Source organism: Sceloporus occidentalis, unplaced genomic scaffold (assembly GCF_023333645.1).
Source record: "Sceloporus occidentalis isolate IW3139 unplaced genomic scaffold, rSceOcc1.0.p SCAF_79, whole genome shotgun sequence".
In the NCBI taxonomy this organism is placed as follows: Eukaryota; Metazoa; Chordata; class Lepidosauria; order Squamata; family Phrynosomatidae; genus Sceloporus; species Sceloporus occidentalis.
In genome coordinates, this window is record NW_028317059.1 from 3,960,070 (window position 1) to 4,248,427 (window position 288,358).

The 288,358-nt window shown below is 39.6% G+C and overlaps 1 protein-coding gene across 1 annotated transcript; it reads left to right on the forward strand.

The window, feature by feature from the left end:
• The first annotated feature begins 7,743 nt into the window (after positions 1-7,743).
• LOC149285465 (metabotropic glutamate receptor 7-like) lies at positions 7,744-176,622 on the forward strand. Its single transcript, XM_089495381.1, has 10 exons — positions 7,744-8,238; positions 66,514-66,730; positions 99,024-99,162; positions 99,683-99,837; positions 107,033-107,173; positions 109,127-109,327; positions 110,900-111,039; positions 123,892-124,824; positions 161,959-162,205; positions 176,402-176,622. The coding sequence occupies exons 1-10, from the start codon at positions 7,744-7,746 to the stop codon at positions 176,620-176,622; spliced, it is 2,889 nt and encodes a 962-aa protein (XP_089351507.1).
• Positions 176,623-288,358: the final 111,736 nt, after the last annotated feature.

Genomic DNA, 288,358 nt, shown 5'->3' on the forward strand with positions numbered 1-288,358 from the left:
CTACCTAAGCTAGATAGACTCTCTTTCTAGCCTAGATAGACTTATGCCACTAAACCACTAAACACATCACTGGACATGGGCTCTATGGAGGTGGGAGCTGGAGACAAGAGACCGTAACAGTTTATTATCTTTTTTTGGTATATATTGTGTGAAAAAGCTATGTTTTTTCTTATGTCTAACCCCTTTAGCAGTAAAATATGTTGTATTTATCTCATATAGGAGCTATGTCAAGTATTTTATTCACAAAATATGTCTTTTAACAACTGAATTTGTTTTCATTAATTTGGAGTTTTCTATATCATTTTCTTCTGATTTTATTTTATTTTTTCACTTTTTTTTTTTTTTGTTTCTTTCCATAGTAATGTGAGTTCTTCTAGAGACTGTCACACAAATATGTGACTTAATCACTGATCTCTAAACCATAATATGCATTGGTTTCACAAAGTGCAAAATGTTCTTTTTAGGGTTACAAGAAATGCCAAATTCTTTAAAAAATAAATTAAAAAGGCTTGTTCACCTGCTCGACAGATACCATCATTAAAAGGGTATATTCCTAAAACCGTTGGTTAAAGCGAGTGAAACATTTCAAACAATGAACTCATCATACGTTATGATGAAGGGTCAGCTCCGGGGGTTTTTCCCTGCAGTCTTTGCCCTGTATTATATATATAGTGTGCTTTCTTACAAAGGGAGGGTATGTTGGCATTTAGTTTGTGTTTTTTATGATTTGGCATTTATGTAGCCGCAGATCATCTCACACTGTGCAAGGTCAATGTGTAATACGCAGTTTCTGGTGGCCACTGAGTCATTTGTACTTTACAGCAGCTGAAATGTACCTCCTTGCTCCAATGACTATAAGAAACAGATGCTTATTTCACACCCAGAGCACCATACAGTGTTTGCATGAAACATCTGCTTTTTCTGCTGGCTTTTATCATCCTGGTTTGATATTCACAGCTGCCAACAGCCTTATTGTGATGATGCTCCTTAAATGAAGAGCTTCATCTTTTTCAAAACAACATTATTTAATAATTGTTTTAATGGACAAAAACATAAAATGGTAAATATGGCAAACGTCCATGGTTATTCGCAACCGCTCACTGCGAATCGGGACTCATCCTATTACGTTTTCTGGGTTTTCCAACATAGCCTTGGGTTTTCATGTTCCCTAAATGGTTTATAGGGATACTTCTAACAGACAATCAGGTGAGGGCTGGCATGGGGGGCAGGAAGGGAATGGCTCCATGTAGTGCTTGAATGTGAAGTTTTTAAACCACTATTTCTTTTTTATATGCTTTACTTTTGCACTTCTTAAGACATCAAGGCTTTTTTAGGCACAAGACTCCAAATATATGGAACTACAATGGAGTGCAGTATAGAAAGTCAACCCATCAGATGACCACACTCAAACTCTTATATCAGAGATAATTGAATCCAGAATTGAAAACTTTTTTATTTCATTATTCTTATTTTCTGTTAAAGGTATGCAAATATATAAGGGAGGTCATGGGAGGTCATGGAGACAGAGATATGCTTGGAGCACCTAGGAAAGGTCAACCAGGGAGTGCAACCTGTGTTTTGTGGGTGACATTTTGCTGGTCTGGTCAAAGCATCAAGCACTAATCCTGGACCCTTCATGCTCTTTTTTTCCACCTATGGCTGTGCTTTTTTTGGCCACCACTTGTTTTTCAAAGAATTATTATTATTATTATTATTATAATGAAGACCTGATCCACAGGAAGGAAACAAAGGCTGCATATCCCCATGTTGGGAGTAAAGTTGCAGAAAAGACAGATTATGGCTCTGGTTTGCAATGTGGCCATACCACTTTAGATCACTTTAACGTTCATCGTTAGATGAGGGCACCAAGATACCTTGGGCTTCTAGAAACAAATATGGAAATAATAACGATAATTAATATAATAATAATAAATATTAAATACTATATGTTTGTTTCAATAAAAGAAAAAACATTGATCGTACATGGTTGCAAAAACGAAATGTTATTTTATTTTGTTTATATATTCTGGTAATGTATATACTGCCGCCTAATGCAGTTATATTTATAGCATATACTGAGGGTGTTGTGTTTACTAGATGGAAGAGTAGAAGAGATATAATGTGAAGAGCAGCCTGATTCTGCTTATCACACCTCCATACCAACAAGCATGCTCATCACATATGTTCATCAATACCAATCCAATTAAATTTTCCCATTGCACTTTACTCTATTTAGTCTCCAACATTATCCATCTGCTGATGAGTGTAATGTGGACAGCATTAATGTGCTAATCTCCAGATTACTTTCACTATTTTGTATCTAAATTTAGGTAATTGTGTGATTTCTCATCTTTATAGACCCAGTGATTTTTTTAGCACATTAGTACACACTTGATCTGAAAAACTTATTTATACTTCAATATGTATATATTTCATACTTTATGTGTGATTTATTTGTAAATTGAGATCAATGTAATTCCTAATAAAGCCTAATAAAAGGTGTCAACTTAAAAAAAAAAAAAAAAAAAAAAAGCCATCATTGTCTCTTGGGCCAATACGGCTATTTTTATATTTATAATTTTTTTTTTAATTATTTTTTTTTAAATAAACTCACATTTTGTAAACTTAGTATTTATTTTTTAAAGTATTTGTAGAATGCACATGAGCTACAAACAGCTACTCTTCTGCCGTTCCATATTACACATATTTTCTTTTCTTTATGAAATTAGCCCTAATGGGTTTACAGAAAAACATGTACATCTCCATCAGTCACCTTCCATCATATAAAGGCATGAAGCAGCATAGTACATCAAAAAGGTAACTGGGTTGTGGTTCTAAAGGCTACTCCTACCCAAAAGCACCAAAACTGAAAATCTGTCAGAAAAAAAAATCCAGTTAGTACACAACGATGGCTATTGTTTGAATGGTGTTAAAGAATGGAATGTTCAACCCTTACGAGATGATGCCTATGGAATAAAAGCCAGATATCAATCTCCTTACACTTATTATGTCTTAGTATTCTTGGAACTAGACTTGTGATACATAGGAAAACTGTATTAAAGATGGTGCAGCGTTGCATACTCTTTTGGGACTTCTTCTTCAGAATCAGACCCCTGTGCTCCACAAGGCTCATGTTATTCTACATCTATTCCACTTGGCCCAATTTAATGTATGGCTTTCAACTAAAGCCTCCATATTAGCATATCTATGTGCCTATTTCTGCTCCTCACACTACCAGTATTCTTTATGAAGTCTATGTTGTTTAACAGCTACATCAATTGGCTTCTATGCCACAAATAGCACCAAATTTGTGATGAAACATAGGGTGCATCACGCTCATCTTTCATATTTTTTAATGCTCTCAGTCATGGTACTGTAACAAATCAACCATATCCAGTGGGAAATTCATATAGCAGATGTACTTACTGAGTTTATTATATGGACTCAGGTCTTGAGGCTTTATGATTACTGGTCATTCATTGAAATTCACCCCAAAGAAGAAACATCATGTGTTTCCATCCCAGGTATTAACCGTGCAGCAAACAGGGCAAATGTCCAGCAGGGTTGGGTTGGTGCTTAAGAATTATTTGAAATTTCTCCGCACTCATCTTCAGCCACACTCCTACCCAGTCTCTCTGCTCATCCAATGTTCTTCATCTGTCCTCTGCTCTGATTTCTACTTCTTATACATGCTTACAAGATTTCTCCCCATCCCCTTGTATGCCATAACCCAATCACCCTTTCCCTTTATTATACACTACCTGTTTTGTCTTGCTTACCCATATATGATGGTGCTATATAAATATATATACACTAATAAAAAAAAAATCAAATTCCACTGATGGGTTTATTTCTCCTACTATGTTTTTATTGGGAATATTGGACATAAGTAGCTGGGTAATGCTAAGAAGTGAGATCAATGTACACGCGTGTCATTATTCTGAAGTAGAGTCTCTTCGTTGGTGAATGTGAGTAAATGTAATTGCCAAGCATAGGATCAATGTGTTGTACTTTAAAACCTTGGGTTGTTAACTGGTTTCATTTAAGATTGATCTGTCTATTTCAGTAGTTTGCTGTGAAACAGGTGTGATGGGGCAGAGGTTATGCACATGGGGAAGAAAAATCCAGGCTGGGAATATGTATTAAATGGGAAAACACTGGGGACGACTGACATGGAAAAGGACTTAGGAGTTTTAGTTAACAGTAAATTTACCTGTAGCGACCAGTGTCAGGCAGCTGCTGCTAAGGCAAATAAAATCATGGGGTGCATCAAAAGGGGCATAGATGCCCACGACAAGGAAATAATTCTACCCCTGTACAAGTCACTAGTCAGACCACACATGGAATACTGTGTACAGTACTGGGCACCAGTGTACAAGAAAGATATAGTGGAGCTGGAGAGGGTTCAAAGACGGGCAACCAGAGTAATAAGGGGAATGGGAGGACTACAGTACCCAGAAAGATTATCAGAATTGGGGTTATTTAGTTTGGAAAAAAGACGGCTTAGGGGGGACTTAATAACTATGTATAAATATATAAGGGGACAGTACAGAGATCACTCCCAGGACCTATTTATACCCAGGACTGTATCTATAACAAGGGGACATCCTCTACGGCTGGAGGAAAGAAGGTTTCTACACCAGCACAGACGGGGGTTCTTTACAGTAAGAGCGGTGAGATTATGGAACTCTCTGCCAGAGGAAGTGGTGATGGTAAACTCAATAAAAGAGTTCAAAAGGAGCCTGGACGTGTTTCTTGAAAGCAATAATATTACAAGTTATGGATATTAGATTAATAGGGACAGAACGTTGATCCAGGGATTTATTCTGATTGCCATATTTGGAGTCGGGAAGGAATTTTCCCCCTGGTATGGGGCAATTGGCATCTGCTTCATAAGGGTTTTTTGCCTTCCTCTGGATCAACACAGTAGGGACACAATATGTATATAGGTTGAACTTGATGGACTTTGGTCTTTTTTCAACCTTATGAACTATGTTACTATGTTACTATGTTACTAATAGCAAGGGGGCATGGGTCCAAAATTACACAGGCATGCACTTTATGTTGAAAAGACAAAAATGTCAACAGACAAACTTGAGTCAACAGAATAGTCCACCTTTACTTTGCTCATGATATATGATAATTGCAATGCCTTAAATTAATGAACTTTTTAACAATTAAGCATTGTTTTTAAATATCTTTTTTTGCTACCTTTATATATGTATACTGAATCCACCTTTGCAGTGGTTATCTTACCTTTGGTGGCATTCAGCTTCTCCAACTTGTGTTCACCTATCTTATGGTGCTTCCACCTACTACGGTTATTGGGTTCCCTAGGGGGTGATTAGGGATATTTGGAGATACAATCCGTCAAAGAGGAAGAGCAAGCGTTATGACCTGATAGCCAAATGTTATGATCTGTGTTCCTAAGATTATTTTTTTTTTAAAAAGGGGGATTTGTAAAAATATAAAGCACATTAAAGTTGAGACGGGGGGAAGAGGAGATTGTTAAAAAAAAAGAGAGTGGTTCAAGAAAGCTGAAATCACTGTCAAGAAACACTGGCCAGGTGTAATATTATTATAAATCACACAGCAGCTTCCGATCAAATCAATCTTAACATCTTGGCTCCTGGAATTATGATAAGCATTATACTCCCTGGACTCTATATACGCTTAAAAAGTAGACATGATTTGATGGAGCTCATATTTATAGCTGCCTTTCTTTGTGTCTCTCCATAATAAATGCTCTGCTGTTCTATGTTATCAGGATTCATTAATCATGCAGCAATTTCTACGTTCATTAGCGATATCGCAAATAGTGTACGTGTAGCCCATTATGCAGATGACACAAAGATCAGTTCAGTTGTTCATTTACGGACACAAGTAAAATGGTTATTGATTTACAAGAATTAGAAAAATTTGCGAGAATTAATTGTATGAACGAAAATAATGAAGTGAGTCTAAAAATGGCCATACTAGATGGGCCGAATGGTTCTTATTTGCAGTCAAATTCTAGGTTTCTAAGGTTTTTAGAACACACAGCTAAAGAATAGAATAAATAGTGGTATGTGACTAGGTCATGTGTAAAACTGTATGACATCACAGGGATCATATAGCCACATGTTTTTTAGAAAACTTTTTTTTTATTCTAAAAACATAATTCTGTTGGTTTCAGGCAAAACATAGATATTACATTTCAAAATGCAAGTTAAAAGAGTAAGGCATACTAATATTTTCAAATACTGTTCATAATGCAAGCCCTTAAATATTATAGGGACCCATTTTCATAAAATGGCTAATCTTAATTACCCAGATTTTTTAAAAAAATATATTTTATTTTCTAAACAAAAGGTACCAAGTTACCCAGAGGTGGAACAACTCTAAGAATTGTGCAGGGTTAGGTTACCTGTTTGTTCACGAATGTCCTATGTACTGTAAGGTTTGATACTAGCCAAGGAGGTCATATTAATTTCTATAGGTGTTTCAGGAAAATGTCTTAAAATGGAAAAGCAAATGTCACTTATGCCTTGATAATTTTGAACATCAAGCAGATAGGAATATAGAACTAAAATGTCAGCTCTATAGTTCTGTGACATGTGCTTTCTCTATATAGTAGGAGATATAGTAGGCAGAGTAACTGGAATCCCCAAGTCTGTTGGGCAACTTGACACAAAAAGAGGTATTTTTTACCACCACCAAAACACTGTTTTCCTACTAGAAGTAAATTAATATATTCCAATGAGGATTCACTCATTTGTGGTTGTACTTTAGTAATGCATTTAGGGTATAAAGCATGCCCAGGCTGTTAAAATACACATTCTGCATACGTGCCTGGCACATGTGAGCAAGGATACTATTATAGGAGAGAGAAGCCTGAAGAATACTGGACACTATCATGTCAGTAGGGAATCATGGAGCACCTGTATATGTGTGAGTATAAAATACATAGGTGTAAGTGTGCATGTGTGTGCACAGAGCATGGAATTTGCATGCTTTAACAAAACATAAAAATATTGTGGTATAATTGAAACTTTCTTTTCCCACCAAGTGCAGAACCTCTATTTCCTGAACATATATTGAATTTCCACATTATATGTTAGCGCAAACATCCTAAAAAAAACTTTCTTTTTTCTTTCGTTCTCTTTCTTTCTTTCTACCTCTCTCTCTTTCTTTCTCTGTCTTTCTTTCTGTCTCTTTCTACCTCTCTCTTTATTTCTGTCTCTTTCTTCCTTTCCTTCCTTTCTTTATTTCCCTTTCTCCCTTTCTTTCCCTCTGTCACTCTATCAGACACAGTGCCTCAAATTGTACAAGACTCAGTGCCTCTGATACTACAATCATTTAAAGCCAAGAAAGTGTTAATCATTTCAAGCTCAACACATGCAGTTTCCTTGACCTAGTCAAACATTTTCATCCAGTCTGCAGAAGAAGAGCAGATGCTTCATGTTGAGCACTGCGGACAGTGTCTGTCTCATTCAAACGGGTGGCAGAGGAGGGTGGACAGGAACCCCCAAACACCCAAGAACATGACATAACACGCAGGCTACGTGATGACATGAGGAGGGTGGGAGGAACTGGCTGAGAAGGCAGCTTTAAAACGCTGGATGTGCAGAGGCAGCCACTGTGCTGTCAGAGGCAGCAGAGGAACAGCAGAAGGAGGCAGCTCATCTTCTACTTACTGGTAACCTCTTATTTGGCAGACCACCTCCCCAGCTGGAGGACATCCTCTCCCCCATAGGGGCAGCCATGCTGACTCTGGGGGGCGCTTGGCTCTTATACCCCTGCTGGCTGTGCTGCTGGGTTTGTCTAGTGCTGGTTTCTGGACAGGAGCTGTATGCCCCCCATTCCATCAGGATAGAAGGAGATATCACTTTGGGGGGACTCTTTCCTGTTCATTCCAAGGGGCTCCCAGGTCTGCCTTGTGGGGACATCAGAAAGGAAAATGGAATACATAGGCTTGAGGCTATGCTTTATGCATTGGACCAAATCAACAGTGACCAGGAGCTTTTGCCAAATATTACCCTGGGGGCTCGGATTTTGGACACTTGCTCCAAGGACACCTATGCGCTGGAGCAATCCCTGACATTTGTCCAGGCTCTTATCCAGAAGGATACCTCTGATGTGCGCTGCACCAACGGCGACCCTCCAGTTTTTGTGCGACCGGAGAAAGTAGTTGGAGTTATTGGTGCATCTGAAAGTTCTGTGTCCATAATGGTTGCGAATATTCTTCGACTTTTCCAGGTAGGGCTCCCCTTTTCTCTGGGACTCTCACCGGGTTGTCAGTGCTCTGCTCAGTGTGATGCCCCTGATTATTTCACATGTTGCTCTTAATGTGGTCAAAATCAACTTCGCATTATCTATCTTGGATAGCTATTAACCAAATCCATGTTCTCCGTGTCTTCTCTTTTTTCCTTCCTCTATATCTCTGTATCCAGTTTCTTTCATTTATTTATCTACATCTTCCTCTTTGCTCCATCACCCCCGTTCAGATTCATATGTTCTGTTCTCTTTTTGTCAATGATCCAGTATTCAATATATACAGTATCATATATATATGCCATTGCCTTTATGTGCTTGGTACTGAGACTGCTGCCCTGTCCTCCATCTAAACATATTCACAAGATTGTTCTCCATAACTTGCCCCAACCCCCATCCTACTCCTAGTATAAATGATCCTCCTGTTTATGCTTTTTGACCAGTTTCTAAGTGCCCCAGGATCAGCTAAGGGGTAATTTAGATGTTAATGACCTAGGCTCCATGATGCAGGTATTCTCTGTATGACAGTGATCACGTACGTATGTATGCATGTTCAGACATACCAAATAAAGCATTCTATAAGCTGATGCCAATCTAGCTCACAAGCAGAGAATGCTTTGCTTTGGGTTGAAGTCCCTTATAGTCTTTGTTTGACGAATGCTGGCAGTTATCATCCGATCTGTACAAGTGGGTGTATGTGACAGAGGGTGGGTGCTCAGTGGGGTTTGGGGTGAGTGCGTGGGAGTGTTCTACTGTGTATGTGCACAGGAGTGAGCACTGCATGAGTGTGAGTTTGTATCACAAGTACTTCATCTGAGATAAAATCCCCATCCTTTAGTGTGTTAGATGTTTCACTGTTAAATGCTGGTTTATCATCTCACCCCTCAAGCCTGGGTTGGAAGGAAAAGGTCAATTTGTTATCTATTGAATAACCTTTTTTTTCATCAATGGGGCTCCACTCATATGGCCATATCAAGGCTGGCACAATTCTATTCGTGCTCTTGGTTAACCCGATCTTGATCAGTGTTCCAGCCATGGATATGAAAGGGTTACTTATAATGTAGGGAGATAAGCTCCGCAAACCATATGGAACATAACGAAAAAGATGTTGATATGTTTTAATAATACATATACTTAGTAGGAAAGATGAGTATTAGCTCAGGAGAAAATGGAGTCTAAAGTCGAAGTTGATACCTTTTTATTTACCTATCCAATATAGAAAAAGATGTTAAGTAAGCTTTGGGGACCTCAGAGGTCTGAAGAAAAGACCTCTGAGGTCCTGAAAGCTTTTTGTAACTTTACATGATTTTGTTTTCTAAATTGGCCCAGTAAATGGTAATAATTTAGACTAATATATATTCTGGGAGGAATCTAACTTGGTAGCTTTAGTCCAATGCAGATTCTCAAACTATATAGTAGATGCTTACAGATAGATTTGAGCTGAGGGTCTTATAATAAGTCAAACACACCCAATATCCATATAGCCGGCATCCTTGCCATCAACCCTTAATATCACTAGCAATTTTAATATATATATATATATATATATATATATATATATATATATATATATATATATTACAGGGAGACATGCATCCGCTATGCATGGTGTGGCTATGGTGTAAGAGTTCCCATTCCAAACCAATACACAAATGTATACCCCTTAATGTATAAGGTAGCTATCCCCATATACACATTGATATCCCAAATATATGCTAGCCAACCCCATATACAAATACATATCCTATATATATCATGTAATGATAGGCAACATATTTTCATGTATTTTTGGTTATAAAAAGTAAAATGCTTGCTTATCCTTGCTGCTATCCCACTTTTTATAAGTAGCTTTCCCCCCAAATAATGTGCTCATTAGCCAGAACTGCATCCCTCAGCCTCCCTTTAAGAATCAGCAGCCCCCCTTTATGAAGCCCCCCGAGCTCCTCACAGGGCAGAGACCAAGGAAGCCCGATCGCTGTCCTCGGTGCTGAAGTTTACCAAGATTAACGAGCTGCGGCTCTATGAGATCGGGGCGTTTACTCGGTCACGTTATCCACACATACGGTCGCAAACACACAGATGCACAATAAGTACCGACACCAACCCGTCATTATATAAAGTGTAAGCATTACATTTTATATTGCACAGTACCCGTGCTTTACAGCTTAATTCATAAAATAGAGTTTAATCGACCAGTTATTTTACAGCCTGGTCTATAGTCCATGGTAATAAAAGATAAGTGAATATCCATTAATAGGAGAAATGAGATTATCACCTGCAGATTTTGGTGATGTAGCTGCCACTCTGCTTTATGCTTTAAGCTAAATCGATATAAAGGCTCCATTACCGTCCAGTATATTAAGAACCACCTGTAGTATCAATCATCTGAGGTTTAAAGATTCAGGGCTTCCAGAAGATATTTAATCAAACACTTATATAAATATATATATAGGGTAATATCATCACGTAAAGTGTATTTGATTCCCCCCACCCATGCATTCCACCCACACACATACACACCCATACACACACACACATATATATATATATATATATATATATATATATATATATATGCGCATATATATATATATACATATACAGTTGTCATATTAAATACTCCATTCACTGCACATATTTCATCCATACAGGTATTTCATATGGCCAGAAATATGTCTTCCTTACAGTTAATCTGCAATAATTAATGTGCAGTCTATGCAGATGCTAGAGGACTGGTAAGCATTTCTACTGTCCACATCCCTGAGATCCCAATCAATGCCCCATATAAATCTGATCAAAGGGATTATTGGCCACACGAAAGAGCCTTTGACCCCAGGTATATGGTAATGATAGAGTTAAAAATGGTTGTTGATGGTGGTCATTCATGTATGTGGATTGTTCCAATGGAATAGTCTAGTTTATCGTGTAATTGGAATACAATACAATAACCGATTTATTCTGAAAAGAGAACACATGCTTTATTCATGTTTTATTTGAGGTTGTAATGTGATACAATGTATATAAAGCGACCGTATTCTAAAATAGAACGTTGGGGTGTTTGTTTTGAAACATTTTAAATAACAATCACACCTGGTGTAATGTACACTCGCAGAGTGACCCGTAGCAGTGATACAACACACAGTGACACCTCACAGAGCTGCAGTGTGTTTGTGGGTTCACCATCAATAATTCAACACCTATAAGAGTAAGTGCACTTTCTGAATGTGCTCATCATTTCACTGTTAAGTAACCTCTGGAGGACTGCTCTTTATAATGAGATAGATCAGTAATTCCTGTAAAAAAATAAATGCTTCACTAGACAGCTGAAATATGTATGAGTGCAGATTTCGGAGTAGGGTCTGTCCTGTCACTGCTAACCCTTGGAATACCAGGGTGTGTGCATAGCATTGCACGGGGATGAAAGGGTTATTGAGATTGGTGTGTGAATCGCCTGCTGCACATTTTAAACTGGAAATCTAAGCCTGCATGAACATTTTTCTGTTGGTGCTTTAATATTTCACTTCTAACATCATAGACTTTATACTATAGGTTATACCCCTAGATTTTTCTGCTTATTGATTTTTTGTAATTCAAAGCTTGGATGAGATTACAAGAACATCAAATATGTCTTGATTTTTCAAACAGTGTATATATTTCTGTATTTCCATCATTTAAGTAGATTGGTTTAATTTCTAGTATTTATTCTAGCTCCTGAGCATGATGGTGGTTGTAATCCACAGTGATTGAGTGGTGTAAATTACAGCACCCTGGGATCCAGGGATGATTAACCCTTCATGGGGTGTCATGTTTTGTTGTAATGTGATGGGTGTATCTTGCATCCCTGTATCTGAGCTCCCCTTAACTAGCTCATGGAATTTTGTTGATTCAACCCTTCTTCTTTTCAAACAGCAATGGAATGATCTGATCTTTCCTTTTTTAACTCCTTTGATGGCTGTGCAGCTGAGGCTGTCTTGCTTGGCTCCAGAGTTTTGTCAATGGTCAGTCTGCATTATTCCAGCTCCATTCAGTCTCTCCCCCTCTCCTTTTGGTTTTCCTATTCCTTATTGTAAGGGTTCACTGTCTTGCAGCATGTAAACTCTACCCATTAATCACTTCACACTGGGATCCACACAATAAGAAATCTCCCTGAGGTCTGCAGACCAGAAAAATAATGTTAATTTCCCCCTTTCACCAGATGTTTGTCCATTTTTTTTGTTTATGAACATATTGATAAATGCTTACTTTTGATGGCATGAATTATAAGCCAATGGCACTTTATTTCTGCTGACATCAATGTCATCAGAGAAATATGGCAGTAATATTGGATACATTTAACTCTATCAGCGCAAGCTATTGGATGTAATGGCTGGGATGGATTTTAAGATTTCTTAAGTAAACACAGAATATCTAATTCACTATTTGTATTTAGAGCTTTGTACTTTACATAGTGATATCTAAAGATGCTGTAATTATATATTTAATAATATACAGGTATGGTTTATATCATCATATGCAATGACCATTAAAATATCTGAAATATGGAATATCATACTGGTCTTACTAAAAGTATTCATTAATGGTCAGCGGGATCCCTGTGTCAGTTCTGGTCAGTGGCTGGCTTTCTGGTGAAAATCCCTGCCACATGGTCAATGAACATAGGCATTTAATGCTTAGAAACAATCTTAAACACTCTGTTGAATACTATTAGACACTCATCAGCACTTAAGCTGACAGATGGAACCCAGAAAGAACCCAGCACTGAATAAAGTCTTGTTATTTTGTTGTTAGATATCTAATGATGCATATTCTTCAAATGGATCATGCAACTGACCTTCTACCCCCTTCCTTATAAAAAAATGCTGGATCTTTTCACATACACACGCAGAACTCTCGGATGCTGCAGATTATGGAAAAGAAGTAAAATACAACTATGACAATTTACCATTAGCCAAATTACTCTGATTTGGCTTTGCATAACCACTAGTGTACAATAAAGCACATACAGTACAGTATAATAGGTTTTCCCTCTTATACCAACTGTGAAAAGACTCATAATGTTCCTAAAACAAGAAATAAATCAATAAATTATACATGTTTATAAATAAACTGAAATTAAACAATAGAAAATAAAATTACTAAATAATGAATAATAATTCTTCCACAATGTTAAGTCTAGCTGAATGACAACAGCTCTGTTCAGTTAATAGGCTTATTAAATAGTCTTTTCACTTAAGACAATAAGTAGTTGATAGCACATCAAGATAATAAAACTTCATACCTGTTTCAGTAGCCATTTTCAGTGGTGACATCAAAAGCTGACTTGTAGTGCCAACGAAGTAGGAAGTCTGCCATATCATAGACTGTGGTTTGTGGAAGATCCATGGTAGAGAAGTCATCATTAATCCTTCAAGTGGATAATGCTGTGGATGTATCGCAATGTAAAAACATTTTGGGGCTTCCAGACGCTTAAAAAGCTACTATCGATACTCCTGCATCCCATTCTATTCCTGTATCTAAAAGGCATCATGAGTGCTAGTTTTACTGGAGTATGTATTCTCAGATAGGTGATCAGAATTTATTGTGTTGGACAACATCTTGTTGGCTCTATTCTTGATCAGTGAATGCATTTCCCATAATCTACTACTTTCTATCAATATCACTATAATTTCAGTAGTTAATTGTATTTGGGGGAACATATAGTATCTATTTAGTAATAATAGTAATTTAATTATTAGTAATCATTAGTAAATTGTGATAGATGCATTTAAATACTTAAAACAAAGTAGAGGAGGGGAGTTTATTTCAAAGAAATGTTAGAACAAGAGGCCATCATTTAAACCAGAGGGTCAGATGTTTAGATGTAATGTAAGGAAGTTTTACTTTATTGAGAGTGTGGTGGATAAGTGAAACAGCCTACTATCAGAGGTGGTAGAGGATAATGCAGTGAGGGAATTTAAACATGCATGGGGTAGGCATATGGCTATGCTAGGTTTTGGATTTTTGAATTCTAGTGCAATACAGCATGCTTTCTGAAAATGTTGTTTTATTACATTTGAAGGTGGAAGATTAATGGAACAGCCTCCCCGCAGAAGTGGTAGCGGTTAACACAATAAGGGAATTTAAACATTAATGGGGCAGGCATAAATGTATCTGGAATCTACGATAAAACCCAGGACTGCTTAAGGTCTGAGTCTTTACATAAGGAAAAAAAGGCATATTAGATGGAGCGAATGGGTTTTAAATTCTGTTTCTCTTGTTTCTCTTACATAACCTGCAATATCATTCTTAAATATAAACTTTACTCGTAGCTGAAGACTCTTATTGTTCCACTAACTTTATGAAGACACTTTTATGCACCTTCACCACTTTATCTGTTCCAAAAGCAGCAGGTCCCCATGCTAAAGAGAAGGGGTAAGTAGCTGCCAAAACAATTAATCATTGTTAAAACTTCCATCTGATAATTTTGCCCTCAGCAGGTGAGTTGCTAAAATGTAATTAATAGAGCAGAACCCTTATTAAAAACCTGAAGGTGAGGGTATGCATTTTAATTCCAATTTCAGAAATGTATCAGAAAGTGGATTTAATGGCCCCTAAGAACTGCTTAGCTTGTTCTGTGTGCTTTAATACCGCGGGATGTATTTGACCCTCAGCCTTTATTTTATGGTCTGGCTATAAACTCATATTTTGTAATATCCCTCCAAGGCTCGTGTTAGCTGGAATGTCAGTTTTTAACATATAAAATGTTGTTACATTTTTGGTTAAATTGTTTTTTTTTGACACAACATTTATAGTGATTTCAATATTTGAAATTGTAGTTGATTTTTTTTTTTGTTTCTGCGTACAATGGGGGAGGTTTTATTCACTGCACTCAAATTCCAGGTATATTTAAGGAAACAGGATGCTCAGATACTGTCTGTGAAATAAAGTGCAACAGAAATTGTTTCCCCCGGACAGAAAAGCAGCCATTTATGTTTGGTGCCGTTCAAGTATTGTCAAGCCCTATACACGTGTCAGTGTTATCAAAAGCTCTGTAGAGTATTACGAGATATAAAATGCATGGCATAGGCATATGGCTCCTGAATCTAAAACAAGACCAATGAGTCTTTACAGCAGGTAAATGGGCAGACTTTACTGGTCAAACGGATCTTATCTGCTGACATCTGTTTACAATTTATTAAAAGTGATTATAATAATTCCACAAATTGCTTCTCATTTTTTTATTGCAGGAGTGTGTATGTGTATGTGTGTGTGTGTGTATGAATGTATGTGGGAGGTACATCATTCTCATTAGATGACCATTGGCTGTAAATTGGTTAATCCTGCCACACATGCACATCAACAACTGAAACTGCCCATTAGATCCATTTTCGTATGTGTCATCAAAGACGTCACCCTGGACCATGGATGACAAATCAACAAATCCATCAAATGAATGGCCATGAAATGTAAGAGTTATAATCCAATGCTGTCTAGAAGGAAAGTACATGCCTTCACTAATGGATTCTCAAGTGCTAAATTGTAGGGAATATTACATAATAAGCTTTCACCTATATGTTAATGCTTAATACTGACAGTCTTGTGGTCAGTAGTAACACTCGATGGAAGGAATAATACTCCACTGATGCAGTAATTGTTCTTTTTCTCCCAGCTATGTGTGCACTTTTCAATGCCTGATCTGAGTCCTTTAAAATCGTCACTAAGAGCCTATGAGTTACAGTATAATGGTAAAATAATTCCATTAGAATGGAAACTATTCCTTTTCCTCCTAGTGTTTTTAAAAGAATATTTAAACTTGGTGCTTTGTAAAAGATTCTAATAAACCTCAATTAAGAAATGGACCATGCTTGCATGAATACAAATGAATTTTCTGATGGTCGCACGCATAGATAGCACATAATGGCATCATATATATTGTTACCTGTTTTTCCATTCTGCATCCACGTAAATAGTTCCATAACTTTCCTTTACATTTCCGACCGAAATAATGAGTGAGATTTTAAATCAGGCCTTACAGGTGTGAAAACTGATCTCCGTGTTCCAAAAGATCTGTAATGCCGTTAATCTACTGCTGTTCTACGTCACAAAGTAACCAGAAAACTTTAATGAGCCAAGTACAACTTTTTGTTTGTTTTATAATATTTCTAAATATTACTGTTTATGTCAAAAAATATGTCAAAAATTACTGCTTGTTCTCTAAAAATATATTTAATGGTGTCTTGACTCCACATTAGTGTTGGTTTCAAGTAAAAATCACACACCCCTGAAAGAAGATGACTGCAGAAGATGCTGGTTTCTGCCCCACAGTGGCGACTCTAGAAACAATATATAGGGGGGCACACAAGATACCACAGTCAAACTGGGGGGGCATTAATAATTTCCACCATTAAATCATAACACTGAAAAAACATATATATATATATACACACCGGTATATATATATATATATATATATATATATATATATATATATATATATATATATATATATATATATATATATATATATATATTGCCAAAAGTAATGTGCTATGGAATGATACTTTTGTTATTGGACAATACAATACTTGTTCATTCAACATGGGAAGCCTGAAGCCACAATTTAGTACGACTAATCCTTGAAATCCTTTAAACAACACAATACCTTAACTTTTGCACTAAATGATTTCAGGGCCTAATATTAGATCCTGCTGCTGATATATATATATTAGCCCCTGCTGCCCATATATATTAATATTAGTCCCTGCTGCCGATATATATATAAATATATATATATAAATATTATATCCTGCTGCTGATAGGAGGTATAGATCAACACATTAACACACAAACCCAGCTTTGCATGTATAGATCAATTGAAATTCACTTTTTTTCACTTTTCAGCACTGAAGGTATATATCAAATAAACAGAATCAGACATACAAATCCTGTATTTGCAGGTATACAATAATAATATATGAAATGTAGCATTGCAGGTATAGATCAAATAAATACATGGAAACAGCATTGCAGGTATTAATCAACTGAACAAGACATACAAACCCTGTATTTGCAGGTATACATAAATAATGTATGGAAACAAAGCATAGCAGATATGGATCTACAGAATAACACAGAAACCCAGCTTTGCAGGTGTAGGTCAATTGGAATTCACATAAAAACACAGTATTAAAGGTATATTTTAAACCCCCTAAATTACATAGAAACATAGATGGCAGATAAGAACCAGTAGGCCCATCCAGTCTGCCCAACCTCTGAGTACTTTCCTTTTGTACCTGCCCTTATCCTATATCTAGCTTGGCCTTATGCCTATCCCATGCTTGCTTAAATGACTTTATTGTATTAACATCTACCACTTCTGCTGGGAGGATATTCCATGCGTCCACTACCCTTTCCGTAAAGTAATATTTTCTGATGTTACCATTAAACCTTTGCCCCTCTAGTTTATGCTTGTGTCCTCTTGTTGTGGTAGTATTTCTCCTTTTAAATAAACTCTCTTCCTTTACCTTGTTGATTCCCTTTAAGTATTTAAATGTTTCTATCATATCCCCCCTGTCCCGTCTTTTTTCCAGGCTATATAGGTTAAGATCCTTTAACCTGTCCTGGTAAGGTTTATCTTGTAATCCATAAACCATTTTAGTAGCCCTTCTCTGCACTTTCTCCAACATTTCTATATCCTTCTGGAGATATGGTCTCCAGTACTGTACACAATACTCCAAGTGAGGTCTCACCAGTGATCTGTACAATGGCATGAGCTCTTCCCTCTTTCTACTGCTAATACCTCTCGCTATACAACCAAGAATTCTGCTAGCATTACCTGCTGCTCTACTGCATAGATCACAGGTTGCACACCCCAAAGTCAGCCCTGGCGTCCACACTGCCCACATAGAACCTGGTCAGCACCCAGATAACACACATAAGATTTGCGATCTTTGTCCCATACACACCCTGCCTGTGCCATCTTGGTCCCCAAGGCTCAAACATCCTGCTAGTGCCATCTTTGCCCTTCCACAATTATACATCTATGATACACACAAACACATTAACTCATGCTCTCCCTCATTTGGACAATTCATCCACATATTAACTCATGCTCTCCCTCATTCAGACAATTCATCCACATATTAACTCATGCTCTCCCTCATTCGGACAATTCATCCATTTTAAGAAACTACGCCCCTTGGAGCTTAAAATGAGGGCCTACATGTTTTTCTAGGACAAAAGTTGACTGCACAAATAATGATGGAATATGTCGCTTTGCGCACTCCAGGTTTGTACTAGAAACACATACAGCCCCTCATTTGATGTGCCAAGGGGTGTAGTTCTTGCAAATGTGTACTTTTTGTACCATAATTTAACTTCCTACGTGAGCAGTAATGCCACGTCAAGGCTTCAACCCTAATTACTGATCATTCACACGCCTTTCATATCTCCATTCACTCGCAGAAGTACACACCATACTTTCCATACATTCACTCGCAGAAGCACACACCATACTTTCCATACATTCACTCACAGAAGCACACACCATTCTTTCCCCTTACAATCCCAAAGAAATGATGGTAAAGGGAGAAAAAAATCACTTTTACAGCAAAAATAAGTTTTGCAGTAAAAATGCAAGGCGCTCCAGGGATAAGATGGTTACTCACGTACCACACAGGCTAAATGGCTGATTTTATTAATATTTGCAGTTCATCAGGATTTCAAAAATTGCCTCCCTCTACCGTTGGCTAAATTTAACCCCATGATCAAAGGGATCATGGGATTAAAAATTAGTATCGGCCATTTTTAAAAAGGGAATGTGACTTTTTATAGCTATATGATCGCTGTGGTAACATTGGCTACCACAGTGGATCATTTAGCTAGAATACTTAAACTTTTTTTTTTTTTAAGTTAAACTACTTTATGTTTAAATAATTTTTTAAACTTTTTTTTAAAATTTTATTTTTTTAACTTAACATTTTTTATTCTTCTTACAAGGTATATATCGGTGGAAAGGTGAAGTAATTACCTTTCCAACGGTATATGTTGGGGGTCTGTAGCTGCTTAGATGCGTGAGATACAGGCATCTAAGCAGCATGCCCCCATACCTCTTTAACTGACAATTGTCAGTTGTTAATAAAGTTGCGCGGTGAAGTCATCACGTCATTGCGCGAGAGACGTCACCGGGCGGATCGGGTGGCCACGGTGATGCCCTTCAGTTTGAGGGGCGGATCGCCGGGGTAGGTGGTGATGGTCCACAGACCTCCATCAAGGTAGGGTAGTGCTAGTGACGGCATGGTGCTGTCGTTAGCACCTGACTGGGACTGCTAGCGACGGCACCATACCGTCGTTAGCAGTCAAGGGGTTAAAGTCCCGTTGCGGGACTGTCCTAGGTGACTCCAAATTCGGCGGGGGGGCAACAGGGGGGGCAAGGAATATCCTAGGGGGGGCAATTGCCCCCCCTTGCCCCCCTGTAGTGACGCCACTGCTGCCCCATGTCTTGAGATATATAATGTTTTGTGATATCATGTATGGCTTTGGAAACTCAGCTCTGGAAACTACTTTTATCTTTTTTTTATTAACATTACAAATCTTTGAAGCTAATAAATTGGGAGATTTTAATAAAGGTTACACCAGGTTTATATCCATTTCATGGACAAGCCAAGTAGCTTAGCCATACTGCCCATTTTCCCAATGTAAACACTCAGACCTTAATCAGTTCTTGGTTTCAGCTTATACCGCAACATTGTATATTTATTGAAGGATAATAACAATATCAAAGGCATTTTATAAACATTGTTTTGTTTCATTTTTGCAAGAAGAAACCCTTGTGCGGATATCTATGACTCTATCAGCTTCCATGGAATAGCTGTTTTGTATCCTAGTCTGCTGTGAGGAGGTCCTCTTCTGGGTCACTAGTCTACTGCAGAAAGTACTTTGGCAACGACAGATAAAAAACAGATCCCTGCCTGTCCTAATCAATGTTTGTTATGGGAGAATGTGTTGATACTGACTATTCCTTATTTTATATGCTGCAGAATTCCATAAGACAGAAGTGATAAAATCTGTCTTTGAGATTTACTGAGTCTTCAGCCAAAATAAAAACCTCTCCATATTTTGTTTCTCCAGAGAAAATGTGAGTGACTCAAGAAGTCTTTCTGCATTACTCGGAAATAAGAATGCCTCTAACACATCTGGGTCGGTCCTTTGGGGAGACCAACATACTGGTTTTATCTGTAATTATGATATAGCCGAGGCTGTGGAAAAGAAGAAAAAAGTTTTCATAAGAGATGGAAATTAGAAAGTAATTGATTTACCAAGGGTCCATTATCAGAAACATGGAACCTTTTGGACTCTAAATGCTGTGACTTCTAACAGCTAGAAAACTAAAGTACCAGAAGCCATCTGAACATACTTAGTTCTTGACGGCTGCTCTCTGTACCACCTAAAATATTGTAGAGCCAACCTTAAGGACTGTCATGCACCCAATGATTTGTTGTAATCATAATATGGTCTTTGGAAGACCTTCCAGATGACCTAGGATATTGGGAGCCACAGTCTTCACTCAGCAAAACCCAAAATACACTGCTGCCAAACTCCAGTCCTCGAGGGTCACAAACAGGCCAGGAATTCTGTCTATTCTTATCTCAAAACAATGAGTTAAGTTGATTTTTAAGTGAGATAATTGTTCTCAAGTTTGAATATTCAAAAATGGTGGCCTGTTTGGTTTGCAACCCTTGAGGGATTCAGTTGTGCATGAGACTATGGGGTTTATTAAGTGAAAAGTGATTTTATCAAAAGCTATTCCTGTGACTGCTGATGAATATCATCCAAGAGCAATATAAAATCATCTGAAAGATTCCCCCATTAGGGTCAGAGCTGAGTTAAGGAAGGTTTTACTTTCCCCTTTCTCTGAGACTCATGTTCCAACATGGCACCCTCCTAGTGAAGGCAGCTATGACAGCTTAGAAGAAATGTCAATCTCTCACTGTTCAATAAAAATATCCCCTGTAACTTTGCTTCTGCAGATTATCTATATATTAATATATGGGTCTCCTCTGATCAATAAATTGTTGGGTATTAGACGAAACGTGAAGCTTGGTATAAACCAAAGCACAAAAGTTGCTAGTTCTATTGCAAATTCTAAAATATTTAGCAAACAGATGCACTCACGATCTGTTATGTGTCTTACTTACAAATATTCTATTATTTATTTGCATGTCAGGAATATTTGAGCGAGTGGAGATAACATACCCATGAATGTATCCTGCACGAGGGGTTAAATTTACATTTTTAGAGGCTGATGATGAAAGCACCAAGCTGGCAGCCGCCCCCTTCTCATCTGCCCTCTCACAAGGATTCACCAGTTCCCTGCCAAATTTCCTGTTCTGTTCTCTGCCGCCGCACAGGACGCCATTAACTGCCCATGATACATGATTAAAAAAGTACGGTTACAAAGCAATTGAACATTGTGAACATGTCACAGGCATATGACAGGTTATCTGAGGGCTGCAAGTTCTAGAAATACTGCTATAAGGAGCATGATTGCTGGAAGAAAATGATAAAATGTCAGCCCATATGAGCTTAGCCGTCTACTCCACTTAGCTGTATTATGATATTTAACTGTTTGTACTGCGATGGGGCATTGAAACTGAGAACAGACCTCATGCTCCCATCACAGAACTTCAGAAAGGTAAGAGATAGGGAGAGGTATATAGTGAGAAGGGGAGAGATAGTAAGAAAATGGAGGTAAGGTGATATAGGGGAGAGATAATGAGGAGGAAAGAGAAAAGGGAAAGACATAGCTAAAAGAGCAAGATAAAGAAAAGGGGGCGATAATGAGGAGGGGAGAGATAGGAAGAAAGGGGAGAGATAATGAGAAAGGTATATGATTGGGAAAAAATGGAGAGATAACGAGAAAGGAGGAGAGATGTGGACAAAGAGAGATAAAGAGAAAAAAGAGGAGGAGATAGAGAATGAGAGATGAGGATAAAGGAGAGAGATGAGAAAAAAGGACAGACATGGTGAGAAGGGGAAGATAATGAGAAGTAGGGGAGATAATGAGAAATGGGAGAGATAAAGTGAAAAAGGAGGAGAGATAAAGAGGAAGAGAGCTAAAGGGAAAGGGGAGGAGAGATAAAGAGAATGGGTGGGGAGATTAGGAGAACAAATTCTCCATGCTGGAATCTTGTGTTCCAGAACTATGGTTTTCCAATATGTACATATTTTATATCTGTAGTCTGCTGTAAACAACTTATTTATTCTTTATTCTTTTGGCTAAATGGTCGCTCGAACTGCCCAGGTTGTAAATGCATATATATATATATATGTTGCTACACTGAGTATTTTCTACTAAAGAGGCTCTTAGGAAGTATTTTTGGGTATCCTGTTAGACAATTGTCCCTCTGCAACCAGATGTCGCTCTTCTAAAAATTAGTATTCTTCAGCGTCTGGTACATCCTCAAAAAGTAAAAAAAAACACTTTTCCATATCTTTATCCTAGGGCTATGGGAAATTAGTAAACTAGGTGTCATTTTTATGGCTGGTGAGTCTTTATGACTCTAAATATAATGCATATTTGCAATGTAAATATAGGAAACAAGGCCCCCAGACTGGTGCGTCGAATGCTAATGTTTTCAACTAGCCAAGCAATGCCGCTGCCATGGATCTGATGCCTCCGAAAATATTCAGAGCCTGCCCAGAGCTGCCTAAGGGGCACATATTTCATTAGATCTGCAGTAGCAACTCTGTGACTATGTGCGCTGCTCACTATAGCGTCAATATTCTGCATTTCTGGATTGCATTCCCCCAGCCAATTCAACAATCTGAGCGAAAAGAGGGAGCTTTTCTTATCCCTTTGGCATGCTAGGGGTTAATATAAACTTATCATCTCAATGACATGTCCCGGTCTATTCGGTAGTTGTAGTCATTCTCCTTCTTTATGCTATCCTGTCCCTTCGACACCCTCCATAGCGGGCTTCCCCCCTCTCGCGCTTAGGAGCACAATCTCAAGATCCAGATGTTAAATGATTGCATCGCGGCACAACATCTGTCACCCTGGTATTGGGTCATAGAGTAGAGCTGTGCTCCCCTTGCACAGAAGCAGGAGGTCCCCCCCCCCTTCATTTCCCCCCACCACCACGCAGGTTTCCTTTCATCTTATCTCTGGCTCTGGGGCTGATATTGTGTAATTCATTTTATGAGATGTACAGTGAGGGCACAGTTTGGATGTGCTCATTTCAGTTTATTGCCACACTACCCTGGATGCAGGCACATAGGGAGCAGGCAGTGCAATCTGGATCTGCCGTAGTGCCTGTTTAAACTCAGCAAAATGAACCAAGAGACAGAGTCTAGTAAACAGTCTGTGATATATTCTGTTCTAATTTTAAAATACCAGCTGAAAAAAAAAAATCTAAAAATTATTTTAATTAAAAAGAATTACCAAGAATCAGACCTCTAAGGGATCCCTGAAAAACCACGAGCGTCAGCGATGCCCCAGATTTCAAACTGTTGCCAAACGGAAGGACCTTGTTTTCTTATGTTGTCACAGTATCCTGAAATACTAAATTCCTATACCTCTTAGGTGTACCTCTTTGGGACCCAAATCCCTCCTGTTTGCTCCCCTGATGTCGCTGCTTTCCAGGAGCTCTGAATGTTTGTTGGTAATAGGCTTATCAAGGTGTCCTACAGCCTTAAAAGCGATATGCTTATGCATATAAATTGCACTTACATAGTATAGCATCTTCAAATGCTTTAGGTCGTCATATAAGGTTACTGGGTAAAGCCCTGCCTACAGTCACACATCTAAATGTCCCACTTTTGCCATTTAAATGTTAAAAAAGCAAGTGTTTATAAGAGCAATCTAATGGCTGTCGCTGCTCTAGATGAAAGCAGGCCAATTATGTTCTGTTTGTTTCACAAAATATGGACCCCAGATGAGTATTTACCATATTTTATAGTTAAAAGCAGGAGCGTAACTAAAAAACATAGGGCCCAGTGTAAAACTGCACCCACCCCTCCAACCTCACCAAGCAACGTGTCCCACATTGCCACCTTTGTCGCCGAACAGCTTCTCTGTGCTAATTTAGCCCCCAAACAGCTTATCTGTGCCATCTTTGCCCCCAAACATATTGCCTGTGCCATCTTAGCCCCAAACAGCTCGCCTTTGCCATCTTTGCCGGCAAACAGCTTGCCTCTCTCTCCCTCAGTGCAGACTGATCCAGCATTCAGGAATTGTACGTGATGTCACTTCCTGCATGCTGCATCAGAAAGTATGCAGGGAGATAGTCTGAGAGATTACTCCCAGCTGGTGGCTTTTAAAGGGGTGATCGCAGGGGTCACCTGGACTCCTGCCAAGTGTAGGCCTGATTGTATTTAGACTACCACGTCCTCTGATGAATAGGTTAAGGGCTTTCTGGACTATTTAATATTTACATGTAAATCTGTTGGCTATGATTTCTATGTTGGCTAGGTTCTATGCTCGTTTTTAGAACCATACCGTGTTTATCCATTTGTAAATTACCTAGGAAGTAGGCAACACAGTTTTCCAACTGTTACAGAAGTAGAACTTCCTAATCTCCAGTAAACATTTATCTGACCAGTGGCTTTAGATCAGAGGTCCATGTTCTCTGAGAACAAGATCCCTTTGGAAACCTCAACTTGGTTCTAATGAAATAATCTGGCCGTCTACTACTACTGCATAATTACTGCAGAATTTTAGACTTATGGTGTCCAACTCATCACTGTGTGGAGATCCATAAAATGTATTTGATGGGGATCCTTTTAACAATAAAATGAGGACCACTGCTTGAGATTGTCTTTTAATGTTTGGCGTCTCAATGTGCACCAAAGTGAAGAGGGAATATATTTTTGTTCTGCTTGTGTTGGTGCATGAAGGGACCTTTTCATATGTGAGTCAGTCCGTTTCAGGAAATGCCACTAGCACATTTTCAGTAGGATTCACATGGCACATAGTTTATGAAACATGTCAAAATGTCAACATATCACTCTCCCCACACACCAGGAGTGTGTTAAACCCTATTCCAGCTTTGAAATGAAACATGTTTGACCTCTAATACTTTGCAATGTATGCAAGAACACAGAAGAATTAGACCTTCTTATGGTTTGCAGGTTTATACCAGAACATTGTTCATTCTAATCATAAATTAAACCAGTCCTGTCCAATTAAAATTACATGTGTTGATTCTCTTCTTCTTGTTCATTGGTGAACTTTGTTTCAAGACAATCTAGAAGAGCAATTTTGTAGGAAAAAGTCTACAATGTATGGCTGCTAATACATCACCTCTCCTGTGTGGAGCTGCACATCTACACCACATCTGAAATACTGGAATTATATTGCAAACTAATTCATTCGACATAATCCAAGAACAATTACTGTGCTTCTGTGGCACCGATTAATAACCCACAGCAGCACTCCAGGCGTCTGTTTGACAGGGAGAGGCGCATTAACTACAGATCTTCCAGCACTTCAAAATTTCTCTATGCCAGAGGCAGGAAGAGAGATTTAGAGGGGAATCTATGGGTGGCGAGTGAGATGCAGATACTGTGGCAATGATCCGTAAGACACATGCATTGAGGGGATTAGAAATGTACAGGGATTCTTATTTTTAAAGACAGACACATCAATAGGGTCTAAGTAAATGTGTACTTTATGCAAAGAGAGAGCTGAGTCACCTGAATAATACCTTGCGTATGTTCGAAGCAAAATCTTAGAGTTAGTTTTTCTTTTTCTTATAAATATGCCTTCGAGTCACCATAAACCACATCCTCATCTTTTGTTTCCAGTAGCTAATTCTCTGCTTTTAATGGTTCTCTGTCACCTAAATATTATTTAGAGTGAGTATCTGGAGTATATAAAACATATATATTGTACTTGCAGAATTACAAGTGAAAGCCTAAGGAAAGTCAGCTAATTCTCCATCTGTTCGTGATATACAACTCCTATGATTCCCAGCACGTCTTTGCCTAAGTACTGGACTCAGTTTCACAACAGCCAGACGTTTATTCTTTGGCTATCCCCTGATACAGACCTAAAGAAAAAAAAATGAAATGTAATGGTTCCATCTCTATTGAGATGGCACCATATACATACGGTAACCCACAGAGATGTGAAAAAGGTGCCAATAACAGTAAAACACTAAGCTATGGATTTGCTTGCATAATGCATATATTTCTTATATTTCATGTTAATATGGAGACAATGCATGCCTCTCAATAATGAATTGTTCATTTACAAGATTGTACAAAGATCAAACGGTCATCCATTCCGACACGAAGAAAATAATTTCACTTAAAGCAGCAAAAAAGGGTTATTTACAGTAAGAACAATAAAGATGTAGAATTCACTATCTATAGATGCCAATAAATATGGGCTGGATATTTCTTTAGCAAAAATGAATATACAGGGATATAATAACAGGATTAGTTATAGCTCGTTGATCCTGTAAGAAACCAAATTGCCATTTTGGAATTATTGTTTTTGCTTTTTTGAGACAGAATTTAAAATTGCTTCTATGTGGAGAGCTTCAGGACCAGGGTGGGACTGGTAATGATAAGGCGGCACTGGCACTTTAAGGCCATAGGCCGCATAATGACGTTAAGTGTGGCCAAGGACTGGTGTGTCTGGGCATCTCCACCCAGTAACTGCACACCGCAGCCCCCCATCTGCCACCGGAGTGCGTTGCGTTCTTGGCCAGTGGTCCACAGGGCATTTTCCACGTGTGCCAGATGGACAGCCCAGGCCTGTTCTAGACCAGCAATGGGGTTTGACATGATGGGCTTTTTTCAACCTAAATTACTATGTTAAATGTAAATTCCAGAATCCAGAATCTCTTTAATAGAGTCTACGCCTACTACTGTTTTTTATTATATTATAATAATGTTTAACATGACAAACGTGAGCAATGCGAGAAAACAACCAGAATATCTTTGGTTAAATAGTAGATTTTACCGTCTTGCCTCAATTTGGCTTTCATACTCATATAGAAGCAAAGTAAACAATTTAACCCTTACTGCGAGAGAGGAGTGGGATATTGTATTGCTCTCCCCAGCTCTGCAACAGTTAATAATATTATTCTAGAGTGTGCAGACAGCCATATCCTTTATATTAGAAGTGACATACATAACTGTATTAGACTTACAAGATTACCCGCCATCACTGAATAGCGTCTTTGGTTTGGTTCATTGTGGATCTCTGACAGACAGTTTGCAGATTTCTTTAACTACGTCCAAGATATTATGAATTAGAGCAGAGCTGTCTTCATCTGTAATATAGGGCAAAATATTTATTTTAGCTAGCCTGAAATTGCTAGCAAATGGGTCTAAAGATTAATCACAGGACACCGCTTTAAGCCTATATATATATATATATATATATATATATATATATATATATATATATATATATATATATTTTCTGCCTCCATGTTTTCTGCTTGCATGTCTATATAATATATATATATATACAAAAGCATGACCCAGAGTCTCCATCCAGGTGAAGGGCTGCTTCCTGGGTCTCCGGGCCAGTGGATGGGTTTAGCCACGCCAAGCTCCTCCTACTCCCTTCCTAGTTAACACTATATGGGGCTAGCTCAACCCCTATGCACAGCTAGCTCCACCCTCGCATATGACTAGCTCCACCCACTCGTAAAGCTACTCCTCCAGAAAAGGGAGAACTCCAGCTAGCCAACTGCAAGCATATACCACTGGGTAGAGGTGGATGAGAAAGCTGTTGTACAAGATGAACAGAGCCATATCTTTGCTTGTCAAGCAGCATTTGAATCAAGCTGGACTCATTCTGCTCATAAGAACATCAGCTTTTAAAACACAAGAACCAGACAACTAAAAAAAGAGGTGTTTGAGCTGGCCATATCTGCTCCCCCACCTATAGTGTGGGCAGAAGAAGGGAGATCCTCCCTCCTCCCCTTCTAGAAGAGCAATCAGCACTTCTTTCACCATAGCCCCTGAGAGACCAAATATTGTTGACCCTTGGTAAACGTTGGGTAGACAGGCAGATCTCGATGTAAATAAAATGCCATTTTGTACTTAAAATTATCATAATGTATAAACACAATCTACATTTTCAGTTGTAAAGTATTGTTACATTTACAGATAAATATATAAACATTTTATACGTAGAAGAATTATGGGTTTCTCTGAATATATTTTTCAACAGACTGGGAAATATATTTTCCTTCCGCAAATTGTGTTGCAACAGGAAGTGAAGAGTGCAGAGGATAATAAGTTCCCCCAGCAACGTATTCTCCAATCTTAAAATATCTGTTAAGGAAGGAAAGTACTACAAAATGCTTTATGATAAAGCAGAAAATTGTGTCTTTGACGTGCATTTCGTGTAAGTAATGCTTCCTCCTTAGGTAAAATGATAATGCAAAATAAATAAGGAGAAAGGTCAATCCTTAGAAATGAAATGAGGAAATGTTTTAGAATCTATTGGATTAAACCATATTCATCTAAAAAATGTGTATGGGTAAATAAGCACACACTGGCAGATGTGCGGATTTTGGGAAATGAGACAGATATATGAATTTGCTGAAAGGATGGTTTATGCTCTACCTTGTAGTTCAATCAATTTAGAGCAGTTACCAGCGGCCCATGGAATTTAAATGCAGTTATTGTGCAGTAAAGCCGCACATGTTCCAATCATCTGGTAATTTGCTGGTTGGGTTTAAGAGACGCTGTCACTTGCGCTGTGGAATTTATACGCACATACATCACTATAAATATATGTTACATGTTAAGAAGTGAACCTGAATATAACACATCAAATTGCATGTATATTTAGGTGAAAATTCATCTTTATAGCAGGAATAAATGTGCATCATACACTGGAATATGGTACTTTACAGGAGCTGGAATGGTCACTTTTCCTGCTAGAACCTCCAGCTCCCAGCATGTTCTGTATCATACATCTCAAGAATAATGGCATTTTATGACATATCATGTAGCTTATTTTTGTCAAATAAGTGGTGATACATTTTAGCAATTACAACACAACACAAGTGCACTACATCTCCTATCATGTTCTTTACCAACGATATGCAGGTGCTATGATACTAGGTTCTACGGACTATAACTACAATAATTAACTCCCCAAGCTATGTATATCATCTCTACTACATCTCTGCTAAGTGGACTTCAGTAGCCCATATACATTGCTGGCACTCCAGGACTATAATTCACATACTACTACATTCACCAAAAGGCTGCCAGAGCATGGTGAGGATTCTAATCTATGTTAGCTGGAGGTTGGTTATTCTGAATATCTTGTTCCGGGCTCAATATGAAAAATACTTTGTGGGTTTGTGTCCCCAGCTCAATCCATTCATCCATGAGTCACTAAAGGACCTCACAGGTGACTAGTAGCCTCCCAGGTGAATATGCACGTGATTCTGCCCTCCATTCTTGCATTGTTATGGTTTGCCATAAAGGAAGCAACTGAGAAGTTCCAAGACATGGACTTTACCCAATTTAGCAGCTGAAATATTCCAATCTCCGCTCTGCACGTGTTTCATTCAGAATAGGTGGGAGGACATTTCCTCGCTCTCCTCTCTGCAGCTGCCAAGACTTCTACTTCAGGGCTTGTTGGAATGAAGCCCAAGATAGGTAGACAAACTTAACTAAAAACACAGGATTTAAAAAGAACATCTGCTTTCAAAAGGAGAAAAACAACATTAGCTTAACGAGAGCGGCGTCTGCTTTGGAACACCTTGCAGAAGTAGCAAGCGATGGTTCTTTTCCATATGGTAGAAACATTGAGCCTTTAATTACATCTCTCACCTTCTGCAAGGATCTCTCACCTTCCTCATTGTCCTGGCTGCCAGTGTTACGCTGAATTGTACCTGCTTTACACTTGCCCAGATGTTCACCATTAAGACTATTGTCTTTGCATAGCAATGCAGATTTATTTCTTGGCAAAGTTAGATGTAGAACCTACGTGTCCTCAGAGATGCAAATTAGCTACTAAGTTCTGCTTACGAACCTTTTGCCAACTAAAATTAGTGAAAAGAGAGGACTATGTGGATTCAAGGCATCCAACACAAAGAATATAAGTACGGCATTCAGTATATATAGAAAATATCCTTTTCAAGGGGTTCAAAATGTTTTATATACATACTTAAGCTAGCACTTTTCGTCGATGGTGGCCAGCTATTGAAAAGTAGCAACTGTTCCTTTTTCGAGGATCAGTCAGGGGAATCATTTTGGGGACACAGTCCCACTATGTATTTAAGGTTTCCGTAGGAAAAACTGCCAGTACTTGATACTTGAGTCTCTGCAATGTCGAGAAACACATTATAAAACTAAAAAAAATATGCAGGAATTAAGAAAGGGAATGTGGTATTTTGGGCTTTGTGGAAGAATTGCCAAATTGGGTTTATTTATATTGGAAAATTGCAATTTATGTCTGAAAATATATAAAATAGCCTAGGGCACTTTAAATATACTAGACTATAGAAAGGACAAAAGGATCATTGATGATATCATAAAGTGATATCAGTATCTGTCACCGTGAAACCCTGTATTTATTAAAGTATAAGAAATGTTAAATGGTAAGAAGAACCCTTTTTAGAGTCTAATAGATTGCAATGAATTGTATTAACAATATCAATTACCCTCTTCTAACAAGAAATGCTGGGGCCCCCAAGCTTCTTCCTTAAGGGGCCACTTGAATAGAAGTGCATGGGGAAACCGGGTCACCTGACGTTGTGAACCCCGCACACTTACACCAATGCTACTTTAGAAGACCCCTGCTACAGTGAGCAAATGCCCATCAGGACCCCTCTAAGCTTCCCGGGCTGCCTGGACCCTACAGCACATAAAAAAAAACCTGATAAAAAAGCAAAGTATCCAGCTGGCATTGGACAGAGGGGGCCCTGTTATAATAAGAATTATATTAAAAAAATTTATACTAATTATATTAAGAATTATAATAAGAATTATATTTGTGTTGCTTCTTTGGGTTGATGGCTTTCTACGAAGATTTATTTTATTTGTGAAGGCGTCCTTGTGATACACACAGTAGTTTTCTACTGCTGTACACGGAGCAGATGTTATACAAAGATGGATTTCATAAGATGATGAGGATTGATCCAGATCAAGGTTGAAGAATATCCAGGATGATTGCTGGATCCTAAGGTTAAGGATGGATATCGCAGCATTTATGGGATATCATTAACACCGTGACTTGGTTAAAGTCCGCATTGGCTGCCCGCTATTTATTCGGGTGTTTTATTTACAACGTTTTCAATTCACCGCGGACTCCTCTTGTTTCCAACGAGTTAACGCCACATGTAGTTTAAATCCTCTTAAGATGTAATTTGACTTCAATATCTCAGTCTGTCGGTGTTACTGGACTTAACTGTCATTGAGGAAAACCTATATCAGATTTTTAAAATGAGATCTGGGGACATTTTTGATACTTTTTTTATTTATATTTAGGTAATCTTCACAAGATGCAGGCAACAAAACTGGAAAGTATAAAATGCACTTAATGAGATGAAAAAGAAACGTATCCATAATAAAAGGGGGTACCCAGAAGTATACAAACTTTAATAATCATAATAACCGTTATAAACATAAACATTTTATTACTTTTATTATCAGTTGTAATATTCAGAAAGAATATGCTGGCTAGTGGGGATTTTAAAATGCTATTGACTTTGGTAAAAAAAAAACAATCTTTCATTTAACCCACAAAAACAAGTTTCATTTGAAATAAAATGTACCTTAAAAATTAAGAGGGAATCAGGGGACAGTTTCCTGGAACAATTCAAGTACAGAAAACAACATGTTCCTTATTAGAAACTGGACTGGCCATTTGGTACACTGGGCAAACCTCTGGTGGGCTGCTGGCCAACAATGCCAGACACTCACCCAATCTGCCATTCTACCTGAGCATAAAAACATAGCATGTGCCCAGGCGTATCCAGCCGTTGGCCACACTTATGTCATCAGGTGTCTGTTGGCCTTAAAGTGCCAGGGCCACCTCGCCATCGCCAGTCTGGCCCTGTTCCGCATGCCAAGCTGTATCACATAAGGTAGCCTCTACATGACATAATTATTCAAGGTTTTGAAATCTAAAACTATCCCATTGGATAATGCAATGTAACTATTTCATAGCTTTCATAATGATTTAGCTAAATGGGTAGAATTTAATAGCTGCCGATAGGCAAGGATGGTCCCAATAACTGATCTTCTGTCCTGTTTACTGGTTTGGGGCACTTTCCTGATTATTGGGACAGTCGGCAGTAAAGGACATGCAATGTCCAAATTAACCACTATGTTCTTTTTAAAAGATGGCAGAACATGCCATTATGGTGGGAAACAGATCTGTCTTCACCGAGGAGTCTTGATACTGTTGAGAAGATTAATTATTAATTTAATAAAACCAGTAGTGTTTTGCATATAAAGTGGATTTCTGGTCCTTACAATGGCTAATTTTGCATACCTTTTACCAGTTCTTTAAGTGTGGCTGAGTGAGACAAACAAATGGTAGCCAGGGTCGGCCGGTGGATTTTTATCCACCTCTTTTATGCATGATTCCAACAGTAGCGTGGCATAACGCTGGGTTTCAGTATGTATTATTCATAAGTGTTCTGTGTGAATGGAGATGCATTGTCCCTTAAATGTATCTCTTAATCCATCCTGGGCATTGAATGAGACCTGCAGTGTTCGCTGCCCTGTGGAGCTGGACTGGCCACTGTACATCAGAAACACCACAGCGAATGCAGAGAAGTAACACACATCTCTCCAAATCACCCACAGCTTTGCTTGTTATGTAGAACACCTGAATGATGGGAATTTCCTGGCCAGCAAGCCCACGATGACACATGTGGGATTCCATGCAGAGGTTGGCTGTACCGGGTGAATGATGCATTATTCATTTCTGTCAATTACCTTCCGCAGCTCCTGGCCAGAAGGATCTTTAACATTCTGATAGAAGACTTCAGGAATTATCTATATCCGTCTCAGCCTTTGTTTGGACAGAATGCAAAGCAGCTACAGTGGTTTAGCATCATAAATCCTCATGTAAATTGAAGCCGTAGCTGTGTGGAAACAAAGCTTGCTGGATGATTTATTGAAAATGTGGGTCCAAAGCTTTGTTGTTACAGGAACAGTACAGCCCGACCTGGAACGAAACACGGGAAGAACATCAGAGGTGCATTGACATGTTAGCTGGTGGGTTAGCTCTGGCCCCAGGTATTAAATGTTTAGGAACACAGTGGTTTTGGCATCTCAGCATATATGACCAAGACGCTCGCGTGCAATCTAAAAAAAGTCCAAATCTTGCCACCTGCTTGCCCTGTAATGCATGTGATTTATAACTGAGTAACTGATTCCTTTCCATGAGTTCATATATCCCACATACTACAGGGGTTTGACCCAGGGTCTTCTGGTGAAAACTCACTTCCCCAGGTCTCTGGGTCAGTGTTTTCTTTCTATGAGCAGGGAGCGGCATTTGATCGCTCCTCACTTGTGTTCAGCATCGCGCCCTTGCCTACTTTTTCTTTTGCATGCCCACTTTGGTCTGGAGCTATCCACACTACTTTACAAAACCTCTCCCCTAGAAGTGGGAGAGCTCCATGCACCCTACTGATCCCAGGGATCCTTTACGAACCACATGCCGGGTTTCAACAGATTTCAGTAGTGGCTCAAGTTAGGGAAAGTTGCACACTTTCCGCATTCCCAGAGGTGAATTGTGCAGCTAGATAAAAGTTTTATTTTCTGTTTCATGTTTTTGTGTTCCAAGACCCTTTTTGAAGTTCAAACATTTGTTATGTGTTTTGTTTACATATTATTCCAGACTTCTTTAAGAAAAGTGCAAAATGTAAGCATTGTTTATACATTTCCTTTTATAAAATGTCCATTAAGAAAAAAAAAAGTGATGGGCAATAATAAATGACCTAAAATGTAATATGTATTAAGTGGTTTTGGTTTATGTTACTTTATTATTCAAAAGGTGATTTTGAATAATTTAATTTCACATTTTGGAGTTCTTATTTTTAATTAAAAGTTTTCATTTTTTACATCTGGAAGTAAAGGAAAACTATTCAAAATGTAAACTTTGGCTAAGTAGCATCAGACATTTTATAGAATGCTTAGGCATTTGATTTACAGGCCAAGGGTATGTAATGACCGCTTGATACTTTTCAGACTATACTTCACCGACTATGGTCATAGCTGTGAAATGATCCTGGCTCCACATAAATAAATGATGGTGACTGTAACTGAGACCCAGTTATCTTGTTCTGATTTAAGACATGTTATACCCTCCTTGGTGAAGACGAATATTATTAACACCTTCTGATTTTTTTTGGTAGATTTTCTCTGCCCACAAGTATTGTTTAAGGTGCGATGTTTGGATAAAACGAGAGGACGTGGATTTGGTCATTGGCCGTCTCCATGCACAGGCTACCAATCACTCTAGATGAACACTGACATTGCTTTATTGACAGTGACCCCGCATGAAATATCAATCAAGGCCTGGTAAAAATAATTTCATGGCTTTGGTCTCAGTCAGTGGGAGAGAGAGAGATGGTCTGTGATTTAACCTCTCCGCTCAGCTACATAGGAAAAAAACATAGCTCGACACAGCAGGAGGGTCAACCTCTACCCCTCTTGACGCCTGTTGTCTCTTGCCCTTGGAACCCTCTGCCAATTCCTCTAGGTGGTATAGGGTTAAGCTGAGAGCCACCCTGAAGAATATCCTACCTTCTGCTTTTATAGATAAGCATATATCACATAAATTGGTTACTGAACGTTGTATAAACAAATTTGTATTGACTCTATTTTGCTATTTGAGGGTCTGTCTCTGTTTTCTTGGGCAGTAGATCTTAAATAGAGAGAAATATGTATATCTGAATAAATATTTGCATATATAGATAATATAAGAGAGAGAGAGAGAGAGAGAAAAAAAAGGAAGAAAGAAAGAAAGAAAGAAAGAAGGAAGGAAGGAAGGAAGGAAGGAAGGAAGGAAGGAAAGAATGAAAGAAAGAAAGAGAAAAAGAAAGATGCATAGATGCATTGATGAAAAAGAAAGAAAGAAAGAGAGAGAGATGCATGGATGCATTGCTAGATGAAAGAAAGAAATAGAGAGAGAAAGAGAAAGAAAGAAAGAAAGAAAGAGAGAAAGAAAGAAGAAAAAAGAAAAGAAAAGAGAAAGAAAGAATGAATGATGGACTAACACACAGATTGAAGGATAGATAGATAGATAGATAGATAGATAGATAGATAGATAGATAGAAAAAAAACAATTAAAGCAAACAGTTGGCCATGGTTTTCATATTACATGCATTTAATAAGTAACTTACCAAAGCCCCCCTGTATGATTTGTGCTGCCAACTTGACTGTTTATTTAAGGACTTTATTTTTTTTGCTTTACTGTAAACTATTTAAGCTGCTTGTTTGATTAAAAGGATTTTCACTCCCTGGAGGACTTTGTAACAAAGCCTTTGCAACTGTAGACCTTATGTGAAATAGTCATATAAAAATAGATTCCAATTATCAAAGGCATTATATTGGAGAAGGTAATGGAATTTACACTGTATTTATACTATATACAGGTGCAGACATTTCTTATTACGTTATTTATATTATGTTAATACAATTCTGCCTTAGTAAAGCTCTTATTTTTTGGAACTCACCTGCAATTTTTGTTGTTTACAGAAATATGAATGTTTTTTATTCCTTTTGAACATACCCTGCTGTGATTTTTAATGAGACTTTGTATAGACTATTCACAGAATACTTTACACTGATCAAGTGAAAAAATACATAAAAATAAATCAGTAAGTTATTTATAATTGCACCAATTCAAAGGTCACAAAGTAGTTCATTAAAGCAGTGTTTCAAGAGAGAAGTTGGTTTAATTAACACATGCAAACCAGCCAAACCCAGTGGCATCATGGCCGCCATACTTTCTTAGTATCACATTCAGAATCTTGCTTCGCCATCCACAAGGGGGGGCTGGCAACTTCAAACTCAGCGTGTGTGGCAAATGGTCCGGATACATATAGTGGCCAACATCATATCTTAAGTTTTCCCCCTCATCATCATCATACATGTTGATATGCATGTGAATATTTTAAGCCATAACGGACATTCTGGTCATTGGTTGGTAGGGCAAGATTAATCTGTTCCTGGTTTTAAGTGTTCTGGGAGGCAAATTTCTGGCTGGATGGCTATATGTGACTATAGTATTTTAGATAAGAACTGACAGCCGAGGGGTTGTCTGGTCTGCTAAAATGATTTAATGAGCAATCTTGTTACAATTTTAAGTATTTCATGGGAAGAAAAGTGATGGTAATTTGACTTAAAGATTCTATCTGCTGCTGGTCCATTCTATAAGAATTCCCGAAGCATTTTGGTCCGATGTCTTTGCTGAGATTTGCTTCAATACACATAGATGATGAAATATCCCTCACGATAATTCTATGCAACAATGGTATAGTCAGTAGGTATTTCAACAAAACTTCTTGTCCAGTGCAGGTGATGAAACAGAGTCCAACCATGCTTTGGAGGTAATTGTGGGACATCACACGGGTTCCTGTCCCTCTCTAAGTCAGACCAGGTTGGGGATTAAAAAAAAAGAAAAAAAGGAAAAGTGGATTGTGATCACTGACTTTTCATTCTAGAGGAAAAGCTAAACCTCCCTCTTAAATAGTGACCTTTATTCAAACACCAATGGTTTAAACTGTACTTAAGACTTCCAGGGCAAGACCATTCATAGACAGAATTTCTCTAAAAGCTGGATTCTTTTTGAGGACCTTCTATACAGGGCCGGCCCAAGACATAATGCCGCCTGGGGCGAAGTTTAAAATGTCGCCCCCCCTTATCTACCCTTCGTCTGCCGCCCCCCCCATTATCTACCCTTCCTCTCTATTATCTACCCTTACTCCCCCTCCCTCCCTATTATCTACCCTATCCACCCCCCCCCTTTGTACTTACCTTTCAGCAGTCCTGTGGCGAGTCTCCCTGCTCAGGAAATTATGTCATCTTCCGGTACTCAGCATTATTAAAAGCTGGCACCGAGACCGAGCTAGAGGGCTCGCAGAGGTGAGAGAGGGGCGCCGAGCGAGTACTGACAACTTGGTGACAACTCTCTTCCGCTTTAAAAAAAAAAAAAAAAAAAAAAAAAGGCTTAGGGCGGAAAAGTGCTGCCCCTTCAAAAGCGCCGCCTGGAGCAATTGCCCTACTCGGCTCCATGGTAGGGCAGGCCCTACTTCTATAACTTGACCTTTAGTGACAGAGTATGTTTTTAGCATGCATCAACTGTGTTGTTGCATGTGTTTGTTGGAATTGGTTGTCCTGCAAGCCCTTGTATTGCCATCTTGCCTCTGTGCCCATATGCCACGCATTCCTTTGCCACATTTTTGCTGATGTATAGCTTTGGTTTCTAGTGCAGTGACATAATTAATTGTAAGTGTTCTTCTAAGTGTAGGATAGAATGACAGAAGGTAATCTTAGTAGAGCTGGATGATTTAAGGCTCTCTACAGAGGATAATGCTGACCTTATAGTCTTAGTCTTGCATTTTGATTTAAAGGTACTTTGTTACCTAACAGGGATTACAATGCAAACCCAGAGCATAGAAAACAATGTATTAAATCCTATAGCATGTGTCTCATTTGTGAAATCACTATATGGCACCTTATGCATATCAATTACTCTTGCCGTAGTTTTATGAGATCATAAATATAGAACAATGAAAACTTGTTTGTGCTACTCTGGCTGTAAGTACTGCTTAGGTGACATTGTCCTTTAAGTTAAAGTTAAGTGATTAGCACTTCTCAGCTATGAATAGATATAAGTGTCAGTAAAATGTGTCCGCGTGCAGTGCTCTTCAGTCCTGTCACAATGAAGATCTTTCAAAATCAGAAAAGCAAATCTTGCCAGGCAGGCAATTTTCAATTGCTAAAACAATCTGCCGTCATCTCAAACCCTATAAGTATCATGTGTGTTACTCTTAAATAGTATTCGCTCTATGCCAAAGTATGATATATTTTCAAGTTTTCTTTTTTTTTTTTTGTATAAAAAAGGGATTTTTGCGGGCTATCATCATAGCCACATAGAGAACATATAAAAGGTTCTCATTCTTCATGTAATATCTCCTGAGCTTTTTTCTTAGATACATGTTGAGTTGAGTCATTTCTGCACAGAAAAATGTATGATCTTATGATGCGGTACATTTTCCCCTTAAAATACATCTAATCGTCTTAAGATTGGAGGAACTCTGAAATATCTCCATTTGCAGTCATTAAGACTTCATTCATATATACAAGCACCAAGCGTAGTATGATCTTCTGAATCATAAATATCAGCATTACTAATACATGTTTGTTTTTTGGAGCTTCACGGTGTGCTGTGCTGAAATAGGCTTCTTCTTCTCGGAGGATTGATACGCCGCATCTTGAGTTGTGTGCATTAGAAGGGAAAATGAAGAGTCCTCTGTATGCGTATTTATGAATCTGTTGGTAATACTGGTGGCTCTCTGTAACATCATTACGGAGAGCTGAAGACAAACTCTCATCTGGATTATAGATATAGCCTCACCGAGGGTATACACCAACTATAAAGCACTGTAAACATGAACACGGCTCAAAAGGGACAGAAATGAATGTGTATATGAAATATCCATGTGGCACAGCATTGACGGGGTGCATGTGCCATGAGAGAGCACAGCCATAATTCTGTATCTGCAGCCAAATGGGATCAGATGTCTGGTGTACTTTTCAGAACTTGGTGATCTACAAAAAAGGGTTTTGGAGGGGAAGTTATTGCCATTATGGTGGATCATGGGAGTTGTAGTCCATGGCATTGGAAGGAACAGAGATTAAATTGTAAATTTAGACATTAATATTACTTTGCCATTTTTAGCCTCAAAGGAGTTAGGACCGGCAATTGATCTACAGTCTTCCAGTAGTCCCTAATTGGTCACCTGGTGCTACGGGCCGCATAGTTATCGATACAACAGATCAGGTCCTGCAGCGTGTGGCTAGCTGGATATGGGCGACCGCATGCTCCGTGAGTATAAAAAAGTAACATGTGGCCATATGTATGTATGATTGGCAGCTGCTGGCCTTTAAGTGCCAGGGCTAGTTTTCATCCTCAGTCCAACCCTGACCTCAAGTATCTTACAGATCTCAGAAACGGCCAAACAGTGACATTATTCTGTACCCCAAAACTGATCCCACGATACCGAGTGAAATGCATGGAAAATACATAGATTCTGTCGCTTTGATTTGACATGTGTGATATATTTCTATATGATAGAACTGAAACTTTGAGTTTTGCAGGGAAATATATGTATAAAAACACGCACTCCGCTTCTCAGACGGCATGTAACAGAACGGAACCCCACATGAGGCAGGTGAGAGGCAGGAATTCGTAGCATTGTTCTCTTCAGGGGACCTGATTATTTTTCAACTAGCTGAGGGGGGAAAACATTAGGCAGGCGTTACATACTGTTATTGGCTGATAGTGTAACTCATACTATAATCCATGGGAAAAAATAATAGTTATTAGCTTTGGTTAGCTTGCACTCTATTATTGATGGGAAGAGATGAATAGAGTGAGGGCGGATCGGGCTAGAGAAGGTCATTAGAGGTTCCGATTGTGAATAATACGTTGGGATCAGTTTGGATTTTACAGAAAATTGTTGCCAATGGTGGCTTAACTATTCAGTAGCACATAGGTCTCTTAATGGAGGAGTGTTGGATCAAATACAAAGACTCTCTTTGGATCAATGTGTAGCACAAGGTTGATTATTCATTAATTACGATGTTTTGCCCAATGACTTGCAACAATAATGGATATTTATAAGAAACATTTGTGGTGCAAATTTTAAAGGTGGTGGCTGCCATAGTAACTAGTGGAATAATCCTGCTGATTGGACCGTTCCTCCGGTTGCTATGGAGATATTACTACTTCTACTACGGTGGGTATCCATGGTGTATCTTGAGTTTTTCAAAAAGTATTTTTTGTTTGTTTGCTGAAGACGAGTGTGTCGTTGTCTTTGAGAGCCCTAAATGATAGTATATACAGCAAAAATGAAAAATGATAATTTGTAAATAAAACACATGCATTTTTTCTAATTTGTTGCCAATTATAGGAACTGTTACCTAAACTGCAGGCCCCAAAAACATCCTGGATACAACCTAAAACCTCTAACTACTCCCTAAAATAAAAGTGTCCCTCTCTAGAGATGTAACATCCATGCCATGCTCTAAAAATGATCCGAAACTCAGGTATAAATGACATACACTTACAATTGTAACAAAGTGTTCACTGGAATACATATATACATCTTCTTTGGTGTCTCTTGTTAGACAAACAGTAATACCGTGGAGCTATTCAATTACTCTTCATCTCCCCACGAGAAGATGGATGGGTTTCTTTCTTCGCTCCCAATCAGCACCCATCACAGAGTGCAAGAAGCATTACGTCTGCAGAGAAATGACTGCAACCAGGCTGAGGCGAGCAGTCTTTCACCTGCTTTCCCGAACAAATATATGAAACGGAGCGCCTAATGCCGCCTTAATGGGGTGTAAGACACCAAATGGATATTCCCAAACATCATTCTCCAACCCAACCTGCCCGCTCCACGCAATTAATCTGATTCCCCTCTGCCTTATTATATCCAAAACTACTCGGGCTTTAACTCTTTAACATAACGGAGGATGCTAAGAATGCCGTTTTTAACCCCTTAAGGACAAGGGGCGGTCCCTAAACTCATTGAAAACAATGCATTTTGAGCCCGTACATGTACGGGCTTTGTCATTAAGAGGTTAAATCTAGGAATTCATCTTGTTTACACAGGATCAGTCAGACACCAGAATCTATGACCCTTCCCTTGTATCTAATATTATAGATCCTGTGTATATAGTATTATAGATCAGATGTCATTGACTTCATTGTCTTCATTGTAAAAGCAACATTCTGTTGTTGGTCTCACTGTACTTTTTTACAACTCCTTGGGTAGTAATATCTCTGGAGCCGTAATCCTGCCATAGTTTTAGGATTCTGTCACTAAAAATGTAATAAACAATTACCATTTTATTTGACAATATATCTTGTTGTTATTGTGTCCTGTGACTTAGAGGAACATTGTCTTCTAAAACCAGTCGCAACACTGATATTTACTATTATTATTTTTATTTAGCAAAGAGTATCACTCTAAATTATAGAAAAAGTTTTTGTAGAGCAGGTAGACTTGGCATGGGCATTATTAGTATGTAGGTATTAGCATACCCTTTAAAATAGTGGGTCCCGTGGAAACAGTTAACTGATCGCTCATTGTTACATTATTACAAGGTTGCATTTAGACCATAGACCTAATCTTTAACAGTTTCAGCTAGACTATAGTTCAGATGGGCACATGTCTACTGGACCAGAGTACAGATGGTCATAGGCCTTGGGCAACTCTCAGGAATACTACAAAAATATGTGTACAGTATATCTAAAATTTGATAAAAATGAGCTATTTTCCCCTAGACTTACCCTGGAAACAAAAATGATAGGGAACTTTGATTGGAATCTAGTCTTTCAACTAAATAACACAGAAGAAAAGTGGACACTCTTCAGAATACTGTTAGATAGGTACAATCATCACTGGAAACCATTGGAGAATGCATTTAGGACATAAATCAAAATTGATTTGGTTCAAAAAGACAGGTTAGTGAAGAAATAAAAAAGAGCTACCTTTTAAAATATCAAAGTCATATGGGACAGAAGCATCCAAAAATATAAGGTAGGGAAAAAGCCAAGGAGCAATCAGGTTAGCTAAAGCGGAAAATTGATTACAAAACCACTGCAGGGAAATGAATCAAGAAGTTCCATGAGTACTTAAATGACAAAAAGATGAAGATCAACAATGTTGCACCATTGAAAATAGAAATGGGTAACTTGATTAGGAGAGCTTACTTCAAAGTAGAAGTGGTTAACACATTGCTCAGTGTATTCCAAGGAGAAACCTATACATGAAAGTTTCCAAAGCTTCTTATCACCATTGACTTCTTAAATGTTTTAAAATACTTTGCTCGGAACAGGTTTTAATCCAAACTAGAAGGGCTTTAATCTCTTAGTTGGCCAAAAATCACCTTTAACTAACCCAAACTGGTAATTCTAGACACCTATGTTATTTTCATCAGCAGACAATATCTTAAAAGATGAGGATATTTTATTGCCCTTTTTGAACATACCCTTTAAAGTATTTGTGTTAACTACTGGTCATTTGGAAACATCTAAATTAAATCTTAAATGCCATATTCTCTGCCTTGAAGCAATGTGTCAGTTGGGTATACTTATACTTGGACGGTAGAGATGAATTCCTTATATGACCTTCACATAATGCGGGATTCTGATGACATGTCAACAAAACCTTGATCATTGAGTGAAGTAGGCCTTCGTTCATTAATAGTTTATTCTCTCGCACTGTCACCCTCTTGCGGATGACATAAGAGAGCTTGGTTAAAATAAATAAATAAATAAATCTCCAAAAACCTTTGTCTTATCACCACGTCACTGGGGGTTTCCACCAACTTCTTGACTTTTCTAAGTAACTCACGTTGAAGATTTTTTTTAATACTTCACCCAGCCCTAGATAGGATCATTGAGATGTAGCGGTTGAGTTTTTTGAGGGTTTAATAAACCCAACAAATGCTTCTACATGAAGAGCTCCACTGATTATGCTCCTTTTCATTTCCATATCTGCTTTTTGACATGACTGTCACATTTCTGAAAAATTATGTTTCAAAACAGTTTATCCAGCTCTTTTTACAACACCCCTATTCCTATTACAAATGTAAACCTAAGTATGCCACGTTTCTAATCAGCATCTATAGAATTCTCCCTGGTGCTGATGTCCTACAATCCAAAGCTTGATTTTTTTTGATGTGTAGGCACTTATCTTTATGCGTTACCGGGTTGTTTACTTACTTTTGTTTAATCAAGAACTTAATGAGTGATAAGATGTTACATTATGGCTCCTCTTCATTGAAAGCAATGCCCATTAACCCTTCAATCACCCCTTCAGCAAAGCTTTACACATCCTTTTGAGTACAACCTTTAAAGGATACGTTTTATATTTTCCTTTAATGTTTAATTTTAAAATGGCAGAATTTTTGGCAGGTTCTTTGACAATACATTTGACAATTTACCTTTCACAAAATCATGAATTGAGTTGAAACATTTGAACTCACAGCACATGGTTTAGTGAATACACTACCTTTATCCTTAAAAAATATTCTAAATAAACACAGGCAAATGGAAATGTATCATTGATGTATCTTAACTGTTAACATAACATACAGACATTTTATAGGATTCATGAATTTTTACTTTAACCTCATCTCCATAAAGGAATGCCTTGCGGTCCACCCTGTTAATGATTACTGGAAACAGTTAAGAATTGTTAACGCTCATCATTGTTCTAGGGTTGATTTACTACCGTATGATCTGAATCCAAAGAATCGTTGCTTCTATGGACCACAAAGATTTAGTGTTTTAGCCCATGTCTATGTATAGTTAGGTTTTATGTCACCTTCTTCATCTTCTATAGCATAAACCCTCTTCCTTTCCCCCATTAAATCCCTAAGATACATACATTCTATAGCTATTTGTGGGTCAATAGATTTAGTTATAAGGAAAGTGTGATCTACTGGGTTTTTACCTTAGCAAATATACACTGAACCTGCAGTGTGATTGTGATTTCAATGTATTTGTGACATTTCACTTGACAGTCACGTGACAAAGGTTAATGCAAGCCATCATTCTTGTTTATCTTGGCTTTCATAACTTTCTCCCCACTTTCCATTTGGCCGCCTGCATTTCAGCTATCTGTCAGTTACCCCTTCGGTTCTTTATTTAATAAGGCATCTCTCCACGCAATGGACCCCTGTACTTGTGCTCCCTTGTGGCGGTCTTTTGCCCTTTAAATCCCCTTCGATGGACCCCCATTATCTCCATACTTTCTCTTTGATTTTCCCATATATTACCCACTCTCAGATCCAAAACCAACAATAAAATCAGTTGTTATCACTTTAAGCAAGTATTTTAATGGTTCATTCTTTATTTACAACTGTGTTAGTATGGATGCTGATGATTGAGCACACATGGTGGCATTCATTGAATTAATTACACAATAAGGTATTTCATTTTTGTCTCAGCCCTTAATTACAAAATGCTACGTCTCTAGGTTGCCACATCTTTTTTGTAGATTGCAATCTTTTAAATGTCAAAGTCATAACCAATTGTTTTCTTACCTGGTTGTCCTGGAATTACATTAATGCATTTCTGTGTTTATTGTCGCTGTGTTGTGTATTGTTTAGATCTGTAGATATTCGCATATATTTATGTAAGTTGGTTGGAGAAGGCATATATAATATGGAATCATCGTTTCATTTTAGCTGAATGCTTATGTTTGTCTATTAGCTGTAATGGCATAGTCTTTCTAGAACTGCATTACTTTCTGATTATCTATAATATCCTTATTTACTGTACAAATCTCTCAAGTAATTGGCTTTCAGAATAAAGCTACCTTCTATTTCTTGTTACACATATTGTTGTCCAATCGACGTGCAAAACATTGGTAATCTTTCTGGCTCTTGGAGGGTTAAACAATGTCAAATCAAGACAGGCCACCTGATCAAAGCATTATGCCTCTTTGATCTGAGTGGCAAAAGCATTCCTACAAAATAGTTTATGCCTCTCAAATATGCATGGTATTTTACACCAAAAAGACTCAAACTTGTATGTTTAACCATTATTCTTATACCTACACACACTAACACCATACGGTAACAGACACTTCTTATGCTCACAAACACTAATGCCTTATAATAACATAAAAGCTAGCATTCTGCACTCATGCACACACATGCTAACACCATAAACAAATACACACACACACTGCATGCTGACATACACAGTCATGCTAATGCCATACTGTAACATACACAACACCAGTAAACTATCACCAGTAACGATCATTTTGTACAAGTTAGTTCATATCATGAATTTCTGTGAGTTTTATTGCCAGGGCATTCACACAATAGACATTCTAGATCCTACAAAAGATGGAGCATATATTCCTTTGTTCAAATGGTGTTTAGAAATTCAATTTGAGTGATGGTGAGGAATAGGCTGGATTGTAATTAGAGAAATTTTTATATCCCGACCTAATAGTATCCCTGACCTGCACAGGATCTGCACTGCATGAATATGCAAAATATCCCAAGGACCTGCTGACTCCAAATTACCCCAAGTTTTGGCATAGTACACAAACGTGTCTCATTTACATTCATCCGATATCTGCTGGCCTTGACCCAAGAATTATTGGAAAAAAAATCCGAAACCTATTCAAAAATGTATTCATTATTAAATAGCTAAGCAATACCATCTGTAATGACCCAGTTAAAATGATTGTTACATTTTATGTTCTCCCCTGAGAGAAGTGACCTCAGCAAGAATCATTTAACGTTGTTTTCGCTGTAATTAATGGACTATCTACAATTTAGGTCTATGAGTCCATGCATTTCAAAGAGTACAATGAAAAGTCTTTAGGCCTTGGACTGGATGGAAGTCAGAGTACTGTTGACTTTAATTTTTAATGGTCCCTTTAGGATTATTAGACCTCAGGTGGAATTCCCGTCTGATAAACTTATTTAAATGGACCACTTTATGGGAGAACAGTATTGTACTAAAGAGTACTTTAAGATTACATGGGATTAGGATTCCAGATTATTTTTCTGGAATTAAAACCCTACTTCTTCCTTTCTTTCTGTGCACCAATACTGTGAGAGTATATAATTCATATAGAGCCATTGTATCTATATAGGAAGAGCCCACATAGGAAACGTATGCCAATGTGGACACTCCTTGCATGAGTTTTCAATGCCCTGGTTCTACTCGGACGTGGGCAAATTTGTAAGGGAGCACCAACTGGAGGGAGTTAAACCAGACTTGTGGTTACCCCGTGTGATCCACAAGTTCATCAGAGCCAAAGACACTATCGAGAACATCCCAGGGCTCCCCGACGCCACAGCCAAGACTGTCTGGGCTAACGTGTCGTCGAGCAGGCTAACCAACAGGCATAAAGACATGGCATGGATGGCCATTCAGGGAGGCCTCCCCCTAAGGACATTTATGCATGCCAGGGGGCTGTGCAGATATAGACACTGCCCACAGTGCATTGTGGAGGAGGAGACTTCTCTTCACTTGTTCTGGCAGTGCCCAATTGCACAGGCTTTGTTCAGAGCCCTGGAGCTGGATCTCAAGGACTCTATCGAGAGAAAGTACCTGTCTTACCATTCGGTACTTTACGGACTTTTTCCAGGAACACACACGGAGAGCGCCATTGAGGATGCTTGGCGTCTCATGTGCTGTGTAAAGGACGCTCTATGGTTTGCCAGGAACCGCCTGGTGCTGAGGAGGGAGCAGATCACAGTCCGTGACTGCCGCAGGCTTATCCACAGCCTGCTGAGAGACTACTCTCTCAAGGACAGTCTAGAGGCTGAAGACTAGCCCCATTCTCCTCGGCCCCCTCCCCCCCCCCCATTTCCCCAGGTTATGTTCCACCAAGTGCTAACCATATGCGCCACGTCTGGAAATGTAATTGTACACTGCTTCTACTGAGCTTTCCGTAACTGAAGTCGTACTGTAACGTGTATTGCCCTGCGCTGCGTCGCAGTACTGCTTATCGTCTACCTGTACCGATAATACCGATTTTATGTACTCCTGCTAAAACAGGTTGATGTCTGTTTTATCATAATCAGTTTGTATAATAAACTTAAATACAAAAAAAAAATGAGTTTTCAATGAAAATAATGCAGCCAGATGATCCTTGGTGAATTCCTCTATTATTCATAATCATTGTACTAACCATACTGTCCCTAAAACCTCTTGTCAGTGATGGATTAGGGACTAAACAACTGCAAAAATCTCCTAGCAATAAATGTTCCGAATGCCCAAAACAGGTAAGATCTGTTATAAAAGCAAGATGGTTTCTCCTTATTAGAAGATTTCAGCTAGGGAAAAATCTTCCACATCTCTTGATAAACCGATTTCCAATTTATTTGTGAATTATGATATAAAATACACTTCTTGGGCCTAACGTTGGCCACAAAGTAAACCTAGACTAACAATTATAAGCGGAAATGTTGACGCTATGTACCGTGAACTCTATATGCAAGTGTAATTATTAATAAAGTGAAACAGGACCATAGGTTTATTTTATTACACACAAGGGGTTAATATAATAGTCATTATACCACTGGAGATCATCCAGGTGATAAAATCATATATCGTCCTGGTAGAACTTGCAATAAACATATTTTTTCTTAACATTCCAAAGAGGAGAAGACACTTACAGAAATATGTGTCTCTCTTGAAGTCCCAAAAGACAGAACTTGCCCGTCTGCCAAGAAATCTTCTCTCTAACATCTTCAACACTGTCTCGTTTTGGAGCTGATAGTGGGTCTTTAGTCAAGACTCAATGAATGCTTTTTGGCATTAGCGAACCAAGCAATTTATCTAGGCCCTTGGACAAACCCAGAGGGAATAAAAACAATTATTATTTGCCTGCTTTGTTCTTTTCTGGTTCTTTAATTCCACTCTGTGAGTTTAATACTCATTTAAAATATGTTTATTTACATCACTGATGTACAGCAAAGTAGTTGGAGCCTTGTGCCTCAAGGGTAAGCAACAGATCAGATTTGCAGACTAATACAAATGTTGCAATCACTCTGCCTTACGGTTAATTAGATTTAAGTTAATTGGTTGCTAGATGCTTCAAAACATTTTACTTGCGCTAACAACACAAAATATTAAAATGCATCAGGTCCGAGAATGCTTTTATTATTTGAAAACACATAAATAAGATTCTGGGTAATGACAGAATGAACTAGATGGCATACGGTACAAAAGCTCATTAGTGAAGACTAGTGTCTAGGACATATATCAGGAAAGTAGGCCAAGACTTCATCTACTTGTATGTCAACATGAGACTTGATCGGTGGTGGGTTTTGCATCAATTGAGATGCTGATGATGAGTTAGAAAAGACGTCTTAGAGCAGCCAATGGCACGGTGCGATCAGCAGAAGCATATCATGGATATCAATCGTTGGTATCATATGTTAATACGAGCTCCTTTAGAATCTTGGACCAAAAATGCTTTTTTATACATAAATGCCAACATTGTAAATTGAATGTTCCTCCTTAACTTTCTACCTTATCCCAATTGACCCCAGGGTTCTGAGTACTAAAATTGAGCTATATCATGACTTTTAAGATTATTTTAGGCATGGATTAATCACATTTCAATCAGTCTTTACGCAGGGTAACTCTTTCCGATGGCTCAGGAGACACAAATAAAATGAAAAACATAATGATGTCAGCAGAGCTCTAGTAACTGGTCTAAAGGTGCAATGTATTCTTATGTCTTGGGGCATATAAGCTATATATCATATCACTACTGATAGTATGATGCCTGGGTCAATAAAAATCATAAATCCTTTTAGTTCAAAATCTAGTGTTGTTCCTGACTTGATCCTCTATAGAAGACTGTAACAGTTCAAAATGAACTCTGTGCTTACTAAGGCATTGAACGGAGGACCTTGTGGTTCATCAAAAAGGCTAAATAATCATTAGATTTGTATGCAAAGTCATTTCTAGATTGTAAGCTTATTTGAACAGGGCCCTTGCACCTTAGGTGATGCGCCACTGTATATGATAGTGCTATATGAATCAGTAAGTAGTAATAAAGGTAACCGATGTGGGAAAGGCTGAACTTGATGAACACGTCTTTTTTTCAGCATATTTTACCATGTAACCCATAAGAAAAAAGGAGCTTTTATGTAAGAGCAGTAAATATATAGAATTCACTACCTTGTCAGATTATTGCATTAATTTCTAGCTAAAGCAGACTCATGTGATTATAACAATTACATTTAGCATTAATAATGTTAATTCTGTACAGTATGGTTGCTTCTGAAGTTGAGGACAATTTGTATTGTTTTCCAATTAAAGGTATTCTGGAAAAACAGAATTTTATGAGCTTGCATTCTTTGTTCAACCCTAATGAATTTATGTAAGTGAGTCCGCTGTATCAAAATAATTACCTGTAACGTCCCGGGTCTCTGGAAAAAGAAATTTAGAGACTTACTACTTATGAGAAGGATACCTTGGAATCATGTCCCGGGCAAATAACAATGCGTAGGCCTGGACTTCTAGATGATATTTCTCCATAAATACAGAAAGAGGGCAAGAAATGATGCCGATGCCAATGAGTTTAATTAAGTTAGGTGTAGCCAGAATGGCAGCATCAAAGGTCAGAAAAAGTCCTATGTTTAAAGAACTAATTGCTTTCACTAATGTACGTAATGAGGAGGTACACGGACATTTAGATTAATAGGTACAGTAGCCTTGTATTCTCTGCAAACACTATATAGCTTGGGTTTATTCTGCAAGCAGCAGTTGGTATGCAGGTTTCAACTTCGCATATTGAATGAATTATGTTGGGCCAGCTAACCCTTGGAGACGTGTTTCGGCAAGGATGGCCCTTCATCATGCCCAATGTTTGCAGTAAGTTCAAACCACCACCCTTGCAAACTCTTGCAAAACTACTTTTATAGCAATGCATTGTTATTTACGATAAGGATATGGACAGAGTACACCAGTGAGGAACTGATGGGCCCCAGGGCCACTCTGAGGCTGACCATTACATCCGTATTGGCTGTACACCCCAATGAGAGCAAAGTCAGTCTAAGTGCATGAAGCCCCCTTTATAAGGAGGCCAGTCCCATAATGGGGTCCGTCTTTCTCCAGCCTAAATTTTTTTAAAGTTTAAAAAGTGGGTGCACCATTGACCCTATTTTTGCCTGGGGTATCATTTGGTAAAGGACTGGCTCTGTGTGGAGGACCACAATTCGTTCCCCCTGGGATTGCTTTTCCCCTGCTCTCTGGTCTAGTTAGTGTTAGATGAGAAGTGGTATGGCAGGTAATGAATCTAGAATACCGAGTAAAACTATTGAAATATCAGGAGAAGGGAGATCAATGCAAACCTAGGCTAGTGGCCATTGGAGAAAGCGAATAACTGGTTAAATACCGTGACCTTTTATTGCAGAGAGATGGTAGGGAGTCGAGTTGTAGGCCCAAATATTTAAACAGGATAAAAAATCTTAAATTGCTTAAATCAAGTCATATTTACATTGAAATAATTCTCCCCAAATGAAGAAACAAACAGTGTGAGTTATTTAGTGAGGCCCTGGTCTCCGGTGCCGCTCCTACACAGACTGAAAGAGACAGGCGCCTTGCATTAATATTTCATTAGAATGCAGGCAATTCAGCATAACCAACATGTGTTCTAAGTCATGTAAATCTGCGCGTTAGTAAGAAGCCATCGCTTGGATAGGAACAAATCCCTTTATTGTCTCGCTGACGTTTATATATGCAGCTTTCAGCACCATTATTTACCTGATAAAAAGATCATCTCCTCCCAGTCACTTATTATGCTCTTCCTGACTAAGTGTTTCTATTTCCCTACAGCTAGAACATTCTGAACACATTATTTGCAATTCTCTATCTGAACTTCTATCATCCAGCAATACACCTCCTGATCTATTTGACTACCTCTTTCTGTCTGTCATACTTACCGACACTCATATGTTCTATTTCTTGGACATCCGAGGGCCTGCGACATTATAGGCTGGTCAAAACACAATAAGTTGACGGCTTTCTGGGATCATAGAACATTACTCATACAAAATGCTTCGTCTCCTGTTTACTTACAGATGTTCGGTGCTGAATTTGGACATTATGCCTTTACAGCAGCAAGCAGTCCCTCTAATCAGGAGACCGTCAGAACATAAACCTGGTAATTGGGACTCAGGACTAATGGAGAATATGGTTCCGTTCTTTCATTCTGTTTTCTACTGGGAAAGCACTGGATGAAACAAATGGGACCAAACTTTTCAGGCCATGACTAACCCAGCTGTGATGGAGGGATGTGGATGCAAGTTACTAAAATATAACTTTAATCTCAACTATTTCTATCTCTCACATTCTCTCTACTTAACAAAAAATATGTCTCCCAACCACTTTAAAAAAAGAGAACTTTTCTGGGTTTTGAGTGGGTTTTGTTGGAGATGGATTTCAGTGTTTCTTGGGCATCTTCTACAAGCCAAGGAGTTGGATGGTGGGAAAATAATGAATGAATTGAAAGGGTACGCTAGGCTATCATGTGCCTCAATAAAGTAAATATACATACTGTATATCACCCTTTTTATAAGCTGTCTTGCTTCTGATAATTGTAACGCAAAATCAGGCAAAATGTTTCAACAGAAGAATTCCAATCTAAAGGCAATTTTTCTTGGGTTTTTTTTCTCAGAAAGTAAGGCTTCATTTTATTAAATTTGGGGGTTTTGCCTTTTTATAACCAGCAGAATCAATCATACTTATAAAGAAAGATTTTCCATGACTTGTATGATCAGCTGTATATGCTAAGTCTGTTGTGTTGAGCAGCTTACTCTATGACACTTTATAATAAGGTTTTGTAATGAAAACATTGTCTCTAGGGAGGCGATTATTCCCCATGGCATGTCTGCTAATCCCTCTGCTCATTTTCCACCTATGGCACTTTGGAACAGGTTCCATCTAATATCCCCACATGCTTTATAGGAGATCATGAATGTCTGGTCGGTCGTAACTACATAATTTTGTTTTTTGTAACTACATAATGACTTCTCTATACAAATTAGATGACTTCTTACACAACTTATCTAAATTAGGTTGCCGTTCTACAATGCTAATTTTTCCTCTTCACTGCCTGCAAAACAAGGACAGACGTTTCATTCAAGTGACTTTTTTTTATAAAGATTTTTTGGGGGGGCACCATAGGGGTCAGCCTTATATTTAAATACTTCCAAAACCTTAATGTTACCAGTTGACCCTTCCATGCTGTTGGGTGCCAGGGGTTTAGTAGAACTGGGTAAGATGGACTGATTGCTTCTCATCTACTTCCCAAGATATAAGAATGGATTTCTTTTTATGAATTTATATAAACACTTAAATCCAGAGCACTTTAAACTAATCAGTGCTCTGTTATTCACTTTCTTAGTTCTCCCAAACATTTTAATGATTTGATTACGAACTGCAATCTATTCATACTTTTAATTAACATTTCTCATTTGTTCACTCGTGCAAGAAAACCAGTTGGGGGGAAAAAAAAGTGGAAAAGAAGTAGCCTAAGAAATCGATTTCCAGAATGAACAAACTGAGGAGTTTATAAAGGTCATTCTTTTTTCCAACTATAGATAAATAATATACAATGCAAAACCTTTTTATTTAAGTATATATATTCAAAATGCCCCTTTTTATGAAAGATAGTCCCTCTTTGAGAGACAAATCCCTATTTTCTTCTCTGATGTCCTACTTTTCTAGGAGCTCGGAATGTTTGCTGAGTATGAGCGTTTCATAGTTTTCTACAGCCCTAAAAGCCACAATAATGTGCAAAGGAAAATATATTTATACATAAAATTATTGAAATAAAACATACTTGACTAAAATCTTTATATGCTGTAAAAATCTGCACACTTATTCCCCAATTAAGTAATTACCTTCCTGATGTTAAGTTGCTGGTTGCTGCTGATTGGTTACAGCAGCCTTGGTAGGAGTGGGTAAGGGAACAAAACTTTAGGACATGAAATCGACATTTTGGCATTGTTTCATGGATACCAGTTTTTTTTGTTAAAAATAATGCCTTTAAACTAAGTAACTCTAAAACAATTAAAGTTAATAGAAGTACCAGAATATTTTCAACTTAGACTTCATTTAGTTACACTAAAAGCTGTTAAGGTGACAGTTCTCTTTCAAAGAGGAAGAGTTTGTACTGTGCCAGGGTTCGTCTTTTAATTTTTCTATTGATCTTGAACTCCTTGCATTGGGAGACTTTTTATCTCTATAAGAGCAATGCTGCTAGATGATGGCTCCATCTAGGCTGAGTATATAGGATGCATTCTGACATGCAGAGATCAATAGAATAAGCCATTCTGGACAGCATCTCTTAAAATGTTATTGTGGTGCACTGGGGTATTAAGGATTGAAAACTCGGTCATATGGAGAGGTTAATTAATCTTATCAGCGAGCCTGAAGATGCCTAGCACTAACCATGCCACTCTTAACAGTAGCAGATGGAGTTTAGCACCGGTTTGGCGAACTCTTTCAACAGGAGTCCAGGCTTTATGGATTTCCCACTGTAAAGTAGATCAATCAAGCGAAATAAGAATGATTTGATACTATTTTAAGACTGTTTTAAAATATTCTTATAACACATCTCTATTTTTATTCTTGACAAAAGTGACGGTGTAGACCAAAACATTGGATACCTAATATAATTGATCATAATACATCAGCCTACCTACAATGGAAGATATACTGTATTGATCTTGTGCCATAAATGTAAAATACTTTCCATCCTTTCTTGAAATATAGGAATTAAATAGGGATATATTTTGTACCCTTCTGCATTTCTGGAATTCTCAAAATTTTGCACATTTTAAATTCAAATTTTTATGTGTTTAGAAAAGCCCATGCTGACACAAATGTATTTTTTCATTGGCACATTTTGTTTTCTAAACACGCAGGGTATACAAAAGCCTATCCAGAATAAAACAAATCCAAATTATTTTTTTTGCATAAAGAATTTGTAGAAAAAGCGATCGTGTTCTAATTATTCCCTACTCCCTAACTCATCACCATGAACCATGAAGTGGAACCTCCTACCCACTGTCACCATGTGTCAGTTTCCCAAAAATTCATGGGGATTTAGAGTTCAATTACAATTAAAAACAGGGGTTTTATGGGGCCCTGAAGCCTAATTGAGGATGGACGGGTGGGGTTCTATACCCATGTAATGATTATAATTATCATGTTTGCAAGTGTTTCCAAATTATCTGGATGAACGCCTCCCTTCCAGCTCTCCCAACTAACATATTGACGTATTATTGCAGTTCCTGGTATTAACATCAGCCCTTCTCACCCTGTGTCATATAACGCTGTCTGTGATCAATACACTTTTGTTGTTTTCAGAAACAGTCCATGTATACAGAAGCATTATTCTGTTTCCAATTAGTTTTCTGCAGCACCTAACCAAATTCTGGTAATGTCTCAAATCTCTGTTTGCCGTTCATTGATCCAGCAGAAAATTAACAAATAAACAGTATTGTTAGAACGCAACGCATCTATTTGGATCGCCCTTTGGCGACACTCAAATAACTACAGCTTGTAAATCTTAAAAAGCGGCTGCCTATTTCACACAACTGGAGTGGCTAGTAGTTTGTCTTTATGAAAAGAGCTAGAAAGATGGAGGAGAGAAGACAAGTTGAACTCTAGTGAGGAATAACGTAATGGTGGAATGTTGAGTATGATAATGTTTTCCCTGGCATTGTACTCAAAATTGATAATTCCAAGACCATGATGTAATCAGGTAAGACATATGCCTATCCCATGCATGTTTAAATTCTGTTACTGTATTAGCCTCAACTACTTCTTCTGGGAGGCTGGTCCAATTATGCAACACACCCTTAGTACATCTAAATCTCTGACCTTAGATTATGACCTCTTGTCTAACATTTTTATATTTACATTCAGCTATTCTACAGTTGTCAAGAAAATTAAATCATTCTTCTTGATTCTTGTTGCTTCAATGCCATTGATTGAGTGCGCCCATTGGGTGACTCCTATACTTTGCCCAAGACTCTTTCAGAGTCATAATCAAGGGACTTCTCTTGGTAGCTTCTCATCTCACTAACTGTAATCATAGTATCTTAGTTTTTACATATATAATAATCAGTTTTATATTTTCACAAGAGAGACAAGAGTTTAACATCCCCAAATATTTGGATATCTATAACCTTAAGTCATCAAGTTACTCTTATGAACTTGACTTGGCTGCTGGAACAGGTGACATGTGTAACATTCTTACAAATGTCATCTGTTACCGGAATGGATATTTTATTTCTCATTTGGTTTTTTTAAAAAGCTAAAAATATTGGTACGATGTAATAAGAAAGCTAGGCGGTACATCACCATATCAAAATTATTTATCTCCTGTGATCCTTTGGCGGGTTGCTGAGCTTCAGATTTCTGGTTCTGCATGATCTGTTCAGTTATTATGCTGAATAGTTCTCGATTCATTAGGGAGCATATTAAAACCAGAATTTTGAATAAACAGAATTACAAAGTCAAAATATTTCAGCGATACACATTGTTGGAGGCGTCTCCTGTACGTCTCATCGAGATTCTCCCAGCAGAGAGGACACATAATGCGACACTGTGACAGTGCTGGAGTCAGTTGAGTCATGCTTGGTATCACTGCCAGGAGATGCCACCGGCTCAGTTTTGCCATCTTGTGCCAGGTGGGGCACAGTAAGAACAGGTACTGCTGCCAGGTCCATGTTATGCAGCCAACAGCTTGTATGAGTGGTAGTTCGAAGCCGTTTTAAGGTTTTTATGAGTTTGGAAATGATGACATGGATTTTTACAGCTAAAGCCTCATTTTGACGTGCACGGGGAGCAAATATACCATCCATCCATACTAATCAATGTGACTCCCAAAACTGAGAGAGGCATCTGGTGAAACGGGTTTCCCTCAAATAATTTCAAGCTTCCTTTGCTGGCCAAGAAAAGGGAAATTTAATAGGTAGTAAAGGAACGATATGCCCACACAGGCTGAGATAATCTCTCTGTGTGTTCAGGCTGTGAGCTCCCTATCAATCTTCTTTACATTTTTTTTTTACAAAGGTTGCAAGCTCATGCATCAGAACATACTGATCTATGCTTTGGACAGCGAAATGCACCCAGCTTTGTTTTTCCCTGAAAATTGCCATTTAAAAAAAAAATACTTTAATACTTTCCTTGTAACACAGAATGTCCCTCATTGTGCTGCATTCAATTACCCGAGAATAATTTAGAAAACCAGTTCACCCCATAGACCACATTATAACATTTTCAGATAAAACATATTACACTTATTGAAGGAAACCGAGTGTAGCCAATTCTTAGTTTGAATTTTAATAGGAAATAGAAATTTACCAAGACACAAATCAGCTCAAAAATAGTCCTGAGCTGATATGGATTTTTTTCTCATGGTATTCACTGGTAGATGTTCTTTATGCCAGCATTAATATAAAATGTGGTTAGTTTTAGCTTTAGCCTGGAACCTGTGGCTACCTCACATCTTGAGTAGATGTGCTCCCTGTTAGTGACATTATTGGACCTCAAGAACGCAGTGTTCATTGTGTTCTAGATAAGACACATATCTGTGTAGAGTTAAGTTTTGACTATTTCATAAATATTTTTTTCTATTCCAAAGACCTGTAGATACACCAAAGTATAAAGCTGGGTAAGTCACATATAGTGCTAAACAAGCCAAGCTGGGGCATTAAAGAGAGAAGCATTCCAAAGAAACAAGGGGAGGAAGGGTTGTAAAGGATATTGCGTCTAAACAAACTCAGCCACCATTATAAGAGCTTTGCTCGTTTAGCTTCCTTCCCAGAATTTGTTTCTCAGTACTGCAATTGCATTAAACATTTTCCTTCACTTCAAGTTGCACAGTTTGCAGGAGCCTCATGGCAACTTGTGGCAAAGGAAAAGGCTGTTCTCTTCAACCAACTAAGGACACTGGTAGTGATGGACATCAGAGAGCTTTCACACCAGGAATGGTCATGTTGGCTTCAAACACCTAAGTAAATGGTCCACTTTCCCTACTAATTTTGTTCTTAAAATCACAGGGAAAGAACTTACATCAAGCCATAGGAAATATACGTTACAAATGCTCCGTTCCCATCTCATAGTCGGCATTACTTAGTTACCACTAGCCCCTGCCAACCCACAAGACGTACAATCCATATAAATATTGCAAGTCTTGTCAGTTATATTCTGAGTCCAGAACTTAGATGCAATCTTACAGATGGATTTGGCCTTCCAGACCCGTCTTCACAACAGCTTTTTGTTTATTAAATTTGTTTCCTGCTTTAGTTAGATAAGGAAATACATCATTCTTTAGCTTCTGGCTTTGAATCTGTGTGCAATAAAATCCAGTTTATGGAGAGAGAGGATGATTGTCACAAGTCTTTATTGCTAGTAAATGAAATATACATCCCTTATTACTGCCAGTGTATCGCTCAGGCTCCCACTGTTTTGTAACTGTGCTGTCATAGCAGATCCAGAATCAGACATTACAAATAAACAAATACTGATGTTACCCCTTTTTATGGCCTAGACAGGGGCAATCAATAGGGGGTCTTCAAAGGGGACCTTTTAGCAGTAATCCAAGGCTTACAGGGGCAGTAACACCTATTTGTTTTCCATGCATTCAATACTGAGAGCTTTAGGGATGACTTTCTGATTCTGAGCTTACTAAATCTACAGCAAAATAGAATCCTACAAGAACCCAACTGTGCCAGCGGCTAATTTTGTCTCAAACAGCACTGATGATGACCCTTTAACTATGTTCTAAATATATCTTTTATGACTAGGGTCTTCAGAAGCTTTAATGTAGATTTCCATGGACCATGGGGAGTTCTATAACGACCAAACTGGTCACCTAGATAAAACTTCCATGCACTATGGTTTATTTCAAGCAAAGAAAACAAAATAGATGTTCTGTTAATGCACTTTTATTAAATGTCTTTAGTGTACTGGACATAACATTGCAACCTTCTTATAACTTCTACTGAGATCAGGGTAATGGTGCCTCTAGCTCCAATGAATCCAGTTCAAATAATATAGAATTACAGGTAATGTTAAAAAAAGAAAGCTTTCAATAAAAATTCTTTGGTCTCATTCTATAAGTGGCAATAAAATATATGAAGCTTGGTGACTTCAGTATCAGAGTTTCTTGCAGAAACATTAAAAAAGGACCAAAGCCAAAATCAATGGCTTTCTTAAAAACACTTTAATTTTCTCCATCATTGTAGATCATTTAAAATGTAATAAGGTTCTAATAAGGCTTACTTGTTTAGCATGCACCAGAGTGCCATTATTGTGTTATCAAAGTGGGGTAGCATCTTAGGTCGTTGTCCAATGGTGGCACGTCCACTTAAAGGGTACTATTTGCTGCAGAAACTCAATTTGTGGTCCACCAATTTGCTACTTTATTTCATATGTGCCCTGTACCTCTGTATTGTCTGTGTATGGAGACTGAGAGGCTTGAATCATACCAAGGTATTTATCAAAGAAAAGAACGGACTGAGTCAGAAATTCGATTTCAAGGTGACCTTAAAGCAGCATTGCCATCTGCTATTTCCTCTTATGAATCACAGTGAAAATTGGCTACCCTTACGGAATAGTTTTCCTTTCTTCCTTAATCTTGTGTCTTTTATTTGATATGAACCTAGTTATTTGTTATGTGCTTTGGAGAGCATAACTGTACAGCTCAGGAACTGCCATTATCTCCTCTTCTTCAAATGGAATGCATTTGCATACTAGGAACCTGTCCATTGAGCGGCGTCTTTATCCAGTGCTCTAAGGACATTGTCAAATTGGAGGTGTTACTTTATAGGAACATGCAAATCTCTGATTGTTGCTTCAATATGTTAAGATTACAGGCTGCCAAGAAACAGCAGATGGAATCTATGACATCCGTAAAAAAGGTAGGGGAATAGAATTAAAAAGCTTTTTGACAGGTCTAAGAGCTGAAGGTGAAAAAAAGAAACCACATCAAAACAAGTAAACTACATGATTTTAGTTAATGAAAGATACAAATATTTGAGGAGTATTGGAAGGGGTAATTGTGTTTTATTTCATGATGACATAAAAAATGTTAAAACAGCAATAGATTTTGACGACAGATAAAGAACCATTAAGCTGGTCTAGTCAGCCATTTCTTTTCTGTCCAAAAAAAGTTCTTGGTTCTTGGCCTCATCTTAGATTCAGGAGCCATATGCATGTTATATTCCCTCGCTGCATTAACCTCTACCACTTTCTGGTCTTTTGCTGATTGCTTGCGTCAACTCTTGTTATCAAGAATCAAAAAAGAATTGAAAACAAGGAAAAGGAAAAAAAAAAAAACCCAAGAAATGTTAACTAGCCAATGCCTTTTGCTACCCATGGATGTATCCTAATGAACACCAAAAGACACACACTCTCTAAAAAATTGGTGTCACCAAATTAGAATACCACCTAATCAAACTGGAGATGTAAAGCAGCCCTGGCAATTTACAGCAGCCAACAAATGCCATGGTGGATACACACAGAATACCTTTACACTTTTATAGCATATGGCTGCGTGTATCATGAGCACCAATAAAAGGTACACAGGAGGTCAGGCCATGCTTGATAAGCATAATTGGGAACTCTCCCAGTTTTACCCATCGTCTCTGGACAAAGCTCTGCTCTCCTGGATCTCCAGGTTAGCGTCTTCTTTTCTTGGGCCACCGCTATTCATAGCTAGTCCCAGAAGAGGAAGAGCTCTGGTTAGTTCCCAGGAACACTGATGAAGATATTGTTGAAATAATGTATTCTGAAAATCTAAAATTAAAACATATTTCAAAAATGTCTAAACAGTTTGAAAAGTTATTTCACCACATTTAAATTTTTCACTTTGATGAATTTTACATTTAGACAGCGCGCCCATTATAGATTTTTGCTGTGTTTTAGGCGTTTTATCTCATTCTCCATACTCAGAAATACTGGTTTGCGCGATATGTGGATAATCAGAGCCTTTTGCTAGATATATCTGGTTTTATCTATGTTATAATACACAAGTTGCTTGTTTTATGCATAGATTTGTGTACCACATAGTAACCATGACATATACATAGTCAGCTGGGGATATGTGTAATCATATAAGAGAGGAGAAACTAAATAAACCCAACATCCCTTATCAATTCCCTCTCTTCTGCGCGCTGTTGGCGATAGAACAGTTTGTACCTTTCTCTTCTATATCATCAGCTATTTAGACGCAGTATTTTACATATCGTCATCAATTACTCCTGTCCTGAACTGAGAAAACTATGTTCTATCTCTCTGCAGTCCCTGACAAATAATCGGCTGTCATGTTTGGAGCCTTTTACAGTCAAAAACAATAAGGCAAAGCAATGTGACGATGAATTATCTGCAGTACAGGAGAGGAGGCTCTGTTTACAGATCCCCTGCACCCAGTAGTGTCATTCACAACAAGGATGTTCAACCTTCTTTTTTTCTAAACTCTGCTATCTGTACGTTTGTGAAAAAAACTTAAAAAAGACAAAAACTAAAATACCATTAATTTTAACAGTCAGACAATAAACACAGCACTGATTCTTGACATTTCCAGTGTTCCAAACAGTTAAAACAAACCTACGTTCCTTTGGAAGTGTTGGAAACGTGGTTGTCTCTACGGTTCGGACACAAGGACTGTATTGCTGATTGTATGAGATAGCTCTAAAGTAGTAGTATCTCCTACGTTTCAAAGTCAGTGGTGCATGAAGATGGACCCACTAACTACAAAAATAGCGGCTGGCATTGGCTTCCTTTTAAACAAGCCCCTTGACTCAATAAGAGGGGCATCGTATACACCTCCCCACGTGGTATGGAGTAAGGGAATCCAATTATATTTCATTTTTGAAGCTTTTTCCTCATTCAGTTCATCCTAGCTCATTGAACATACACAGCTAGCAGAAGATAATCAGAAAACCCACCAGGACAACCAGAATAAGAGAAATTAGCTTAGTGGTTGAAAATCTCTTGGCAAATTTGGTACTGTTGGCATCCAATCTGTTGCCTATCTTTCTGTCCTATAGAAGATGAAGGTGTAGACTACACCAGTGTCTGGCACACTGGGCAAATGCCTGGTGGACTACTGGCCGATAGGGCCACGTACATATCCTTACTGCTGCTATGGTGGCAGATCTGGTCCTGTCCATGGAACAGCATAGTTAAATAAAAGAGGCCTTGACTGGCTGAGGAGGTGGGCTTTAATGGGGTTAAGGGACATTAAGGGAATTTGGGAGGTCCTGTATAAAGCGTTCCCTCCAGTTTTTCTTACCTGAATCTTCCCTGAACAAGGTTTTTTCCCATGAGTGTCACAGTGGCAGCGCTGGTCAGTGTAAGGTGGGGGTGGAATAACGATGGAATAATGGTTGCTTTATAGGAAATAGTGTGTTTTTGGCTTGGTTGGTGTTGGTGGTTTCGAGCTGGTCTCTGGCTCAGAACTTGGTGTGGGAAAGGTGCGGCTCAGTAGGCTACTTCCCGATTGGCTATGTTGTTGGGGTTAATGTCGATGTTATATGTATGGGAAGGGCCGTGCCATTATCAGGTGGGGTGAACAGAAAACAATGGTGGAAAATCTGGCAATTACTTTATTGTGTTAATAATTTGTCATGGGTTTGTTTCCCATACATATTAAACCTGTGGCCCAATTTTTACCCAAACAGTCTGTGTCCATGTGTTAATTTGGCTGGGGGTTATGGTGTTAGAAATCCAGGCCCACGAAATCAACAATTCCTCAGTTTGCGTCAATTGCACGCAGCTGAGCGTATGTTATTTAGCGGCTGATGGCCTTAAAGTGCCAGGGCCACTTTTCATTCCTCATCCGGCCCTGGTGTACGGTAATATCAGCCCTTCTACTGCACTGTCCTTGCATTTCTGGAGTATTAGGTTCTACGATGAGTATTACAGTCAACTTGAGGAACTAAAATACCAAACGCAATGTTTTTTTTGTTTGGTTTATAATTAACAGGTAACTTTTTTTAACCAACCTGTCAGATATTCCATTCCCACCACATGAAGACAATGTCTTAGGTAATATAACAAGGCAAGCAGTAGTCAATGCACTAATTTATGGTTGTACGGCTGGCCAGAATATGCAGTACGTTCTCTGCCTTCTCTGCCATGTAGGTCTGTGGTGTACATAATAAAATACCCTTCATACGAATTTTACTTATTACAGTTGTGAGCAAGAGATGTTTATTTTTCAGCGCTGAACATGGTCTCATTCAGTTCTCCACAGGCCGTTAGCTGAGCTCGATACACCTGCTTGGCAAGTTTGATTTAGTTTAATAGCTTTGTCCGGGAGGAAGACTGCTTTGAATAAGAGTCTGCAATCAAACTTTATTTCCAGAGATGGAAATACCCTTAAACCTAACAGAATATAATCAGGGAATTAAATAATAGACTAGGAAACATTAGTACCAGCAGCAGGGTAGCATGGGATATTAAGCTAGGCCAGAGCCAGAACGTCAGGTTTCACTGTTATTTTTCTCTCCCGATCGTTGTGGTTAAATTAGAGTAAACACCAGGATAGTATTATTTTTTGGAGCATGATCGAAATGGCCACCAAATTATAATCTCAAGAAAATGAGAATCCAACCCCATATGGAAATTGTTTTTTTCCCCCACATCATTTGCATACGATACTAACTTGATGGCGTCACGGCTGTTAAGATAAAAAAAAGCTATTTTTTGTTATCTGCATTTTAGCCACTATATATTCCAATACAAGCTTTCAACGTAATACAAACATGTCACGGGAAAGATGTGAAACAGATGTTTCTGGTATCTGCTCCCGCTTTCTTGACTCATGAATAATATATTCTGACCTCAAAATGCATAGCCTGGCCAGCGGCAAGAAGCTAACTTTTCTTTGTATTTGTGTTTCTCTTGTTTCTGCTCTGTTTCTCAGGGGACAGTACACATTTCAATGCCACTTTCCAAAGGCTCAACAAGTTGTATGAAAGGACGCCATCCCCAGCAGCCTTAATACTCGTTGGAAACCTGAGTTTTCTTAATCCCTGCTGACTTTTATATTTCATATATAGCATGACTTCATCCTTATCGCTTCTCGGCCTTTTGGGTAAGGTCAAGTAAATACCTGTGGGAGAGAGAAAGCTTGGTCCTCTGGCCTTAAGGCTGGGATCTACGTCACTGAGCCTGAGGTGTTATAATGTCCCCTGGCATGGATCCCCACTATATTAACCAGGATCCCTTCGCTTGATGGACTTTTTCTCTTACTCGTCCTTAAATGTTTTTACTTACAGCCATCTGGCCACCACTCCCCCTTAAAGACTTCAGTTGAAGACTTTAGTGGGTCTCCTCTAAGGGAAGATCCTAGAACATACCCCTTTGGGGAGTGCAGACCCAGAAGATGAAGATTGGGGACTCGGCTTCCACTGTGGCCCTACCACTTTTGGATGAGTGATCATCCTGCTTTTTTTTTTTCAGAGGCACACGGTAGTAGAGGACAAAGATCATGGTTCCTTGGGCTCTAAAAAAAACCCCAAAAACTTAATCCTTACCTTAGGCCATAGTTTATTAAGATTTGCCTGACAAACCATGTGAGCATAAAAATGTAGCATGAGGCCTATCATATTCGGCTGTTGGCCGTGCTGGTGTCATTAGATGACAACAGACCTTATTGTGCCCGGTCCAGGTTTCTCCAGCCATGACAATCAGTCTGCACCCTCAATCTCCAGATTCAGTGGAAATGTATCTTTCTGCTCTGTTTATAATAGGCATTTTTAACAGGCTGAGGCAGATGAATGCTGGTGTGTTCTATGCTTACAACATGACAGTCTGTATAAAATTGGTGACAAACACTGCTTTAGAGCCTCGTTTCACAGGAATAAACACTAAAGAGATTTGGTACCTCCAGATTAGCGAGTTGGGTTTAGAATGCCTGTGTTGAGGTCAATTGTAGTGTTCTGTGTAATCAGCACACCGGTCTGCATGAACATAGGAATGACATCACGGGTTTTTTTTGGCACCAGGTGGACGTTGGCATTTCCATGTTGAAGCTGTTTCAATGTTATGAGCTTTGTTGAGATTTAATTTTGCCGAGACTCCTACAGAGACTCGCAGGCTCCATAACTGATTACTGGGATTTGTAACACATATTTTTATGAAAAACAAAGTCTTCACAATTGGATCAGGACAAGGATTTTATTTGATCACTAAATAACCAATGATCAAGAGAAACAATCTAGCAGTATAACAGATAACAAAGGTTCTATGTCATGGGTAACTGTAGTAATACAGTGTTTATTTTATTGGTAAACAAAACTTTATGGACATCATCATCTTGTGTATAAACTACTCAATGATGAGTGGACTATTTAATCTCCTAATCTAGAACATCTGACCCTCACCACCTGCCTATTACCATTCTATATACCCGATTACTTTCTTATTAATGCTAACCGACGATCCCGTTCTGATTTTTAACCTGCTCTTGTTATTCATTTCCATTTCTTGTTGCTGGAAACTGAATTCGAATGAGAATGCCAACCTCAAAATTGCCATTGATTTTCTATTAAGATAGTGCTGGCACTGAATGAGTTACTAGAACGAGGAGAGAAATTGATCTGAATCTGCAAAGCCAATAATTTCCCAGCGGGAGGTAATTATTTCTCGACAGGTGTATACTTTTGTCATTCTAACTGCTAATGTTCCCGCTGCCCTCAAGAAATTGCCTATTTGCCTTTTGGATAGAATTGCTAGCTGTCCTGGGAGGGTATTCTTTTTAACGCTCTGCCTAGGGAGTCATAGGTTATTGCTTTAGACCTATTAGACCCCAAAAGGCTACCTGCCCCATCATGGGGGAACAAGGTGCCGTGCCTCATGTAAATGGGAAAAGGGTCATATACCTTCAATTTAAAGTTCCAGCTTTGTCGCTGTTGTTGAACCCGACTCTCATGATCATCAGCCAGCATTTGGCTTCTGCGCATGGTGACTGTCGAGCGTAAGAATTACTGTTTGTCTTTGTAATTTAGATCTCAATTTCACTCCCAGCAACAACTGGCCTCTGGGAGCCATATCGGCATGTATACGTATTATGTTTTATAGCGCACCAACAATCGTTTACATTATGGTATAGTGGAGGGGCGGCGAATAAACATATTGTAATTGTATGCAGACTTTCAAGGTCCTCTAACAGATTTATCATCTCGGGACAAGGTCCTCAGTTGCTTTTTTATCTCTGCAAGCCACTAGGGGTAAATGAATGATCACAGATATTGTGTAGTTCTAGTCCTAGAGGTACAAGTGCTTCTCCTTTTGTCCATTTCAGTATTGCTATTATTGCCAATTGGCTATGTATGAACGTTAATTTATGTCCACTGAAGCTCTCCTTTAAATTTTTTGCTTATTTTTGTGTTTTTTGTCTCCATTGAGCTTCCCATTGTACCTTGTGTTCCCGTTTGTATTTTTTTTCCCTTTTCTAGATTTTTTTTTATCCGTTTAATGCCTTATTCACTTACAAAACAATTGGATTAGTGTGCTTCTGCTGTGCAGAATAATCCATGCTGAACAGCCATCTTTCTACAAAGGGTTTAGCGTACCTTTAGTGATTTGTGATACATTTTAACGCACCAACAATATTGGATTTTAAATTATTCCAATGTAGGTTCTCTGGGGACTTCAGCAGTCTCTTTATATGAAATTGGAAAGTAACCTGCCTAAATGATTGTATACTCTCTTTAATTCAGCAGTGTGTTGGTCCACTTGAGAATTATTTATTTAACGATATTTCGAGAAGACTACTAATATAGCGAATAAAAATGTAAACAGTTCACCAAACATAATGAATTTGTCCGTTATCTGTCGTATGACAGTAAAATTAGATGCACAGGGACATTTTAACCCATCCAATGACCAAAGAGCCATCAAACACTTCGCTGTATGCTAAGACCCTGCTATAGACCAGAGGTTAAGCATAAGACAGGGAAAGATAAAGTCGACAGGGAACCTTCAAACAGAGTCTAGATTGCATTAGCATAAATTAGCCATAGCTAAGTATGCCCAGTGTCAAAGTTGGATAAATATGAGAGGTGTGAAGTGGTGTCAGCCTGTAATATTCTTACTTTATTTAAAAAAATAAAAATAAAGTGAGATCTATTAATTTATCTTCTTGAGTTTAATCAGATCTGTCATTTGTTTTCCAAATCTTACATTTTACAGGTACAGTAAAAAAATCTTTGTAGTGGTGTTTATCAAAGAAAATAAGCAATTTAGATGTATTGGAAAGCCACCTTATATGTGCTCTATTAAAGCAGACATCTTAATCTACTGTTTTTAAGATCTGGATGATTATTCCTCACCATTATGTCCACCATATTGTTACATTTCTCACTGTCTAGGTTGGTCAATCGATCAATTGTTAAACTAAGTATTTTCTGAGCTGTTGCACTGGGTGAAAATCGTTATGATAAAAGCTCACCTTACTTAATTACCCGCTATGAAGTACTTTGTCTCATAAATGAACCTTTCTTTCTGTCTAGATTCCTCAGATCAGTTATGGTTCTACTGCTCCTGAATTGAGCGATGACCGAAGATATGACTTCTTCTCCAGAGTGGTACCTCCTGATTCATTCCAGGCTCAGGCCATGGTGGACATTGTAAAAGCATTGGGATGGAGCTACGTGTCTACGCTGGCATCAGAAGGCAGCTACGGAGAGAAAGGAGTGGAATCATTTATGCAGATATCACGGGAAGAAGGTAAGAACAAGAGATGCATCCTTATTCCTGATGCCACTATTGGCATGGAGACAAAGTGAGGTCATCTACGCTAAGTTTGAGTCAAATTTGCTACAAGAGATTTATACATTGATGCTGCAGAACTACTCTATATGCAAATATTATGTATTACCTGTTAATGGTAGAATTTACGACAAAGCTTAAATGCAAGTCAAGAAGCTACACATCTAAGACCTAGAGCACACAAAAAAGCCTGCCTCCCCTGTGGATGCTTGACATTTTTACACATGTTGTAAGAATGTATCTAGCTGTTATCATCTGTATAATTTTTGCATTTTGACCGATTGTCAACCTGATGTCCCACCAAATGGCCAGGCAATATTCTTGTCCAGAATACTGTAACATTAACTAAATGGATACCTAAAGTATCCAGCTGAGCTAAAAGGGTCCTTAAAAACCTTGCTGCATGCAATACCGAATCCTACTTGTCCTCTCTGCTGCTCTCCTGAATAAATATAATTATATTATAAATATAAAATATTAAGGCTTGATAAATTAAACTGCTCACCCCTATCTACAGAGAACTTAACAACACAGTGCCCCCATCTCTCTGCTATTTTTTTTCCATGTACTCTAATGATGACCCACTTTGCTTTGCCTACGACTCATTACCTCTTCTTCGTACTGACATATCCAGCCTTTCACACATTCTGTACCTATTATCTTCTATTGGCTTCTTCGATTAGATCCTACACTACTTATTCTAACTTTAAAAGCACACTTAAAAAGTACATGTTTAAACGAGAATACAGTCTGTCGTCCTAATTCCAACCACCTGAATTCTGAAAAGAAGCCATCTACTCTACCCATCATTGAGCTCTCCAGGCCAATAACATCTTCATACACCATCTTCATTATCACCTAAGCAGTCCTCCTTCTGTCTCATTCCCCATCCTCCTAAAAGATCAAAAACTCAATAGGTCTCTTCTTCTCTCCTGTATCAATATGTCTTAAAGTCTGGCAATGTTATTGTCAATTTTATATATATTGTCAATTATAATGTTGATTTCCAGTCTTCCTAATCTAGCGGGTGTTCTATAAATAAAATGTAACATAGGAACATAAAATTTGACAGCAGATGAACCATTTGGCCCATTTTTCCTGGTGTAAAGACTCAGACCTTACTCAGTCCTTGGTCTTGGTCAGATTTTGGATAGTTGTGTTTAAATTCCTTTACTGTATTAGCCTCAACCACTTCTGTGATTCAAAATAATGTAACAAAATGTTTTTCATAATGTTCTATGCAGTGAGATCATTACCATTGGCTTGTTACAAGGACCAGGGGGTGTTCAGTCCATCCTCTTACTACATATTTTTCAGGTTGGACGTCTCACCTTAAGGAAAACTCTGACCATAGCAGATGATGGGTTATCACTACGCTGTCAGGGCAAAGGAATAATGAGGCGTATCCCTGCTGCATAGTGCTTACAATAAATACAGAGCTAACCTTATCCTCTAGGTATAAGTCCGAATAGAAGCTAGGGGCATGTTACGGCTCGTTTCCCAGTTCTTAGACCATCAGCTAGCCCTGATGCTAAAGAAAACACATCTTGTGTAATTGTTTTGCCTGCAAAGTCTCAGTGATGCACAAACAGAGCAGTAGCTTTCTCTTCCTTGTTAATAATGTAACAGACCATGTCTATCTGCCTGCAGCAAAACCGTGAATGAGCCTCTGGCCGAAGTGATTTCAAAAATCCTGGCTTATCCTTTGTACCCAGCATATCATACCAGGGAATCGTAACTTCCTACAGCCTTCCAGCGAGTCTATGGTTTGGTAGAGGATGTTAACTACCTCTGCAAAACAGTATCGATCATATGATGTTGGATAAAAGCACATGTTTAACGAGGCTGAATTTTACTTTTATAAATCCAATGCAGGGTTTTCATGTACTGACTGCAGAAAGTGGAACATTTTGTTCTTTTTTGTCAAATTTGGATATGGAACTCTGTTGTTTCTTCAGTCTTCACAGCTCTCTAGCATCAACTCTCATAGTCTGACTTTGGACCAAACGGGTGGTTCTCTCATCCAGTCATCAGAATCCCCATGCGTGAAGCCGCCTATTGCTGAAAATAAGGCCATGTTTCGCAGCCTTTTCAGCAATATGCGGATTCCGTATTTGTGTGATGATGACACACAATGTGTTATGTTTGATGTAATCACTGCAGTGTCCTACACTCCAGGAAGCTTCCAGGCTTCATGAGGACAAAGCTTGGAGAGTGCCATGGGCAGGTAAGTAAGCATGTTAAACATAATTACATAGACTTGATACTAAGTTTTTTTTAGGTGTTTTACTTGCAACAATCCACATACAGCCACTAGGGCGCATTGCGTATTAAATATTACTGGCCACATTGTTTTGGGTCCCTTCATTACTGGGCAGCTTGGCTGATGTTGCACCTCTAGACTGAATGTTGCCTGTATGGCACCTTTTAAGCTACAACGATTTTAAAAAGCTTTTAAATGTGCAGCCAGTCAGGAATAAAAAGATCAGTTTTATGTTGCAGGTGCAAATCCATGTAAATATCTTAAACATTGCCATACGGTGTGTTAAAAAATGGTAACAACATATGGAACTTTTTCATACCCTAATGATTATGCTGACTTATTGTGGGACTGTATCCTGCCTCCTTTTCCGCATCTCCACTTCTCTTGTTCTTCTGTCTTTTTTGTCCGCTTTTCCCTGGTATCAGCTCCGTTGACCAGATCTTTTTATAACGCTTCTGCATAAGGGAGAGGCGGACGAAGAAAGGAGATAGAAGAAAGAAGATAGGAGAGTAAAAAGAAGAAAGAGAAGCAGCGGAACTGTGGGAAAGGAGATAGGTATGTGGAAGCCAGATGCTACTCTATCATTCAGAGTGCCCGGGTGTGGTATACCCTGTGCACCCGCCTAGGTATGGCTCTGCATCCGCATATGCATTGGTATATTTTGCCTTCTCCCCGCTCTCCGTTTGCATTGCTGGTGTTTTACTTATGCCGGCTCCAAAGGTTTGGGTACTGGCTGTGCTGGTAAAACACTGGCTGGGTGGCAACCTTACATATAATACCTAGGGATTTCAGTTAAAGGGGAAAGATTGGGAGAGAGGTTCAATTATGCTTATTATGGAGGTAAAAGCATATGACAGCAGCAACGCGAATGAATGAAGCTACGTGGGAGAACTGTATAAGTGGGTGAAGTCAGGAGGAATGAATTTGAGATGTTACGTAGGGCAGTGTTTGTCAATCATATCATTGCATACATACATGATTGAATTTACACCGTATCCCCATCCAAGCACAAGTGGAATAATCATTAGTTTAGTCAATTAAGCCCATTTATCGCATAGAAACAATATTCAAAGCATGTTCTTTTAGCAGCTTGAAAAAAAGGTCTGCTAAGCACTGTGTTAGAGAATCATAACAATAGGAAATACCCTTTTATAATTAAAACATTTATATGGTTTATCAGAAGACAGAGTCTCGCAGCTGCAGCTAATATGACAATATAGAAAATTGGTACTTCTTTTTGTTTGGTTGATACATTTTCTTGAATTTGATGAGCAGTTTCTTTCTGTACATAGTTTTTAAACCCTATTTAAGTAACAGGCCTAATAGGGAGTTGTGCCAAAGGGTAATTTATATTACCGTCTGGAGCTATTGAATTTGTGGGATCAGCCATGGGCTATAGCAAGTCATGTATGCATTTTTACCAAGTAGGGCCCTAATTTGTTGCACTTCATAGGACCCCATGGAATCGTATCCAAGCTCTTACTCAAACTCATGGGTTTCTTTAAAGGGAACATGGCCCTATAATTCAATAATTGCCTCTATTAATGTATAATCTTTATATAGCAGCTAGAAAAAGTAGCAAAGAACTGCATTCATTGTCTAACCCTCTACATTCTACAAGTCCACTGCTGAGATGAGTTATGGTCGGATTTGGCTTTCTCTCAAGGCTGTGTTATTTGTCACTTGGAGTCTGTCCTTCTTGGCATGTCCCAGAGGAGCCGTAAGAGAAAGTCCACCTTCCACTCAATCATACAGGAGCTTGTTAGTGGTTATTATTAATCAATTGTGCCTGCTGGTGCTGAGAGAATTAGTTTATGGCCCTTCAGAGCTCTTGGTCGCTGACCTTGCAAGTTGTAAAACTCCTTCAGTGACACTTGCATGTTTGATTCTTTCATTGTTCTTTCTGTGTCAGTGACCCATTTGGGCTGTAGGGATTCTATTATCATTCATTCTTAAGGCAGCTGCAAGCAGCAAAGAAGGATTCCATTAACCCTTTAATGTAAATACACTATGTGCTTCCCATACCTTCTCTAACCCCATAAGCAGAGTCAAATGGACTCCATCTGGCACCCAAACAGTTACAGTAGCGGTAGTTCTGAAATGTTTGACCTACAGGTCCATAGCTTTTGGCTTAATGTGGGTCCCAGGTGGTTTGGATAATGCTTTTTGGACCCCATAATCTTCAATGGATAAAAAAGCAGTGGCGTCAGACTCAATCCACTAACACCATAATCTTCTGGAAGTTCAGATATTTCTCAAATAAACAGATACATGAACAATTAACATTTATGTATCACTAAGCGCTGGGTAGTATTTAGCATTATATTTGTAGCCCAATAAGTTGGACAACCCTGTCCTATGTCAACGAAATGCCCCCAACTTTATCCTGTTGCCCAGATAAGCACAGGTTTTCCTACAATTTGTGTTGGGTTTCTTCTATGGCACTCATGGGTACATTCTTCTATGGGTTACATCAGGGGTGTCCAACCTGCGGCCCTCCAGCTGCTGCAGGACTACATCTCCCATAATGTTCTTTCAGCTCAGGGGCTAGCAGAGGAGTATGGGATATGTAGTCCTGCAGCCGCTGGAGGGACGCAGGTTTGACAACCCTGGGTTACATGGTTCTAATTACACAGAGATATAAGGTATGCTGAGACATATATCCATCTTTTTATTAGATTGTGTACGGAGGACATTAAAATGTTCACTTTGGGACCAGGCCGAAGCAGTGGTAAGTGGTCACTTCTCATAATGGCATGTACTCACTTTTAATAGCCCTAAACTGTTTTGCTCATGTCCCTAGTTAACAACCGATCCCTGTTTTGTCACCAGAGGTGTTGGCAGTAACTCTTAGCTAAGCTGAATTTATGTCCACCTATACTCTGCTACTCCCTTGCAGGTCTATACATTTTTCTTTACTATGGGTTCTTCTCAGTCTACTTGTCTTAATTGCCAAAAAAACACAGTTGGTACCAGAAGCTCTTTAAAGTTAAGTAGCGTATTTTTGTAGCAATAGACAAAAGAAGACGGAATGTGATTTTGTAGTGTGTCCTAAATAAAAAATTTGTTTCGCAATAAGTAAACGGAAACCTCCATATGACATGCTATAAACTCAACATATATATATATATATATATATATATGCTTTATTGAATACTTCTTTTAGGATGACAGGTCTCTGTGAATATTTAACACAGACCTTAATTTTCAGAAACCACATCAAATCCTTGCTTGAACAGAGATGTGTCGGTGCCATATCTCTGCTTATCATAGCTAAATAGAAATATCTCTTTGTTAGTAACTATGGATGACTGGTTTTCTGCAAGACCTGTTAATCCATGATAAATAAGATCCAGGTTTTATAGGGTTAACGGTGTTTGAAATTTCTTCTCAGCAACTGAAAAAACCTCAAAAGCAAAACCAGACACTTCCGCCTCCTCTCCGAAGCACCTTCATACTCCACACCTCCGTGTGATATTATATAACCGTCGTTAATTGGCCCATATTAGGGCCGCTTGGGATCAGCCACACACAAATACGTTGTATTTCTGGGACAGGAAGTGACATAGAGTACATGCACACACATTAATTCACATGAATGCTTGCATGTTAACTCTTTTTAGCAATATATCTTTCCTGGGAAGCTTATTCACGTAATTCACTTACTTTTTTCAGGGATGAATAAAGCAAACACAGTTAAGGAATTCTGTTCATTCGCCTTCCAGGTGCCGTTACCCACCAAAAACATAAATGCGCATGCAGAGGCTTTGACAGAGCGGCCCTGTGAACCGTTTGGGAAGAGAAATATGAATGCTGGCCTAGGCTGATAGCCATGGGCATGCTAGTAGTTAAGGGATTTGGGTGCAACAATGTTGCGGCAGGGGCATAGTGATGGAAGGGAATGTTCTCCCTCCCTCCGTCCTGATTCTGTGTGATTTATCTTGTACGTAAAGCAGTGGAGATGTCCCCCCTTTTGCCAATGTGTATTCATTTGTAGAGTGGAGGCTTGGGGAGGCAGGTCCAGCGGGGGACTTATTGACTCTTGGTTTTCGGGGTAAGAACCACCTGTTGTTGCTGGTATGGGGATTGTGATAAAGCTGTGGGCGATGCCCTTACCCACATTAAGGTCTCATGTATCATTTTGGAAATGGTCTTATTTTTATCAAGATCAATCCCTATGCAGTCAAGTACTTTCATGCGTTCATGATTTTAAGCACACTTACCTGTTGGATAGGCAATCGTGGCAGATCAGTGACTTGCGAGGGTCAAGTAACTCTGCAGAGAAGAAGAGAAGAGAAACTGAAGAGGACCTTCTTTTATCTATTTGTCACAAAGGTCAAACCACAGTGAGCTTCTCCAAGTTACATAGCAAATAGTTAAACCTGTTTATGTATTTTTGTTAAAACATTCTATGTCCATCACACATAGCATCACACATAGTGCCTCATTGAACTGGAAACTACAATTGTTTTCAGCCCTTTGCTGTGTCTTTCTAGATTTAATTATTAGTTTTTACCTTTTTCTCATTTTACCTCAGGGGAGGACTGGCACAGCCAGGGACAAAAACAGCCAAATGGCCTACTGGTCCCCCAACACTCCATATCGCAACCCTCCCCATTTAACATCTATTTGTCCTCACACTCATTCTCTCACGCACATTCTCACTCATCTCATTTCCACATATTTTCTCCCTCACCAACCACAATCAGTCACAAGTTTACCTTACTGGAGCCACCTCTCTACTACTGTGTGGCCATGTAATATTGCATTATGTTACGCTTCTGGTCACAATCCCCACACAGTTTGCTGCAGCTGCTTCTCGGGCCAGCCTGCCCCTGCTATATCATAAGCTTTATACGAATGCTAAATACCCAGATTCATTAGTCATTGATGTTTGAAATGTGACTCGAGCGGGTATCCAAACCCCGAGTTTATTTCTCGTTCAGAAAATCGACCCTTTTCTTCTGTTCTCGCTGAACGCTCTTCCTCTGTGGATAGGTCTGTGTCTAGACGCTCTGTCTGTTTACTAATTAGGACTGTGTCTGTCTTTCCTTGATGAATCTGATTTATGCAACAGATTATCCTTATACAGAAAGCCCTGGATAAATCAATATAAGAGGAAGGGCGCCATGATCAGGCCTGGGTTTTGGTATAGGACGCAGGCTGCCCTTTGGGTGACCCCAGATGGGAGGGGGAGTTGTTTTGTCCTTTGCTTGACCCTAGGAGGACGGGGTGAGTGACAACATGGGTGGGGTCATATTCATGATAGGTGAGTTTACGGTAGCAACAGAGGGAGATAAAACTAAATAAGGCTATATATACAGCTGTTGCCTGAGGGTGTTGCGCAGTTTAATGAAATTTATAAGAAGCCGTGAAGACCGGTTAGGGAAAAATTAATTCATCTCTACTAGCTTACCATGGCAACTTTGGACAGCTTGCTGGAGCAGATCCGCCATTCGGCTCTCCAATTCGGTACATCGTGGCTGGAGGAGCGTGTGGGTCGACTCACTACAGGACCGGGTCTATCTCCACCTCTACCGGTTTCTTCTCGTGGCCCCAGGGCGAGGAGAGCGAGACCACCGGAGAGGCTAAGTCCGGATGTCGCGATGCGGTCCTCTGGTAGGCAGAGGAAAAAAGGCTCTGCTTCGGCGAGCAGTGCGAAGAGGCGGGTGAGCGGTTTCATGGATGCAGCGGTCCCGGGTACGTCAGCGGATGTTTCGCTCGGCAGGGACAGTGATGGCAGGAACATTGGGGAGGCCCACAGAGTGTATGGTGGTTTAGCATGGCTGCGATATGATGAACAGTTTCGTCAAAGGAAGGCTGTCCGCTCGTCCATTCGGTGGGATCACAAGGATATCGCCTTGTGGCTTAAGGTCACAGCCCCAGCGAAACAGCCCTTTCAGGGATCTGCCGGCGGTACTGGTAGCTCATCGTCGGCAGGGCACAAGAAGGGCTACTGTTGGCAATTCAACGATGGGCAATGCAAGTGGGGAGCTAGTTGTAGATTTAAACATGAGTGCTCGGGCTGTTCCGGTAGTCACCCCTTGTCTAAATGTTTCAAGAAGGCTAAGGGTGGTAAGAGTTCGGGGGTTGCTGGAAAAGGGGATGACTCCAGTGAGGGTAGAAAAGATGGTGCCGTGGCTTAAGCGGTATAAAAATGGGGCAGCTGCGGTTTTGCTTGAAAAAGGTTTCCGGGATGGTTTTAAGATTCCGTTTGTAGAGCACGAGGTATGCACGGTTTTAAAAAATTTGCAATCAGCTTTATCTTTTCCTGAAGTGGTGGATAGTAAGCTTGAGAAGGAAGTAGCTGCGGGGCGAATGGCGGGTCACTGGCACAGCTTCGGGTTTCACCTTTGGGGGTTGTTCCTAAAAAGGAACCCGGAAAGTTCCGGCTCATACATCACCTTTCTTTTCCTAAAGGGGGTTCAGTAAACGATGGGATTGATAGGGATCTTTGCAGAGTCTCCTATGCGTCTTTCGATCAGGCGTTAAAGTGGGTTCGGCATTACGGGCGTGGTTCTTCATTGGCAAAAACAGACATAGAATCTGCTTTTCGTTTGTTACCGGTGCATCCGGAGTGTTTTCACCTGTTGGGTTGCTGGTGGAGGGATAAGTATTTTGTAGACAAGTGTTTGCCCATGGGATGCTCCATCTCCTGTTTCTATTTTGAAACTTTCAGCTCTTTTCTAGAATGGGTTATCAGGGAGGAATCGGGGATGGCATCGGTGATTCATTACTTGGATGATTTTCTTTGTGTGGGGCCTGCTGGCATGCAGACATGTGCTATGATTCTATGTGTTTTACAAGATGTTATGACTTGTTTTGGAGTTCCGTTGGCTCAGGACAAGACGGGGGGTCCTACCACAAAGCTTAAGTTTTTAGGCATTGAAATTGACTCTGAGGCAATGACGTTTCAGCTGCCGTTGGATAAGATTCAGGACCTTCGGAGTTGTGTCAGCTTTTTTCGAGGGGCAAAAAAGATGACGTTGAGGCAGCTGCAATCCCTGCTTGGTAAACTTAATTTTGCCTGCCGTATCATCCCGATGGGGAGGGTGTTTTGCAGGCGCCTTGCCATGGCCTCTGCTGGGATTCGGGCACCTCATCACTATGTGCGGGTCAGTAAGGAGCTCAAGGCTGATTTAGTTGTATGGGATATATTCTTAAGTGAATTTAATGGCAGAACTATTTGGATGGAGGATACGGTTGGTAATATCGATATCGACTTCTTTACGGACGCAGCAGGGGCGTATGGTTATGGGGTATATCTCAAGGGTCAATGGAGTGTGTCTCTCTGGCCAGATGTGTGGCGTGAGAGTTCCTTGGTAAAGAATATGACGTTTTTAGAGCTTTTTCCGGTATTGGTGGCGATTGAGCTTTGGGGAGATCAGTTTCAGCATAAGCGGGTTCGGCTGCATTGCGACAATTTGGGGATCGTGACGGCTATTAATAGCTTATCAGCATCTTCTTTGCCTGTTTTAACGTTGCTTCGGCACTTGGTGCTACGGTGCCTGCAACTAAATATGTTTCTCACATATCCCTGGCGTGCATAATTCAATTGCGGATGCTTTGTCTCGACAGCAATGGGATCGCTTTCGGCAACTTGCTCCAGAGGCAGCATCTGTGGGTCTGGAGTGTCCGATTTGGCTGTGGTCGTTGGGAACCGGGGAACATTGACTTTGCTGCAAAGGTCGTTAGCTCCCAATACTTGGGCGGCCTACCAGAAGGCTTGGGCGGTATGGGATGCTTGTCTGGAGGCTACAGGGGCTCCATCCTCCAAGGAGGGGAGAATTATGTCATTATTATGGTATCTGGGTGAGTCTTTCAGCCTCGGTACTTCTGTGTCACAAGTTACTAAGTTTCTATCCGCTATGTCGTTTCGCTTCAAGTGGCTGGGTGAGGATGATATTTCTAAAGAATTCTTGGTTCGACAGGCTTTGCGGGGATATAGAAGAGGTCATAAGGTACGGGATTTAAGGCGGCCGGTCTCATTTCCATTGCTTAAGGAGATATGTGACCAGCTGATGGTGGTTTGTGGCCGGCAGTACGAGCAGGTGTTGTTTAAGGTGGCATTCGTCTTGGCGTTTTTTGGTGCTATGAGGATCAGTGAGTTAGTGAGCCCATCTAGGGCAGTTGGTGGGGGTTTACGGTTGGCAGATGTACGTATCTGCGAAGGAAGAGCTCAGCTTTTCATTCGACAGTCCAAAACGGACCAAGAGGGTAAGGGTTTTACTGTTTTGCTTAACAGGTTGGCTGGTTCATCTCTTTGTCCTTTACGGTGTTTGGACGAGTTTTTGTTAGCAAGGCCTTCGTTTGAAGGCCCGCTGTTAATTCACGAGAACGGATCGTTTTTGTCCCGATACCAGTTTGTTCAGGTGTTCCGTAAGTGTCTTCAACGACTAGGTTTGGATCCTGGTCGCTTTGCATCGCATTCGTTTCGGATAGGGGCGGCGACAGAGGCCGCTAGATGGGGCTTCTCGGAAGAAGTTATAAAAAGGGTCGGTAGATGGGGATCGGATAGATTTCGTTCATATGTCAGGCCTCACTTACTATGAGAGGTGGGGTTGGTTTGGTTTAACTTGCTATATATTTTCTGTGTTTCTTTTAATTTCAGATTCCGGCCGTTGCCAGGTATGGATTGTTGGCCACTCTTATGTTTTCTGGGCGGAGCGTCGGGCTGCAGTTAGAGTCAATGGATGTCAGCTGGGCTTGGATTACGCTGAAGGCCAGGTTACGTGGTTTGGCTTTCGGGGAAAGTGTTGGGTAGACATCATTGCTGCTGTTTATGAGAAGGCTATTCGGTATGGCCCTCCGGATGTACTTGTACTGCACGGGGGGGGCAATGATCTTTGCCATGTGCCTTTACGTATCTTGGCAAGGGATATAAAGTGTGACTTGTTGAGGCTCTGGTCTCGCTTTACGGGTTTAATTATTGTTTGGTCACATATCACTCCCAGGTTGTTTTGGCAGGGTGCTAGGTCACTACAGGGTATTGGGAGAGCTAGGGTGAAGATTAATAAGATGGTGTCGCGGTTTGTTTCCCGTTTTGGGGGTTTAGTGGTAGCTCATCCGGACCTTGAGGGGGATAATGTTTTGTTGTTTCGTAAGGATGGTGTACATTTAACGGATATTGGGTCAGATATCTGGTTGCTGGATATCCGGGTTGGTGTTGAGAGGGCTGTGGCGCTGTGGAGGAGCCGGCGCATTTAAGGGGTCAAATGCGCCGGCGGTGGCGTGCTTATTGGGAATTATTGGACAGTTGGTTGTTCAAGTTGGTCGTATATTGCGGGGTACCCATCTCAGGTATGGGTCCGCGTTGGTGTACGGTGTGGGGTCTTTCCTGCGGGCAGGGTCCCAAGGGGAAGCTGTTTGGTAGTACTGACAAAGCCCACCTGCTGGTGCAGTTTACGGCTGGTGGGAGGAGCGCAGTACATGGTAACAAAGTGGATGGTGTTCCTCAAGTGGGACTGTTTATTGTTGATTAAGAAAAATGCGGGGCTCAATGATATCTGGAAGAATCAGCCCCGTGGTGTACTTGTTTGTAAACTTGTGAATGTATTCATACATTGTTTCTTTGATATTCAATAAAGGTGTGTCACAGTTTGTTGCTGAAAATAAAATAAACGCTGTGGCCTTTACACATTCCAAAAAAAAGAAAAGTTGTGATGGTCTTTTTTGTTCTATGAATTAAGAGATGTGTGCGTGAGTATGGGAGTGAGTCTGGTCGTACCAATAAACAGTGCCTTGATCAAGAAAGCCCTGGATAAATCAATATAAGAGGAAGGGCGCCATGATCAGGCCTGGGTTTTGGTATAGGACGCAGGCTGCCCTTTGGGTGACCCCAGATGGGAGGGGTAGTTGTTTTGTCCTTTGCTTGACCCTAGGAGGACGGGGTGAGTGACAACATGGGTGGGGTCATATTCATGATAGGTGAGTTTACGGTAGCAACAGAGGGAGATAAAACTAAATAAGGCTATATATACAGCTGTTGCCTGAGGGTGTTGCGCAGTTTAATGAAATTTATAAGAAGCCGTGAAGACCGGTTAGGGAAAAATTCCCGCCCTCCCTCCCTGATATTTTTGTTTTTATTACCGTTGATGTTGTAGTTTGGTGGCGTGCTTATTGGGAATTATTGGACAGTTGGTTGTTCAAGTTGGTCGTATATTGCGGGGTACCCATCTCAGGTATGGGTCCGCGTTGGTGTACGGTGTGGGGTCTTTCCTGCGGGCAGGGTCCCAAGGGGAAGCTGTTTGGTAGTACTGACAAAGCCCACCTGCTGGTGCAGTTTACGGCTGGTGGGAGGAGCGCAGTACATGGTAACAAAGTGGATGGTGTTCCTCAAGTGGGACTGTTTATTGTTGATTAAGAAAAATGCGGGGCTCAATGATATCTGGAAGAATCAGCCCCGTGGTGTACTTGTTTGTAAACTTGTGAATGTATTCATACATTGTTTCTTTGATATTCAATAAAGGTGTGTCACAGTTTGTTGCTGAAAATAAAATAAACGCTGTGGCCTTTACACATTCCAAAAAAAAGAAAAGTTGTGATGGTCTTTTTTGTTCTATGAATTAAGAGATGTGTGCGTGAGTATGGGAGTGAGTCTGGTCGTACCAATAAACAGTGCCTTGATCAAGTATTTTCTGTTTATATCGTTTTTTTCTAATATGAACGTATATTATTTTGTTCTTTTTTTGAGACACATCCTGTCGTCCAGCGCATTATAGAATGCTGTCCACCAAAATACAGACAACTAATGTATATTGTAGCACTTTTTTTGAGTTTTTGGAGGATTGCTCTTCCATGGCAGCGTAAACATTCAGGATCTGGAGTTCAGAACCACAATGGATGGACAGAAAAAGCAACAGAGTATTCCTTGTAGGTCAGAATACACAGCTGCACCGATTCCCTTAAGTCAGCAGTTGTTACCCCCCGTCACGTCCGAAGATGCTACTGAGTGCAATCCTAAAATAACTTCTGTAATGAATCATTTCTTGGCCAAGCACCATGAAAACTTATTTTTGTAATCAATTATCCCCAATCACTATTGAATACCAGTGCATCTAATTTAATTTTGAATGCATTTAGCAATTATTCTGTCAAAGACTCCATGCAGATCTGTCATTAAGTATGGCAAAAGGAGTAGCCCTACATAGGGCTTAGGAATCTCCCAGGACCCAAGCCTTTGTACCTGATTAAGGAAAATCGAGAGCAGCTTGAAGAGCTCGAGACTTGAGGTGAAAGAAGGGATGCCCTATTCGAGGACTGTCTCATTAACTTTGAGTATGACTTTTAATGTGGAGTATTGCTTATATCATGGAGCTCCACTTGAGGAAAACCAAAGTAGACCAAGATACAGCATGTTAGTGGCAGCAAAAGCGGCACAGATTTCTCTGAAAGGTGTTCATCCACAACCAAGGGTATAGACACCAACACTGCTCTTGGTGGATGTTTACTTGGGTCTGCTGCTTGCAGCCCACTCACTAGTTTTATTATGCTGATGGTTATAGCTTAGATATTTATTTAATCTAAAATAACCTTTCTATAATTTGGATACTAACATAAAACAGGATCTATACTCCGTAGTTCCTTAAAGACTCTAATGGCTTTGAAGCCTTGAGTGATTTGGAGAAAAGGGACACTCCTTTCAGAAGGACAAGCAGAAGCTATGAGGGATGACATGAAGCTTATCTAGAGTCCCACATGCGGCATAAATTATTGATCCCTTGCAGCTTCAAAAACACTCAGAGCTTGCATACTCCCATTGACAAAGGCTTTGATAGCCGAAATGTAAGGAGGTATCCTGGCTCTCATTAGTTTTTAATATTGTAGCATATTTTGGTCATTCTTTTTGCGTTTTTACTCATTTACCGTTATGTTGATGAACAGTAATGTGTTTCTGTCGTTTGTAATGATGGATATATTTACACACACTGAGGATTAAAGCTCATTTATATGATGAACATTTGTCTATTGTCATATATTGGTGCTAAAGTTCTCTGATATGTGGTAGACATATATTTGGTATTGTGCTTTAGGGAGAGATTTCTATATATAAAGCAGGACATATTATTATAATATTCATTATTTATTATCATTATTATTATTATTACTTCATTTCTGCTACTAAAGTACCATGTTACAAACTCTTATGTGAGATCAAGTGGGAATGTTTTTTGAGCTATGCCCCCTTTTTGTTGTCCCAGTGAACTCTGGTATAGACACTCAAAAGGTTTGCTTCAAACAGGTTCGCTTTGGATCTAGTCACTAAAGGAGAGTTTGCAGGAGAATCAGAAATTAACTTGTTTGGTCTGAAACATATATAAGTATAACTTTACTATATTTTATCGCAATCAATATTACTGCTGATATTATTTAAGGCCAGCGTTCAATAAAATTTCAGAGGACAATTCTGGAGACAATCTTGGACAGAAGTCTCAATCATGAAACTTCCCTCTGAGCCTAGATTCATCTGGTCACCTTTGACAAGGTTGCCCATCATGTACTCTCTCCTTCTACCTACTAAGCTTAAAGAACAACATGACACCTGAGCACTGCATAGAGCATGTGGCCTCAGAATTCCTAAAACACTTGCGGGAGACAAAGTACTTTAGTAATAAAGTAATCAGAAATGTGGAGTAAAAAGTATAACTTTTAGGGTTACTTGAGTCGACAGTAAATGCAAGCTTTCAGGAAAATAAGGTCCTTCTTGAGGCATAGGTCATTTCAATGATTTCTGTCTGTTCTACCGATGGACGTGCCGCCATGTTTTTTCTCTGAAACATTTATAGATAATGCACAACCTAAGAGCATGCCACCATGCAGCTTAAACCATGCGACATGGAGGCAAGCGGTATCTTGCTAGATCATCAGACTCAATGAACATCTGCTGAACATAACTCAACTGAGCTCATGTCATACGATGCTTTGCCTTATTTGCTTGATGCTACTGGCCTGGGATAGAATACTACAAGCTGTGACAACTGAAATAAAGATAACAAAAGAAAACCCGCTATACTGGCACTATTTTCCCCTGTCCTTCTCTCCCTGAAATCCATATACTTAAATGGACTCAAATGCCATCTGTGCCCTGACACGAGTCTGGTGGGAGTAGATTTTCTGCACATGGAAAGCCTATATTCATGCTCTCCGACGTGCTGGTAAATGCTGTGCTTTGCTATAAGAAAGAGTAGTTAGTGTTAACATTTTATGATGTATATGTGTTATGTTTGCAGACATTTAATAATACATATGTGTCTTCTTTCTTCTGTTGTGTTCCTCCATTTGTGAATTTAACTACCTGCTGCGATGTGGTTGTACAAAATAATTTCAGAAATGAAATGGCTGTTGAATATTTTGAGTTATTTGCTTCCCTGCACTTTCAGGAAAGTGATACCAAGCTGTCGACTGAAGTAGAGCGGGGTACCAGGCAGACAATTTGCTTGTATTGGTCACAACAGGGAGTCAGACAAGTATTCCCTATTATTGGAGCTCTGTGCGAGAAAAACAGTGTGTTTTTAAGATTGATCTATTTCAGATGTACATGGTTTATGTGGGTATGAGAAAGACACTTAGCTTCTGTATATTAGGAGGCTGTGAGGGGTAGGTATCTATGTGTTAGCAGGAGCTGGGAGGTTTGTGTTCTTGTATCAGGAGAGTCTAGAGCCTCTGTATAAGGATAAGATGGAAGGCGTATGTAGCTGTATAAGGGGTGGCTAGAGATAACGTGTGTCTATTGTCAGTAGAATGACTGTATAGTAACACTGTACACTGTAATTTACCATAATATAAAAATATATTGAACACTATTTTAAGATCCTTTGATGGACGGTCCTTTCATCATGTCCTGCCAGTTCAGGAGACACAAGATGCTAAATTCACCAGCGGATAAGGCAACGTGATTTATCTATCAGATAGAGTGCTTGGGGAGTTTATGGTACACCAAGAATCTACAAATCACCCTTTTTTTTAAGATTTTAAGAGGAGTTCAAGTCAGAAGCGTAAAGACTTAGTCAACGCAACTGTCTTCTTTAAATAGGCTACGTTCTCAAATGGACCCTTCCAATGAGTTAAAGCAGATGAACCACTCAACCTAAATGTTACCTTTATTATTAAAGACAAGCCGATCAGATACAAACCAGGTTTGGAGCACTAAACATTTCAAATGGGCAAGGTAGGAACTTTAATTTTGTGTATAGGAGTTTATTGAGGGGTAGGATATATGTAGTCTATTGATGCACTGTGTTTTATTTACAAAGGTTTATTTCTAAAATAATATCCAGGAAAGCATGTAGAAAAGGTGGGCACCAGGGGACCCTTTTAGGTACCTACACGGGTTGGCAATTTATAATGCTGAATAAATATTGTGAGGTTAAATATTTCTAATCATTTGTAACTTAAAGTTTAGTGAATTAGTGAAGGTCAAGCTTGAAGCTCAACTGGAAACCAGAAGTTTCTCCAGTTAATCTAGCCAATTTAGGATTAACTCCCGGAGCACAGGTTGCTGGTAAAGTGCTCAGAGACAAGCATTCCAGGAAAACTTCAAATTTGCCAAAATATCAATTACTTTTATGTATAAATGTCCCAATCATCACTTACAAGATAGTAAGAGAAAGGGTTGTTTACATTAAGAACAGTAAATGTATGTAAATTGCAGCCTAAAGAGATGATGTTGGCAGATAAGACACGTTCTGGCAAGATATGAGTCCTCATTTTAAAACAGTATAATGTATGAGGCTACAAACATTATTGTAAACATGTGGTGAATGTTGATTTGGGCAAGCATTTGGTTGCCATCTTGGAGGCGCGCAGAATGCCTCTCTTGTGACAGCTTCAAAATGTTGAACAGAAATGATTGCGTAATGCTTATGTCTATTAAGAAAAAAGGTGCATAGCACAATACTGCAGCGTGTGTTTTGATAAAGGGGTAAATGGCAGTGTCCAAAGTCAACAAACTTTCTAATATTCATACTACTAATAAAAAAGAACACTGAAACTGAACTCATTAGTAAGTGATTCAGCTCTAGGCAAATAGTCAAGCAATAAACACTAACCACTTAGTAAACATAGAATTTCATCATTGCAAATGCTACTTGAATTGAAAACCACTGCTTATCTAAGAAGATCAAAGCAAACCGCTGTGCAGTCAATTGAGATCAAAGTATTTCAACTATTAAGTTTAGTTAAACTAAACTAAATGTGTCCATATCCCCTTGATATGAAAGAGAGAGAAAGTTACCAGGAGAGTTGTGTTTCAGCTCCTTGACTTTACTATATCTTAGGAACATACCTGGGATCTCTCCGGGTCAGTACAAGAAACTCCAGGTAGAGGGAGCAGCGTACAAAATCAGGGGAATAACCTTTGGGGGATCCAGGTAGCCGGAGCCAGAAAGTTCCCAGGTATGCCAACCCCAGTTAGAATCATAACTCTCCTGACAACTCTTACGTGTGTATTAGGCGAAGGGGAGAGGTATGTTTGTTTATTCCTGTGTATTAGGAGGAGGTATGAGGTAGGTGTCCGGAAAACTGTGAGAGGTACGTTTATATATTAAGATGAGGTGTGAGGTAGGTGTCCTAATATCTATGCATTAGTTGAGAAGTAAAAGATATGTACTCTTATGTGTACAACAATGATTGTATATTGATTGGAAATGTCTAATTCCTCTAGCTTGCTATCCTTTTGCTAAATGTCTGGCTCTCACTTCCAAGCAGCTCAAGTCATGGGAGATGGTGAGAGGATGCAGGCAGAGCATTGACTACATTTAATTGTTCTGAGAGAATCCCCTGAGGTCTCTGACTCCGTTTCACGCCTGGCTGCCCCCCTGACAGCTCTTCTTTCACCTGCTTGATTAGGTTTTGCCGTTTTTCTGCTCCACAAAAAGACTGTGTGAGGTGGAACAAGGAAGAAATAGGGATTTTATGAGTGTTGGATTGACACTGGAATAACATGCAAACTACACAGCCATCAGCTCCTTAACCCCCTGCGCCGTGCGTAAAGAGACAAGAAAGCAGATAGAATTGCTCTCTATCTCCTTTATGTCGCATACAAAGTATTTGGGATTTACAGTCGGTCAAACTGATTTGCGGATCTATAGAATGCAAATGTTATACTTCCAACCCACTGAAAATCATCTGATTATACAGTTGGTGGGAAAGGTCACCTGCAAAGTAAGGAATTATTTCAACTCCCCTTTGCACCCAGGGGGCCAAATTAATTTACCTGCAGTCACAGCCGTGCACATGTAACATGCACTGTGCACTGTCTATTTACACGATGGAGGGTTTTCCGACACAGCCTCCATAACGCTATACTTCATGATCAATCTACCAGTTTAGGTCATTTCTGAATCCTGTCCTGTTAGCTTGCCTTGAGCACAAGGATAAGCAACAAATCCATACAAGTCAGGGCCAAATAGTCTGCCATAAAGACTGTTACTCCTACCCCTGGTGTACCAAGAAGCAGGGAATTCTGGTGATCTAGTAGGGGCAGCAGGTAGATATGTGATTGATAACCCATAGGAATATCCTCAGAGCAGAGCCGGCCTTAGGCATTGTGGCGCCCTGTGCGGACTACTCCTCTGGCGCCCCCCCTCACTACCCCCCTCTCTGCCCCTTCAAACTACCCGCCCTCTCTGCCCCTTCAAACTACCCCCCCATGCCCCTTCAAACTACCGCCCCTCAAACTACCCCTTCAAACTACCCCTCCCCTCTGCCCCTTCAAACTACACCCCCCTCTGCCCCTTCAAACTACACCCCCCCTCTGCCCCTTCAAACTACACCCCCCCTCTGCCCCTTCAAACTACACCCCCCCTCTGCCCCTTCAAACTACACTCCCCCCTCTGCCCCTTCAAACTACACCCCCCCTCTGCCCCTTCAAACTACACCCCCCCCTCTGCCCCTTCAAACTACACCCCCCACTTACCTTCTTGCCGGAGTCCTGCGGTGAGAGCGGGAGGCATCCGTCTTCTCGCTCTGCCGCGGTGCTGGCATTTCATGTTGAGAGTCGGAATAGTCCGGCGCTCAACATGAGATGCCGGCACAGCGACGGAGTCACGGAGAGTAAGGGGCGCCGAGCGGTTGCCGAGAACTTCACGAGCAACCGCTCGGCGCCCCTGACCGGGACTTAGATTTAAGCATCGGTTTTTTTTTTTAAACTTTATTTAACATGAATGATGTTAAATAAAGTTTTAAAAAAACACACAAAAAAAAAACCAATGCTTTAATCTAAGTCCCGGTCATGCGCCCTTGCAACCATGGCGCCCTGTGCGGTCGCACAGGTCGCACACCCCTAAGGCCGGCCCTGCCTCAGAGCACAAGAAAAAGAGATCTGTACACATGAAGGCCAGGTGGGGGTCTTTACAGGACTTGCGGTGGGGACTTCTGGAACCCACAGTCCAATCATAGCTGCAACCACTAGTTTCTTGCCAGTGTTCCACAGAGATAAAATCCAATATTTAGCGTTCTATACACTAAGTAACTCATGCAATTGTGTTTATAGATTAAAATAATCAACATCAGCGGGTAGGTAATAAACGTTCACTTTGTGGTATACAATGGAGGTATCTTAACTTCCTTCCTACGTGATCTACGGGATTATTTTTCTCCACTATGTTATCCCTGCACAATTGCTGATTGTTCCTGATTGGTCCTTACTGCAGCATTTAGTACAGAAGACGAGGAAAGGAAGAAACCTTCAGGACTGGAAACTGATTGGATAACTCTATAGGGTTAAAGTTTGAAATAAATATCTCCAAAACAATTACGCTGATTGTACAAAAAGCACAAATTTATTTCTTGATGCTAAAAGTAGCGAGGATGACAGGTCCACTTCAAATACTGCTATAGATTTAACTGTTCACAAGTACTTAATAAAGTATTTTTCTATACAAAAGGGTGTAAAACGATGACAATTATTCCGGTCTCCGTCTTTACAGACCCTATCGATGTTGTTCATAAGCTATTTATACAGCAGCTCAGCTTTTGCATTAATTACATCAATTTTAAGCAGAATTTCAGTTGTATAAGTTCTGCCAACTTAGGAGGACTTACACTGGCACCAATGCCTGACCTCAGAGATAGCAAACTGAGAGCAGAAAAACCATCGGAGAAGATGATGGATTTCTGAGAATAAGAGGATAAGGGTATGGAGGGGGGGTATCACATTAAGAGCCGTGAGGATGGAGAGAACAAGGAAAGAGAGCGGGGGAGGCAAAGAATGTATTGAAAGGGTTATAGAGACTGGGGGTGACAAATGAAGCAGAGAATGGTGGAGAGCGATGAAATGCAGACATGACATTGTACATCATTACACAGCTTTATGTTCATTGACATTTAGGGAGAGACTCAGGCAATCAAACAGACCTTTCCGTTTGTGCTCTGTAACCTCTCGTCTGCTGCAGAGCATATCAAAGGGTTAATGTACCCATCCATTTTTTTTTTCTTCTGTTGTGCAATAAATCAAATTTCAGGCTTTGCAGTGTGATGAAGTTCTGGGGTTAACATTAACTCATACTGCACCTGGGTGACAGGCAGGTTCCTCTGGGCATTCTGATTTTCCGCAGGTCTGTCTCTGTGTTTTGTCACAGAGCCTTGAATATAATAATCATTCTGCTAAATTAGATTCCAGTTTCCTGCATTAGTAACATGAAAAGATAGGAGGGGGGCAGTTTAATGGACTGGAAAAGTCTTGCAAAGTCCTGTGCTCTAGAGGCACTCTCTGGCCGTTGTGCATAAATTGGTTAGCCAAATGATTGATCATATTAGTGGTAGAGACTTTTTATGTGACTTTATGAACTATTTATAGCCGTTAACGTAACGGAATAAGGCATTTAGAAAAAAAAAAGCAATAGTATATTTTATTTACACATTTTAATTTATAAACACTATTTCTGCTGTTTCTAAACACATTATCGGGGCTTTTGGGCTCTAGAACACAGTAATACACTCATACGCAGCAAACATTCTGAGCTCTTAGAAAAGAGGGGCATCAGAGGAGGAGGAAAGAGGGGCATCAGAGGAGGAAAGAGGGGCATCAGGGGAGGAAAGAGGGGCAGGGGGGTTTTAGTCCAATAGAAAGATATTTAGGAGAAATGATCCATGGTGTCTTTAATGCATGGGGCGGACTGATGATGACAAGGTGGCCCTGGCAATTTAAGGCTGGCAGCCAAGAAATTATATAACACAGCTGAAAGCTGGAATTAGACTTGGACACCGGCCAAATCTTCGTGTTCGTCTTAGTGAAGACCAAAAGCCCCAATAATATGTATAGAAACAGCAGACATTGTGTTTATAACTTAAAATGTGTAAATATAATGATCAGGCGAATATTTGTGTACGTTCTTCGTGTTTTGTTTCTTTGTTTTTGTTGTTTTTTAAGGTCCGCAAGAGTGGCTCTATTGGTCGCCGGCAGAGGCCTCCTCTTGCATCAACCAATGAAGGGCAACTGCTCTTCATTGGTTGATGCCAGAGGAGGCTCCTGCCCGCGACCAATAGAGTCGCTCTTACCCTCCTGAATACGAATGCACAAGTCTACTGAATATGAAAGGACACATGTTAAGATGATGCTTTATGAGGCTGGGAATATCCAGCTGGAATATGGAGAAACGTCAGCCAGTGGCCCGCCTCCAGTGTGCTAGATGGCCAGGCCTGGTCAACTGACTTGACCATAAAAATCTCAGATATTTACTGTAATGGCCTATTACTAAGATGTATATCTGCAAATTATGTTAAGGCAGCTTCTGAAGAAACTCACACCGCTTATCCAAACAGAATCACTGGCATAAGAATTTACAAAACAGAATAGGTTTCAAAACAGTATATAAAAAAAAAAGATTACAATTATGTATGTAACATTACCATGACCCATATAGAAGATGGCAGGTTTACCCAGCCTTGCAATATGTGAGTGGGTAGCCAGAGCTCAGAGGAATAGCCCTAAGCTCTATGGAATAGGTGGTACACTTATTCACTCCACTTCTTAATACCCTTTATATCTTCTGTTGCCAAGCAAATTCGTAAAACGATAAGTAGATTCATTAAAGTTCCTCTTGATGTACATACACTTTATCTATGAGTGCAAAATGCATCCCAGTAGCCGATCGGCATAGTTGAAAGGATTATACCGGCCATTCCCACTTGCCACTGGAATTCCATTGAATTGGCAAGGCTTTGGAGACTAGTGTGCCAGCAAAGGGGAGGTTTACCCATAGAGCCTAGCTGTTCTAATAAAAAACACAATCTGGGGTACAAGATAGGGGGCTTTAATGGTATTTCAGCAGAGTAAAATACTAAATTTCACATGACTCTTCCTTTAAAGCCGAGAACCAGGGGCGACACTTCAAACACTAGGCTTTTTGTTTAATCGCAGTTTCGCTCTTCTTTTCACGGCCTTTCCTGGTCTCTCTAGAGATTCGTTTTTGAGATGCTGAATGAATGAATATCTCCATCCCTGTTGTCAGGACTTCCGTGGCGGGCAGACAAGGGGCCTCTGTTCTGCTTCGTCTTTGGTATCTGTGATTCTTAATGAAATGTGTATATAATGAATGAGGAATGACGTGGATTGGGACCAAACTCTGGACCTCCAGCTCTCAATGTGCAGCAAGAACCTGGCTTTACCATATAGCCCACAATACTTTGGCGGAGGGGGCTTGTATTCATTACCGAGGGGCATCAAACCCTTTGGAGCAAAGTATTAGCCACCTGTGCAGCAAATTTTAATAGGTTAATTGCGATCTGACACCGACGTTGATTGCATTTTCTGCAACGTCTCAGTTTCCCACATTGCTGGATTGATTAAATACTGATACAGCTTAACCCTTTCATCCCGGGATATAATCTACGCTTTGCAAAAGCAACAGCTTCTACGTATGGTGTAAGTGTTTGAAGGTTAAAAACATTTGTTTTGTGGATTTATTGCTATGAAAGGGTTTACAGTGTCGATAAATTCACTGATCGGCTGGCATTCATTACCTGCCCTTATTCTCAGACTGTGCAGTGCAGAACTGGAGTCCGTTCTCAGTCATATTACTTAGAAAATGCCCCTAGGTGCAAAGTCGGCTGGACTGAAATGTCAATTCTTATTCTGTGATTGTATCAAATAGAGAATTGCTTAAAGAAAAACGAAAGCTAATATCCACGTTCTACGTTATCAAAGAGCTTTAAGACTTGTCAATAAGTTTGTCCATAATCACAATATGAGTGAGGAACTCCAACTGATACGATCATGCAGCATGTAAAATAAGTGAATAAATGTTCAGGATAAAAGTTTATATATGAGGAGCAGACAGTGGATTTGCTTCAATCTAATCAAAGACCAAACAATAGAGCAATAAGCAGAATTTGCTTGAAGAGCCCTTTCTAGGCCTTTCCCAAATGTCACATGTTCAGTTTCCATATTTTTGGCACCATACCCAAAAGACTGTCTTACAAAGTCCTACCGTTCAGGCAGGGGTTCTATGGATCACTGAATATCACAGCCAGTTCCATTGGTGTATACGCTTCTACAGTATGGTAGCTTTGCCTATGGGATGTTGAATCCAGAAGGATCTCACTATATCTATAGAACGATAACAATTAACAAGTATAAAAATTTGGATGCCAATATCAGCAAAAAGAAGACTCGAGGGACTTTATAGTCCCCAGAACACGATATATCATCTAAAATGAAATGGTTGAAGGCTTATTTAAAATATTTGGTCTGGAAGTTCTACAGTGATGAATGCGCACATTGGAAGGTCAATGGAATTGTAGCCATTTGTACAACTGAGAAACTAGATGATAACGTCCTACTGGTGCATCCTGCTATCCCAAAGTACTCTCTGACCCATGTGGATTTTTCCCAGTGTTGTTTCAAGGGACAGGTTTGTGGCATTAACAGTTGATGGACATTACTGTCTTCCTAATGACCACTGTGCCTGGCCTTGGCATGCGTAGGACTTCAGCGACATAACACATTTGTTGCACGGAAAACAGGGAAGCTCATGCAGTAATTAGTGACAGTCCCGTGGGGACCCGATATGCTTTTTCTTTAGAAAATGTCTACCGATTTTGACACCTTAAAAGAACCAATTGAATGTTGAGGAAGGAAAACGTTATATTGAGAAGAAGATGGAACAGGCTGGAAGATATGCTTGCAGAAAAGTGAGACAGAGATTGTAAGCCATACTAATGGTTTTAGGTCCCTCAGGGATTTTTCCTCTGACCTATGGAAAGTGTATCCCTATTTTTAACTCAATTTTATATATACCCTACAGTGAAATTTTGTGATAGAACCTATGATAAAGTTTCATGATTAATAGACAATGACCCAAAATACAGAGAGGTCTAAATAGCAGAAGGGAATAAATTAAGGTAGTATCCAACTGTATATGTTTAACGAAGAGTTTATTACATATTTACATATTTTCTTAGGTACTCTTAATTGCTTTAAATGTGAAAAGTACATTAAAAAATTAAGAAAATGTATCATGTGAGAAAATGTAAAAACTAAGGTCTTCAAGTGTGGTCATTTGAATCTTTTATGGTGATCATCCGCAAAATGAGCTATCTTGTTCTAGAACACTTGAAGACTTGAGTTGATACTTTATGCATGTAGCAGGAAAATACATTTTTATGCATGCTGGCTTGGATATTGAGATGTAAAATATACATTATCCTAGTTTAGATAGAGGTGCATAGAGGTAAATAGGATAATAAAAGCTGTAAAGGGACACTATCATTATTTTATAATCCTATTAATTGTAGTAATATTATTTTTTAGATCAATATAGAGGTTAGTATGTATAAAAATAAGCGGCTGGTTTAAGGTTTTTTTATTTTTAGAAATTGTCTGTAGTGAAATGTTCAGTATGCTTAGAAGACTCAATGCTTCGGTTCAAATACCTGAGTCCGTTCAGCTACATTCTTATAAAGATACTGTATAGAACTATTGGCAGCCCCTTGACTGGTCTTGAAAAAGCTTTGAGCAAGTTGAGCCATAAACTTTTTTTTTAATCAGAAAAGAACCTTCTATGTCATCTGGCTCTAAGAGATAAAATAGGACCGTCAACAGCCCATCATGAAGACTCTGCAGCCAACGATTCAAATTAGGATAGACACATCCTATGTAAAGTGGCTGGTTTGGGTAACTAATTGGGTCTAGACCTGGTTCTCAGGATGCAATGGACCAGATGGCAGGACTAAATATTTTTAAATACATCTTGGCTGTTTCTATAGGCGTTAATGTGACTTTTAGGACCGTAGAACCCTGTGATACCCTCATACCCCACAAACACTATTAGCCTATCATAAGCCACTATTACCCTTGGATAGAAAGATTTGCTCCATTTTTTTCTTGCACCACCTGCAGGCAGCCTTTCAGGAAACAATAAATAGTTTTTTTTTTACCAACATCAGTAATGTTTTATGGGGCGTGCGTCGTTTTTAGGAACCTAGATTCTAAAAGTGACACGCATACTATGAATGATACATGCCCTCCATAAAGACACAACACATTTTCCCAAATAAAGGTAATATATGGCCCCTATCATGGGACTAGTGTTTACCCTCTGCACGGTGATTCCTTCACACCGCTCACATTTATATTGGTTCCACATACTTGGAAACAAAATTACTTAATAAAAACTGCCTGAGTAACATTATTGTACACTGTTACAGCCTAAAGATGAGGGAACAAGCAATTATGATTCAGTCGCTTACAGTTAATAGGTAAATACCTCATACTGGGCTTATTTTATATACAAAATAAAGACATGTTTTCTTCCGAAATCCCATGCTGAGTGCAATGAGATTTAAAGGGATAATATCCTTGGATTAAACCGATCCTACCTTTTAAGATAATAAGGTAATAACATTTTCTATAGCTACATAGAAAACCTAATAGACATATGCTCTGAATTTGCTGGCTCAGCCCCCACAACCAGACTTATGCCCTGGCAGTCGGCTGTCGCAGCTCGTACCTCTATAAAATGTGGTATTCCAGTGTCTTAATGCACGTGGAACCAAGATGAAACTAATGTTGGCAATCCACGATGCAAGAACCCATTTCCAACACAACACCCATAAACAGCAGCGTTTTCCGGGTTCCATCCTGTGGCAGATTCATGTGATACTTTATTGTCGCCGTGGGGCCAATTAGCAACTAAAAATTCCATCTCTAGCCGTTATACTACATGAAACATAAGATTATATCACAAGTATAACTCTAGTGGCTTTAATGAGAAGCTTATGCTCTTTCATATCCATCATCACATTCAAACGCTAGTAGAAAAGCACTTTATGCATCCATCAGCGCCTAGATAAATTGCCTTTTCTGTAAGACAACCCCTAAACTTACCCTGAAAATAGGCACTCAATCTTGCACTGTTATATCTTATAACTATAAAACTAATAGGGGATTCTTTCTAAGGATTCCATATTTCCAGCTAACACCGACAAGCAAAAGATGGTTAAAAGTTTCTGAATTTTAGGCATGGAGTTCAAATATTAATATCTATGTCAACTGTTTTTTCATGCGGTTCCCACGATTGTTCTTGGAGACCTTGTGCTTATTCCCAAATATTCCATCCTAGTTTTCCAAGGTTGTATGCCAATTCTTGACCATTCCATGCTAGTTCTCATTTGCATATCATGCTGGTACCTGGTTACTTCATGTGGATCTTGAAGACTATATACAAATCACATTCATTGGAAGGTTTCCGCACATGAATCCTAGCTGTGTGGAACCCAGTTTGCCAACAGTATTGACTGCTTATAGAAGTCATTGTTCTGCATTTGAGGAACTACTCTTGTTCTTTGCTTGTTTCTTACACAGTTGTTACTCCTTCACTTCAATGTTGATTACATTGCAATTAAATGACCAGCATCCTCACTTCCTAGGAAGTTCTGTAGTCCCCACAATATTTAATCTGCTAACCCCTCAAGCCTTCTCTTAGTCAGCCAAATCAATACATTCACAACCACCCATAGGGCAATTCCCATCTGCGAGTCACACCAAGTTTGCTTTAGAATCTGAATTAGGAGCCAGAAACACTTTTATAACAGGAAAAGACCTCCACACCTCTGAAGCCACCAGTGTGAAGGTACAAAGTGGAAGCAGTTGATTACACCTGATCTAATTTAATCCTCCTTATCTGTAATAAAAGCCAGAATAAAACCTGTCTCCTCCTCCTCTCGGAGATGTGAAGGTGGGATATCACGTTGGTCTATTTTTACCTGTTCCTGATCTGTCACAGTACTGACAACTTCACACAGACACATTACCTCTGATGCTATTTCCTTCTTGCTCACAATCTTGTTATTAAACAGCTGTGCTTTCCCCTGTCGATATACAAAAGTCACATAAACCAGACTATTTATTCAACTAAGAGGTCAGTGTATTGATGTGGTTGGCTTTTCCAAGAAACCATAAAACTAAAATAAAGTTGCTTTTTTTTTCAGGAAAGAAATCAGCTTGGAAATCTCAAATTAATTATGGCCCTGGCCTGCCTCATAAAATGAGGTCAAGTAAAACCAGATTTTAACGGTCTCCAAGTGGGTCAGGAAATACAGTGTTAAGTAGTATATAAAGGCACTTATGAATGAAAAAGAGAAAATGAAGATCTCAGTTGCTGATTGGTGTATAAGGGTTTGAGTACCTTTGGAATATTAGGCTTGAATTGCATTAGTTACATCTACGGACCACTGGTGAGACCTCATATAGAATTCTGTATCTACTGCTGGACAGTGTATGTCTAAGAATAGAACAAAATATCTTCCTGTAGGCAGCAATAATACAAGAAGAAACAGGATAAGCATAAGCGTATGATAAATAATAGGGTTGTGTGGAATAATAAGGAATTTTCCAGTTAGATAAACTAATGCGGACATTGCCTGAGTCAACTCTCTTCTGTCTGACGAGAGCTGTCTTGATGCACGAGAATATAGAGTCTTTATCAGAAGATCATATCTTTTATTGGGCCAAGAAATAAAAATATGTGTTGTCACATAAACATCCAGGACAGCAGAGGTGATCCCATGTGAAGAAGTACCCTCTGAGAGCCTGAAAAAGTATGTTTCTACTAGACTTGGGCACCGTCCAACTCTTCATGTTCGTATTCGTTTTTGAGGGGGAAAAAACTTCTTATTCCACGGATATCCGCCAGTTCCTGTGTTCAGTTTGGGCAAATATTCGTGTACATTCTTTGTGTTCCATTCTTTCTTAGTTTTTTGCAGTTTTTTGTAGAAGGGCTTAATACGGGGTTAACACGGTACTGCAACTTGGCCTTAGGCGACCATTAGAGTTGTTCGCACGGCCCTTTAACTCCTGACGACGAACCTACGGATTTCCGCTACCATTAATCCCTGCAATGCTAAGTAGATAAGGTAGGATAAATGGGGAAGGGACCAGGAAGATTAGAAAACAAAGACAAACACAAAGACTCTTCATGTTGTGTGTCTTGGTATACCTTTTGCCGCTGCTATGTTCGTATGTTTGGTATTCGGGCTGAACAACGAAAATGCACCCTTCGTGTTCGTTTTCATGTTCGCCCGAATACGAATGCACAAGTCTAGTTTCTACATCTATGTTGGTCAAATAAAAAGTATTGCTTTACTGTGTACTATAGTTTCTAGAGCAAATATTTAGCAATAAGAGCGTTTACGATGTTGACAGAGGAGAATCAGCTGGCCCTTTGCTTGTCCTTTTTGCATCCCTTTATAAATATTAATTCTATGGGATAGCCTTATGCACATCCCAAGCTTTCATAAATTCTTAAACTGTTTGTGTGTACCATTCGTTGTATTCTGAATTTACCTTCCATCGTTCCATTTACGTTTACCTTTTTAATACAGTTTTCTCAAATTACCCCTCAGTTTTCCACCTTCTAACACTAACCGATGCTCTCTAACTCTGATACTTCTCTTCTTATTAATAATGCTTCATTTTTGTACCTTGTTTAATCTCATGGTCATATCTGAATATCTGTATGATGTCTCTTCTTTCCCTTCTTATGTCTTGGGTGTCTGCCATTTTAGGGATCTTATCAGAAGATCACAAGAACATTTTTATTCCTGTTACCTATATTGGCCGTATTAAACTTCAGATCTCAAACCCTAGTCCATTTCTCTAATTTCCTTAGACCATTTGTCCGTTAAGTTAAGCATGGGCATGGTTTGTCACTCATATCTGCCTAGCCCACCTGCCTGCCATCTTGCCAGGGTAAAAGAGGATGTATTTGAAAACAAACGTTAGTAGGAATCATACAAAAAAAGGTATTCCATGCAGCCCAGGAAACATGGCTGCAGACATACAGTAAGTAGGTATAGTGCTATTGCTTTGGATTGCATTGTTAAAATATCCCCAGATAAGGAGAGAGAAGTAAAAGAAAGCTATCTGTCATTTAGTTTTTTCCTTAATGTTCCCTGTCTCTACAAAAACTGTTTAAAAATATTCAAATACTACAGCTGCCTAGCAACAGAGTCCTCTTTTTCCTCCAAACCCCTCCCCTATGTATTAAATCTGACCACCAGCGGCCACTCCCACTTGCTATTTAATGCTTATGCATGTGAAACAGCCATGCTTTATAGATCCACATTTAGACAGTGATGGCTAGTGAGTGTGAGTAAGGTGTTCTGTATTATAGGTGTGATGAGAGTACTTAGAAGAGCTTAAATGTAACGCTCCCTCTGTGATTTCGTAGATAAGCAGGCTTAGAAATGAAGACAGACATGGCCTGCTGAAATGTTTTCAACAAGAAAATACAGCAAAATGGTATGTTATTTAAAAAAAAGGAATCTATTTATTTAAGATCCACTGCATATTAGTACTTAATAATGTAAAAATCTAGGAAAGTTGGGGAAAAAAGGTCTATGTAGAACAGCACCTTTAACACTTTAGTCAACAAAAATAAACAGCATTATTTATGCAGGTGGTATATGGATTTCATTTATCTCTTCTTCTAAAGGAGCTAAATTAAGGATAATCCACTAGTATCATTTAATTTTTATTTTTAAACTCTGTTCTGCGTGATCTTCAAACTGGTTAAGTTGACCTCATTCTTCCCAGAGTTCACCCATGTTTGCATGAAACTCACAGCTTCGGTAAAAGAAGTTTTATATTTCAGCTCATTTCATTTGTCATTTTTTGGTAATTGTATTTTTTTAAAAATAACGTTTCAAAGTAACATATTAATCTGATCAATTTAGAGACACAAGTTATTCTAATTAAAAATAGTTACACTCTCATACGTCTCCCTGGATTCAATCCAGTCCAGCTGAAAAAAGCTTCGACAAGAGGATCCTTTCAGCCAAATAAGTGGAAAAAAATAATTTGTCTCTATTTCACTTAATTAATAATCCAATTAGGCTGGAAGGGAGAAGCAACTAAGCAAATCCAGCTAGTGAATTAATGTGGCTGCGAATGATTAGTTTGGGAATATAATGGGCTTTGTCAGACCTATTTTGGTGATCGGGGCGACCAAGACAATGGGTTATTAACTGTAAAACTGGAAAATCTATCACGCTGTTCTCATTTTTTGCCATGCTCCATCTACTTTTTTTTTCCCATCTATAATATCTTTTTCGGGGTGCATTAAGAAGTGCAAGGTTTATCACATCAAGGGAAGACAGGCACATTTAATCCATTACCTGATAATGAACGTTCACATCCACAGATATACCTGATTTTATTAGCCATGAAGGCGTTAATGATGTAGAGTTTGACCATGAGAAAAGATTATCTCCTCAATTTGTAGGTCCATAAAGACATCCATTTGTGGTCATGCGGACAATAGGCGCAAGGGAGGTAAGGAGAGCTTGCAAACCCTTTTTGTATAGCTAAAAACAAATTATCCAAAATTCCCTTTATCAAACCCCTTTATTTTTTTCGCCACCTGCTGATGTTTTTATGGGTTTACAAAATGCACAAGATATTTTGTTACTTTTATCAATGCAGAAGCGGGTTGTCAAGTGTTACATACTATAGTAACATTTTTAGATTCTTTTATGTATTAGCCTTACAGCCAAATCATTGCCTTCCTTATCCAGACAAAGACGTGTGCTGCTCCAAAATCTCTAATGATCTATCATACCGATAGTTTGTTTCACGCAAGGTTCGGCAGCAACCTTATACGTTGTGCATACAATTAGGGCTTATTCACTAAATGGTGAGTTACTAGTGAACACTGGCTTAATATTCTAATACATATAAGTGAAAGCCTTTATGAATGTATTCTAACAAAAAAAAGCAAAGTTGACCTTTCAAAATACATAGTTAATGAGATAAACTGCTCTGACCCAACGTAAAACTCACCCTATGTGCACTGATGCCTGTTCCGGTTTTCCCATAGGATGCAATTTACTCTAGTCTGAGTTTAAAACATTACTGGAAAATATCTATAATGATACAGTTATGGTTCCTGGGGCATCTAGGCATTCAACCTATAATTGTGTGTCTCAAATAGATTATTGCAAGAACAGACAACTCCCGGGTTCTCTGTCTGCTGTGGAGTATAATTACCGTACATATCTAACTTAGGGCTATGGAAGTTGACATCCACCATCGCTGGTGCCCTAATAATTACCTCTGCTTTTTATCTCTGCCCAACTGGTCAGTGCTGTCCTTTAGGCTCGTAATTCATTGTTACAAGAGCTAGCAGGTAAGTGCAGGCAAACAGTAGTTATGGTTCTAAACCATAGATTCCAACAAGTAGAAAGGTGCTGAATTCTGTGAGCATCCAGTTGGCATACAGTTGGTTAAAGTATCTTAATAAAAGCTCTTTGCCCAGCAGAACATATATCAAGCCATAAAAATATAAGTTCAATGTTCTTTTCTTACTCTGTAAATGTTATGTTCTATTATTTATTAATTTTGTGAAATTGTGTAGCCAGAAGACTTTAATAAATGAGCTGGGTATAATTTAGCAGTTCTCGGTATGAGCTGGGAATGTCCTTCACGCCTGGAATGTTAAGTTCTCCGAGAGACACTATCTTATGCTCTCTTCCTCTCTTGTACCCCAACAGGAGGTCTCTGCATCGCTCAGTCCCTGAAAATACCACATAACAGCAGACCAAACGATTTTGACAAGATCGTCAAGCAATTGCTAGAGACGCCGCAAGCCCGTGCTGTGGTTGTTTTTGCCAATGAAGATGATGACATCAGGTAATGGACAGATTGGTTGGTATAAATGCGGTAACTCAGTGTCATACGGACGGGATGCTGAGTTAGAATGTAGTATACATGGATCTATCTTCCATACTCCCTTGTGGGTTTCAAGTATTGGACTACATCTCTTATTTGGGATGGATATGACTTTTCCCAATGCCACCAATGTGGGGTGGGGGGGGGAATTGTAGATTATGCTGTAGTAAGGAAAATGCATCTCCTTCCAACACATCACACCCTGAGTGGAGTGGCACTCACCTCTTGGGCGATCATGCCCTCTGGTGTGCCACTTCTAAATGGGTCAGCTACAGGGGATATATCTTATCTTCCCAACTGACTCACTTATAGTATGGAGGCCTGCGTGTTATGATTATTATTATTGTTTATGATGTCATATCCCGATGCTGGGTCAGACCTCCAGAGGTAAATACAAATCTGTAGAGAACTGTGGAGAACATGAACTTGGTGATTGCACTCAGTTAATTGAGCATCTACATGAATTATTCATCTTCCCCAGACAGGTTTTGGCTGCAGTTAAGAGAGCAGACCAACTAGGACACTTCTACTGGGTCGCATCTGACAGCTGGGGGTCTAAGACTGCTCCAATAAGTGATCTTGAGGATGTGGCTGAAGGTGCAATCACTATTCTTCCAAAGAGAGCAATCAACGATGGTAAGTACTTTACAAATGTAACAAAGTATTTTATCGCTATCGAAAGATACAGAAGAACACTGAGCACTGATTAAGGGTAAGCAAACCAAACAGGGTTGTCAAATGAAAACTTGTCTTACAGGAAAAAATAATGCAAAGTTCATTTTATCAAGCAGCCAGTATTAAGAGGGCAATATATCTAAAAGTATAACGCACCATAAAATACAGAGGTTTGAATAAATAGTGACAAGCATCCAAGTTCAATAATGACAGCGGACAGAAACTTTGGACATGAAAATGAATTCTTCCAATTTAAATATCTTGTTGGGTAGGAAGATTAAATATAGAGCATTAACCTTCCTCCTCTTGAACTCCACATGAATTCCAACTTTCTAATTTGTGAGTGTTTCTTGAAAGGCAATTGAGTAATGGAAATATCAAAGTCCACATGAAGAAGACTGAGGTCAAAACAGCAGTATTTCAGACAAAGGCAGACATTTAGATGTGAAGCTTGAAGACATTCTGCTCTACACCATCTAAACCAAAGGACAATGTAGTGGAATTTTCTCGTACATTCTCTTAGGTTTGGATTCTTTTAGAAATTCCATATCTATCTAAAATTTGCCGAGGTCAGAAAGTATAAATAGGAGCTGGCTTGAAGAACTATGTTCTTATTTTGACTGGCACTTGGTTTGCCATTAATATGTTCTTTCTCAGTGAGAGTTGGATTGAGTAAAAACATTTCATTTCTTAGTTTTCATACATACTCTGAGATTCAACTTTCTGTCTTAACCTAGACAGCCATGGCTTCTAGAATCCCCATATGCATTTGCCCCTTTCCCCGACCCCCAGCTGATTGTCATACAGGACGTGTTAAGTTGAACACATCTCTTGCCACATGATATACTTACCCTCGTTCAGCTCCAGTGCTGACATGGCGAGCATTTTTGGTGGTCTACTGGGACCCCCTGTGCACAGGCACAGAAAATGCTCCAACTGACTTCACTGGGAGCGCTTCTCTGCCACTGATTGGCTGCTTGAAACAGCCAATGGCAAGAAACAGACTACAGAAGAGACATTCTGCTGCAGCTCTAGAGCTGTATCTTCTCTTCAGGGTAAGTTATTAATTATTATTCTTTGGGGGGGGCATTTATAAATATACCATATTTGGGTTGAATTGTGTATTAAGTACTAATAGTGATTTAGAAATGTTTCAAAAATGTGAGAGGTGGCTCTGAACACATTCTAAACATTTCTATATCACTATTAGTATTTCATGCACAATTGTAATTATATTGTGTGGTTTCTCTTTTCTTTGGAATTTTTTGGTTGATATATAAAACTTTGTTCTGGAAACTGCCTGAGACACTGGAGTCTAAAGACTAAATTCCCATAATACAATTGATACAGTGTATTGCTCCTGCAATAGGTCTGTGAGCGCACGCTAACACCAGAAAGCTGCTACCTGTCTGATGGGGACGCATCCCACTCACGCTAATTAGCCTGCAGTGTCTCCTCTGTTGTTGTTACATGCTAATGAATCTGAACAAAATTAGAACAGACACATTTAATGTCACTATTTCATCATCTAATATGAAGCATCTGCTAGAGAGAATGCAACAGATGATGTGTTTTAAGATGCAAAAATTAAAATTGCTATAAAGGTAACAAAAGTGGGAATGTGCCGGAAGTGGCTTTTTTTTTTGCAGAGCAAGGAACTTTGAGCTGGATTCGAACACTATTGCTGATTTTATTCTAGATTTCCTGGAATTCCTAGAGCTGCAATAGAAACCTGAAAAGTTAAAAAATTAGATAAAAAAACTTGATTTGCAATAAAGTTAAGAAAATGTAGTACTTTGTTCTTGCAGCACAGATAGAAGTTTTGGTGGTAAATAAAGGCTTTAGGTATCTAACTACTAATGTTTATAAAACATTGTCTCCATCCTTTTAACATGAAAAGAAACATGGTATCTCCACTCTAGAACCTGTTATCACCCACAAGAATACTCTTTCTTTGGTCTAGTGTACTACTTGACCCTACACTAAAATCAATACCCTGAGCATCACCTTCAAGATCCTTCATGGCTCTTCAAGTCTCATCCCCAACCTATTTTTCATGTGTGATATCCTGTTATACAGGATGATGATCTGGCCTATTTGCGGGTCATGGAACATGCACCTAAAAGGATGAGCACTGGGCAACATAATGGTGTGATGCGTGGTGAGAGGTGTGCGTATGTATGACGTGTAAAGTGTAGTGATATGTAGATGTAGTTGGTAGAGTGAGCTATGATGGAGTCAGTGTGTGTTAGTGTAAGTGTGTTTAAGAGTGAGTGTATTTGTGGGTGTATATGTGTTATAATGAGTGTGTGTGTGCTAGTGTGTAAATCCTTTGGGGGGGCTACTATCTCAACTAAACCTTTTCTCCCGAGCCACCTTATACATTTGGAAAAACCTTTTTACTTTCACTTCACAATAACATATACACAGTGCTAACACACTGCTAACACATACACAATTTAATTTCTGAACACAATCTGTGCTGTTTTCAGGGCAGTAGAACGATGAGATTCACTCATACTCAGCAAACATTTCAAGCTCCTAGAAAAGAGGCACATCAAGGGAGGGGAGAACAACATCTGGTTTTGGGTTCCAAAAAGTCACAGTCCCTCCTACACAGAGACAGTTGTCATGTATGTCCCCTATAGCTTTCTATCTTAAAAGAATTGAGGGTAACATTAATACAGGTAAAATTACACATTATAAAAACCATTATACAAAAGGGAGCACTGCTACATAAAACAACACTTCAATATATATCTTTTTGAATATGTAGTTTTGAAGGTGCTGCTGGCCGTGGTTCTGCAGAGAGGTTACCCTTTAATTGCATCTTATGTTGTATTTCCATCAATATTATTCACCAAATAATGGAACTTATTAATATTATCATGCCCCTCTGGAACAGGCCACCAGTCTTTCCTTGGTAATACCCATGTCCAGTCCACTTTTTGCAGACGGAGTACCTGGTTCCACTGATTACCCGCTATTGGGTCAGTTCTGGGCAAATTGGAGCAGTTGTCATCTGTGTAACGGTTAGTCAGCTGATCCTGAAAATGTGGTGAACAGGGTGCTGATACCCACAGACACACTGGGTCTAAGTTAGATTTTTCCCTACGTACCACTCAGAATCACTTCAATTAGAATGGAGAATGATGACAATCCCATTTTTATCTCCAGACCTCTTTGATGTGATTATTTATGTTGATTAATTATGCTAAATAGATAAGGACACATCTGATTTCCATGATGCACAAAAAAAGAGGAAACAGTAACACACTAATTGCGTGTTAATCTCTTGATTTGTTGAGTGTTCTGCTTAAGTAGCTAACTGATAGGACCACAGTATCCTCTGTAGCATCACACCCAGCAGGGTAACTTGCACACAAAGGTCGATGAGTCTCCCATGGAGAAGACATTAGGAGCGCAAATACCGACTTAAGATGATTGGTTAAGCATTAGATGTATATGCTCCCTGTGTAATTAGCTGTCTAAATGCCTAGCCTGTACATTATACAGGGCTCTTTCTGCAGCAGAAGATGACCGAGGTTGAACCCCTAAAATGCGTAATGAAGTCAAGCAGTTGAAACCATTACTATCCTGACAACTCTATCATTGGCAAAGACCCCAATGACCCAAGGAGACCTTGATAAGTAAGGGGCATGGGTGGACACCAAATATTTTGTGTTTTGTACAATTTGGCTCCTAAAGATTAGTTACATGAGATACTGAGAAACACTTATGGACCATGTTTGAGGATTTTGTCCATTTGCCTTTGAGGATTTGCAGTGACATTGATGAAACAAGGTGGAGACATAACAGCCTATTATGATTATAGGAGGCTTTTGGAATAGGACTTGTTACGTCTGTGACTGCTAGTATTTATTTTAGCAAACAGACCTTTAAGTGACAGCAGTATTTTCAATGTTTGGTGGCATCTGACGTCTTTTATTTAACTGCATATTCCGGCTGAGTGACATTTTAGGATTTTCAGCTCTGACCTAAATATCATGGTTCAGCAGCGAAAGCCCTCAAGCTGTTGCGGAAGATGGTTAAGTGTGAAGCGGGATTTTTTTTTTTAATAAACCTACCGGAGCCCCTAATATTTCAGCCCGTATTTCATTCTTCATCCTTGCACAGCTTCCATGGGTAAGTAGTAGTTAAAATCCAGGCTGCTCACCCACTGTGTATAAGCACAAGCAAGGATGCAGCATAAAGGGCTTTCAACTCGGATTGTCATTTACGGCCCTGACAGTTTTTGTTAAGATCATTGACGTTGCTTCCTTGAGCTAAAATGTTCTGCCCCCCCCCCTTTAAAACAGTGATGTTTGATGACTTTGTACTTTCTGTGCCTGTAAAAACTATTATGAAACTTTTGGGAATAAATCATAACTTTTACCAAGGCATGCTTCCTACTGATTGTTATATGAACCTATATAAACAGCATTTCCCCCCTATGAGTTGTAATAAAGTTTGCCGGCGTGAGCCGTGACCTACGCCAGTCAGAAATCCCTACAGCATTTGAATGGTCCACAGCTTTTGATCCCTAAGGGCTGCCCATCCGTTTATCTCGTGAATCCAGTTTAGGAACTTGTTTCCAGTTCGACAGAACAATACCAGTGTCTGTCATAGCTGGATGAAGTTGACACAGAATAGAATTTTTGCCAATCCCCTGAGAGTGACAGAGATAATGCAAAGCAAACAATGTTTCCATCCAGAAGCTTTCATACTTTGCCATTATTGGACTCTTCCATGCAGAAGAACCCACAATTAAACATTGGCTGCTAAAGCTGAGCAGAGCCATTCACAACCCTCCCAACCTACCCGTGACTGATATATGAACAATTGCATTTGAGAAGCAGCCAAGGGAAGGCAGCTTTCTCTCTGACCTGTATCCCTTTCGTCTGGCAAAGATGTTGTAAACAGAGAGACTTTTGGCTCACTTCATAAGAAGATGCTGGACTGGCTTGGCCTTGGTTGGACTTGTGCTGGCTGAAGTGCCACCTCCGTATATGAAATGTCACTTTGCTGAAACCCTTAAAGCAGATCATAGTAAGCTATTTCCCCAATAAACTGCATTCTTAAAATGGACCTCTTGGGGTTGGGAGGATGTCTTCTATTGGTTACAGTGAGATAAGGACTTTTAGTTATATAGCAAGGCGAGCTACAATTAGGAGTACAAATGAAATACAATGTATATCATCAAAATTAACTTAGTAAACTGAAAGTGCGCGGCAGTTATAAGGATTGCTAATGAGCTCCAGTAGCATCAAGAGTGAATGTGCCATTTAAATCCTGGTCTGCAGCTTCCCCACCTTCCCTCGAAAAACTGATATCCAAAATGTGCATCAATTGTAATTTTGTGCAAAGACAGTTTTATGAGTTAAGATTTTGAAACACAACAATGTTATCTTCTGTTCTTTCACTGCTGCTTGCTTTACCCATCTCTCCCTTACCTTCTATCTCTGAAGTGTGTTTTTTTTCTGTGCTTTATGCCTCGTCTGCGAGGGCCGCATTGACACATTCTGTATTTATATGTACACAGCCGCACAGATGGCTCACTCTATAGAAAGTACTTGGCATTGCTGCTAACAGGTTCTGGGTACTTAGCTCCCTCCTGCCGTACTTCACACTGCAGATAAATTCACCTGTCTGAAATATTTATCAGCTAAGGACTATCTTCTGCGGGGAAGAGTAGAATGCCGACACAACGGGGTGCAACCTAAGAATGACATCAACATGTTAAGAGATGGTGCCTGAGGAGAGGTTTCTGCTATCTAAACATATCACTCTGATATAGATACATGAGTAGCACATGTACTGTCTTGGAATCCTCATATTCTACTAAATGGCAACACACAGAGGCTTATTCCCTAAAGTAGGAGTTTGCAGGAGAGCTCATCATGTCATCTCTCTGACTTCTCTGTTTATTATGAAGGACCATCTCCATTGAGTTTTTCCTCTAAGAAAGGCTAAACATGCCCTGTATAGTGTATAGTAAAATCAATGCCATCAGAACAAAAATATCAGTTCTTTAGCTGCATTATACAAGGTCAGCTCAACTATTCAACTTCCAGAGAAGCTCCTCAGACCTTAGACCTTCTTCACGCATAGCAAAGTTGGTGAGTTAAACCAGCAAAACAACCTGCCTACAAGTCTTATCTATTATAAAGGGTAATTCCAAAGTGAATTTTACCCAAGAATATAATAAATGTTGCTTGAAAAAAACATAGAGGGAATTAACCTTATGCGATCATAATAGATTTTGATGAAACAATTGTTTAAACCCCACCACTACATAACCAGATCCGAGCGTGGAGTCGTGGACGTTACTTGAATTTCTGCGGTAGCCGGGGAATGAGATTGGGAAAAGGATGGTATTTAAAGGGAGTAGCATGATGTGCAAATATTTAAATAGTCAGCAAGTGAAAAACTCCTAATTAATCTTGATTGGCAACTGTTCACAATGTACTCATGCAATTAGAATTAGTCATTTGAATAAAGAACAGGGTGAAAAGAGACAAGCTGCTCTTTGTTGGGTGATTTCTCGGCACTAAGTAGAGAGACCCCAATATGTCCAGAAGCTCTGCGCACAATGATAAGATATATGAGAACCGCTTGCTGTGTCCATGGGGCCAATTAGCAAACAGCGTGTATGAAGGTGGTCTACGGGTGCAGGTATTTCTGTCCATCTTCAGGGACAACGAGGGGAGATGTGCCTCTAGTTGGCAGTTTAGAAACATAGAAATTGGTCAAGACCAATTCAACCCACCTTGTCTGCCCCGTTTTTCCTGTTGTGAAGACGTCAACTTTAACAAGCTAACTTCTATCCCTTCAGCTGGAAAGCTGTTCCACTTCTCTACCATACTCTTAGTAAAGTAAAACTTCATTATGTTACATCTAAGCCTGTGTGATGCTGTATTGGTCAAAATATGATATGATTAAAGCTGAATTTATTAAGTTTGTGTTAGCAAATAGTTCATATTTATGTTTTTTTGTTAGACTGGACGTGACAACAGGACAATTCCTTGGCTAGTATGTGATGTCACAACAATCCCCCCCATGACATGACTCTGCATGAGTTACACTTTTGTCAACTATGCTTTATGGGTCGTCAAGTATATGTTATCAGAGTAATTATTCTGCACTTTTTTTGTAGGTTTTGAGGTATATTTTACATCGCGGACTTTGGAAAATAACAGGAGAAATGTGTGGTTTGCAGAATACTGGGAAGAAAATTTCAACTGCAAGTTAACTATTACGGGCTCAAAAAAAGAGGACACTGACCGCAAGTGTACCGGTAAGATGCAATTTCTGAAGACATCAACAATACATTGTTTTAGAGATCATTAACATTGGTAATTGTCTTTATCAGTTAAAGTCATTATACCCTGAGCTGGACTAGGATGACATAAATGTGGCCGACAGCTGGATTGGTTGTACATTACGTTTTTATGGTCACGTAGCGCGCAGCATTGCATATCCACCCGTGACTGCCCACCGCAGTGTGGAGTGCCAAGGCTGGGAATGCCGTACGATCTACTCATTGAAAGTTAACACTTCTGTAACTAAATGTATCATTAGGAAGGTTTATGAAATAATAAAGTCTCATTTGTCAAACCGGTAATTACACATAGTTTGTTTTCTATTATAATAATTATACAATTATATTAGGTAGTGAGGTTTATGTAGTGCAGGGTTAGCCTTGGGTTTAATTTATCTTAGTTATTAATATTTACCAGCATTGAAAGTGTTAAACATGAAAACAGATTTTTGTTATTTTGTTTAAATCAGTAATTTACCCCCCCCCAATATGGTTAACAAATAGTGCCTTGGGCTTTATGCCAGGAAAAGGTATCAGGGCTCAATTTAAATTACTACTTTAAAGTTATGTCATTGAACAAGATGCTACAAATGTAACGATGTTAAGTGTCTTTGGGTTTTTTACCAATTAACGTTGTTACATTTGTAGCAAACTGCTGAATTGAATAACTTTGATGTAATAATTTTAAATTAAAGCCTTTTTTTACCTAACTCTCAAAGAGTATATTAAAACTAATTATTCATCATATCTAAAGGAAGAAAATATTTCTGACTTTTACAACTACAAATCAGTTCTTAGTCATGTTGGTTAAATCAACCCACTAGTTATCGTTATCGTACTCATTGAATCAAACTCATCATTCCTATTATTGTTAAATGCCCTAACCCCACCAAACACACGTTTAATCATGTAAAGTCCCCCCCCCCCCCCCATTTGTTAAGATAGAATTTCTCTTTGCTGATTGATTATGGAAAGATGCAAATGATAGGGCTGTGTTACAGCCATCACTACCAGGCATGCGTCAGTGGGATTAACATGGAAACAGTTTATTATTATTATTATCTTTTATTTATATAGCGCCAACAGTTTACGCAGCGCTTAATACAATGCATAAATTCAAGGGATATGACAAGACAAGAATTGACAGACTAAAACAAAGCGATACATGCGATGGAGAGAGCCCGGATCGCAAGCTTACAGTCTAGAGTTGAAGCAGGTCCATCGAGTCTTGGAACCCCTATCAGAAGATGTGAAAGTTCTAACTTATCATGGAGAGACATAATGCTATAGAAACAAATGTGGACATATACATTGTGTCCCCTAGTTTGTATATAATTAAATACACCACTTCAGTTACAAACGGTATCCCTAAATATATTCAGTTAGGACCCTTAAAAACCTAGGCTTTTGTAATAAGATTGGAAATCTGGCCAGGTTTAATGAAGAGTAGTTCTTTAATTTTGATACTCTATATCTGTGAACTGTATTCTAGCAGGACTGTTTCTGGATTACTGCCAAAAGGAAACTGAATATGGGACAGAGAATGCTAAAAACCCAAGATGATGGAAAAGGAGGAGGAGGACGAGCGGTTCCGGGGGAGAGGACAGTAACAATAGGCAAATGACATGTGTCATTTGCCTAACAATAGAATATTTTTACACAGATATGTCACTTTCAAATAAATCAAAATCGTGGAACTAATTTCTGAGATGTCGAAATGAAAAGAGAAAATATCTGTATAGAACAGGTTTTGCAAAAAGAATTATGAGTTAGAGTGAGAGGGAATTTGTGGTAGGACTCACATGAGGTATGAATGGGTCCACACAGGTTCATTATTGATATATATGGTATAAATATATATGATACAGTTCTTTTAATTGTCATGGTGTTTGGTCGCACTTGAAACATATTCTCTGTCTCCTCTTGCAGGCCAAGAGCGCATCGGTCAAGACTCGAAATATGAACAGGACGGGAGGGTCCAGTTTGTCGTAGATGCCGTGTATGCCATGGCACACGCTCTGCATAATATGAACAAGGACCTGTGTCCAGGTTTCTCTGGACTTTGCCCAGAGATGGAGCATGCAGGGGGGAAGAAACTGCTTAAATACATCCGCAATGTCAGCTTTAATGGTAAGTGTTTAGGGACTTTATCTTGATCAGAAGATCTACTATCACACATCTACTATCTTACTTTCTTGTTTAGAACTTAAGCGATACACTTTGACTACCGCCAGAACAATACCATTTAACAAGTTACTATTTTACAGTTACTAGTGCCAGATCCATAGATCTACTGGAAATCAACCGTACATTGGGTGGGATTTTATATGTAAAACTGGTGTGCATCAGGTGAAAAGTTCTAAACATAGACAAAGACCTCATTTAATATAGGCAGTTACCACAATGACCCCTCAAAAACATAGCCTACTGAACTAAAACTATAGCCTTTGGCACAGCAATCTGAGATGTATTTACACCAGACCTTGCATTATGTACAAAGGAGCCAGAGAAATCTGAACTAACCACGCCAGAGAACTAATGGTGGGTAAATTTCATATGTGCCCTGGAAATTAATTTTATGGCCCGAAAGTAATTCCACATGTTCTTATAACCTGGTGCTTTTAACCCTGTATGCTGTGTATAGTACGCAGGTACTGTCCCTCCTATAGTTGCCCTTGCGTGGCTGCCTCTATCACATTGAGCCTGGATACATCTCGTTCCTGCCCGCCACACTTGCATTTCAGTGAAATATCCTTTACACGGCAGGATACTCAGCTGCAAGAAGGGTTATTATTTCCTTTTTAAACTATCCAGTGATTTCTTTAATAATTTTCTCAATTTCCTTCAAAGAATAATTGAACTCATTTTGGTAATTTGGCCCGTATTGTGAGGTAGAGGCACACAAGTCTTCAAGAGTTAGCACATATATATGGTTTTACAACCTACTGTTCATGTCCAGCATCAGGGGGAAAAAAGCAGCTCTAATTATTTAGCAATTTAGTTGCAAATTTTGAGATTTTCAGTCTTGCTTTTAAAGGTTCGAAAGACACTGTCTGGATTTTCTTCCATTCAATTTATTCTTAGTTATAAAAATCAGGATTCTTTAAGTAGATAATCTGGTTTAGTCTCCCTTTTTTACATACCATCGAATCCATGGTTAATGCTCCTTTTGATACCGCATCATAATCTGTAATAATTTAGAGTTTCAGGGATCTTCAATAGCTCTCATTATCCATTATAAGGTAAAATAACACAACTTATCCCACCGGTGGGAGCAATAGTCCTTACTGCCTTTATATTTAGAAAAGAAATAGTAACTTTGTAACTTTCCAAGAAGTAAGAATTTGGTCATAATAGTTTCTTTTTCTAGTTTTTGTCTTGGAAGAAGACAATGCTAGTTGACATGTGTTGTCACCCTTGAGATACCATTCTAGAGGAAAAGGTTGCCAAGTCAAACCCATGTGTCTTCTGCTCAATGCTTCTGCTTGAAGTAATGTCCTATCCAAAACACAGTGATTATGATTTGTAAAATGAGGCCAAAGTAGCTTTAGAGAACCCTTTAGATGTCATCAAGGTGAACACTATAGTGTTTGGCATTACGAGGGCTCAAAGGAAGCCACCAATAGACAAGCTCTTCTCATTGAGAATTCCATCGCTTCATCAAAGGGCTTTGTTGTAATGATCAACATTCCTCCCACACAGGCAGCGCCGGGACGCCTGTGATGTTTAATAAGAATGGGGACACTTTGGGACGATATGACATCTTCCAGTACCAAATCATAAACAACAGCACACAAGGATACAAACTAATCGGACAGTGGACGGACGAACTACAACTTAATGTGAGTCTTATTGGGTATCCAAGTTGCATGAATAACGAATCCTTGTCTGTGAGTAGACTACAGTTATAAATAAATAGGGAATGATTATGTGAAGGGTAAGCGTTCTTAGTGTTAGATGAAGATCTTACCTTTAGTTGTCAGAACTGGACAGTTTCCATCTTCTAGGTTTTGTTGAGCTGCAGTACAAGACCCATCTCTGTCTATGGTTGTCTACTCCGATCTGGAGTCTTGTCTAGACAGGCCACTTCTAACGCAGGCCATTATGGAGACTTTCTAACCATCTACCACAGATGTAATGATTAATGCATATATTAAAGCATATATAGGAGCTACGACTGTGGTATCTTGTTGGAAACAGACACTGAGGAGCTGAATAACAGAGGGGAATTTGTAATTATGAGCAACGTTCGTAATTGCTTGGGACAGCAGTAGGTTTTTAGAATTGTTCCATCAATTCATAACACAAAATAAACTAAGTGCGAGACTTCTTTTTATTATTATTATTATTATTTTCTGAATTTGCAGTCACATAAATTAGGTTTTTTAACCTATTGAAATATAAAATGTCGGTTTAAGAGAGCGACAAATTATTTTTTAATGTTGATTTATCGAATTCTTTAAAGACCTCACTGCATATATATATATATATATATATACGGTAACTTATTTGGAACATGTAATTATAGCATCAAAGCTATTGTAGCCTCACAGTAAAACAGTATGTGCTCACCAAGTAGCTTGAAGTCATAGGTTTATTTGTTAAATAGCGCCATATTTTAACTGCAAAGATAACCAGTGCTGGTTCTGGCAGCCTTGGAAGGAGAAGCGAGGTGAATTCAGGACAGAAGAAGTCATTAGTTATACACATTTTGCTTCACAAGTCACAAGTCTCAGCTTTGCTGAGGTCGAATAGCCCTTTACTTGTAAACCACAAATCCCTGATTGAAAAACAAAAATTACAAGTTCTAGACAGTTACAACAAATGCATTTGAAGCTTCTAAAAGCTGTACAGGTGACAGGTGCACTTTAATCTTGGAGATTAAAAGCCTGAGATTCTAGGTGATCGCGTACCAGACTACTTTCCCCCCGAGGTCACTAATTTGCCGTTGACTGATTTCTGAGGTTTGATGTTACTGGAACGACAGGATTTGCAGTTTAGTAAGATTTAGCACTCTGTCATTCTCTGTCATTACATTTTGTGTATGTTTTGTGATTTGCACATTTTTCCTTGAGCGGATTAATGCCCTGTGTACTTTGTGTATGTTGTATTTGCTCCTCAATCCTCACACTCTCACGTAGGGATCAGATTTAAATAAAAATATCCCTTCTGGGGAAATATTTAAGTTTCGTTTTGATTAGGAGCTAAACTAAAAGTTGGGTTTTCCTAGCGAAGGGTCCAGCTGAAAAACCATATTTGTTAGCATTTTGGGTATTTTATCTATAAAAACAAAAACCTTTAACTGGTCCTTTATTATTCTACCTATCCTATAAGTTGTGTGTTTAGCTACTACTTGGTGGTTACACATAAACACTTCAATCATTGATGACGTGGTTGACTCCAAACCAAGCCAATATATGGTTCCAAATATCATTAGTCTTAGACACAATGTCTGTATCTAAATGCAAGTGTCTGTGGCAATGTGTATGTGGGCATCCATGGGCATTTTAGTTTATTTACTCATTTACCAGAAAATAATTTGTGTAGGAAATATGTGTAATGCACACGATATGCTACTATAGGTATAGTTGATCTTCTTAAAGGTAGTGGAATGAGTTTAAAATGATTGATAACCTAAAAAAGCTAAGAAATTGACAATCAGCATAATCCTATTCCTAGACCATACTACTGTTTGACAGGCAGGCCAAACTCTGTGATTTTAGGTTAGTATTTAGCATATTGAAACACTAATTAATTATGATATATTAATCAAATGATTCTAAAGCTCTGGTAGGATTATGGCCCTGGAGGACAGAGCTGGACAGCCATGTGTTAGTTAATTGTTACTTAGGTTTCAGTCAATAGCATGCTATTTATTTATAATAATTGCTTCCAAACGTCATTGCATTTGTCCCTTGGCATTTGGTGACATTTCTTGCTGTTTGGTGAATCCATGATTAGAAGTTAAATATAGGGTAGGGATAGTTACTAAATCCTCTAGAGGCATTCGGTCCCGGCACAGTTTTATATCCCCTTCAGGAACACACATTTAATTAACTTCTTCTTAATGCCTTAAAGGGTTTAATGATAAAAATAATAATAATAATAAAAAATGTAGTCTCAATTTTTAATTAAGTTTGATAAATACTTTTTTTAAAACCTCAAAATAATTGATATAAATGATTTTCTTATAATACCAACAATAATTTTAAATGGCCAAAGAGGAACATTTTTTTGGGGGGGGGTGGTTAAAGGTGTGGCTGGGGAGGGGCCTTACAGAGACTTTGTGACCTATTGATAGCTATAGTAGCTGTTAGTATTTGGAATAGTATGCAGTACGTTGACAACTATGTAGGTGGGCAATAACCATTAAGAGAGTTATTATATGGTGGGATCCAGTGAGGATCATCGTTTACCTTCCCAGTCTATTAGAGACCCTGCCTCGAAGCCCCTCGCCTCACCTCCATGACACAGTATCACTCCTCTTATCAGAAGAAGAGTTCTGGGGAGGACTAGTCCTGGAAAGGTCCCCGAAATTCCCCCAAGAGCACCGGAACTTGTCTCAAGCGTTTAAGAGGCGCATGTGTTCTGCAAGGTAGAATGATTCATTCCTTACCATACGTGGTCGTTAAAGGGTTAATAGCCAGGGTATTACTTGCGTATTTGATGCCAGCATCAGGAAAGGTTTCACCCCAGCCCTCACACACAGCCCTAATACCCACAGCTGTCATTCACCGGGCCCGCTAAGCTGGAAGGTCACAGACTGTTTACCGATAACATGTGTAGGTAAATCATTAGAAATCAGCGAGAACATTGCATGGAGCCCCCAGGTGCTCCCTCTAAGCCCTTCATTCCTGCTCCTTTTGTCATCAAACCTTTTATTAAACACAATCGGAGGAGCCTGAGATGCTGCTTCGGAGCTGGGGGAGCAAAATTGAATTTTCCCTGCTCTTAAAGTTCCGTGTTTTCAGCTTATGTTTTCCTTTATTGCTCCGTACTGACAGCGGCACTCACCAAAAACGCATTACCCAGGACCTGAAAGTCAAAGTATTGGATGTAAGTGAAGTAATCTCTTGTAATTCAAGAGACAAAACTAAAACCAACATAAATATCGTTCCTTCTCTTCAAGATCCATCCTCCATATTCATCCTAAATTTCTCGAGGTTTGCCAAAGCGCTTTATCGTTTATAATAACGCGGCAAACAGAAATTGAATGTTGCGGATTCTGTCCCAAAAGTGTTTTCCCCAAATCATTATCTTACAGCTGGGGATATATAAGGAAATAACAAAAATCTTAAATCACCGCGCTAGATAAAAGAAGAGTGGCTTCTTCACGGTTTAGAGTGACTTTTATTAGTCTCTCTCTTACTTTTAGAAAGGAAGGACGCTGTGATTTTTGAGAGGCTTAGAAAGTCTCACCTTTTGGGAAAGCAGCCCCTCTTTTCTCATCCAATGTCCTTCTCATCTTCTCCTCCGATGTCCTTCTCATCTTCTCTACCGGGTAGCAAAGTATCTATGTACAAAGAAGTAAATGTGTTCATCATTTAAATTGTTTCAATGGGATAGATACTACTTCTTCTAAATACTCAGTTACATAAACGGTTGTCAGAAGTCAGATAAACAGTCTTGGCCGAATCCTTCATCTCAAAGCATAAAATTCCACATTTCTATTCATACCTACAAGGGTAAGTGCGGCTCTTTGGAACTTTGGGAGGTATGAGATACATGTAATGTACGAAGGTTTACTCTACTGTAGATATGTGGAACAGCCTCACAGCAGAAGCCGTAGAAGTTAATACAGTAAGGGCATTTTAACATGCATGGGATAGGCATATGGCTCCTGAATGGAGGAGACCAACCACTGATTAAAGTCTGAGTCTTCATAGCAGGAGAAACAGGCAGACTAGACGGGGCGAATGGGTCTTATCTGCTGTCAAATTATATATCAATGCATTATATCCATGGTTTGATGTTCCCTGGTGCATTGTGAAGGCTTAGTTTATACATGCGATCCCCGATGTCCCATGCACATACACCACCCAACATTTCAGATGCCTGAACCTTGCCAATTTGATCCCGTATAGTCAGCACTGAACATAGCGGGTGAAATATTATCTCTAGCTGACATTTCTATCATGATCATTTTCATCGAGCTGTATCTGACTGTTTAACCTATTCAAACAGAACTGCAACGCCTTCTGTTACAAGAAAAAGAGGTGATGGGCTGTCATTTTCACAGCAGAACCCAAACCAACGTTGCTGTTATAACTCCATGATCAATGGCCCGTCCCATTTAATTGTTACACTGACAGTTAGAGAATGTTGTCGACATTAGTGGCATGATGTTGTCCCGAGTCAATCTGCCGGCTTATACGCATTCTCCTGCAAAGCGATCCCGAGACTGATATAAATATATAATTTCTGCAACAACCACTCAGCTGCTGTTTCAAGGCTCTAAATCAGATATTGCTGCTTAGGAATCTTTTCTTTTCTGCGCTCTAATTAAGAGTGGAACAACATCTGTTTAAAAAGACAAAGCCATATGATTCGGGGGAAAAAAGCACTGATTTGATTTCTACAGTTCTGCACACAAATTGATTAGTTTTGGACACAAAATTCAGGAAGGCTCTGCACGTACCTGCTGCTGATTCGGTTGAGAATTTGGGGGCTTGAAATGCTATGATATAGAAAGCCACTGGTTGGATCTTGACAAAATACTGAAATTTTGGTTAGAACTAAAACTGTCTTCTAAAAAAAAATCTTATTATTTTAATAATAATTCCTATTATTATTAATATTATTACTTTTTTAATAATAATAATAAAAAAATTTTTTTTCGCATACCTGGCATGTCAATGACCATTTTGCGTGATTTTTTTTTGGGAGAGCTACAGACTATGTGTCGGCTTATTAAGATGATGATTGAGAGCTCAGTTACGAAAGAGGTTCCGCAGCAGGTGCAGGCTTTATTATATTTCTCGTGGATAAGTGATCTCCCGTGGTGGCCATAACTACTTAAGATCTCATAAGTCCTCCTGCAACCCACGCCAGACATGCTATGAACGAATACACATTTTTTCCATTATTATTATGTTGATACGGGATATTTCTTCTTTACTCGTCTTCCAAGCCGCATTGTTATAATGCAATCCCTCTCTGCTTTTGGCAGAAGATGCTTTATTTATGCATTTATCAAGAAGAAATTGCATCTTTCAGCTTCTGCTGAGGAAAGCACATAGCCTTGTACTTTATTGGCTTCCGATGAGTTTCCCATTACATGACAGATTTGCAACCTTTAAATAGGGGATTCATCTTTTTTCCTTTTTTTACCCATCCCTTGGCAGGACCCATCCCATATCATTGCCAGTAGCCTCAGTATTAACTGATGTTGCCCCAGGATGAAGGGTTGCCAACATCCCATGAACCTTTTAGACCCTGTCTGGTGCTGCCAGGAATCATACTAACCAGAGCAATGCAACAAGACATTGCGTTGTTGGGAATGTCCATAGAGATTAAAGACTGTTGATAGCTATGGTCAATGAATGATGAAGAACTGCAGTGAACTCCTAGCTTCTCTGTAAGAGGATACCTTTAATACTCTTAATGGTTAGTAACCCATCAGCGATTGTGCAGTAATAGGCGACCGTGTAGCTTCTTTGGGCTAAATGCTTGAAAGCGATGTTTTGCGTTGAGTTTCAGAAGACTAAAACACCCGACTAGGAAGCATAAGAAGCAGTTTCCCATAATTGCATGTTGAACGAGGAATGCAAAGGTTAAAGTGTCTGCAGACATATTATACACTACATAAGTGTCACTTGTGTTCCCTGCCTTCCAGCAGACAGCAATATATCACCCACAGCCTTGTGCAGACCTGCCCAGATGATTTATAGCATGTATAATTATCAATATGGCTCTACAAACATGTGCATTAAACTGATCTAACACCCCATAAATTCTCTTCTGAGCTTTGTCAAAACAAGGCAAGAGAATCCGAAACCCTCCAGTGCCAGGAGCGGCGATAGTAAACTGCAATTTTTGGTTAATTAAAATGATTATAGACTACGGTGACCAGGTGTCCTTTTTAACTGTGGACTGATATTAAAATAAAAAAAGGACGTGACACAGGACAGTGTTGATTTTAAATACAGGAGTGAATATTTTCTGTAATTTTCCCCAGTGAAAGGGTCATTATAAGGTATATTCCCTTCCCTACATTTGGAATGGCCAGAGATTTGAGGTCAGCAGTTGCCAATGACGTAAGTGCAGCCGGGGGCTGGATATGAGGGGCCACACACTATACATTTCTATGCTTATGCAGTGTGGAGTTGGATGTATCCAGCACTAAAGCGGCAGGTTGGGTGAGTATGACGTGATGTTGGCTAGCAAACCCATCAGGCATTTGCCCAGTATGCCAGATGGGTGGCCAGGCCTGTGCTGTAGAACCCTTTGGTACCCAGCAAACGCTCCTAGAAAAGAGGGGCATCAGGGGAGGAAAGAGGGAAACTTGGGAGGTTTGGTACAGCATGGGATATATTCGATTTGCCAAGATACCTGGGTAAGTAACTGGCTCAGTGATAGGAAACAGAGGGTGGTTATTAATGGTACATACTCTGAGTGGGTGACTGTTGCTAGTGGGGTACCACAGGGGTCAGTTTTGGGTCCTATTCTTTTTAATATATTTATTAATGACCTTGTAGAGGGATTGCATAGTAAAGTATCAATCTTTGCAGACGATACTAAGCTCTGTAACGTGGTTAACACAATAGAGGACAGCGCACGATTACAAATGGATCTGCATAGGTTGGAGGCTTGGGCTGGGATGTGGCAGATGAGGTTCAACACAGATAAATGTAAGGTTATGCACATGGGGAAGAAAAATCCAGGCTGGGAATATGTATTAAATGGGAAAACACTGGGGACGACTGACATGGAAAAGGACTTAGGAGTTTTAGTTAACAGTAAATTTACCTGTAGCGACCAGTGTCAGGCAGCTGCTGCTAAGGCAAATAAAATCATGGGGTGCATCAAAAGGGGCATAGATGCCCACGACAAGGAAATAATTCTACCCCTGTACAAGTCACTAGTCAGACCACACATGGAATACTGTGTACAGTACTGGGCACCAGTGTACAAGAAAGATATAGTGGAGCTGGAGAGGGTTCAAAGACGGGCAACCAGAGTAATAAGGGGAATGGGAGGACTACAGTACCCAGAAAGATTATCAGAATTGGGGTTATTTAGTTTGGAAAAAAGACGGCTTAGGGGGGACTTAATAACTATGTATAAATATATAAGGGGGCAGTACAGAGATCACTCCCAGGACCTATTTATACCCAGGACTGTATCTATAACAAGGGGACATCCTCTACGGCTGGAGGAAAGAAGGTTTCTACACCAGCACAGACGGGGGTTCTTTACAGTAAGAGCGGTGAGATTATGGAACTCTCTGCCAGAGGAAGTGGTGATGGTAAACTCAATAAAAGAGTTCAAAAGGAGCCTGGACGTGTTTCTTGAAAGCAATAATATTACAAGTTATGGATATTAGATTAATAGGGACAGAACGTTGATCCAGGGATTTATTCTGATTGCCATATTTGGAGTCGGGAAGGAATTTTCCCCCTGGTATGGGGCAATTGGCATCTGCTTCATAAGGGTTTTTTGCCTTCCTCTGGATCAACACAGTAGGGACACAATATGTATATAGGTTGAACTTGATGGACTTTGGTCTTTTTTCAACCTTATGAACTATGTTACTATGTTACTATGTTACTATGTTACCTACTGGCACCTCTTCTACTCTGTCCTTTCAAGTCCTTCGTTCACTAGGAATGCAGGCAGCAGCATCCTTAACTGGCTAAATGCTGCAGGTGGCTACTTATGTCACCCATACAGCAGGTCAACATGATCATATAAAATGAACATCCACCAGATAAATGCAATGGCTATGTTTCTAAGTCATTGCCCTAAAGAACTTCTAATGAAGCTAACAAGTTTGGTCCTATGGAGGATAGGGGCACCACCATGCGAGCCTATTCTATGTTGGTTAGGAAGTGCAAAGACAAGGAGGTGCTGAAGACATGGTTCAGAGAGGTAAAGACCCCAAGGCTGTATCCTCTCAATTGACATAATACCTCTAATTACTTTTGTAACATGAAGTGATTAAATTGTCCACAACAGCACACGACATTCCTTTATTGTTATAAAACATCTGCTAGATTTATTGTAGAACACACTGTCGATTCCAGTGAAATTCCCGTAGTGCAGTAAATCTGTTACATTGCAGTGATTTGTGACCGGGAGATGATACCTCACGTGTATGGCTGTAATAATCTTATTCAATATTAAATTCAGGGACTGTATAAGAACTGGCAGATTTATTTCTTCACCAGTCGTTAATGGCAGATCATTAAGTTATGGCTATTCAATGATTGGCGCTTGTGTCTTCTTTGTGTCTATTCTTCTGTGATTTCAGGTAATCCATAGAGCCTCAACTATTGGTTAATTTACAACCAAGCTTTTCCTTTCACACCAATACATCATTGGTTGTCCCTGCTAAATAGTCATTTTTATTTGGGAATTCCTCTCTCCCCCTTTCTGCCCCTGATGTCCCTCTTCTCCAGGAGCTCAGAATGTTTGGTGGGCATGAGGGGACCACAAGGTTCTACAGCCCTAAAAGCCCTCATAATAATTTGTAAACAGGAAATCACATTATTTCCCCTCTAAATGCCTCCCACAGTTAGCTAACAATAGACCACAAAAGTACAAAAAATTCTCACTAAGGTACAAGTGTACCCCGGTATGGGATAGGTCGTTGAATAACAAGTCCGAGGCTGCCATAGACTTGAATGATTTGTAGTACCAAGGAAAAATTATTGCTCCAGACCTAGGAAGAATCACGGGAGTTGTAGTTCAATTCAGTGGTGATTGCTTACTATGCTGATGAATAAATATCACGGGCATCTTAGTTTAACATCCCAAAGATAGAGGATGCACAGTTCTTGGGTATCACATGACGTGTGGTTCCTCTACTGCTGGCTGGCCATAGGTTGTCTACCTCTTGGGAGAAGTTCATAGGTTTTTGTTTTATAATACATAGTTGCACTTTGTTCAGTAATAACTTAAATCACAGAAACGTTTCACTGCCATTACCAGGCTCATCAGACGTAAAACTATGTTCCCCTGTTACATTTCTTACTCAGCATGTGCAAGGTCCTCTGTTTCCCTAAAGATCTCTGAAAAGCTTCCTTTTTTCTTTACCAGGAAAAAGCCTTCACAGTCAGTGAAACTTCATTAGCAGCGCACTGGGTACTGTTTGTCAGTTTTAATCAGGGGACCGAGATAAGAGGCACGGGAAAAAGAGAGCTGAGCTGGTAGTATTTGCGGCTCAGAATCCCCCGGCCTGATAGAGTAAGCCATAATTCTCCATGCACAGTGGATTAGCTCAGCACCCCTCTGAAACACAGAGATAAATGAAACTACAGAGTAGGCTATGTTTTAATTAGGATGTTTTACTCAGCAGGTCAGCCACTGATTTCACAGAGGGGTGGACGAGGAATTATTTTTCTGGGGCAAAATGAGGAGCAATTACCATAGCTACCAATGGAATAATTCTTTTGATTCCGCTTTTAAAGATAATGGTGCCATAGAGCCCATAAGCACATATTACAGGGCTGGGCACTTTAAGTGATGATGATGAAACTGGGGCTGGAGGGTGGATATGCGTGATGGCACACTGCAGCACCCGTTCTGCCACTGGAGTGAGTATGGGGTGCTGATGGCTAGTCAAACCCAGATAACCAGATTGTAATACTCATATTTATTCACTAAAGTGTGTATGAATGTTATGTGTGTAATTGTGCTAGCATGTGAGTCTTGGCACCAAGGTTCTCTCTACCTTTCAGCTCTATGCATCATATTTATACCAAAGTGCTACATTTGCAGCAATCAGCAGGAACATTCCACTATTTCCCCTGTGATTCCTTAACATTAAGCACTTAGCTCAAGAAATGCAATTTATACAAATGGTCCAGTGTTTGGTCCACTACAATATTCATCTTCTGCCTGCCCTATAGCCCTCAATTTATCAAATACGTTTCCCCTTGTGTGATGTCCATCCCCCACGTTGTAGCTGACCATGAAAACAGGCACTTCTGTTTCCTCTTATTGACCTGGTGGATAGAAGTCATTATTCTAACTTAGCTCATTAAAGGTTATGAGTGAAGGGGAAGGCGATAATAGACTGAACTAGGAGTTCATACAATCCCTGTCCATTAGTAAAGCAGTCAGAATTACTGTATCCCAAAGTTATGCCAAAGAGGAGGCCAATTTATCTGCACAGACATACAGATAAGAGCAAGATGGTAAAATGCAGTTCTACGTAATGACATGTTGCAGCATCTGGGAAGATAGGAATTTGAAACTCTTCCTCGTGGAGACATTTTTTTTTTACTTAGAGAGTCGATAAACATAGGCTTTTATGTAAATTAGCAGTTTATGAAAGAGAAAATCACAGTATTCAAAATAAACTGTATTGAAACAAAAACATGTTTTTATATGAATTTTGAAGATTTTTTTTTGCAACATTTAGCTAATCACTCCACAGTTTTCTGTCGCTATAATTAAGGAAGCCACGGGAGTTAACTGCATATTGGCATGCATTGTCATATTCTGCATTACTCTGGTGAATTGGTACTTTTTAACTAAAATGTCATAAATGCACCTGGGACGTTCCCAGTTAGCTGGCTACTTTGTTCTCCAAGTAGAAACATTGAGAAGGTGAAGCTAGTCTTGGAGGTGAGGTAGATACTTGTGGGGTCTGGGTAGCTGTGAGTTGGTAAAGAAATGGTTTGGGGATGTGAGATTGGACAGAGTCAACCCACCACAACTCGAAAGCTTGGTTATCAGCCATGATTTCAAGGGCTTCAGGGGACACATCTGTAGAATTCTCAGGTATGGTAATTGTTGAATGAAGGGTTTTGTAGTTGTTATTATAAAGAGACTCCAGATTAGCTCATTTAGGAAGTTCTCAGGTATGATGGTGATTTTACTTTTAACAGATACCTGTGTGATAGCTTATCTTCCTGGCTTGGTTGTCTGCAAGAGATTCTTGTGCATTGAGACATTCAGGAACTGTGTCTTTAACTAGCAATGATGCTTGAGTAGGAAATTAATCTTGTTACATTTTGGCTATGTCTGTTTTTGTAATCCATTCATTTACCGGGACCCAAGTATCTACAAAGATTTTTTCATCTGTCCTCCTCTGCATTTTTTTATTCCCAGTCATAATTCTGGAAAGTATTGTCACTGAAATAAAATGAACATCAGGCCTGGCATACATAGAACATCCCACCTCCCTCTTTTCCTTTTTTTATATGTCAAAATTCCGTTTCTGTCATTTCGTCACCGAGAGCTGGATGAAGCTACCTTGATGAGTCACACTCAACTGTCCTGCTGTATGTGACACCCTTTCAAGTGATGGAATGGACAGACTTAAGGGTCTGTAGGTCTTCCCTCTGTGCGCAAGTTGGAATAAAACTTCTTTATCGTAAGGATTTCATTTCTAGCAGAAGGTCGAACCTGGGCACCAATTATATTCCTGACAACATGGGTTTCTCTGTGATGGTTCAGTATGAATCCGTCTCCTAATCTTTCCTTTCCACACAGCTTATCGGGCAGCTTGCATTTCATTAGCCATTTTACAGCCAGAGGTGAGAGAGGAGTTGCAAATCTTCATGCTGCTTCTGGTATAAAGCTATCCGAGTATATTGTAACGAGGCAAGTGAAAGAAGTCTCCATAATTACGGCACCATGTAGCTGCTATCTCCTCGTACAGAATGTTTGGGTAAATGACTTATCTTGAGGCTGTCACTTTTCTTGAAGTTCACACAGCTAGTACAGCTTAGAAACCCAACAAGGTAGAGTAAGCTTAGAAAAAATAGATGAACAAGACAGAGGATGGGCCAAGAAAGTGAAGGATGCATTTGGGGAGGTACTGGTGGAAAAAAACATCATAAATGGGTCAGGTGATTGACAAAGAAAGAGGTCATTAAAAGGATGGTTGATCAGAAATCCATGTCCTAAACTATAAGCTAGACAAATGGTATATAAATGGGACAACCTCCCATCAGAAGTGGTAGAAGTTAATACAGTGAGGGAATTTAAACATGCATAGAACACTATCATGAATATAAGACAAGACCAAGGACTCTACATCCTGAAACATGACCAGACTAGATGAGCCAAATGGTTCTTATCTGCCGTCAAATTATATGTTTCTATGATAATTTCCTGTATTTTTTAATGAACTGTATGCTAATAGTCTGATAATATTGTATGTGGTATGTAAGTCCATGACATACTAGTGAGAATAAAAATAATTGTGAGGCTTAGGTATCACATAATTAGTGCAGGGTCAGCATCAGATAGTTTGACCCTGAGAATCTTGAGACTCTCCCTGGTATCCTGATGCTTATTCTTTCCATAGTTCCAGTTGGTTAGGTTTAAAGTCATACATGTTGACAGAGCCACTCAGTTGGGAACTTCCCACAAATACAAACTGATGTTTAACACAATTGGTTACTTTGTGTTCTTTTTTAGCTGATGATCCAAAGTTATTTGACAGCTATAATTTCACTGTTGAATACCTTTATGAAATATGTAGCCACATATTCCCACCTCTGTTTTTTCCCCCATAGATTGATGACATGCAGTGGGCTAGAGGGATTCATGAAGTACCATCATCTGTCTGCAGCTTGCCTTGCAAGATGGGAGAGAGGAAGAAAGTAATGAAGAATGTCCCTTGCTGTTGGCAGTGTGACCTGTGCGATGGCTACAAGTACCTGAAGGACGAGGTCACTTGTTATACCTGTGAATTCAACATGAAACCCAATAAAAACCGCACTGGCTGTGATCCCATTCCTGTTGTCAAACTAGAGTGGCACTCACCATGGGCCGTAATACCTGTTTTCCTGGCCATGCTAGGTATCATTGCTACCATCTTTGTAATGGCAACCTTCATACGATACAATGACACTCCTATTGTTCGAGCTTCTGGCAGGGAACTTAGTTATGTCTTGCTTACAGGAATCTTTCTCTGCTACATCATCACATTCCTCATGATTGCCAAGCCTGATGTGGCTGTGTGTTCCTTCAGACGACTCTTCTTGGGATTGGGTATGTGCATCAGCTATGCAGCACTCTTAACAAAGACCAACAGGATCTACAGGATATTTGAACAGGGTAAAAAGTCAGTGACTGCCCCTAGGCTTATCAGCCCCACATCACAGTTGGCCATCACTTCCAGTTTGATATCTGTCCAGCTTCTAGGAGTTTTTATTTGGTTTGGGGTTAACCCTCCTAGCATCACCATTGAGTATGGACAGGGAACAGTGGATCCCGAGGAAGCCAGGGGTGTCCTAAAGTGTGACATTACGGATCTACAAATCATTTGTTCCTTGGGGTATAGCATCCTTCTCATGGTGACATGCACTGTGTATGCCATCAAGACAAGGGGTGTGCCAGAGAACTTCAATGAAGCTAAGCCTATAGGCTTCACCATGTATACTACCTGCATAGTGTGGTTGGCTTTCATTCCAATATTTTTTGGGACCTCACAGTCAGCAGAAAAGGTAAGCAGTTCTATCCTTGTTTCATACATGTTTACCCCAGTTGTGCTTTTTACCAACTGTTAAAATTTTAAGCATTTCCAATTTTGAGGTTCAATCATTTTGGGGTTTATTAGAGTCTATCTTCATAAGCCAGTTTCTGGATTGTGTCTCCAGATCGATGGTTATTTTGTATGATCTAACTCTGAATTTAACTTGGTGTGTTTAAGTAAGTAAATGTACACATCAATTCAAGATCCTTATTAGGTAGTTTTAGGGGAACTCTTTTAATCATAAAATTAGCATATATCAGGCATGGAAACATGATCAATGGAGTCAAGGTTATAGAACAAGGAATAATCTGCAGTGAGGACAGTAAAGTGTTGGAATCCACTACATATGGAGCTGGTAAGGGCAGATGTTGTGGGTGTTTTAAATTAATTTTAGTAAAGATAACTAAACAGATTTTCTCTGCCTACCTCATACAAACATAATTTGAGAGATTCCATCATAAAGAGAGAATAACATCAATACAATACAGTTAGACAGTAAGAACAGGGCTCTATTTTCATGTTTAAATCATACTATTTTTTATACATATATATTTTTGGTGGGTAGCTTACATACCTCCTTACGTCAATCTCTTGGAAGTATTTACCTTGAATTTTCTGAACCAAATGTTCTTTTTCACTATGAGATAAATTATTGTATTACAATCTTTTCTGGTAGCCGGAGCATTTTAAAGCACGGACTATCCTTGTCTAATTTAATAGGATGTTAGGAGAACTTCTTAATGTGTGATAAAAGGCTCTCCGAAATGAACATCAAATAATTTCCCACAGGGATTTATATTATTGGCATACAGTACACTGGTGATTCAGTCGACCTTCCTTTAGCACCTACATTAAACTTGTGACAAATCTGGGCTAACTGTGAGTTTAGCAACAAAAAATTACCAGCTGTAATACTGACGTCCAGTACAATATTTGGACAAAGAAGGATGCAGAAACCTGAATGATGAATATACTATGTATGATTCTAGCAATTTACCAAAACAACTCACATATGATTTTCAGGGTGTTCAGGAGAAGTCATGTAGACCAGTATTCTGAGAATATTACATCATTAATATTAGATGTATAAGGTATCCATGGTGTTCTTTGATGCCAGCAATGACATCATGTGCCTAGCATGGCTACTGGTGTTATATCCTTCTATCTGAAGGTAGGTTTGAAAAGTTATTTTAATTGCTTGGTGTGTAATAGAACAAACCCACCATGTTTTACATAGAAAGCCTAGAGTCTCACTGTCCAAATGTGATTTAAGCTATTAATGGACGGACAAAAAATGAAGTGTATGTCGTACCTACTGCCACTTGTCTTCCAGGTTTCTTTGGCACACAGCTTCACACTATCACCCACGTACTCTTCCATCAATTAATCAGGCTTCTTTGTAGTTATAAATTATGCACCAAAGCTGTCTTTATAGGTAAAGAAAATTTCTCCTAGCTTGTATCTTACTATAGAACAATTCTTAGCGGATAGTTCGTAGACTATTAATTAGACATAGTGGCACCGGATCAATAAGAATCAGTTCAACCATTAGTTTCATTGTTGCATCTGTTTCAATTGTATCTTGTCAGCATGATAAATGGGACCATGCTGTCAGTGAAATGGAATGGACTTTTTGCAGCTAAATCATTTTGATTAGGAGAAATAAACCTGGCGTCTCTTTCAGACAGAAGGAACATTGCAGGGATTAGCAGCAGAGGGGTGTATACAGAGGCTGGGGTGCAAAAGTAACTGTACGTAATTAACATTTCACTACTGTGTACTCAACTAGGAAATTAATCTTTGCAACGTTATGGCATGGAACGGGATGTCGCCAGCAAAGCGCTGTCAGGAGCAACTAAGCAATCTTTTCAATAATGCTGTTATTGAGTTCTTTAAAAGAAAAGCCTGTTTTGCAATTTAGATCAGCACCATGGACAGGGGTCTATTGAGTGCCTTGCGCAGAGAACTGCCACATTGCTGCTAGATTATTGTCATCGTGTGTCGGTCTATGTATGTCGTTGACACCGGTGCTAATTCTTGACTTTCTGTTTCTTATTTTGATGACAGTTGGTTTACTAAAGCTTGAAACATGATAGGCAGGTTGAAAACATAAAATTATAGGTTTAATACATAAATACAGTGGGGATTTTCAACAGGTTCACAGCAAGATCACATCTTGGTTGTTGTAGAGGCAGGAAAGCACTTAAAGGAGATCTTGCCTTGAGAATTGCATACAACAGACATCTGAATGCATTTAGTGATGTCACACGTACCTACTTTCTGAGGGCAACACACATTATTACTGCAAGTAGTAATAGTTTGTCAGTCTCCATCTATATAACACCTGTGCTAATCATTATTGTCCTGTTTCTTCTTCTTGGTTTTCAAGAGTGTTAAACATGTTTTAGGAACAGCTGTTAGGTGGTGTTGAAAATTAACTCAGTTAGTTCCGTTGGTATAAGTTACAGTCAATCATGGAAAGTCCAAATTAATACTTGTCGCTGAGTATCTGTTATCTTCGGGCTGCAGATTTGTATTTATGAATGTATATAATATTATTTTCATCAACCCATCAGCAGAGTCACAGCAATTAGTCTGTGTTGGGAGCCACCTATAATTCAATTAAGATTCAATTGAATAATGCTGCATCTTAATGCTTGAAATTCTTCTTTTTATACAACTATTAAAAGGTTAAACAGTCATTGGATGTGGTGAAATTAACTCATTTTAGCTGGATTGGTATGAAGTGCAATCAGTAGTATAATTTGGTATTTGTCTCTGTATTTGTCTCTGTATTTCTTTAATATCTTTTATCTTCAATCTTCTCATGGATTTTTGGAGATATGTAAGAGTATGCAACCACCAGCCGAACAGCAGGGTCTAAAAACAATAAGGGGGGAGAACCCTATTACTGGGCTCGCTCCTCCAAACGCACCAGGTCTCTCACCCACCGGCTGATCGTTTTAACCCCTGCGCTCCTGTGCAGACCCGTGCTGCTACGCACGGAATAGGAGCCAGACCCACCTCAAACCCCTAGCCCCAAACTACACCGCCGCCCGCCCGCCAAGCTACGCCCGCCAAAAGCACTCCCCCCGTCTCACCGCGCTTGTCCCACCCGTCTGAATCCTACCCTGAGAACCTTCCGGCGGGATCCGACAGGAGACTGCAGACAGTGCACGGGGACGGCAGACCGGCGGCTATCGGCGAGCGGCTGGTGAGCGAAGACAGGAGGCGGCGGGCGGCAGGCAGCAAACGATAAGCAGCCGGCGGAGACACTACGCTCGTCCAGCCGTGGAATTCATCCAACAGCGGGGTCTTACGAGATAGGGAGCAGGCTACCAGTACCGGAACATGTCACGGAGGCGCGCATGTCCGCGTACACGCGTCACGTCATCACGTCAACTCCATGTAATTCCAATTTTCAACACCACCTAACAGCTGTTTAAAAAGAAGGAATCAAATGTAGCATAAGCTAAGTTGGTTGACTCTGGTGGTTGCATTCATATACATATTTCTAAAAATTAATGAAAATAATGAAAATATTGAAGATAAAAGATATTTAAGAAACACATAGTCAAATATAGATTTGGACTTTTTATGTTTGATTATAATTTACACCAACGGAGCTAATTGAGTCACTTTCAATATTATTTAACAACTGTTTAAATAGAAGAGAATCAAATGCAGTAAAACTCAGTTTAAGAATAAGGGAAAAAAAAAGGAAGAGAAAAGATAAGAAAAAGAGAAAAAGGAAAGAAAAGAGAAAATGGCCCCAAAGAAAGATAAAGAAAAAGCTGTAGACAAAACAAAGTCAATCAATACTTTTTACTCCCCAAAAAGGTGTGAATTAGAAACGTCCAGTACAAGGAAATCCCTCGCTGGAGATACTAGAGAAAGGAGATCATTTCCTCTTGAGCCAAGGCCTACATCAGTTCTGAATCTATCTGAAGAAGCAACATTACCTCAGGAGATTACTAATCAGTCATTAGGCGCAATGCTTGATTCACTATATAATAAACTGAAACAAGATATGGATAGAAACTCTGCGGATTTAAAAAAAGAAATTGAATGCCTAGCGGAAATAGTGGAAATCCAAGCAAACCAGCTCAATAAAATTCAAGCTGAAAATACGAATTTAAGAATCCTAAATGGAACAATTGATAAGCGAATTAATCTCTTAGAGAATAAGATGAATGAATTCGAAGATCGATCAAGACGAAAAAATATTCGCCTTAGAGGAATCTCGGAATCGGTCGGAAATGACCAGATGTATACTTTCTTGGAGCACTTTTTCAGTTCACTTATATCTGCAGAGAAACTTGGCTCTAACTACATAGAAAACTTCCACAGATTACGTAAACCTAAAGAAGTGGATTTGTCATCTCCACGGGATGTTATTTTAAGATTTTTAAGTTTACAAACAAAAAATCTTATTGTACAAAGCTTTAGAAATAATTTGAACTCAATTCCTCAACAATATAAGGATATTAAAATTTTCCCGGATCTTTCTTTTGCTACGCGCCAATCAAGGAAAAATTTTTCTCACCAGACGCAAATACTTAAGAAAAATGAGATAAGATACAAATGGACATTCCCTACAGCAATAATAGTTTTCTATAAGGAAAATTCGTATCTCCTGAAAGATCCAGAGACACTACAAGAAAAGATCGCACTATGGAACCTGGACTAAGATAGTATATATTAGAAATTTTTTTTTTTTTTTTTTATTTTTTTTTTTTTTTTTTTTTTTTTTTTTTTTTTTTTTTCTCTACACCTTAATTATCATCACACTATGAATTCACTTTGATATATTTATATTTGTACTGAACTTATAGATATACGTGCTTGACAATTGGCGATTATGTTATCTGCGAAATTTAATTACACATAATTACTTACTTAAGCATATAAGAATAGTAGCCACCAATGTTTATGCACCTGATTAAGACTTTATACACTGAGAGTACACATATTGGTTTACGAGGTAATTTATACTAAATGTGATTAATAATTGTCCCTTTGGCGACAAGACCAGCACTTTGATATAACTTTATTTATATTTAATACACAGATATAGGTGCTTGACTTAATTTAGGTTTTTAATAATATTTACTCAAGCATATAAGAATAGTAGCCACCAATGTTTTTGTCAGTTCACTAATGTTTTTGCACTTGATTAAGACTTTATACACTGAGAGAGGTGGCATATAAGAATAATTTACTAGTATCTCAGTTAAGCACTATCTTTTGGAAATAACATAGTATTTAATGCACTTTTACAGAATTCACATTTAAGCTGATTTCACAGATATTTGTATGTGGCTTTAAAATAGTTTACTAATAATTCTGGGCGAATATTAACTTTTGATATTTGATGAGTATTCTTAATCTATCGAGATAATATATATCTGTGAGATATTTAAAACTTATAGTATTGAAGTAACTTTAATACTGGGATTTATTTTTCACTCTCCTCTTTTCTTATAGAAATACATTGTTTTTGAGAAAAAAGGGAAAGAAAGAGAAGGGAAAGGAAGGGAAAGGGGGAAAAGGGAAAGAGAAGGAGGGGAAGGAAAAGAAGGAAAGAAGAGGGAAGGAAAAAGGAAAAAAAAAAAAAAAAGAGAGAAAGGTAGAGAGGAGGAAGAGGAAGGAGGAAGGGGAAAGGAGAAGAAAAGGAAAGGAAAAGAAGGGGAAAAGTAAAGGAAGGGAAGGAAAAAAGAAAGAGAAAGTGAAAAGGAAGAAGGAAAGAAGAAGGAGAGAGGAAAAAAGAAAACAGGAAAGAAAAGGGAAAAGAAAAGGAAAGAAAGGGGAAGGGAAGGAGAAGGAGGGGAAAGAGAAAAAAAAGAAAGAAAAAAGGAAGGGGAAAAGAAGGAGAAAAGGGAGAAAAAGAGAGCTATCTTTTTGGGGATAATGCTAATATGCAACATTATCTGATATACTATATATATAAATATTGAGTCCATAGATATTGGTATATGATATAATAAATTCGTAGTATTAATGTGGGTAACCCACTTAAACCTAATGAATATATATATTATGAATAAGCATTTAATAACTATATTTAACAAGCAGTATACTGAATGGTAACACATTAATTTTAACTCTTTGGAGTTTTTAGCTATTTTTGGAACTATTTAATACTAAAATGTTTATGGATACAGGGGTATAGTTTAAGCACAATGTCTAGGTTACCACATAGAGATAGTGGGGCAGCCCAACCAAGTTACCGGAATATTTCCTGCGGCGGCAGCAGGAAATGAGTTAACAGCTTAAGTAATGTTGCTTTTTAACTCATTTGCAATGGTTATTGAATGTTTGTATGAATGGTGGTTAATGTGTGTATGTAGTGGGGGAAGACTTCCAAGACGGCGAAAGAGTTGGGGAGGAAACGTTTACTCGCATGTCACTTAGAATAGCTACCCAGAATGTTAAAGGCCTAAACACACCACAGAAAAGAGGTTGTCTATATAGATACCTATCAGAGAATAAAATAGACATAATGTTCATACAGGAGACTCATTGGAAAGAACATCCTCAAAAAATTTGGAAATTTAATAAATATAAAGATATTCATACGGCATGTTTTCTCGGTCAGAGTAAAAGAGGTGTAGCCCTATTATTTTCCAATAAGCTTAAGTTAGAGTTAATACACGAAATAGCTGATCCCAATGGTAGATATCAAATTGTTACTATAAAAATCAATGACATACTGTATACTTTTTTGAACATATACGCGCCAAATCAATCACCTCTTAGATTCATGAAGGAACTTTTTTCAAAATTGGAAAATTATACTGTAGGAACCCTAATCTGTGGAGGAGATTTAAATTGTGTGATTAATCCTAAAGTTGATAAAAGTTATACTCAAACAAAGAAATTTGATATACATCTTCATGACACCTCGACATCTTTACAAAAAATATTAATACATCACACACTCTACGATTGCTGGAGAGTTTTACACCCGACTGAAAGGGATTACTCTTTTTACTCAAATCCACATCAAACATACTCCCGCATAGATTATTTTTTAATGAAACCACAGACATTAAGTCGTATCATTAAAATAGAGATAGGTTCAATCTCTTGGTCAGACCACGCCCCAGTTGTTATGGAGATAAAAAATAACGAGCTATATAAATTACGTACAAAATGGAGATTAAATGAAAGTCTGTTAAACGATGGAAAAAATTTAGAGTATCTTCAAAAAGAGTTAGAAACATTTATAATACACAATGATAATAATGAAGTATCTCCAGGAATTCTATGGTGTGCCCTTAAGAGCTATATGAGAGGTGTTCTTATAAAATTGGGTGTAGAGAATAAAAAAAGAACTAATAACCTTTCGATTAATGAATTATATATCAAACTATCCACACTAGAAAGAGAAAACAAATTAATATTTGATCAAAAATGTTTAGATAAAATTTTTGAAATTAGGGCAGAAATAAAAATTAGAACCTATGAGAAAGTGAACCAAGCCATTATCAAATTAAAACAAAAGTGGTATTACGGCAATAATAGAACAGGGAAGCTTCTAACCAAAAAATTACAATTTAATAATGAGACAAAGATAATTAAGAAGCTAGTAGTAGGTAACAATCAATTTCTAGATCCAATAAGCATAGCCAACGCTCTTGGAAAATTTTATAGTGAACTTTATAATATTCCGTCTGTAAAAGATAAAAATAAATCAGATATATCGAAGCTTTTAGTTAATTTAAAATTACCAAAATTATCTAATTTAGATTTAGAAATAATAAATAAGCCTATATCACTATTGGAAATAGAAGAAATAATCAATAACCAAAAGCCAGATAAAGCTCCTGGCCCAGACGGTTTCTCATCTATATTCTATAAAAAATTTAAAAAAATTCTATCCCAATTATTATTGAATTTATTTTCAACTTCATTCGAGCTAAATAAATTTCCGGCAGAGATGCTCAAAGTGGACATACTTCCAATACTGAAACCAATGAAAGATCCCACGATTATAGGGAGTTATAGACCTATATCCCTAATAAATAATGATATAAAAATTTTTTCTAAGATCTTAGCCAATAGACTAAACCAATTTATTCCGAAATTGATTAATACGGATCAAGTTGGATTTGTTCTTAAAAGAAATCCAGTAGATAACACCCGTAGAATATTAAATATAATACACAAGATCAATACGCAACAGCTTGGAGCAGTTCTAATGGCGATCGATGCTGAAAAAGCATTCGATAGAGTCAACTGGGACTTCCTTGACAAAGTACTGGATATATTTGGTATCCTGGGCACTATCAAAACTAACATTATGAGTCTTTATACTAATCTTACAGCTAGAGTAACAGGACCTCTATTCCAATCACAAGACTTCAATATAAACAATGGTACTCGACAAGGTTGCCCACTGGCTCCTTTATTATATATCCTGACCATCGAACCCCTGGCAGCTATGATAAGACAAAACATAGAAATATCGGGTATATTAATTTCTGACACAGAACATAAAATAGTACTCTACGCAGATGATATCATGTTGACATTAACAAATCCAACTTTATCTATTCCAGCTTTACTGCGTACAATTGAAACTTATAGTAAATATTCAAATTATAAGATAAATTTACATAAAACACAAGTACTCAATGCTAATTTGACAAGCAATGAGCTAGTGATGTTGTCTTATAATTATAAATTTAATTGGAACACTAGGTCTATTGATTATTTAGGGATAAAGCTAGCTATGGATATTGAAAGTATCATAGATATTAATTATACGAGCTTATTTAAAGAGATCAGAGAAAAACTGACTAAATGGAGAAGTCTCGAAATTTCATGGCTAGGACGAGTAAACACCATAAATTCGTATGTCATTCCCAAGATATTGTATTTTTTTAGGATAATACCCTTAAGAGTTAAAACTGGAATACTTCACAATTTTCAAAAACTTTTTGCTGATTACATATGGGCTGGGAAAAATCCCAGAATATCACAACGTATACTTAAACTTAATAAAAAAGAAGGAGGTATATCCTATCCAGATGTTGTAAAATTACATGAAGCATCTATGTTAACACACGCCTTCGCATGGTTCAACCCTGACTCTAAAGTACTTGCTTGGTATGGGATCGAATTAACATATCTGGTTCCACGCCAGCCATCAGAAATATTCTGGGCTAATATAAAAAGAATTTTACATTTAACGATAGACAATCAAGTAATTGTAGACGCTCTGATCTCTTTGAATAAGTTTAAGATCACATTTAATTTAACGCAAGCAATTTCAATGAATTCTCCTATAGTCATAGCTAAATATGATATAGAAAATATGGATATAACAACATGGTCTAATGCCGGTTTAAAGAACATATCTGACATAATGAATAATGGAAATATTATTTCGTTTAGGGATTTGCAAATTAAATTCAATATCCAAAACAAATATCTGTTCTCATATTTGAGGTTGAAAAACTATATATCCAAGAAGTATATATTGCCATTAAATCATCAAATTAATAGGCTATTAAATAACATTCAGAGAAAAGGACAGCTCTCAAGGATATTGTCTTTAAGTAAAGAATTTAATGTTCGGGAAAAATATCCCCCCATATTGAAATGGGAAAATTCAATAGGAAACGTCTATGACATAAAAGATTGGCTTCAAGGGTTATCTATTGTTACACAGAATACCCACTGCATTTCGTTGGTAGAACTTCAATATAAAATAATGTATCAATGGTATTTAGTTCCAACAAGATTACATAAAATATCCAAAGTATTTTCGAACTTTTGCTGGAGGTGTCAGAAGGATATAGGCGATATGCTACATATCTGGTGGGACTGCCCTATGCTTGACTCTCTAAAGGGTAACCTTAACGATATGATATCTAAGCTATCAAAAACAAAACAAACAATTACAGTGGAATCTTTTTTATTTAACATTAATTTTCCGGTAGTGAGCAAGATACAACAAATTTTAATTTCTCAGTTGTACTTAGCAGCAAAAATTTGTATTGCAAGAAAATGGAAACAATCAGCAAAAATAGAGTGGAGTGATGTTGTTAACCAGGTTAAATATCAAAAAAAGATGGAACAAGGTTTCTTTGTTTCCAGAGGCCTTTATAAAATATACGAACAAATATGGCGCCCGTGGGTAAACTCATATAGTGACATGCTTGATTAGACGCTCCCCTGTGGGAATTCTTCCGCCCAACACAATCTAAGATCTACCCCAAGCATACGTGTGTAGTGTGAACGAGTGAGGTATGCATGCTCAACTTGAATGTTATATCCAAGTTGGTAATAATGATTATGATATTTATCTTCCTATAACTAGTTGAAGGCACGGTCACTTTGTATGTTTTCCTGCTGTAATTTCATGGCATTTATGGAAGAAATGTTATATGTTTTGTAATAATATGAAAATTCTTAATAAAAAAAAAAAAAAAAAAAAAAAAAAAAAACATGTTTTAGGAACAAAGCAGAATGTTTCAGAAGATATTTAGACTGAGTTGACCAGGTCACCACTGCATAAATTTATTACAGCTAATCATCATAATAATGAATTATGTCATTAATATTTTGTCATTTTAATATTAATGACATAATCAACAAAAATACATTATGTAAACGAACCTAGAATTTAAAAGAACTTAACACAAAAAATGCAGAAGAACAAGAGGTCATTCATTCAGCCTTACTCACCTAAAGCAGTGAAAACCTAAAACAGTAAGAACACTAAAGTTGTGGAATCCACTACCTACAGATGTTGTGCTATAAAATTCAATCAATGTCTTTAAATATGGTCTGGATGAAGAATGTGCAGGGATATAATGGGTTATAGGGACATGCTTAGCTGTAGCTTCTTGATCCAGTGAAACATCACAATTGGATTTGCTCCAACGTAGGGTTTTTGCCTTCTTGTGGATCTACAGTGGGTGGAACATGTGTCTTTTCCATCCTCAATTTCTATCTAAGACCCCTCCAAAAACACTGGAATAGCGTATGCTCTCCCTAGTTATCTAGGAATATTTAGTATTAATATAGGGCAGTTCCACTTATACAAAACATTGCGTTACCTGACATGTTGGAGCAAAAAGAAGGAAGGGTTGAACTTGATAGACTTAGGTCTTTTTTCAATAAATAACAGTGTTACTGTGTTAAACAACTAAACCTTAGGCCATCTGTCATTTCAATCTTTCCTCTAAAGATCGAATCACATAAAAACACACAAACTTTTAAAAATCCTTTTGCAGTTTCTATGGAAACAACCTCTCAGTGTCCGCTTTTGTGTTACAATTAAGCAGTCTCTCTAAAAAAATATGAATGAGCCCAAATTCGACATGATTAAAGAACTAGTTTGGGAATGAATTATGGCATTCATCAGTTGTATGAATGACATTTCCAATGCTGTATTTAGTTCTAGAAATGCAAACTGTTTAGTGGAGGTGGAACGGCATATTTACAATATATATAAAAGAACATTTTATAGTGTTTCAACAAAGTGTTGACTTGCTAACCTCTGGGGAAAGCAGTGTTTATCACCTATATTCAGAACAAAATGTCCTGTTTCTCTTGTGTGCCGAAGGCTCCTACCTGTATCCTGGGAATTTTTCATTGAATGCTGGTTGACGGTGCCAGCCACATGCTAGCTGCATTCGGAAGGAAAAATTGGCTCAATAAAAAGTATGTGTACAGGTGTAAAATATGTATTTGTACATAGCAGAACATATCGGTATAACAAATATACACCCTGGAAGATCTACAATAATCCTCAGTCGTACAGTAAGTATCTTATACTGATGCTCTTGTATCAAAATATATCTTCAGCCATTTTTCCACAGTCTTGGGTCTCTAGATGCTGTCTTCTGTGTTACTTATTTCCAGAAGGCAGATCACTTTCAGAATTAATTAATATTACAGATTTTGATACTTTAACACTTGGAGCTTAATCACAGGTTACTCTGATAAAGCGCTTAATGCGAAATGCATATAGTAGCTTTCTTATCATTTTTTTCCCCTTGGCCAGTATGTTTATCTGAGTTATAATTTTGCTTCTTGTTTTCTCATACATTATATATCTGAAATTATATTTCTAACCAAAATGTTGTTCTTCGGAACCCAAATCCTTTTGTCACTCTTTCCTCCCCTGATGTCCAGTCTCTTCTAGGAGCTTAGAATGTTTAATGGGTATGAGTGAATCTGTAGCCCTAATTTGATAATAGTCTGTATGAAAAATGCAGAAATTGAGTTTCAGAATTAATTTTAATTGAAAATACAGCTCTCTATTTCCAACACTTTGGCCACTTAAAAATGTCAGAGGATTCATTTCTTGATTGCTTTGAAAATAATATCAATAATAATAATATACTGAATGTAGGGTATAAGTCAGCTGACGTAGTTCCTTGGTCTGTTTTCCCAGTGGCCTCTACCTCCTGGATGATCTAGGATTCGGGTGGTAGTAGAGCCAGGCCAATGGAGGTAAAGCTCGCTACGATGAAGCTTGGCTACTCCCAGATCTGTAGGAAATAGGAGCTTTAAGGAGATGGAAATGGAGATCAGAGGCTACAAGGGAACCCTGGAATCATCTGTGATACCCGGAACATCGGAGTTCTCATTAAAATAAAAATATATCATAGGTGGCGTAAAGCTTTTAATAGGGTTAAACACCCTTAGAAACCATCATACAATAGACAGGAGTAGGTGGTTCTGCTTTTAAGCCCCCCTTGGCGCTAGACGAATGCCTGTGTAGTTCTTTTGGTAAATTGTCTTATAATTGGTTTAGAAAGAAGGTTAGATGATTTCCCCCCAAAGCATAATGGTTTCTAGAGTACTTGGAACAGTTTAGAACATTCTATTTTGCCAATTTATTTTTTTTAAGGGCTCTTGGTGCATACTAACGTTTGGGATGAAAAACATGGAGTAACTATTAACCCCTTTAGGAAAGAAAGGGACACACAGATCACATTTGGGTTAATAGCATTTATGTTGCCTTTCCAACACCGTCAGTACAAGCATTGTTAACATTTTCCCACTTTAATTAGTGGCTGCCTCGCCGTGTCGCTCCGAGCGGCACGTGTGCATTCTGGCGTCGACTGTGATCTCGAACGTTATACGGACCCTCCAGATCGGCTGCACAGCAGTAATCAGAAAAATAAATGATTCTTTTTACCTTAGTCATTCAGCTCCTGACCGTTCACTTAAAAGGCTTCTATTCTAAAGTGTGTTTTCAGCAGACACATTGAAATGACTGCTATTAAGCCACAGCAACTAAATGTCAGTCATTTATCCGAGCAATTTTCTTTTGCATTTTGTCCGTTGCAATTCTACGAACTCTAGTAATATGCTCAGGAACGGCAAAGGAAAAGGGGTAGAGCCCGACCGTTGGGCTAGTAATGACCCCAAAGTAGCCCGTGACCATTAACTGGGTAGAACAAGGGAGGATGTGGAGACTAGACGAGGCGTTGCACAGGTTCATTAGAATAAGGAGGAGAGAACAGCGTCCCTCTTACTCCAGGGACTAAAGAGAAGTGGTCACATCTGAGATTAACAACAATGAATCTAGAGCTGACAACCATCTGTCACTTATTGCTTATTTAATGTTATGTTTTTAAGGTAATCAGATATTTTTATAGAATTTCCATTTAAAGCGAATTTCCCAGGATTTCTTAGTAAGGACTATTTTGGGACGTTTAAATAAAAGGCTGAGTTTCTAAATAGTCAGCAGGTTATTTCACTGGTGAGCGCTGACCACATAAACCTCTTCTTGATGTTTTATCCCCAGTAGAACCCTGCGATACCCAGAAAACATTCTGATCTCGTAGAAATGAGGGACATTTGGGACAGAAAGGAGAGAAAGAAGGAATAAGGTCATCAAGAGGGACTAGCCATCTGAAAAGAGAGGGACACGTTGGATTCATGAACTTGGACTTCAGAATGGCTCCATGCCTACTCCATGTATAGTTAAATTCCCTTGCTGTGTTGACCTATACCACTTCTGATGGGAGGCTGTTCTAGTTATCTACCACCTTCCCAGTAAAATAAAACTTGGTTAAATGACTGCAGCCCTGAGAGTCCAGTCCTACAATAAGGCACATAATGTCTATTACAGGACGGTGTCATGGTTTTGTATCCCGCAGCATTATCAGTGCCTTCAGACGTTTTATCGCAAGCAAGTCGTGTAAGGCGGCACGTCACCTTTTTTCTTGCCCTCATTATTAACGTCTGGTCGTGGCAAATTTCTGGAGACGCTCTCTTACTGTAATGACATTATTAAATGGGTCACTAGCTCTTGAACTGTGGGTAGTATTTAATGATCAAAGCTGCACAGCTTCCGAGGTTTAAGTCTTCAGATACTGTTGGATATTTAAATATCAGACATATAAACTTTGCAGACCTCACATCAGAAGCCATATTTATCCCAGGTCTTACGTGGGTTACGTATAAAGAATATCAGATGATCATGATGATCGAGCAGCCTGTTGCTGTAATGTAGGGTTCTTCCCATTATGTCTTGAAGTCATTCCCCAAGTTAGAATACTTATAATTACAATAATTTATTTACATAGAATGGCCCCGCATTCATTACATTCAATTATGAGTTCCAACCGCATTTGCTTTATAAGAAACCTTACATTCAGTAAATAAATCAATCTGATATAATAAAGCAGAGTATATTAAACAAATAAATGTTTGCAAAAAAACCCCATTATATATATACTGTATATATTCCCTGTTTCACCACGATAAATCAATACAATAAATGTATAATTACCTACAGTGTACAAATAAGAATATACAAAAATACAGAGATTTTATTGGGGGGAAAATCGGCAATTTGAAGAATAATCTGCATTATGTTTAACCATTCTCTTCGGAGAAGCTACTAAACACCTTGCACCCATCGTGTTTAATGCAAATGTATATAAATATATTTAGATTAAATGAGATGGGTGCAAGCTGTTTGGTGGCTTCCGGGATTTAGCCCGTGTTCTGCTGCTGCCACTATCGCTCCCCTTTCTCCCCTCGTTCTTGGCGTGTCCATAGGTTCGTCATCACTGCTTTGGGGTATCTAGGGAATTGGAGCAGGGATCTCTCCTTTTTCCATCTGTTTGTGTAAATGCTAGAATCCTAGCGGTTCTAGTGTCGCTGTCTATTTGTTCCCATTACACAGCTCTGCAGACAGCCCTGTTTGTAAAATATAATTATTATTATTTGTTGACCCTGGCTGACCTCTGTAATGGTCTGATGTCAAGCTGCTGATGTGCAAACTGCCTTTAACTTTCTATACTGAGCTTGCAAAATAAATCATTCCTTGCCTGAATTTATCATAAAAATGAATCATAGAATAGACACTGTCATCATTGGTAATAGTGGTAATAGTGCTCTCATAAATGGCTGTTGTAGTATTTTTTTTATTATTTGGGGGCTATTGGGGTCTTATATTCTCTCCAGATCTGGTGTTGTGTCCTGTTATGGAACTGTTCCAGTCAGTCCTACCACCACTTTTGCTCTCTGGATGGGTGCAGAGTGACATCACAGCTCTGTCCTTTATTGATGTCATGGCCACATTTGGTTTCCATTTCTCGACAGACAGAATGTTGACAAGAATAAACTATGACACAATTCGTTGATAACACTTTGATGACCAGTGTCCACCCAGTCTTGAGTTGCCCAATACAATTCACCAAAATAAGGGCAACATGTATGCTTTCAAACACTGGACCCAAGTACTAGAAGCTTCCATTCCAGATTGGAATATGTATAGTATTTACATTTGGTGCTTCCGTTGGCCTAAACCAGGGCATCACCACAAGCTGTCTCCTCCATGCAGCTGCCCTTACTGCTTAGCCCCAGGAAATTATGTCATATCCAGCTTTCAAGAAAATGCTCCGCTAGGTAAAAAATTAACTGTTGAGGTTGTGCTGACTTGGCACGGTCCTCCATAGCGTTAAGGAGATCAGTTATCCTTACAGGCCCATTGAACAGCGGTGCTAAAATCTTAATCTTAATTGCCCGAAAAGGCAACTGGCTTCTCTGGGTTTCGCTTGGAGACTTCAGGAGAAGCGCCAGTTCTCTGGGTCGATATCTGAATCCTCAGGGTCGTGGGGGGTCCTGACACGCCCCACTCCCACCCATTTTCCCCTTAAATGGAGGGTGTCCTGGAGCATCAGCCGGAACGCCCACTGACATCACTGGGAACGCCCAGTGGAAATTTGCCTGAAACAGTTCTACGACCTCTGAATAATGTAATCTACCTGTGGCTTAATGTTCCAAAAATGACATAACAGAATGATGCAGAACTTCAAAAAAAAAATACATTCGTATTTACAGATTGAATTCTGCTTGTAAATTATCTGCATATTTGTTTTTGCTTGTTTATGTGTTTTTTGTGCTTTGTTATCCAGCTCTCAAATAATTTTAGATGAAAGGTTTACCTTAAAAACCAAATTACTTACAAACCGCATGCAAGTGATAAGAGCGCATAGTGGCCGTCTAAGCTTTGCAGAGCGTTTGCCTGGGTATTCGGTCATTTTATTTACGTCTTACAAATTAAAACATTTCAGAAACCTTTATTTTATTAAAAAGAGAAACAAATACATTAAAGGTATCTTCAGATTTGACAGAAAACATGACGATTCTCAGATTAAATTTACAATCCAATTAGCAGCGTATGATTCTGTCGGTATAATTCTAGAATGAGCTGCTGGATTCTGCTGTTAAGGTTGGTTTCGGTAATAATTATATTAATATAAAACATTTAGCTTCCAGGATGACAGACTGACCCGTGTAGATGTACTTAGCAGTCGCAGCAGTGGACAGTCTTTCTCTGATTGGCCCGTTCTGTTGATAGTATAGGATGATGGGACTTTTAGTCTATCAAGAACCAGATGGCTGTAATTAAGTCCTTCGCCTCATTGTCTTATAGATGGGGTTTCAACACTCTCATTTTATATATATATATATATATAATGTTCTTTTCTTTTTGATGTGAATAATATTTCAAGACCAGTCACTTTGCATTATCCAGCATATATCAAAGCCATAGGTGCTGTCTGTACTAGTTGCCATGGCAACATCACCAGGATCTGGTAATAAGTGACAATGCTGTGCTGTGAAAAGGGAATGATATGTAGCTTGCAGTGTCAGCTCATCCTAATATCTTTATTCAAGCCCTGAGATGGTTTTAAATCCAGATTCTCCATAAGTGACACTTTTTAAGAGGTTCTACGGGAGGCAAAAGAATTGTATAATCTTAGTACTGTTTGCTGGCTTTTCACCATCGGTTCACAATCCCTTTTTCATTCCACTCCCTCTGCATTGGCAGGTGGCAGTAACCACCGTAAGGCAAGAGGGGTAACAGCCTCAGGCGGCCAAAGGCGAGGGGCACCCTTGAGCCAGCTGATGACAATGTCTCTACATCTTCTTGTGGTCTTGTACACTTCCAGGAGTGCGTGTGACGTCGGCACCAGACAGGACCTCTTGAGTTATGGCTCTGGTCTACATTGTGTGAAACCAGAGGCTTCAAACTCACTATATAACAATATCAGCTCTGAACTGGCTGCCATAAAAATATCCTGCATGAAAAACGGGCACTTGAAGCCTCCAACAGCCACGACCATTGTTTTATTTGATAACATAGCATAGCATCTGATGAGAAGTCACAGCTACGGGCAGCTAAGGAGATAGAAGGGCAGTTTATGCATTCCTGGGAGACAATAAAGCCCAGCGCCCAAAGATCCTACTGTAGACGTAGTTTGCTTGCAGAGATATGTTGCATGGTTCTCTAGTGATGCCCCATTTTGGTTTGCTATGAGACCTAGCGCTTAGCAGTACCTGTGTATTTTGTATCTATTGGATTTAATCTGTATCTACCTGGAATCAATCAACCTGTTTGGATTTTTTTAGCCCATCAAATCCATTCCCAGGTAGTTAGTATTCATCACGCAGACGATCACCATAACTGCATGTTTGCACATTTCCTGTAATAATCCTTTAATGTGAATATGTAGTTTGGTTAATTAACAGCTTTCAAAAGAAAGTGCCCAGAGCAGTGTCCTGCCCCACATCTCTAATTACCTGGTGTGCAGCAGGCAGTGTTTTTTTTCCCCGTTGCTTTATGCTAAATGAATGTCTGTATGGCGAATGCTTCTCTTTCACATGGAACTTGAAATGACAGCTCATCCTGCATTTATGAGAAGGATAGCATTTGACAGCAGATAGGAACTGGTTAGCCCAATTTAGCCTGTCCTTTTTGCTGTTATAAAATAAAAAACCAGGTGCTCATATGATCCTTGGCCTTACTATGTGTTATGAATAATAGATATTCTGGTGGAGGGCGTATAATATTTTTACTATGACAATGGTAACAAAATAGCACCAAAATTGATGTCTAGTTATAGGCAAGCTGGGTCCTCCTCACCATAAACACAATGCTGCAAGGAACATCTGTTAGAGGACCCAAGGCAAGCATCAGACTGAGGTCCACCTTGGCCTAAAAGTCTTTGTCTATCAGGGCCAGACTGGCCGGCAGCTGCCTAATGATGTTCTCATGTGGCATGTGGCTCGCCATATCTACCCGTTGGCCATTCACTGAAGCACCGGATTAACCGGATATTGCTTTCCAGATCGGATGAGTACAGGGCGACGATGGCCAGTGGCCAACCGGGCACTTGCACTGTGTGCCAGATGGCCAGTCCAGGCCTGCTGCCCCCACTATTAGCTGAGGGCCCCAAGCAGTACCCACATCCAGTAGTCATTTTGACTGAATCTTTTGGGAAACCTCACTTATGACCACACACATGTCATCTGAAAACCTTGATGATTTGGTTTAAAAGGATGGATTCCGTAATGATTGTTTTTAAAACTAAACAGTGTTGAATCGTTTTGAAATCATCTATGTCTGCTCTATACTGAGATTACTGTAAGAATATATCAATACCTCTGCGTGATACGGGGATTTAAGCTCTCATCCCAGTGGGAGGCACATTGTACAAAACTTTGTATTGTTTTTTTACAAACATTTTCCATATTGAGTAACGTCAGGCATTGATATGCTATAAACGGCAGTGTATTCTGTAACACGGTGGATTGAACCGTTTACAGCCGGAGGGGGGCAAATCCATACATTCTATATCCATTCTGGCACGTGTGTATACGTACATTTTTATTTTGAAGGGGGTAGTTTAAAGAGTGTTTATGGGACAGAACTTTACAAATACTTTTTTTATGTGGCTCTGTGACCTGGGAACTTTACGGTTCTGGGTATCCTGAGCCCCCCTTGCGGGATGCGTACAGGAAGTCCCGCTGACATCGAGGGACACGCCACTATTTAACCGGAAAATGGGCGGAGAGTGGGTGTGTCAGAGATAAACTCCTGCGACCCAGAGTTTTCCAATGGCGATCTGGACGAGCGGCACTTCTCTATTAAATACCATTCAAGTATCTGCGTGAGGCACCTAAGAGAATAAGATCTATTAATTGTGACTTTTAGGGCTGTAGAACACTGATATACCCTCATACCCATCAACCACTCTCAGCTCCTGGAAAAGAGGGGCATTAGGGGAGAAAAAAAGAGATCTAAGCATAACAAAAAAAACAACTAAAATGTGATTTTAGTGTTTGATTCGATTATAGTTTTAACTCAGATGTGATGGTTCCCTGTTAGACTACATTCCACTTCTTTTGTGATTACAGAATAACATTTATAATAGATTAAAATATATTATTAAAACATGTTTAATAATGGAAAATACAATTCTGTGCTCGGTACTTTCATGCGAATGCGTTTTAATCTGCAGATTTTATACACAGGTCATTACAGTAGAGTAAGAAAATGTATATATCATGCATTGACTAGCAAGCTGTAAAAAATGGATGGTATTATTTTGCCATTTTACAAATCCTACTAAGACCTTATCTTAAATATAGAGTGAAGTTCTGGGCACCAGTTCATAAAAAAGACATTATGGAGCTGGAAGGAGTTCAGAGGCAGGCAACAGAACGAATAAAGGAATGGGGAGACTTTAATTATGAGAAATGGCTCAAGTCGCATTTGACTTGATTTCATTACAAAAGAGCTGTCTGATTGTCAAGGAGCGTTAGCTAAACGGTTACCATGGAAGCCACATATACCGGGCCTAAAACTATTATTTTCCTGGTTTGAAAACTTTGGTATTAGTTGTACAAGTAGGATTTATCTGTAAGAGATATGTCCTATTCTAAGAGTTCGTTAGCAAATATTGTTTTCCTTTTTCAGTGAAATCGACATAATGAGGCTGTGTTTCAGCTACCTGCCTTTACTATTCATGGTGAAGGAACATCACTGGCACATTTCTCCATCAAGAAGGGCTGAGCTGGCCCTGTATAATGCATAATTCATTAGATGAGGAAATATCACTGATTTAACTATACATTATACAGGGCCAGAAGCTCTCTGGGATTGGACTTTAACATGCAAACCCTCCAGATAAACCTCCCTTTAGTGAATATCCCCCCCAAAATGATGTAAAAGTCGGCTGAATACGCGCAGCTGCAACCTCACTACTGGAGCACCAGTATCGGTAAGTATGCACTCCTATCAAACACTGGTGGGCCAGATGACCAGTATGGACCAGATGACCAGTATGGACCAGATGACCGGTATGGACCAGATGACCGGTACGGGTCTGCTATGCCGCAATAATGGAATCATTACTAATATGTTAATCATGCTTGTATGCCAAAGTGATGAAATACCCTTGCATACGAAGAGCTGCTTCAAGCATTCCAGCTGAAATAAGCAGCCGCCTGCAGGGTATCTCTCCATATTCCCTCCTGCAGAGCCAGATGTGTGGGGATGAACACACAATCTATAATTAGCCGTATGATTTATAAAGTATCTAACCATCATCTAAGCTCTTAATTGCAATAAGGCACAGTAGGAGTTCAGTTCCCATCATAATAAGTCGACTCTGGAGACGCATTGAAATAACCATATATACGATGCATATAGCAGGATCCTAATTAATATGCAAATTATTGTTTTTATTTGTTGTACACTACAGTGAGTAATTTCCAATCTGCATATATCATTCTAATAATGAATTAGTAAGGACATGCATCTGTTTGGGATTTAAAGGCCGATTAATTTTTATTTCTCATAATATTCATAAGTGTTCTGGATGCAACACATTCTCTCCACCAGTTCCTGAAAGTAATTCTCCAGATATCATCTGGAGTTAATGCACAGAATTGGGCTCATTGAATTGGATTATTTTTAGTAGAATCTATTTTTAGTTTGGCAAAATGACATGTTCCTAGAGGTAACGTCGTGAGATGGTCCCAGAGAGATCATTGAGCAATATTTCTGGGACACCTTGTTTGGCGTACGTGGCTATAGCCAGACAGGGCTATAGGCATACCTTGGAACTCTCTGGATTTCGTTCAGACTCCAGAAGAAGCGCCGTTTCTCCAATTCGATAACCCCATCCTCTGGCTCCAGAGGCACTATGTGTATGTGGACAGATCGGCACATGCAGACATTACTTATAACCAGTTTTGTGCTATGTCCTAGGCCAACTAGGCCTAGGGCAGCAGGTCCAGGGTGGTGGCAACACCACTACTCAATGGGCAAGTTGAAAAGTGGGGCATTGGGATATGATGTCATATCCTGACGCTCTTAAGTAAGGACAGTGACACGGAGAGGCCACCAGACAGTTCTGTCCTGGATTATGCCTATGGCAGTGCCAAAGGTAAATAGAGCATTGCTTATAATTGTGCATGCTTTGACTTTATCATCATACTTAATGATTTGGACCACACTGACCACCATTTTTAAAATATGGGTGAACGTTCTCTAATATTTGGTTTGTGCCCTGTTCCCTAGCAAGCATAGTCATGGGCACATGACCCGGGAATTCGGAAGGGTGGATTAATTTAATCATGGTAGATTCCATGGTATCTAGTTTAAAATGTTCACAGCATCATATTTATACATGGCAGTCCTAGAAGTATTAAAGCAGATACACTTTATCTTCTCAAAGTTATGAATTGGTGTGAAATAATCTCTGTTAAGCCTCATGGCCTCATTGCCTTCTTCCTTACCTCTGCTTCCAAGCCCATATCTTTAGCCTAGAAAACTCCTATCTTGTAATTCCACGGCACGCCCATGATGTGGCTGGCATGGATTCAGTACCATATTAAAACCACAAAGGCACAAGCCACTAAAGGGTAAGACTGGCACCTGTTATCCTGGGATTGTCTATTGGAGAACTGCCCAAAAACCTTCGTGCATTCCCACTGTTCCCTCCATACGAGTTTTAATGAGCTCATCAGATGCTTCGCCTGACTTCGTTGTTAGGGTCAAATGAAAGCCTTATCTTTAAAAAATATAGATTGCGTTTACCCAACACCACATTAATACCAAAACAGCGTAATTCCTGGGGTAGGATAGATGGCATTAATTAATCTATTTATACATTGTTAAACAGCTGTCTGAGTGTAGATAAACACAATCACCAATAATAATATTTACGTATTGTACACAGATGTAGCAGCTTCTCGTTCCCTCTGGTGGGATTTATTACCGCATTACGCGTTGCACTAAATGTAGTTGGGTTTCTGTGTTAATTATTGCAATACTCAGGTCACCAAGGCGGTTATTGTATCAAGACTGTTTTTTTTTCCATGCGGATCATTGGACTTGTCCGAGCGACCATTATATATGTCATGCTAGGTCCCTACAATGTTAAAGACATATTGAAGTTAAACATCGATCTTAAGCTCATCAGAAGAAGCTGTGGGGGGTTTTTTCGGGGTATTTTCTTTTCCCTCATAGATTTTCCTCTCAGATCCACGTGCATTCTTACAAAATCCTTTTGGCCCTTTAGAAAAACAGTGAGAATGCAGATAAAATAAATGGCATCTCATATCTATAGTTCAGAATCTGTTTCTGATGACAGCAGGTCTTAGCAGTTTCCTAGACACATCTAAAAATTTAGGCTTTTTAAGCACATTGAGCTTCATTATTTATATCTTTTTTATTTGTTCTACTCATGAATAGTGGTGTTTCTGACCTCATCATTCATGAAGAGATGCACCAAAATCCAAGAGGAGCAGTAACAACATCACTACCGACATCCCAATAAAGCATGTGATCAGGAACAGTCCTCACGCGTATACATTTTTGGATTCCAACATTCTGTAAATGTGTCTTATATATGAATCAATGCAAAAAAAAACCAAAAGGAGTTTCATTTTTGTGTGCATTGATCTGAAGACATGGAAAGTGACCCACACCATAATAAAATCAGATTAATTAATCTTCCCATTCCTCTACTTCTCTGCTTTCCTTTTTTTCAATCAATTATCTTCATTATTTGTTTTCTCCGTCTTTCATTTCAAACCACCGATCCTGTTAACTTCCTTCCTCACGATGGTTGCTGATTGCTTTCCCTTGTCTTTAAAATTTGGCTTCATGGTCTGTTACCGCACTGTTCTGGAGCTTCTGTAACAAGATTTTTATTCACCCCTCTGTCTGCCGATTTGCAGCCGATACGGCAAAGATTCTTTAACAGATCTGTGATACTGCTTAAAAAAAAAAAGAAAACCGCCTTCCTTCCTCTGAGATCTAATTGCCTTCATTAAACATTACTGCTTGCTGTGACATGCAAAATGTTCATCAGACAAAATAGGAAGATGAGATCTTGACATATTGTGCATCGACTTTCTCATTCTGAATTCTCTTCTGGAACTTGACAAATGCCAGAACACTCCATGCTCTGCTAACGGACAGACAGGCTGGACGTGATCGGAAGATGATATATGTGTCTCAGTTTTGAGTAACCTCTTTTCCTTGAGAATAAACCTTAATTCAGGTAAGAAGCAGTTTGCAGGCAGTTCAGGTGGGCACCCGGTAGGGTATGTTAACAATCATAAGGTGCATTTACTTGTATCATATACTGATCTGCAGAAGCATCATTTTAAATAACTGTTCCCTGCAAAGCTGGGTTGGGCAACCTCTGTTTTTTTTTTCTGGATGAGGGTTGTGAGAGCTATAGCTCAATTACAAGTGGTCGAACAACTGGTGGTTGCCTTGACTGATAGCTAAGATAATGCATGTTACATACATTTATATATAGAATCAGGCAAAACATTTGGAGGTAGCCATGTACCTAACACCTTTAAAAATTAAAAAAAAAATGTGTGCGCTTGCCCAATATGCCTTTTGGACGATTCTAAAATACACACCAGTTGTATTTTCTTTTTGAGGGGGGGGGGCACTGCTGTTGGAAGAGTTGTCCCTTCTAGGAATGGAGGTCTGTGGGGGTTCCAGGATCTTTAATTGGTTAAGTTAACTGATACTGCAGGAGAGCAGCACCAAAAATTGTTATCATGGCTCAAACATGGATCCACATCTAACAAGCTGCTCAGCTTCTCCCTTGCGATGGAATCTTCCAGTTTCCATGGTTACCATAAGGTTCTAATTGTAATACATAAAGAGGCACAAGAACTGGAATTCTTCTGTAATTTAGATAATTCCAAACAAGCGTGGACTCTGTCCAAGATACAAGACCACAGGGCAGTAGAGTGCATAAGGCATGGGGACTACCATGGTATGCACCTTGGGCACTTGATGCCTGTTTCATGGAGCAGAATTAATCATTTCTTAATAGTGTATTTTTTATTGATTTGTTTGCTGCAGTGAAATCTTGGAAAAAACTGAAGTCATATTTCTTGTGTTGACTGAGAAACAGCTTCTATAATGTGTTCACAAACACGTTATAGGAAAAGGTCAATGATTTTGGCCCCCCTCTAATCAAAATGTTAAGGGCCTGTAGAGTTAAACTGGCATTAGCCCACTGCCGCAGGTATCAACCCTAGACCATACAATCCTTCTCTTGCTGTGCCGTAATGGTGATTGCCTTCAGACAGGCAAGGCCTTTAAGCCCTTTTAAGAGATTCCCAGCATGCAATGGGTTCTCGACAAACAGCTGGTACAGATTAGAAAGCCATGGTCTCAAGCACAGCAAATAAGTATATGTGTAATTGTAGTATAAAAAATATAATACAGCATTTCTTTCTATTTACTTTTTTAAATGAGTTCCTTTTTACATCCCAGACATTTTTGAGTTTCATGTCTACAAATCTTTCCCATACTTTATCCTTGTTGAAGATGTTTGTAAAACACAAGGAGGTTGACTGATAATGAAATATCACGCAGCAAATCCACAGGAACTGCCTTGTGTGAGGGGCAAATTTACAAAAAAATACTCTCAATGTGAGGTGAGACTAGGGGGTAATCAAATTTGGAATCCCAGCATTTTACTGAGGGACTATCCAAAATCATGTTTATATGAATGCACCTGAAGTCCACCTAATAACTTCTCAGGGTAGGCTACTCACAGCTCTCTCTTCTTGGGGCGTGGCTTTGTGTAGGGGTGGGGCCAGCTGCACATAAGGGTCAGGCTAGCCCCAAGGAGCCTTTAGTGGAGGTTGCTGGATGAGAGAAGGAAGAAGAGGGCTGGGAGTAGGCTGGAAATGGGCGGATGAATGGGTGTGGCCACTACCCCCAGGAAAGCAGGGCTTTACTCAGAGACAGCAGGTCAAACTCAAAGAGTTTCCAGGAAAGTTCATAGGTCTCCCTATGTCTGCATCAGATTTAAGGGACCATGTCTGACCAGACAGGGATCACAAATAGAGGTCACATATTGTAGTTAGTGCCTACAATTGGGTCACCCTGATACCCTTTGTTTACAAATATCACTTATGTATTTATGTGTTAGTAACTTATTATAATACGGCTAAAAAATGAGGAAGATAGACAGGACGGCAGATAGACAGTCTATTTTAATCTCTATTGAAAAATCTGGTAGATATATTCTTTAGTGTAGTGAAAAATGTATGGGTCTATTGGGGGAATCCACATCCAAGTGTCTAAACCCATTAAAATAGATTTTAATTTGCTAAGTTAAATGAAAGCAGCATTCTTTAGATTCTTTAGATTAGGTTCCTTAAGCAAGCTGAAACACATCAGGATACACAAACACCCCATGTGATCCACACACACCTGTCTTCAGAGACGGAACTATTTTTAACCCATACAAGATGCCAGATTTCTAAGGGAACAGAGCGTCCTTCCCACTTCCTGAAGCTTCTAATTCCTGTTAGTTGAGCGTACCCGTGCTGCGTCTGTCGCCGCCTGGGGTGCATGCCTTGTACAGAGATGAACAGCCATCATCCAAGCTTCATTAAGTAGATTCTCCACCTCCTGATCTCAGATCATTCATCCGTTATGACATCTTGCTAAATATGGCAATTACATAGAATTGCTTTAGGAAGGATCCTTGGGCCTCGCATCTCTCCCATGCAAAGGCAGCTTACGCTATGCGACAGGGTGCTAAACAGCCATTCTAGCAGAAATTCCATTATAGAGTCCAAAATGTGGCCTTTTCCAGAAATAAACTTTCTCCCAAAACCATGTAACACAATAAAACTGTAAGTCATAATGAAAACGAAACTTCTAGGTCCGTATCTTCCAAGGTTAAACAAACCAGTTTTGGTGAATAAGCACAACATATACATAGTTTTTGTCTTTTTTATTAATTATATTTTTGTCTTCTCTATCCAGATCTTGTTAATATCACTGCTAGGCAACTTTAATATAACAGCTAATATTATTTCTAGGGTTATATTGCCATTATCTGACTTATGACTTATGGTTTTTGTCTCTAAATCCTGTACCACGAAAACTTTATGCCCAAAACCCAGACCACAAGAGAGAGACTGGATTTTAATGACCACAGTTTTATTGAAAATAAAAGTAAACTTCCTTTAATTGGTAGAGAATAATCCTAAAACACACTGATTACATTTTCAAAACATCAACCCTTGTCACAAGAGAAGAGAAGCAGATTTATATTTTCTTAACCCAATCTGAGATCTTGGAGGACTGGTACAAAAGGCATCTACAAGTCGCAACAACAAACATGGGGCACCAGTGTCAACTACCTTCCCTGACCACCATCCTGCTCCATCACTGTAATGAAGTAGAGATACATATTGACAATAAAACCCAATAAGAGTGAGAAAGTCTTCCCTGTTTTCGCCTCTATCTGTAGTACAAATGTACCAATACTCTCTCTTTCTGTCACCCAGAACTTATTAGAATTTATGAAACCACACACGGCTTCCTCCTAGCCTCATCATGCAGCTCACGGCACCCCCACATCTTTTTAATTTTAGTTTTTTTGCAATTAATTAATTTTGACACGTCACATACATACATATTTTCAGCCTCTTTCCAGATCTATTTACTCATATCTATTATGTCACATTGATGTCTCTATTTGTTTTATCATCTAGTAATCGCATCATTTATTGATGCATTTGTCTTCTTCCATTTGTATGTGGAATCTATCCACCCGCCTGTTATAATTATTGATTTCTTTGGCTGCACACGTAAAATGTATGCATTTGCCCACCTATAATCCATGTTTTATGCAAACCTATATAATATAATCTGTCTCTTTATTGAAGCTATTACTTGAGTCATCAGGTTTAGAATGAGTTCTGTGTAATGGAAAATATTTTTTGATGATGCGTTTATGCAGAAAAAGCACACACATGGCGTACAATACGAAGACATTCAATTTTAAAAAATATATATTTTTTGGCTGTACAAACCCAGCATATAATATGACTTTTAGGCTCCTTTCAATTTCTATTAGATGAAAATTTTACAAATACTATATTTTTATTTAATGGTTGTTTTGACCAGACACAGAAGAAAATATAATTATTACACATGCATCCGTCAAGTTTATGATAGACCCAATTGGACAGATCAAGATGATCTGGATCTAGTGTTGGCTTTAATAAATGCAATAATAATGTTTTTATAAAATGTTTTAACCGGTTTACTTATGACATTGTTAGGCGACTTCATAGTCTTTTCTTGTGACCTCTTATTATCCAAGTACTAATGGTCACTCCATTAAAAAACGATTTGTTTAGAAGACTGGTGTACTTCTGTAAGTGGGAAAAAACTCATCACCCTTTGCACACAACTGAAGCCAGAAACCATGTTGGAACACAGCTATTCGTTTAGCTTGAGGACAAGCAGATTAGTTTACAGGTTGCTTGGCATGGTTCTTCTATCGACACCCAAACTTCTACCTGACAGCGCAGCACTGGCATCAGGCCAAGAGAACATGCCTAGAAGTTTGGAGAGAGCATTGAAAATCGCCTGCCATGTTCTGGCTAATTGTCTAATGAAATGTCATCTTCAATTAAGTTGTCCTTTGGAAGAATTGCTAGTATTTGTCATACAAGTTATCACTGTCAACTGTATTTATAACAAGTTCAATCTATAAAGCCAACTGTGGCACCTAATGCACAAGAGCAGAAATCATCCAGAGCTGGGAGAGAGAGACGGCAATTTATCAGGTTTCGCAGTGATACATGACGCTACATTGTAATGCTTTGTAGACGTGGCTATGGATCTAATTCTTTTTTGGACAGAACACTGAGAATACAAAGGTTTTATTCAATGGAGACTCACGTCTTTCACTTAAGCATCTAGTGCCTTGGCATTGGGCACCAAGGACCACCTTTCTACTTTCTGCAATTTGGAAAAAATACATCAATATTATAATTGTGTGATTTTAGTACAAACTTTAAAGTTCTGGTTGAGAAGCTGTTCCATCCTGCTCCCACTTACATACAAAAGCTTTTTCAGGACACATTCCTTTTTATTATCCTGAGGATTATCTTAAATGGTATGGTATGCTGGGTGCTTCTGTCGCACCATGAACCACAGTTTGAATATTACTATTTTAAGGTGGCATTGTTCAGTTTATAGAAAGCCGTATTCATGCCCATGGGCTACCAGGTGGGATCGGGCTCGCATGTATAAGTAGTGGTTGGTTAGAAAACACTATCAATCATAAAGTATAGACTCACAAGTTAAGCACTGAACAGTGATTGCAGGTGAGTTGGCATGAGTTTAAAAAATGTATCCCACTAATTGAATTATGCATTACGAAGGACCACCAGAGGTAAGATTTGCAGAGCTCAGTTGGCCTTGCATAATACATAAGTAATGCAGTGAAATGGGTTACGTTATACACTCCCATAGAACAGTATCAAGAGCGACCAATACTCCTTCAGAGCGGAGCTTATTTCTGAATTACCTTGTTAGATTAACAGCTCCTTCTTAGCAGCTTAAAAAATCAATGTGCTTTACTTCACAACTCTATAGAGTACTTATTCTCATCAGATTTTCAAAGATCCCAAATACCACCAACATTTACTGATGTCAGTTTCTCAGAGATGACTTAAAGCCATCTATACACCAATGGAAAAAAAAAAGCTTACGTCCGAAGATACCAAATGTTATTTATCAGTGATTTCCAGACATCTTAGAGAAACAATTGCACAACAGTATTGGCGTTGCCTCGATAATACTTCATTATCTTATGAGTCATTGAAATGGAAGGGGTTACTTAGGTTTTCAAAGGTTTTGAATGACGAGTGATATTCCCATGGCGACTTCCTTTAAATCAACATCCATGGCTATTACTAACTGTTATTATTTGCTTCTCACGTGTCCCCTGGGCAGCATCTTTTTGTCAATGCTCAAACGTAGCTTATCAAGATGGTCTAATGCACAGTTTATACTGGCAGGCAGTACCTGCAGGATGCCGCTAGTTCCCAGAAAGCAGTGGAGGTCCGGTGATGACAGTGTGTGTGTTCACGAGGCCTAATCTGTATAGAAGTATATGTCTGTGTGCTAGTTGCTACAGAATTGTGTGCAACACATGTTGGTGTTCAAAAAAGCATGCATATAGGCCAGGTACAATACACACATATTTGTGTGAGGACACCGGTCAAGTCAACAGAGACGCAAGTCTATATGAATTCAATTCCATTGTTATATAGATTTTCCTATGCACTATGTAAGACCTCCTTGGTCCTTCTTGGATAAGAATATCATTTGGGCCATTCATATGGCATTGATAAGATTACATTTATTTCACCAGAGCTCAATAAATACACCCCTGGATGGTGAATCTATAACTCAAAAGTATCTTTGTTTGGAAGCAACAGTGTATCTTCAGGACCCAAAACCCTCTTTCCTCTCCTGATGTCCCTCTTTTCTAGGAGCTCAAAATTAAAAGTATGAATATATCACAGGGTTCTACAACTGCTAAAATAATATATATATAGTCATCAGAAAACATGATTAAAAATATATTCTTCTTCTTTTTTCCTAAATGCCTTACTCCTCTACATGCCCTCCAGAAATGCTTCTAATCACACGCCTACATTAAAAGTAAACATTGTTGGGCATTTGGAATATTGGAAGATGTGTGAATAAGACAATATAGAGACAGATTTAATGTTTTCTTAGAGCAGATTCAGTATTGTGGCATGTATAATGCTGTATAAACACTTATGCCAAGCAGTAAAAGGTTGTGTGACCCCTCAACCACATATAATGTGTGGCACAGATATACGGGGATTTGTCATAAGTGTTTCCATCCCACAGGTTTGCCTCCAGGACCTCACGACATCATTAGATATCTTTAGAAATTAATTCAAAAACTATCAACAGCCCAACATGCCACTCGGCCCAGAATTCACTGCGGCATGGAGACCCTGCCTGCAAAGCATAGGCAAGGAAACATTTCTTCACACTATGCGGAAATTGCTTTCACAGATATAATCAATCACACAGCTGTCATACTCTGTATATGGTGTCTGTGTATATAAAGAAAGCTATAGATGGCTCAGAAGATTGCTTATTGTATGGCTAACTCACCTTTTATTTGAGTTATTAGCCTCGTATTTATCATGACATTTTACTGTCTAATTGGAGGAGAGGTCATGCTAACCTCTGAGTTGCTCCAGAAGACCCTTTACCACCCAAAAGACTCGGTCAAACTAATTAGACCAAGCATGTTTTCTTATTCAGTGATTTTTTAAGTTAATATTTGCTGCAAGAGTATGAGATAGCTAAATTCAGATCTTTGTCACCGCATAAAAGACATTCACAGTCTATGTGGTCCTTCACAAGGATGGCATTGAAGAGTTGGATAAAAAAAAAGGAAAACTTTAATGAGTCTTCTCTAACGCGCTGTGTGTCTCAGGCCCTCTATCCAACGACAGCATTATCATACCATCCAAACTTCTAACAATGCTGTCACTTTAAAGTATGTGCTTCTGACTTGTATTCTCAGCTGCGTTTTCTTTTATCCAGACACCTCGAGGCCTGTTGACACCTGGATCATACGAGGAGCGTCTATCTTTTTAAGTATCTCTTCCATTTTGATCGTGACAAACATTTTAAGTGGGATTATGTGTTTATCGTATGAATATGCACACCTGGAAACCCCGGCAATCTATTGAAATAAGGATCTAGGATTGTTCGCAACAAATAGCCTTCAAAGGGAATTTAAGCGTTTGAGCTATTGATGGATTACAAGCATTTCCCAATGAATGGCCATATTCTCAAAGTCACGCACACGCTTTCAAAGTTCTGTAAAACTTTTACTAAAAGAATGTGCCGTACAAGGCCACATTACTATCTCTGATACAAACTAAATTCAAAATGAACTACTTTTTAGGTATAGCATACTCAAGAGCCAGGAGGGATATGAGAGATGATGAGTATAGTGGGAAGAGGAATGGATGGAGGTGTCATTACACCTCATCCTCATTACATGAAGTGGCACCACAATCCATTGCTTAGTTTGCACTCTGGGAAATCCATCCCTGGTAGCAGAATTTTCCAACCCAATATTATTATTTATTTACACAATGTTTATTAGTTTTCGAAATGAGAAGCATACATGCAATAATGATCTGATCTATAGAAAAACATGTCTCTCGTTTACAGAACAAATAGTATTGTCAAATCATACAATACATAGATACACAAATTTGTAATAACAGTCTATTAAGAACTAATTATTGAAGCTTCACAGATTAAGGAGTCCGAAGCAGCTCATTAATTGGGTTATATGGAACTGTACAAAAATGTTTCAGCCCTTGTTTTTATACTTATAAGCAGGTCAGTACATTTCCCTGCATTGCTCTACTTTTCGGTAAAAAGGCAATATCTTATGTTTGTGTTTTTCTGTTCCACGGAGACCGCTCTGCTATTTCTCTATTCACAAATGGACTCTAAGTTTATTCTTTAACGTTACAGCATCTTTAGGTATCATACTGTGCTCTGAAAGCAGGAGGAGCAGCAAAGGTTTTTATTATATTTCCTTTTATCAGAATATCTGTTCCAATCCATAAGGAAAGACGTGGTCAGAAAAGCATAAAAATAAAATCAATCTCCAACGATTCTTTGAAGAGTGAGAGACAAAGAGTAGTTTAAAGTCTGTGTTTAATGTAACTGCAATCAGCCTTGTTACCACTGCAGGAGAGCTACAGGAGGGAAGACAATAGATAGTAGGGGATTTAAATAGTGATAAGCAGTGTTGACTCTCATCAGGGTAATGGTAGGATGATACCAAGGTCTGGGTTTTTTTAAAGTCTTGGGTTTTTTAAGCCCAGTCTGACAAGGGCTTAAGTTGAAGGACATCAGTGTCTTTCCCATTGAGTCAAGAGTGGTCGTCATTAGACATTAGACGTCAGTGAGTGTGGGGCATCAATCAGGAAGTCCAGAACGTTTTTGTGTTGTTTTTACACAATGTGGTTGTACTTTCAAAGGAAGAAATTAAATAACAGATTTGCTAACATGTATTTGCCTAACATGCAAGTCATTCTGGTACAAGGTTTGAGGAATGTTTTGATCAGCAGGATAAGACCACTTTTCAAACTTTACCTTCTGTAAAGTATCTTCAATATATATACACAAACATGAAAAGGAATTCTAGATGCTAAAACTGCGGCGGTCATCATGGAAACCATCAGCGTGCTCTTACACAATGATCCGCATTTGGCATTTCTGCTCTTTTGAAATACGTCCAAATGTCGTGCTTTTGGCACATGTGAAAAATCATGATTGTGCTTTTAGCTCCCAGTCTATAACGGGTTCTGCTGTGTAAAAAAAAAAGGGTCGCTTTGTGAAATGATAAGCTTAATTATTATAGTAATAAACAGGCCATGGTGTTTTAAATTGTGGCTTCAGAATATTGCTATTAGGTATAAACGCTATTTTCTCCGGGGAAATTATATTCCAAATAGGCTTAATTACTTTAATGAATAGTCTTTCTTTGAACCAGCAGTTTTGATGTCCACAGTTATAACCATAAAAATAGGAGCCGCACTCGGGCCTTCCCAAGGAATGGATTCCTAAACATGCAGCCATTTTGCATTTTTAATGCCTCCACTGAGGCATTTTGTTACTCTCTTCTGAAGATTTACATGATATAATGGGGGGGGGCGAGATTAACACTGGCAGCATTTTGTTATAGCAATGCGTTTCTTCTCATTCTATTATTTCTATGTCTTACAAAGTCTTTTAATAATATATTCTTTCAAAACAAAAAGTATCAGGTCTGTCAGGTAACATTCATTAAGCAGTACTCCTAAAAAAATTCCAATTTGAGCTTTACTTGGTTTATAAAGGACCGGCAGCCAAAAGGAAGGTCCAAGTATCAACCTGAAGGCTTATTCCATACACAAAATATCAGGATAAAGTCATCAGCTCACCCAAAGACTGCAGAACTCACCTCCAAATAATTAAATAAGATAGCAGAACCTGAAAAAAATCTCTTATTACTGGCACATCAGGACAAGATTAGACAAGAATACCGAAACATATTGTGTTTTGCGTTTAATTAGAGGTAGCATTGCTTAAAGTTTTGGTTTCTCACTGGTATCCCATGCATGGTTGGGTCTGATCCAGGCTTTGGAGTGTCTACTTGCGTTTTTAATGATGATCTTCAGATAAAACACCTGTAGGAATGTCTATGAAAGGAACCAGACAGAACTGTTTTCCACCAAATCCACTCCTAATATAACAAATAGGATCCGTCTACCTGGCCAACCAGGAAAAGTCTTTATGTTCCTCAAGGGCGCACTCAGAAATGGAACTCAAGATATTTTCAACTTTTCAGAAGAATGCATATCTATGAAACGGATGCTTAAAATATGGTGGAACTGAGTTCTCTAGAATGTTCCTCCTGTAAAAGTCTATTAAGCCTTGAAAGTAATGAACAAATTAAACATGTTTTATTGCACATCGGTTTTTCATGAAAAAGACGTAGCAGGACTAATGTATACAAAGCGTCCTCAAGTAAACAACCCATTGAACGTTTCGTACCAATGTATCTTGCGCAGTAGTAAAAGGTCGGGTTTAGTATCCCTTAGGGAATTATTTCTACATCGAATTACCGTGTTATGTAATTTAAGGGGAAATTACCTCAGCAGAATCCATTACTTATGCATAATATTAATGATCACAAATCTTTTGAAGTACGTGATTGTCATTTTCTGAGGTAATCCGGATACGGTTATCATGAATAAGAAATAAATGAGAAATAATGTAGCACAACAAATTAAAAATTCTTCTTTTGGTGTAGTAACACTGCTGGCAAGGCATCGCATGGCATATGCTAATAAAACAAGATGGCTGCTCTCAGGAGTACTAGTTGGGTGCTTTTTTTAAGCATACTTTTTTAACCACATTCATCGAAAGTAATGGGGGCCAGAAACACGGCACAATTTTAAAAAGTAATTAAGCCCCCCCTTACTGTTTGCCTGATGTCTCCCTCTTAATGGCATTGCTTTACTACGTAACTCCCTCGGTTCCTATTTTGGAAAACTTGGCCCGCACACACATGCTGAAATACATCGCGAAACCTCTCTATGTGTATTTATTGCCCTCAAGCGCCAGGTTTCCCAACGATGTCGTGACTAATGGCTCTGTCACTACATCTGCTCCCGATTTCTAATTAAATGATTGATTTCAGGTCACCAGGTTCTCAGAGAGCCTATTAGAGGAAAATTCTCTGGAATAAGGAACTCTTCTCGTGTGCGATCATGTTTCGAGGCCCCGGCTTTCTGAGATCTCCCATCACACATGTCTTGTGCAACTTGCCATTTTTGTTCTCCGCAATTCATGCAGTAATAATAGTTTTACTGTCATAAACCTTCCATGCAGGTATCTCTGACATGACGATGATGACATACACCTCCCTTAGTTCATTGTTACGTCGGTCTTGAGAGGTTATTAACATTCATCAGCGGAGTACCAATTTATTTCACAGTATATTACAGGCCAGCATTAGAGTGACATACTGTAAAGACTAAACACGCAAATGACTATAAAGTGCTTGTTGCGCATGAATGGTGTGCATTACGACTGATTCCCTGCAATTTACATTTTCATCGTAGCGAGTAGTCATTCATGTTAAAATCATTACATTTTTAACCTTTTCATAAATCCTCTTTACATTGTACATCTTTTTTGTAGAATGTGATGGGACTTGTTTGTCAAGCCTTCAGGGAGGCCCCTGTGCTGGTTGGGCACTCAGGCGCATGTCCATCATGGTAGAGCGCTGCGTATCTAATGTATGACTTTTTGTGGCCCGTGCGGGCACACAGATGTATTTGATGTAATAGATTTTTTTGTTATGGATTTATTAAGTAATATAAACATTTTGAAAACTCAACCTTCGAGATTTTCTTGGCACATCCCGATATCAAGGGTCACCACATTGACAATTTGGAATTTTGGTAGGTATGACATAGCAGTCAATAAAAAAGTAAGGGATGTGTTAATAGTGGCAAAGCAAATGTAAACCAATAGATTCCATAATAGCAGTAATACCTCCTCGTATTTATTGGAAAAATAGATTCTGCGCAACAACACCTCGGCAGCACAATGTACATTTACTCTGTAGATGTGTGAGGCTTAAAAAAAAATGCTGAAAAAAATATATAGATTTTCCATGATGGCTACACATTGGCCATCATGCCCTGTTAAAGCCTCAGAAGAAGACATGGAGAGTTTCCATAGTAAGTCAGCATGATTGGCTAGATCAGAAATTCAGTTTTGTGTTGCCATCCAGCTATGTGGCACATGCGTGTAACATGCATCGTGCCACTATTCAGTTGCGTTATGGCTGTTTCTGATAATGGTAGCCTTGACAGTTAATGCACTAAAGTTTGCTTATATTTCCCTTTAAAGGAAATGTTGTAACGTCTGCAGTCTCTCAACAGAAATGCTGAGGACTTAAACGGTATTCATCCTTTATTTTCAAAACACCCGTACTTTCCACATCACGATACCACGAACAGAAGGGAATTAAGAGAAACGTGACGTTTAATGCTTTGAGGATTTGAGGGTCCTACGTACGAGACGTACGAGGTTTGCTAGAAGCAGGGTGTAAGCATGCATATTCAGGAGCCGGAAATGGGAGACGCTATAAAAGATTTAAGCGGAGTCAGATCTTTAACACAACAAATAAAATAATTACACATAAACAAATACAATATTGATATTTGCACGTTTTAATGTCCCTTCATCTTCCGAGGGACCTTTCAGAGCAGTGGAGGCTCTAAGTGGCTGCTTCATCTGGATATATAGTCGCGCCGCCCCTGTTAGGCTCGGACATAAATATGTATAATTTTAATAGCTATAATTTACGAGCAAGCTTAATTATTTTAGTACAGAAAAATGACTACAGAAATATACAGTTCGCTTCCCCATAATGTAAGGCAGGACTAATATTTCATCAACCATGGCTACCTGGCTCCAGGGGCAAAAAAAGGACAGAGTACGGGAATTAAGTCTGGTAATTCCCATGTGTCATAATAATCTATATTTCCGTTTCAGTAAATGCTATTTTAAGGGCTATTGTATGTAATTGCAATTTTTTTTCACTGAATGAAGAATCATCTTAAGTAAAGAGGCGAAAACTAGAAGTAAAGTGGCTGAGGGTGATGGGTGTAGTTGTGGCACACCTGCAGTGTCACAGTTTGTGTACTTTTGACATAGAATGATTTTGAGCTTCATGTTATATGATGCCTCCTTAGTTGTGGGCAATTTCAATCTAACCCTTTTAGAGCCAGTGGGGGGGGGGGGCAAATTACTATGTCTTATAATTACATGAAAGGCTCCGGTGTCTGGTGTTGGACTAATTCTCCTCTCTATGTATTTATGTTTTAGCTCTACATCCAGACCACAACGTTAACCATTTCTATGAATCTCAGTGCTTCTGTGGCTCTTGGGATGCTCTACATGCCGAAAGTTTACATCATCATCTTCCACCCGGAGCTCAACGTCCAGAAACGCAAGCGGAGCTTTAAGGCAGTGGTTACGGCGGCCACAATGTCATCTCGTCTTTCGCACAAACCTAGCGACCGACCCAACGGGGAAGCCAAGACAGAGCTTTGTGAGAACGTGAACCCTAACAGTGAGTATTGAGTATTCCCACAGCTGTTATAGAACAGTTCCTCCTCTACCCACGTGGGGCAAATCCCTACAGCAAAAAAACTTTTTTGGGGAGAGGAAACTACTAGCCCTGCAGGGTCACGCCATCGCCCTACTCATAATACGTTTTAATGAATGGGACACATCTGTATTTGGGATAGCGAAGAGTTAGATCCAACATTGTATATTCACTACAAAAATACATATAATTATATTAAGTATGATATAATGTGCAAATCATATTACGTTTGAAGATATATTAAGGTGACATGAAAAGGCCAAAAAATCTAGAATAGAGAAGAAATGAAACCTGAAGGTCCAGGCTTTTACCAATCTCATTCACCAATGCATGGGCGCAGACTCATTTAGTATGGGTGCATACAGGGCCGGCCCAACAATGGAGCCGAGTGGGGCAGCCGCTCCATGCGGCACTTTTGAAGGGGCGGCACTTCGCCGCCCCAAGCCCTTTTTTTTTTTCTTTCTTTCTAAAGCGAAAGAGAGAGAAAGGGGCGCCGAGTGGTTTTCGCTTACCAAGCTGTCAGTACCCGCTCGGCGCCCCTCTCTCTCTCCTCTGCGGCGAGTCTTCCTGTTCAGTCTCGGTGCCGGCTTGTAATGCTGAGTGCCGGAAGATTTCCGGCACTCAGCATTACAAGCCGGCACCGAGACTGAACAGGGAGATTCGCCGCAGGACTGCTGAAAGGTAAGTACAAGGGGGGGGAGCAAGGGTAGATAATATGGGGGGGTAGATAATGGGGGGGGCGGCAGGGATGGAGGGAGAGGAAGGGTAAAAAAGGGGGGGGCGGCATTTTAAAATTCGCCCCCGGCGGCATTTTGCCTTGGGCCGGCCCTGGCTGCATATTTTATACAGTGTCCCTAACCTTTGGCGTTCATTACTGCTCATTTGTAGGTTTATCTCAGAGCTTCTTATTAAGTGTGTAAGATCTGTTATGAATCATCACCCCGCAAAATGATGAATTTGCCTTAATTCTTTTGGTGAAGCGAAAGGTGAAGGCAGCGGTGCAATTCTACGACAATTTCATGAGTTAAATCACAGCGATCTATTTCTGCATAGCCTGGAACTAAGACATCGCTGCTGGGAACGAGTTGGGTAAACCTGCGCTGTAATTGGCTCACAGATGAAAAGTGCAGATTTCTAATTGGATCATTTCTCAGCATGTCCCTCCTATACAATGTAACACCCTATAAAGCACGGATTGCTTCACTGCCCTGCTGGTTAACTCTTTGTATGCCAATTATATAGACGGTGACCGCTAGCATTAGACTGGTACCCCCTAAGAAATATTTAAAAAATACAAAACACTTTAAAGCGAATAAATATTAGCATTTTATTTTGCTCTCTCAATGCATTAATCATTTGCACTAAATGCAAAATCTGGCATTTTTGCGATGATCTCTTCTGTGTAGGTTTATTTATACTTTTTATCAACTGATATTATGTTTAAATCATTGTTTTTACAAAACATTGAAATGTCCTTATCTTGAAAATCATAGCACAAATGCAAAAGATGCAAACAAACAAAAAAAATCACCAATGAATGAATTTGTTATATCTTCACAATTTTTTTATTTTAATGTCACTTGATAATTTATTACCCAATGACCCCAACACAGCCCCCACATACAATGAATATTCAATTTACAGTATTGGTAATATGCAACTTGTAGCCCTGCTACCTAATAAAAAAAAATAGAATGCAGAAATGATTTGTTTGCTTTGGGTTGAAATTCTGGCCGGATTGGAACCTGCTTTACCCTTCTGGCAAATGTTCCAATTATTAAACATTTACAGGGATTTTAAAAAGATAGAAAACGAGAAGGTCAAATGCATACTGGAAAATCCTCAATGTACAAGAAGCAGGTAAATGTAAGCACCAACGTGTTATTAGACGTATCTTATAACCTGCTCTGTTATTCCAGAAGATGGCAGACCTTTCTTCTCTATTGATCAAAGTGAAGCATTTCTTTAGGTGGCAGGTTTACTTTAAAAGCACAGTAGGGTACGAAGCAGACTGGAGTGCGGCCGACTTACTGTATGGAGCAACAGTCTCATCTGTGGTCGCGGATTTGACATTTTAGAGCCTCCAGGCAGATAACATACAGGAGCAGTTGATCCAAACAGGCAGAGGTTACATAATGATGGGGGGATCCCGTCTACAGATACAGAGTTTCAAGAGCTCTGCAGATTCGCGATATGATATAAATGGCTCAGACAGCACAAGTAAATTGCATAATGAGATCTGAAAGCTTTCCAAAGAAAAAAAAAAGCAGAAAATAGATGGATGGGTCTGATCGATTCCTGCTTTCCAACTGTTTACAAGGAAACAGAAAACATGGCGGACCCTCGGGCAGCAAAAGTGTTAACACAAAAATGCAAAGGAGCTATAAATAGAAAGTGTAAGGTCATTCCTGTCCTGATTCTATCGTTATCTGTCCTAGTTTTTAAATAGGTCGTTTTGTTCCCATTTTCTGCTGTTTCTGCCGTAGCTCTTCCTCTGGGAGTGAAATTCTCATCAAACTCAGCGGCTGATGGCTTTAATAATCCTCTCTGGAGTGTTGGTACCTTCTCTTTACAAGGGATAAAAACCATTATGTTTTCTTTCATGTCCCCGTGGAGTCTAGGTGCCGTGTCCTCTGGTTCACACCTTGTGGGGCACAGTGACATCTAAAGTCATGAAAGGGTATGGCTCACGGAAAATTCAAGTCTCGAGTTACTTTTGCTTGAGCCGAAAGCTGGGCTGGCAGCTTCGAGACTGAAAGCTAAATGATTCTTGCAACCTTAACCTATCAGGTTAACGTTAACGCTACACGTATAAACTATCAGGAAATTCCTGTTGGCCCGCTCATTTAGGGAAAATAGTCCAGTTAAATAATGTTGCCTGGGGCACTTTGCTTGTGCATTGCCATGGCTATGACAGCACCCCATCATCACTTAAACACAGCCGTGCTTTGTTCTGTAAAGTAAGCAGAGACTGACGGTCCAGTTGTGAAGTTACAACCTCTAGTATGTTTCTCCATAAGCTAACCCTGAGGCTCTTTAAATATGAACCCTTTAACGGCCCATGGTGTAGATTCTTTGTAGTTACTCATCAACTGTTTTAACCAAATAACTCTAGTACCCAACTGCATGGACACCTTGACTGCGTGCTTAGGTTCTTATCAGATGTTTTTGGGCAGGTTCTCGGGTTTGGTTAGATGACATGGACCCCGCAACCTCCTTTAGGAAACTCTTGTACGGAATAGCTTGACAATTACAGATTGTCTCGTATGAAAGTCAAGGGGCGTTAAACCTAACTTCAAATAAAATAATGTATCGTCACATGAACTGTTGATATACAGTCTTAAGCAGAATGCAACTTACATACCGATTACATTTTTAAAATTGCACTTGAATAAAAGGATCAATGTGCTTATAATTAGGTATTTCAGATTTGTTTTTCATGACTGGTATATCATTACGGGGATTTGAGGTGCTTCTCCAGAAAGGTGAATGGTGTTGATTGGAAGAACTTTGGAATGTAATCATAGAAATATCTTGGCACAAAACATTGATGGATCTGCTTCAAGAAATGTTGCAAATGGTATTATTAAAGTGTTGCACACATTGTTACAGGTGAAAGACCTTCTTAATTCCATGCGTGCCACGCTTTGATTCCGTGCCCGTTGCAGGCAAACAGACCTGTGTTCATATGGCTATCCTTAGCCAGATAATAAGCGAAACCCGTATGAGATAATCTCTGCTCTATACAGAACGCCTGGCTGTTCATCTAGTGGAGATTTAATGCAAAGCGACCCTTCCTCCCGCAGGGACACTAGTCTACGTTGAGAGCCTGTCACAGTCCCCGATGCCCTGTGACATGTGACAGTGTGAGCCTGCTGTCCCCACTCGATGGCAAGGAGTGAAGCGGCGTCTTGTGAGGTCAGCAGCTTCCTTCCATAAAGCAATTGGCATCGGGAGAGCTTGTTAGGGAAGAGCTGCTGTACAGGGCTCACTCTGTGACATTGATTTGATCTAGTATCTGCTAATTAAATGTCATTTGGAGTCTAGACTGTTTGAATGGAATGGGAGGATGGTTCAAGACACAGGGTGATATTAATCTACTGAATGGAATAAATTGAAGGGAGGTTTAAGGTGCAGATACACCGAGCTCTAAACAAAATATAAAAAATCACTATCGATGTGTCAACACTGTCAATGTATGTGTTCTTCTCACTTAGTGGTGAATTGTTATATGTAGAGTGTATTACGCAATGGTGGACAGTATAGAACGCTGTGTGTACAAGGGAACAAGTAGATCAAATGGGGTGTCCTTGGCAGAACCAGATGATGCAATGATCCATGTTCTGCACTTAGGGACAGTATTCATGTGTCGATTGGCTTTAACTAATGTAAAAGCCTTGGTGTGAGATGCCGCATGGTTGTCCTGTATAGGCATGTTTTGGCATTTATTGAGTGTACACTCAATGAATAGGATTATGTGTATTACTGAATGGAATCCTGTTGGTTTATAGTTAATGAATCCTGTGGGCATGTAATTACCAAACGGGGCAATGTGGGTATGTAGTTACTGAATGGGATTCAGTGGGTGCCCTAAGGAAGTATGTATGGCATTCTCTAAGTGTGCACTCAATGATTTAGATTATTTGAGTGTGCAGCAATAAGATAGGACCTAAGAGGTTGGCAGTTTGTGCATGTACTAAATGGAATCTCATGGATATGCTGTTACTCGATCCTGTGTGTATGCAGATACGGAATGGGATCCTGTGGGTATGCAGTTACGGAATGAGACATTGTGTGCTTACGTTTACTGTACTGGATCCATTTGCTTGTAATTATTTAATGAAATCCTATGAGTGTGCACATATGGAAGGCGAAAATGTGTGCTTGTGCTCAGCAAATGTGCACTCACTCAATGAGATCTCATCAGCATGTGCATACTGAATGAGATCCTGAGAGTGTATGCTCACTGAATGAAATCCTGTCTGGTTATGTTCATTGAATGCGATCTTGTAAGTTTACGCTCACTCACTGGGATCATACGAGTGTGCACTAATGGCATGTGATCTCCTAGGTGTGCACCCGCTGAATGTGATCCAATAGATGTACACTCTGTGAATGGGATTTTTCCTTTGCAGCCACTGATGAGCATGTGATATATGGCTTTTACTGCCCCCCCAGGTCCCCTTTTGCCCTTTCCGTTATGCAGTATGGTACAAGTTGCTCACATGCTCGTGGTGTAAGATACTTAGTCCATTCCCACTTAGGGGCCTTTTCACTGACAGATCATCCGGCTGGCTCCGCCAGAGCAGAATGAATGAAACTAAACCATGAACATAAACAAAAATGTAGGAAAGCAGACATATGAATAAATGTTGTGTATTTTCTGTGACCAGAGCATCTTATGCTTAACCGTAAATAAAAATGAGTGGTTTCCATGGCTACAAGCTGTATATGATACAGGATCTTCTTCACTGGGGGGGAGGGGGGCAGAAGCCAGAGACTTCTGTGGGGTCCCCGAGCAGTAGGGGAGGGTAGTGAGAGCAGGTCCTATGGCCTGTGGGTATATATGCAATGGGAGCTTCGTACTGTTGTGGCTCTGCATGAAGAGCTAGGATAATATTGGGAATCGAAGACTAAAAGTCCCATCACTATCTCACCCCATCCAACAGTAGTTTTTTTCTTCTTTTGTTTTGTTTTCGTGAGTATTTTGTGTTGGGGCATATAAGGAAATGATTAACCCTTTTGGGGTGTGTTGGTGTACATTTTAGCAAGGGCAGAGAAAGCTTGCTTTGCAGGTTAAAGTTGATTGTGATTATGATATGAGATGCTATTTTGGAGTATCTCAATGAAAATAAGTGTATGACTCCATATCAGCATGGGTTTACAAGGGATCGGTCCTGTCAAACTAACCTGATCAGCTTTTATGAGGAGGTGAGCTCAAGACTGGATCGGGGTGAATCGCTGGATGTCGTATATCTTGATTTTTCCAAAGCATTTGATACGGTGCCACATAAAAGGCTCGTACATAAAATGAGAATGCTTGGGCTGGGGGAGAATGTGTGTATGTGGGTAAGTAACTGGCTCAGTGATAGGAAACAGAGGGTGGTTATTAATGGTACATACTCTGAGTGGGTGACTGTTGCTAGTGGGGTACCACAGGGGTCAGTTTTGGGTCCTATTCTTTTTAATATATTTATTAATGACCTTGTAGAGGGATTGCATAGTAAAGTATCAATCTTTGCAGACGATACTAAGCTCTGTAACGTGGTTAACACAATAGAGGACAGCGCACGATTACAAATGGATCTGCATAGGTTGGAGGCTTGGGCTGGGATGTGGCAGATGAGGTTCAACACAGATAAATGTAAGGTTATGCACATGGGGAAGAAAAATCCAGGCTGGGAATATGTATTAAATGGGAAAACACTGGGGACGACTGACATGGAAAAGGACTTAGGAGTTTTAGTTAACAGTAAATTTACCTGTAGCGACCAGTGTCAGGCAGCTGCTGCTAAGGCAAATAAAATCATGGGGTGCATCAAAAGGGGCATAGATGCCCACGACAAGGAAATAATTCTACCCCTGTACAAGTCACTAGTCAGACCACACATGGAATACTGTGTACAGTACTGGGCACCAGTGTACAAGAAAGATATAGTGGAGCTGGAGAGGGTTCAAAGACGGGCAACCAGAGTAATAAGGGGAATGGGAGGACTACAGTACCCAGAAAGATTATCAGAATTGGGGTTATTTAGTTTGGAAAAAAGACGGCTTAGGGGGGACTTAATAACTATGTATAAATATATAAGGGGACAGTACAGAGATCACTCCCAGGACCTATTTATACCCAGGACTGTATCTATAACAAGGGGACATCCTCTACGGCTGGAGGAAAGAAGGTTTCTACACCAGCACAGACGGGGGTTCTTTACAGTAAGAGCGGTGAGATTATGGAACTCTCTGCCAGAGGAAGTGGTGATGGTAAACTCAATAAAAGAGTTCAAAAGGAGCCTGGACGTGTTTCTTGAAAGCAATAATATTACAAGTTATGGATATTAGATTAATAGGGACAGAACGTTGATCCAGGGATTTATTCTGATTGCCATATTTGGAGTCGGGAAGGAATTTTCCCCCTGGTATGGGGCAATTGGCATCTGCTTCATAAGGGTTTTTTGCCTTCCTCTGGATCAACACAGTAGGGACACAATATGTATATAGGTTGAACTTGATGGACTTTGGTCTTTTTTCAACCTTATGAACTATGTTACTATGTTACTATGTTACTATATCCAAAGGGTTTTTGGCTGGACATGGGCACAAGTACTTACATTTAATATTTGTTTATCTGCTGTTATAGTAAACTACAGCTTCGTTAGGCTGAGTATCATGGGTATTGTGGCATGGCAACACCTGGAGGGCTACAGGTTGGCTCAGATCTTGAAGACGGAACAATTAAGTAATTAGACAATAGTGTGGGTGCCTTTCTTTATGAACTAATAATACTGCTACTATGGTACTTGTTGAGTTGGAAATTTTATTTTGTAGATTGTGCTTATGTTTTAATAACTTTGTTGCACTATTATAGTAAAGTATTTGCATAGCGGACTCCTTAAGACCTAGCTGAAAAAAACACACTTGCCCATGGCTTATATGTTACTAAGGTGACCTCTACAGGACACCAGTGCATTTTTGCCCAAGTCCCCATTAACATTAACAACGGCACACATTGAGGGGTAAAGGATGCCAAATGTTTATGCGGCTAATATAAATTTTAGGCACATGCCACTGCTCAGGCTTCAGGATTATCTTCTAGTACTGCTCTCTTCAAAGTGAATTAACTTGAACGTTAAATTAGTATCACCATTGAGCTCATGAGAAACCTCCTAGTTTCAGCTGTTTGGAGGAGGAATAGCCTAGACGTATTTGTATCCAGAGTGTCATCATGCGCAGAGCTAACACTATTGCCTAATACATCTTTCTGTATGCATCTCCCAGAGGAAATTAGGAAACCGGTAGTTGCTGGTAATTTTTGTCTTTCTTCTGCCATGAGTTAATGGATAGAACCATTCATGTGCATTTGGAATGCTATGGACAGTTCCTATTGGCGTAGAAGCCATCTTTTAAGACAGGAAACCCACAATTTATTCAGAATCGTAAGAATCTCTCTTACACACCAGGCTCTTATTTCTTTAGGGAGTTGGAACGTAATCTACATTAATAAATCCCTTCTAATGGGCATGGGTAATTGTTACTCAAAGACAGGGAGTGGCTCGATTTGGCAGCTTTTGTCTCCCATGGGATGCTCAAATGCTGCAATAGCGGTTATGTAATTTGCCCATTAATGTTGATATTGTTTGTTTGCTGATGGAAGACAGAATAGATGTGTCATAAAAAGGACACCTTAATTTCCTCTCGCTTTCCTACTGCATCAGCCAAGTAAGGGAAGGATTATTGGACATAGAGAATAAAATCTCAAAAGTGCACTTTATCATTACCGAAAAAAACATTATTTCTCGCTCTTCCAAGCTCTAATTGTTAGACCAACAGCTACATATTACTGTGCTGTGACTTTCAATTCATCACTTGTTATCTAAAAGCTGTCATCTAGCCATCTCTCTATCAAGCCAGAGAACAGTGATATTTCAAGCCTTATAATTCTAGCTGTCAGTGTGGCTCCTTTCGTGTACAGAGTTCGACCACATGGTCAATAATACGTTTGATCTTTTGTTTTTATTTCTGCGGGTTAATTATAGTGAGAGACACCTCAGCATGCCAAAACTTTCCTTCTGAAACAGGTCTTAATTAGAAGGAGTGGTGGGTGAAGTGGCACTGAGTTTAATGGCATAGCTGGATTATGACATCCCAAGAGGAGGCTAGGGATTAAAGAAGTAAGGAAATAGACTGAGCTGCAGCAGCAGAGGTAGGGCACAGGGAAGGCACTGGCAGACAGACACATTCAGCCCCTCAATTTTAGAAAAAAGAACAAGAATTGATCCCCAGAGTAAGGAAGGTGATTGAGCAGAAGAGACAGGGTCGGCACTGGCAGACAACGCATCCAGCCATATGGTATAGGACTGACTCCCCCTAAATATTAGGAAAAGGAACAAAAATGGATCCCCCAGAGTAACGGGGGAGATTGAGATGCAGAGGGATGGTAGAGCATCGCAGAGCACAGAGCAGACACTGGCAGACAGACTTTTCTTGCACCTTGGGACAGAAGGTGTCAGGTGGTTTTTGACAATTTCAAAGGCGCTAGTCTGACATTGCAAAGCTAGCATGGTACTCAGCAAAGTATCAGGGCCTATGCTCAAATGGCTGCTGTTCCAGTGGATCTATTGATGCTGTTCTGCATGGGTGTGAGAAATTGGGAATTGGACATGTTGGTGATGCTGCTGCCACTGCAGCTGAGATTTTTCATTTCTTTTCCTTCTATGACCATAAAATGGACTTTTGTGTTAATTCCACTACCTATTTTCACTATCCAAGAATGATTGGTCATTACAGAAACAAAAGAGGAAGGGGTCAGGGTCATATGTTCATCTGGCGATCTCCTTCTACATTAGTGTAATTTGTTACTAATAGTGACAGTAAATAGAAGTCTGCGAGGCTTATTAATTTGGTAACATTACAAGTTGCCTGATTCCCAGACGGGAGAGTTTGGAAGAGTTCAATCTCAGATACAGTGTTCTCGAATTCAACATAAGTCAGTGAGAGCGAGCATGCAGTCTCCAGGAAGCCATATTGCAAAGTACCAGGAACCAGCACCAGTAATATTCATATAAGTATAACTTCTACCTTTGCTAGTGATTTTTCCAGCACAGTGTGTATATATGATGTCATAGTTCACTGCAGCGGACCCTGTTGCCTTCACTTTGTTGGATGACAGGTCCACTTTAATATAAAAAATAAATGTTTTCATACAATGATTCCTGCTTTAGGAGTCTGGAATTGGCACAGAAGATATAGAGAGAACGCTAAGAAGAATGTTCCTACTTGATTCAAATAAGAAATGATTTACTGCAGACATGCAAATAATTGGGGGAAAAGTGAAAAAAGAAGCTGTAAAACTCAATGTAAAAATAACTGTGACGTTAGAAGGTGCAAAGAGAAGAGGAAGGTGTGAAATGATTCTGGAGTCGGTGAATAATGTCTCTCTCCAAGTAAAGGTTTTAAAAATACACAGCATGCGGTGAAGCATATGAATATTTCCCTGTGGGGTATTTTATCCCTGAGATTTAAATAGGAGAAATACCCTAGTTATATGTGTAAATGTCCCTGTCCCTGCAGTGTTCCAACGTGCGATGCAGCTGGTTAATCATAGCTCTCTGGATTCCAATCACAAATGGTCAATTCAGGTGCCTATTTTTTCACTAAATTAAGCTTTGGGGTTTCATGTGATATGAGCCACCCTATGAATTAGAATATGTAATCTTGCAGATACAATGGACATTAGTAAAGAAAAAAAAACGTCTGCAATCGCGATCAGAAAGATTCCCAAATAGCAGTTGAGGGTAAGCCTGGACTAGCTATCTGGCTCACAGGGCAAATGTATGGTGGGGTGATTGCCGATAGGCCCCTATTATTGATGACCATCCAGGTGCTGCAGAGTATGGATATGCACAGCCGCATGCTGTGAGAGCAGATGTCCCACGTCTCCCGGAAACGCGGTTGTGTCTCCTGCATCCCTGGCGCACACAAGAATATAAAAAACAAAAACTGTCTGCGCTTCTTACCCTAATAAAGTTGGCAACAAATATATAAACATAATATAAATGAGAGGTTTTGGTTATATGAATTGGCCAAAGCATAATTAAGCTCACCCGCCACGTCGAGGCACACTCTCAATAAGGTGAGAACCTACTCTCACCTCCTTGCACACAAGAATATCCCTGATGCCCTCTCTCAATGTCTCCCTACGTGTCCTTGTCACCTTTTGCACTTCTTTTCGTGCCTCCCTTGTTCTTCTTTCTTCTGTCTTCTTTCTTCGTCTGCTTCGCCTCGCTATCAGTTGTTAATCAAACCTCCCGGAGCACTTCCTCAAAAAAGGCGGAGCCTCTGTGTAGGGAGAGGTCTCTATGATGCACGCTGTGGCTCCGACCTTTTGCAGAAGTGCTCCACAGGGCCAGAATATTGCTGACAGATTTGTGGAGATAGAGAAGCGTATCTGCACCTCTCTTTCTCCATAATCCTACTGAATTACTTCTTGGAGTACTTCAAGAAGAGGCACGGTTCTCCAATCGGGAGGGGGGGGTGCAAGAGTATTAAATATAACACGCGCGCAATCATATCCTTAAAGTGCCAGGGCCACTTAGTCGCCTCCAGTCCGGTTGTCCAGCTCATAAATCAAGACACTCCAGGGCACGTATATTATTAAATTATGAGCTACTTAATCTTCGGGCCAAGATTATAGTCAGATATATATTATCACACATTCCTGGTTTCTAGGCTTTTACAATTGTCAGGCGACATTTTTCCGGGTAAAATTTATACACTGCAGTGAAACTCTGGCAGTCTAGAAGTGCCTTTCCAAACTCAGACACAGTTCGCTGCCCCCATCCACTCTCTGCACAATTGTCCTATCAATTCCTGTCTTCTTCCAGCTGTTGGCCAGAATGGAAGCTCCGGAACGGAAATATCCATGAATACATTTCAGCACTGGCTCAATGCGGCAATAAACCCTTCTTGTCTAGGAGGACAAACGCTATTACAACCTCCCATCTGTTCATTCAGACGAGCTTAGGGAATTCATAAACTTTCATACCCTGCTTATCTAACGCATAGGATTTTGTCCAGAGCATGCCTCACATCCCAGCTACGTTGACATTCGTCTGCATGTTAGCCGTCTGGCTCGCCAATAACTAATGTTTAGGTCTAGTCGGAAACAAAATCCATCCGAACTCAGAACATTATCTCTGTTAAATGACCCTCAGAACATCTGCCACTTATTATGCTATTACCAGGGCACATCGGCAATGCCTACTGGTAAATGCCCCATCCTAGATCAGTAAAAGACTTCTGATATCATTGACTCCGCTAGCTTGTGTGTTCCTTATTCACAGGGATCATCCTAAACACTAGTTCATTTTTAATTCCGCTATGAATGTTTCATGACGAAATTACGCATGCCGCCTGCAAATCCTCGCCTGCACGACTTTGGAAGTGCAAGGCTGGATTTATGTTCTAAGCTGTGTGAGTAGTTTAAACCTCTTTTATAGCTTCCAACTCCTTATTTACATTATGCCCCCCTGCTGTCTGATTTAACCTCTGTTCTACCAAACAGGCCAAGAATGTGTTAGAATCGAACTGTTTGCCTGTCCCTATGGCTCCAAAAGCGCTTGTAATTGTATAGTTTTGACGAACCTGCCGAGACACTCAAGTGGAAAAGCAGTGGGAATCCACAAAATAGCAGTCATTTTTATGCATAATTCTGTTTTGTTTTTTTATGACTCGAATTGTAAAAGCATTTCTCATTTTAAGCAGGTTTCCATAATCAGGGCATAACCGCAGGTACATAGAGAATTTTAACTGGGAGGAAAATGAATCTTCTTTCCAGGAAGTCATATCCTCGCTAGTAAACTGACAAGGTTTTTGGAATGAAAACAGGAGGGGATTTTTTTTTATATAGCGGCCAGAATATGTAGACTCATCATATTTTATATAAACGATTACAAAAATGTGTCATATTTCCCCATACTGTGCAGTCATTTCTTTAATATATTTATGGTTGATCATAAAACGATAAAGACTGTAGCAGGTACATTATAAAGTATTTAATCCTCAGGTTTTTAAGTTGTAGGTGCGTGTAGGTATGTTATTCCTATAAAACGTGTAACAAGATCATTATACATCTTAACAGCATGGGTTAGAACGGTATATACATGAAAAGCTAACATGCTTACATATACACATTATTGTGATGTTTAGGGCTGAAGAACACTGAGATACCTTCATGCTCATGAAACATTCTGAGCTCCTACAGAAGAGGGACATCAGGGGAGGAAAGTGGGATAGGGGAATTTGGATCCCAAAGAGGGAATGTTCCTCTTAAAGAAAGACAAATGGGAGAATGTGGACTTTATCAAGTCAGTTTTACAATACATTCAGTACCACAAGTCATCTCCTAAATGATTTGAACCCAATTACCGTATTGGCTCGAATATAGGCCGCACTTTTTCCCCCCACTTTAAGTCTTTAAAGTGGGGGTGCGGCCTATATTCCGGGTCTAGCGCCCGACGCCCGGGACATGCAGTTCTGGGCGCCTGGCAGGCAGCAGGGTTAGGATGCAGATCCCCCGCAGCGGTGCAGGGGACCTGTATCCTACTCTCTGATACGCTCAGACAGCCTCCCCTGCCAGCACTTCCCACGGGGGGGGGGTGCCGCCACGGGAGATTGTCTAAGCGCATCGTGCAGACGTGCCGGCAGCAGAGGTTGTTTATGAGCATTGCCGCAGCCGGTGAACGTCCGCACGATGCGTTTTACCTCTGCCCCCAAGACTTACCAGAGCAGACGGGTGACATCTACGCAATACGCGTATACAACCTCCGGTGCCGGCACATCAGCGTATTGCGTAGATGTCCCCCGCCGGCCCCGCAAGACACCCGGGAGTCTGCTCTGGTAAGTTGGGGGGGGCAGAGTGGCAGCATATCTCGGGAGGGAGGAGGAGGACAGTGGCAGCATATCTCGGGGGGGGCAGTGGCAGCATATCTCGGGGGGGGAGGACAGTGGCAGCATATCTCGGGGGGGGCAGTGGCAGCATATCTCGGGGGGGGACAGTGGCAGCATATCTCGGGGGGGACAGTGGCAGCATATCTCGGGGGGGGAGGACAGTGGCAGCATATCTCGGGGGGGGGGACAGAGTGGCAGCATGTCTATTAAAAAAACTTTTTCTTTTAAAAAGCACCAAACTTTTAGGGTGCGGCCTATATACGGGGGCGGCCTATATCCGAGCCAATACGCTATTGAAAAAACAAGCACCTCTTTCAGCCAATTCCCAAATACCACCAGTGTCTGGTAGCATCTGTTTGCCAAAGTAAAACAATTAGAATAAATGTTTTTAATATGATTTTGATTATACATTCATAGATTTCCTCTGGTCTGTAGAACATTTTAATATATCCAATTTATAATTTGCTTGTAATAATTCACAATATTCTTCATTAGATGCTGTTATGCAGCATACAAGTGTCACGCGCCTTATTGTACATGGATTTGAGGTCAAACTTGAGCCCCCAGCAAACGTTTTGGATAATGAAGGCAGAGTCTTGCACTCTCTTGAAGATGTCACTAGTCAGAATGTCAGATATTTAATCCCTCGGCTGTCTGTGTTTGTCACTCACTATATGAATTTGTCACGAAGATTATTTGCTCTCGCTTGTACCTAATGCAGCTAACCGAGGACAGGAACAAATTTGGTGACCTTTTGCTGTGTGTTCAAAAAGCATTAAACACCATTGCGGATTCTATTAATATCCAAGACAGACATGGCTGTTATTATCACATTAATTCGGGATATTTTTAATGGCCATGGCCATAAATGTTGACAAGAATTGACAATTAAGGATTATAGCAGATCATTAAAAAAGTCAAGTGTGCATCAATTTAAGGGTTAAATAGCCATATAAATGCAAAAATGGATATTGTTGCATTAACCAAACGGAAGATGGAGTATTTGGTTGAAGTTGATGTCAATTTAAAAAAAGATGTTCACACCTTAATCCGTTTGCAGATTAAATCCCATGTCCTCACCTGTTTCATGGGCTTCGCTTCCTATGGATTATCATTTTCAACTAAATTATTAGTCGTCAGTTTAAGACTTTTTCTACACAAATGTAGAAAAATATAATTTGACAGCAGATAAGATTCATTAGGTTCAAATACTCTGCTCATTTTTGTCCTGCTGTAAAAGCCCCAATCCTTATTCAGACCTTGGACTTCTCTTGTATGACTTCAGAACCTTCCTTGACACCTCCCAACGTTACATGCGAGTAAAGGGAATACTGTTATTATAAGAGATGTGATTAGAGGCTTGGATCAGGCCCAGGGCTTTTCGTGTGACTTTGTGACCTATTGATAGCTATTAATTTAACCGTGTAAGGATAATAATACATTTTGTGCCCCCTGGTTATAGAATTATAAGCGAGGGTCATTTAACAGAAGGTTCTCACACAGGATAATGTCCCAGTAGCTTGGATGTGTGACATCCTCTGGATAAAATCCCATATATGTGATGGATTTTGTTCTTTTTTTCTGTACACATTATTGTGACTATAACTGTAAAACATAGTGATACTTTCATACCAAGCACGCGTTCTGAACTCCCGGAAAAAAAGAGACATTAGTGGAGGAAGCATGGAGATTTGGGGTTTCAAAGCAAGACACCTGACATGTATGGGATAGAATTCTAACTTAGTATCTGATACATTATATGTAATGTTCCATATCATGTGATATGAAGCCAACAGGTCAGAATCCTCTTCCATGTTATTTATTGTTCTTTTGAATTGAAGATGTCACAAGCCACCTATGGTTTACATGAGATCTTCGTGGTGACTTCATGGTGTAATATGTAATAATGTGGATGGGCATAATATATTACTTGGTGTTGAAAGCACACACTGCACCAAGCAGGGCCTGTGAATCGTGTTAAGCCTTAGGTGAGCATCAGGAGGTTTAATATTTCCCAAAGCCCATATTGTTTTACGCAGTGACTGCAAACTCCACTCGTGCTTGGGGAATTGGATCAATATGTCTCATAAAGAAGTATTACCTAAAACCTTAGGTTTTCTAATAAAGATGTTAGTCCTCTCATTCTGACTAATAGGAGGTTACAAGTGATCTATATACTAACACATAACATAACTAACAGAAATAACATGACTGCTTAGGCCTATAGCCCGAAGAAAATACCCACCCAATACCCGAAATAAGAAACAAGACACAATTGTAGTGGGTAGGGCATAGGCCACAGCTTTATTACATCCCCTCCCCCCATTTATTGACCAGCAGAACATAAACCAATAAATGACATTAATTACATACTTAAACGACCCGCCAGCTACCGAACCTTTTGGGCCCGATAGGCGGTTATTGTACCACTTGCACCAAGAGTCCTAGTCCATCCGATGCCATCAGCCATCTTCAGGACACGCCTCCCCAAGCCCGTAGGGCAAATTCCAGATAACGAACTCATAAGTGCTGGCCAGGGGGGGAACAACACCGCCGCTGTGACAATAAAAACGGAGAGACAGAAAACAGGAAAAAACAACCTGACCTGACAGATGAATTTAGGGGTGGGAGGGCGGGACAATCACAGGTGCTGTGGCAGCTTCAGGAACGCAAAGAGGGAGATGATCCCCCTTCCCCTTCCTTTAACCCCTAGGGCCTGCAACAAAGTTGCAAGGCTCAGCCAATAAGGACAGGGGACGCTGACAAGCCATTAGGTGTAGGCCAGCAGTCATGTCCCCCTTCCTTACTCCCCAGTAATATTAAAACTCTCTAGCAAAAATGTCCTTGCCCCTTCCTTGTTAGTATAAGGTGATGTTGGATATATGTATGTAGGAAGGGAATGGATGTTGTGGGTGATCATGGGGTACAAGTACAGGTTCAGTACAGTTATACTGCTCATCCAATCAGTCAACACTAAGAAAAACCTTATCCAATGAGCTTCTGTAGTAGAATAATTGATTTCTTCCTTTTTCACCAAATAACGAATAGTCAATATTGCAGTTAAGTATTCAGCAGTCCTTGCAAAGGTTCTGTATCTCAGTATATTAGATCAGGTTAGTCACTAGATTGGTGCTTAAGGAGAGAAAACCTTTTGAGGACCTAAAAATGATTGAGCATGTTGTGTATACACAGTACTGCTCCATTCAGTAAAGAAAACCTCAGCATATGTTCTCAGAATATCTACAATTATAATTATGTGTCCACAAACATCTTGTTTTTTTCATCTTGGCAGGCCCAGCGACCAAGAAGAAATACGTCAGTTATAACAACTTGGTGATATAGGCATCTTCACTTACTACGTCGTGTGGTGCGGTTTGCTCCCCTTCCACCCAGTGCCTCTCCCGCAGCGGCCAATCATGGGACGAGAGGAGTTACTGGGACATGAAGTTGCACGGCCCTTGAGGACTGGGGACAGCTGCTTCATCCAAGCCATCTGAACTGTTCCTGGTTTGTCTCTCAAGACCTAGGACCAAGCAATGGGTGCCAAGCCCCGTATGAAGCAAGTTTGTGAGCAGGAGTTACCCGGGCTCTTCCGCCTCTCTCGGGACCATCAGACTCAGACCTTTCTGTACAGTTTCTGAGAACTTTTTACATGCAAACCTTTACCCTTTCATGTTTCTTCTTTTTTGTATTAATTTTGTCTTTTTTTTGGGGGGTGGCGGTTATTCTCATGTGACACTTGTCTCCCCAGCTATGAGCACTTCACTAAATCGGCTTCCATGTCAAAGCACACTCCTCATATGGTTCACCCATTCCTCTTTATTTTTTCCACCCCGGTCCTCTGTTTGTTGGTTCCCCCTCATTAATTCATGAACAAAAGACAAGGTTTCTTTAATGACCAAAAACTGTGTGAGCAACGCAGACCATTCCTGAGCGTGATTGGCTGGCAGGATCTGGTATGTGATTGGCTATTGCCCTGGGGGTCTCCTGTCTCCGAATGCATGTCCTATCTCAGCTTTATTATTTTTTTCTTTTTCTGTCGGAGGATTCTGCTGTTTGTGTTTGGTTTCTATTCATTTGCCCGTGACTAGGGTTTTTGTCGACAGGAACGTGGGGTGTGGTGACCATGATTTTAATCCACCTCTGGGGATCTGTCCGAGCCTAGTCTGTGAGGGCCACTCCGTGGACTCCAATGTGACAAAAAGCATGTATGTTTTCTACTGTTTGTAATGAGTATTTTCTGCTTACGTGCCAACCTCGTGAAACACCCTTCCCAAAACGCCCTGTGATATTGTCAGAGAATGTATCAATAAAAGATTTTGATTATCTTTTCTATTCAATGCAGTGGCCAGAGCTTGTGGATTTAACACGTAACCACATACAAAATATTAATTTCTGCTACTTAAGTAGTTCCTTCAACTTTAACTCCCTACCTAGAAGACATCTGCGCCAACACTTCCTTTTTAAAGAGACTTATTTAAAGATGACCTCAAGACCTATTTGTTCTGTAACAAAAATATTTTTGGGTTAAAATGCTGTGCAGTCCCACTGATTCAGCTCTTTGGTAAGCAATATAGCGAAAAAAATTAGATAGGACTCGCCAAACTTGGGGTACTTTGACGTAGTGGCTGGCTAAGCAATAGATGGCCATAAAGTGTGACGGAATCCCCAATATTTATGCCTTAGATAGATGTTTATTGAATGGGATTCCCTGGGTATGCGCTGGATCCTATACTTTACCTAACCCTAGATACATATGATAACCTCAGCTATCTCATACTTTTTTGCAAATACAAAAACAAATTAAATCTTCTTCTCAGATTTTAAGGATTCACGTTTCAAGAGTTCACCAAAAGTACATATAAACCAATTTGAAAGAAACATTTCAGACGCATTTTGCAATGTAACAACTTTAATATTTTGTGTGTTTTTGCAATCACTTTAACAGACCCGTCCAAATTCCTCAGACAGAAAATAAGATATAAAATGAAAAAAAAAGAATGTAGTTTACAAAAAATTGACATTTTTACGCATCACTGTATATTGGCTATTTTTCTGTTATGATCTCCTATTGTCCTTCTGTTAGTTAAAGCAGAGCTTACATTGGAAGGTTTTATTCCAGTTAACCAGAATGATGTAGCAGGGTCAACCTGGGGCCAAAAATTGGCCCCACTATTAAAAGAATACAAGCCCAAAGGAGAAGATTTCGCTTACTTAAGAATATGCCCTGTGGTCAGTTCAATTAAAATTCTTGTTTTTATGTAAACTTGTTTGTACTGGATAAAGTAACTATGACTGCAGCAAAAAACTACATGAACCCTTTGGAATGATCTGGATTTCTGCATATATATTGGTCATTAAATTCAATCTGATATTGAACTAAATCACGATAATAGACAAACACAGTCTGCTTCAACTGGGAAAGCGGGCAGAGGAGCCGGGCTGAAAGGTTCGTATCTGCTGTCAGATTCTGTGTTTCTATATATTCATTTCCATAGGTCATTATTATCAGCTCTATGCTTGAAAAATCCAGAGATTTGAAGAAGAAGACAAATTAATTCTCTCCTCTTTCCTCCTCTCTGTTGCATATTTGCACTTTCATGAACTTTATGAAAAACGTATTATTTAACATCTGCTATAGAATTTTCGGATGAATTAGCACTGGTTTGGACCTCTATGTCAAGATCCTCCATGTGCGAAAATGTGAATTATTTGATTTAATGGCTGCGAATGTAAACCCCTTGCTTCTGGCCAAGTAAATAGTGCACTGTGCGATATTTCTTATGTTGAAGGATGCATTAACACGTGTTACATGTCATGATGCTATGACTTTGAGTGCTGCTAAGACATTTTAGTAAGAGGCACCATAGGATCTGAGAGCGGAATACATTTCTCTAGCTGGGGTTTTATGACTCCTGAGTGCATCACTGTTATAATTATACCATTTACCCCAACAGAGATGGAGGGGGCTAGTGCTGTGGGATATTTCCCAGAAAACAATAAACAAGACAACACAAGCGACAGCTGAACAATAAACCATATATCACCGAATATCTTGGAAATCGATTTCCTATATATATATATATATATATATATATATATATATATATATATGTATATATATATATATGTATATATATATATGTATATATATATATATATATGTATATATATATATATATGTATATATATATATATATATATGTATATATATATATGTATATATATATATATATATATATGAAAGAAAAAAAATACTATATGTTTACATTTTTTTTGCTTGATTAGACAAAAGATACTAAGTGGTTTTGTCTCAATCATTTCTATTAAAACATGTTTAGGACAAACATCAGCAAAATCATGGTTAATCTTTATAAAGGTTTTTTTTTATATTGTTCCATGTAATTCGATAGCGGAATCAGGTATTAATAATAATGTAAGATGGGAAATTTTGGCTGACACACTCCCCTAGGGGACACAGGTGGACATGACTTTTTGGGGGATATGGATCTGACAAAGTCGGGAAACCAGGCAAATATGCAACCACAATTGTACAGCTCCTTGTAGACATCATTAAATCTAATGTGAATAGAATTTTACATTTTATGCTGATTATTTCATTGGGAATCAGCAGATTATATGGATATATGCTTGTTTTACTTATCTTCTGCTCTATGCTTTGACTTAAAAGGACTTTACGGGTAAAAAGCAACTTTCTTCTGTCTGAAGGAGCCTTATATACACTACATGGACAAATGTTTTGTGACCCATCTCTTAATTATTGAATTCAGACCCATTGCCACAGGTGTATAAGATCAAACACCTAGCCATGCAATCTGCATTTACAAACATTTGTGAAAATATGGGGTGTTCTGAAGAGCTCAGTGAATTCCAGTGTGGTAGTGAATGCCACTTTTGTAATAAGTTAGTTTGTAACATTTCATCATCTGTGATATAACTGGAATGTGGAAGCGTTTAGGAAGAGTTCCAAACTTCCACTGGCATTAACATCAGCAAAAAAACTGTGCGGCGAGAGCTTCAAGGAATGGGTTTCCATGGCCAAGCAGCAGCATGCGAGCCTCACATCACCAACTACAATGCCAAGCGTCAGATCAAGTGGTGTAAAGCACACTCCACTGGACCCTGGAGCAGTGGAAATGGGTTCTGTGGAGTGACAGATGACGCTTCTGGCAGTCAGTTGGGTTGATGCCAGGAGAATGTTGCCTGCAAGGTCCATAAAGATACGGTTGGACGAGTTTGGTGTGGAAGAACTTGACCCGCCGCACAAAGCCGTGACCTCAACCCCATCCAACACCTTTGGGATGAACAGAATTTGCACACCAAGCTTTCCCGTCCAACATCAGTGCCTGACCTCACACATGTTCTACTAGATGAATTTGCAACAATTCCCACAGAAACGAACCAGAATCTATTCTTCCCAGAAGACTGGAAGTCGTTATAGCTGTAAATGGAGGACCAACTACATATTAATGTCTATGTATTTAGAATGCAATGTCATCAAAGTCCCTATTGGTGTAATAGTCAGATGTCTCAATAATTTTGTCCATGTATTGTAGTATATCTATCTATCTATCTATCTATCTATCTATCTATCTATCTATCTATCCATCTAGATATAAAACATATTTTTATATAACAAAATGTTAACATATTTTGGCACAGCATGGTATTTTAAATGGTTTTCTACAGTCTGATGCATTTTCTCTGCATGGTCTTTGTGTCCTGTTGCGTGCCAAGGTGCCAAGGAGGCACAGGTGAGTAAATGAATAGTAAATAGCTTTTGCCTGCCTGCTGACGCTCCAGACGTGCATATTACAGTATGTGTCTCAAATAACTTTGGTTCTGTAAATTAATGGAAACATTAACTTTATGTTTCTGACGGGGATGTTTTAAAAATGATGCATAACCCATGGTAGTGTTTAGTATTTTTCATACAGAAGAATTGAATTCCAGAAAAAAAAAAACATAGCTCCAAATATCTCAACTGGCTAAAAAGTGGTTCTTTTAATTGGGAGTGGATACTGGGCAGGGGTTTACTTAGATGTAACATTTTGACCTACTAATATTCCCGGCAACTTCCCAAGTTAGGTTACCTGCAGAAAGTGGGTAGGGAGCGGCAATGGCCAAACGCTGCTTCTCTTCACGGAGGAAAAAAAGAAAATGACCCAGAGAAGAAGGGCTTCACCTGGAGACTCTGGGTCAAACATGGAGAGCTCCCAGGTATCCATATTGGTAGCTATTTAAAAAATAAGAATATATCTATATATATATAGATATATTTTTTTTAAGGCTGTAAAACACTGTGATAGCCTTATACCTGGCAAATATTCGGAGTTCCTAGAAAACAGGGATATGGGGGGGGGCAGATATGTCCTAATATGAAACATTCGCAAATATTGTAAGTTATTACGCGTAACAATGTGGTACTAATGGAAAATTGCATGCTTCATAAAAAGAAAAAAATCGTTTGCAATTTACTTTATATTAATCTTTTAGAAAATTGTTTTTCGCTGTAGGTGGAATAGATGACTCCTTCAAAAAAACATTTAGCAAGCCTTATGAAAGTGACTATCTTTCTTTCCTTCTTTCCATTCTCTCGTTCCAGGGCCTTTCCAAAGGCACATTAGGTATAAGGCCTATGTGAAGATCATCCCAGGAGTACCCCTGTAGTGCCCCGGGTATCAGCAAAATTACAAGTTCAAAGATAAACAGCCATTTAGATTGAAAACACGATTAACGCGCATGGGGATGGGGTCCCTTTAACACGTAATGAAGAGAGGCTTTTGAGTACGATGAATGGCTGACTAGGAATCAGATATTTTTGTCTATCAGAACCTTGTATTTTGGCTATAATTTGGCTTTTACTATTGGGTTATCGCTCTAGTTCCGTGTCGGTAATAATTGCCTTTAATTTCACAGCTCTTATCTTGGGTACCAATTAACATGTTATTAGTACTGAGTGTCGTACCATAGCATAGAATGCTAACATTTCCTTTGTTATGTCAATAGAACAAGCTGCTCTCCTTTTAACTAATGTTCCACTTTCTAAAGAATCATTTCTTTGCTCCTTTTTTTAAATGTACGCGTTATTTTTATATCACGTCATTCACTCGTAGCTTCCCCGACACCAAAATCCAGCACATATATTTCACAATGTAGATCGTCTTTGAATTGAAAGCTGGCGAGGATGAATAATCTTGAGGCATCCAGATATCATGCTTTATTTCCCAAGGCAAAACGCACACAATATTAATTGACATTGATTGTTCATAGAGTTGCAGACATTTTTTTTACCTAAAGCTGCATAAATAATAATACAGTAAACATAAACGATTACCACTGTGCCACGCGCTCCAGAGGCAGATCAGGTGTTACAGCATGCAGATAGTGGCCGGATATGCCCGGCCGTGCATTACCAGCCATCATCGACATTTATGTCATCACATGGCGAAACATACGTATTAGTTCAGGAAACATACGTATTATTGGTTGTACTCCGACTGATTCCAATAGGCTCAGAGCTCCCTGGCTGGAATTGGCGTGCTACTGAGCATGTGCAAAGAGCATACTGATGAATGCTCCCTACTTTCAGTAGAGACAGGTAAAGGTGGAGTTAATTGAAACCGAACACTCATTTTCTAACACCAGTAAAGAAAGCCTGTGCTGATTTCCACGCAGTAAAATAGACTCCGGTATGGATTTAACATGAAGGTAGAGTTGAGATGGACAGTAAACAATTCACTTTAAGAGCAAAACGATGATGACTAACTGAGGCTGAATGGAGGCGGAAGTCAGAAGCCTACCTAAGAGATTTTTGCCTATACATAGATTTATATTTTTTGACTAGTGCACTTGTTTTGACAATATATTATTTTATTAATCAGGGATATATTTTAAATCTTCTACACCTTCTCCTCACTTTCTCCTGAACTCACCTCCTATTTTGTTATTTCACCTTCTAAAGCTGCTAAGATATGTTAGCTTCCATCTGCGGAGGGGTAATCATACCTGAGAGGGGTATTCATACTTTGGGTGGGAGAGGGTTGCTGTCCATTCCTTTCTCCACTGCTTACTGGCTATCCTTGCCTCCATGATATACTTCTCTACCTCCCGACTCTCACTTTCTGGGAAATATTCAGCAGGGACTGTCCATCTGGCCCCCCACATGTCTGGTGGGCTGCTGCCTGATATCGCTCCATATATACACTCTAGAGACAAAACCAGTGCTATAGTCTGCAGCCACTGACTGGATATGTGCGGCTTCATGTAGTGTGCGGCCCATCGTTGGACTCACTGATGTCAGTAAGCAGCCGAAGGCCTTAATGTTTCAGCCCCACCTTGTTATCCCCAGTCCAACACTGGTCCCCAAACATGGGGGCGAATCATGAATAAGAGGGATGCCCCCAGTACGCATTTTGGAAAGTAAGTGCCTTTGAAGCAAAGATCTATAGGTTTGCTGAAAGTCAATATAAGGTTAAGGGAAGATAAATCAGACTGAAGGGAAAAAAAGCACAAAGGAGGAGAGAGGAGAGCACAGAACAGATGGGGACATAAAGCGTTTGAGTATAAAAGTTATTTTGTATAATTAACACCTATATGGGGATTTCTGACATTAATCATTTAACACATTCAGTTTTGCTGAGATCGTTGTTTCTAGCAGGTTCATCCATCTTTCATGGCCTGTTGTTTTCCTGCGGCAAATCTTCCCACGGTCTCTGAATTCCAAAAGCTGCAAGCACTCTGTCATTGCACGCCGCGTGATGTGCGTCAGCTCCATAATGCACGCAATTCTACATTAGAAGGAATGGATAAATCATATTCCCTTACAAAATCTACGATAATTACTCCATGGTCACCAGACTATTGCCAGTTTAACGCTCTCAGGAAGGGAGTCCAACAACAGTGCTGTGGCCATTTTCTTCTTGCTAAGAGGAAATGTTTGAATTCCAATAAAGCAGATGCGCTGTTATCTTAACAAGAACATGTACGGTACAAGATCAGATGTTGCAGTGGGTGACCACCTTAAATTATCCTATATATAGTTTAAAAAGTACATCTAGGCCTATTAAGTGTTACTCATATATCAGAGGTCATTGGTCTATAAACTCAGTTCAAAAAGTTCTCCGCCCCATAGTCCTGCTCTATTACAGTCCAAATTTTTGGTCTCAACACTGCTTGGTAATCCAAGAGCTCCATGAGGAGTCCCTTCACACCTGCAAACTTTATCCAGATTGGTTGCGATATTTATATCTCTAAGTGTCATTATTTGGATTGCGAAGCTCAACCCCCGAGGAGTAGACTGGGAGATATAAAATATTAGGTAAGGGGGAATCCCACCATACTTGTATATCCTTAAATGAATCTCATATGTTCGTTAGGATAATATATCTAATATTTGTTGCAAAAAATCACGTGTATGGTAACTTTATCATTTATTTACATGTTTTTCATGAGGACTCACCTACCTATGGTCCTCTGCTACCAATTGCATCACACTTGCCACATCTAAAAAAGCAGGGAATAAAGGACACCTATGCAAAAGTTTATATAAATTGTCCTGCTCTTCTGCTTCAAGTTACAAAAATATACTTGATATACTTGATATGCAATGCTAGGTTGGAGCTCTCTGATATAGAGAAGAAGGTATAAGGTCATTTGTACCCACATTAAAGCTTAATTAATTTCTCCTATGTGAAAATATGCAGTCAAATCCCATGGATAATTGAACATTATGCTAGTTGTAGTTCTACAGATGGAGGGTCCATCCAGAGGCGCAGCCTTGGACCCTATCTGAGTATCCTTTATTGTGAACACAACACAAAATCCTGATGTTTGGGATGGAATCTCCGTAATCAATACAAACAGAACGAAGCTTTATACGAGCTGTGGAAAAAAGGAAGATACTGAAAGGATGAACAAATTGAAGCTGGAGAGGAAGAAGTAAAGGAGATAAGGAACAATAGAGCCTCAGAACTAGAATGCTTGCTAGTTCGCAATAGAATTCCAAGTTCATAGGCACTGCCTTAGTTATGTGCTACTGAAGGAATTGTCATTGACGGTGTATGTAATTATGCACTGAATGAAATCCACAGACGGCTAAACTTCTAAACTCGCCCTGCGATGAATTTATCCAGGATCCCAAAGCTGGGAGCGTTTGCTGAATTTGCTCTCATCTAAAGCCCAGAAGATTAAAAGAAGTGTGTGTGGATTGTAAATACACGTCTTGTGGACTTGGTTTCCAGACCTGCCCGTCTAAGACGGGAGGGAGCAAGCTGCTCGTTCAGATATGTCCTGACGCGATGATCAAAGGGAAATATGCCCAAAAAAAGAGAAGAACAGGAATCCCGTGGTAAGGACAAGCACCTCACACCTGCTCGGAGGAATGTAGCGTGCCGCGTGCTGTCTGTGGATAGCTGATAAGAGTACAGCCATACAAAGACTTAGCAGAGAGCTCAACTTATCTCATACATGAAAAGAGAGGCTGATAGAGAGCCAGAGATGATTCTGTCAGTTCACTAATAATCCAGGTATCATCTTAAACCCCCTATATTCCTTCTGTCTGAATGGTACTTATGGGTCACCAAGCAATTTCATTCATTCCTGACATTCCGACTATAACACTGTTAAGGGATCAGGTCTTAAAAACAGAAAGATCTGGCAAATAATATCAGATAGAAATTTTCATCATTGTCGCAAAACGGAAATTATTACAATAAAAGCTATTTTTATCTCAAATATATATTTTAGATGATAGCTGAGCAATCCATGTCGGCGGATAAGATCTTTGTTTAAGAATTGTATGCCCCCAAAAAAAGAGATTCAATGTTTTATATATATCATACACAAGTTTGGTTTGTAATGTTCTCTAATTTTTTATAATCCCAATCTTCTAGACCTCCATGTGTCTGTGGATGAGAAGACGCTGAGTAAGTAATCCTAAATTATGAATAACTATGAAGTGAGTCAAAAAGGGCAAACTAGATGTGCCAAATTATTTGTTTCTGCAGCTATTTCTCTGTACCATACCTGGGAACTCTCAGGGTTCTACTGGGTCACTACGGGGATAATCTGTAATGTTTGCTTTCTCTTTAATATTGAAAATTGTGTGATTTGCTACTTGTCATTGGAGGTCCTGTTTTCATTAAATTACTGAACCCCCCCCCCCCCGGCGGATGGTAAAAAAGCCTGATGCGAAATTATTATATCCCTCCAACCAGTCATTAACTACTAATATCTACTATTAAATATCTATTAATAGGTCATCCACGCAGTACACCTCCGTAATAACAATCATCAATTGAGGCTCCATTCAGCTCGGCGGAGTCTATTATCTAGAGACAAGCCTCACGTGTTTACAAACTAGGAAGATCAGAGGCCACTGGCGACCACAAGGAGAAGAAGAGAGATTGGCAGGTTGAACATTTCTGCTGGAAGAATGAAATGTTGTTGTGTGTGTTTGACTTAGTCCCTCAGTAAACATATCAGAAAGAGTTCAAGACATTCTTTGGTTTGCCAGATCTACTAGTGCTTATTTCTTCAACTTGCTTGCGAGCGCCATTAATATTGTGTTTCGGTTGAACAATACCTTTAAGTGCTTCTGGTCATCAACACTATTCCATTTCCAGCACCGAGATAAAAAAAATATGGATATTGCTGCATTTGCTCAAAACAAGATCTTTTAGAGATAAAGTTGATACTTTTTATTGGGAAAACATAGAAAAATATGTGAATTAACATAAGCTTTTGGGTCTCTAGGGCTTGTGAAGCTTTTAACTTTTATTTCATATGAATTGCATATGAATTTTGCAGATTTACAGAAAAAGAGAGGTACAGAAACGTGTCTCTTTCTCTGCAAGTTTATGTGCAATATAGGGTCTTCTTAAGGGTACTTCGGCAAAAGAGCCTCCCCCCATTCCTATAATCAGAGAGTGATGACTGAAAAAAATGGGGACAAGCAGAAGACAGACAGCAGAAGACAGAAGTTAGAAGAAAGAAGAACAGAACAAAAAGATACAAGAGAAGAAGCGGAAAAGGACATTGAAAATAGCTAAACCCGATTATAGGCATCACCCCTACTTTAAAGATTTACATTAGAGGGGCAATTTTGCCTTAAGGTAAATTCTTAATGTGACGCAACTAACATATCTAATTTTCTGTTCTGATGTTTTCTCTCTCCTTTCTTCACTAAATCCTTGCCAAAGATGCCGGAACTAATGGACAACGATCAGCAACTTAGAGAAGAGATAACGTATTGAGTGATAATCATTCAGACCCTCAGAACAAGGGTATCCTATGATATACCCATGAAGTGAGCTTCTGGTACAAATATATTACTTTTTTCAGTCCATAAACACCAGTACACTGATTTCTTTAGTGCAGAGGACTGTGAAATGTAGGATTTGGGGAAAGATTTGCTTTAAAGGAATGCTGACAAGTGCCAGATTCTAAACATTTTCATGTGACAGGGTTCACCTTCATTTATCACCAAACTTTGTCTTCCCAGATGAGTCATAAAAGAGACTCATTTAAAGTTTTCTACAAAAGAAAAAGTGAATTTTCTTATTGCCGGACTAAGCAACTCTTTTTTGGTTAACTCGCAGAGGACCATCCATAAATTGGGGGAAATCACATCCCCTCTAATTTCTCAACACAGCTGAGCGTAGAAGTTATTGGGATTAATGGTTCTGCGAGACAGCTGTTCTGAATTTGTCGACATGGTGGGAACCTGCTTGGGACAGCAAAATTGGCCTGAATGATGAGACCGATGTCCCCAGCAACTGCACACTTTTTTTTTTCTTTGTTCTTGGTATTAGATCAGTAAGGGCTGGGAATAAATCAGCAGCAGTAAGAGAACAAGAGAGCATCTCCGCTGAATGCTCGGTGATCCTGGCAGCTCATTCCTTTACCAGGCCGAGATGAATTTATATGACATCATACATCAACGTCTCACTGTGTCTGATACCGTAGCTGGTAATTACAGGTAGGGAGACTGTACACTGCTCAGCTAATCTACATAGTTGGCCTAATGATCGTCAATAACATGAATATGTATTTTAGCCTTAGAATAATAATACGCTGCATATAATACAGTGCATTCTTGTTCAGATGTATTATCTCATAACGTGTAGATGTTGGGTGCTATTTCAAGTGTTCTAGGGAAGTACAGATTAGCAGTGAATAGAAGAAATCGTAACGTATGATTCTGCGTATTAGACTTTTACTCCAATATCGATGTGTCAGCACTGGTTGATCTAAACGGAAGAGGTCAAGTAGACGGAGACATATTTATCTCTACCCTCAGCCGCCTGCTCTTCTAACAGAGTCACAACTCTAGCATTTGAAACTCCGTTATGTATCTTGCAATGTTTCCGAAACAAGTTTTTACCCTTGGGTTTCTTTTGTTTAAAGTAAAAGCAGAACATTCTAGCGGGATACTTTGTCCACTATCATCATCTTCCTAGAGCTTCACCCGTTCTGTGACTCAAAGCACTTGCCTGGAACTGCAGAATTTACCATCAAAATAACAATGTTACCAGTTCCCATAACACTTTTTGAGCTTTTTCCATCTTCCCTGGAGGGACAAGGAAGGATAGTTATTTTCATTAAGGGATTATTAGTAATAGCATTCTCAGAAGGATACAGAAGAACTGTAATATCTTCCTTAAAGCCAATTTATTAAATGCATGGCCCAAATAACTCCTTTTCTTCTTTTTGCAATAATTTGCTTTCCTCTCACTGGTTTTATCTGCTCTAATGTACTTTAAACGCTCTCCCGTTGGGAGACAAATAGAAGCACTGTTGTTGCGCTCGGCATAATCCTTTGGGTCAGGTAGCCACAAATCCCTCATATTAGGTACCTGCAAAGAGAGCAGCCTGCAATCAGAGTTCGGTGTTCGTAGTACAAACGCCAATATATAGCCCTTGAGAAATGACAAACCCTTTATACACGGAAGGGGGTTCTGACCCATCTATAGTTCGTACTCAAGACCCTGCCTCTTAAAGCTGTTATTATAGTATTGAGTCGTATTTAAACTTGATTATATGCTCCAGCTCAATCAAGCTGTTACTTGCACAGCGTGAGACGTTTCAGGCGGAAACCGGCGACTGATTAATTTTAGCAGTGTTATCTGTGAGTGTAAAATAGTGCAATGCATCACGGTTCTGTTATGCTACAGAATTTCCTTACGTGGGAATTAAACCACCAGTAAGCTTTGCATCTGTGGATTCCTTTGGGGTTCTAAAGCCCACGGTGTTACTGTTTTAGATTCCCCTCTCTTGGACTTGGTGTAGCATCTACATGAAGCTGTAGACAGTGTCGAATTTTGCTCTCCCCGAATTAGTACTGAGGCTTAGTGATAGTGCTGCAACCCTCCCCAACATCTCCAGCTCAGGTCTCAGAGGGCTTTGCTCAAAGACAAAAGACTCATCCAGAGAAGCCAGGGGAGGGATCAGAAAAGACTCCATTGTTAACGCCGCATATTCAGACATGGTCTTTATCTTACAAAAAAAGCTTTGATGTAGTTTTATAAATATTCATATCCACAGAGTATATACAGCAGAAACATAATTACTGAAAGCGTGTAACCCTCGCTAATTTATCCTGAAGTCTGTTCTGCATGTGCTGATATCTGCAAAGTCTGAGCTACCGATAGAAAGACAGTTCTTTTTACTACAATGTGGGAGCCCACGAGGGAGATCCACTTCCAAGACAACTGGACTTGGCTAAATGACTCACTGTTCTCCTCAGGGCCTTCTCATACCTATGATAAGAGCAACCTGGAGGATGAGGAATATGTGAGGTGGATACAGTTTAAATAACATATGTTTCTTTCCTATTTAATGAACCACTGTACGTTCCAAAGATGCCTTGCAATAGAATACATTGTAGCTCAAAGTCTAATGCATCTCTCACCGGAGCCCTCAAAATTTCTTAGTGTAGGAGAAAAAACAAACACAGAATGTTACGGCAGATAAGAGATATTTATAACTTAAAGTCTGCCCATTTCCCTGACTGCTTTAGGACCTCAAAGCTCACTTGCTGTGTGGTTTGTCTTATTTGTCTTATGGTCTGGACATTCTTATGCCCACCCCATGAACGCTTACATTTTCTCACTGCATTAGGTTCTCCTTCTTCTGCTGGAGGCTGTTTCACATATTGAACAGCCTCTCTCTGACGAATCACTTTTTTTTATTCTATGACCTTTCTCATTGCGTGTCATTCAGTTAAAATAAATATTTTAATTCTGTACTTTTAATGACAGGTTCAGATTTCTAGACCTTGCTGATAAAGTTTATTATTTAAGCCTTTCACCACTTGAGTAATGCTTTTTTGGGGGGCTTTATCCAGAATATCTATCTCTTTCTAGAATTAGAGTCTCTGGTACTGCGTCCCAACACTGTATTTTGGTTGTGCCTCCCAAAGACTCAATGTCATGGCCGCCATCGTCTCTGCTGAATGCCAGCATATGACATCATATACCAGTGCAAAGCCTCAGAAGGATGTACAGTGCCGAGTACAGCATGTTATAGAGGCTGTGTCATATAATCTATAGTGTAAATGCTGGGTTTAGGTATCAGAGACCTCCCTTGTAACTGGCCCATTGGGCAGCAACCCAAAGAAGACCCTGATCTGCCCGAAAACTAGTATATAACCAGTAGCCTACAACATTAACAAGACCACCTATCCTCTGCAACTAGTGGCCGTAAAGGAACATGTTCTAGTGCTGGAATTGTCAACGTGATGCATCCAGCATGGCGATAAACCCACGGCTTATTGTCCTACTGCCCTGTCACAGGAACTTAATAACACATTTTACATTTCCATTATCAATAATAATGATTCGGTGCTGCCTCTTTGCCCCCTTTATTGATCTGGCTTATCATACTTACAGCTTATAAATGTGCCTGATTACAAGTATCGACCACATACAGAGATGATTAGAAAGGTGACGTTGGCAGGATGAAGAAAAATAAAAAATGAGAAATGCTGTCTGGAAGATCTCCAAAAAACAGCTTGTATACCAAGCTGAAACATTTACAGTTTAAAGCACACTGGCAACCGGGGCCAACCCTACAACAGCATAGGTTTGGCTGATTTGAGATGGGGGTCCCAGCAGGTAAGGTACAGGTAGATGTGGTAGGACACCATTGGCTGCGCAGAACCAGTCGGTGGGAATATACCATAACGGAAACAGACTAGATGGCCAAAAGCTACCACCTCACCTAGCTGCTGCCTACTGATGTCACTAAGTACGAGTGTGCGCACCGGCAGCGGCTGTGTGTTCAATCTGTAAATGCGTTTTGCCTTGTGTCTTGATTCAGCGATGAGCTCAGCAGTGCCCTGTCTATACGACCATCATAGTAACCTGCTTGGCATGTTAGGATGCTATATAGCAGTCAACAGTCCTAAACTGAGGAAATGACTTTGCCAATATAACATATTGCGTGTGGAGCGGTGTGTGATGTGTGTGATGGGGCATTTCAAAATTGGTGTTTTATGCAGGATTCCGATCCATGAAGACATATAAGCTACACAGTGTTTCTAGGAGAAATTCAATATTATTAGGCTGTCCGGTGGTAAGCAATAGAATGATTCAGTCTTAATCACTCATCCTGACACTGACTATAAAAGTCTATGGAGAAACAGGCTTCATTAGCATTGCCAAAAAATCAGCTCAGTGTGGTCTATGGGCAGGGAAAGTCACCCAAAATATCACATGACTGACAACAATGGCTGATAAACCAGATTTTTGTCAATCTTAACCTACATTTCTGTAAACAACAATATATACATAAAAATTTATTGTATTTTTCTCTTTCGCCTTTGGATCCTTTTATCAACTTGACTGACAACTTGATATAACTCAAATCCTTGAAAATGACAAGGTGCAAAGCTTTTTATTACAATGAATTACAAGTAGACAGCTCGATCTTCTTGGACTGTGATCAAGATGGCAATTAAATTGACATTAGTGACTAGACCAATAGTTAGATTTTTTTCAGCCAACTGAGTTGAGTAGATGACAACCAGCTTGACAGTGAATATATCCTCAAAGGTCTCCCCCCTAAATTTGAGAAACAAATCTATTATTATATCATGGCAGTGCACCCAATCAATACTGGTATATTGGAGCTGTTCAGTAAACAGAGTAATCTTTATTAGTTTATAACTACAATCTTTTACAAATTAGTACGAGCATAAAAAAAACCTGTTTTTTTTAAAGATATTTCCTAGGACCTGGGTCATGGTAACTAACAGCATATTGGAGAAATTTAGGCCAGCGGCACATAGTTATAATCAATCAGGGTTCAGGGCAGGCAGCATGCAGGGAGGTTGAGGTCAGGGGAGGCAGGCATCAATATAGCAGGGCATGATCTAGCAACAGTAATCATGAACACCCACAAAGAGAAGTTACATTGCAAACTTTGTGTGGGGGCAGTGGGGGAGAAAAACAAGAAGGTCAATCTGTTGCATTGCTCTATAGCTCCAACATAGAGAGTACTGCATGGATCTGCAATGGTCTCTAGTATGCTTGCATCAAAAACACAGCAAATGCAAGTCTCTTCAGGTTCAAACATGTTCTACTTGTTGTTTCAGAATCAAACCATAAAGGGGAATAAAAGAGAATCAGGAGCTTCTTACAGCAGGTGGCAATCATTGGGTTCATGCATCTCCATGCGCGGCTGTTCTGCTGACTGACAAGGACAGCTTCTTGTCACAGTAATACACCTGTCACTGACACAGCTACATGATGCACAAGCCCCAGAGTGTGTCCGCAGCCTCCGTCGCTGAAAAGTCGATGTTTAGTTCTCCAGTCACATAAAATCCTGATGTTTGGAGACTTTTATCTTTGGCACTTTGTGTGATTTTACTACATTTTCCAGGTCACGGCTCTGTGGTGCTTTTCTAATTGATCATAAGGTTCTTCATTCACTCCGCTTGCATTCTCCATTACACAGAGCAATGTTGCAGACGGGGCAATTCTAAACACATTAACACTTTGAGTGGTATGGAGGTCAGCGCAACGGACAGCAACCACATCAATGCTAACACAAGAGGGACCTGGACAGACACAAAGAAAGCAACAGGTGGGAGAAGATCTTCTGCTCCAGCCACTGGTCGCATGGTATAGGAGCATAAAAATGTAACGTGTGACCTCACAGTGATTGCTACCTTAAAATGAACCTGTTCATCAGGGCTGGTCCTAGACCTAATAGTACCCCAGGCAAGAGACCTCTTTGTTGCCCCACACCAGTACACTCCATGTATTTTTTATATTTTGAAAATTCTCATATACTGTAAATATCGCTCTCTTGTGTATGTTCCCCAGACGTTGTGGAGGCTTTCATTGCACATGTCAGGTAACAGACTGACTCCTACTCATTGGGTGTGATTGTTGGCCTCCTCCTGGTCCAGACATCCAAGGCAGCTGCCTTGAGGACAAATTACTATTTTATTTTTTTGATTTGAAAATAAAGTCTGAAATATACATTATATGAACCTAATTTCTAGCCAATGTTTATGTGAAATGATAATACACTTTACAAAACCTCGATAGGGGTTGCAGGAGGTGCAGCCTGATGCATGGTGACTCCATCTCCTCTTAGATATCTGCACCTGATGGTATAGCAGGGAAGCAGGGAGATCAGCGGCGAGCAAACCAGCCCCCATATATCCCCCCCAGAGAAGTAAGTGAGAAGGAGAACAGGAATAGCTGTAAAATTTACAACATAAGAAGACACATCAGAAATGTCCTCACCTCTGACCCCAATCATTTTTTATTCAATAATACAACGTAATTGTTAATGACCTCAGCTGGGACAGCAAAGTTAATTCATTTTACTCTGAGATGTTTGCACAATTGTTACTGGGATGACTGAAATGAAAATGATCATATGTTTTGTTAATTCAATCAAATAACAGCATAATGTTCACAGAACTTCATACTGTTGTCCACTACAATTGGCAAACTTGGTTGAAGTGTAATGAATGAGTGAACTTTTAACACGATGAATGAACTTTTAACAGGATGAATGAACTTTTAACACGATGAATGAACTTTTAACACGAGTAAGAGCATATTAATGTGTCCATCATCCCATATACATATATTATTGTCCATCTACCAAGAAACTAACAAGTGTATTTAGATGTTTACTAACTGCTCAATCTACGTTGATAACCACCAGAACCCTATTTAACGCCTGAATAATCCGCTTTATGTACATAAATCCAAATGACTGACTTTTCTGCCCAACGCCAAAAACACTAGATCGGAAAGATCGGTGTAATAAATCTTCTGCCTAATGATAAACACGTTGGATACAGTCAAATCTGTTTGTTTAAAGCCGTCTTTTTAACATAGAAGTCATATTACCCAGACTTATACATCTCCAGGGAAGTTAGATGAATCCATAAATCCAATTGCATCTTATTGATTTTTAAATCTTATTTCTTCAGGGGATTATGTTATAAAACAAAGCATACGACTTGTTTGCTTTATAATAAGAAAATATGAATTGTCTTTTTTTCCCCATACTTTATAATATTTTTTGTTAATGCTCTTAATTAGAGATGGGAGCTTACAGACAATATAACTAAAAGATTGCATGCCCTCTGCGCTGGGACTAATAGCAATAATCCAGATCTCGGAGGATATTACATTAAAAATGCTGCACAGAAGTAGATTTGAGGTTTCGTCCCTGGTATTTAAAAAAAAAAGCCTTTAGAGAAGATTTCTTTAGGGAAAGGGATTCGTTGTTCTTGGTTGAATCCATGTGCACCGCAGGATAGAGTCATTTAATAAGTTCACAATAAGTCTTTATGTTAGTGAATCAGATGCTTTGCTGAAGTCACTCCAACCATTATTTGATGTAAATATCTCCAGAGAGTTGGATGACTAATTCCCTTTGAATGTCTAAAATGAAACGCAAAACATTGAGTTTACAGGTTGGTGGAACATGACTTGATTACGCATTTTAAAGAGACAACACCTTCTTAATAAGGAAAGATTTCTTTAAAGCAATTTGGACAGTTCTGCTGTGCCTTATGGATGAATTTAAGTCTTGTTGCAGAATAAATTTACTGTGGCTGACTATTCGTAATGCACAACAAAGTTAATTTTCAAAGGACCTGGACCCCCATCCTCTCTGTGCCCCATAGTAGCCCATGACCCCTGCTGACTTCCACCAGCATGTCTGGTATCCATGAAGATGGCAGGAGACACCATGTCTCAAGGTTTAGTGCTGATGCAGGAGACCATACCTGGGTTGCTCTAAATGACTTGAGACTACCCAAATATTAATCAGTTAAGAGTCCATTACAAAAAAGGACTACTTTCCACTCATTTTCAGAAAATGGACAGTTTTTGCTCAGGTGGGTTGATCAAGACAACTTTATTTTGAAAATATTTGTGATGTGCTCTTCTTACCCGTGTGCAAAACAACATTTCCTAATCTGGTCCGATGTCTATTTATCTATAATTGATTATAGTTGCCATACTGTTCTGGCATTGACAGTGCTTTTACAATCAATGTACCTTTACCTCCTTCATTGTCCACCATATGCAGTTCAATTGTTTTGAGAGAACAATCCATTAAACAAACATTCACAGGTTCCCACTGTTTACTACATGTGGCACTAATTACCTGCGCAAACTTTCAAGAGTGAATTAAGCAAAGCACCTGAGGGAACTTCATGTTACGCAGAGCAATTAAGCAGGAATAAGCGGGTGCGCTGTGCACACACACACGCAGATCGCAGGGCTGTGAGTGATGAGCGAGCAAGGGTATCTCTTGTCTGCAGTACATTGCTTTGTGTTAACTGCTCCTAAGATGTGGTGTGACAGTGATGGATATGGGGACAAAGCAAAGAAAATGAAACAGCATCTGCTTTGTGAAGTTTGATGAATTGGGGAGCCAGGCTTTGCAGAATAAGAATAGAGCTCACCTTACAGACATGGCTGCACGCATTGGCTCACAACCTGAGATTCCAGCCAAAAGTGGGATCCAAAAAGGTAGTGATGTTTTCTGGCCTGGTCACTTAGGCAGGGGATCCAGGAGGGGGCATCAGTCTGTAGCCCTCTTTATTATAGACTGAATGTCCTGTTGGATGATTGACCTCCCTTGATGGACCAGTTGGGGATTTAACCGAATTTTTCTCCAGGTGCAGACCCCATGCTATATTTTCCATGTTACCTAAGAGGAGCACTGGGATATGACACCACAACCTGGCATTCTGCTCAAAAGAAGACATGCAGCAGAGAAGAAAGACCGTGTTGGCATGAAAGGTGGCAAAAGGTCTACATGAAATATTAATCCATCCAGGTATTTCCACTATTGTCTGAAATGGCTCACAGCTATGTGCAACATTCAACCCCTCTGACTATTTTTTATTGAGAAATACATGTTCTTTGTATATATGAATGTGCAGAGTGATTTAGTTCTCCTGACCACATGCACGAGCATTCTCAGCCAAAATGCATATAAGCCGTGAACAACCATATCACCTAAGCACACCACAACATGTCCTCTGAGAAAGGCAAACCCACTTAATCACCAATGACATCAACATTACTCAGATGAAACTCGTTTCTAAATTCAGATGGCTGAGATCCCAGACTCTGGATAAGAAAAAGTCTGGGATCTAAGCCAACTCAAACTAGAAACATGAGTCTCTTGCAGGGGTATTTTCAAGGCAGGGCAAAATGAGATGCTGTCCTGGGCCTATGCTTACCTCAGGGCCCACATCAACTGTCCACTGGTTCCTTTAAAAGCCACCATAACCCGATGGTCTATGGAACCACCACCATAAACCTCTGCACAAGTGCTTAGTCTACCAATACTACCAGATTTACATGATGCACGTTATGTGTCCCCACTGGGTGCTTCCCTTCTGCCTGGCAGGTCCTCGTGTTGGCTTCGGTATCCTGCTTGATCATTGACATCCCATGTCTGACGCACACTGAGAAAATAAAAACATCCAGCTGGATTCCAAGGGAATATATTAATGTACTTGAAGTGCCCTGGGCGGCATTATTTCTAATAAGAACGCTGGTTGAAGCAGGAAAATCAGCATTCTGGTGGCCCTAGAAAAGCAGCAATCTAGGAAATTGCCTATTCTACCTTGTTCAGAAACCAGCCATAACCATTATCTCTTGTACGGACACAACACTTGGGCACCAAAATCCTGCATTTGTTTAACTTTGGATATGTACGGCTACCTGACTACAGGGATAATGTAGATAAAAATGCATGAAGGGGCTACCAGGCAGCCATTTTATAGATAATATGTTGTGTGTATCAAGTATAACAGCAGCATCCCAAAGCAGTTTACACATTGCCATCAGCAGGGATTCTGCACAATATGAATTCTTGGAAAATGAATGTGACACGTGGAAGATTTAGCCAATAACCAACAGCGAGCTGGAACCCACTTTACCCCTCATACACACAGAGCAGCAAATTAAACAACACTACATTAGTTTTAATGATCATTCCTCTTTATGGAATGCTAGGAATCTTGTAAGCATTCTTTATTTTTATTGGCGCGTAAAAGAAAAAAAAAGCTCTAATGAAAAAAAAACAAAAGACATATTCTCAGGGTAAATTCGAATTAAAATGTTACTTAGTATCCAAAGAAGGGGTCAGTATAAATCACAGATTAGAAAAAAAAAAAAAAAAAAAGGGATATAGACAAGTTTTAGAGAAGATTAGGAAATTGGCTAAAGATGTATTGTATGTACTAAACTAAACCATTAATGTAAGCATCCTTATTTAAAGAGGAAATCTGGTCCCCACCTATAACAGGCCGTCATGAAGATTTTATGTAATGATGTAGGTTCCAACTGCCGCCATTTTGTAGTTTCTGATCCTACAAACTGGTTGTGTTCTTGGCTCTTGAGGACAATGGTGGACACTCTTACAAGGGAGTAAAACTGTATCACAGAGGATTCAACCCTGAGTTTCTAGGTATGGGATTTTTAAACCTTTGTTATGTATTTCACATATATTTTACACATTTTACTTATCCTTTCAAACTGGAAGCCTTTCCAGGGGGTGAAAGTATGTAGCCGATTGTAAAGATACAATAAGGTCTCTGGCATGGATAGTCATACTATTGATGAGTAAGATGTGCTTGTTGATGAGATTTAAGACGTGTAATAAGCCATCAGGATCTAAAGGAACATGAGTATAACTATGGGGAAAGATTGTTACCTGGAGAGGGTAATTTAATGTGGGGGTATTTAGGGAACGAGCGTTAGAAATGTGATTAAATTGTACACCTCTACCGACGTGTCATTTTCTTCTTTTTATAAAGCAGTCTCTGGAGTTGCTTGAACCTCAATAATAATAAATTATACATTTTATTGATTTATTCTAGAGGCACAAGGTCATTTCTTTGCAATCTATATTATGTATACAGGTTTTACTATGAGGTTATTATGCATAAATTCACTCCGGGTTGTATTGATGTAATTATATGCATTCCCTTTCCAAGCTAGTTTGAAGTTTGATATAGACAGTGGTCCAAAGTGAGGTGGCATCTGGACCTGTCCACTGTGTACATGGGGTGAGGTGGGATTACAAAGTACGTTCAAAGTGTCCGCTGTTGTGTAGCAGACACAGGTGAAGACGATTCCTCCACATTTCCGCTTGCCAGTGCTGCTCCCCATTAAACTGTTCGGCGACTCCAATCTGACTTCGGATCCCCACCATCAAAAGAACTTGAAGCCGTTCCTCCTTATTCATTGCTATGGTTTACCTGTAAAAGAATAAACATATCAGCATAATTCCAGTATCCTTGTATCACTGTATCCATGAGTATCAGTGAAGTATTAGTATTTCCATTTCAGAACTGCTAAGTGTATCATGGGATGAAGTGGTTTCTATGGAAACACCGATCTTTTATTAAAGAAGACGATAAACAGAAATCTAATAATGATACAGAAGGAGAAGCACTGCGTGACTACACATCTTTACATGCATTTCCGACGCACCCATGTATAGCAAATCTATGTCTCGGTAACCATGTGTACAGATAAATCCATGTACATGAAGAGTGCTGAATATAGAGGGTTACATTATATCTATATCTCCCTTTCTCTGACACATTTAACCCCGTCATTAGGATCTTCCTATGTTCAAAAGTTCAATAGCCTACATAAAAATCCATGACACTGTAAATGCGGTCGCCCTGATATCCACCTTTTTGGGAGATTTTGAAACCCAGAAATACATGTGCCTACGGTACCTTATGAGGGCTTAACTTGAAATAGAGTCTAATTTTTATCCAGAGCACATCAGTAGTGACTTGCTACGTCACTACACTAACACATTTTGGGTTTTCTGAAGAGGATTGGCATCCTGGTTTTTCTCTGGAGTACAGCATGAGCTATTTGCAGAATATAATCTCCCCTCTTACATAAATTGGTTGAATATTGTTGGTGCCACCAGCCTGTTCCTCAAACCACCAGATCAAATACATGCCTGGGGTAGATCTGCTTGTACAGAGTTTAGATCTGAACCAGCCAGACTACTGAAGGCTTACAGGATTGCTGTAAACTGACAAGGGCTATACGGCTATCTATATTACAAGCGTTAGAGGAAGAAGGAACCCATCTATTGAGTGTCCAAGTGTTTTACGAAGATCTCCCAGTTCCACCAGTTGTCCTAACTGAGTAGGCTAGTTCTCAAAATACAGAACAGTTTTTCAGTGTTAGAGGGAAGACGTTTTTTCACCTTTTCAGTACTGACTGTGTCTTACAGGCTTAGAAAAAAAGGAAATGTTACTGTAAATATATATATAAATATAAAAATACATATTGGGGCATACTAAGGCATACATATTGGGGGTCTGTCACACTATATGACCATTTATTGCTTAACCAGCTACTATATCAAAGTACCCCAAGTCTGGCGAGTCCTGTCTTGTCATGACTATATTGCCTACCAAGAAGCTGAATCAGTGGGACTGCTTTACATTTAAACCCAAAAGAGACTTTCAAGCAACTTAAAGCCTTCTCTGGACACCATTAATGAGGTACCTGTGCGGCAGGAGGGGCTGCTCAATCCTAAGGTTTGGTTAGAACCTACCAAGAATAAAGTTTTGTTACAGCAATGCACCTTAATTATAGGTCTCTTCCCCAGGCTATTTACTAATGCAGTTGTGGCTGCTGATTAATTAGCGCACTGACAGCCCAGAACTTGATAAGATGAGCACTGTGCTGATCAGGAGCGAGTGATGGGGAAAATGTAGATGAGGGAGTAGGGAGATAGGAGGATAGAAGCGGCAGAGGTAGAAGCTTTGAGGCTTAGAAGGGGGACAAAGGACCAGAATTACTCCAGCCGCGGGGAAGGGTTGATTTTCTTTAATAAAATGTACCAGGTCACCATACCGTGTGTTCTCACTGATTTCTGATGCGTGTTTAGAACACAGTAATCTCTAGCTGGGTTGCAGTGATGTTCTTCATGTGTAACCCTTGCCAGGTTTTCCTAAAAGAAGCTAAACTAGCATCACTCTACTGATTTTTAGCCCTGACCACCCCACCACTGTTTTTTTTCCCCCCATCTGTGGAGTTCTAAGAAGGATTATATGGATGGGTTATAAAGATCAACGATAATTCCGACTACAGGAAGAATCATAATGAGAGACAACATTTCAGTCTTTCTCTGCATGTTTCGGAAACTCTTACCAGGAAGAGGAGAAACGGGACCTGGAGTGAGGTCACAGGTCAGACTCCAGAAGTTCTTCTTATTGTCAAACATTATCTTCACCACATGACTTTGCTCAAAGCTCTACGCATTCAATGCTCAGTCTACGATAATGCTTTAATTGGACAGGAATTAGACTTTCATTTAACAAAAGGATAAACCCTAATGAGTTTCTTGATTAATTTTAATGAGCTCCAGTTCTCTGCCCTGAGTAAGACAGGCAGTATAAAATCCACAGCATTGTCTTTTGTGCTTTTTTAATATTTATGGCACATGCGGGAATTATTTTATTCAGGCGTTAATTCATTTCACATTAGAGAAACCAGAACCCAGTTTATGAACGTTAACATCTATGGACTTTCCCACACATGTAATTTCTTCAGGATTTGCTCTTGAAGCTTTGGATTTGGCAACTTCCAGATCCATACTAATCACCTGTCCCGGGTCATTTCCACCCCTTTTCCCACAGGTTCTAAGGACTTTTGGCAGCTTAGCAGACTTTTTATCCATAGAAGCTCCATCAAAAGGCAACCAAAGGTCAGGAATTCTGCCTATGATGTGAATTTAGTTTAATAATGCAGGGTTTGGTCACTTTGTACCCTGTAGAGAACTTTGTTATTTGCACAAACAGATACTGACATGCAATTCTAAACTTGGGCATTCTTCAGAAGAACAAAACTGGGAAGTTTACTTTGCCTACAGAACTGACCTGCTTGTAGCTGAAAGCATCGCGCACGCTATGAAATGTAACAGTCGGGAGTGTTATAATGATTCCAGAATCACACCTCTGTTCACAATGCTCACAACACATTGTGCCACGCTATAAATGGATCTGAAAAATCGTGATTCCTTTCTTGGTCCGTTGTCAAGTCCCTGCAATCTAATTAACTATGGAAGTTGGAGTTCGATGAGACGGTGCTGGGATGTGACAAACACAATTGGGCATGGCTAAGCAGGAGCCTTGTTCAGCACGGCTGGCGGTGGTTCCAATTTAGTAAGGTCAGTCCAGCAGGGCTTGTGTCCTGATGCCTCGGGTTTCTTAACCATAGCCCTGATCCTCAGAATTGTTGTCAACTGTGCACGCGCAATACTAAATCAGACGCTGTACGACGTCAAAAAGCCTGTGTAATTTGGGAGGAGAAGCATGTGATATCCCTTGGTGTTGGGTGTCCTTGGGAATGGCACCCTGAAGTTTCCAAGTATCATGTATGGCCCAACTAAACCTACATATTATTATTATCTTTTATTTATAAAGAGCCACACAGAGCTTCTCACAGTCCATATAGTCAAAGTATCTGGAAAAACAAGAATTTACAGATTCCATAGCAATGTTACAACAGGGTCACTGAAATAATGTAAAATCACACACAATAACAAACTGGTACAAGGAGTAGAGGGCCCTGCTCTTATGGGCTTACAATCTAGTCAACAAACTGATACATCAGGCAAAGAGGGCCCTGGTCATTAGCCTACAATCTAGAGCAGTGGTTCTCAACCTGTGGGTCGCGACCCCTTTCGGGCTTGAACGACCCTTTCACAGGGGTCGCCTAAGACCATCGGAAAACACACATTTCACAACATATAATTACATAATTTGATGGTTGGGGGTCACCACAACATGAGGAACTGTATTAAAGGGTCACGGCATTAGGAAGGTTGAGAACCACTGATCTAGAGGATAGTATTGTAACCAGACTTACCAGACTATGCCCAAAAACATTCTAAGCCTTTTTTCTTTAGTGTTGTAGTATTCGTGTCTAATACTCCCTAGAAAAGTATTTAAACCTCGTCCTACCTTTAACTTGATACGCAGAACAAACAAACCTTTCAATTTATGTGACATACAATACATTCTTGGTTTCGTCCTCCAATACATTTGTTTTGAGGTATGTCTATGTGGTTTGCTGGTTATATATGTTTAGTGTAAAGATTCTCAACAATGATGTACGGTGCCTGGGTTTTCAAGGAGTGTGGGGGGGCAGTCTTGGGCAGGGTGATTAGAAGCCTACATCTGGTGGCAGTAATTTGCAGTGCTTTAGTAATCAGAGAGATGACAGGAGTTATGAGGCCTGGTACCTGCAGAGACACTGTCTTTAATCTTTGTCACGTAATAATTGCCCGACCGTAATGTAATAAAGATGCCTCTATTATCCTGAAATTCATTATAAATGTCTTTAATTAGAGATGTTTTTTTTTCATCTGGTTGGAATAATTAACTGTACTGTGGAAGATACGATACGATGGTACAGTAGGCGTCCCAGTAAGGGTCTGACCTCCGCTATATAGAACAGACTATAGACTTGTATTTTATTTAAAGCCGGCATATCTTTAAAATCACTGAGCTTTCATGAACATGACCTCCCTAGCTGAAGTTGCCTTGCAAGAGGGGTAGCACAAACCCTATTGTAGAAGAAACTTGCCACGTTTGGACACTTTCTGGAAACTCAGGGGTTACCGACCCTTGATGAAGGTATCAGATTGCTATGTAACATTGGAGAATCTTGCACAGTGCCTTTTGCCCTGATCTTTGTTGTGTATATTGTATTGTTTGCAGGTTGCATAGCATGGGAGAGGGCATGTGACAATCAAAATGACTGGGGAGGGGTAACTGGCAGCTAAGGGGTTAGCAGAAGAGGGGGCGCCATTGAAAGCAGCAGCCTTTATACAGAATCAGGCTTAGCCGATGTTGCTCATGCAGCTATAATGAGATTTGTTTAGTTCTGCTAATAAGGGGCACGTCTTAAATAATGCCTTTGTTATTTCAGGTCACAATGTAAAAATCTGGTGTTGAATTACATGGAGATTTAAACATCCTTTAATTAAGATGGTTTGGGGGCCCAAAACAAAAGATTTTTAATGTAAAGAGAGATACAGTCTTACAGCAAGGAGAATGGTATTGTCTGTTATACATTGTTATCTAGTTGTATCTTGTCATATTGCAATATATGTAAATAATACATTTTGCTTCTGCGGTGAGCATTCAGGGTCATTTTAAAATTTCAACCAATATAACAAGTTCTTTTTACTCTGGAAACTGTCTGAATTAATGCCGTGTTTCAAGTCTTCAATAAGGAACTTCACATTTTTTGGAAGAAGACTTAGTATGAGAGTTGGGACTCTGATTTTGGTACACGGAATCCAGTAGCAAAGGCAGGGATAAGTACAACGCATGTCCAGAATCAAGAATCCAAGCCAAAGGTCAAGGCAGGCAGCAGGCGAATATTGGCAGGAACATGCAATGGCTAAGTCTATACATTCAGAAAGAAGGAGAGGGCAGCAGTTTGAAAATACCAAGCAGCAAGTAAAGAGGCAACAGAAAAACTGAGCATTGGATGGAGGGTATTAAAGGTATTTAGAGGGCTGCTGAAGACTGTTTGTGACAGAAAGGATGTAGTGGGTTCTCAACGGGCACCAGTAGCTTCTAGGCATGTACATTTGCAGGCACTGTGTACAAACATTGTGTTGCAGGCTCATTATACGTAGATGGACTTGCGTCCATCTATGTAGATGACCATATATGTAAATGGTCCATGGATGGATCGATGAAAGTTTTTTTGGTTGCCCCTTGGGAAAAGTTTTTTAAGCGTTCATATGAAAGAGTTACAATACAGCTATCTAGATGCCTTCAAACTTTTATAAAACTATATTCTACTTTTTTCCCATTGTCTTTGTTATTGAAACAACACTTTCCATGCTCTCAAATGGCTTTTATTTGCATGTTTAGAAGAAATGTATATATTACAGTATCTCTACACATATACATTTGCTTAATTCAACTTAAACAGATCTGATGTATCGATCACCTAATCCTGTACTCCTGATTTCAGAAGCCTCTTTTCTGCTTATTTAAATTACCCTCTCCCACCGTCCACGTGTCTCTGCAGAATGTGTTGAGTGCTCATCATTTCATAGAGGCTATTAAGGTCATGGTGTGTGAAATCCAATTTAACCATATTTCTGGAAAGTTATTTCACATAAACATCCCTGTGAAATGATTTCTCAAATATTGAAGTCCTGTGTTCTTCTAAAAATTTGTAATTGTTCAAATTAAATAAGTAAATCCCGTATTGGCTCGGATATAGGCCGCACCCGAATATAGGCCACACCCTAAAAGTTAGGTGCTTTTTTTAAAGAAAAAAATGTCTTAGTAAAAAAAACCCACTTACATATGCTACCACTCTGCCCCTGCAAGATATGCTGCTTCTCTGCCCTCCCCAGACATGCTGCCACTCTGCCCCTGCAAGATATGCTGCTTCTCTGCCCTTCCCAGACATGCTGCCACTCTGCCCCCCCGAGATATGTTGCCACTCTATCCCCCCCTGAGATATGCACTCTGCCCCCGAGATGTGCCCCCCCCGGGATATGCTGCTACTCTACCCCCCCTGAGATATGCTGCCACTCTGCCCCAAGAGGACCCCCCTAGACTTACCGGTGCAGACTCCCCAGGGTCTTGCAGGGCCGGCGGGGGACAGCTATGCAGTAAGCGTATTTAACTTCCGGTGCTGGCACTTCCGCCGTGGGAAGTGCCGGCAAGGAAGATTGTTAGCGTACATCGCGCAGACGTTCACCGGCTGCGGCGATGCAAGCGTTAACAACCTCTCGCTGCTGGCACGTCTGCACGATGTGCTTTCACAATCTCCCTTGCCGGGACTCCCCCCGTGGAAATTCCCGGCAAGGGAGATTGTTAAAGCACATCGTGCGGATGTACCGGCAGCGGAGGCTGTTTACGCTCGCATCGCCACTGCCGGTGAACGTCTGCGCGATGCGCTTAGACAACCTCCCGTGCCAGTACTTCCCCCGTGGGAAGTGCTGGCAGGGGAGGCTGTCTGAGTGTATCAGAGAGTAGGATGCAGGTCCCATGCACCGCTGCGGGGGATCTGTATCCTAACCCTGCTGACTGCACGTCCCAGGGAAAAAGTGCGGCCTATATTCGAGCCAATACGGTATAGCTTTCTCACCAGCAAGGCGGCAGAAATACAGCCAAGTTTATTGAGGGTTTGGATTTTCTATAGATTATTTATTTCTTATCGTACCAGACAGTTGAAAATACTTAGATTTGCAGAATTAAAATGCACAGTCCTGTTTGTGGCAGAAAAAGGGTTGACAATCTCTAGGGTTGAAGGCTGTAATGTCCTTCACAATGTTCATGGTAGCTAAATCAAGGTATCAACATTTCTTCTACTTATATGTTTGTATTATTTGTTTCGGAATGAATTGAATGAACATTGTCATCACACGACAGCTGAGCTGGTGGCATAAAGTGACTAAATTACTACTAAACTTCCTTCATGTATCCTCCCCTCACTCTTACAAATGTTGTTGGAACCAATCAACTACAATCAGCAACAGTTTGTGTCAAGGACCACAAATCCTAAATCATCTGAGTTCAGGGAAATTGTTGACTTGGCTTGGCAAATAACAGATAAGATATAGACCATATCTGCTGTCTGGGCAGAAAAGCTTACAATCTACAGAGCTTGCCTGTCACTATGGGAGGTTCTCTGACTGCAGGGCCACTTGGCATTTGGAACACAGTATCTTAGCAGCTTCAGTAGGGCGTCTGTGCCCAATGGTGGGGGAAACTGTGACGGCGAATTAATCACGGCTGACATTTTAAGACTCTGAATGTCAGGAGCACAAAGTAATTCTTCCAGATTAAGTTTTCCTGAATTATTCTAAGAAAAGGGAGTTGGATTAACGCAGGGTTGGACAACCTCCAGCTGTTTGGACTGCAACTCTAAATGCACTCATCTTGATGTATACACCTTAATTAAATGAGTGAATGAATGAAAGGCCTTGAATGTGGAATGTTTTATATTTAAGGAAATTAAAGCAGAAAAAATCTCATATGTTGATACGAGCAAGGCTGCACAAATTTAATTAATCTCTGAACACATTAGCTGCTTGATGTGTAGCATATGCTACAAAAACTTGAAGAATTATCCAAAAAATACATTACGTTTGTGGTTAAAGGGTTGCTCCAGCAATCAACAGGTCAAACGGAAAGCGGGAGCTCACGGAGGCATTATAAGGGCAAGGGTTATAGTTGTATCTGCATTTTCCCTCGTTGCTGCTTTCCTGGGTTACAATCCTTGAAGCACCTTGAGGAACCAGTGATTGCAAATTCTCCACCATTCTTTCCAACCTTTCAACGAACACAACAGTAACAAGGTCACCCATTTATTCTTTATGTGTGTGTGTGTGTGTTCAAAATAGGGCTATGCTTCATTCATAAAGAAGATACTTTGTTTAATAAAGCCATAGAAACAGACTGAGGGTTTCTCAAGGAAATTTATAAAAGGTTCCCATGAAATAGATTCTGGTACGTTTCATCCAAGTTCCCACTGAATGGGAGGTCCAGATGGCCCTCAAAGGTTATTAGTGGAAAAAGGAGCTGTAAAGGATCTGAGGGTAGGCTGTAAAAAAATACCTGGTAATAAATATATTGTATATTCTGCATATAAATGATCACTGTAAACTTTTAATACTTTTGTAACTAACTTTCCCAGAAATAATCCTTTAATAATGTAAAATCAGCCCCATTCATAATTTTCACAGGGAACACTCATTTGTCATGTGACACAAAAGTAGGCAATGAAATTGTCGCTATAGCAACTGAAAAAGCTTTCCGCCTTGTGTTGATTACAATGATAGATCTTCTGGGTTTCACTTGCCTCAAGCTGTAGAGAGTTAATGATTTGTCTAAATGGAACAGCATTGGTTTAAATATCGAATTTTGCAACTTTCATCCGGAAATAACTACATAGTTCCTACCTGCTAAATTATAGGAGCAAGAACTGCCAAAGATGATGTAATTATTTCCTTTTTTTAAAGTAAGAATTGGGATTATTCTACTATCGGTGCAAATCTAATTAAAACGTTTTAGGTTTCGCTCGCTGAAAATCCTCCGAATTGAATTTATTGGCAGTACAGAATGTACCTTAAGATGGCCAAGATAAGAAAAGGTTGTGAACCACCAAGATCAAAAGCAATTTGGGTTTTAGCAACTCCAAATAGCTTAAATTTCAGGAACTGCTGTGCTGTATTAAAACGATATGCAACTCGATAACAGCTTTATAGGGAGTACCCAATGAAGTCCTTTATGGATGAAACGCGTCAGGTGTGCAGGTGACCGTTGTCGCTGTATCTGAGACATTTGGCCTATTCGTGCAATAACTTTACCAATAAAATGAACTTTTATCCGGAATCGGGTCCAGCCTTGTGAGTGGTTTCCAAATTCTAAATCTGGATTCGTCCTTAGAACCCGAACTTTGAGAGTTTTTTAGCTGTATTTAAACTATACAAGAAGCAAACAAGATTAAGACTTCATATGGCTCAAGGTGGTCTTTCTTCCATTTCTAATATATGATGAGGGGACTTCTCTTCATGTTACTAATGGCCATACCTGGGATTGCAGCGTGAGCGCTGCTCCTCCGGTTGTCCGGGGTCAAGACCCGAATCTTCCGCCCATTTTTCCTTTAAATGGGGGTGTTTCCCGCTGATGGCAGCGGGAACTCCCCCGACGTCACAGTAATTCCCACAAACCGCCCATCGACATCAGCGGGACTGCCCGCTGAGATCAGCATGCAGTCCTGGCCGCGTCCCGCAAGGGGAGGCTCCGGGTAGCCAGAGCCCAGAAATTCCCAGGTATGGTTATGGCTGCCTCTGAAACGGCTTCAATCATATACAGTACCTTCCACTTTTTGTGCAGAACATGCAAGATGCGTATATGTAAAGTATATTTCATATAGCATCGATCTGTTTTTTTCCTTTTCTACACTACAGCTGGATAATTAATTCTTCGGAGGCCTACTTATCAAAGTTTTGCAAGGACATATACGCTAATAACAGTTGCAAAAACGGAACGGAAGCAAGTCAGCATGTTTTACTTTCTTCTTAACATGTTGCTGTGTATTTCCATTCACAAATTACGGCAAAGCACTGTGAACTGTGAAGCCGAACTGCAATAATACCAGACAGTTATATTAGACGACATTATTGCAGAAAAAAATTAAGACACTTAAAATATTAATACTGTTACGAATACTAGAGCATTGACTGAGAATGGCTTCAGGTTTTTGGGGGCCTTAAGAAAAAATATATATGAATAAATGATATAAAGTTTTCTCCAGTGCCAAAAAAAATATTAATACCAGGTTATATTTTATATCTTCAATTTCTTTTTTTTATGTCCACAGGTTTTACTATTTTTACTCAGAATTTGGTACATTTTACAACAATATTTTGACCCATCCCCCAATATTTTAAATGGCTGCAAAGTGGTGCAGTAGTCATACCTGGGAACTTTATGGCTCTGGCTACCAGGAGACCCCCTTCGCAGGATGGGGATGGTCCCGTTGACATTGGTGAGCGGCCCCGTTGATGTCACAGGCACTTCTGCTGATGTCATTGGGTGTTCCGATGACATCGCGGAACACACCGATGTTTAAAGAGAAAAATGGGCAGAGAGTGGGGCGTGTCAGGGACCCGGAGCGTTCCCAGGTATGATAAAATTCAAGAAAAGCATTAAAAAAAAGAATATTGTATCTTATTTACACTATTTAATTTATAAACACATGTCCCGTATATATTGTGGGACATGAAGGGTTGTAGAACACTGTGGTACTTGTGCGGCTAGTATAATTTGCATAAAATCTGGACTCAAAAGAAAAAATCAAGAAAATGTTAAAAGTTCTACTTATAGGTAGTAATTATTTTAATAGGAAATTAGAAAGAAAGCAGTCCTTCATAATAATTATTTCCAAATGTATTAAAATGAACTCATAACTAAAATAATTCAAAGCGCCCAGTGTGCCATAGATATGAATATTTTCCTTTTCGCCTGCTCTTCAATAAGGTTAACTCACAGTAGGTTGGTATTTCTTTTTCATGGATGGGTAAAGCGAAAGTAGTCTCTCCCCTTTCAACGGTTAAGATGATTTCCCTCTTGTATTCTTTCTTTTTTTTCTTTTCTTTCCAAGCCCTCATATTTCTTGATTCGGTTAATAGGTTGTAGGCTTGTGTGATATGATTAGCGCCTTCATGTTGTCCCTACAGCCCGTGGAACATGATTTGAGGCCAGTGCAGCATCATCTGTATATGCACCCAGTGGCAAAACCTCTAACTCCGGGGTAATATTCTTCCCCCGATACCAGGAGTCAGTTAGGATTATTTGGATCAGTTTGTTCAGTTCTTGAGCTGATTTTATTTTGCATCCTTTGGATCAATGACAGAATTATGCATTAGCCTAAAGGGGACTGAACTCAATTATATAGCTGGTTTGCTGTCAGTCTCTATTACTAAGACAATATCGGAAGGAGGATGCTTGGATAAAAGGCTGCAGATAAGAGACCAAGCCTCTGGAGCCCTGCACCCTTTCCTTTCCCATTGCTGGAGGAAAACCATTCAAACATATGTTTACCATGGCTGACTGGCTTCATGAAGTGACACCATGAACATATTATAACTTCTGGCAACGCCAAGCCCTAGGATAACATGAGAAGACCTTTATGAGATGCTTGCTACGGGGAAATGTATATGCATTTCCCAGAATGCCAGAGAAAGCAGAAAGACTGTAAGATGGTGCTGGGAAAAGGGGAAAGAAAGGAGAAAATATGTGTTATATTTAAAGGGGTACTCTTGCCTTCACAGCTTTTAACATAAGTAAATATATTTATTGTATTCTATGTAGCTTAGCCTTTTTTCAATGAGTGTAATAGTTTTTATATATTTGGTTAAAAAGTAAGCAACTAATTTATCTCAGATCTCAGAAACCTGAGTCTCGGCAAATCAACTTATTCTCCTGCAGGTATGAACCATCTAACCCTGCCTTTACAGAAGCTACATGTCACAGCAATAAGGATGTTCTATGAATATGAGCATGAATATGTATGTATATGTGTAGGTGAGCATGAGTGTCTATGTATGAGAGTATGCGAGCATGAATGCTCTATGTATAAGTGTGGGTGATAATGCATGTCTTATGTATAAGTGTGTGTGATAATGCATGTCTTATGTAGAAGTGTGTGTGAGCTTGAATGTGTATGTATAGGTGTGTGTGAGCATGGATCTGTATGTGTAAGTGTTTACGTGTTAGCATATATGTGTGTTTGTGTGTAAGCATGTATATGTAAGTGATGTGAGATGGTGTGTGCGCGTTAGTATGGTTGGTGTGAGGAGTGTGTGTTAAATGAGTGTGTACGTGTTTGTTCGTGAGTATGAGTGCAAATGTATCTAGGTGTGTTTATATATGTTTGCCAGAGTACATGTTGGAGGGAGGGGGCAAGGGGCAGTGACTGCACAGACAAGCTATTTAGAGGCAAAGATTGCACAAATAAGCTTGTTGCTGGCACTGGCAATCTGAGGGCAAAGATGGCACAGGCAGGCTGTTTGGGGGTTAGGATGGCATTGATAAGCTGCTTGGGGAAAATGTGGCACTCACAAGCTGTTTTTGACAGCAAAGATGGTACTGTGGCAAATGCTTGGTCAAGTTGGGGTGCCCCGGGCAATGTGGTTTCTGGTTACACCCCTGCATGAGACAATCAATTCATCCCATACTAAGTTTAGCTATACATATTGCTGTTACTTGTAAAAATCGGCACAGGGTTATAGGATAGGCAAATGTACACGATGACCAAGCACGATCACGGATATCACATTTTTGGCCAACTCATACATGTTCATTCCCATGAGCTATTTGTAGTTGCTGCTGGCAACCTAATTTCTTAGTTTCTTATACTGCCTTTCAGAAGTGGGGCCTCAACACCCAGAAACCCAATTATTAAATCGCTTTTAGGGTGATATGCATCATTCTCAGCAGCTGGAGTGCAAAGTACTGCATATACAAAATATAGATACTATGCATAGCCGAAGGAATGCCCACACACAGGATACATTCTCTGGGATGGAAATAGTGGGGGGTCTGATGCTTCCTGTGTTCTCCATAGCACAAAAAAGGTTTGCGTGAATATTAATTAGAGAGATTAGCGCAGGGAATGTCACACTGAGAGTTCACTACAGGGGCCTGGCAGGCTCATTAGACTCCTGCAGACTCCAGAACCGTAGTGGCCTTTTAGCATTAATTAACATTTTAAGAGGAAGATACAGGTGAATTAAATGAAAAGCAATTCATCACGTAGCATCCCTGTCAGAGAGCCAGTCTTCACACCAGCACTTTGCTACATGGAACGAGTATATTCCTTAGGGTGAGCACACACTACAGCATCTCTACCTGTCAGGTCATCTGATTTGGACCATCATTCTATGTTGTAAGTTCATGTTCCCCATTTGCTCACAGAAGTCTCAGTAGACAGCATGCTATATGCTGAGGATCACATAAAAAAATCAACATTCTTCCACTGCAATTTTCGCTAGGTTGTCCTTCAAAGGAACAGCGTTGCAAACTTGGCTTGACCTTGAAGAAAGTTGGCACTGCCCTGGCCGTCTGGGATACCATGATAACTCCCCTATCCACTTGAATTTGCTGTTTGCAATATTTATACTATAAAGCACTCAACGCAAAGTGTAAATGCAGTTCTACTGATACCTAGATTCCCAAATGGAATATTCAGGATTTTCATTGCTCTCAAAAGATTGTATAACCGGAGTATTGCAGGAAGTATAGCATCTGTATAATAACTTTGCCTGGTGCTGTTGGTGAATATTTACTAAGTGATAAATAACCAAAATTCAACAATGGGTTTTCTTGGGCGAGCTCTTGCCAGTGCAACATCCTAAGACGGCTACATGTGGCCCAGAAATGTTAGACAACAGTGTTGGATCCAACCTCAATTTTTTGTTGAAACATTACATCTCACATTGGCAACAATATGCATTTTAAAGCAATGTCAACTCATTAAGCAACAGGCTAGGACAACTATGTCCTTACCTGTAGAGTCCAAAACTGTTTACAACCAACCTTTCCATACTCATCAACCAACCTTTCCATACTAGGGTAAAACCATATGAACCATGGGAAGTAACCATAGATCCAGAGAACTGAATCATCAAATGGTCGTGGGACATGGGTAAGAATGTGATAGAGATAGGTAGGGTAGGAATCAGACCGGTAAAGGACGTTTGGAAGTTTGACATATCTTTAATGAAACAGTGGCACCATCTTGAAGGACCCAATGTTCAGCAGAGGGCTCTGATGTTCTCGTTTACATTATACAAACATTCATCTGATCTGTATTAAAAGGTACAGAGAAAAATAAAATCACTGGATGCTTAAGACAAACAGAAAAGGGTATTGAATATGGATATTATCGGCAAAAATGAAGATGTACTTATTCCCTCTTACAGAAAAAACCTTTTCCTGTTCCAATAATTTATATATAAAATAAGAAAGCCACTAACAGTGAATCGAATCAATAACAAAACGTATTGGGAAATAAAAACGGCCTAAATATATATTTCCCAGCAATAAAGAAACACAAGGACTGTAGTGTATGACTTGAAGATGGAGAGATGAAGACTAAGAGATCAAAATCTAAAACAGTTATGCCCTGGAAGTGATATAATCACTTTTAAAATAATGCATATGTAAAAAGGTTTGGTTCTATGGAGAAGTAGGAGCTGTTAGAGACCTAGGATGGTGAGACTTCTCTGCAGTTTAAGTGACACGAAATGATTGTGTGACTAGCAGCAGAGCATCTAATCTCATTGCAAATCACGGCTTCTCTGTGCAATTCAGAATAAAATGACACTGGACCTTCTTATTAATACTCCATGCGGTAAAGGACGCTTAACCCTTTTGATACCAACACTTGACACATAAAGACCTGGCAGCAAAGAAATGATTACTTGGTGAAACTGTACAGTCTTCCGCAGTGCTAATAATAAAAGCCAATGAAATGCGTAGCTGCTAATCCCACATATTATATCCATATTATTCAATAAGGCAGGTATGGATGAGGTGCCGCTATGGTCGGTACTACAGGATGTTCACAATCAGGCCCCTGTAAGTATTAGACAAATCTATGTAGTTTTGGGTTTTGATCAGACTAAACAGAGTCTGTCTGGCGGTGCTGAATCCGATAGAAAAAATGATGAATAGGCTTTAAACATTTAGATACAAATGTTATCAAAGTTCATAGATATCCTACGTCACAGGACAAGGATACATAGATCTAGGGTTCACAGAGCAGTATATGCAAGGAACGAGAAATCATAAAGCAGTGCATGCATGGGAGTCTATTCACTAAGGGGAGAATTGACAGGAGAGTTGTGGTTTCAACTCCCTTACTTTACTATTCATTAAAAAAAAGGGCCATCACTAGCTGGTTTCTTCAGTAAGAAGGGCTCAGCTGGGCCTGCATAGGTTCAAAACATGAGGAGGCTAATTTTCTATTCATTAAACAGGGCCAGGCTCTTGCTACAACTCAAGCTCATTATTGGTTTAATGTATAGTCAAGGATTTCAAAAGAAAACTGAATATACTGAAAGGAGAGAGGGTTCACAGAGTAGTATACACAGTTTAAAAGGAAACATTGAGTAATGTCTAAAGGCAGAACAGAGGCATAGAGCAGTATACCCAAAAACCAGGGTCACAGAACACGTGTACAAAAGGTCCAAAGTGGCTCAGAATGATATGCAGTGTGATAACGCAGAACAACAGGGATCCAAAGCAGTATATGCAGATAGAATGGCGAACCCTGAGTCCACAGAGGCCCGTTAACGCAACACCACCTGCAAGCCCTTTTGTTGGTGGTCCACTGAGAGGGAAGATGATAATCTTTCACCCCCTCCCTCGCCAGCCAGGCTATAGTAGTGAATATTGATACTTCACTCATTATTGTGGAGCCGGTGAAGAGCAGTATACCTACTCCCTTACTCCGGCACACAAGGCCAGCACTATTCAACCTCAGGGCTTGGTAGAGAACCTGCATTTAACATGAGGAGAGTGGGGTCACCAACTAGCATGCGAGCGTGAGGAGCTTCACGTCATATAGAGGTTTATGGGGAATGGGGGATTAGCTGCGCGCAGCCGGTATGTAAACATCTCCTATTCCTTCCTGTATAGATATCAGTATTGTAGCCTTCTACATATAGCTGGATATGCAGCTCCCTCTGGTGGCCCAGAAAATCAGACCAAGAACGTGATTTATGGGCACAGGCTGTCATACAAGTGAATAAAAGTCTGCAACAGCAGCCTCTGCTAGACAGAAAGATAGGGTTGTTCCAGGCCTTTGGGTATATATTTGTAAGTCAAAGTGATTCAGTCGGCCTTCATGGACGTAACATGCTCATTTATAATGGAAATGCTTAGGGTCCTTCAGCCAGTGACCACACCTGGGAACACTCTGTATTTGCCCCTGAGTCTCTGAGTAACAGGGTGAATGGGCAGATTCTTGGGGTCATAGATTCTGCAGATGGCTCCTCCATATTATCCTCAGATTAAATTATACAAGCATCCTGATGTATGCCTTTCTGATTGGTTATCACCATTGAAATCCCTGCTTAAATACAGGTAACAGCTATCTTTACTGCCTGACAAGCTTTCATTTTCATAAACATTTTTCATTTCACCCAATTTCGTTGTCCCCATTAGCGCTTCACCAGAATATAGTCTTTTGCGACTATTAATAAATTACATCTTCACCTTGTTTCACCTTCACAAGGTTCTCGGTTATGTGTGTATACCATATCATACTATTTCTCCTGTTCAATGGACTTTAATGTAATGCATCTGCTTTTTTTGTAAATGTAGCAAATACAATCATTATTTGTTGTGTCTGAAGTTGCCCGCAAAAAGTGTCCAGAGAGTTTTTTCCCTTATAAAATGGAACAGTGGTGTAAGCTTCCTCAGTGGAGGGTTGCGATTGTAACAAGAAAACAATAGAGCAGACCCAGGCTTAATAAACAAAACGGGTCGCCTGGGCTTACCCTTCCCGCTGATCGTATAAGGGGTCAGTAGCTTAGTTCTCACCGCTTCCTAAATCAGAAAAGCATTGACAAAAACTACAAAAAAAACCTTGGATTAGGAGAACCAAGCTTGCCAGGAGACCTTCTTACTTAAATCCAATTATTGTTCAATATACGATAAGTCTATGGAGTCTGCCTTGCCCAACGCGTTTTGAGCGTTAGCTCTAACTCATTGGGTTGCACTTATGCCAGAGTTTCTTTATTGCCTATGTAATTATCAATTAACATTGTACAATATTGGATAAATGTTATCACGAGCTCCTGGTCTGTCTAAAGCCCTTTATCTAGAGCCTTTACTTTACAGGTAAATGTTTTCTGTGATCAGAACATCAAACTTATTTACTTATTTTTGGTATCAAGTACATGGGAAGGAGAACAAAAAAGTGTGGGGGCCTAAAGGATTTTGGGACCCAGATGGTCTGATGTGTGTTTTGTCACAAAATGTTGTGGTGTGGAATACAATTCTATCTACAGATTTGCTTCAGCGCTGCCAAATGATGTGACAAAGCCATATTGCTCTTCTACCCAGCCTGGCACAAAACATACTGTATTGGAAGGAGAAGTTGGAGAATTAATGGCATTTTAGAACTTCTCAAGTCTTTCAGCTCATGTAAAGAAAAGCTCTTTTACAGACATGTGAAACGTATTTATTAGCACTTCACTCCCATATAATCCGTTGTCAAGGCTACCAAGGGAAAGCAGTCTTTCTTTGTTAAAAATGAGGAGAACGTGAAATTAGAGAATGTTAACCATCTGCTGGCTGAGCACCTGCGCAGAACTGACCTAGCTGTCTGCCATCTTCCCGGAGGGGAGAATTATCTCGGGAAACACACGCGCTTTTTCTCCGTTCCTATTATTTGAATAGCTTGTTAGGAGAAAAGGCTAAGAAAGTAAATCAAGTAGGTGCAAGTTATAGATGAATGGAAGGAAGGTTAAAAAAAAAGTCATGCGTTTAGTGATATACATATTTCTACCAGCTTTGTTAAAATTCAATAATTTCCCCAAATTTCATTACATAAATATGTGATTTGTCAAGGCTATTTCTTAGTTCTGTTACTTCTAACAGAAGTCTTCTACTCCACTTAGGTAAATGGACTATTTATAGGTCTGCATCTCTATAAATGTGTGGGTTACTGATGTGTAAACCACTATTATTCATTTTCTCTCAATCAAGAATCTATGACAATTATTCCACTTGGCAGATATATAATCCTATGTCCGTAGAGCAATTACGTATACTATTATCTCCATTTCTACATGTCTTTTAAAAACACTTTACACCATAATCCGTAAAATGGTGAGCTACCTTTTCCTTACTATCAGCAGAAGACATCTATCTCGTAAGTGACAATCTGCACATTATCCACAAGGGCAGAAGTGGTAACATTTTCTTATTGTGTCCAAATAAATTCACCCATCTCCAGTAAGGAGAAATGCTTTCTTTACCCAAAAAGTAATCAGTCGGTAGATTGTTCCTCTAGAGGAAGCGATGACAGCACATTCATCAAGGGAATTAGGGATGAAATTGGATAGGTGTTTGGAGAAACAGGAACAGGGACCCTTGACTCTGGTTAAGGTTCTGTTTCCATTAAAAAAAAAATATATATATATATATATAAATAATTATCAAGATTAGCATTGTTTCATCTGCTTTATGCTATTTGCATTCAAACAACATCATATTATAACTTTTATAGTTTGTAGAGTGCCAGCGGATTCTGTAGTACTGTTTCAACAAGAGGAGAATATAAAACAGTATCCAAAATTATCAATAACCATAACAAATATAAGAGATTTTGATAAAGAAGGAGAAGCGGGTCCTGCACTCGTGAGCTTAAAATCTGTTAGGCGGTTGAGGAGGAATGTGACAGAAGATGAGGGATTGCATGGTTGAGTGTAATTTCATTGTAGTGATCACTTAGAAGACGGTGGTTTCTTTCCAGAATTCGGGTTCGGACAGGATGGATTGTATGCTCCTCTAAACAGGCGATTTATTAGTTAGCAACTAAAACTAGAAAAAAACAGGTTACGGAAACCATGGAGAAGGGAAAGTGGGAAGAAATGATAAAGGTGAAAGAGAGACACAACTCGTGGGCAGAGAAAGGGATAGGAAGGATTTATAGATAAGAGCTGAGATGTAGGCATGCTGTGCTGTTAAGTGCTTTATACGTAAGGTCAGGAGTTCAAACTTTTATCTCGAGAATATAGTTGAGACAGCGGAGGGAGAATATTTATGGTCAAAATCAGAGCAGAGGTAAATGTAAACAGTTTTCAGGCCCACAGTCTGTATTTAATACATTTACTAATCCGTACCTCTATTTATGGAGAAACCGGTCCAATAGGTGCTTCCCTACACCAGGGGCTTCTTCTCACCCACCTTTTAGGAATTCTGCAGAATCTTGTAAAAACGTACATTTGCATCGATATTCTCTTTCATTGAGATGGCCCTGGTTCCTAAAAGAACTCTAGGTTAATAAGGGCAGACTATATGTTGTATTAATGTATTTTTAGATTGTTTAAATAATAATAAAAAAGGGACTTTTATGACATTGCATTCTAAATACGTAGACGTTAATGTGTAGTTGGTCCTCCATTTGTTGCTATTCTTGAAAGGATTTCCAGAAATTTTTGGACTGTTGCTGTTTTTTTTTTTTTTGCCCATTCATCCAGTAGAGTATTTGTGAGGTCAGGCACTGATGTTGGACGAGAAGGCCCGGCTCACAATCTCCATTCCAGTTCATCCCAAAGGTGTTCGATGGCCGGTCAAGTTCAAGCAGTCATGATGGAATAGAAAAGGGTCTTCCCCAAACTGTTCCCACAAAGTTGGAAGGATCACATTGTCCAAAATTTCTTGGAATGTCCTCTTCAGCAAACCAACAACTGACTGTTTAACATGCCCCAATATTTCCTAGAATGCAGTTGAGCTTCCCTTCCTAACTGATTGCTTATTTCTTATCTGTTTTCCAACAGGCACAATCTGAAGAGCATTATAGGATAGTTAATGTTTCTTATTAAGCTCTTTTATGAGCTCCACAACTGATACGATGAAATCAGTTATAAAACTTTCATATGGGACAGTTCCACTTTTAGATTCCTCCTCACAAAAGGATAGTGATTAACCTTGATGGTTTTATAGATGTATAGAATGGTAGGACTTGGACTTCAGTGATGCTTATGGACTGACCACTAGTGGTCCCCAAGATGATTTAAATGCATGGTAGATTTTGTAAGAGAATGTATTGTTTCTTACAAAAAAGCCTTTTTTGTAGACTACATATGCTTTGGAGAACATTATCAAGTAGTCTGTAAAAGTGCTCTTTTATTTTAAAGTCTAAGAATAATTATTCAGAACCCAATACAAACCTACTAGACTTCAAAGATCTTCTAGATAGGCTGGTAAAATCCCTATGTCCCGCATTAAGAAAAGCTGCCTTTCTGGTATTATTCTTATAGCTTAGACAAATCAGCTGTCCAAAAAAAAGCATTAAACGGCGTACAACACACACTGTTCTGCATTTGAATAAGTTTATAATAAATATATTATCTCGCTTCTCCTACACTTCATTCAGCTCACGTTTCTGTAAGTTCAAAAGCGGCATTTTTTTATGAGTTTGGCTTCCAGCTTCTCCAAGCCTGTGAGCGAAAGCTGGACCTGCCAAGTGATCTCCAGACTAATACAAAGATGTTACACGTCTAAAATGTTACTCTGGTGACTCCAACTCTCACTCCATTACTGGCTTCTATTAATTATTTGCCGTCTTGAGAAGCAGTAGCATATTTTTTTTTTAATAATTTATTTTTCTCTGCCCACTTCTTAAAACCTTCACTTTCTGTGATCTGTGCAGTACCATACACAGTGTTTCCATTACCATTTCCAATTTTTGTTTTCTTAACGGATCCCTGGGGAGAGCAAAAAAAAAATCAAATTTTGTCCTTTTTATTGCCTGAAGCAGTGATGGTTTAATTTGAAAGGTGTATGTGATGCTGCTCATTTCAAAAGGTTGCTTTTCTCATCCAACCCACTTAAGATACCAGATAATGAAAGATGTAGTAACTACTAACTAACAAAGACGTTACCTACGTCATTAGGTGATTTGTTTTCATAGAAGATTTTTCTACAAACTTTTTGCAATATCACATTTTGTAGCTTTCTAAATATGCTAGCTCTGTTTTGAATGCTGAACATAAAAAAAATATAATAACATTAATACCATATCAGAAATGTTACATATTTAGTGGTTTTAGAATAATTCCATTAAACAGTAAATAGAATCTGTGAAGTGTTAATAAAAGTTATGCAGTTCATGATGACGTTTCACACCCTGTATAGATTTTGTATGCAGTCCATCAAAAAGTCTGTAAACTATTACGCCCTCCACTTATTTCTGAGCTCTGTGATATGACATCATATTCCGCCTTTAAGATCGCAAGAGTGTCAACTATGGAGAGCCGGTTGGGGAGATCAGTAATCTCCCTTTAACTGGTCCGCTGAACAGTGATGCTACAGGGAGTCTGGTCGCCCCATAGGCTCTATGTTTTACGGCAGAGGTTCTGCCGCTCTAGGCCTGGTTGACCAAGGCCAGCATTTACCACTGTCCATAGGCTAAAATGGTTTCTGGCTGCTATGTTGCAATGGTTGCTCTCTTAGGCCAATCGACTAGATGAACTAGACTCTTATCATACTGCCTGTGGTACACAATAGAAGTTATCGGTCTTAATCACTCAGCTAGACACTCTGAGCAATGGAAGTGTGTGACGGAAAAGACTTCAGTAGCATTGCCATAAAGCATCAGCTCAGTGTGGTGTTTAAGCAGGGAAAGTCAATCCAAATATCACATGATCAACAACAATGGCGGCCTCCAGTTTGCATATAAAGGAAGTTTATTGGACTGACATTATATAAAACCATGTATTTTTTTACAATGCAAAGCACTGAAGTAGTAAAATATTTCTTCCATGGGGAAGCGCTTTGTGCTGATGCAAAAATCATATACTATAAAGATGCACCATAACTGCAGCAAGGATTAAAAAGCTCAATTCACTGGTATCAATTGAGTATCAACGGTAACAAACATATGTAATAATACACAAAATACGATCAATAACCAATAATGTCAACAACACCCTGGAAAAAAAAAGAAACATCTCAACATGTTCTTATAACCTTTGTAGCAAGTATTTCTCTGTGTCAAAGCATGTAAGTATTGAATCCAGTCTTGTTAGTTCTGTACGGGTGCATAAAATCCAGATCAATCCCTTTCAAGGCATGTGGTTTTAATCAGTCCTTTTCCGGGGATCTCCAATAACCCATGCATGCTCCTCTCCATTTGCAGAGCCGCAGTAGACTAAGCAATCTTATTAGTTTAGAGATCATTAAGCAAATAAATCAAATTAGACACGTTTGTCTAGAAGTTTATCAAAGCAGAATTTGTCAGTGGGCTACACGATGGATAAAGTGTATTTATTGCGTGAACATAAAACTAACCCTTTGCTAACAAGGCAGAGCGCGAGAAATGTCTTATCTCCTATTTTCTTTTCTTCTTTTCATTTTTCTTGGTTTTTTTTTGCAGTAAGGCATCCATCCAGTGGGTAATATTAATAAATAATAATAATTAAAACAATTACACTGTTTTTCATGAAATATATAACTAATTATCAGATGAATAAATAAAACCGTTATAGGAAGGTGTTGTTATGAATGCCATAAATCTGACCAGTGACTGCTCTTTAACTCAGTAGTTGCAAACACTGTGATCAGGTACGGCCATAATACAAATCATCAAAGTCCAATGTCGTAATATCCAAAGACTGATTATTTAAGGGGATCAGGGAAGAGAGGGAATGGCAAAAATATTGTATGGCAACGTAATAGCTTTGTATGTATATACTCAGGGCCGGCCGAAGACTTAACGCCGCCTGGGGCGAAGTTTAAAATGCCACCCCCCGCCGACGCCGGGGGGGGGCGGCATTATCTACCCCCCCCCGGTACTTACCCTTAAACAGTCCTGCGGAGAGTCTCCCTGTGCTGCCACGGTGCCGGCTTGTAATGCTGAGCGCCGGAAATTCGCGTCACTTCCTGCGCTCTGCATTACAAGCCGGCACCGAGACCGAACAGGGAAACTCGCCGCAGAGGAGAGAGAGAGGGGCGCCGAGCGGGTAAGCGAAAATCACTCGGTGCCCCTCTCTCTCTCCTCCGCTTCAAAAAAAACAAAAAAAAAACGCTTGGGGCAGCAAAGTGCCGCCCCCTTCTGAAGTGCCGCCTGGGGCAATTGCCCCAGTCGGCCCCATTGTAGGGCCGGCCCTGTATATACTGATAACTGGAGGTTTAGTTGTAATGTAAGGAAGTTTTATTTTAATGAAAGGGTGGTAGATAAATAGTACAGCCTCTCATCAGAAGTGGTAGAGTCTAATATGGTTAGTGGGTTTCATTATGCTTGGGAATAGAAATAAAGCTATCCTCAATCTAAGAGAAGGTTAAAGTCTCTACATTTGGGGGAAAAAGGGCAAACTAGATATTATCTACCATCTAATTCAATGTTTAATGCCATAGAATTGCCCTAGGGGCTCCAGGAGTGGTGGCGTCGAGTGAAGACCCCCATGAAATACTCTGTATGCGTCCTGATATATCCATGTGCCACAACTTCATTTTATAATGAGATCTGTTTTTTTGTACTTGTATTTACAAAAAAGTCAATAAAGACACACTTACATAAAATGAAGCTAAAAAGCTAAAAACACTAGAGCAAACGGGAACATTCTGTAAACACATTTGGGGCACATTTCAATCTACAGGAGCCTACTTAACCAGCCATCAATAATTAATTGAGCTGCAAGGACTACCCAGTGGCAGGACAGTGGGGGGGGGGCAGTAAGAAACTACAATACAAATACTTAGTAGCAAGAGTCTGAATGATAAAGAGAATAAGCTACCTAAATGAAATGGACATGGAGGCATTTATATAAGGCTAGATCTGTACCATTCCTTAGTAACTTGACAGTGGGCTCAATTTGCCATCTCCTGTCTTCCTCTTTATCTGACTGTCCCCTTGAAGAACGACAGTCCCTCTTTGAGACACAAGTCCATCTGTCCCTCTTTCCTCCACCAGTGTCCCTCTTTTCTAGATCACAATGTTTGCTGGGTATGAGGGGATCACAGGGTTCTACAGCCTTAAAAGTACAAAGATGTGTATAGAACATTTGACAAATTCTATACACATAAGCTCCGGGTCTTCAGGTGACCATTAGAAAACTCCAGGTCACATGAGCGGTGCTCCACTCCCTGCCCATTTCCCAGTTAAACAACAGTGTGTCCCTCAACATCAGTGGGAACGTCCACCGACACCAATGGGACTTCCTGCCCACATCCCACTAGGGAGGGCTCCGGATAGCCGAAGCCATAAAGTTCCCAGGTATGGATATAACAGGACAAAGAAATAGAAAGATAGACACTGTTACTAAATGCTGCCACCTGCTGGCCAGGCTGTCTCAACAGTCAAAACATTTTTATTATTATTATTATTATTATCTTATATATAGTGTCAACAATTTACGCAGCGCTTCGTCCAATACATAGATTCCAGGGGTATAACAGGACTAGAACTGAGAGACTAGGACAAACCGATACATTAGGTGGAGAGAGCCCTGCTACCAGGCTCTTTATTATTGGGACATGACTATGTCTACATTTCATAACAATTTGTAGTTTCTTCCATAGCACAACCAATGCAACACAAACGGTTTGTAAAAAACAAATTGGTTTTGCTACATGAGCTGCCCTTGGGATACACCACTCGGACAGGGATAGAAAACCATTGGTACCACTTTGGCTGTCTCAGCATAGTGGGAGTTTCCTCTCCTGCATTAGTAAACTATATTACTTTAATCACACATCAAAGGAGATGCTGATTTCATATTTATAGCAGTCCGTGTTGCCATAGTGCAGATATGTAATATTTAGTGTCTTATTTTGCTGTTTGTTACTTTGGCAGTGTATTATTCATTTTATGATTGATTAATAATATAGGCAAAATGTCTTTTTTTCTGTTATTTTTCTTCACCATTTGTCTTCTGCACATATTATAAACTGGCATAATTCCGACAATCAGAGTAAGAAATATTTTGAGTCTATGTATATACTGTATATGAGTCAAATTAGTGGAATATATGCTAATTAGAGTGTATGAACATCATGTTTCAGTTTTTATAGTATTCATTATGTGACAATAAAGGAACGCTCCAGCCTTTAATTCTGTATTTTATTTTTAAAGGGATGCGTCGGGATCATACATTGTCATGGTATTCTACACAGTCAGAGGGGTTCTGTAGATTTTCCCAATAGACATTTGCTCCTCTCGAGACCCCCCCCTCTACTATTTTGCGTGCATGAGATATGTTCGGACACATCTCCTTATACATGTTATACTTACTTCCAGACAGCATTGGCTTGATGAATGCTCTCGGTGGAGCGGTCTAATGAGACCGCATGCAAATTGGTTTTCCGTATCATTTTCCCTCTCACATGCTTGGTCCTATGGAAGCAGATAGCATATGTATGTATGCTGTCTTGTCGCATACAATAGCGAACGCCGATGCAACTTCTATACTTGTGAGTTGATCAAAATCTATTTGGGTAAATGCCAGTTAAACTCCCATTTAAGTAAATGGGAATCTTGGTCCAAATGAGTGCTATGCTCTGCCCCATGTTTGAATTATTAATGATCGGATCACAAAGTGTCTTTCTCCTGCTGAGTCTCATGTGCTCCGAAGAGAAGCTTGTTTGTGTTCAGTTCCGTTTATCTTTTTTTTTTCCCAAACTGCCAATTAACCAGCATTCTGTAAATTATAGTTTTACTTTCGCTCAGCTTCAAATTACTGGCATCTTCCCAAAAGACTGTCTTTACAGAGCCACTTTGTGACATTTGTCAAACACCAGAGACACAGACACGAGGTTAAGACCCGGCTCCTCTTCGCCTAACTATGATTATCGAATAGAGGATTTTAAATTTGAAACAATGAGGTACAAACTCAAAATGGGTGATGAGGTCTTTGTCAAATGTATTCCAAGACATGAACCGAATTGATATTTTATGTGGTTGATCATAAATCCAATGATGAAAACACATAGACAATTTTTTAGGTCCCCGAATCAATAACTCTCAATCAAGCTTAACCAAAAAAACTAAAGGACAGAAGCGAATCCATCATAAGATGGAAACCAATGGATCATTGCAACCTGTCCTATTACCTGTATAAAATGATCGCCCTCTTATTACTTTCAGTTTTATTTGTTTTTCACAAAAATTGTGAGAATTGCTGAAATACCAAAATTAGATATTACGTTATTACCCTCTGGGACGATATATACGGTATACTATACCACATTACACTTCTACTATATACATACTTGGGAACGTCTTGGCTCCGGCTACCCGGAGCCTTCCCTTGCGGGACACCACCAGGACTGCACGCTAACCTCAGCGGGAAACACCCCAATTTAAAGGAAAAAATGGGCGGGGAGCGGGGCGTGTCAAGATCCCGCTCCCACAACCCGGAGGATTTGGGTCTTGACCCGGAGAACCGGAGGAGCAGCGCTCACCCGGCAATCTCCGGGTCAAACCCGGAGAGTTCCCAGGTATGACTATATATCCATTGATGTATATATGGCGGTCGGTGTCTGAGGCCTGGCACCACACAGCTCCCCAGGTGACACCTTATCTCGTCCCAATGCTCTGCCTCGAAAGAATATGTAAAATGGGCAAAGAGTCCTATGGATGCAGGGGCAGCTAGGCACAGACTTCCTTAGTCCAAATACCCCAGATACAAGAAAGATCTCTTATGTTCCCAACCGGCCCATTCAGTAAGTGTTGTCTTGTAGACTTTGGCTTCCTTCTCCCTGTTCTTCCTGTGTACCGTCAGTTAGCCAGCTACATATGTCTGACCATTCTATTTTTTTGTGGCATCATATGTCTTGTTGTTCTGTCCTTTGCCACTTCACCTACTGAGATGCAATCAAGCCCCAAGAATTCCCCCAAAAAACAATTCCCTTGTTACTGATATGATGACTTCACAGGCAACAGGCATAGATTACATTAGAGCTGGAGAACATATGTTCCAATAATAGAAAAACCGAATTAGGGAATAAATCATAACAAATTTTACATTTTATTGGTGACTTCCATAATTGTTGTATCTCAGATGCCTCAGTGTCTTAGTTTTAATTTACGGTGATAACTAATGCTCCAATTTTCCTCTTGTTAAATAACCCCTTCAGAATCACTTCTCTGCTCTTCTTTTGTTGTTTCCAGGCTGTTTGCTGTGGGTTGTTCACATAGACTATTAACTGTTGAGAACATACAATAAGAACGTATAGTACGTCAGTTATTACCTTAATCCGAAGATTAGGGAGTATAATAGAGCTAGCAAAGTTTGAATGGATTCTTAATCGACTCATGGGAATACAGAAATGATTTGATTCATTTATAATTCATAGTGAATACTAAAGGATTCTGATAACGTTTGCTTATGACCCATTAATTCATAATTATAGAAAGGTTCCTTTCAACTGTCAGCATGATTCCTTGTCCTAAAGACATGTCTCTAGGTAAACTCAAAGTCCTTGATTTCTATGTAAACTTATGTAAGGAACCTTTCAACATATGCTAGACCTACCTAAGTATGCTAGATTTACATCAATGTGCAAATGTTTTCTTTATTTTACTACTGGGGCAAAAAATGTCCATTCTCATCCCTCGCTTATAACTACATAGTGTATTTTCTAGGATAGCAGCAGCCAGCAGGTATCTGTTTTGGAACTTGAAATCTAATGATCATACCCAGACTGGACTCAAAACTTTGGGTAAAGCAACCGTCTCCAGAAGGGAATAGCTTCTAGTTCTATGAAATCCCACTCATTCTCTGCACTTTAAATATAAGGAGGGAGGTGGTGAGACCTAGGGTTTGGACACTTAGAAAAGTATGTTTGCGGGTTTCTTTCATGCCTTTATTATGCCGTGGAAGCCTTAACACCTTCCTGTTGTTCATGGAATCTTTTACGGGGCTTGAAGTGCACAGCTGGTAGAGCTGGTGGACAACGGTGGAATGGTCATGCCATAGAATGGATGCATGAAAATGTCTCACGAGCAAGGTAGCCATTGCATAATTCATAAATCAACTCATTATTGATACCCCAAGATATTAACAAGAGAAAGAAAATAAATATAAAAAGATTAATATGTACAATATATCTATACATGTAGTAAAAGGCAGTGGCCAACCATTTGTGTTTGGAGACAGCTTCTTCCCCTATTAAAATGCATTCTGTTAGTTACATTTCCGAAGCATGTGCCTTTTTTCACCAAACATTTAAAAGGTTAAAACTTTTGTCTACTGGATGATGGCAGCTCGTTGCTGTATCATTTTAGCTGGATTGTTTTGTTTGCTATGAATGTAAAAAACATGTAAATGTAAAAACCTAAACACGGCTTTGGCCTCCTCATCACCCCGTATCCTCTCTTTTAGATACGTGTCCTGACTCACAGGGGGAGCAATGTTACAAAGGATGTCACAGGTATTGATAACATCACATACCTCCCAATGGTCCTGGGTAGCTGTGAGATCACCCCGGACCAGCGCGGGGAGCTTTCAAATGAATGTAGTTCTTTGTTGTTCTGTATAAGTGCTTCCCTGATGTTCTTTTTAATTCACTAGAAGAATAATAGAAATTCCTGCTTCTTTAGGGACTGAAAAAACAGTAAACAAGATGCAACATTTACAATAAACATCTGAACTGCAATAAAATTGCAAACCAAATGATTTCTACTTAAATGTCATTTTAAGTCTATTCAAAAGGCAGATTGCACAGAATTGAACAAACCTCGGTATTTCAAATGTTAAGCAATTCTTTTCAAAAGACAGTCAAGATAAGCCTTTTCTTTTTCATAGTGGTTTAGAGTGTGAATCTGTCAGCCTAACCCTAACCTGAGTAATATGCTAAATGTGAAATTGACCTCAAATACAGTTTTTCGCAATGGTGGATCTTCAAGGCATGTCTTGTGCCGTTCCCTGTTTACATACTTTTCTGGCTTCCTACATTAGTCTCAGCATCATCTTCAAATACTCTTTTGGAAATCCACCCACCAGTTAGTCAGCGACTAGCAAACCATAACAACCAGTTAAAAGCAGAAACATATTATCTTCGTAACAAAATAATTACAGTATCTTTCAGTCACGGGTGTCCTTTTCCAAGCACTGACCAGCTTCATTCAAGTACTGGGCCACCTAAAGTCTTCCTATGTTAGCTCAAATGTTAAATATTAATCAGCAGTTCAAAAATGTTTATTTTTATGTACTCATTTATCATTTTAAAATGGGCATTTTGGCAATGAGTCATGTCAGGAAACCTCAGATGTCCGGCAGATTGTTGGTGTCTTGAATAGTGTTTTAGCTTTGATCTTACTGATCTGACCATGATTGAGAAGGTACCAAAGTTAAGACATTCGGCAAATACCACAACAATATAATATAGCCAGGGGCATCATTTCTGGTAAAACTATATGTTGTGAGAATGACTTTAGCTATAGGTTCACCATCACAACGTTCTGAATTTCTTTTCTTTGAGAAACTGTTTCAATTTTCAATTGACTTTTTTGACCAACAATATGGCGCATGCCAGCATATAATAATCATCATCACTTACTGACCTAGACCCTAATAATTCTTACCTTCTTCCAACACTATCCTAAATAGAGACTTGCCTACTCTGGTATCTCAGTCTTACCCTTAAGTGGTCCTGCCACATAAAAAAAGACTTTGTAACCAGCTTTATAACAAATCTAGCATTAGAATGCAGAAATGATCTTAGCCTAATTAGCCCTATACTATGTAGGCTGAAATCCATGAACAAGGAATAGATATTGGCTACTTACCTTTTTTATCATTTTACTATTTACTATTACCCATAAAGCCTAGACTTTTAGTGAGATACACATCAGAAACACAAAATACATAACTGTTTTCATAAAATGCCAAAATATTCACATTTTGGTTCCATCTATTTGTAGGAATTCTGAAGAACTTAAATAAATTGTTTGTGATCCAAAGGGGAGACTCCCCACGTAAAACCCTCAGGGAAATCTTTTTCTTTACTTGGTCTAGCTCCATCTCGTCCTGCCTTATGTGCAGCTTTCTCTGTGAAAAAGCTATTGATTTTTGCCTTGAGAGGAACAAGTTATAAACACCTTTAATTCACTCTGGTGTGTTTTCACACTCTGACTCCAGAAACGGAGCCATTGATTTTACCTTTTGGAGTGAATTTTTATCTAATCGTCTTTAATATCATCCCATCTGCCTGTTAGAGAAAACCCGATGACCTTGCGTGTTTAACATGATGCCAGCCATACGATAGAATGTTGATAAATGCCAGGGGTTAATTAATTGTAAATTCATGATCAAGCAGGATACTCTTTGGCTCAAGAAATAAAGCTTCAAGAGAGCATCCTTCGTAGATGAGATTCCATTAAAATAGAGCAATATTATTAGGCAGTGCAACGACAAAAAATACAAGCTGGGTGCAACTGGATGACACACATACCCAGAAATGTCCTGCTCCGACCATGCCTAGTGTTGAGGTTCTGACGATTAGCGAGGGGGGTTTAAGAAGCCTGTAGAAGTAGTATCTTAGTAGTACTTTGGGAATAACAAAGGGGAGGCGGAAGTTATGGAAGATTTGCTCCCAATCTTTGATATTTGATGATTTGGAGATGTTTAAGGCTCAAGCCCGCTCCAAGCAACTCAGCTGTAACCATACAGGGGAAACTTCCAAGACTGCATCCCCCAGACTAGTTGTCCCCACTGCTATATAGGAGGCAGGAGGGCATGTGCATACCAGGGAACTCCGAGTCAACACCTGAATCCTCTGGGTCGCGGGAGTGGGGTCTTGACGTGCCCCACTCCCTGCCCATTTGTCCTTTAAATAGGGGTGTTTCCCACTGACATCAGCGGGAATGCCCACTGTCATCATGGGACCGTCCACCGACGTCAGCTGGCAGTCCTGGCCACGTCCCGCAAGGGAAGGCTCCGGGTAGCCGGAGTGAAGAAGTTTCCTGGTATGGGCATGTGACAGGCAGGGGCTAGCTGCATGTAGAGGTGCGGCTATCCCAAATTTCCCTGAAAGAGGCAAGGAATGGGTGTAATCCAGGAGGTAAGTGATCTTGGCCAATTGTTGCTCCCTTACATTAGGATGTCACGCACCTATTAAAACCAGCGTATAGGGAAATTGCTCTCAAAGTTATCAAAGGTATCAAAGTGAGAAATCCTACCACTTGCGGGAAATAGTCCATCTATCAAGTGAATACTTATTAGTTTATCGCTGATAATATGCCTCGCATAAAATGTAGTTAACAGTGTTTGGATTCCTTTTTTTTTAAGTTTTCATCTGCGCTGCAATGCGTATTTTCCTCTCAATGCAGAGGTGTCATGTTAACTGATGGGAAGCTGTAGGCAAGTTTCATGATTTTTAGTTTATCTATGTTGTTGCAACATAATTTTTTTAAACAGTCCTTCCGCTGTATGTGTGCCATACAGGAAGACCAAAGAGTCTAACTATAAAGTACACTCAAATGATTGTTTTTAACAAATGTTTACTCAATTAAAAGTGGTTAATTCACCCATTTTAATAAAACCCATATTACTATTTCCTCCCAACAGTCTCAGTTTTTGCAGGACAGTGTTAATTATCGATAACTGTCGTGCCATCCTGGAACTCTACAGGGTGGCTCTTTAAATAAGGAGGGAGGTGGCCATACCACCAACAAAGTTTTTCTCGATTTGGAAATCTGAAATTTTTTGGGGGGTATGCTGTTAATTTTTGGCTCTTTTTCTTAAAATCTGAAATGGCTATTGAGGAACATTTTCATTAGGGGACATGGTTAGGGCATGGGTCTACTTTGTGTGTTTCTGCTTTATTAGTAGCTAGTCAAGTAACTCATTTAGAAAAAAAGTCAAGTATTTAATTTAATTTAATTTGTAAACCCATTTCTGCTGCTTTTATGAATAATATTTTTTTCTTTAATCACTATAAATTCCCAGGAAACATTCCCTGGAGTCCCTGGAGAAGAGGGACAGATGACACTTGGTCCCTAAGAAGGACTGTCCCTCCTAAACAGGGACCAGGTGTCCACATGGTCTTAGCTGGGTGCCTTTAGGATTTGTGTCGCCCAAGGCAAACCATTTTAGTATCTCTTTGTTGTTGTTACAATCCTGCTCATAAAAAGTTAAAGCTTCTTTTTCTATTAGCGTGCCACAAAAAAAGGGTCTATGATTAGTTAATGAAATTATCTATTAAATAACTTTCATAATAGAACACAGAGTAATTTAATTACTTTATTGGAGAAAAATACCCCGTCCATCAATTTGATTAATCGGATTATGAGCATGATATTATCTCACCGTGCTCTAGAACTGTCACTTCGCTGAATATGAAAGCTGGGAAAATTGTAGCAGCGTCTGCCTGATTTCTGGATATAACGACGAAAACCCTGAGATAGACACCACTGGTCGTAATTACAATCAAAGCACATAATTATTGTTATGGCTCTTCTATAAAGAGGAATTCCACTAAAAGCATGTAAAGGGGATATGTTTCAGCAAAATATTAATTTGAACCGGAGGTATAACGATATTTGTTATCTGCCTTGTTATTAACCCCTTGATGACAAAGCCCGTACATGTATGGCCTCAAAATGCATTGTTTTCAATGGGTTTAGGGACCTCCCATTGTCCTTAAGAGGTTAAGAGAGAGAAAAATACCATCAAAGGAAGTAGACTAAGCTTTTGTAAAAATATATGTAATTTTGCATGCGTGTGAAAACACTTTATCCAATGTCAGCAAAGCGGCGCGCGGTTCGGAATGAACACTGTGAAACTGATTTACTTGCTTGTTCCGTAGGCAAAGCGGAGCACGTGAGAAGAATTTAATTAACAAGTTAGCTGCTCTTCGCACAGATGATTTTAGAATGATTTCGGACTATTGACGGATGGACACCCCATTAAGCAATCTAACATCTTTTCTTCCTCTTGTTACAAAATATCTTGGTGACACCTTCCCTAAAAAGAAAATGATTGCCTTAGTCATTTTTTTTTTTAAAGGGTTAATAGAAAGGTGTTATCAGCGCTCCCAGTGTGAATTGGACATCTTGGAATTATGGATAATGATCAAATGCCAGAACATCAAGCAGAGTAGTTGTAGACGCTTAAAATGAGGGTTCTATGCATGTAATTCACCAGTTTATTCTTCCAGAAAAGATAACTAAGTAATCTGTGGTTCAGTATCCTAAACATCTAATTAATTGCATGAATAAAATTACATATTGATATTAGGATATTTCAGTCTAATTTAATAGGACAATCTATTCACTAATCCGAGCAATAGATGGGTTGTGGAAGAAATATGCATGACCAACGTTGACTACTTTCTGCAAGAAGAGCTGAGCTGGCCCTCCATAAAGTAGTTTAATATGTGTGATAATACTGAACAAATACATTTAACTATTTAGGACCAACCCTTCTGGCTCCTTCTTGCAAGTAAACCTCTCCAGGGTTTGCGCTAAATAATATATATAGTTATAAGGTTATAAGGTATAAGGTTTAATTCACATTTTGGTGAATAAAAGGCTGTCTTTAAATAAGTAATGGCACCAGTCCTGTGTACAATTCTTCCCAATGTATGCCCCAACAGCTCAATATAAGGAAATTAGATTGGTAATGTTCAAGATTCTATAGATTGAGAATAATCCAGTGCTTCGGCCATAAATCACGCTGGTGTTAATGTAACATTATTAAGAAAGCCTCTTTGATGATATCGAAAAATTATGAAAACGTCTAAGATCCTCCATTAGCCAGACAACATCAGGTAATTATTGCAACTTTTCTTGGTTCCTAAATTGGTTCATCCGGTTAGTGTGTTTTGCAATAACAGAACTGTTTACAGCAATCTAAAGTTGCCATGTGATGTTTTTAATCTGGTAAAGGCTTCTTAAAAGCACTAGTACTTTGCCTTTCACTCATGTCCCTAAATAAAATGATTGACACAAGTTCATTTCTATTGGGATCTATACATTTATCAATGTAGCGAGTAACTCGGACTTCTGAATGAGACCAAAACAGGTGACTCCTCATAGCAGACATTATTTGCCCTATACTTCACTAACTGTAGCACTCGCCGTTTTTCATCTCATTATGCCATTTCCATATCACTATCTGTGCTACCTCGTTACACCCAACAGAGACTGTGTGTCTGGGTATGTGTATAACTTTGTGTGTCTGGTTATGTTTGTGTGTGTGCATGAAAGTATGAGTGTCTAGCTGTGCGTATTAGTATGAGTTTCTGTGTGCATTAATGTGGGTGTCACATTATGGATGTGGGTGTGGTTTGGTGGGCATGGGTGTGGTTTTGTGGACATGGTTTTGGTGTGAGGAGCAGCATTTTGTTCTTGGACCCAGGCAGCACAGTGTCTTGGCCCTGCCTGTTAGTCAATGTTTTCTTGTTCTTCAAGAAGAATATGTGACTGTCCTGTACTAAACACTCAAAACTATTTTCACATTTCTATTATTCTTTCAGTGATTCAAGACCTATATAAATATCACATATATACGCCTTTTATTCTCCATAATTTTTGTATGTTCCATGTCCATCATGCGTCTGTGTAGATTAGATTGTTGTGAGCTCTGAAGCACCATTGGTCACTGCTAATCCCTTGCGTTATATACTCGCGTGACGTATTCGCTTCTCCTTTGCGTTGTTTGTTTACTTTCATTTAAAGAAAAACTTCACGAATAAATAATTACTAGATGAACTTTATGAAATCTCTTACAGAAACTCCAGGTTTCCATTGAGTCTTCTTTTTACGACTGCTTCTTGGAACCTTAACCACAAACCCCTGCTGTTTGAAAAGAATGAATCAACTTAAACTACAGTAAGACGTCTAGACATTATAAGCCAACTGCATTTATGTATGTAACTAAAATAAATTTAGCTATGGAAATCCTATAATTTTCTGTTCTTATTATCTAAAGGGGAAGGGAACTTCTCCCTATCTCTTGCGAATGATGCGTTAACCAACCAATCAACAACAATCAGCAACTTAGCAAACAAGGACATATGACTTAATGAAGATGAATAATAATGCAGATCCAGAGAACATAAAGTAAAGATGGCTGCCTTTTCAAATTTTTGGGTTTTCTAATAAATTCAAGGGTGACATTCAATTAATATAGTAGCGGGGGGGGGTTCAAATGGTATATTGATTACATTGAAAATATACCTTTCCTTTATTATTATCAATGGTTGTTAAGGGGACACTTTTGTGGACAAGAGACCTTAAAAAGTGGACCTCTATGCCCCTCTATTAGCCTTCTTAGCTTGTCTAGGGAGCTACAGTAGCTTTTTGTACCTAGTGGAACACGTTCAGCATTATCAGAACCATCCTTTCTTGGTCTTTGCTTTTGCAGTTTCCAGTTTTCCCTAGTAGAATGCTCTGAAAATATTTTTCATACCTGGGATACTTCAGAGGCCCATCTATAAAAATTCACACTTTAAAATATTCAGAAACCAAAATCTGGAATTTAATTTTAAAACCTGCTGGAAACCGCAGATACTTTTTATTGCTGTTAATTCAGTATTTTAGCATAATAATTTAGTATCTGCAAAAAAGGCATTGGCACCTTCTGTTGATATTTTGTGCGCAGAGCAAATCTCTTTTGTGACTTTCAGAGAACAGAATTAGTTTACGGTATTTCCAGAGGTGATGTTATTGATTTTATGGTGTTTATGAAGGATGGACTCTGCACTGAAAACTGCTTTTCTGTATTGCACAAAGTCGCTTGTTTTTCTCTTGTTTTTTTAGTAGGTTATAGCATCTTTTTTGAGTAAATACTATCTGCAATGCTCCCTAATGGAGAAAAAACAACCTGCGATCTTGCGGTGATTGTGACAAACATGTCTTTAAGAAGTTATGATTCCCCCTTCAGCTGGCCCTTACTATTAAAGCGTCTTCATTTTTATTTTTCCGCTCAGGAAATGGCGGAGGTGGAAGGTAAAAACACAGGTCAAAGAGCTAGGGAGCCTGGTAAATGCTATTAAATTTATAGGTAAATACCAGGCCGAAGGAACTAGTGAGAGATAGACCTAGGGATTAGGAGAATGCCACACAGAGAGTGAGGTAGGGTGCGGGGTAAAAAGAATAAATGTCAAGAACCTGGGTAAATACTGGGGCGAGAGAGATAGACATACCTGGGAATGTCTGGGCTCCGGCTACCCGGAGCCTTCCCTTGTTGGACGCGGGCAGGACTGCACACTGACATTGGTGGGCTGTCCCGCTAATGTTGGTGGGCGTTCCCACGGACGTCAGCGGGAAACACCCCCATTTAAAGGAAAAATGGGCGGGGAGCGGCGCGTGTCAAGACCCCGTGACCTGGAGGATTCGGGTCCTGACCCGGAGAACCAGAGGAGAAGCGCTCACCCGGCAATCTCCAGGTCAAACCCGGAGAGTTCCCAGGTTCGGAGAAAGGCACCTGCTGGGTATAGGGGAGATATTCCAGGGGCCAGGTGCTGAGTATATACCCCAGTCAAGGAACTAGTAACATATGAAGAAACCATGCTGGGTAAATATGTGGTTCAATTATTCAGATTGTTCAGATGATACCATAAAAAGCAATTTCTAATCCTAGAGTTATCCGTTACAGTAAGTCGCTACACGGACCCGCAGTGCGCAATGGCCATACTGTCTACAGCATTGCGCAAGATTCAGTATTTATAGTTCACTGTCTAGTCTGAAACATGTTCTGCCCTATTTGGCAGCCTAAAGCCGCGTAACTATATTATAACATTTCATCCGAGCGCCTTTAAACATTGACTTATGCCATACAAAAGTATGGACCCTCGCTGCTGGAATTAGAGACGATGTCAGGACAGCCTCTAATTTTGAAATTAACAAAACAAAAAATGGTAATGATGCTTTAAAGCTCATGGATACACCGGCACAATAGCGAAGTTTGTAAATTATGCTCCATTAAAAAGTCTAAAGCAGGTAATTGCTCCAACATCACTTCTGTTTCATATCTGAATTCTAACCCCTATTTGTTAATTTAGCCCAATTACAGAACACATTACACCTTTCACTCATAATCAGCTTGTATATGCAATTATGTGTCAAATGGTTGACTACCTACAAGAGCAGCCAAGTTCTAACCAGATTTCCGGCAGTCTGTACAAAAATTTCTATGGTGGCATGGAGATGATGTTAAGTGCAATTTAACCTCTTTGGTCCCGGAGGGTATGTTAGTTCTTGTATTACCTTAAAGAACACTACTGTGGTTTTAACTCCCTGGTTTATGCTGGCAAATTCCTCGAGAAGAAGGGCTGAGCTGGCCCTGTATAATTCAATAGGTGAGAAATTAGAAATGTAAATTTATTATATTGGGGTTTTTCAACCTTAAACGTTAGTAGTCCTAAAAGGTCATCTAGGAATTATTATTTATAGGATAATATAATCTATATAAAAAAATAGTCCTTAAGTAAGATGAGGGCTGCTTTGAGACTAAAAACTAACCCAACATTTCCAATACTGTCTTAATCCAGTATCAGTATTATTACATGTATATATGATAATATGCATTGGTTAAGTAGTACAGAATCCCATGACAGATGACAATGGCAGACTAGATGGTCCAAATGCTTCTTATGTGATGTCACAGTCTATGTTTCTGACAAATTAAAATTAGAATAGAATATAAATATGCTAAAAATGGCTTTATATACCGTGCAATGTTCTCTTCTTTGCTAAGATGCCTTTATAAACATGGTTCCCATTGTATTGATGTTTAGTAGTAAGACAACCATTGCCAGAGTTCAGAAGCAATTTCACAGCAGCTGTCCCGGCATCGGAGTCTATCAAGGATAATTTCTTATGAAGCTTGTTGTACCCCCCCATAGCCTTGTGCACACTCACTATAATAGAAGCCATTGATTTCTACTGTTATCTAAGCAGCGAACTCAGAGCAGAGAGGTGGTAGCCTAGTCTGTCCATCTCATCCCCATAATGCCTCTAGCATCGGTGATGGACAAGTGAAGAAATTCAATGTGAGTAGGAGCAATGGGAGGGCGATTGGCTGTGAGGTGAAGTGTCATTCAGGTATGAAGGGAGAACATCAGATAACACTGGGGATAAAAGGCAGTTACAAAGATAAGCAGTGGCATCATACTAAGGTGTCCTGCAGAGTAAGGGTGTGTTGCAGAGTTTTGTGGGGGAGGCTACAGGATCCATGTCATGGTATACTGGACTAAGCGTGTGGGGTCCTTCAGCACTAATCATTTTACTAACATTATACAGAAATATTACCGCCAGTAAAGTATTTTAGAGACGTCACAACAATCAAGATACTTCTGAAGTAGATTTAAGTGAATAAAATTCAATAAGTTAATACACATAATGTGTACCCATATCCTTATTCCAAAATGAACATGTGTATAGAGTCTACATTACAATATTGCTGACAAGGAAAGTTTTGGTTTTTTTTCATTGAGAATTGTACATTATTTTTATTGACTACTTGTAAACTTGCAGGTGGATGGCAACCTTAACGGTAAGGGATAGCTATGTTGGTTGCGAAAAGAAAACAACGAGAAATATCAGAGGGTGCCTCAAGATCAAGAGTAAGCCATTGATACAATAGAGGATTAATGTTGGGGTTTTCCATAGATTTATTATCTAGCAAGTAGTGGTGGAACGGCAAGTGAATGCGTAATATGAGCGAACAACATCAGAAGGGACCTCAGTGGTTGTAAGTAATCAGGGCAGGACTTGCAATGAAGGGAAGTGAGTGGCCAGCTGCCGCCTAATGAGTGAGTGTGGTCGATGGCTTGAAATACACCGTCACATACTATATTTTGTATGCTCAGGTATCCTGCAGATGGAGTGGCAGATCGAATGGGTTCTGCACCTTGACATTTCAATGTTTTCCTCTGGTTAGAATGAGATAGGCTACTGTTTTTTTTATTGTCCAAAACCTACATGTGCTATAAGGATGACATTCACAAAGTTTCTACACAGCTTCCATGGGGTTAATGCACAGTTATCATTTCTTCTTGCTATCAAAGTTCTAACACAAATTATTGAAGGCTTTCTTTCGCTTGGAGAAGTCACACAAATATCCTATGTTTGTTGCTGTGTTTAAATCCCACGCACTGCTTTCAGATCTCACTTTATATCACTATAGTGGGTGTATTGTTCAGACGTAAACGAATGGTACCCATAAGCCAGCGCAGGAAACAGTTGCCATGACAACTGTTAAGAGGGGCTGGATCCTTGGAATGAACATTAATGCAAAGCCCATGAGGGCATCGTATCCGATTGTGCAGGGCATGAAAAAAGGCCTGGGGGGTAGCAAGGGAGCAAATTACCATCATCCGAAGGGATCTCTATATCATCCTGACCAGTAACACATTCTGGAGCAAAATAACCCCTTCATTGCCAGATAAGACATATGTTGCCTTCAAAACACCCCATATTTTCTTTTTTTTTCCCATAACTGGCTAATTTTAGTACACCTCAGGGAGGTGATTTTAAGACATTGTCTTTAATCTCCTATTTAAGGTTGCTATTTTTTGTAGACAAATTGCTGTGTTATTGGTTACATAGGGTTATTATGGGCACTAAATAGTGTTGGTGTGAAGCGAAAATTGCTGTTGTGCTGGAAAATTCTTGGGTAGTTATTATCATCAATCTTGGTCATTTTGTTTAGATTTCTCCTAATCTAAGTGTTGTAATAGAGGAGGGCACGAATGCCAGTGGCATCCCAGGCCTGGCTCGTCAAGTAAGGGACCATGTCTCATCCACCCCTTAAAGCAACTCCATGGACTTATACAAGGAGCAGAATAATGAGGAGCTTGAGACACCTAAACCCATGCTTCTTCTCTCTTGACGAGTTGGTCTACCAGGAGTCAGGCCCAGCTTCGCTCCAAATCTCCCAGTTTTACATTTTAACGGTTGGGATCGCTGAAGTTGATGCGCTGAGCAACATTGACATTGTTTATTGCCAAGTCACAAGAAGAAGGCCTTCATAAATCATTCTGCTCTCGCATCCCAATTTAGAGGTGTTTTAGAACAGGTCCTCAACAATTCCTGAACAAAACAACCACTTAGAACTCAATATGACTGTGCGGCCCGATCAGATCTTGTTGTCTAGCATAATTTTATTGTACTCAGGATTTGGGTTGTAGTCTTCAGGTCAGTCAGCTTTGGTGCAGAGTTTAGGGAACTTCTATGAACTTTGAAGGCAGGAAGAATCTGAATTCAGATCAGAAGAAATGATTTATATGGTACGACTCAAATATTATACATATAAAAACGTCTCGGACATGAAGTAAACAAATAGAAAGAAATATGAAAAACTCTTACTTTTAACATGTTGAACCTCCCTGCTCTCAAGCGCCCCAGAAAAAAGCAGAACTTACCTGCACAATTATCCAACAACAGACCTTTATTCACAACCATAAATAAAGCAACATTTCAGATTCTCACGTGAGCCCTCAAAGCAATGACTTGTGACCTAAGCTTCTTTGTTACGCGATTATATGGAGAACTCACAGCAGGCTTTGGCCATTGACAGAAGTCAAATCCCTGAGGTGTTTTGAGAGACTGCTGTTTAAATGCTGCTCTTGTTGATTAAAGGGAATGTAGCCGGAAGAATAATGTTTATTTTTTTTTTTCTCCCACTTTTTGTTACTTAAAAATATGACTACGAACTAAATAATAATATGAATTATTATGCTCAGCAGCGACACATGAGTTACCTGTCAAGTTTCTGAAACTGGCCCATTAAACAGTGGCAGACTAGTGGGACTGATCACCCTCAAGAAGGCGATTAGACCCCCTGGTTTGCTGCTGTTCCCTTGGCCCTGCTTCTCAAGGTATAGGTCAAAACACCTCGTAGAGCAGGTGGCTATTACAAATTAGGTCTGGTCACAGATGGAATTTTACTTGTATAATCCCTGCATTTTGTGGTACTTCTCATAAATCTTTACTAGTCTTTTAAAGATTATTAACAGAACACCAATTAACGTTAACTATAAGATAATTAGATAATCGGCCCTTGTTCATGTAGTGGTATAGCAGAATCTTAGATGCATTTTTCAAGGCCCTCTAGAGCCACCCATAGCTAACCCCCAGCTGTATATATTACATGCTCCCCTGTAACTAGACATAAACTATGTGAACATGGTTGTCCTCATCCATATAATAACTTGGGCAGCAAGTTACCGCATAGACCAGTGACTTTAGGTGACTTGGACTGTTTGCAAGTACAGTATGATGCCAGTACAGATGGATACTACAATGGTCTCTCATTAGAAGAGACAGTTCCTCTTTAGGACCCAAATATTTCTGTCCCTCTTTCCTCCCTGGTGTCCCTCTTTTCAAGGAGTTCAGACTGTTTGCTGGGTACGAGTGTATCACAGTGTTTAATGATACAAAAGGTGGTGAATGCTTGGGTAAGGATGCTTTGATTGTAAGCAAAGGTCAGTGGCCTGGTGGTCTTGAAGGTGATAAATAAAGATGGTTTCTAACTCCTGTGAGGTTGTGGTGAGAAAAGGGGGAGCAGTGTGATTATGAAAAAAGTAAGAGAAGGAGTGGAAAATAATGAAGGAACTGCAATAGAGACTGCAATCTAGTGAGAACAAATAAGTTCACCCGGTGACGCCAAAGAAAGATTTCACCGATGCATGCTGAGTTCCTCTGCGTGAACACCGTCTATACCATCTATAACCATGAGTTCACTCTGGATGAGTAAACAATGTTGTTGTTCCAAAGCCTGGAGTTCCTAGGATTTTATCACAAGTGATCAGATCAGTTCATTAAATATAAGCAGCAGATGTTTCGCAAACCAACCATTCAATAACTGAAAACAAGCACCAAAATGTAACTCAGCAGGCCATGGAGACAGGCAGGAGAGAAGACTTCCATTCATTTGTCACTTTAGCGTGCTTGCTGGAGTTTTATATGCCGGCAAAGTGGGTGCACTTGCAAAATACGCAAAAAAGATACATTTTATCGGTGGGATTTTATAGTGCAGTGTGCTGAGACAGCTTTTCCAAAAGCAAATTAAAAGTTATTGCCAAAACAACGTCTCGTTTTATTCTCCCATCACCCCTGGCACCAAAGGCACTCAGAGAATTGCTTGAAGATGTTGAGCATACTCCTTGCATTTCATGGGTGACAAGGGAACACACGTACTGCGAGTGCTGTATAAAATCATTGCAATGTGTATATGTACATCCATAATAATATCAGCATCAAAGAAAAGGGTTTTACAGTCATAACGACCAAAATATGGTTTATTTATTTACAAATAGGCTCCCCGCTTTTTGGTGCCATTTGCAATTTAGCAACCGGATTTTTTTCATTTTTTTTTTTACGTGGCTCCATAAGATCTGAAAAGCTTGCAGATGTTCAATAATCTGTAAACATGGCTCTACCCTAAAAATTAATGTAGAGCAGGTAACAGGCTTACTGCGGAATGACTCAAGAGGGAGGAGGGAAGAAATATATAAAGGAACAGTAAAGACTAGACAGACGGGAATTAGGTCCCTGCTACGGAAAGCGGGTAAATGAGTCAATTACTTGGATATCTTCCCTTCACGCTTCTGGCAAACAAACAAAAAGGTCAAGGAGTGAGTTCATTAACGTGCCTGTGCATTTGTGCCGTGTTAGCCTATGGGTAGATATTTTCAAGTATGGTCTGTGTAAGCTGTTCGGGTAACGCAAGCGATCAAAATCAGGGTAAAGCACAGAAATATAGATCATGACAACAGATCCAGTCCGTTGAGTATCCCTTTTATTACTTATTGATTTATATAGTGCCATCATATTCTGGAGCGCTGTACAAAGCAGGTTATACCATCTATTGCCTCGCATAACCATTTTAGTTAAAGCCCTTGAAATATTTATTAATGTCGTGCCAGTGGGATTTTATATATGTCATGGTATTGTTTTGAGTGAGTAAATTGAGGCTTTCGTGAGAGGGTTAAGATTTTAAAAGGGATCTGGGTCAGATGAGATTTCCCAGGTAACGGACATTATATGACATCTAACAGATTATTTAAAGATATGTTAAGGTATGAGCTTTTCTACTATATGCTAAAGGTCCTGTCCTGTTGACTTTCTCCTACAAATATTGGCCAAGATGGTCCTTCATAACCATAACAGGGTTGGACCTGGATTCTTACACCGATCTCAGGATCTCAAAGAAAATAGAACGATTCTCAGGGTCACAGAGGTCTGGAGCTGACTCCTTCACACTCATTTAATGATACGCGCCCTGGTAAATACCTGCCTGAAGACATGCAACAATTCTGAATATCTTTTGACAAGTCTTGGTTCTCATTATGATTGTTACTATAGCCATATAGTTGCCACCTTTAAAGAGTCTTACTATAAAATATATATATGGTATGGGATATTAAATGATTCCGAAGAGTTTAAGGGTCAGCTCATTTAGAAAGTTTCCTGTTATGTGCATAATGCCTTTTAAATGCATTGCAATGAGATACTTCATTCTAGCGCAACTCACCTAAACACGCACTGTTAAGCGAATAAACCCCCCAATCTTCTAAGACTGAGACAAAGTGAGAAAGGTTTCCTTCCCATGACCAGTGCTGAGCTCAAACGGCATTCTGTGTCTTATTTATGTTAAGTGACCCAATCAGGGTTACTTTTGGGAAAAATCATACATCCATGGAATAAAAAACAGTTACGACGATATACAGACTGCAACATATGCTAAGCATATGCACGCCGTATCAAACACCCACATTAGACTGGGGTTCAGTCATCCACAAAACCTCATAAATATAAATTAAGTCTTAATCTGGAGGTCATCTTTACTTCACGCTAATATGAAGTTCGTAGCCGACCCCCTCCTCTGTGTACGGTGTTTCCTGGACCTTTCTGTCCTCGCTTCCAGAGTCGCCATACAATGGAGTTAACACCACCCGACTTCTGAAATGATTTTTCTTGCTTTCCTTTAAACCATCATGTAATATTTTCCTTCAACGCGGAGGTTCTGTCTGTTTATCCTTTTACATTAATCTGCCTCCCTCCCAACTCCGTGGGTTTTTCTTTTTCCTTTCCCTTGTCACTTCTATTTTCAAGTGTCATAAGAAAAGAATTACTGTGTAGTAACCGTATAATTACATCCAGTTAGAACACCGCAGATTGGGCACATTGGGAGGCTGTCTGTTCTTACTCAGGGGAACAGAGACGGCCAGCAACATATCGCCTTCAGCCTGCTGAATATTACAACTCTCATTATTCACAGCCACAGTGTTTCATTACAAAAGAATTACTGTGCAGTATCAAGCGTTCTGTAAAATGATTTTTATTTCTTTGTTATTTTTCTGTAGCAATGCTTCTGGTATTGGGGTTAGCAACTTTCATCACAAAAAAAGGGTTTGTGATTGTTCATACACAATATAGCCACAGCAGGAGTAGTCAAGCAGCTTGCTTGGCAAGTATCATGGGCATTGTTTCTGCTGTATTAATATCTACCACTTGCATTGGAAGGCTTTTCAACTTACCGACCCCCTTTCCAGTAAACTCCTGAGCTTTTCCACTCCTAATGTTAAACAAAGACTTGTCCTAGTACTAATCATCTGCCCCTAAACAGCCTACCTGCACTATCTCTGCCCCCTAAACAGCCTCCATGTGCCATTTCTGTCCCCTAACACTTATATGTTCATTCACTCATTCATTCATTTACCTAGTCATATGCCTGCACCTCCAGATTGCTGTGGTCTGGGGGCCAGCCGAGCAACACTAGAGCCGCATTGATGTTTATACAGCCCGAATGCCGCCCGACGCGGGCCTGCAGCTTGCCAATCTGGTGCTTACACACTGTGTGAGCAAACTCTCTTCCCCCCAGGAAAAGCAGGAACCTTCTGCTTGGTCACCCCCAGACCAGTCAACCTACCAGGAAATATCTTGGTTTCCTTGTAGGCTTGTCCAGCCTTGGAGGCACTCTATTTTGTTGGAGCCCAAAGCAGAAGGAATTATTGGAGCCCACATCTAACAAAAATAATCTTGCCAAACATTTTAGATCCCATTACTAGTGTCAGATGATATATTCAGACTGACCCCACCTGCCATCGTCTATGCTAAGCACAAGGAAATGATGCAATTTTCTGGTGCTCCACATCAGAAGGATATGCGTTACCATGTAAAAAGTTGCATGGAGGTTTTGCTGATTAGGTTGAGCAACTTGTATGAGAGGTTTAAAATTGTTGTTCAAACTGAAAGCCTTAAAACTTAATAGCATATATAGGTTTTAGTGAGTTAAAGAAAAACCAGTTAAACAAGCACCAGTTGCTCTGCCTGGATATTTTTAGTTGGCCTTTAATATGTTAAAAAGCCCTAGGGTCATCTGATTTATAAAGCTGCCGCGTGTGCTACTAACCCTCAACCACTTTCTTGTGCGTGTCCGGTCTGTAAAGCACAAAAAAAAATATGTAATACAGAAAAAATTTGAAAAATGTATTTGACAAAAAAACTGGGAAAAAATCACAAATGCTAAATTACCAGCAACATATTTTGTTTCCTCCGCTATATTTAATTTAAGACACCACAGGTAGCGTCTGTCATTGGTCACTGTGAGTAGTTCTGTCTGCCTGCTTCAACCATTACATAGAAATATGCAGCAGTAAAACACAGTACTCAACTCTCTCTATTTTTGTTTGCTACTGTTATGACGGAACCTCAATGACAGTCGCATTTAATAGTGTTACCATAGTGTATTTTTATTGGCTTCTGAAAGCAAGTGAGAGTCTGAAATTGGTTTCCTAGCGGGAGATATAATCTTAAATATTTTATTTTCTTGTACACCTTGTAGTTCAAGTGAAAGCCACCAAACACTGACAGCATGGAAACCCGTCTTTCTTATTAAAAAATATTTTAGCATTATCGACTGTCACTCTCTAGGGAAATAGTGTAATGCACACCACTTTGGGTACCAAATGATTGACAGCCAAATTCCCTAAAGAACCGTTAGCAGATAAGGTAAATATTTAATGTTTATCTACAGGAGAGGTCCCCCTAAAACCTAAAGCCACCCCTAATGTTCTGCTGAGGACACAATGTGGCGGTGCCGGACTTGGGAAGGAATGCAGTTCTTGTGATTAAAGGCCAGGCAGGATAAATTTGTACTCATATTACGCTCTTACACTTGAGAATCATGTTGCTGTAGCAGCTCACGGATGTATATTACATGCATATGCACTAGATCTCTTGGTCGAGGGTCATCAAAGGTGGATGACCTAGTGGGCTAGTGCTAGATAACCAGTCCTTGCCTGGTTGTGACTTCATGCTCTGTTACTCTTCTTGCTGGTGACGTGATGTCAGATTAGGATTTACCCACACATCACACCAGCACAAAACCACTTTTGTGGTGAAAATTGGAATTGCAAATACACATACATCCCAAAATGGCACTTTGGTCAAGGCGCTGTTAAGTAACAAAAGGTGTCTGCGTCTCATTAAAGTTGTCTTCTGCTGGGACCTGCATCTGTCCTCACACTTCCTGATGGGAAATGCTTTTTTGTTCCATTTTTACATTAAAGAAGTATAACTTATATTAAATCAGAGGCGTATTTACTTTGGGTGCTGCCCTAGGCCTGACCCAGCTGCAGTTTTATATTTACCTTTGGGGCCAGTCTAGGCCCGACCTAGGGCAGCTCCCCACTCCCTTCCACTGGTACTTGTGTGTTATCTGGTCATTTTCAATAACACCATGATAATATTTATAGCATATTTAATTTTTACTAAATTGTCTTAACAAAATTAATATTATAAACAGGTAATTATTTATTCAATTCCTTAACACATGTTGAGTCCTGGAAGCCAATAATGTTTAATACATAAATTCTGTAACTTTGTGTGAGGTTGAGAACTTCCACAAGGTTTCTTATTAGCCCATTTGACTGAACCCCATAATCTCTCAATTGTTTGTGTACGAGAACCAGTTTCTGGAGCAACACAATTATATTTATGATTTACTGTAAAATCCAGTTCATAGTCTAAATTTATTTAGACGAGGAAGCTTATTGCATCGCCATACACCCCCATCTTTTAAGGGCTAAATCATTTGGTGCTTGTTTTGGCATGTACGTTTGGAGGGAAGAATACCTTTTTCTTGAAAAAAAATGTATTGCATTTTCTTCAGTCTTAAGTAAATCTCAAATTTTCATCATAGAATCATCACAGAACCTTCTTCAGTGGCAGTTACCACCTCCACCTTCGTGGTTTCCGTCTCCAGTACAATAAAAGGTGCTGTGTGCCTTTAAGAAATAGAATGCCAAGATATGACACAGTCCTCTATGTGGATCTCCGGGATGTGACATCATACCCTGATGCAATGTCACTTTGTATTGTGCAGCACCTTTAAAGCAGTGTATGGAGACTGTGCCAGCTTGACAAATGTTGGACTGCCACCCTCCATGGGCCACTGCCTAGGTCAGAACATGTTGCAGATTAAGTTTTTTTAGAACAAGTTATTTTAAACATTTTAAAAAAATAAACGTAATCTCAGCTTTACTTATGGTGAAATTTCACCGCATTGCTCAGCGCCTGGCACTGGGAGTGTTAAAATAGTTAATATAATAATGCTCAGGTTCTAAAACCAATTATTTCATAAATTAATAGTGCAGAAAGTGACTGTACTTCTAACTGTGTGTTTAAGGAACCTAATGTTATCCGGGGTCTGTTTTTATTCCTACATTTTGGAAAACCCTTTCTTAAAAGAAAAGATCTCTGAGTGGGAATTACCATTTTTAATCTGCTGTTTGGTTTTCAGTGTATGTTTCCATTGGAGTGCAAATCTCGGCGCGGTTGGTGGCCCGTGCTTTGTTCCCACATTAATGTTACAAGGGACAAGGTATCATTATCTCATATGAACTGAGAGCTATGCCACGGGGAGCTGGTCTCTGCTGTGTACTTTACAATTCCACAATGGCAAAGGGGCGTTGAAAGAATAACACAAAATAGAGAACTTACCCACTTCAGTAACAGATGTAGCTACTCAGTCTACATTTCACACGGGCAGGATACAATGAGACTGTACTGAACCTTTAAGAGTGAGTGGCACAGCGAAATGTTACCAGGTGTCAATCTTATTTGTGAAACGTACATGTGAGCTTTCCAAACGTCTCTAACTTAGTTTATAACTAGTCAGGGCCGCCGATAGGGGTATAAAACCAGCCTTGAGAGGAGTCCTGGGTCTCCCACAGTTTCACCATGTGACACCCTTATGTGCCTAGTTTGAATATAAACGCTTTGATTTAAGGTAGGAACTTATGGTATGAGGTCAGGGGCTAAACGTCTCTAACATGGAGGACCCTGTTGAAACATGACGAAAGTTAGTTTAACAGAGGGACTTGAGGACGAGGGTGAGCTTGATTGGTTGATTGTGACAGGCAACAGAACCCTAAGTTAAAATGGGACAAAAATAAATGCAGATTTTCGAATTAAACTGTATGTAAACTTCTACATAGTTCCAGTCATTTGCTTAACATTTTTCCCCAGGGCCAGTGGCCAATTTTTCGTCCAAAATTACTTTTGGTATAATCTGACTTAATGAGGTCAACTTTTATGGGTCAATTTACCTTCTCCTGAGACATCAAGTTGATACTGCCAACTCATTTGACCAACTCAACATTGGTGAATAGCTTTGATCTTATTTCGTTGCAACTCAACTTGTGTTAGCAGTTTGAGATAATCAACTAGACTTAATGAGTGTGCTTTGGAAAAAAATGAAAGCCAACTTGACTTAACTATGAGCTTTGATAAGTAGATATGGGACCCATGTCACACTCTAATAGTCCTTGGATGAAAGTCCCAGGTTAAACTGTCATCTTCACAGATGTTCAGATACTTCCCTACCAGCACTGGATGATACTTTAAAGGTATCTACAAAGTAAGAAATAAAATAAATTACAAAAGGAAAACTTCAAACATTGTCTGAGCAAGCAGACAAAAGATGACGGTTGATGCCTTGCCATACTGCAGATGGAATCCATAACTAAAATGCTGCATAATTTTATTTACATTCCTTAACAGCCTTTTGTAGTATAACGCAAGCGTTCTGTTTCAGTCTGCAGAACATACTATATTTATAATAGCTTTAGTGTTGGAAGTGCTCAACTTCTCCATGTGGCTGAGTTTACTGTTCCTTATGTCCCCTTGTTTTCACAGCTTTATCTGGAGTCTGAAATAAACTGCAGACTTTTAAATCACTCTAATTGGCTATGAGTGGCGAGGCTGTGTTATTCTATTGATCCAGAGCTAATAGAAAATGTGCCACACTTAGTTAGGCAGATATAGCACCAGATACTGTGCTTAGGGGTGGGGGTCACTATATATATGGGAGCCCACCCCGTTTAGGTCACTTTTTCGATTGACCAGGAAAGCTTTCCCTCCCTCCCACCCCTCTTTTTTCGGTTTCTTGGCGGTTGGTTATCAAGCTGGCATAGCGCAAGGGTTAACCACCTTAGGTGTGGTTTGACCCGTGGTGCACAGGCCCTCGGCCTAAGTGCAGGACACTCCTTGGGCTTGTGCCTTGGTGAATCCTAGCCGTGACAATGGCTGCCGTGCAGGGGACGCCGGTGGTCTCTACGTTTTTACGGTTTTACGCCTGTGCCAGCCGGTTCGGTTGTTTACAATTTAGGGTTACGATTTGTAGCCTTTATATTTGGTTTACAATTGTTAGTTTTAAGGCTTGCACGTGTCATAGTAAGTCGGGTGGTGCGGCACGTGCATTGCTATATTATATACTATGTTATATGTGTTTACAAATAAAGTTCATTTTACTATGAATAAAGTTATTTATATCTGTGTCACGGTGTGGAAGGCGTAAAGCGGACTGCACCGTGGCCTTATTTTTCCATAGTTGACTATAATAAAGCATTATATTATTTACTTTGTGTTTGTGTATTTATTGTGGGAAGGGGGGTAAAGAGGGCGTCGCATTGGCGCTACCTCAGTCATGCATTTGCCAAATTAAATATGTGCATAAAACCACATATGATGGCTACAGTGCCCCTTTAAAGAGATCTACGTCTTGAATCTGAGTGCAATGTGAGTTACTGTTTATTTTCACACTACAAGCAAAAATGCCCCCAAATCCCTTAGGAACAAACACTGCAATAATCCAGAAACATTGCCGGTGAACAGTATGTATTTCTGGACCGGGGCATTGTGGTCATTAACAGAGTCTTCACATCTCTTCTCGCACCCAGAAATGTCATCTCCCAATGGAATATAAACCCTGTACTCCTAGCAACAACATTCATAGCTTTCAATCATGTATAATAAAGCCACTGTAATGTGTCATTGAATTGGAAGACAATTTCTATCATAGGAAAGATCACTCACAGCTCCTATTAACACAGTTATATAGAGGTCACAATCTCTGACATATGGTCAAAAAAATAAAATAACGCAAGAACACTGTAAGAAGTAAGAACTTGGTGATATTTAGTCTGGGGATTTTTTTGTTTCAGTAATACATTTCGTTACTGACAAAAAGTAAATGAATGAAAGCCAGCTATTTTCCAACACCATAAGGTTTGCTTGACAGTTTCCCATCTATCACATTGCCAATGGATCTTGAACATTAAATGTTTAATGATTCTCTCTTCTGTGTTTTTACTGGTTCCATTTGAGACTGACAGCAATCTACAATCCCTGTAGAGTAGAAGGTGCATAATTTGCTTTCATACTTTTCAAACGACTTAAGTAATGGATTAACCAGGAAGATTTACATCAGACAGCTAATTGACATGACTAAAACTGACAAAGGATGTATTGGGAATTTTTCAGCATTAAGAAACAGCTTCAATCAGTTCCACTCCAGCTATTAAATCATTTACAGGCCATTTTCTTAACTCTGACATATGAATAACAGAGTATGTGGATTGATATTGGATGATACCATGTACTTATCCCATTATGGTCAATTACGTACTGTCATAAAACTATTCTATTGTGTTACTGGAATCCTGCTTAGTGCAAAATAGTTACTTTTTTTTATTTCCCTGATTCTGGCCCATGACAGAGATTCAATAATTTATTTGTCCAGTTCCAGTTATCGATATCTATCACATGACCTTGAGCGAAAAAAAAGGGAAGAATGGGCAGATTGTCAGGGTCCTACAATCCAGAGCTGGCTGCTTCATATTCTACTCTGATTTAATGAAATCTGAAATCCCTGCTTGAATATAGATGATTTAAACTAGAATACCTCTCTAGAAAGGAATCGATTTTTAGAGTTTTTGTGAATGATTTGGTTTCCACTGTGAGCGAGCCATATATTTTGTAATGGGTTTATAATGATTTAATATTAAACAGGAACTGCCACATTATTCATAATCATTCATTCCTTCACTTATTAGTATCAATGTGATATTTTTTTTACTGAGCTTAACGGCCATCACGCTTTAGTATCGGATTTTTAGAATTGCTGTCTGTCTCTGATATTCGTGAGAATAACTTTAATCGGAAACTACAAGCTTGATTGAGTTTATTCAAAGACAGAACATATTATACATATAGAGCAGAACACAAACAGCATAATTATATACAGGCAAAATGTGTGTAAAGTCAATAATAGTAATAAAACAGTATACCTGAGACAGCTAAAACAAATACATTTGCAAAACTGCACTGTGTCACTCCAAAGCACCAATAATCAGTCGTGCATTAAAGAGAAGCTTAGTGCAAAGAAGTAATAGTAGTCATTATAAAAAAAAAAATGTTAAACCTATCCAGGGGCATAAACACAAAGTAGATTGCAGGAGGAATGGCACCTGGGGATGTGGAGAGGTAGAAAATAGGGCTTGGACACAATCCAAGGGCTGAGAAGGTCTACAGGAAGATGACTCAATAATAGTCCTGCTCCACTAGACTGTTGGTGATAGAGCAATCTTAGCAAGCTGAGTATCAGTCTGAGTTTCCTTCCAAACCATGAAATGCTCTTCGCACAACACATTAAGCACCAAGGGCACCCTAAGTGTGAGTTCCTGGAAAAGGTTCATGCAGAATAAAGTCTTTGAGTTAGTTTTCCACGGATCTTGACCAACCTTGTGCCAATGTGCTCTGCCAGAACAAATCAGGCAAAGTCTCCTCTACCACAAAGCACTATGGACAGGGAAACCACAAGCCTATAAGCAATTTCTAGTGCTGGCAGGTTATGTTCAGTCTGCTAATCCAGGCACAGGAAATGTGTTCTTCCATGAGGCGATAGAAGGATTTTAATGCATTCTACACTGAGGGATCATAGCATCATGAAAGATGATAATGTAAATGCAAATCTGAACCTCTGTAAATAAGAACACCTTAACAAATTCAAAACAGAAAATTAAAATAAAGTAATAGATAAAAGTCATGGTTAATGGAGTTGAATTCTCAAAGTCTTTTTAAAGACAAAAGTATGATATGACTGTTCATTTCCCTTTAAAATTGATGCCTCTCCATTAATGCATTTATGATGGATGCTGTCCTAGGCTTGATCCAGCTCAGCATCCCCAACGCTTCTCAGACACCATCCTTACTGTCTAGCGCAGGGATGTAACATCATACTCCGGTGCACTCAGATACTTGTGTCCGCATGTCACTCACAAGGGTGTTACAAAGTTTTTGCCCATAGTGGTTTTATGCCATCAGATTTCTTTGTCTCTTCCCTGGATATATCTCTTGGACTGTCACCTGCCTGCCCTGACCTTATTAACCCTTCAGTGATCTGAACACACAATACATGTAAGCTCTGTGCACAGAACTCTTCAAAAATGTGGCCTTCTTTTCTCCCGTGGATGATCAGAATGCCATCCTGCAGTCCACAGACAGCAGTAGAAAATCAATTTTATCTAAGCTGACCTTCATCGTAGCCTTCTTAATAACTGGCAGATTGGAAGGGGACCTCAGGAGTGTGCTCTTGTAGTGTTCATATGCAATGTATTAAGGTCAGGATCAAGAGAGAGATTGGAAGCACATATCTTTATTGCATTGCATGGCATCCCATCAGCTTTCTAAAAAAAAACATAAAATGTTACTTCTCTGGCAGGCTTATTTCCTATAGTTGTATCCAGCACAGAATTGTATCTGGCACCACAATTTCCCTCACATGTTAAAGGTACACTCAATCCCCAATGTTTTCAATGGATTAATGAAGTTAATAGTGTTTGTTCGTTTTTTTTTTTTGCATTGATTTATGGGTTTTAGATTGTATCTCTGAGGGAAATGGCATAAAGACCCCATTGCATATAGAATATAAACGTTATAAAGTTCAAAGTTAGCCATGCCCCTACCACCTCCCATAAGGAGCAGGAGAAGGAGAGCTCCATTGCCATGGTAAGCTATTAAGGTTGATCATAGAGAGTTTCGTAACTACCAGTTTTTCTCAAACACCCCAAAAAAGACGGTCATCTGTTCCCTTGGTCTCATGACCAATAAATAAATTTTTATTGACTGCAGTTATAAGCCTGTGAGCAAAACCACATAAATTTCCTTTTATACCCCTTTAAAATGGTCAGGTATCAGTATGGAGTTTTTTAAAGAGTGCAAATGGGAAGCGAATAGTAAAATTAGACCAACGCGCAACATTTCAGGTGCCAAATTCAATATGCAAAATCCTGTAGTCTTCTGCAAATGATAAAAGACTCACAAACTGCCTATCGGTATGCATCAATTATTTAATAAGCCACTAGATTAATGTTAATTAAACTGTAAACTCTGAGCTTTGCTTGAAACTCATACTACTCATACATACAGCAATAGTACATTTTCTTGTCTGTGTGCTGATTTTTCCTCATGATGAATAATTTATTCCCACATTCCCTTTCAAAGGATTTTCAGTGCTGAACACAGCAGACTGTATATGACCAGCGGCTTGTGTGCTAAGACGCAGCCGCTAGCCTGGGGTGATGCAAGTTGTTGTGTCTGGACCTAGAATTGTATCCTTCTAATAATACCCATCATTTACAGATGGCTGATGTTGGAAATTATCTAGCTTCTGCTTCCTCCTCTTGTTGACAAATCGTGTTCTATAAATAAATATTGTTTTGGTTTTGAAAATAGATATGTTTATAGTTTAATTTTAGCATTTAACAAAATGCAAAGTGATTGAAGTGATGAGAAAGGAAAATCAAATCAATATTTGGTGTGACCGTCCTTTGCCTTTAAAACAGCATCGGTTCCTCTAGGTACAGTTGCATACAGTTTAAGGGACTCGGCAGGTAGGTTATTCTAAACATCTCCGAGAACCAACTGCAGTTCTGTGGATTTAGGCACCTCAGTTGCTTCTCTCTATTTCATGTAATCCCACATAGACTCGATAATGTTGAGATCGGGGCTTTGTGGGGGCCAAACCATCTCCTCTCTATGTTGCAGATAGTTAATGACTTTGGCTGTATGTTTGGGGTCATTGTCATGCTGAAGAATAGATTTGGGGCCAGATGCCTCCCTGATGGTATTGCATGATGGATAAGTATCTACCTGTACATGTCTGCATTAAGGAGACCATTAATCTTGACCAAATCCCCAACTCCATTTGCCCTAAACTTGCAAGGAACCTCCACCATGCTTTACTGTTGCCTGCATTTTAAATTTTGACTGATCAGTCCAGAACCATTTTTCTGTACTCCAGTTCCTGTGTTTCCGTGAATAGTTGAGTTGCTTGCCCATGTTTCCTCGTCGAAGGATGGATTTTTGGCCATATGTCTTGCATGAAGACCCTTTCTGACCAGACTTCTCAAATAGTAGATGGGTTTACCAGGGTCCCCCGTTTTTGCCAACTCTGAGCTGATGCCGCTGCTTTACATCATCCTATTGCAAAGCGATGTATGTATGCATGATGTGCCTTACATCTACTGCACTATGTTTCCTTGGCCCACGCTGCACCTATGGTCCTCAACATTGCCTGTGTCTTTGTGCTTCTTCAAAAGAGCTTCGATAGAACATCTGGAAACTGCTGTCTGTCTTGAAATGTCTGCATGGGAGAGACCTTGCTGTTGTTGTGTCTTGTTGCTGTGGTCAGTCTTGCCATTTTGACTTTTGACATTAAACTGTCTTCAGCAACCTCACCTTGTTAGTGAGTTTGGATGTTCCTCGCCCAGTTTTATTCCTCCTATACAGATGTCTCTGTTTCGGTTAATGATTGTGTTTCAACCTACATGTTGAATTAAAAGAACAAAACTTGTTCTGAATGCTTTTTATATTGTATGGCTAAGCATGTATGAGCTGTTTCTGAAGGTCACAGCAGAATCAGGTGTCATACTGTTTCACATTTTTTACAAAAATAATCGCAATTAGATAAAGTTTTATTATTTTTTTACATATTAAAACCATCCCATGGGTAGTTATAATCCTACACAAATGTTCACTGACTATTTCCTCAAATCCTATACTGTCATTAAAAAAAAATGAAGATTGGGGCTTTTTGTTTTTAAGAAATTCAAATATTTCTTTTCCTGAGAGGATTGTATTCAACTCCAGAACTGTTTTACATTTGTACTGAGGATTTTCTCCTGGAAAACTAATTTCTTTGATCTTTTTTTTTTAAAGTTCTTTCTGCTGACACTCTCTTTCCTCTTTCTTTCCAAGGTTTTGCTTATGTGTCAGAATGCATATTTTGATCCCTGGGAAAGTTTTGAAGTTTGTGCACCTTGCAGACGCGTTTCTTTTTCCCATGTTTTGCTTTCTGCATAACGTTTGTAATGAGGGTGATCATAGTTGACCTAGTCATCTCTCATATAGGAAAAGGGTCTCTGGTTGGCCAATATAAACAGGTCTGAAGCTTCACCTGTGCTGTGTATTGCTCTAAATTTAATATCATCAAAACACCTCTTAGGGAATATTAGGAAACACAGGAAATTAAAAGAAAACACCAGAGAAAACCTGTTTAAATCCATTTGGATAATTCACAAGTATTCTCCAAGACACTTCTATGTTATTTATCTACTTTGAGGATAACATGTAACTTGCTTTAGAATAACCAAGCTTAAATAGAATTTTGCATTTTAATGATCTGTGTGACTTCAAAGATGTAGCTCCAAAAAATACACTTTAGCACTACATACAAATGGTACATGCAAGACAAGCCTGATGGACCCTCAAGATGATGTGAGATTGTTGCCAAAGGCATGGTGTGGTTCCATTTTTTTTGTAGGAAATGCCATATCTCATTGATCTTTACACTTTAATGTGCATATGTTATGATAAAACCATCTTGACTGGGCTCATGCATAATTATGGATCTGAAACCTGAGGAATCCTTTAGATTTTTGTTCCTCAAAAATTAGTAAACATTATTTACAAGGAAATGTGTAATACCTCTAGCATCTCAAGCCCCCCCGGTGGGTCACTGCTTAACCTGAGCTCCCTAACTAGCCCATGTACACTATAGAGGACTGTGCAGAGCCCCTGAAGCCTCCATGGTGTGAAGTATCTGTTACCACCCACCTTTAACACAAAGATCACTGGGATGTGACATCATATCCCGACACTTAACAGTATAGACAATTAGACAGCAGTAACAAAGGGGGAAACTGGGAGCCCTCCCCTGGGTCAGTCCTAGGGTAGCCTTCAATGTAAATACATTGCTGCAAAATGAAAAAACATATCTTCCAGAATTAATTAATTGCAGAAGTAGGTGAACCAGCTAGTGGTACAACACACTGAACTGTGGGACAAAATGACCTTGCAGTGACTCAAACTTACAAGGGGAAGGAGCATTTAAAGCGGTTGATCTCAAGCCTATGCTTGTTTTCCTAGTTCTTCGACATTCTAAAATCCGTGACACCATTTTTCCTTAATATCTGTATTTTATATGTATGCAGACACAACACATTCTCTTTTAAGGTCATTGAACTGAACCATTACACTTTTACTGCAAGCTAATTACAGATGCCTCAAACTATAACGAGATCATGGTCCTGGAAACAATATGTCTGTCATAAGTCCATGATTCAACCAGAGGCTTTGATTATTATTATCAGGTTCTACCCTTAGCTGTGCCAACATGCTTAATTATTTCGTCTTAACAGCTATTGCCCAAAAGACTTAAGAATGTGATGTCAAGATTGCTAGAAGCTGTAACAAAATTACTCAAAGGAATCCGAGACAAACAGCAGTAATATTAGCAGGCGGTCATAAGAAGGAATTCTGGAGCAGAGGAAACTGTTGCTTCAAATGTTTCCATGGTTACCCTCCAAGAACTAACTTTTAAATTCATGCACGGTTTATGAATTCTCCTAAGCTAACAGTTTTACCATTTCGGTTATGTGCGTTTTTCTTTTAAACACTTCCGATTCTTGTGTTTGCTTTCTACCACAAACCTCTGCTTTGGGTTTATTTTATTTCTATGTTCCTTGTATTTTTTTCCTTGGTGGTTTCATGATAAATAATTTATGCTTAGTTCTGAAAACAGAGCACAAGAGTCTATGCCAAGAAGTCCTAAAGAGCACGCTGGAATTTCCTATAGGAGGGGGTAAAGAATAATATAATAAAGCAAGAATAAAAAAAAACAAGAAAAAAGGAGTCAAGGAGTTGCCATAATAGAACAAACCAAAATCGTTCTATAATTTTTCAGCCGTGGAGTGGGATTGCTTTCCAGTATCCAATGTGGGAGAGATATGATCTAAAGTCGTATAGGGAGTCTCTTAATCAGTATATTGCCCAACTTGCTCATTATCCAGAAATACAGCTTTAGAAAGACAGTAAAATGTATCAAATTAACACACACATAAAATTACCATGTAAATAAACGCACATAAAATTTGTGAGGACGGATACACGCAATTCTGTAAATCTTTTTTTTTAATTATTTTTTTTTACCGAATCAGAGCATTATGTGATAATTGAGATTATTATGTGTCTTGCGATACACACAGGGGCAGTTGCAGTAAATGTAGTGTGATAATGGCTCGCAGCGCAGAGGGTTGTGCATTGCTTGCTGGGTGAATGATACACTCATAAACTCTTCTAATAAAAAAAAGAGGTGAATTCACTTACAGCAGAGGTTGTAATGAGAATACAAGAGGCTGTGCCAGAATACAGCGCAGCCGTAACTAGGTTAACCATTTCAGCCCCAGAGAATGTAATGCACGCCTATACATATAACATCGCATGTGTGCTACAAGAGATACTCTTAAAGGGTTAACAGTGCATAATTATCTCATTCACCCTACCTTGCATCTGTTTCTAATTTTTGGGTAAAGAATATTATTTATATAGGCTGGATCTGTAATTTCCATGTTTGTTTTTTTAGTGTTTTATTTAAAAGCCTTCCAAGACTGTTGGATGTGGCTAGCGTACTCCATCTTTAAAAGAGGAAGATTTTGTATAATGTGTGCTGTGGGATTATTGCACAATAAATTCTATGTTGCTTTATGCGTTTTTCATAACTGCTCTATATTATTTATATTTATTCTGTTTTTTATTGTTTTTTGAATAGGTATTAAAGGGAAAAACACATAAAGCAATATTAGGATGTGTATTTGCATAGTGGGAAAATGGTAAGTCAAATCGCTCTGATGTGAAGTAGAAATATGAAAGTCCTAATGTTCTTCTGCACATCAGACATGTTTGCTCTAAGGGCAGGATGGAAAAACTTGCTGGGTGTAGACTAGGGTGCCCTAATCCCTGGTTTCAGGGGGCATGATGTAGACATTTGATCTTTGAAGTTAGTGGTCACTGGAAGTATACGTGGAACCTCTGCGGAGCTTATAAATCAAGTATGTTTCAAAAATATCTTCATTTTCTCCATGAATATCGAAAAGGGGCTTTAATGTGAGAAAACTCCATTGCAGACATAAGGGATATAATATATCATATCCCTCAACATTACAGGTGTCCAGATCAAGACACCTGTGGCAAGAGGTGAAGAGGGATGGGCTTGGGCCCGGAAGCTGACGGGGCCTTTACAGAAAGTTGGTGGGGTCAAGGACATGGTCACCCATCAGTCTTATAGGAAGAGCCCCCTAGTGGAGCTCAGCTGCAGAGCATTGTGAGCTATAATGAAGGTCTATGCTGCAACAGTATCAATGGCAAAATGGGCGTCTATCAAACCTTTTATTCAGCTACATTCCACTGAGGCTAGAGGAGATCATGAAAACTCTATGTTTGATAGCAGTATAAGAATGTAAATTATTCTTAGAAATATAGCTTTTCCACTGACTTAAGTCTAAATGTAGCAATACAATCCATATATCTAGTACTGTTGAATGCCCTTCCCAGAAATAAACCTTTAATCGTGTGAAATTTTGATTTAAGATAGAGAATTATTACAATACCATTACAAATAATGTTATACTCAAATTCAGGGAATCAGCTAAAACAAAACTCAGTTTCCAACTACCTAAGACTGCATGACAAGTCGTAAACAAGTTATATAAGTATTGTCCCCAGTGGTCAGACTCATTAAAACATCTCTCCTTCCACAGGATAAAACTCAGCACCTCTCTGGTCTTCAAGAACTAGGTAGGATCTCGGGAGTCTAAATTCCTAGGGACCGAGATAACGAAGTCTTGTTCTATTTTAATGATTCAATTAAAGTTTGCTCTTCTCTTTGAATTTACCCAAAAATGATTAATCAGAACCTGTTTACATAGACTTCTGCTTTCATCCCGCATGCAGCCTAAGGTCACTCCCAAAGGCTCCCCACGTTTAATTAAACTAAAACATGTTATTAAAACCCTGTCCTCCTAACACTGACACAATGCGAATAAAGTGTAAAAACTATATATATTAATTATCAAGGGAATAAAGACGGATATAACTGTGGTCACATACGCAGAAATATACCATTAACTTTTAAACTTTTGTGGACAATAACAGGCTTGGACACTAATATGTTATTAAATAAAAAAAAACATTATTAAAATGGATCTGTCATTTTTTCTAAAATTCTATGCTACAAGCTAAATATACAGTTTGATGGTGTTTATAGACTAAAGTAGGAAGTATATGCTTTAAATTTCTATCCTATGTATATATAATTCAAAACCGATCTTAAGTTTCTGTTCTAATGATCTATATAGTTATGTTATTTCATTACGTTATCTCTCCACTGCTGAGAAGTTGCTGATTGTTGTTGACTGGTTCAGGCAGCCTTTGTAAGGGTTGAGTGAGGAGAATGGAGAAAACTTCAGGACATGACATTGAATAGTTAATGCTGGCTCTGCCACATGTTGCCACCTATATTATCTTCTACGAGATGAACTTTTAAACTAAGTATCTTTAAACAATTACACTGCTTGCCAAACAAGAATCACAAGATATAGGTCGATTTCATAAATTACTTATTCTAAAAGCGTTGATGGTGACAGTTCCTCTTAAAACCCTAACTACAGCGTCATAAAGTCCCTAAAACATAATAGGGATTTGTATTAGGAAAACTGTAAGCTCACCAATACCTTGGAGGTAAATGATTATACCTGCCATGGACTTACCCCATTAGTGGACAAAAATATTACTTCCCACGTATTCTCAGGTCATTAATCGTGTTATATTTTGGCCGTGAATAGCTTGGATTAGTTTGATTATAGTTTATTTACTGCCCAGCACTTGTTATATATTTCACTGCTGCTGTGGATAATTAATTTTTCATGACTGTTTTGCACTAATGGGTAGCTCTGTGCGCCTTAACTATACTAAATCGATTAAAAGTTGCAGCTTTCCCATGACAAATCATGTAATTATCAGCTTTTTCGCTCTGCAGTGTGTTCTCTGCCTATATTGGACAAACTACATAACCTCATTGGAATTCATTGTAATCTAAGACATATGGAGATAACGGAATGAACTCCATACATAATCGCATCAGCATTTGAACAAAGATTTCCATTTGCAGGAATGAAAGTGTTTGTCAGAACATCACCCGGTCCCTGTCTTTCTTTCAGGGAAATGCCATCCTTATTGACGTTAAGTGGGCGCACGGGACTGCCTACCGGCACATGGACACCAAGCAGATCTGGCGGGGGACGGGCGCAGAGACACAAAGTACCTATTCCTGACTTTCATTATCCTCCTGTTCTAAATTCATCTCCTCCTGCAAAGCATCTGCTGCTATCTCCTCCAGAAGCCGAAGAGTGGTTAACCCTTGCAATGGTTCACAAGCAACAAAGTAGCAAAGACATGCGTAGTACTCAGAACTGATCTCTCCTGCTCCCCTCTTGCTAGATTCATGGCAGGATGATAATGTGACACTGAGCAACTTGGACCCCCAGCATCCTGGGGCTCTGTTGTAAGACCCCCCTGAATGATCCTATAGGTATACCACTATATTGGGGGGGGGGTACCTGCATTTCTACAGCTCTGTCAAAAACGACTTTTCTTTCTTGTGGTTGTATTCCCAAATAACATTACTTTTCCACTTTTTTGCTGAAAAACAGGAACATAACTGACACGGCAGGTCTCTACAGAAATAAAATGTATTTACTTAAGTGCCTGCCGGTAAGGGTGGCATTTTCTGTCTTTTCGCCCACTTTCACCAATATAACAAACAAACGTGAAAGCACAGAAACAAGTCACAATAAAAATGTACATTTCTTCTATAATAACCCGTTGTGTTCCAAACATTCATTCTAAATAAAATGCTATTTTCTTTGAAAGGCAAGGCCTATATCTTTGCAAATAATTCCTCCACCATAAACCACACACTAAATTGTACATTGGAGTTCACTGATGGTAGGGAAAAGGTTCACAGTTGAAACAAGCTAGGTTTCTTTTATTTATGCTGTTTACATTTCCTTCAGTACGGCCATTTTATTTGAGTCAAAACAGACCCGGATAATGTCTGCCGAAAAATCGTTTGACCTGTTGACTGTGGATTTTTATATCCGTTGTAAAATCCAGTGGCAAGAGGATTTTGAGGTGCGTTCAGCAAGCCGGGGAGACGTTTGTCTCATTTCTATCATATTACTCTAAATGTGTTTATATGGCGCCGGCAGATCCAGCGCGCTGTTACAGTAGGGAAGAGTGAAAATATTTAACAGATGATTCAAAATTGACAATAACTTTAACACGTGTTAAAATTTATGGGTACAGATGGTACGTGTGAGGTTTCAATCTAATCCAAGTACTCAGTAGACACATCTTGCTCACAGAGCTTGCAATCAAAGTGCCGACAGAGGAATGGGAGGAAGGGATAATCAAGATTGATGAGAAAACCAGAGAAATAATAGGGTGATAATTGAAAGAAAACAGTGCTCTATAAAGGGAAAGGCCAACTTTTTGCTACAGGGCTCCGAGAGAACAGCTTTGAAGGCTAGCCTTCTTAAGCACAGATGGATCAGCCATCACTAATTTAATTTAATTAAGCGGCATCCGATCGTGCCAGGGTACCATTAAAATGTGGCTTATCAGATGCTCTTAAAGACCTGAGCTGGATATTATTACTGCAGAGGAGGCAAAAAGATTTAACATGCACAGGATTAGGACTTTGTGAAAAAATAAGTTTCTGTAATACGGCTAACAATAATTTGGGGAGGGGGCAAAACTTGAAAAATCATGAATTCTATATTTTTTGTTTTAGCTCTTAATGCAAGGGGATTAACAAAGCATCCTTTTCGTCTAGTGACGAAAAAAAGGGAATGTTATTCACAGGGCACTGGTAGTTTTTGCTGCAATAATTTAGCAGATAAGGCCTTTCATGTGCCTCTGCGTCCTCCCATCAGAAGTGGTAGAGGTGAATATAGTGAGGGAATTTAAACATGTATGGAGCAGGCATATGGCTCCTGAATCTAAGACAAGACCAACGACTGATTAAGGTCTGAGGTCTTAACATCAGGAATAATGGGCATACTTATCCGGGCTGCATCTCAGGGTCAACATGTGAAACCTCCGGGTCGCAGGGTCATGACACACCCCACTCCCCGGGAATGCCCTAGACGTCAGCAGGACCACCCGCGTCCCGCAAGGGTAGACTCTGGGTAGCCGAAGCCCACAAGTTCCAGGTATACTAATGATTGAGAAGACAGAACAGAATGGTAACAGTGGCGGGCATTCTACACATAATAATTCATTTAAGAAGAAAAATAACATCAGTTGAACAATATCCCTGGTTTCTATATAATTATACATCTGATACATACACGGCCCACATCACCTTCTGAAAAGTCTATTCTTCTTAATACAAGCGCTTGTTTTATTAATACATGGAAATGGTAATCCCAATTGCACATGACTTCTCCGGTGCTTAGTCTACACTGACCTTCCTTGAATTTTACATCAATATGTAATTATCATTGCTCCATACATCATAAATATTGTCTTCTTATGATCTTGTCAGGCACCCTTAAGGACCGAAGATCGACAATTTTAGAATGCATTCTCTTACGGGGTCCGAGAAAAGGAATGGATTCTGATATCTGCAGGGAAATAAGGAAAGGAGATGGCATGCCATGAGATATGGCTGTTTGTGGTTAGTTACACAGGAGACTATGTGGTTGTACATTTTCCCGCCGCTGCTTCTTGACACTACTTCTTATTTCCCTGTTCCGGTTTTCCGATGAGAAGCTACCATTATATTGATTTACACACTTACTATGCCCAACCGCCCCCCCACTTCAGAAGCCACCGCTCTAAATAATGCAGGGTTGCAGTGACTGCGTTTAATCACTTCATTATCGCTTAAGCTTAAACGCTCTAAAGTGCTAAATACAACATTCCCGCAAGAAGAATAACCACCAAGGGGTGACTTTGTTTTCTCTCGACTGCACTTCTGCATCATAAGAAATTATCAATGAAATAAAAACAAAGAGGCATTGCCGGTCAATTGGTGAAAGCAACCGGTATGTTGGGTCACCCCAAATAATATTTTATTTCAAAATAGTACATATCCCACAGGGTGCTCTACATGTGGCCATGTTAGCTTTTCCTAGAAGCAATGAGTATATAAATTACACAGATATTGGGACCTGACAAAACACATTTCCCAGGGTACATGTTTATGAGGGTTGCTGCCCTAGACCTGACCTAGGAAATTGCCCCCAGCCGTCCTCTGGCCTACCAAGCCAAGGTGGCCACTGCCAGCCTTTTTACGCAGAGCCCCCAGATATGATTAAGCTTGGGCACGTGGCATCAATTCACACAGAAATTATACTATGGAGGTCTGCATAGTTTAAATAATGTCAGCTTTCCTGGGGACAGATGATGGAATTGTCTTTCTTTTTTTAATATAATCACTTATTACAATTAAAAAAACACCTATACAAGGTTTCTTACATCTGTGTGCAGGGAAGGATCGGCAGCAATCAGCCCAGGCAGTAAGTCCAGCCAACTGGTCCAGAAACTGCCTAATATATGTTTGCCAGACAACCCACTCGATGTTCACTATCTGACCCTGTCCAAAACACATTCACAGAAACTGAATCTACTGAAAACACACAACGGATCCAGTCATCATGGATATACCGCCTGAAGTCCATGTTACTCCCTGGGATTGCAAAACAAAGCACTTGAAAATTCTATGGGCAGCGGCCCAAACTCTCTTTATATCAGAGGATGTCCACCGTCTCCTGTCTCCCTTGTCGGCAAGCAGAAGCTAGGAAAACAACGTGTATCATCCACACATTCCAGTTACTGGGTTAATAATGCCTCCTTGTTACACTGTCAGGGTGATAGGACAAGACTGATTCAGCGTGCAGCCTCTCCTGCTGCTCCCGACGTCCCTGGTGGGCAGCGAGGGATTAGCTGGAACAGATTAAATTTGCATGTAACTATATCACTCTATCACGCTCAGTCCTGTCTATATCTCCATCCGAGAGAATGGCATCCAAAACACAAACAGCTCCACAAAATCCGGCAGAATAAGCACAGAAATTAATTCCTGCAATACACTAAGGGGGCTTTGGGGGGTGGGGGGCTTTGCTGTTTAATTTCCCTAGCGTTTGGTGGTTCCTCCATGGCTAATTTACCTGACAAGTTCTGCTTCCATGAAATAAGATTCATTTATTTAGGATTTCCTCTACCCCCTTCTTATTTTACATTTTAACCCGAGCCTGTAAAACACCAGATATGAAAATTGTGTAAAAACTACATAACTGGTGAAAATGTTGACAACTGATATACATAACCATTTCCTTTAATACCCAACATTAAATCAGCAAGTCTGCGCCAATTGGGTAGCTGCCAGGGGTCTAATTGTTTTCAAAAACCCTCTCATTCACAATGTTGTTTTTTTTTAAATGAGCCCTTATTAAATGTAAGGGATGACAGAAAGGGGGGCTAAAAGGGAATAGTGTCTTGATTTACAAACGTGATTATATTTCATTACAGTAGGACACATTGTTACATGATGCCATAACGGTCTGAAATCAGAATGGGTTCCAAAGTCATACAGGACCACATTAAATAAGAAAAGTGAATAAGTGTGAGACAGAAGTCCAGAATTTTACAACATATGATCAGCTGATCATCATCTGATTCTCTAAGAATTGTATTTAAAGAAAATGTTGACCTTTGTATTCTCTAGGGCTTGATGTCTAATGGTGTCATGATACGGAACATTTCATCATAGAAATGCACCTCACGCTGGGATGAATCCATCATCAATGGAAACCTCAATGATTGAGATGTTTGTCAACCCACAAATTAAAGTAGGAGTTTCTAATATACTGGATTCCTGGAATCTAATCTGTGCAGACTGTTGAGCTCTCCCAGTCAATTAGACAGCTTGGGGTAAACTCCGGAGAGCACAGAGATAGAAGAAGTGCTATTAATCATATGAAGAGACACATTTAGTTCAGATTTATGTTGGGCAGTGATACAATGCCAAAGACCAAACTGTGTTTGGTCTTCAGAATAAATTACATAGCACCTCGGATTTACAGTAATGCACCTCTGTTCTTAATTAATTAATTATACCTAGAATTATATCACCGAGAATTTCTGCAGATCCAATAGACATTTTTCCAACTTGTTGAACTTTATGAATATAGTCCTAGCAACTAAGTTAAAATGATCTTCAACTCTAATTCAAAGATCTCTTTTGAGACAATGTTGTCCCACCTTGTTTTTTTTAAAGATACTTCTCCGGTGAAAACTCCATCAAGAGGTACTTACATCTATAGGTTTCTTGTATCTGATCACACCTTCATAGGTAGTGAATTCAGAACAGGTCCTAGAGAGTTGTTTGTGTACACGTTGGACATATTTGCAAGAAGTTATCATGACCCACTGCTGCTCAAATTAATACAGGCAGCTACTGCGCATTTACATAGAGCTGGGAACTTACTGATTTTCACCCTGAGTCTCTGACAGGTTAGTGTCTTCAATCTCTGGGTAGAAGAGTGGCATTTGGTCACATTTATTACCTTCCAAGATTCTGCCCAGCCCTCCTCTGCATGCCACCCTTTGAGGTCTACCTGGGACTAGCCCCATCTCTATGCACAATGAATGCTGCTCCTTTGTTGCACCAACAACGATCATTCTACCTTCCCAGTTATGCATGTATGATGTGGGTAGGATACGGTGGTTATGTCAGTGACATTCTAGGGGTGATTTCTAATGATGTTCCAAATGCAAAATTGGAGAATAACTAGAATAATCGGCGCTTTGCAAATATGTAGATAGCATTCTCCAGAATCTGACACTTGCATTACAAAGAGAGGTTGGAACAAAAGGGCACACAAACATTCTATACAATATGGCTTATTCCTAAAATAAATGTTTATTGCGATTTTGCACCCAAAATCCCTATATCAACTGCCATGTTCAAAGTGACAGTACCACATCCATAAGGGACATGTATAAATGTTGAAAATGTAGTTAAATAATATATTATTATAGTTATTAATATTAATAGTACATTGGTAAATGTTTTTGTTTTCCCATATTGTGCATGACATACATTTGCATTATAAATTGCACAATAAGACTCTGATAACTTATGACATCCCTAACAGCTTCTGTCCTTAACGCAGATGGAATATTTTCAAGTTTGCATATTCAGGATGGTGCTTTAGCGTTAATAAAAGCCTGTTCTAGCAGCTTTCTATCCACACAGTGCAGCGGGAGTTAATTTTTCTGCTTGATTATCAAGGTCGCAAAACATTCGGTGAAAGAATGGAAAATAGAAGATGAAAAATATCAAGGTTATGAGTTAGTGAAAGGTGTGCTGATTTAGAGAGGAGTCATAGCACGCTCAACAAAAACACCCACTCATAAATAATAGTCACCCTTCACCCCAAACTGTTTTACGCACTTTGTCAATATTCCTCACCCCCTTTCTAGAGCATGTAAATTTCAGAGACCCACCGCTCTCTTTAACGGAAAACTTTCAATTATTCGTTAAACTTTTGCCTGTAAAATAAAACATTTGTACACAGCTCTGTCACAAACCACAGTATTTGTCACTAATCTTGACAACCAAACAGAAATGCTTCATCCCCCCAGTTGGGATTAGGATAGGTAATGTGAGTCTCCAAAATATTAACCTAATCAAAGACAGTGACAGTCCAGTGGCAAATTACATTGGGGGCCGCCCTAGGCCTAACCCAAAGAGCATCGTCCCCTCTGACAGCCCTCCACCGTGTTAATGGACTGGCTGGGGAGATCAGTGATCACCTTTTTAACTGGTCCATTGACTATAGGGGTCTGATCACCCCTATCGGGAATCACTGCTTTAGGCCAACCTGTTACCTTCCCAAATTCCCACCGCTCTGCCAAAGCACTCCCTCTTTATTTTTCATAATTCTTCCATCTCGTTACCATTTCTAACCAGTTGTTGGTTGTTGATACATCCTGGCATTGTCATAACATTGAGAAGAACTGTGACACTCGTACAAACATTTACACGGGTTTTGCCACGCAAGGCACAGCAAGACATAGAGTTGAGATCCAGAGAAGTGAAATAACGCGACACTAGTACATTGGGAAAAAACTACTATACTTTTGAAAAATGAGTATACACAAAAGCAGAGGCAGTTTTGCAGGTAGACTTAATGAAATGAAAATTCCAATGGTGACAGGGCCATTTTACACATCCTACGCACATCAGTATCCTGCATGTCAACATGTGCCTACAAACAGCACTAAAATACATCCTGTGTAGAATGTATAATTGTATCTAACGATCCCACAGGACATTTGACAAATAGCTGTTTATTTGTTGCTACTTTTTGAAACATAAGACACAGATGTCTAATTCCTTCTTACAGACTTATTTGTTCCGTCTCTCCGCAGAGAAAGCTGCCATCCCACTCCCTCACTACATCACCATCGAAAAATTATTACCTCCGGTTCCTAAGGGAGCTGCACAGCTTTGACCTCAATCTCTTCTGTTAGTGTAGTGGGGATAATTGTGACCTAGCTCACTTACAGTATGTGCTTGTGTCATTCTGCCCCCTGGAAGTGTCACTTGATGCCAAGACACAAAGTGACAGGGCCCAGAGGCCTAGGGCAACCCACTGCCCCCTCCTACTCATTTCTAAAAGGATCACAGCCGCCATCACCACCCTGTCACATACCTAATAAGCTCAGAATCATAAAGGGCACAATAAACATGTGGGTATTATTAACCCTTTGTATGTCAAATAGGTTACTGTACACACGCTACAACACACACTTACACACAACCATTCACATGAAAACATACTCACCTATCACACCTCACTCACCATCACCCCTTACCTCACCATCACACCTCACCTCAACATCACCCCTTACCTCACCATCACACCTCACCTCACCCTCACACCTTACCTCACCATCACACCTTGCACTCTTATCTTGCCTAGAGCAGCACAATACTACTTGGTCACGTAAAGCTGCATTCCATGACCGGCAATGAGCTCCTGCCTCCAAGTCAAACTAGCTCCATTTGAAGAATTTGGATTGGTCCAACCCTTTCAAGCACTCACTGACTCACTTGGACTCAAGGAGTAATTCCCATGGAATTTAGCATTTTACTGGCACTCATGGACCATATGCAACTCTCAGTGATTTTCCACATATTTGCCGGGACATAACCTCTTTTATAGGACTTCCCTAGCAAACTCCTGTCTATTGGCAGCTATTTTGCTTTACATCGGAATAGCAAAAGGCATACTAGATGCTAATGTAATAAAGGTGGGTGTTTCTCATATGAAACCAGAAAATACAATATATATTTAAAACTCACAAAAAAATGTGCTGTAAAAATCTTAGATATGGTATTTATTCCAGATACCACTCCAGATTATGTTTTTCTTCTACTCTGTGGTTTGTAACAGAAGAACATCAACAGTTCTTTTATAAACTTGCATCATATCCACTCAAAGTGTTTTCGGCTAAACACTCTTTTAAGAAACAATGTAATTCACAAGTGAAAATTGTTCTGTAGTTTGGAATCTTCTTTTGATGGAAGATGCATCATATTAAACTGAGTTATTCCCCCTCTAATAGCCATTCTCTCAGAATAATCACCGCCTTGCCTTTGTTCGCGTCTGTAGTCTATGGTCTGTGGGAGGCAGGATCCATAGGATACAATGAATTTCAGGTAAAATAATTGCTATGAGCACTGATTGACAATACGCATCTCCGTGCACATCCTGGGGGCTCATTATCTGGGATCCTGACTTGATTGGCAAATGTGCACCAATTACCGAGGTATACTGCTCTTTATACCCCCGGCTCGTAGTTCCTTTTTTTCTCCTTTTTTTCCCCTTTTCATTTAAAAGCTTGCATTACCATAAATACTACAATGCATAGCGACGTTAGGAAAGGTTTTGGGCATTTTAATTAGGCTGCTCCATCTGTAAAGGGTTAAAACAACGCTTTCCCTGGCAAATGAGGAAGACGCCACTGGACTACGATTGATGCTCCCATCTGAGCCGTTGGATGTGGGCGTGTTCCATGCTGTTTCCATGGTTACTGTCTGTGTAGTTCTCCTTGGATCATCCGTATACTGAAGATGAAAAAGTGCTTCCTTGACTTCTCGGGCGTAGATGCTCTGTTTAACTACTAAGCTGCCACAAAGGTCTGTAGCGGTTAGCAAAGAAATGGACCGTTAACCCATTCTATGGACTGTGAATCCAAAATTTTTGTATATATTTTTATCTACCAGCAACAATGTGTCATTTGAAGATACACAGGCCTAGAGGAACATCTGGAGGAAAGATACTTAGCTGGTCAAAGACGATATCACACAGTCATTGGTGAAATAACTAGTGTTTGATCTGGGAGCAGAGCTATAATTAGGGCTACTGGCACCTGGGGCAAGGTGGGAGATGTTGCCCCATGCTGAGGTCACCTTTCCTTCTGAAAGGGGGAGCAGGGGCATTGCCACCAAGTGGCTCAAGTTCCCCCTTCACCTGGGGAATCTGAGGCAACTGCTCCTCTTGCCCCTTGGAAGTTGTGGCCTTATCTGTGAGGATGGACACGCAACTAATATAGTGAGGTAGACTAATTATGAAAATGAAAACAGATGATGGGGTATGATGAACTTTGAATATCTAAAGGTTATACAGATGACAACTGTGAAGCATACTGTTGAAATGAAGAACATAGGGTTGCAGGGCAGCAGTACATTGGGGTGTGGAACAGCAAAGTGGTGGAAATGGAACAGCGCACTCATCCAAATGGAATACAGAACAGCAGAGTAATACCGTATAGAACAGCGCAGTGATATAGGGGATAATGCAGTGATGGATGGTATAATGGAATGAAGTTAAGTGCAGAATAGAAGAAGTAGTGAAAAAAACAGAGATAAATAGGGAAAAGTGAATGAGTGCTCAATGGCAGAGTGATGCAATGCAAAATAGTACAGTGATGGAATGCAGAATAATGGAGTGATGGAATGCAGAAAAAAAGAGTGATGGAATGCAGAAAAAAAGAGTGATGGAATGCAGAATAACAGAGTGAAGAAGTACAGCATTGGAAAGTGATGGAGTATGGAATGGTAGTGTGATGGAGGATGGAATGGTGGAATGATAGAGTGCATAATGGTAGACTGCTGTGATACAGGAAAGAGAAAAGTTGAATAGGAGACTGACAAACTGCACAGTGTTGGTGTGATGGAGTACAGAATAGCAGAGTGATGGGGCTCAACATCCCACCCTATCAAATAAAAAAATGGTATTGGTTGTATAAATTTGAGCATAGGGTTTAGAATACGGATAAAAATAGAATATTCAGTTATTGTGCACGGAGCTGGGTTATAGAGAGATGACTAGTGTTAAAGCACTGAGTAATTAATTGAGACCCAATGCAGACTGTGATATAGTGCATAGCATCAACCATTGAGAATCAGACATGCTCCAGGAATATCAACAATAAGTTACATTTATTGGAACATCAGTGAGAAACCGACATTCCAGTCCTTTATCTGCTACCCGGAGCTTTTATCATTCAGTAGAAAAAAAGGAAGCCATCCAAATCTACACAGTGGTAAAATCTACAGCAAGGCATCAACGTGCTACACTTTGACAGAGTCACCTGCAAAGCAGTGCAGTCCAGCAAGGGTACAGCAAGTTCTGGGGATAGAATGCACATCCATGCAGCACAGCAATAGCGTGCACTGTATAGTGATAGAGTGCACAGTCAGTGTTGTGTCCTAGGGCCGCACCCCCAGTCCCCTCCACCTCTATGGTCAGCATCTCCGATACAATAAAAGATTTCATATGATGTCATATTCAAATACATTTTATTAATGGAAAATATATTAAGAGCATTTCTGACCATGTAAGCATATTTTATTTGTTTAATATTATGCATAATTAACCTAAAACTTTATTTTGTTCCTTTTTTAATCTTATTATGTAAACATATTTTAATTGTATTTTAGATACATTTCTGATAGGACCAGTAATGAGTAAGTCTTTCCGCACGTATTAACTGTTTTCACTAAGCGCATGAATCAAATTTATTTGTTTTTTTACAAGATTTTACTTAAACAAAACATTCTGGGAAACAGTTTCAGTTATATGAGATATCAATCAGGAGGAACTCAGTTGATTCTCCGTCCAGCGGGCTGTGGGTTGGCTAGTGGTCGTCTAAATTTCAGAGGGTTCCTTTACCGTTTTGGGATCCAGAGTCCCTTTTCCATCCCTTCCAGGACAGTTTGGTCCATCTGTATCTGTATTGAGACAATAAAACCGAGTTAGAATCGCACACAGTGTGTTGGCTGCCATGATCGATGCGGTGCTGCACTGAGGAACGTTTCTTCAGTTCCATGTTTATAGTGGAAATGTGGGAAGAAAATGGGAGGGGTCACATTAAAGTCACACCCAGCCCCCCCCCACTCAGAGACGGCCTATTTCCTTTTAACCTCATTTATGGGGCCGACTCATTCATATCTAAGTATAGGACCGGTTGGGCTTTAAATGTAAATTACCCCTAAGGAGTGCTTTTAGCACCTACTGATATCCATATTAGAGACTTACCCCCTGAATGGCCAGAACTCCAGGCCGTCTAGATCAAATCTGACACCGGGCCGAAGTGGCCGTGGAGCTTCCGCCATCTTTTTGTCACCTGTAGTAGAAGAAGACGAGTTGAAGAACAATTTGGCAGCAAGTGAATATCTTCCCCACATAAGCCAGACAAATGCTAATGAAAGCTAAAGAAGGACAGTTCTGCCCCCTAACACATACACATACTGGGGTTCCAACTCTAATCTAAACGTCTTTTCTCTCCACAAAGAGAAAATTGGGGCAAATAAATTAGAAGCAAATCTTCTATGAATCACGTTCCTTCTTCCAACTAACTAACTAGCCGGTTTCTGCCAGTCTGATGCCGCCGCACGGAACACATCTTCTCTGACATGTTAAAGTCTATGATGTCATTCATCCCCAATCAGAGACAGGAAGTGACGTGACTGGGATCTTCTTGGATGTTGGTACACCTGTCGTCATCTTGTCTTTTAACAGAAATAAAAGATTTTCTAACACATTTTGTAAAGTTGTACGCAGTGAATCTATTGGATAAAATTCTGATTTCCTCTAAAGTGAACTTAATTGTCAGTGTGGGCCCCACCACACCAGGGGCCACGACCAACCCCAGCCTGACCTGCAGGCTCAGTGCACTCAGTGGTCCATAAGTTGATAGTGTAAGTGGTTGTTCCTTAGTCACTGCAGCCACTTTATATCAATTCATCCTTATGGCTACTGTTAAAATGTAACTCAGTAAGCTGAATACATTATATATTAGTAATAATTACAATGATATCGATGCCATCATAATAAATAACACCTGCTACTATAGCGCATGCGCACATCACTGCACTTTAGGGCAGTGTGGCTTTTGTACATTCATTTTGCGACACGGCCTGCCATTTTATCACACGCTGGGATGTAACGGAAATAGCGTCTCACTTCTCTGGTGTGCTGCAGCTCACGGACCTGGATTACTTCATCGCGCCCTCACATGCCGATTGGTTCCGGGGGCTGGGGGAGGAGCAGGCAGTTTATTGTTAGGTGTGAGTAAGAGATTCCGGGTGAGGGTTACCCATGTAACGAACCAGTGCATATAGCGGGGTAAAAATCCCTAAATCATATGTGTCTCACACCAGTGCCCTTCCATCCACCACCCAGAGGCTATACATACAGGTGAGAGGGCATTACATGTGTGCAGCTGTTGCCAGGTTGCTACGGTGATTGCACCAATTTACATCTGCTTCATAAAATGCATCACCAGGGGCAGCGGGAATTTTATCCCTCGTATCACTAGCCACAATAAGCGCATCTACCATAACTGGAGTCACACAGGAAACACATACTGGGGGGTTAAATCACAGCTGGGGGGTAAAATCACAGCTGCCCCTGGTGATGCATTTTATGAAGCTTGTACAAATTGGCGCAACACAGCAACAACCCAGAAACTATCCCTGACAGCTGCACACAAGTAATGCCCTCTCACCTGGATTTATTGCCCCTGGGTGGGGGATGGAAGGGCACTGAGGGGAGACATAAATGATTGGCAATAGGGATTTATACCTCGCTATATGCAGCAGTTTATTAACCACATTAACTACTTGAATCCCAGGAGGTATTGAAGAGGGTCGTGTCCCCACAGGCTGTAGTTTCGTTACACCAGTAACCCTCACCAGGAATATCTTACTCACCCCAAACACTAAACCGCCCCTATCCTCCCCCCAACCCTCGGACTAACCGGCATGTGAGGGCCTGATCAATAGGGTGAACACATCAGCCATGTTTTACAGGACACACATATTTTTTACATATTGCTGACCAGCCCAGAGAAAATGCTGCCCTGCAGTATGTGGGATGTATAGACTTATGGACGGGAACCAATTTGTCATTTATACATCCCCCATACTGCAGGACAGAATTTTATCTGTACTGGTCAGCAATACATAAAAATTACGTGTGTCCTGGAAAACGCAGCCGATGTGGTAACCCTACCGATGAAGTCATCCAGGTCAGTGAGCTGCAGCACGGCGGAGAAGTGAGACGCCATTTCCGTTACATTACCGCAAAGCGTGTGATAAAATGGCAGCCCGCGTCACAAAATGGACGTACAAAAGCAACACCGCCCTAAAGTGCAGTGATGTGCGCATGCGCTATACTAGCAGGTGTTATTTCTTATGATGGCATCAATATCATGGCAATTATTGCTAATATATAATTTATTCAGCTTGCAGAGTTACAGTTTAGCCATAAAGATGAATTGATATAAAGTGGCTGCAGTGACACCCGCACAGTGATGACGAGATGTCGCCTCCCCCTATCCCATATTTTAGATATCCGAATCGAGACACCTGTGCCGGGGGGCGTGGCAATGGGTGGGGCTGTAACTGAAATTGGTGGCGCAGGGGTGTGGCCAACTGCCCATCTTACAGGGGAGTGAGAGAGAGGTCTGTGTTAGAAAACCACTATTCCTGGTAACGGTTGGATGATTTTGTTGTGGAAGAACATGAGACGACAGCAACAAGCGGTCATAGGGGTCACCCGGGGCCCTACAGGGATGACCGTTACGCCAATGGCTAAGTAACAGACAGTTAAACTCTGACCGTATGGACCACTGAGTGCGCTGAGCCTGCAGGCCAGGCTGGGGCTGGCCGTGGCCCCTGGTGTGGTGGGGCCCACACTGAAAATCAAGTTCACTTTAGAGGTAACCAAAATTGTATCCAATAGATTCACTGCTTACAACTTCACCAAAAGTGTTAGACAATTTTTTATTTCTGTTACAAGCTAACAATTATCATTTTCCAAGATGGCGAAAGGTGTACCAACATGGCTTCCTGTATCTGATGGGGGATGAATGAGCTCATAGTGCATCTTTGACATGTCATAGAAGATGTTTACATGCAGCGGCATCAAACTGGCAGAAACCAGCTTGGTAAGCGTTAGTTGGAAGAAGGAGAGATTACTGCAGCAGAGCAGAAACGAGATTCATATCAGATTTGCTTTAAATTTATTTGCCCGACATTTTGAGGACACAAATACATTATTTAATAAGGTAACGGTAACAATGGAAATAATAAATAACAGTAATTAGAATAATAAACCACATATTAAGTGCACCTTTTCTCCTCTCAACTTACTGGTGTTTGTAAAATGCGTTGGGGTCGGTAATTAGAATATTTTCTGAGTGGAGAGAAAAGATATTTAGATTCCCGCTATGTGTATGTGTTAGGGGCCAGAACCGTCCATCTTTAGCTAGACCTGGGCATTTATCTGGCTTATGTGGGGCAGATATTCACTTGTTGCCATATTTTTTCTCCAACTGGTCTCATTGGACTCATATTCTGCAGGTGACAAAAAGATGGAGGAAGCTCCACGGCCACTTCGGCCCGTTGTCAGACTTGATCTAGACGGCCTGGAGTTCCGGCCATTCAGAGGGTAAGTCTCTAATATGGGTATCAGTAGGTGTTTAACGCATTGCTTAGGGGTAAATTACATTTAAAGCCAGGAAATACAGTGTCGGCAGGACCTGGCCGTCTCTGAGTTGGGGGTGGGACTGGGTGGGGCTTTAATGTGGCCCCCCCATTTGCTTCCCACGTTTCCACTATAAACATGGAACTGTAGACACTTTCCTGCGTGCAGCACCGCATCAATCATGGCAGCCAACACACTGTGCGATTCTAACTCGGTTTTATTGTCTCAATACAGATACAGATGGACCAAACTGTCCTGGAAGGGATGGAAAAGGAGTGAGGGACTCTGGATCCCAAAACGGCAAAGGAACCCTCTGAAATTAAAACAACATCCAGCCAAGCCACAGCCCGCTGGACAGAGAATCTACTGAGTTCCTCCCAATTGATATCTTACATAACTGGAACTGTTTTCCAGAATGTTTTGCTTAAATACAATATTTTAAAAAACCAAAGAAAAGTGTTTCATGCGCTTAGTGAAAACCTATAAAAATAAGGTTAATTTGGTATGAAGTGGAGATCAGAATCCCAATCAAAGGCTGGAACTTCTATGTCTCTATAACGATTCATTAAAATTAAAAACATACAAATATATAGTGTAGCATTTAAATGCAACAAAACTTGTGTTTTTTATTGGTTGCATTCACATATGTAAATTAAAAGCAATCTCTTTTAACAGCTTCTTTAGGAAGCTGTCGGAATTCAACCAATTTCAAAGTAGTTTAAATATAAAAAGCAGAAGACGTATATTATTATATATAGTGTAGTAGTTCAATATTTAAATGTTGTGGTCTTCTTCTATTTATAATTTTGCGTCAAAGGGAAGTCACACTGATTTACTTGCGGCTGGTATAGAGTTAAGCGCCAGGTATTCTTTTATATTTTAAATTAAATCTTGTTACGTTACTCATTGTGTGGTGTTGCTACCAGAAGTGCACCAACGGGGTATAGAGAGTTTAAATGTATGATGGGTTTCGTGACTGCCACGCACCTCCGAGTGGACAAGCTCAGGCACGAGCCAAAAAGACTCCACATGTGACACGGAGCCTTCAGAAATCGCCTCCAAGATGCTGCATTTTTCACGTCAGATGCTCAGATGTTCTGCATCTCCAGCACTTGTTCCAAGGGTTCCTGTGAATGACTCTTGGATAGTCTTCCATATCTTTAGCCCGCCTCAACCTCTGGCCTGTCTGACCACATTTTTCCCACCTACTCTTTTGTATTTGATGTTTGGGGGAACAACAGCCATTTGCTAGTTTATTATTACTCTCAGTGGTGACTCTAGGAACAATATATAGGGGGAACATAAGATACCACAGTCAAAACTGGGGGGTGGCACTAATAAGTTCCACTACTAAATCATGCCCTGCCCTTACAGACTGCCTTTACACAGACCTGCCCATAAACACACATACACTGCCCATAAGCACACATATACACATCAGCTTACAAACACACAAATACCTACACTTCTCTTACACACACCTGCCCATAAACACACATATACACTGCCCCTACACACACCTGTCCATTAACACACATATACACATACACTGCACCTACACACACTGCCTTTACAAACACCTGCCCATAAACACACATATACACATACACTGCCCTTACACACCTTTGCCTTTACACACCCATATGCACATACACACACCAGCTTACAAACACACAAATATCTACACTGCTCACCCCCTGCGCCCCCTCGCAGCTGCACCCCAAGCCAGTGCCTCTCTCGCCTCACCCTTCCTACAGCACTACAGGAAGGCTAGACAGAAAAAAACAATACCTAGCTAGGATATACAAAGGGGCACAGTGACTTCTCACTTGGCTACTGAGTTAGGAAAAGCAGAGCATGAGTATGGTAAGCAATGTCCTTTAGAGAAACTTGCTGCTAAACAGCAGGCACGGTCATAGAATGAGTTACACGGCAGATTTTTGCATGAATAACTTCAGACTGCTGGCAGGACATGTAGTTAGAAACTAAGCAATTAGTAAACCAACCTTTTAATGACGGGTGCAGCTTATGCAGAGCATTTTGATACAAAGCTTTAGAGTGGATGGAGCACTGTTACAGGGCAGAGTGCCGCAGAATGATTAAGTGCAGAGCAGGTCGATGAGTGTGCATTGTTGTGAAATCTGCAGGAACCCAAGACATATTGTCCCAGTGTCCAAACAAAGGGAGCTGATGGGATATTGATCTCGCTTGGTGTCAGTGAGATCCCTCATGGTGGGTCGAGCTGCAGGAAAGAACTCTCACTCATTGTTCTATGAAAGCTCTTCGTCTCTTCATGCCTTTACAGTAAAGGTCCTGCTGCCCTCAGCAAGTCAGAACAACTCCAGAAAATGGATTAAACCTTGGCATAGTGTGAACACTGAAGAATACAATACACATTCTCCAGTACAGCACAGTTAACCCAAGCATTATGACAAGAACATTAGAGGACAAATACACACACACATGCATACCCATACATATGGTCTCACAATTTTGTTATGTTGATACTGTAGTTGACATTTAATTGAATTAGATGAAACTTTCAAGTGCCTGAGGCACCAGCGGCAGGCCTATTTAGGTCTAACAAAATAGACCACTGAAGAGGTATTTGCAGACACAAACTCTCTCTTCACAATCTTTCCTTTATTCCAATAACCCACTGAAGCCACCGGAGCAAGGCAGAAGAAGTGGTAATGCAGCAGAAAGGGTGCCGCTCTGGCCAGAACTGCCACTCTACCTGCCAGACATGCCAGACCTGCTGGACATGATGTTGCATTCCAGTGTTCAGCCCCAGAAGGATGTATAGTTGTATGAGTAACATACATTACAATGCAAATTTGCTTGCTTGTATCTATATCTATAGTCTTCCCAGAGGAGTACCCAGGAGGCCAAACTGCCTCTGAAAATGCTACAATGGGGTTGCCACTGCCTAGCTGCTGCCTGCCATGCCTAGGAAGACAGGAAAAATTTTGATATTTAGTTTTTTCATTAAAATACAATAGACAAGGCTCACAAATACCCTTTATTTAGCATTGCTTATAATCATGAAACAGAAGAAGTAACAGATAGGAGGGTTTTACCAAATCTAAAAAGCTGCCAACAGAAAGCTTAAAATAGACTTACATAAAATGTTGAATGTAATTAGCTTTTCAGGTCCAGTAAAACTGTTGAAATGCAAGAACCAAGAAAATAACTTCAATAAATAATTGCAAACTGTTTTTTTTCAGTGCTAAACAACATTACTGTATTGTGCTTATGGCTCATAGAAAAATATTTTTCCACTGGATTTACCCTATATTGTTTTTTTCCCAAGTGTTAGAAAAGACGATTAAATCCAGTTTTTAGTTTATTTCTAAGCGATTGGTACTCTTTTCATTTAAGGTTTATTTATTTAGGAATTTAGTGTATCTTTAATCAAATGTATGGTAGCACTTTCCATGGCCTTTATATAAAACAATGTAGAGATACCATCTTTCTTTGTGAACTGATATTGAATATTACTGTTGGCCGTTTTCTCCAGGTGGACCTCTTTTGTGAGTGGTACATCCATTTACTGTATACATATTTTAAACAATACACAAAACACTATTTTGTTTTTTTTAAAAGGTGGTAGATTGTAAGTTCCTCAGGCCAGGAGGCATAGAGCTGTTTTCTCGCCAAGGAAAATCTCATCCTAATTGCTCCAAAAAAAAAAATGCATTATGTGTAACTTGAGTATAAAGGAAAGTAAGTTCACTCTGGGGAAGAGAACATTTGTCTGCTCACAGAACATTGCTGACATGTATTATGGGTCTGCATCATAAGTGCTGAAGCTCCCCCTGCAGGGCCGTTAGAACACTGCAAGAGAGCTGCGGTAATATCTGCAACTCCTTATCTTTAATTTTAATATATAAAGACTTCTGCACTTAATAATTGGGGAGAATTGACGGGCCCAGACTGGCCTTCGAGCTAACCAAGCAAAACCCAGTTGGACTGGGTCTGATGGAGCCACGCATGCACCTATAGTGCTACTTGGAGGGCAAATCCCATTCCTTAGTGTGCAGCCACCTTCTCGATAAATGCAGCTGTAGGATGTAAAAGTGTAAGAATGTATACAATAATTATTGGGAGTCGATATTAAAGTACCATGGACAATTTTAATCCCCAGTCTGTGCCTGTTCAGGAGTAGTACTTTGTCCAGGCCGCTAAAGTGTTTGAGAAGTGACTCTAGTGCAAAGTTTGAAGTATCACTGTAGCAGTCAACAGAAAAGTCTCGCCGACTAGAGCATTTCGCTGGTTGCAATGGTGATATGACTACTTTCAAACTTTACACCAAAAAACAATCTTTCTACATGAACTCCATGCTGCTGAAGACACTAGTGGTGTCACACGCATCAAGTAGCAAGAAGGAAACAATATTATTCTAGTGCAAAGTTTGATAAGTGGTCAGTGGAACAGTCCAACCAATACAAAATGTTCTTGATCACTATGGTAACACCACTTTGCCCTATAATCACTTGACATATAGCTTTTCCAGGGAACTCTCTGGGTTTGGCCCAGAGAAAACCGGGAGAAACGCAACTTCTCCAGTTCTTCAGGTCAACACTCGAATCCTCTGGGTCGTGGGAGCCAGGTCTTGACCCCTTTAAATGGGGGTGTTTCCCCATGATAACAGTGAGGCCACTGGCTGACAGTAGCAGGACCGCCTACTGGCCCGTGAGGGTAGGCATCTGGGTAGCTGGAGCCCACGAGTTCCCAGGTATGCATATGGCCCTCAGCCGTGCCTTTATCTGGTTTTATTCCTCTAGCTGTAATATTGCTTTAGCATTTAGAGGACCTATCTAAGCCCTACGTTGTCCTAGCAGATTTGGGAGAAAATCTAATGATCAAAAGATCATATAGATTATGATTTACCAAAATATTTTTATTATTTTGTTTTCAAATTTGCCTCCTCAACCCACAGATAATGTCTTCACGTGGTACATGAAGGGCCCATTTATTGGAGGTTGATTGGTTCATTTAAAGGTCATATCATTAATACAACTACTAAATACCGTTTTAGTAACGGTGTCTCTTTAAATTTGGGGATATTGTGTGTTTGTTTCAGAATGAGACTTGAAGATGTCTTTGACACAGAATGCAGCTGTTTTTCGCACCTGGACTAGATGCTAACAAAAGCCTGCATCCAATTTATCAAACAATAGTCAAATCCTCAGGGATTATTTTTTTTCATCTCCAACCTCCCAACTCATAACAGACACTGTCACATTGTGTCACAGTAACAGCCCAGCTGTGCCCTTACCCTTTACTAAAGCCTAACAATCACTCTGTCCTCTTCCGAAACATGACATGCCCTGGGAGCGATGCTAACACAGCGAGGGGCATGTCACAAGCTGTAGAGGAGGGTACGGGCCTTCAGACACTAACCAGCATGGTCACCGCCATTGTGTACGTTCAGCTGAACCTTGTGAGCATGTAATGGCAGAGCAGAGTTTCTCTTATTATTGATTATGGATTTCTCAACATTTTCTTCTGTGCTAGAGCTAAGCTGGTTTTAGATGCCCTGCATTTTACATCATTAATTATACTTTTGGCACATTAAGGGTTAAGTCATGCACAGAGGGTAATATTTTTAAGATGCTCTTAATGTAGACCGATGAGCAGGAATATTTCCCAGTTTTCCATTACTTAGTACATTGATTTATAATATTTTCTGTTATAAAATCTAAAAATGTCCCATTACATGTTACCAGCACAGCTTTCTGCAGCCCCAACAAGATTCCTGGTCTAAAGTCGTTAACATACCTTGGAACCCAGGAGGTTTAACCTGGAGGCGCCAGGTGAAGCCCTGCTTCCTCGGGTCTCCGAGTCACTTACCTCCTTCTCCGGGCAGGAAGGTGTATGTTTTTAGACACCATCATGCACTACAGTACGGTATGTCCGTGTTGGCATAGAAATTGACTCTTTTATTGAAAATACTGTAATTGGTCTGCCCAAATTGTTATCTCAACAGCACTATGAAAACACCAAGAGATGTCAATATCAAGGATGCAAATTGATTTGTTGCACGCATGGGTAACATATGTAAAGAGCATGCATGTGTACTTGTTTGTATGTGCCATGTGTACTTGTCTGTCAGAGCATGCGTGTGTAATTGTGTAAGTGGGGATGGAGTGTGTGTTAGTGAGTATGAGTAAGTGTCTTTATATATGTTGTATGTTGGAAGGGGGCGTCAAAGAAGGCATAGACCAGTTGTGTGGGGGCAATAATGGCACAGACCAGTTGTTGAAGTTGGGGGGCCCGGGGCAATTTTTCACACCAGGACCCGGTGGTTTCTAGTTTCGCCCCTGCCTGCTTGAATGCAGAAGACTCTCTTGTCTGGTCCCTAGGCCAATGCATGATGTCACACAGAAGAGACTTCTTTCAAAACAACTATAAAATAACCTGGGTTTTTTTTGTGTTATAAAATAGTTCTATTAAGACAGACTCTGTAGACACCAAATTATATAAGTTCTGTAGAGCCTACTATCTAAAGGACTTAAATACATCACAGTCTATCAGAACATACTGTGCCCTAATGATTACTCAGTTAATCAAGACATTTTGTTTTCTGTCTTCTGATAAAGCAAATGGATATTCAATTTACATAAGTCATAGGCCCCGCTAACTAAGACAGATGAATTCATTAGGACCCAAGTCCCCAATGTATCATCCAGCAGCTTCCTTTAACCCTAGTAACATTTTTAGAGTAGAAATCCAAACACACATCAAGAGGAAGCTTCAGGTCCAGGGAAGGTGAGACAGAACTTCTGGCTTTCAAAGGGGATATGTGTGTGTTGGGGGGAGGAGGGCTTTGTTGAATTTGCAGATACCCAGAATGTGATCTTGGCCGCTGATTAAAAGAATGGTAAAAGTAAAAAAAAAAAAAAGCCAAGTATGATTAATGAGAGATATTAAAATCCCATTCAAACACATATATGACTCATAAATACTGCCAGACAGGGTGAAAAACGTGTTTAACACAAATTCACCGGAATGAAAATACTCTGGTTAGATAAATCCTCCAGACGAGAGAAAGAAGAAGCCGTTCTGAAGCTTGTAATGTTTAGGAGACGCTTAACATTATCATGATGGAAGCTGTCAATAAAAAGGTGCTACGGGAGCCGGACAAAATAGCAATAAGGTCTTCTCATCATCAGAGGCTAAGACCTACACACTTATCTCAGACTGAGAGATACATTTCATTAGATAAGTCAGGTAATTTTACGCCTTATATAATTAAACATCGAGGGAGCCCATGAGGCCAAAAATAAAAGTCCTAATGTAAATTGAAGAAAGGTTAAGTGTTTGACGGAGGAGGTTAGTCTTGAGTGCCGCAGGAGACAGTGAGCCTGCTTTGGAGAAAGGAACGGGCAAACAAGATGTTGTTTTTAGGATGTTTCAGGATTCTCTTTTCATGTTAAGCTACTTCCTTAGGTTAGGATCTGGGAGGAGGGATTCACAAACTTCATAACGTCGTTTGCCATCTCCCTGTGTTTAGAAGAAAAGAAAAATCAATTAGTGAGATATAAAAGTCACTTTGTGTAATCAAAGTTGTCAGTGAACTAAAAAAACATTCTCAGCAGAGGATGTCCAACAGACCCCCCCCCCCCTCCGAAATTCGGGTCCGGCTCTGTCTAAAATCGGCCGCGATTAGCGAATGACAGATAAATGTTTTAAAACATTCTGCCTCGTTGCATTAAACTCTCGGTCTCCCTGCTTCTCTGTCATTGTGTTACTTCTTAAGCTGATGTGACGGGAGACAACACAAGATTTTGGTTTTACTTTTCTTAAAATGAGTCTAAGATGCAAAACCTAATAACAAAGATCTTGGTTGTCAAATAAGATTAGGAGCTGCCTTTCTCTGGTTGGTGTTGAATGTGAGACTTCCAGACAGGCTGAAGGAAAGGCAGATAAGGGCACCGGTTACATACCCCTTAAATTAATCTTCTCTTCTTCATTTCAGGAAATTGATATAATTTGATGGATATCCATTTATACAATTAAAGCCACTTCCTATGCGTATTTGAACTTATTTGTTTAACTTTCACTGCGCATTATCATTAATCTGTGCTCAACAAAGGTCGCTTTAAGATTTTTTTAAACAACAAGCAAGATCCAAGCTGTGCTTTTCTACAACTAGTCAATCCCGTCCTAATTATAAATACCGTATTTGCTCGATTATAAGACGAGGTTTTTTTCAGAGCAAATGCTCTGAAAAATACCCCTCGTCTTCTAATCGGGGTCGTCTTCTAATCAGACCTCAAATAGAGGTCTGATTATGAGACTAAGATCCAGATCCCCTGCACCGCTGCAGGGGACCTGGATCCTCCTGTCCCCCCCCCCCCCACACACTTACCGGTGCTTCCTGCTGTATTGCCGGGGCAGCGGGTTGATGTCTACGCGATCCGCGTAGGCAACGTCCGCTGCAGCCGGAAGGAGGTGTGGCTAGCAGCGGGGGTTGTCTGCGTCCGTCGCGGATACCTTCCCCGACTGTCAGAGATCAGAGTTCCCCCCACCGGTGCGGGGAACTCTGATCTCTGACAGCCGGGGAAGGTATCCGCGACGGACGCAGACAAACCCCCGCTGCCAACTCCACCTCCTTCTGGCTGCAGCGGAAGGAGACGTCAACCCGCTGCCCCGGCAATACAGCAGGAAATTAGAAAGCACCGGTAAGTGTGTGTGTGTGTGCGCGTGTGTGTGTTAAATGGGGACATAGGGCATTTCTGGAATGCCTTATACCCCTATATGCCACTCTGGCACTTAGGGGGTTAAAAGGCATATTATGGGGCAGAGTGGCATATAGGGAGGTATAAGGCATTTCAGGAGGCAGAGTGGCGTTAAGGGGGCATTTAATAGAGCACTCTGCCTCCTGAAATGCCTTATACCTCCCTATATGCCACTCTGCCCCATAATATGCCTTTTAACCCCCTAAATGCCAGAGTGGCATATAGGGGTATAAGGCATTTCTGGAGGCAGAGTGGCACATAGGGGGTCAAAAGGCATACCATGGGGCACAGTGGCATATAGGGGGTTACAAGGCATATCATGGGCCACAGTGCCATATTGGTGTGGCAAGCCTGGGGGCAGATGTGCGTAACTGGGGGACAGGTTGGAAAATACAAGGAAATAAAAACAAAAAAAATATTTTTCTCAATCATAGCTTTTATTTAAAAAAATAGTTTACATGAATTAGCATTTACTGGTAAAACTTTTTTCCTTTAGGGTCGTCTTATATTCAGGCTTTTTCTTTTTTTCCTAAGTTAATATTCAGATTTTGGGGGGTCGTCTTATAATCAGGGTCGTCTTATAATCGAGCAAATACGGTATATATATTCCACTCAAATGTTATGTGCGTGATAACTACCCAGGATGCATCTTTGCCCTGCTTCATGGTTTACTATCCATACATCTATATATGTATGCATCAGCTATCTACCTTCCATCATTCCGTGGGGTAAATTTATATGGTTAGGGGTAGCACCTTTCAGCCTAGTTGACAAGTCACATCAATTTGCTCATTAATATAGTAGCCCAAAAACACATACTCTATCCACACACACAAAATAATTCCCGACCTCTTCCAGAACACAAAATGTTCTGGAAGAGGTCCAAAATCTTTTAATAACAATAATGGGGGGCAAGGGAACAGCCAGCTGCTCCATTCGTCTTCTGTTGATGTATGTACATTATTCTTCGTAGAACATAACTATTCTCTATACAAACATGAATCACTCTTCCAACTATGTTTCCAAAGGTGTCAACCATTTCAATTTGTAGAACCCACCAAGCCTCTATTTAACCATGCAAAACCCACCCATCATTAATATAAACAAAAATGTTACCTTATATTCTATTATTATATTTTATGCATAAGTAATGGAATCCCTCCACCTGAATCATTTCTGTAAATACAAGGAGATGTGATCAATGTTTATCGTGTGTTTTTCTGACCTACCGTACATTTCTTCATTAAGTTCATGTCATCCACTTTCCCATCAATGTCAAGCCTCAGCTTCAGGAGCATGCCTAGCTTTTGTGAAGATCCCAAAGCCTCTGGACGGACGCACACCTAGACCATGCTATAGAGTGCCTTGCTTATCTCCTGGTTTGCACACATGGTATTGACTGACCTTGACAACAGCCTAATCTATCTTGGCAAGTTTAAGATAGAGAAAACAAGTAAGGTAGACAGACCTGCTGCCTTCGGCTATCGATCAGAGGCTTGAGTGAGAGCTAATTAAAACTGGGATAAAAAGCTTCAATACTAAGGTTATATGAGCTGAAATATCCATAAGATGACCGTATGGTTCAGAGGTACGTCACTCTGGTAATTGTGATACACCAAGACGTTCCTACACATGCACGACAGCTTGATTACTCTGTGTGATGCTGAAGATTTGTATTTTATGCCATACTTCTATAAAACAGATCTGTTGAATCTCATAACTATGGATACAACTAGAATTTCCCCTATAGAGGCAATGACTCTATGGAGATATTCGTGCTGGCGGGGTAGCAGGTTTGGTTAGCGCTTTAGATATTTAAAGCTAAAGAATTTAAAAATATAAGATGGATTGTAGTTGGAAAGTTGATCAAATTAGAGAACTATGACAAAAGAGTAAAATATTAACGAAGGAAACTTCAAATCCGAGGTTGGGAGATAGATTTCCTATGCAACAATGTGATGTGTATATATATGTAAATCATACTTATTAATATATTTATCTTATATTTTTTTAGATTTGCTCTATACATTTGTGATCTATATAAATGGTGAACCTGACAACCATGAAGGGATATTCCCATTGACCTCAACAAGTCCCTCAACATTTCCCCAGCATTGATAGTTTTGTCTAACATGATGCTTGGAC

Coding starts and splice junctions, on each gene's coding strand:
- LOC149285465 (XM_089495381.1), top strand. CDS start 7,744: ATGCTGACTCTGGGGGGCGCTTGGCTCTTATACCCCTGCTGGCTGTGC. Junction 99,163..99,682: donor AATGAAGATGATGACATCAG/GTAATGGACAGA, acceptor CATCTTCCCCAG/ACAGGTTTTGGCTGCAGTTA. Junction 99,838..107,032: donor AAAGAGAGCAATCAACGATG/GTAAGTACTTTA, acceptor CTTTTTTTGTAG/GTTTTGAGGTATATTTTACA.